This window comes from Bos indicus x Bos taurus, chromosome 21, assembly GCF_003369695.1.
Source record: "Bos indicus x Bos taurus breed Angus x Brahman F1 hybrid chromosome 21, Bos_hybrid_MaternalHap_v2.0, whole genome shotgun sequence".
Classification (NCBI taxonomy): Eukaryota; Metazoa; Chordata; class Mammalia; order Artiodactyla; family Bovidae; genus Bos; species Bos indicus x Bos taurus.
In genome coordinates, this window is record NC_040096.1 from 65,662,280 (window position 1) to 65,947,959 (window position 285,680).

The 285,680-nt window shown below is 46.0% G+C and overlaps 1 protein-coding gene, 4 long non-coding RNA genes, 33 other non-coding genes and 5 pseudogenes across 64 annotated transcripts; all 43 read left to right on the forward strand.

Annotated features, from left to right (window-relative positions):
- The first annotated feature begins 5,764 nt into the window (after positions 1-5,764).
- On the forward strand, positions 5,765-5,835 carry LOC113880192. Its single transcript, XR_003507656.1, has one exon. It is a non-coding gene; the product is annotated as a small nucleolar RNA SNORD113/SNORD114 family (small nucleolar RNA).
- An 11,655-nt stretch (positions 5,836-17,490) lies between these two features.
- On the forward strand, positions 17,491-17,565 carry LOC113880183. The gene has a single exon (XR_003507649.1). It is a non-coding gene; the product is annotated as a small nucleolar RNA SNORD113/SNORD114 family (small nucleolar RNA).
- A 294-nt stretch (positions 17,566-17,859) lies between these two features.
- LOC113880083 lies at positions 17,860-89,720 on the forward strand. Of its 4 annotated transcripts, none has more exons than XR_003507581.1 (35): positions 17,860-19,649; positions 27,331-27,394; positions 29,310-29,351; positions 30,213-30,260; positions 32,002-32,060; positions 34,340-34,423; positions 35,241-35,293; positions 36,199-36,269; positions 36,667-36,725; positions 37,640-37,723; positions 38,600-38,676; positions 41,059-41,110; positions 41,296-41,367; positions 42,204-42,271; positions 43,185-43,268; positions 44,002-44,077; positions 45,086-45,175; positions 45,875-48,679; positions 49,324-49,415; positions 51,908-51,992; positions 52,916-52,988; positions 54,023-54,787; positions 55,337-55,399; positions 61,183-61,268; positions 62,315-62,391; positions 63,209-64,574; positions 65,078-65,241; positions 67,776-67,863; positions 68,720-68,825; positions 69,668-69,717; positions 70,742-70,809; positions 75,297-75,350; positions 75,985-76,070; positions 81,814-83,893; positions 85,299-89,720. It is a non-coding gene; the product is annotated as an uncharacterized LOC113880083 (long non-coding RNA). The 4 variants fall into 4 exon arrangements; XR_003507582.1 differs by lacking the exon at positions 17,860-19,649 and adding an exon at positions 24,057-26,982; XR_003507580.1 differs by lacking the exon at positions 17,860-19,649 and having other exon boundaries at positions 24,057-27,394.
- On the forward strand, positions 20,247-20,321 carry LOC113880191. Its single transcript, XR_003507655.1, has one exon. It is a non-coding gene; the product is annotated as a small nucleolar RNA SNORD113/SNORD114 family (small nucleolar RNA).
- LOC113880175 lies at positions 22,704-22,778 on the forward strand. Its single transcript, XR_003507642.1, has one exon. It is a non-coding gene; the product is annotated as a small nucleolar RNA SNORD113/SNORD114 family (small nucleolar RNA).
- On the forward strand, positions 25,664-25,737 carry LOC113880173. The gene has a single exon (XR_003507640.1). It is a non-coding gene; the product is annotated as a small nucleolar RNA SNORD113/SNORD114 family (small nucleolar RNA).
- Positions 27,760-27,832, forward strand: LOC113880174. The gene has a single exon (XR_003507641.1). It is a non-coding gene; the product is annotated as a small nucleolar RNA SNORD113/SNORD114 family (small nucleolar RNA).
- On the forward strand, positions 31,494-31,567 carry LOC113880186. Its single transcript, XR_003507652.1, has one exon. It is a non-coding gene; the product is annotated as a small nucleolar RNA SNORD113/SNORD114 family (small nucleolar RNA).
- On the forward strand, positions 32,406-32,479 carry LOC113880160. The gene has a single exon (XR_003507630.1). It is a non-coding gene; the product is annotated as a small nucleolar RNA SNORD113/SNORD114 family (small nucleolar RNA).
- Positions 33,742-33,818, forward strand: LOC113880182 (annotated as a pseudogene).
- Positions 34,706-34,778, forward strand: LOC113880171. The gene has a single exon (XR_003507639.1). It is a non-coding gene; the product is annotated as a small nucleolar RNA SNORD113/SNORD114 family (small nucleolar RNA).
- On the forward strand, positions 36,375-36,449 carry LOC113880158. Its single transcript, XR_003507628.1, has one exon. It is a non-coding gene; the product is annotated as a small nucleolar RNA SNORD113/SNORD114 family (small nucleolar RNA).
- On the forward strand, positions 36,881-36,955 carry LOC113880157. The gene has a single exon (XR_003507627.1). It is a non-coding gene; the product is annotated as a small nucleolar RNA SNORD113/SNORD114 family (small nucleolar RNA).
- Positions 38,064-38,141, forward strand: LOC113880165 (annotated as a pseudogene).
- Positions 43,653-43,726, forward strand: LOC113880162. Its single transcript, XR_003507632.1, has one exon. It is a non-coding gene; the product is annotated as a small nucleolar RNA SNORD113/SNORD114 family (small nucleolar RNA).
- On the forward strand, positions 45,287-45,359 carry LOC113880170. The gene has a single exon (XR_003507638.1). It is a non-coding gene; the product is annotated as a small nucleolar RNA SNORD113/SNORD114 family (small nucleolar RNA).
- On the forward strand, positions 47,205-47,276 carry LOC113880166. Its single transcript, XR_003507635.1, has one exon. It is a non-coding gene; the product is annotated as a small nucleolar RNA SNORD113/SNORD114 family (small nucleolar RNA).
- Positions 47,769-47,843, forward strand: LOC113880163. The gene has a single exon (XR_003507633.1). It is a non-coding gene; the product is annotated as a small nucleolar RNA SNORD113/SNORD114 family (small nucleolar RNA).
- LOC113880161 lies at positions 48,779-48,850 on the forward strand. The gene has a single exon (XR_003507631.1). It is a non-coding gene; the product is annotated as a small nucleolar RNA SNORD113/SNORD114 family (small nucleolar RNA).
- Positions 49,743-49,817, forward strand: LOC113880169. The gene has a single exon (XR_003507637.1). It is a non-coding gene; the product is annotated as a small nucleolar RNA SNORD113/SNORD114 family (small nucleolar RNA).
- On the forward strand, positions 52,308-52,379 carry LOC113880155. Its single transcript, XR_003507625.1, has one exon. It is a non-coding gene; the product is annotated as a small nucleolar RNA SNORD113/SNORD114 family (small nucleolar RNA).
- Positions 53,561-53,632, forward strand: LOC113880177. The gene has a single exon (XR_003507644.1). It is a non-coding gene; the product is annotated as a small nucleolar RNA SNORD113/SNORD114 family (small nucleolar RNA).
- On the forward strand, positions 55,120-55,194 carry LOC113880156. The gene has a single exon (XR_003507626.1). It is a non-coding gene; the product is annotated as a small nucleolar RNA SNORD113/SNORD114 family (small nucleolar RNA).
- Positions 56,871-56,938, forward strand: LOC113880189 (annotated as a pseudogene).
- Positions 57,788-57,859, forward strand: LOC113880185. The gene has a single exon (XR_003507651.1). It is a non-coding gene; the product is annotated as a small nucleolar RNA SNORD113/SNORD114 family (small nucleolar RNA).
- On the forward strand, positions 59,265-59,334 carry LOC113880194. The gene has a single exon (XR_003507657.1). It is a non-coding gene; the product is annotated as a small nucleolar RNA SNORD113/SNORD114 family (small nucleolar RNA).
- On the forward strand, positions 62,095-62,169 carry LOC113880159. Its single transcript, XR_003507629.1, has one exon. It is a non-coding gene; the product is annotated as a small nucleolar RNA SNORD113/SNORD114 family (small nucleolar RNA).
- LOC113880176 lies at positions 63,676-63,747 on the forward strand. The gene has a single exon (XR_003507643.1). It is a non-coding gene; the product is annotated as a small nucleolar RNA SNORD113/SNORD114 family (small nucleolar RNA).
- On the forward strand, positions 63,961-64,032 carry LOC113880179. The gene has a single exon (XR_003507646.1). It is a non-coding gene; the product is annotated as a small nucleolar RNA SNORD113/SNORD114 family (small nucleolar RNA).
- On the forward strand, positions 65,106-65,177 carry LOC113880178. Its single transcript, XR_003507645.1, has one exon. It is a non-coding gene; the product is annotated as a small nucleolar RNA SNORD113/SNORD114 family (small nucleolar RNA).
- Positions 66,285-66,360, forward strand: LOC113880188 (annotated as a pseudogene).
- LOC113880184 lies at positions 66,921-66,993 on the forward strand. Its single transcript, XR_003507650.1, has one exon. It is a non-coding gene; the product is annotated as a small nucleolar RNA SNORD113/SNORD114 family (small nucleolar RNA).
- On the forward strand, positions 68,180-68,253 carry LOC113880164. Its single transcript, XR_003507634.1, has one exon. It is a non-coding gene; the product is annotated as a small nucleolar RNA SNORD113/SNORD114 family (small nucleolar RNA).
- On the forward strand, positions 70,049-70,124 carry LOC113880172 (annotated as a pseudogene).
- Positions 71,461-71,532, forward strand: LOC113880190. The gene has a single exon (XR_003507654.1). It is a non-coding gene; the product is annotated as a small nucleolar RNA SNORD113/SNORD114 family (small nucleolar RNA).
- On the forward strand, positions 72,680-72,751 carry LOC113880168. Its single transcript, XR_003507636.1, has one exon. It is a non-coding gene; the product is annotated as a small nucleolar RNA SNORD113/SNORD114 family (small nucleolar RNA).
- On the forward strand, positions 73,504-73,578 carry LOC113880187. Its single transcript, XR_003507653.1, has one exon. It is a non-coding gene; the product is annotated as a small nucleolar RNA SNORD113/SNORD114 family (small nucleolar RNA).
- On the forward strand, positions 75,434-75,579 carry LOC113880205. Its single transcript, XR_003507668.1, has one exon. It is a non-coding gene; the product is annotated as a small nucleolar RNA SNORA79 (small nucleolar RNA).
- On the forward strand, positions 76,442-76,515 carry LOC113880195. Its single transcript, XR_003507658.1, has one exon. It is a non-coding gene; the product is annotated as a small nucleolar RNA SNORD113/SNORD114 family (small nucleolar RNA).
- Positions 89,721-91,585: 1,865 nt separating the features above from the next.
- On the forward strand, positions 91,586-100,583 carry LOC113879871. Its single transcript, XR_003507499.1, has 4 exons — positions 91,586-99,356; positions 99,449-99,565; positions 99,913-99,987; positions 100,381-100,583. It is a non-coding gene; the product is annotated as an uncharacterized LOC113879871 (long non-coding RNA).
- Positions 100,584-100,637: 54 nt separating this feature from the next.
- On the forward strand, positions 100,638-113,355 carry LOC113879832. Of its 10 annotated transcripts, none has more exons than XR_003507474.1 (5): positions 100,638-100,960; positions 102,028-103,806; positions 105,272-107,979; positions 108,070-111,568; positions 111,785-113,355. It is a non-coding gene; the product is annotated as an uncharacterized LOC113879832 (long non-coding RNA). The 10 variants fall into 10 exon arrangements; XR_003507472.1 differs by lacking the exon at positions 111,785-113,355 and having other exon boundaries at positions 105,272-107,182; positions 107,267-107,979; positions 108,070-108,472; XR_003507477.1 differs by lacking the exon at positions 111,785-113,355 and having other exon boundaries at positions 105,272-106,259; positions 106,841-107,979; positions 108,070-108,472.
- A 9,995-nt stretch (positions 113,356-123,350) lies between these two features.
- LOC113879690 lies at positions 123,351-137,076 on the forward strand. 14 transcript variants are annotated; one of them, XM_027521371.1, is made up of 4 exons: positions 123,351-126,955; positions 127,517-132,779; positions 132,953-133,021; positions 134,879-137,076. In XM_027521371.1, the coding sequence occupies exon 4, from the start codon at positions 135,003-135,005 to the stop codon at positions 136,002-136,004; it is 1,002 nt and encodes a 333-aa protein (XP_027377172.1). In that variant the 5' UTR covers positions 123,351-126,955; positions 127,517-132,779; positions 132,953-133,021; positions 134,879-135,002; the 3' UTR covers positions 136,005-137,076. The 14 variants fall into 14 exon arrangements, with proteins under 14 accessions (XP_027377172.1, XP_027377178.1, XP_027377177.1 ...); XM_027521377.1 differs by having other exon boundaries at positions 127,517-130,319; positions 130,406-130,456; positions 130,860-137,076; XM_027521376.1 differs by having other exon boundaries at positions 127,517-127,621; positions 130,262-130,319; positions 130,406-137,076.
- Positions 137,077-137,503: 427 nt separating this feature from the next.
- Positions 137,504-143,282, forward strand: LOC113879692. 2 transcript variants are annotated; one of them, XR_003507428.1, is made up of 3 exons: positions 137,505-138,943; positions 141,598-141,782; positions 142,895-143,282. It is a non-coding gene; the product is annotated as an uncharacterized LOC113879692 (long non-coding RNA). The 2 variants fall into 2 exon arrangements; XR_003507427.1 differs by having other exon boundaries at positions 137,504-141,782.
- Positions 143,283-285,680: the final 142,398 nt, after the last annotated feature.

Sequence of the window (285,680 nt, forward strand, 5' to 3'; positions counted from 1 at the left end):
ATGAATGAATACATAAATATGTAAGTGAATGAAGACAAAAAGGGTCACACGTGGGTATCCATGTTGGCATTCAGAGTTGGTGGGAGGATGATACAGTCATATATTTCTGTGGGTAATAAGCCTGGTGGAAATTGTTAGCATTTTTGGTATTCAAGTATACAGTGTATAGATTCTCAGGTAATTGAGATAATATGATTTATCTTGAATGATTATTTTAAAAAGGCAAACTATGAACAAAGACAGAGTACGTGTTCTGAACTAAGGTTTATCGCTAATACTGATCTATCCTACTGATGTTCATATGAATAAAATAGGACCTAGTTTCTTCCTTCTAAGTCACATGGAGACTTATGCATGTGAAAATGGTGTTTCAGTTCTGGGTTTCAGTTGGAGAGTTTAATACTTCATATATATATACACACATATATATATAATTTTATTATAGTTTATATTCACAGTATATGTTTTATTACATATTTGATATTTATACAATATATTTTATATCTTACTATAAGTGATATATTTTTTAGGAAAATAAATCGATGGTCAGATTATTCCATCACAAACTAAATATATAAATGAAAGGCTTTGTAAAGGCATAGAGTAAGATAAAGCTAGGATTATTTGTGAGAATGTGCCATAACACTAGTTTTAAAAAGCTATCCAATTCTGCACAAAATCCATGAAAATAATTAGTAGGCCATTAACTTAAGAGCAGAGAATATACAACTATGCACCTGTGATATCTAAAACCTCTGTTCTTGACTTGGGTATTGGATTCAGTGATGCTTATTACTACATAGCTTAAAATGAAAACTCAAATAAGTTGATAAATAAAAAGGATTGCAGCTTTTCTACCAATTATGAGAATGTGATATGATTCAAGTTTATGATTAATCTGGCAGTGCAAAGCTCACATCCCTTTAAAAACATCTACTGTAGACTGTGTGGACTTGGCTTTTCCTCTACTGCATGAACATACCACAGCCAACTCAAGTATTCTCTAATGGCCAGTCTCTTAGCAGTTGCCATTGTCAGTAAAAAGCACAAAGATCAATATAAATAACTTGAAGTTCATGTTCTCAATTTGGGAAGTTTGTTCATGGATTTTCAAGGAATTATTTTTTTAAAAAACTGGTTTCACTTATATAAATAAAATTAAAGAACACCAAATGTTGATCAAGAGGGGGATGTTATGCACTGAGGTTCATGATTAATAATTTTTAGGGCCACATAATGTCCCATTTTAGTAGGACCCCGAAGTATATTTAGACATCCAGTCCTTGAGGAAGATCAAGATCGTTTATTTGCTGAGGATGGAGAACTCAGAAAGAAAATTACATTGTTATAGTTGTAAGGGAAGATGGCGGTTCATAGTTTTTTATTCTACTACCTTTAAAATATGGACAGATTGGGTAAAGAGATAAGCAGAAGCCTATTATCAATATGGTTTTGCTTTGAAACACACCTGTTGATGATCTGTTTGTGCAACATGGAGGTGCATTGAAAGAAGACAGTAAATGTATTAGTTCTGTGTGACAAATAATAAGTAGACTCAACTTAGTAACTATCACTCATCTTGTTCTTGGCATTTATAATTCATGGATATTGCTTGTATTATAATTTATTCATGTAAAAATGATCTTGAAGGAATGATGTGAATGAAGAAGATAAAAATGCAAGTCTGGATCCATGATGAGTGTCTTGGACTGTCTGACTTGATTAAACTTGATTAAACTCTGTAGCTCTGAGGTCGTTATCAGAGGAGATCTAGTTATTCCCTCTAGATAAAGGTGCTTGTGGCATAAGAAAGGAGCATTCAGGATTTTGTTCTTAGGCTCTGTGTTCCTTGGGTATGGATTTTATTATAAGTGAAGTAATGCATGAGTAGAGAAAGTCAGGAAGGAAGGAATGAAGACAGGAAAGCCATACATTGTTCATTTATGAGAATATGTTTTCAAATATTTCTGAAGCACTGAGGTCTAGGAAAATAAATATATCAAGATTTCACCTCTTTTGGCAGGGAGCAAATAGACAAGTATGTCCAAGATTGAATACTGTTATGATGGATTGATGGGTTGATGGCTGGTTGCTGATTGTTTATTTTGTTAAGAAAAGGGCGAAATGTTTGCACAAATAATTAAATATCAAATAGAAAGAAAATCATGGACCAGTGATGCGAATAAGTCCTATAACAAGAGTTATGGCTAATTTAAGATGGTTGACTGTGAGTATATGATCACATGCTAATATTACTGGAAAGTTTTTGTCCAGTGAGTTATAATTATAATAGTGACATGTTGTAATTATATATTGCTGTTAGTGAATGAATGAATGGATTCATATTTTACTTGAAAGATGCAAATCGCACACCAATGAGGCGCTCTATTATGGAATAAACATAGTGATTATCCTGTTTTCCACAGTTGACTTTCATACTTAAAAAAAAAATCCAGGCTTTTCTTGTTTTGCATAATGTGCACATAGACAGATGCACATAATAGTATTTTGTTTCTGGGTTGCTGCCCATTTTAGCATTTTCTGTTTTCTTTATAAAATGAGCAGCTGGTGAACTTATTCCACGAGTAATTAAATGAATGAATGAATGAGTGAGTGAATGAATACATAAAGACAAGTCAAGCTTGGGCCATGAAAAACAAAGATTAAAATTTATCTGATTTGCACAAGAAAGATTCATTAAGAAGAAAATCTGACTTTAAAGTTCTGACCTGTGGGTTAGATTGTGGATTCAGGGGTGTTCAGTATATAGCTTAAAATGAAAATTAAATAATTGAGTAAATAAAAAATAGTGATGTTCCTGGGTCAAAGACATGAAACAGGCCTTAGGGCTCATCTAGAACTCTGCAATTAGTATCCTCTAAACATACCTAAATTCATGATTTTTCATTATTTTTAAAGCTTCCATTTCACTTCAGAATTAATACACCGTAACTGACTTAATCGTATCTAATGAAGAAGCATTTGGGTGATATTACTCTGTTTAAGAAGCATATATACCAAGTTGGGTAACATTCCAAGTTTATCTTCTTGGTTAGGAGAATTTGTTCATTGTTCACTGAAATATTTCAAAAAATATTAGATAGCTACATAAAAGTATAAAATTAAAGAATGCTGTACAGTACCAGTGACAGACTAGCTAATGAACCATAGGTGATAATGTTTAATTCAATTTTGTACAACTGATGAGTCCTCCAAAAATTTGGAAAATGCTTCACATATTTTGAGGATGTTTGCTATTCTTTTATATTTACATGACAGTTGATTTCAACATTTTCCCTTCAAAAGATCTCCATGGGAGGGAGCACGTATGTCCACATTGAGGGTCATTGGAAAAGGAGGTCTCATGTTAGTAGTTCTATAGGAAATGAGCATGTAGATAGATCTTAGTAGCATTCAAGAATCATACTTTGAAGATTTTATGTTGTATGTGTAGTGATTGTGTTATTACTGGACTAGTGAGTGAATCAATACACAAAGGGGTAAATGGTTGAGGAAAATGAGTGCTGAGCTTGGACCCATCAATGATGACTCCTAGAGTGAGGGTTAGGTCTGAATCCAAAATTGTAATTAATTCCTATCTTGAAATCGGTGGCCTTTTGAGAAAAAGGCGGAAGGTAAACTCTTTGGGAAATGAAATCAGAAATGGATAAATAAGTATATAAATGAAGATAAGGAGGGCCATGCAGAGACCAATTATGGAATTATGCAATAAAGCAGAGATTATCATTAGTGCATGTTTGAAACATGGGGTTCTGTAGATGACCAGATAAAAGCTCTGAACTCATCCACGGGGACAATCCAGAGATAACGAAGAGTCCAGGTGGCTGCTTTCATTGCTGGTTTTGCTGGTTTAATAAGAGAACAACAAAAAAAGTTTACATCAAGAGTTGCTTACATAGTTGTTTTATTGCGAGAAGGCCAAACATAAAGCAAAATTAGACTTCGTCATATGATCAGAGTTAAGATTAATCTATCTCTATTCACTGAGTTTTATTTAAAAAACATCAAAAGAGGATTTAGTCAGTTACGTCAATAGGCTATGAGCATTAAGAAGGATATCCAGTGCTCTTATGCAGTACTTTGGTGTTTTTTCATTGATCTTGATATATTGTTACAAGAGAAGAAAGGAATGCATTTTATATATAGACTAGTTATTCAAAAGAAGACTAAAGAGGGGCCAGGGAGGAACATGTGTCTGGAACCAGATCTAATGTGTACTCCGGATATATCCAAATACTGTCAAGATAAAGAAGGAGAACTCTGGGTTCCTCCCCACTTTGGCTAAGAACACATACAAAATTTACATGGAGAAATTCTTTAGACAAATTTGTAAATAATCTATTTCATCCCTAGTTATATACAGAAATCAATAAATGAATCACTAGACATTATAACTCAGAAAAAATCATGTGAACTGGTGAGAATATGCTGTAAAATAAAGATCTGCACTTATCCAATGCTGCACAGGTGAGGTCCATTGTAAGCAATCACCAAGTTGTTGGATTTATGGATAGGGAGTATGTAGACACATACTCGGAGAAGGCAGTGGCACCCCACTCCAGTACTCTGGCCTGGAAAATCCCATGGATGGAGGAGCCTGGTAGGCTGCAGTCCATGGGGTCGCTAAGAGTCGGACACGACTGAGCGACTTCCCTTTGACTTTTCACTTTCATGCATTGGAGAAGGAAATGGCAACCCACTCCAGTGTTCTTGCCTGGAGAATCCCAGGGACGGGGGAGCCTGGTGGGCTGCCGTCTATGGGGTCGCACAGAGTCGGACACGACTGAAGCGACTTAGCAGCAGCAGCAGACACATATTTATAATTGATAAAGGTTTGTAGTCTCACACTGGTATTCACTGTATTATTTAAAAATAAAAATTAAGTGAGTCAATAAAGAGTGCCATTCTTGGGCAATGATGAGATTATTAAATGACCAAAGTTTATATTAATAATCAACACTGAAAAACTAACTTCCATTAAAGAAAACTGTTTGAAAGTCTACATTTTCACCAGGTGAGCATACTACAGATGATTTAACCATTATCTAGTGCTGAAGATCTTGGCTTTTACACACTTGGTGGGTAAGGACAGAACAGTGATGTAAGTGACAGAGTTTATGTTCTTGGGTTGAGAGGTTAGTTTATGGGCGTCACTTAAAATTTTCAAAGTAATAAATGGATATATTAATAAATAAAACCAAGTAACACCAACGTGGGCCAGAATTGGGGATTATGATTGATTAATTTTTTAGGTCTCTTAAAATTCAATAAAAAAGATGCAGGTGTTTTCTTCATTTCCAGGGCTGCTTTACCTTGCGTTTTAGTTTGGCAGTGCATTTCAAGTACTGCTCAATTGGTAAAGATTTAGGCTGTTCATTTTTTGACAGAGGAGCACACTGGAAGATGGACAAAATTGTCTAGTTGTGGAGTGAGATTATGCATCCCTAAGTCGTTCATTGCGTTGTCTTTAAATGAAAAAGGCCAAGCTAATGGACTAATGGGACTCATATGATGCAAGGGTGCTGATTAATTTATATGTGCAAAAAGCAAATATATAAGAATATTGAAAAAATGTTGTCTTTTGGCACAGTGGGAAGTGGGCATATATAGATGGTTATTAGTGATAGTCAAAGATGTTGTTCTTGGGGTTTTTGATTCATGAGGATGGATTATATTATTATTAGTGAATCATTATATAAAAGAATAAACAATACATAAAAAAGGAAGAAAAAGATGTTCAATATAGACTAATGATGAGTATCTGAGATGTGTGAGTCAAGGATTTTGATGAAGCTTTGTAACTTTGAGATTCATTAGAAAAAAGAAATCTTATTTCCTTAGTGGAAAAGGGACTTACAGCAAAAGTCAGGAGTAATCAAAGATGCATTTTTTGAGCTTTATTTCTTAGTGTCTGTGAAATGTATCCTAAGTAAAGCAATGCAAGAATAAATGAAGTGTAAATGAATGATGATCAGTGATTCAAGTCAGCAGTGAGCAAGGATTATTAATATATTATTTCCTGAAGTACTAATCTAACCTAAATAGATCAGGTCTTATGTAACTGTTTTCCATAGAGGAGATATGCTATTACAAGAATCCGTGTTGCTTTTGGATTGCTGTTGGGTAGTTAGTTGTTAGGTTATTTAGAAAAGGAACAAACCATTCACATTAAAAAGAATTGTTTAAATAAGTGCCTAATTGAAAAAAGGCCAAACATAGATAAGTATTGAATACGTTAGTGTATATGATCAAATCACTCTGTTTACTGTCTATTGTTTAAAATGAAACAAGAAAGGATCTAACCAGTTGTCTGTGGAGAATGAGTGTATGGAAAGATACTGGTGTTAGTCAGTGTTCTCTTTCAGGGTCCTGGCTTGAATTCGTTTTGAATGTGTTGTTAAAAGTAAATGAATGAATGAGTTCATATTTTGGTCAATGATTTAAAAGAAGGTAGTAGGTGAGTCCGTGAGGAGCAGGTGTCATGAAACAGAGGTAATGATAAACCATTTTCAATGAAAAAAGGATTCTTGTCTTATCAAGTTATTCTTGGAGTATTTAGATAAGAAAAAAATAAAAGTCATTGAAAAATTAAGGTAAATATTACACCAATATTTCACAGCCTACTCTAAGCAATGCATGAATGTGGTCCTTTAAAAAAGATGAATGAGGCTGTGAACTGTGTGGTTAGGGAGTACATAGATCGATAGAATACCAGTTACATTAATTATTCTTGTGTTAGGTGCTGGATTTAACAGCATTTGCTGTATTAATTAAAAATTAAGCAGTAAACAAGTCAATATATACAAAATCTATAATAAGAATGTGATAGGATCCAAGGTTTATGATTAATCTAGTACCTCGTGACTCCAGCTTGTTTTAAAAAGTTAAATTTATCCTATTCCATTCTTTATAAAAATGTGCATCTTATATCACAGAAAGAAAGCTCTCTAGCTGATTTAATTGTTCAATAGTCTTAAGAGTTTAATTTTTACCTTTGGGTAGGGGATTGAGGAACTTCCCTGTAGCTCATATGGAAAAGAATCTGCTTGCAATGCAGGATACCTGGGTTTGATCCCCAGGTCGGGTAGATCTGCTGGAGAAGGGAATGGCAACCCACTCCAGTATTCTTGCTTGGGAATTCCCATGGGCAGAGGAGCCTGGCAGGCTACAGTTCAAGGGGTCGCAAAGAGTCGGACATGACTAAGTGACTGAGCACACACAAGTTATCGAGAGCCTTTGGTAGACGACAGTGGTCAAAATTCATGTCCTTGGGTAAGAAGATTCATTCATCCTGACATTATGTCGAAGGAAAAAGAGCTAAATACATAAAATCAAAGAAGACCACGTGTCCGACTCTCTGTGACCCTATGGACTATAGCTCCTCTGTCATGGGATTTTCCCAGCAAGAATACTGGAGTGGCTGCCATTTCCTCCTCCAGGGGCTCTTCCTGAACCAGAGATTGAACCTGTGTCTCCTGCATCATAGGTAGATTCTTTACTGCAGAGCCACTGGGGAAGACCAAAGGATGCCATGCAATGCCAAAAGTGGTAATTAACCAAGTTTTATGAGTAACCTGAGGTCCATTAAAAATGATGGAGAACTTTTATTCATCTTCAGTGTTTTTAATATTTTATTTTATTTTATACCATGGTTAATTTAAACCTTGCATCAGTGATAAAGAGCTAGGTCATAACTCCTTGAAAGGAGAGTAGATAGGATGAGAGAATATAGTATCAATGTCCTCATTGTGAGATATGACACTTGGTGGTTGATCATTGTATTGTATCAGTTTTTTTACTGTGTTACAAATTACCCTACAACTGAGCAACTGAAAACAACAGTAAATATTTGTTATGCATCACATTTTCTATGGGGCAGGAATCTAGAGAGGATTAGTGGGCAGTTTTGGTTTAGGGTCTTTTGTGAGGTTGCAGTCAAGATGTCAGGTAGGATTGCAGATATGTGAAAGCTTGGGCGAGAGGATCTGCCTCCATGAGTCACTCGGAAGGCTATAGAGTTCGTGCTGGTCCTTGGCAGGGAGACCACAGTTTCTTTATACAGGGACGTCTCATCAGGACTGGTTGAGTGTCCTTACAACATGACAACTGAGTTCCCCAAGAGCAATCAATACAAGAGAAAGGGAGGCAGAAAGCTCAGTGTATGTGTAATTAAGATTCAGAGGTCATACACTGGCAGCCTGTCAAGTATTCTGTTGGGTATAGAGGCCAGGCATGATTTAATATGGGAGGAGACTGCAAGGCTCCGAGTACCAGGAGCCAGGAATCCTTGGGTGCCGTCTTGGAGGCTGGCTACCATATGTACCATCTTTAAAACATGGGAAAATTAAGGGAATGAAGGACAGGCATAGTAGATAAAGTATAAATATGGGATTGACACGAAGCAAGTAAACTGGTCATCTCTTTGTATAATGTTGTGATCTGCTGCAAAAAGACGTAACATCTTAGTTTTATGAAAAATAAGCCTATAGGTAGACCTTAGTAATATTCTAGGATGTTGTTTTTAGGGTTTTTTGAATTTTACACGTTGACTTTATTATTACTAGTGACTTGGGGAATCAGTAAACAAAGGTACGCATGAATGGAAAGGTTCAAAGTTTGAACCAATGCATATCTGAGGTGTGTGTGAATAAATGATTTGGTTAAACCCTGTAACTCTGAGGTCAACGACCTAGTTAATGCCTGTAGAACAGAAGTTAATGCTCAGGATTTTGTTCTCAGGCTATTAATATTCATAGGTCTGGATGGTATTACTATAAGTGAATTAATGAATGAGTAAGTATATCTATATAGAAGACAAGGAAAGCCATATGTGGTCCAATTATGAGTGTTTAATATATTTTTGTTATTAATACATTTCTAAAGTGCTCAATTCCAATGTAAATCTGTTTGGATAAATAGCATACAGAGATAAATACCTGGAAATCAATGTTCTGCATTATTTGAGAAGTGCTGACTGCTTATTGAAAATAAGAGGATATGATCTAATTGGTTATGTCTGGGAGTAATGATGGAGAAGGCAATGGTAACCCACTCCAGTACTCTTGCCTTGAAAATCCCATGGACGGAGGAGCCTGGTAGGCTGCAGTCCAGGGGGTCGTGCAGAGTCGGACACAACTGAGTGACTTCACTTTCACTTTTCAGTTTCATGCATTGGAGAAGGAAACGGCAACCCACTCCAGTGTTCTTGCCTGGAGAATCCCAGGGACGGGGGAGCCTGGTGGGCTGCCGTCTATGGGGTCCCACAGAGTGGGACACGACTGAAGCGACTTAGCAGTAGCAGTAGCAAGGTAAAACAGGGGCCACTGAGGAAGGTGTGTTACAAAACCATGCGGCTCACTTGTCCTCTTGTTCCTTATTGATATTCAGATGAAGAAAAAAAGCAGCTAGGCTCTTCCCACTTTATCTCCGATTCACGTGTATAGTTGCATCTAATCGTATTACAATTTGAGCTGTTCATGGACAGATCATACTGTGTTTTCTGTGGAAAAGTAAATTGAAGTTTAAATTATTCATGCATACAAGAGTAAATGAATAAGTAAAGAATGACTGGATAAAGAAATATATAATAGAGGGTCTAGCATACACTATTGGTAAAAATGTGCCATGTAAGAAGTGTTTAAATGAATCCCATCCTGCACAAGTGACATGTACTATTAGGAAGAATGCTCTAGATTCTTTTTTAAAAAGCGTTTTATTAAGGTATAGGTGATTTACAATATTGTGTTAATTTCTGCTGTACATCACAGTGATTCAGTTACATATCTATCTATCTATATACATATATACACATATATATTCTTTTCCATTATAGTTTATACATTGATAGATTCTTACCATGTTGGGAGAGAGTGTACTGTGGGATTCTTTTAATCACCATTTCATATTCTTCTGTTGAGTTCTAGATAAGTCAATAAATAATATGCTAGCCATTCTTGGCCCTTTGATTAAAATGTGTCATGAATCAAAGTTTATGATTGATCTAGTATAGGCTTTCATGCATTGGAGAAGGAAATGGCAACCCACTCCAGTGTTCTTGCCTGGAGAATCCCAGGGACAGGGGAGCCTGGTGGCTGCTGTCTATGGGGTCACACAGAGTTGGACATGATTGAAGTGACTTAGCAGCAGCAGCAGCAATATAGGCTTACTAATATTCCTTGAAAAATATAAATTATAGACTCAGATTCTTTCTAAAATCCACTATTAACTCCACACAATGGATCCACCACACTTGACTTAATTATTCTCCAATGGTGCAAATCTTGGCATCATTTCTGTGGGTCAGAGTGCTAAAACAGATCTAAGTAATAGTAGAAGTTCTAGATTTGGTTCATGCTTATTTCAGAAAAATAAAATAATGCCTCAGCCAGTAATAGGAATGTATTATGAACAAAAATAAATTAGATTTCTCCAATTCAACCTAAGTTAGGCTGTGAAAGAAAAGAAGATGGAGGACATTTTCATCCTCTTTAGAGTAGATAACTGTTCCACTTTACTTTTGTACCATAGCTAATTTAAATTTCCTCAGGTGACTTTGGCTACTGAGTCTTCAGTGAGAGCACATAGGAAGATGGTTGGGATTGTCAGGGTTCAAGTTGTGGGGTGGTTCATGGTCATTCAGTCTACTGTATTTAACGTGGGACAAATTAAACGAAAGGGAGCAGGCATGGATCAGCCATGACTACAGAATTTCCAAGAAATGAGGAAGCTAATAAATGCATGTGTGACACTGAGATGTGTATGTTGATCTTAGAAGTTTCAGAAATCTTAATTTTGAGATTTTTCTTATTGTTAGTGAATCAATGAATGATTCAGTCAATACAGGTGCAAATGAATGAAGGAGTATAATGCCAAGCCTAGGCCAATGATGAGTATCCTGGGGTATCTGAATCGAGAATTTTACTTTACTAAGCTTTATAGCTCCAAGATCTATTAGAAAAAGAAAATACCCCATTAACTCTGTGGGACATGATCATATAGCAGAAGTGAAGTGTCAGTTCTTATTCTTGGTCTGTTGAGGTTCTCGAGTATAGATTTTATTTTAAGTAAATCAGTGTGTGAATAAAATATGTAAATGAATGAAGACAAGGAAGGCGCTGAGAGGACCAATTATGAGAGTACATAATTAAATAAGGAACAAGACTAATACCATTTGGAAGTGCTGAGTTCCAATAAAATTAAATAGATCAAAGCTCTTGTACTTTTGAGTAAGAAACAGACAAGACAATTTCATGTAAGAGTCAATGTTGCATTTGATGAAGAGCAGATTTTTTCACTGCTGTTATTTTTTACGTGTTGCTCCCTTTTCCGAAAGGCTTTATTTTTTTAAGAGCAGTTTTAGGTTCATGGCATAATTACGCAAAATGTACAGGGATTTCCCATAGGCGCCCTGGTTCTACATGCGTATCGCCTCTCCTATTATCAACATCCCACACCAGAAGGGTACATGTATTACAACTGGTGAAGCTTCACCGACACATCATTTTCACCCAAAGTCCATAGTCAACTTCAGGGTTCACTCTTGGTTGTAAATTCAGTGGCTTTGGACAAATATATTGGGTTGGTGAAAAAGCTTCTGTTTCTCTGTACCATTTTATGGAAAAACCTAAAGGAACTTTTTGGCCAACCCAATATAATGACATGTATCTGCCATTGTGGTATCATACAGAATATTTCGCTGCCCTAAAAATCCTCTGTGTCGCTTCATTTTTCTCTCCCTTTAACCCCTGGCAACTTCAGCATGTAGTAATGTTGGAATTATACTGTACATAGCCATTTCATATTGTCTTTTTAAATGTAGTCATACTAAATTTGAGGCTCCTTCATGCCTGTTTATGGCTTTGATAGCTCATTTCTTTTTCATGCGAATGACCTTCCATTATTTTGATGTAAAACGGTTTGTTTATCCATTTACCCACTGAAGGATGTGTTGGCTGCTTCCAAGTTTTGCCAATTATGAATAAAGCTGGTATAAATATCCATGTGGAGGTTCCTGTATGGACATAAAATTTCAGCTCCTTGGGGTAAATACCAAGGAGTGTGATTTCTAGATAGTATGGTAAGAATATGTTTAGTTTCATAATAAACTGCAAAATATCTGCTCTAATAGGTGTGTAGTGGTACTTCATTGTTTTAATTTGCATTTCCCTCATTGAGCGACTTCACTTTCACTTTTCACTTTCATGCACTGGAGAAGGAAATGGCAACCCACTCCAGTATTCTTGCACGGAGAATCCCAGGGACAGAGGAGCCTAGTGGGCTGCTGTCTATGGGGTCGCACAGAGTTGGACACGACTGAAGTGACTTAGCAGCAGCCTCAATAGCATGACATATAATGTGGACTGTCTTTTTGTATGCTTATTTTTCATCTGTTTATCATCTTTGTGAGATATCTGTTCAGGTCTTTGATTCATTTTTTAAGCAAGTTGTTTATTTTCTTACTGTTGATTCTAAGGATTCTTTGTAAGTTTTGGAAAGAGTCATTTATTAGACATATCTTTTGCAAATAGTTTTCCCCCAGTCTATGGCTTATGTTTTGTTCTTTTGAAAGTTTCTTTGCAGAAAAGAAAATGAATTGCAGCTTATCAGTTATTCACATAATATATCTTTGGTATTGTATTTAAAAAGTCATTGTCAAACACAAGATCAGCTAGATTTTCTTATGTTTTTGTTCTCGGGGTTTTATTGTTTTTTATTTTTCATTTAGGTCTATAATCCATTTCGAGATAATTTTCAGGAAGGGTGTAATATCTGTGTCTATGTTTCTTTTTTTTTTTTCTTAATGTTGACATCCAGTTGTTCCAGCACCACTTATTGAAAAGATTATCTTTGTTCCATTGTATTTCCTTTGATCCTTTGTCAAGGATCAGTTGTCTATATTTTTGTGGGCCTTATTTCTGGGCTCTCTTCTGTTCCGTGGATCACTTTATATGTTCTTTGACCATTACCACACTGTCTTGATTATTGTAGCTTTGTAGTAAATCTTGAAGTCAGGTGATGGCAGTCCTCCAACTTTGTTCTTCAATATTGTGTTCACTGTTCTGGTTTTTTGGCCTGTTCATATAAACTGTAGGATCATGGTGTTTACAACCACAGAGCACCTGCTGGAACTTTAATTGGAACTGCCTTGAATCTATAGATCGAGTTGGAAAGAGCTGACGTTCAGATAGTATTAACTCTGCCTATCCATGAGCACGGAATACCTCTACATTTTAGTTCTCTGGTTATTTTCATCTGAGTTTTGTGGATTTCTTCATATGGTTTTTGTTCATATTTTCTTAGATTTATACGGATTTCATTTTTTGCTTGTCAATTTAATTTTAAATTCCACTTGTTCAGTGCTATTATATAGGAAAGTGATTGACACTTATTTACCTTGTATCCTGCAGCCATGCTATGATTGCTTGCGAGTTCTTGTTCGTTGTTTTGTATTTTCTGCGTAGATGCCCATGGCATCTGTTAACAAAGACAGTTTTATTTCTTCTTTCACTAATAGTATACTTATTCTTTCTTCTTCTTCTCTTGCTATGTTTGCTATAACTTCTCGTACAATATTGAAAAGAAGTGTTGAGAGAGAACATCCTTGCTTTGATACTGATATTAGTGGGAAAGCTTCAAATTTCTCATTAGTTATGATATTAGCTATAGGTATTTTTTTTTGATAGGTAAAAAGTGGATTTATTCAGATTCAGAGAGAAGCACACTCCACAGACAGAGTGTGGGCCATTGCAGAGGGTGAGTAAGGCCTAGCTTTAGGTATTTTTTATAGATATTCATTGCCAAATTGAGAAAGTTCCTTTCTATTTCTAGTTTGTTGAGAGTTTTTTTCCCCTCATGAATATTGTGTTTTATCAGATGCTTTTCCTGCTTCTATGGATATAATCATGTGGGTATTCTCCTTTTGATCACATACCCTTTTGATGTCATATGCATAATGGGATAATATCCAGTGGATCATACTGTATTTCTTTTTATACGTTATTGGATTCATTTGTTCATATTTTGTTGAGGATTTTTGCACCTATGTTCATTAGAGATACTGTTCTATAGGTTTTCTTTTTTATTAATATTGCAGTAATGCTGGCTTCATAGAATGGGTTAGGAAATTTTTCTCAACTTTTATCTTCTAAAAGAGATTTTAAGAGAATTGGTATAATTGTTTTCCCTTAAATATTCTGGTAGAATTCACCAGAGACCCCACCTAGGTGTGGTGCTTTCTGATTGGGAAGATTGTAGTTGTTGTTTGGTTGCTCACTCGTGTCTGACTCTTTGTGACCCCATGGACTGCAGCACACCAGGCCTCACGGTCCATCACCAACTCCCAGAGCTTGCTCAAACTCACGTCCATTGAGTCGGTGATGCATCCAACCATCTTGTCCTCTGTCGTCCCCTTCTCCTCCTGCCTTCAATCTTTCCCAGCATCAGGGTCTTTTCCAATCAGTTAGTTCTTTGCATCAGATGGCCACAGGATTGGAGCTTCAGCTTCAGCATCAGTCCTTCCAATGAATATTCAGGGCTGATTTCCTTTAGGATTGGCTGATTTGGTCTCCTTGCTGTCCAAGGGACTCACAAGAGGCTTCTCCAACACCACAGTTTAAAAGCATCAATTCTTCGGCACTCAGCCTTCCTTATAGTCAAACTCTCGTACTGACTACTGGGAAAACCATAGCTTGGACTAGGCAGACCTTTGCTGGCAAAGTAGCGTCTCTGGTTTTTAATGTGCTGTCTAGGTTTGTCATAGCTTTTCTTTCAGGGAGCAAGCATGTTTTAATTTCATGGCTGCAGTCACTGTCCACAGTGATTTTGGAGCCGAAGAAAATAAAGTCTGTCACTGTTTTCATCATTTCCCCATCTGTTTGCCATGAAGTGGTGGGGCTGGATGCCATGATCTTAGTTTTTTGAATGTTGAGTTTCAAGCCAGCTTTCTCACTCTCCTCTTTCACCCTTATCAATAGGCTCTTTAGTTCCTCTTCACTTTCTGCCTTAAGGACGGTGTCATCTGCATATCTGAGGTTATTGACATTTTTTGGGGCAGTCTTGATTCCAGCTTTTGCTTCATCCAGCCCAGCATTTTGCATGATATACTCTGTATATAAGTTAAATAAACAGGGTGACAATATACAGTTGTGGGCACATGTTGAGGACAGATCATGTAAGAAGCATTAGGATTGACCAGATTGTATTCTCCAAATTTTATTAACAACTCAAACATAATCTAGTCAGTTATGTTTATGACTAATAACTGGATGGACAGATGCTTGTGTCATTCAGAATTTATTTTCTTTCTCTTCATAGATACTGATGTATTGTTATAATTGAATGAATAAAAAATGTTATCTTATTAGTTTGAGCTGTTGCTACTGATGTTATAGAAAGAAAAAATTCCTAACCTACTTACATTTTTGATAAGCAACATATAGTACATTGCATATAATAATATTTCTGTTCCGGAGTACTAGCTGGCTTGCCATTTTGACTTTCTTCATATGATGGACATATGGTTTAATGATTCCTTGAGTAGTTACATAAATAAATGAACATATAAAATTGAATTAAGCAGAGTCACCACTGAGAATGTGAAATAAGGATATTTTACGAGATTGTGGGTATTTTCTTTTTCTGTTTTTTTTTTTTAATTTAAATTGACATATAGTTAATACATGGGCTTCCTCGGTAGCTCAGCTGGTAAAGAATCCACCTGCAATGCAGGAGACCCTGGTTCGATTCCTGGGTTGGGAAGATCCGATGGAGATGGGATAGGCTACCCACTCCAATATTCTTGGGCTTCCCTGGTGGCTCAGCTGGTAGAGTCTGCCCACAATGCAGGAGACCTGAGTTTGATCCCTGGGTTGGGAAGATCCCCTGGAAAAGCGAAAGGCTACTCACTCCAGTATTCTGACCTGGAGAATCCGAGGGACTGTATATTGCTTCCATATCTTGACAATTGTAAATGATACTGCTGTTAATATCGATGAATGTGCATCTTTTTGAATTAGTGTTTTTTTTTTTTCTAATATAAACCCAGAAGTGGAATTGTTGGGTCATATAATCATATTTTTGTGTTTTTGAGAAACCTCCACACTCTTTTCCACGTTCTACGTTCCTACCCGTAGTATCTGAAGGCTCCCTTTTCTCCCATCCTTGCCAATACCTGTCATTTGTGTTCTTTTTGATGATGGTCAACTGACAAGTGTGAGGTGATACCTCATGTAGCTTTGATTTGCATTTGTGAGGCTGAGTGGTTTTTCTTGTGCCTGTTGGGTACCTGGCATTTCCTCTTTGGAAAAAAATCAAGTTTTTCTGCCTAGTAAAATTTTTTTTTTAATATTGAGCTATACGAGCTGTTTGTATGTGTTGAATATATACCCCTTATTGGATGTATTTAAATGTACCCAAATAAAGATTTAAATGTACCCAGTTCTGCAAAAGTAGCATCCATTAAAATTATCTTTTATCCTGTTAAACTGTTAAAATATAAAGATAGTTTTGATAAGTGTCTTTCTTATTCTTATGTGGTGGTTTTAACAGTGGTTATAACATTATCTGAAAGTCAAATATTGGATTAATTATAAAGGTTTGAAGTTTATAACTACCTAGTTGCACATAACTAAATTACATTTAAATTCTAGTTTAATTCTCCCGTTTCCTCCATGGAATGAACATAGGACAGCACACATTCATTTTCTAAGAAGCAAAATCTAGGCAGTTAGCTTTGTGCGTTAAGAACCTAGAAATAAGTAAGTAAGACTTGAATTTCCTATCCTTGTATAGGATGATTTGTTCACAAACATTCAGTGGTATTTCAAAAGCGTCAACGTGTGTATACAGGAAATAGAAATCTCAAATAGGGACCAGTGATGGGAATATGGTATGAATCCAAAATCAGGTTTAGTCTAATTCAGCACAACTGAGAGCACAATGAAAAAAGAGAGCAGTCATTTCATTCATTTGTAGAATATTTTATATTACATTTGGGGGCTTCCCAGGTGGCTCAGTGGTGAATCCACCTGCCAACTCAGGAGGTGCATGAGAGGTGGGTTGATCCCTGGGTCTGGAAGATCCCCTGGAGGACGAAATGGCAGCCTGCTTAGTGGCTGAGCATACGTGCGTGCAGCATTACATTGTATGTTCATCCACAAACCACGCTGGTAGCATGGCTAATAACGTGTGATGCTCCACAAGCCCATGGAAAACTCTGTGTTTGAGAAGTGATTAAAGATGCTGATTTCACAACTCCTTTCGTTGAACCCTCTTTAGAGCAAGGGCAATTAAATAGAAGAAGCACCCAAAATGATCGAAGTTGAATATGAATTTTGTATGAATTATGGATGTGAACTGATCACGCATGTTCTCCGAGGTCCATTATAAAAGGAGGTTTTGTTCCTGGAATTTCATGATTGAGTTGTTATTCATGGATCAATTAATAAGTAAATACAGAAAGAAAAATGTGTCTGGATCGATGATGAGTTCCATGGGGTATCTGAAACAGGAGTTTTGATTAAACCCATAAGTGATTCTGAGGTCCATCATAAAGACACGTGGCTGAATTATTCCCTCTGTGGGACAAGAGTGCTTGGTTCCTTGTGTTTGTACTTTTGTGGTTTTGGGGGATGGATTGCATTTTTATTATAATATTGACCCATAGATAAAAAATGTATCAATAAATATAAAAAATATATCATGTACCTATTATTAAAGTGAAGTCGCTCAGTCGTGTCCGACTCTTTGCAACCCCATGGGCAGTAGCCTGCTACAGGCTCCTCCATCCATGGGATTTTCTAGGCAAGAGTAGTGGAGTGGGTTGCCGTTTCCTTCTCCAGGGAATCTTCCTGACCCAGGGATCGAACCCAGGTCTCCCGCATTGTAGACAGACGCTTTACCGTCTGAGCCACTGGGGAGTCCTACCTATTATTAAGGAATGTAATAAAAAGTTAATGCATTTTCATTTCCTTAATACCACAACCACCCAGAAATGTAGCACCAACACGGAGCAAAAACTGTTATATACAAATGACCATATATATATATACTTCTTTCCAGAATAGTAAGATCCTTTACTGTTAATGTACAGTAAACAGTCTCAGTTAGATTTTAATAATAATCCATTTTGAGCTCTCTTTAGAAAAATAAGGGTATGATAATATTATTCCCTGAATAACACAATAAATCAGTACGTGAATGAATCCCTAAATCCACATAGTGGTGAACAGGTGAGATTGTCTCGTGAAAAAAATATATCCAGTTCCATAGAAGTAAGTCCAATAAGGTGATCCTTGGCTCTTCCTGTGTAAGTAGCAGGTAAAGTAAGATATCTCTGATTGTAGTTTGTTGAGCAGTGAATTCGGTGGTATTCATATTATTTAACAGCCAAACTTAAGTAAATGAAAAAGTACCCTTCTTAGGAAAATGATGAGAATATGATATAAAGTAGAGTTTATGATTAATCTAGTCTTCCCTGCAAATATCAATTTTAAAAAAGCTAACTCTATTTTTAGAGTTTTTAATAATAGACTTTTTTTTTCCCTTTATAAAATGAACACCACACAGCTGACTTAATCAGCTTTAATGGTGAAGACCCTGGCTATTACTTCTGGGACTAAGGAGCTTAAAGACTGAAATAAGGAAATATCAATGTTGGTGTTCTCAGCTCCGATGGGGATTATTAATGGGATCTCACTGAATTATTTCAATAAAATAAATAGTCAAATAGCACATGAAATTAAGGAATGCCAATTATGAGCCCATGATTGGAATGTGTCATAAATTAACATTTATGATTAATTCAACTCAGCCCCACTAGGGATCATTCATTACTAAAGGGATGCAAGGAATTTCACATATTTTCAGAGCAGTATTATATTAACTTCCTACTTAATATTCTGGCCACATTTGCTAAATCCATTTCTTCATTGATTAAGATTCAGTTGTTAACTCTTTGAGGCTGGAGTGCTGTGGAGGATGGCAGATGTCTTTTTTGTCTGTTGTGGGCTAAGATCATAGCGCTGTTTCTGTTGATCACCAGCTTTAATATAATGACAAATTAAGTGGAAAAGGAGCAGGTGGGCACTGATCTCAAGGAAGGGACTGATAGGAAGTAAGTGTGCTGATTAACCCCTATGTGCTAAAACAGAGCCTTATTGTGAAAAGTGATTGAGTCTATTCATGCTACATTAACAGGGCCACGAAGAGATCTTGGTTGTGTTCAAGCCTTTGTTCTTAGTTTTATGTCAGTGCAGCTCATTGATTGTGTGATTATTATTCGTGAATCTGTGAACGAATGAATCAGTTCGGAAGGGATAAGTGGATTAAGACTGCAGCATGCCAGGCTTCCCTGTCCATCACCTATAGATCCTAATCGGGGCTTGGTGGTGGACTTAATAATGTTTATTATATTATTCATAACTAAAAATTCAATACTGGATTAGTAAAAAATTGCATTTGAGCCAAAGTTTATGGTTATCTAGTTCTGCCTGACTAACAATCATTAAAAAAAAAAATCAAAATCTAGTCTAAATCAGCTTTTTTCCTCCCCAGAGTGAACACAGGACAGCTGATTTAATCACTTAATAAAGAATTTTTATCGTGAGCAAGCAGCATAAAGTCTAATATAAGTAAGTCCCTTGGTTCACATTCTTTGTTTGAATAGTCTATTCATGAGGGTCAGCTGAAGAATTCCAAAGTAATAATTATGTACTACATACATGAAATACATAAAACCCTTCCAGTATGGACCAGTGACAGGAATGTGTCACAAACCCCAAATGATGTTTAAGCTAAATCAGCACAACAGAGGTAACTTTAGAAGAGGATAGTAGTGATTTCATTTCGTATCATCTTCTCTTTTCTGTCACGGTTGCTTTCACCATCTGCATGTGGGTCGAGGGGCTGATAGCTTTGCCGGCAGCCTGGAGATGATTGCTGATGGCAGTTTCATTACGTTTTCATGGAACCATCTTTGACATACGAATGAATTAAATCAGAGAGGGCCACATAGGAAGGAATGCTGAATGTGGGTTTGATAGAAAGCAGGGATTTCTGAACCATCCACATGTGTAGCTTTCAGTTCCATTACAGAAGAAATGTTGTTTTATTAGCTCTATAGGGCGAGAGCCTAAAGTTTAAGAATCTGATTTTTTGGAATTTTGTGATTGTGTTTCATGTGTGTGTGTGTCTCAGAAAATTAATAAACAAAAAGAAATTTCCTAGCAGGGATCAGTGATGAATCTCATGGGGTTTCTCAAGCAAGAACTGTGATTAAGCCCATCTGCAACTCTGAGGTCTATAACAGAGCGGCATCCCATTATTCTCTGTGTGGGAAATGAACCTACAACACCTTCTTCTCAGGCTTTTTGGTTTAGGGTGTGAATAGCTTTATTAAAATAAATATAACCTATGAATTAAAAATATGGCAGTGATTGAGGAATAAGAGATATATGCGTCCAACTTTGTAAGGTATGTAATGAAACATCGGTAATTCTGAAAACAGTTTTTCTAGATTCTTAATACTCAAGGCTCTTGTCATTTATGTAAGGAGCAGATGGTCATTTGCACACAAAACTGAATGTTTTTGTTTTGTGTGGAGGCATGTTGCCAATCAATCATTTTTCTAAGGAAAGAGAAATAATTTACATAAATAGTTGATTGAATAAACTGGGTAATTGGGAGGGAGAGCATGGAACAATGATGAGACTGTTTTATTCAACCACATTTGTGTTTAATTCAGTCTTTTTATGCAATTTTATGTTGCATACAAACAAACATTAAAAGAACCAGTTTGCTATTCTTTCGGCTGATGACATGAGGACAAATGTAAATATTATCTAAGGTCCTTATCCATGTGCGTGGGTCACAGATACTGAAGTATAATTATAAGTAATCAAATGTATACATCTGTATCTCAGTCACTTTTTCAAAAAGTCAGCCAATAGTACATCAGTGGAAGGCATGCAATTGGATGGAAAGATCCTAATTCATCGTGTTTTGCACAGCTGTTGTCCATGGGAAGATAAAACATTCCAGGCTTTTCCAATGGTGCACACAGACCTTTATAAATAATAGTGTTTCAGTTCTGTTTTGATGGTTACTTCAACTTTTTGGAATTCTTTTAGAAAAATAAAGGGATGGTCTTATTATTCCATGAGTAATTAAATAAAGGAATTAGTGAGTAAGTTAATAAATTTGTTAAGTAGGGTCAAGCTTGGACCCTCGGTGAGATTGTGCCATGAGTTCCCTCTCCCATGGATCCAGTTCCACACAGTTAAAGTTCAGTGAAAAAGATGGTTTAGCCCTTCATGGGTAATATGTAGAGAGACATATTCTTAATAGTTATAGTTATTTTTCTGGTGTTTCCTGCCAGATTCAGTGGTATCCATCATATTTTATAAAATAAAAGATTGCACAAGTTAATATATATAAAGTAGAGCTCTTTCCAAATGTTGAAAATAGGATGCAAGTCAAGGATTATGGTTACCTAATTATGGATCATTTAAAGTGGATAATTGTAGATTGATTCTTTTTAAAATTTGCTTTTAACTGCCCAGAGCAAGCATTTTGCCAGATTTGATTATTCACTCATGGCAAAGATCTTGACTTTTACCTCTTAGATAAAGAGAGAAGAGATCAATGTAAGTAATAAAATTCATGTTCTGTTGGGGCCTTGGTCATGGGTATCTACTGAGATATTTTGAAGGAATAAATGTCTACATTCATGAACAATTCTAAGGTGGACATGCATTGGTCAATGATTAAACTTTGTTAGGAATTTGAGTTATGATTAATCCATTTCAGCATGACTGAATTTATCAGGACAAAAGGATAAAAAGCATTTCACTCATTTTCTGAAAAGTTTCAGTTCACTTCAGTCCTTCAGTTGTGTTCGACTCTTTGAGATCCCATGGACTGCATAAGGCCAGGCTTCCCTATCCATCACCGTCTCCCCAGCTTGCTCAAACTCATGTCCATTGAGTTGGTGATGCCATCCAACCATCTCATCCTTTGTTGTCCCCTTCTCCTCCTGACTTCAATCTTTCCCAGCATCAGGGTCTTCTCCAGTGAGTCAGCTCTTTGCATCAGGCGGCCAAAGTATTAGAGTTTCAGCTTCAGCATCAGTCCTTCCAATGAAAATTCTGGACTGATTTCCTTTAGAATTGACTGGTTTGATCTCCTTGCTGTCCAAGGGACTTTGAAGAATCTTAGTGTTCCACTTAATTTTTCTAACTCAAATTTAAATTTAATTTTTTTTTCAATTTTAATTTTCATACCACAGGGGATATAAACACTGTACTGATATTGTTATAGACTATGAACCCATCAAGGAGGGGAATATACAAAAATGAAAAATTTTGCCTTTTTCTTAATCATGGTAGAAAATGAAAGTTCATTGTCCTGTCTTTAAAATATGGCTGCAAGAAGTCTAAGCATGGACCAATGGCTAATATGGAACTGATATGATACAAGGAAATGGATTAATTCATATTTTCAATGCTGGGCTGCATTGCACAAGGAGCTATTTCTCTAGCTCTGTGGGAAGTGAACTTTCACAGACGTATTCATATCTTCAAGCATCTTGGCTTTATTTTCCTAATTCATGAACATTGTATTATTATCAGTGAATCAATGAATATGTCAAGAACAACATATCAAACAAAGGCACAGAATACCAAGTCTGGATCGATGATGAGTATGCGTGGGGCATCTGAATACTATTTTGATTAAACCCAGTTTGCAACTCTGAGGTCCACTGTGTCTTTGGGAAATGTGCTTACAAAGGAAGTCAGAAATATTCAAGGACTGTGTTCTTGACCTTTTGTTGTTCATGAATATGGATGGTATTATTAAAAGTAAATCGATGCATGAATAAATGAAGTAGCAACAAAAAAGAGAGCTACCCCTTATCCAGCTGTGAAAGGAGCTTATGAACCAAGAATTATTGTTAATACATTTCTGAAAAGTTGAGTTCAGTAAGATAGACTAAGGGTGTTCCTCCTTTGAGAAAGTATAGATAGATATATGTGAATATCAGTGTTGTTCTTGGTGGTGAGTTTCTGGTCATATGTCTTATTTTTAAAATATTCATATAATTTATTATAATAATACTTAATATAATAGATACGATCAATAATAATATAACAAATCATGATAAACACAGTATAAAATATTTTGATAAATAGTAGTTTAATATAATCAATAGTGAAAAATAAGATACAAATGATTAGATAGTTATTGAAACATGGAAAATGTTTCCGCATGAGATTTGTGAATGTAAAATTATGAATCCTCTTGTGTTCACTGATATTTATTTTTAATCAAGTAGATGCATGTTGACGATTTTTGTGGTAAGCAGATGGATATAGATTTAGTGTCTCTCAGTATGTTTGTTAAGCGTCTTTAGGTTTCACCAGTATTGGTGCCATTATTACAAGAGAGTCAAAGCATGATTTCATATCTGTATTATTTAAAAGAGTAAAAGCCATGGGCCAGTGAGGAGCATATGTAATATGCGAAGGAGCCCAGTTAATCTTGTTTTACTGCCTGGAAATCCACTTAAAAAAAAGATCCAAGCCCCTCCTTCTTCAGGGAAGAAGATATCTTGCTATTAACTTTTATATTCAAATACTCAAAAACAAAAATTTAGTTTCTTAGTAACACTATGTGGCCGGTGCCTGCCATTTTTAAAAACTGGAGTATAGTTGATTTATGAGGGCTTCCCTGATAGCTCAGTTGATAAAGAATCTGCCTGCAATGCCGGAGACCCCGGTTTGACTCCTGGGTTGGGAAGATCCCCTGGAGAAGGGACAGGCTACCCACTCGAGTATTCTTGGGCTTCCCTTGTGGTTCAGCTGGTAAAGAATCCGCCTGCAATGCAGGAGACCTGGGTTCGATCCCTAGGCTGGGAAGATGCCCTGGAGAAGGGAAAGGCTACCCATGCCCGTATTCTGGCCTGGAGAATTGCATGGACTGTATAGACCTCGGGGTCTCAAAGAGTCGGACACAACTGAGCGACTTTCACTGTCACTTACAGTTGATTTACAATGCTGTTAGTTTCAAGTGTAGAGCAAAGAAAATTAATTTTATGTGTATATATTTCACTTTTTTAAGATTCGTTTCCTATACAGGTTATTAAATAATACTGAGTAGAGTTCCCTATGCTATATAGTATGTATTTGTTAGTTATCTCTTTTATATATAGTTACTACTATATATAACAGTATAATGCATAATGTATATATGTATATATATACATGTATATACATGTATATATGTATATATAATGCATAATGTATATAGCATAATGGGCAGTGCTAATAGAGAATATTTCCATTGTTGGAGAAAATGTCATCAGTGAGGAAACTTGAATGTAATAACATTTAGTGTTGAGTAGCAGATCACTGTATGTATTTTATTTTTTAAAAAAGGTCTAGGTAGTTAAATTATCTTTAGAGCTATTGGGTGGTGTTTAGCCACTCAGTTGTGTCCGACTCTTTGTGACTCCATGGTCTATAGATTTTCCATCCATTTATTAGAGCTATTTAATAAAGAAATAAATTAATTAATAATTAATGAGTCAAAGTGTATGACATAGTCAGATTGTTTTTTAGAGCAAGAATTTAAATTCATCAAAATCTCCCCCATTAAAAAGTTAACCGGCCTTTTTTTTGGTAGGGATATATAGACAAATTTTAATAATATAAGTCATATATTGGGTGATGGATTAAAAAGTCTTCATAAAAACATTTTAAAAGTCTTCACCAGTTTATGTCACACTAAAAAGTAAGTCAGTAGATGAAAAGGATACCTCTGTAGGATTGACTGATGAAAATGTGACAGAAACCAATGTTTCTGATTAATCTAGTAATGTAGAACTAACTTCTATTTTAAAAATCCAAGTTTACGCTTTTCATTCTTTAAAAAAATCTGTTTTTTCTGTCTGATTTGAACACTCCACATTGAATTCAGTTATTGTCCAATGATGAGGATGTTGGCTATTACTTCTGTGAGTAAGGAGCAGTGTAAGTAACAAAAGTTTCTTTTCTTGGTTTGTATGGTTTACTCAAGTGTGATCACTGAAGTAGTTCAACAGGATAAAAGGCTGTATGCATAAAACCAAATCTAAGAACAGCAAGTATGGCCAGTAGTGAGGAAGTGTTAAGGGCCAAGGAGGAGCAGAATTAACACGTTTCAGTACCTCTGAGATTCATCTTAAAAAGAAATGGAAGGCATTCAATTAACATTTTCAAAACTGTTATCTATTCCATATTATTTCTGCACCACAGTTGGTTTAATATTTCAGTATTATTAGAGACCCAGCTTATTAATTGTTTAGAGGAAGCTCTTAGATGGGGCAACTTACTGTGTGTGTTCTAGATGTAGGGTACCATTGTGGTTTTTGGATGGTCATTACATCATGTTTAAAATTGATTGAATTAAATGTGTATGATCCAGTTATGGCTCATTTTTTGTGATGGTCCTGATATGATGCAAGGTTACACTTAAATCTAGTCTGCAAACTCTGTCGGAAATCAGCCTAGAGGCAATTATCAGACTTACGTCAAGGATCCTGTTCCGGGAGTTTGTGACTCATGGGATAATGGAGGTATAAATTAACAAAGGAAAAGAGTGCTAAGCCTGGACCAGTGATGAGATTGGAGGGTGTCTGAATCAAACATTTTGGTTAAAGTGATATCTAACTCTGAGGTCCATCATTTACAAGTGGCCTTCTTTTTTTTTTTCCCCTTTATGGAAATGAGTATACAGCAGAAGTTCAGAATATTCAGATACCTGGATCACAGACATCTTCTGGAGATAGATTAATTTTTACAAGTAAATCAATGCATGAGTAAATGAAGAAATGTAAAGATGGGTAAATATAAAGAAAGCTGGGCATGGACCAGTTCTGTGAGTATGTAACAAACATGGATTATTATTATACATTACTATCACACTGAATGGAGAGGGACATGGCAACCCACTCCAGTATTCTTGCCTAGAGAATCCCAGGGGCAGAGGAGCCTGGTGGGCTGCCGTCCATGGGGTCACAGAGAGTCAGACACGACTGAGTGCCTAAGCACACAGCACTGAATTTTAGTGAAATATGTTCATAAAATATGACTCTTTTTTCAAAGAAGTATGTATGCAGATGTATATAAGATTCAGTAGTATTGCTTGATGTAGGTGGTTTCCTAGTTGGTTGTTTTTGTTTAGAGAAGGGGAAAATTATGTAAATAAATGCTGATTGAGTAATTATTTAATTGAGAAATTATTTAATTGAGAAAAGGATGAACATAGCTCATCTTCAGAATGTGCCTTATGAAAATGGTTATTGTTAATCCAAGTCTTTTCACTGAGTTTTATTAAAAACAAGAAAACCACGTAGTTTTTAAATCTCTGTGGGTATTGAAATAGACATATGGAGATAATAAATATTATTCACGTTTCTTATCTAATGTTAGTTATTTCCTAGATATTGATGTGTTCTTACATATAAATGGATGAAGTTTTAATCACAGGCAATAGTTTAAAAGGAGGCAAATGTGGCTCAGTAAGAAAGAAGAATAATGACTCATCTGTATGTATACCACTAATTCTCTCTTCCTAGTTTAGATATGAACATGTAGACAGGTACATGAAGATCATTTCTATTTTGGGTTCTTTCTATTCTGGATTTCTGTCATTTTCTTTGTGTGTTTGTATATTTGAACATATGATCACATATTCCATGAATAATTCCATACCTGAATAAATACAACAGTGAACAGTTGAATTAATGTGAGTAGGGTCAAACATCAGAGAAGGCGGTGGCACCCCACTCCAGTACTCCTGCCTGGAAAATCCCATGGACGGGGGAGCCTGGTGGGCTGCCATCTATGGGGTTGCACAGAGTCGGACACGACTGAAGTGACTTAGCAGCAGCAGCAGCAGCAGCAGCAGGGTCAAGCATAGACTTTGGTAAGAATATGCCATGGATGATAAATTTTAAATTCACCCATTTCTCTGCGAATTGAGTCCATTGAAAGGATTTTCTAGGCTTTTACTTATGTGGGTAGGGGTCTATAGACAGGTATGAGCAGTAGTAACAGTTTTTCTTTTTGAGTGATGAACTCGACTGTCCTCATTGGAGTATTTGAAAGTATTAGTTAAACCAAGTAATAAGGATAAGTGCTCTTCATGGCTCAAAAATAGAAATGAGACTTGAGTCGACTTCATAATTAACCTAGTATCACACAGCTAGTATCCTTTCAATCAGTCTACATCTGGACTGTTCCTTCTTTTGAACATTGGCATTTGACCCCACAGAATGAAGACTGTGGCTGCTTCAATCAATCTTCTCTGAGGAAGATCTTGGCTGTTACCTTTGTGGGTAAGGATCCTAATGACTCAAATATAATAGTAATAGTCAAAAGATCTTGTCATAAGATTTTGGAGTGAATTTTTCATTAGAGTTTATCGAATTATTTAGATTAGGAAGGTGGAAGAGAGCTGGAGTAAGATGCATATGAAGCAGGGGTGTTCACTGATCCATACATAGCTCAATGAGGCCACTAGAAAAGAGGCTTCATCTGTTGAGAAAGATCCAGTGTATGGGAAAAGAGCCTGCATACAGATCTTGGTCATATATAAGGATCTTGTTCTTGGCTTTTTTTCTGTTCATGGACATTGATGTTTTTTCTGTTGGTGGATCAGTGAATGGATCAATAAATAAAGGAAGTAAAAGATTATTTAGCCTGGATCGATGATGAGTACCCTGGGGTGTCTGAAGTCAAGGACTTTGATTAAACCCTATAACTCTGAGGTCCATTGTAAAAAGATTCATTCCTCTTTGTTATCTCTATAGGAAATGAGCTTGCTCAAGGGTTTAAAAATATTTAAGAGTTTGTTCTTGTGTTTGGGCTTCTTAATATTGTATTTTTAGTAAATCAATGCATGAATAAATCCAGAAAGTATAAGTGAATAAGGACAAAATGGTTTATTCCTGGTTCAAATATGACAGTGTAATATAATATATGTAATATAAAAATCATTATTAATACATTTCTGAAGCACTGGGTTCCAGTAAAATAAACTGACCAAAGCTTACCATTTTGGGTAAAGAACATTTCCGTAAGTGGATGGAAGAGCTCATGCTATTTTTCTGGCCTGGTTTGTTGGTTTTTGTTTTTATTAAGAGAAGGGTAAAGCTTTTACTTAATTATTGATTAACTACCTACCTAATAGAGAGAAGGCTTTATACATGGATCTATATTAAGAATAAGTCACATGACCAATTATGATTAATCCAATGATCTTTGCTACTTTTTAATTAAAAAAAATTATCTAATCTTTTTCCTGTGCCTGATGAGCATATGGACAGGCATTAATACTGTCCTGATTCTTTTGTGTCACAAATATTAATGTTACTATTATAAATGTATCAAGTAATAAGTTAATATTTTAATCAGTTACTTGAAAGTAATACATGGTCCAATGAGGGCCATTTATTATGAAACAAGGAGAGTCATTAATCCACTTCTAACAATTGCTATCTAGATAAAGGAACTAGAGCTAGGCTCTTAAGTTTTGGAATGGTCATTATATTTAGAGAGTATTTCTCTTCCTGGTTGTTGGTGTAGTTTCTTTAAAAAATGTAAGATAAAATGGCTGCACGTGTGGTTATATACATACATACATATATGAAGGTGGAAGAGGCATGGACAATCGCTGAGAACGTGCTCGAATCTAAGACTGAGGTTGCCTGAGTTCTTTCCACACAAGTTTCATTTGGAAAGGTGTTACAGCTCATGGGCTTCCCCTGTTGGTTAGACTGTAAAGAATCTGCCTGCAATGCAGGAGACCTGGGTTCAGTCCCTGCATCGGGAAGATCCCCTGGAAAAGGAAATGGCACCCCACTCCAGGATTCTTGTCTGGAGAATTCCATGGACAGAGGAGCCTGGTGGGCTCCAGTCCATGGGGTTGCGACACGATTTAGCGACTGAACAGCTATAGCTCTCACTGACTGGATAGAGGACACACAAACAGACGTTTGTAAAAGTCGTAGTTCTTATTCTTCTGTCTGATGTTGGTTTCGGAGGTGTTCATTATATTCATTAAATTTAATACTTGGTTCAATCAATCATTATGTCATTCAGAGTTTTAATAAACAATAAGTACTAGCGTTTATTCCTCATCACTTGTTTAGTTGACTTGAATTCAACTAAAAAAATCTGAATCTAGGTCGCCTTATTTGTCTACCTGCCTGTCTTATCTGTCTATTTTAATATTTGCTTTGTACCCTACAGAACGGATGCTCAATGATTCAATTAAGGACTGTAGAAACTTTTGTAAGTAACAGTCAAAGTAATTGCTTCTGGTTTGGTGGTTTGTCATGGGTGTTAACTCTATTATTGGAAGGGATAAATGGCTACAAGTACAAATTAAATGAATGAAGGTCTTACGTAGGCCAATTCAGTACATCTGTGGTCAATTAAGGAGGAAAAAGGAAGACCATTTTATTTATTTTCACAGTTAATTACTCAATTAACTAATGTACAATGTATTATCAATTTTAATTTGAATCACAGTTGATTTAAGCCTCCCTCTATAAAGACGTAGTTTTGCCACATAAGACTATCTGTGGTTGAAAATCAAAGGAACTGTGAAATGACTCACTCAAGGACAGGGATCCGAAACAGTTTAGATAGGATCAAACCCTGATTCTTTTCGTATCACACATTGTGGTCTCTAATCAAACACAAAGTTTCCCCACACTTAGTCAATTTCAAGATCCCTGTATTTATTGAAAAAAATTTGTGTATAAATGGACCCAGACAGTTTAAACTTGTGTTGTTCAAGGGTCAACTGTATACAAATAAATGAAGAGTGTGAAGCATTGTCCAACTCTGGTAATGTCTCAGGAAGTAAGAGAATCTGTAAATAAATGTTAAAAAAACTGATTCAGCTCAGAAAGACATGGTTTTATGTTATGTCTTTGGCTAATGATGCTATAGAAAGTACAAGTAATAATTACTCTTCCTATTCTGGCTCAGTGTTAAGCTTGATGTTCACTTTCTTGAGGGAAACATCAGTAAATATTAACCCTAATAAAAAAATACCTAAACTACTGATGTAATGAAAGGTAAAATGCATGGATTAATGAACATGATACCTTTGTTCTTTTCATTTTCTCTGCTTTGTACTTGGAGTGGGTGTGCCAGGCTAATTTAAGGATCTTTCCTGGTCAGGAGCTCTAGGTAAGAGTCAAAGTTATTGTCTTGTTTCTTGTGGTGATTTGTTTAGGATGTTAACTATAATATTAAAAAATAATGGTATAATTTAAAAAGGCCAACCATGGCCCCCTAATACATTTGGAATTGACATGAACCATTAAATTGATTTATCAATATTTACAACAGTGTAGATAATCAGCAAAAGGTAAATTCAGAAAAAAACCAAATGATTCTATGGAAAGATGTTAGAGATACTTGAAGGTTTTGTTTTCCAGTTTTTTGCCTCATAGATATGTATTTTATAACAACTGCTTTATTATAAATGTAAGGCTAGAGGTAGAGGGCCTGCCTGGGTGGTGTAGTGAAACAGAATCTGCCTGCCAGTGGAGGAGACACAAGAGATGCGAGTTTGATCCCTGGCTCGGGAAGATCCCCTGGAGTAGTAAATGACAACCCACTCAGGAAATGGCAATCCGATCCAGTATTCTTGCCTGGAAAATTCCATGGACAGAGAAGCCTGGTGGGCGAAAGTTCATGGGGTCGCAAAGAATCGGACACAACTGAGCAACTGAGCATGTAAAGCTAGAGATAATATTAATAAATAAACAGTAAGTTAGTTAAAAAATAAATGGTTCAAGCACGTTTCCTCTACTAGATGTTATAGATAATATAAATAATGGCCAGTATTTATTCTGCATTAGTAGAATGTTCATTGTGGTTTGCTTTCTTAGGAAAGAGTTACATATTAACCCTGGTAATATATAGCATAATCACTGAATCATGAAATGTAGATCCAAAGATTAAAAGAGAAAGCATTTCAATCATGTGTCTACTCTGCTTTCTGTGTTTTGGAATGGACACATTCCGACTGATTTAAGCATATGCCTTGGTCAACAGTCTCTAAATTTGCCTGTATGTGGAAACCAACATAATAGTGTTCTTATTTTACTTTGGGTGGTTTGTTTAGTTTATTCTTTGAAATATTTAAAAATATATTCAGGATAAAAAAATACTGACCATGGTCCAGTGATTAAATTGGAAATGTATGAAACACTGGGTTGATTAATCTATCTTTAGAATAATGAGGGTGATTAATGAAAGAACTGTACTCAATTAAGCACTGATTGTAAAGAAAAGTAAGGCAGCTGCTGAAGGCTGAGCTTTTGTGACTCAGATATTTATTTAATTATGATTAGTAAATTAATGAACTAATCACTAAACAGAAGTAGACGGGAGGGAGAAAAAAAGGTTCAAACCTGGATAATGATGATGTCTGATGGCGTGTGAATTATATACTGTAAATGCTTAGTGACTGGAAGTCAGAGGCTCAAAATAAAACAAAATCTGTCTCCTCTGTTGCAAATGATTCTATGGATCAATGTTAGGAGCAAACAACAATATTATTCTAATTTTGGATTCATGAATTTCTGTATTATTAATATAAATTGATCAATGATAGAACCAATAAACAAAATATAACTAAGAACAAGAATGAAGCCTTATCAACCATAGTGTATTTTGTGGGGCCAGAAATACTACTAATCTAAATTAGAGAAACTGCTGCACATAAAGAAATATATGGACCCAAGGTATTAGCTCTTTGTCTAAGGATCATATCATTATATTTCTATTTATGCTCATAGATATGTAAACCATGGAAAATGTAAGTACCTTTGTGACTGAGTAAATGAAATGAAGAAAATAAGAACCAATATACAGAAAGTCTCAGTTTTTCCTATCACCTCCTCTGCTTTTTACTCCTCAGAATGGATGCCTATTAGCAGATTTCAGCATCTCCCATGGTCATGTGCTCTGCAGACTAAGGTGAGTAATGCAGTAAGCAAATTTGTGTCTTTGCAAGCTTTTTTCTCTGTGTTCACTGTATTATGAAAAGTTTGAAATATAACTAGCATTAGTAATAATGCGTTAATTAATGAACTTACACAGATGAGAATAAAGTTGATTAGTCAATATTTGCTGCAATGAAGATGATTATTGAAATAAATATATTCCATGAGCCAAAATATTCTATAGGTACAAGTTAGTCATATTGAAGGAGTTGTCCTTCAGTTTTTTGATTCATAGATACTTATTTTATTATTATTAATGAATTAATAAAGTGATCAGTAAACAAAGGTAGATCAGAATGAAGAAAAAGGGTCTGAAGGTTGGACCAATGATGATGATGATGGCATATGAGTTGTATACAATGAATACTGTGTGTCTGAAACTCTGAGGTCCAACACAAGAAATATAGTTCATTTCCTTAGTTGGGAGTATCCCTATAGACAGATGTCAGGAATATGTAGGGACCTTGTTTTATTCTTCGTGGTTCATGAAGTTTTAAAAAAATTATTATAACAATATTACTGACAGAATCAAAAAGTATATAAATGAATAAAAATGATTGAATGACTAAAAATGGGTAAGTATTGTTCTCTACTTAAATGTGTAGTAAAGAGAAATGACATTAATATGAATTAAAATGGATAACTGATGAATCAAGTATATTATGCATATTTGAGTAAGGATGATATAGACATTGATAAGTAGTAGCCCATTATTAACGTCTATATCATCCTTACTCAAAAATGCATAATATACTTGATTCATCAGTTATCCATTGATAAGTAGTAGCCCATTATTAGGAGAAGGCAATGGCACCCCACTCCAGTACTCTTGCCTGGAAAATCCCATGGGCAGAGGAGCCTGGTAGGCTGCAGTCCACTGGGTCGCGAAGAGTCGGACATGACTGAGCGACTTCACTTTCACTTTCCACTTTCGTGCATTGGAGAAGGAAATGGCAACCCACTCCAGTGTTCTTGCCTGGAGAATCCCAGGGACGGAGGAGCCTGGTTGGCTGCCGTCTGTGGGGTCACACAGAGTCGGACACAACTGAAGCGACTTAGCAGCAGCAGCGGCAGCAGCCCATTATTGATCTGAGTCTGTTGCAAGTTTGATGTTTGTTTTGTTAAGGGAAACACAATTAAATATTACCATAAATTAATAAATACCTAAATGACTATGTATATGAACTGTGGAAAGTAGGGCTCAATGGATGGAATATCTCAAATTTTTGTCACTGGCATCTGCTTGGCACTATGCAGAAATGATGCTCCAGCTGATTTCAGCTTTTGCTGTGACCAAGATTGTCCTATTGCCTCTGGATTAAAAGGAGAAAAAGTTGAATGATGGTCAAGTTTGTCACCTTAGATTGGGTCATGTGTTTAAATGTATTCCTTGAATTATTTGAAGTATTAAAGAAGTTATGGCCATTGATAAATATGCTGTGAAACATATTTTTTAATTAGTATTGTGCCCCATTGACATTGGTTAATGAAAGATCATCAGTTCATGTGTGAAATAATTCTATAGACAGATATTGGAGATATTTAGGGATCTTATTCTTGGATGGTGTGACTTTTTTTTCATTTTATTATTCCTAATGAATTAATGATTGATTTTATACAAATGTAGAAATGAATGAAGAAAAAGAGAGTCAACATGAAGCAATGAAGATAATCGATGCCACATGAATTGTAGATGGTGAATAATATGTGTGTCTGGAACTTTGAGGTCTAACAGAAAACATAATTAATCAAATCCCTTTGTTGGAAATGATCTTGTAGAGACAGATACTAGAAGTATACAGAGATCATATTCTTACCTTGGGTTCTTTGATTAAATTTATTATTGTTAATGGATCAATAATGTAACTATTAAAGAAGTATAAATAAATAGATGAAGGACCATTAAGTAATAAAGGAATAGATAAATAAAAAGAGAGTGAGGCGTTGTCTAACTGTGAAGATATGTGGTGAGGCAAGAATTATTTTTAATAGAAATTGAAAACACTGATGCCTCTTAGGTATCAATTGATCAAGGATCACAAAGAGTCAGTTTTTATTTTCTGATCGTTAGAGTCAGTTTTATTTTCTATGTCAGTCTTAAATTTGAGGTTATTCCTTTTGTTAAGAAAAAATTAAAGTATGAAAAATGAATGACTATCAAAGTGGTTTAAATAAGTAAAATATGGAAGGAAAAATCAGTTCAGACGAGGTCTCATTGTTATTGACTCATCTACTCTGCTTCGTGTCTCTCAGAATGGACCAGTGGGGCTGGTTGAAAAGCTCTTTCACGGATGTGCTCTCTGGTTGCCTCCATGCCTTCGGTGTATAGAGGCCCACGTGAGTAGTAAAGTTCATGTCTTCTTTTGATAGGTTCTTAAAAAGTATATTTATTGGCCAACGATAAATATGAGATTATTCCCAAGCGTTTTTTAAAATTAAAATTTAGGGTAGAGTAAGAATCATTAATGAAACAGATCATGTGATAAATGATTCTAAGGACAGATGTAGAATACTCAAGTTTCTTATTCTTTGGTTTTGTATGAATTGTAGGGTTTTAGAAACTATTATTTATGAATAAGGAATTCACGTACAGGAGAGTGAACAAAAGAGGCTGAAAAGTGGATCGATGATGACCGTTGGTGGAGTATGAGTCATGGACGATGACAACTTCATTCTGGAATCTGAGGTCTACTAAAGGACATAGAATCTATTGCCTCTTTTTGAAATGATCCTATAGGCTGATTTTAGGAATCTAAATGGACTGTTTTCTTAGATTATTTTCATGGATTTTGATTCTTCTTATAAGTGGATCAATTAATTAAGAATCAATATATAAATATTAAAAAGTGAAGATTAATAGCATGAAGATATGTGGTAAGGCAATAAAAACTACTAAAATACATTGAGAATACTGAATTCCATTAAGAAAAAATAAGTGGTTTGAGTGCCTTTCCTTCTTTGGCTCATGTCAATAGAAATGTTCTTATTCTGGGTCCATAGTCAGTTCAGTATTACTCATTTTTCAAAAAGGAAATTTGTAAGTATCGTTCCAGATTAGTGTATTAGTAATTGATAGACTAAACGTAAGGCAGAGTGCATGCAATAGTGATTTAGTGTCTTGATGTTGTTATATGTTCTGCTTTGTCCTTCTCAGAAAGAGAACCTGGAAGTTCATGGTGGCCTCACTGTAGCAGCCTTAAGCCCACTGTGAGTACTAATCAAAGCTTGTGCTTGGCTTGGGTGATGTGTTGAGGGTTTCCCTGTAATAATTTAAAATGTATTAAGTATAAGAAAAGAGACCAACTACGGTCCAGCAATTAAATTGGAAATGTATGAAACAGGATGACGTTTAATCTGTTTTTACAGTAGTGGCTAACGGAAGAGCTGTATTCAATTAGGCAGTGATGCTAAAGAAGAATGATACTGAAGGCTCTTGTCCTTGTGTTTCTGTGATTCATGTATATTTAGTTCATTTCAATTAGTATATTGATGAATTAGTGTGTACAGAAACGCAGAGGAGAATGAGAGAAAGAAGCCTGACTTCAGGTCAGAGTGGCACAGGAGTCCCTCACACGCCACATGTCTGGAGGTCTGCAGTCCAACACAGAAAATCTAATCTGTTTCCTTTGTCATCAGTGAGCCTATGGATTGATGTTAGGAATATATAATTATATTCTTAAAATTTTGAATTCATGGATTTCTGTATTATTAACATAAATGAATCAGTGACAGAACTAATAAATGACATGCAAAAAAATAATGGTGATAGTGATGCCTTGTCCACCCATGAATGTACGTGGTGAGGCGAGAAATAATATAAACTGAGAAAAGTGATGCGTGTTGAGAAGTAAACGGGCCAGTGATGTTACCCCCTTTCTAAGGATCATGCCGAGGGTGACGTTGATAAGTAGGACCCACTTTGATAAGCCTGGGTCTGCCTCAAGTAGAGAATGTCAACTTTGTAATATGATAAATGTATATATAGATCATATGTACATATGTTTAGAGGATTAATAGTTACCTGAGTCAATGAAAAAATGATGAAAACAAAGACTGAGGGAGAAAAGAAAGATTTCGATTTTTCATTATTTGTTTTTCCTTGTGCCCCCCAGAATCAATGCACTCAAGCGGATGCATGCGTTTTCCATGATTTCCTTTGTGTGTTGAGAGCCTAGAGAAGAACGTGAGTAAAAGTTCAAGTTCTTGTATTTAATGGGTTTCTTTAAAATATAATTCAAAGCACCAATCATGAAAAATGTCAATGAGAATGAAGAAGCGGGCTCAGATCTGGACCAGTGATGACCGTTGGTGGAGTATGAGTCATGGACGATGACCACTTTGTGTCTGAAACTCTGAGGTCCAGTCAAAGCCTGCTGCCTCTATTCAAAGCGATCTTATGGAAAGATGTTAGAATCGTGTTTCTGAGGATCATATTATTATCTTTATATGTAAGCTTATATATAAGTATAAATTATGAAAAATAATACTCTCATAACTGAGGAAACAAAATGAGGAAAACAAAGACCAATTCAGAGAAAGTCTCAGTTTTTTTTTTGTCTTCTCTGCTCTGTACTCCTCAGAATGGACGCACAGCAGTGGGTTTAAGGATCTTCCGTGGTCTTGGGCTCTACAGACTGATGTGAGTAACACAGTAATTAAAATTTATGTCTTTGAGAACTTTTTTCTCATGTATTCACTGTATTATAAAAGTGTGAAACATAATTAATATTGGTCAATTAATGAATCAATCAACAGACTTATGCCGATAAGAATGAGGAAATAGAGGCCCATTCATGGACCAGTGATGATGACTGATGGCGTATGAGTCACGGATGGTGAATACTATGTGCCTGAAACTCTGAGGTCCAAAAAACGTGAAATTGAAAATCACTCAGTTGTGTCCAACTCTTTGCAACCCCGTGAAATGTATAGTCCATGGTATTCTCCAGGCCAGAATACTGGTGTGGGTAGCCTTTCCCTTCTCTACGGGATCTTCCCAACCCAGGGATTGAAACCAGGTCTTCAGTATTGCAGGCAGATTCTTTACCAGCTGAGCCACAAGGGAAGCCCGAGGTCCAATAAAAACGAAATATAATCTGTTGCTTCTATTTGGCATACTATTACAGACAAATATTAGGAAAACAAAAGAATAATTTTCTTGGCTTGAGTTTATCAATTTTTTATCTTACTATGAAAAATTGCCCAAATAAAAAAATCAATGTACAAGTGTAAATAAATTACATTGAAGATGTTGAAGTATATTCACTCTTAATATATGTGGTGAGTCAATAAAAACTCTTAATATTGATTGATAATACTGAAGTTCATTAAGTTCAGGTCCTTGACCTCTGTGGCTAAGAATGATGCAGACAGTAAATAACAGTAATTGTTCTTATTCTTGGTCTGTGTCAAGCTTGACCTTGTTTTGTTTGTTAAGAATAAATTAATAAATATGATCCCAATGTACTATATTCCAAAGCAACTATGTAAAAATTAAAATTAGTGTAGTGTCCTTCAATTTTGTTATCATCTGCTCTGATTTGTATTCCTCAGAATGGATGCACCTGAATTTATTAAGCATTCGACTGTGATCAGGGCCTCTGCTGGTTTTCCTGTGTATAAATACATGTGGGTCATGTAAGTAGTTGTCAAAATCTTCTCTTGGTTTGGGTGTTTGTTTATTCATTGTGATAATAAAAATAGCATTATATGTATTCAAAGAAGAGTAGCCATGGTTTATAGATGAATATGGAAGTGACATGAAATGTTATGTTGCTTAATTGGTGTTGCTATCAATGAAGATGATCAATGAAATGAGTATATTCCATATGGCAAATGACTGTAGAGATAGATATTAGAGATATTAAGGATCTTTTCCTTGAGTACTTGTGATTCACAGATATTTATTTTACTATTATTAGTGAATTGATGAATTGATCAGCAAATATATATGAGAATGAAGAATGAGTTCCTTACTTGGACCAATGATGAAGACTAATGGAGTATGAGTCACATATGCGATGAGTACTCATGTGTCTGAAACTCTGAGGTCCAGCACGAAGGAATCTAGCCCAATCCCTCTATTGATTCTACTGATTCTATTGACAGATATCAGGAATATTTTCAATACAAAGATATTGTTCTTGGTCTTTGTGTTCATGAATTTTTACCAAATCTTACTCTAAAAGAATAAATAAATGTTTAAGTAAAGATGAAGAGGCTGAAATATTGTTCCTTCTTAGAATGTATAGTCATGAAAAGAATACTAATATAAATTGAAGCCGATATTAGATGGATCGAGTATATTGTATCTTTATCCAAGGATGATGCAGACAATAAGTAATAGTTTCTACTCTGAATCTGGTACAACTTTGATGCTTCATATGTTAAGTGAAAAATAAATAAATATTACCATTAATCAGTAAATACGTAAATGACTCTTTGGTGGAAAAAGTGAATACATGGAGAGAATGTCTCCATTTTTTCTCATCTTCTCTGCTTGGTACTATCCAGAATGGATCCTACAAGCTGATTTCAGCTTCTGCTCTGATTAAGATCATCATGTTGCCTCTGTCAGGAGGGCGACAAAGGTGAGTAAAGGTTAAAGTTCTTGTCTTTGTTTATTTGTGTAAGGATTTCACAGTAATATTAAAAAATAATAAACATAATGAAAGTGGACTATGTCCAAATACAAAAATCATTTGAAACGTTTTATCAATTAATTGATAATGAAATATTATGTTGATTAACAAAAATTGAAGTTCATTTATCAAAGAGATAAAGTCTACATGGGATAGGATTCTATACAGTACGTTTAGGATATTCAAATATCTTTTTCTGGGATTGTGGAATCATGTATTCATTATATCATTATCAATGAATTAATTGAATTTAGTTGATCAGAAGTAGAAATGAATGAAGGAAAAGAGACTCAAACATTGGCCCATGATGTCAACGGGTGGCAAATGAATTAGAGACAATGAATACTGGGTGTCTGTTACTCCCAGCACAAAAGATAATTCGTTGAATCTCTCTTTTGGAAATGATCTGGTAGATGGATGTTAGAAATATATCAAGAATCATGTTCTTTTTTTGACATCCTCGATTAAGATTTATTATTACTAATGGACTGATGGTAGAATAAAATAGAAGTAAATAGATAAAGAGGAATGCCCAACTCATCTGCCAATACAGGAGACATAAGAGACACTGTGTCGATCCTTTGCTCAGGAAGATCACCTGGACGAGGGCACAGCAATGCACTCCAGTACTCCTGCCAGGAGAATCCCACGGACAGAGTTGTCTGGCAGGGGATGATCCATAGGGTTGCAATGAGCTGAAAAGAGTTGGACACAGATGAAGCAACTTGGCATGCACCCACACTAATGACACTTTTCATTTTACTTAAAAATATGAATAGTTTGTGAAATTCATGAATTAAAGAATGGACAGATAAAAATTAAAATTACTAATAAATAGCTGCTGCTGCTGCTGTGTCACTTCAGTCGTGTCCAACTCTGTGCAACCCTACAGACGGCAGCCAACCAGGCTTCCCGTCCCTGGGATTCTCCAGGCAAGAACACTGGAGTGGGTTGCCATTTCCTTCTCCAATGCATGAAAGTGAAAAGTGAAAAATGAAAGTGAAGTCACTCTCAGTCTTGTCCGACTAGCGACCCCACGGACTGCAGCCTACCAGGCTCCTCCGTCCACGGGATTTTCTAGGCAAAAGTACTGGAGTGGGGTGCCATTGCCTTCTCCAATAAATAGCTACCAACAAATAAAGTCAGAGAAGACCAAATACGGATATATGCTGAAGATATGCAGTGTGGCAAATTTTATGAACTCATTGAATTCAATATAATTTTCTAAAAGTTTGAGGCTTTTACATTCTCTTTCACAGCTACTAATTATTCTAGATTAGGTTTGCACCACAGTTTATAAACATTCCTTTGTCAAAAAGATCTAAGCTATTAATTTAGTGAAGCAACCTGAGGGAAAATGTAAGACATCTGCAGGGTTTGAATGTGGAGGGGATAGTGAGTCCATGGTGGTTCGTTTTTACATCTTTAAAGAATGTAGAATTTAAATGAGAAAGAGTCAAGCAGGAACCCATGATGTGAATGTGTCTTGTGATTAATTCATTTCTGCATCATTGAAGTTCATTTCAAAAGGAGATTTGATATTATTATCCATGGGAGTAAGTCTTTAGTTAGATTTCTGTAATTTTCAAGAATCTAACTCTGGGGTTTAGATGGATCCTGGGAACTTGTTACAGTAGTCCACGGGAATAAATTAAAGAATCAGTAGGTAGATGGATAGATAGAAATTTTTGTTCATATAGTTCTGAAGTGCAGCATTATGTTAAGAAACCAGTAGATCAAGGGTATTACCTCTCTGGTTCGGTTAATGTACAGCAGTGTTCTCACATTTGATCAGAATCACCCAAAGGGCTTATTAGATGACAGATTGCTGGTCCCAGAGTCAGCATTTCTGACTCAATACAATTAGTGTGGGTTCCACTAATCTGCCTTCCTAATATGTTCCCAAGTTCTGCTAATGCTGCCTATCAGGAAGCAGTGTTTCTAGAGCATCATTGATAAAGTCAAATATATATCATAATAGTTAGTGGTCTTGCTGTGTATCAGTGCTGAGTTTCAGGTTGCATGTTTTTCAAGAGATAACAAATACAGTAATTAATAAATATCTAAATATTTAACGGAGAAAGGGGGCTCTCCAGTCAGCTCAGACGGTAAAGAATTCACCGACAGGAGACACAGGAGATGTGAGTTCAATCCCTGGGTGGGGAAGATCCCCTGAAGTAGGAAATGGCAACCACTCCAGTGTTCTTGCCTGGAAAATCCCATGGACAGAGGTGCCTGGCGGGCTACTCTCAGTGGGGCAAAGAGTCGGGTATAACTGAGCATGCATGCACGTGGAGAAAATGCCTCATCCGTTTAACGTTATCTTTACAGACCACTAAATGGGTGCACCTGGACTGAACAGACCACGATCTTGAGGCTGCCAGTATGTTTAAGAAATGAGTACATGACCACATAGAGGAACAAAAACAAGCACAGATCTGTATAAATGATGAGAAGTGAAAATTTATGACTGATTTGATTATGATTAATTGGATCACTTTGGATGATTTTGAAAACAGTTTGAGCCCCAGTCATCCATTTTTACAGCTCTCTAAATTTTTGTTTTAGGTTTTCCCTAGAGATTCCTTAGTTGATAGCAGTGTAAGCTATTTTCATCATGAGGAAGAGCACACTGGAGATGTAAGTATAATACTAGTCAATAGTTTAGTTCTGATATTGGGTTCATGGGCTTCCTCGTTGGCTCAACGGTAAAGAGTCTCTCTGCTATGTAGGAGACGCAGGAGACGTGGGTTTGATCCCTGGGTAAGGAAGATCCCCTGGAAGAGGGCATGGCAGCCCACTCCAGTATTCTTGCCTGGAGAATCCCTTGGGCAGAGGAGCCTGGCAGGCTACAGTCCATACGGTCACAAAGAGTCAGACCCGCACAATGCGTTCACATTATGAAAAAAAGGCCTACCATGGACCAATGATGGGAATGGAATGCATTTTGAAATATTTTTTTATGATCAAAACACCTAAAAACTACTGAGGTCCATGACAAAAAAATTATGTTTACATCTGTGGAAAGGGAGAGACTTCAGTAATGTTCAAGGGTTGTATTGTCAGTCTTTGGTGCTGCATGAATTCTGATTTTATTATCTTAAATAATTAAATGGAAGAATAAACACATATGTCAGTGTATAAAATGAAAAGGGTGAAGCATATCTGGGTATGAAAATATGTGGTGAGGCATGAATTACGATTACTATAACGTAGACCCTCATTAAGGAGGTCCTCATTAAGCAGTAAATGGGTCAGGAGGTCACAGTTTGGGGAACGACGATGGAGGCAGGGGAACATGTTAGTCTGTTCTTGTTTGAGTCTTGAGTCTGAGTTCAAGTAGTTGTTTACTTTAGAAAAAAAGAAATAAATCACTATAAAATAATAAATACATAAATGAGAAAATGCCATGAGAAAAGCAGGTATTCGTGGGATGAATGTCTCAAGATTTTCTTATCTGCATTGCTTATACTCAGAATGAACAGAACTAATGTAGCCCTTCTGCCATGGCAGTGAATTCTGTATTAGGAGCAAAGAGACAAATGTGAGTAGCAGGCCAAGCTCTTATCCTGGTGGGGGTGTCTTGTTGAAGAATGCTCGCTGTTTTGTTAAAAACATGGGTTAAGTATAATCTAAGAATTGGCTGTGGCCCATTGTGGAATCCATATGTCACCCACGGTCCTTAATGAGTAGGTGCAAACCTTGGCTGAGAATTGCTGAGGGAAACTATTGTATGTACAGATGTTAAGGATACTTGAGGCTCTTGTTCTGGAGGTTCCTTGCTTCTTGTAAATTTTTGAATTAATATTAGTCAATTAAAAATTAAAAATCAACAAGTGTGCAGATGAATGAGGAAAAAGAGGGCAAATCGTGGACCAGCAAAGGGTAGCTAGTAGGGTATGAATCAGGGCTGATGGATGGCCTGTATCTGGCACTGAGTTGTCCTGTACAGAAAGAGGTCTAGTCTGTTGTCTGGTGGATGTGATCCTGAGGCAGGCTAGGAATGCTAGTCCTAGAATTTAGTCCTGGGCAAAGTTCTTGGACCTTAGTGGTTCGTGAATTTTGATGGCATTATTACTACAAAAAAAATGAATAACCAATCTATTCAATTACTTGAGTAAATAAAGAGGAAGAGGGTAAAATGTTGTTCAATTATGGAAGACGAGACAACAAATACTATTAATTTGAAAGTATGAGTATTTTTAAAAAAATAATTGGATCAAGGGTATTACCTCTTTAGCTAACTATCTCATGCATAGGCAGAGATAATATATAGTCCCTGTTAATGCTCTGTGTCAGTAGTGAGTTAAGAGTTGTTCTTTTTTAGGACATGAGACAGAATTATTAACATCAATTAGTATATATTTAAATGACTAAGGAAATGAAATGTGGAAGCAGTGATCAATGGACATAAGGCCTGAATTATTTTATCATCTGCTATGCTTTGCACTCCTCAGGGTGGGTTCTCAATGCTGTTCAAGTTTCAACCATGATTCCTGTGATCAAAAAATTTATGGCTGCATCTATGTGTAGGAACCAGTGTAAGTAATAGTTGTATTTCTTATTGACGTAGCTAATGGTATTCACTATAAGGACTTGGAACTTCCCTGGCAGTCCCGTGGTTGAAATTCCATGCTTCCGCTGCAAGGGCTGTGGGTTCAATCCCTTTTCAGGGAACTATGATCCCACATGCTATGCAGCCAAAAAAAAAAAAATATGAAATGTAATGATGGAAGGCCAACCATAGCCTGACAGTGAAGGTGGTGTTGGTATGAAGCATGATATTCATTAATTGGTATATTAAACATTGAGTCTGTTAGGAATTTTCCAGAAACCACTTAGGTCTTTGTGATTTACACAAATTAACTTTGTCATTATTTGTGAATGATTGTATTAAACAAAAAATGAAGACTAAGGGTAAAATCTGGACCAATGATGATGACTGGCGCATATGAGTCATGTATAGTGAATGCTACGTGTCAGGAGCTCTGAGGTCCAACAGTGAAAGAATCTGCTAGAAAATGTTGCTTTACACATTTCTCATGTGTATGCAAGGATCTGTTTTTCGACTTATGGTCACAGATTTAAAAAATATTTTTGTAACATAATCAATAAGAGAATAAAGTTAATATCTGATTAAGAGAAAAATAATAAATATTACTATAAATTAATAAATACCTAAATTATGATGTATATGAATGGTAGAAAGTATGGATTAATGGTGAGAGCGTCTCAATCTTTTTTTTGTCACCTTCTATGCTTGGTACTCTTCAGAACAGATACTGGAGTGGACTTCAGCTTCTGCCACAGTGAAGATTATCATAATGCCTCTGTCAGGAAAGAGACCAAGGTAGGTCGTGACCAAAAATCTTGTCTTGGTTCGAGTCTTCATTTAAGGGTGTGTTTGGTATTATTAAAAATTCTTAAATTAAAAAGTTAGCTATTATCAATAATAAATACCTATGAAACATGTTGATTAATTGATAGCATGTAACATTGAGATTTGGAGAAGGAAATGGCAGCCCACTCCAGTGTTCTTGCCTGGAGAATCCCATGGGCAGGCTGCAGTCCGTGGGGTGGCACAAAGTCAGACACGACTGAAACGACTTAGCAGCAGCAGCAGCAACATTGAGATTGAATAACAGAAGAGGTATGGTCCATGTGGGAAATGACTGTATAGACAAACTGTAGATTCTTACTCTTGGCTTTTTCATAATGAATTATTTTTTCATTATTATAAAAAATAATAATTTAATAATTAATAATTTGATCAATACAAATATAGACACCCAGGAAGAAAACGAGACCAAAACAGTAGAAATGAACCACATAACAGTCATGATGACTGGTGGCATATGAGTTGTAGATGATGAAAAGTGAGATCCGACACCCAAAATAACATGTTCAAACTTTAATTTGGAAAGGATTTTATAGACAACTGTCAGAAATACACAAACATCATGTTCTTAGGTTTATAGATTTAGGTTTATTATTAATGGATCATAGATAGAATCATTAGAGAAGGAGGAAGGAGAAAATGAAGCATTATTCAACCATGAGGTGAGGCAAAATATATTACTAATAAATTTTGAAAACACTGAAGCCCATTGAGAAATAAATGGATCAAGTATGTTACTTCTTTGGCTAAGGATCATGTAGACATGGCTAAGGAAGAGTCAGTTCTATTCTAGATGACTTCCAAGGTTGAGTTTGTTCTCTTTGTTAATAGAAAAAATGTGTATGTGTAATGAAAAATTAATAGATACATAAAAATGGAGTAAGTGATGTGGAAAGGAAGGATCAATGTAGATAAGATCCTAATCTTTTTTTATAAACTAGTATGCTCTGTACTCCACAGACTGGACATACTTGAGATGATTTAACCATCTTCCATGATCCCAAGCCCTTTGGTTGCCTCTATACATTCATTAGAAGTATGGAGGCCAGTGTAAGTAACAGTAAAAGTTCTTGTGTTTGTTTGATTATTTACTTAAGAGTATTTACTATATGATTAATGTGAATTAATGAGTTAATAAACAAAGAGAAATTGTGCCAATCCTGGATCAATGATGATGACTGGTGGTTTGAATCATAGATGATAAATAATGTGTGCCTGAAACTCTGAGGTCTGGGAGAAGGAAATCCAATACGTTATCTCTGCTTGTAAAGATCCTATAGATAGAAATCAGGAATATACAGGGATCTTATTTTTTTCTGTGTTCATTCATGCATTTTCACTTTATTGTTATAATTGGAGAAATGAAATAATCTATAAATATGTAAATAAAGCTGGATGAGTACATCCTTATCCAGTTGAAAAACTGTGTGATCATGCAAGAAATACTGTTAATAAATTTAAAAAGAAGTCCAAAGAGAAACAAACAGTGCGTGACTGTTAAGTTTTGGGATAAGAATAACATAGACGATAGTCATAGTCACTGCTCATTTTCTTGTTAGGGACAAGTTTTAAGTTTCATTTTCTTAAGAGAAAATGAAATAATTTAGAGTATTCTAAATTAATGATTGTCAAAAAAAAAATAAATAAATAAATAAATGATTGTCTAAATCACTAAAAATGAAATGCAAAAGCAAGGATCAGTGATTAGTTCTCATTTTTTTATCATTTGCTCTGCCATGTACTCCGCAGAATGGATGCCCTTGAGCTGACTTAAGCATCTTCCACGGTCTAGAGCCCTGTGGTTGCATCTGTATGTTAGGACAGTGGAGAACAATGTGAGTACTAGTCAATGTACTTGTCTTGGATTAAGCCGTATTTTAAAAAGATATTATTAAAAATTAAATATCATAAAAAAATTCCAAAAATCTTATGTCAGATACCATTAATACAAAGCAATACGACAATTAATCCATATATGAAGCCCTGAGATCAGTTAATGAAAGAGTTGAGCGTCAGCGGTAATGATTGTTTAGGTGGATGTCAAAGATACTCAAGGGTGTTACTCATGATTTATTTGTGTACCTTATGCTCACTTAAATAATAATGAATTAATAAATGTAGATGTTAGTAGGGAATAGAGCCCTTCCTGGACCAAATGACGGGAAGCATGGGAGTCTATGGTAAATACTGTGTATCTGTAACCCTGATTCCTCACAAAGCAAAATCTGGTCAATCTTTGATTTTAAATGACCCCAGAGATGGATGTTAGGAAAGCACAAACACCTTATTTCATTTTGGAGTTTACAAATTTAGATGTATTAATGATAATCAATAAGCAAACCATTGAAAATGTAAAAGAGCACATAAAAAGAAGAAAGGGAAGCATTGTCCACTAGGAACATATGTGGTGAGGTAAGAAATATTATTAATAAAATTGAAAACATTCATGCCATTAAGATAAGCACTTTGCCTTCTTACTGAAAAGGTCGTAAAGACACTGATATGAAAGAGTCAACATTATTGTTCTGGGTCAGTTTCAAGTGTTTCTTTTGTTAAGAGAAAAAAATGCTACACTATGAAAAATTAATAAATGCCTAAATGAGTAAATGAAAGGTGGAAAACAGGGATCAGTGGCAATAAGGTCTCCATTTTATCATGTCTCTGCTCTGTGCTCCTTAGAATGGGCACTCTTAAACTGGTACAAGCATTCTTCCACAGTCCTGATATCTCTGGTTTATTCATATGTTAGGGCTGTCGAGGCCGTATGAGTAGTAGAGAAATTTTGGTCTTAGTTTCAATGTTTTGTTTAAAGGTATTGACTTTATTATTGCAAACTGTGACATACAATCAATGAAATCCAAATAGCCCAGTGTGAAATATGGGATTAATATGAAGCATTATATGATTAATTCATATAATGAAAACAGAATAATTAAAGAAATATTGACATGAAAGTGGTTCTATATATGAGATTTCTAAGCTTTTTGGTGGTTCCAATAAAACCATTTAAAAATTATTACTGAATTATGAATTGAGCAATAAACAATATAGAAATAATGAATTAAAAGAGGTATGACATTGAATCGATGATGACTACTGGTGGATTATGAGTTGTGTCTGATAAATACAAGTCTAGAACTCTGAGGTCTAATGCAAAAGAAATGTCTTTTTTCTCTTACATTTTCATTCTTATTTATAATTGAACCAATGAAAGAATCAATCAATCAATATGTCAATCAATGAAGAGAAAGTGTCCGTATTTTATCATATTCTCTCTTTAATACTTTTCAGAATCAAAGTTCAAGCCTTTATTGTGATCAGAGTTATCACTTTCATGTTGCTATGGGACAGAGACCCAGGGGCGTAGTGGCTAAGATTTCCATCCTGGTTTGGGAAATTGGCTGAAGTGTTTTCACTGTAATAAGTTCAATCAAGGACTTCCTTGGTTGTCCCCTAGTTAGTAGTTAAGTTCACCTTCCAAGGCAGGGGTGCAGGGTTGATACCTGGCTGGAGAGCTAAGATCCCAAATGCCTCATGACCAAACTACCAAAACATGAAAAGAAAAGTAATACTGTAACAAATTTAATAAAGACTCTGAAAATGGTCCGCATCAAAAAAACTTAAAAAAAAAAGTCATGGTTTCTGGATCGATGACGATCCATGCCAGCGTCTGAGTCCTCAATGACGAATAACACGTGTCTGGAACTCTGAGGTCCAATAGAAATGAAATGTGGTCTTTCTCTTCATGGATTTTCATTGGTTCCTCGATGGTGGCAGTGATTGGAGAGAAGTTTGAGATATTCAAGGGTCTTTTTGCTGTTTGGGGTCATCTTGCTTTTATTTCATCAGTATTGATGACATGATGATTTATATGATCCAAATGAATGAATGAAAGACCTACAGCTGGGTCTTAGGGACCCAGCGATGAACTTGGGTAGAGGACGAGGGGTGGGCAAGTAACCCAGAGTGTCTGGAAGCCTGAGGGCCATGACAGCACATCCCCTGTAGTCTACTTTTCTCTCTTCATGTGGACAGATATTGGGAATCTATAAAGTCATACTCTTAGGTTGGCTTAGTGAATTTAGATTTCTTGTTATCAAAAGACAGGTCCCTTGAAAGGATATACCTACTAGATTGAGTAGAAAAGGTCAGTTAGTGTCTCCTCTGGACACTTGCGGTCCAGCAAGAAATAATGATAAAAATTGCCTCTGTGGATACACATTTAGCAACAATGCACCTAAGAGGTCAACTGCTTGGCAAAGCGTCCTGTAGATGTAGCACAGGGAGAGCCACTTGTATTGTTTGTATCCTCTCAAATTTGAGTATAGTTTTATTTCTAGAAAGCAATCTCTTTGCCTTATGAAATAGGTATTAATGCCTCATGATTCAGAACATGAAATTTGGAGTGGAAAAATCAGTGACCCTAAATTTTTTTTTCTCTCTCTTTTTGTTTGGTTTTCATGGACTGGACTCTATTCATGAGAATTGACGCCTTTGAGCTGAATAAACCGTCAGTAGTCCGTGGTCATGAACCTTATGATTGTAGAAACCCGGGTGAGTAATGATCACATTTAAGGGGGTGTATCCAGGAGAGATGTGTGGAATTAGTGGTTAAAGAACGTAGAAATCAGTGAAGAGAAGAAGAGACAACACTGGATCGATGATGACTGCTGGTGGCGTATGAATTGTGAATGATGAATGCGTGATTGGAACGCTGAGGTCCTATGCAAATAGAATCAAGTCCATCCATTTTCCTGATGGGAGTGACACTATAGCAGAGGTCAAGAATGCATCAGGGTCTCATGGTCCTTGTTTTGATGCTGGAACTTTCTGTTGAGTAGAATGGACAAATAGAGTAGGTCTTCCCAAACACAGGAGGAGATGTAAAGGTGAAAGGTGGAAGACAATTGCCAGTCCTGGAAGCATGGGTTGAGACAAGGGAGACTATGAATATGGCAAGGACACCTCAAATTTCAATGAAGAAGCCATGGGCCATAAATGTTAGCACTTAGGGAAGATGGCAGGGACAGGGTAAGGAATAGTCAGCCTTTGTCTTATGGCTGTACAGTAAGATACAAGTGGTTTGTTTTCAAGAGATTTCCCACATACCCTAGGTTAAGGAAAGCCTGAATGGAAGCAGGGAGCTGTAGAGAGTGTCTTGACGATCCTGGTGATCTGCTTTGTTTTGTACTTCTCAGAGTGAATGCATGGGATCTGATGGAGGGATTCCTCATGGAGCACCAACCTAGGATGGCCTATTTGCTGTTGGAACCATAGAACCTAGACCCACGTGAGAATCCTCTCATTCCTCATCTGTTCTAAGGTGGCTTCTCTAAAAGTAAAGATTGCACTGTTAACTTAGGTGACAGAAAATCAAAGAAGGCCATTTTTTTTTATCAGTTTCTTGATGAACAAGGAAGTGATGTAGGGGTTAGGTGATAGTAAAGGTAAGACAGAGATGGAATGATGTGAAAAATTTCTAGAGACCTATGAGCCATATGACACCTCACTGGCCTCCTTTTAACCCCATAGTGTTAAAATCGTCATTACGTGACGATTCATTAAGTGAATTAAGGCATGAATGAGTTACCAGTGTCGAATGAAAAGTCATGGTTTCTGAATCAGTGGTGATCCATGCCAACGTATAAGTCATCGATGATGAATAATACGTGTCTGGAACTCTGAGGTCCAATAGAAAAGAAATGTGGTCTTTCACTTCATGGATTTTCATTGGTTTCAGTAATTGAGCCAATGAAGGTATCAAAAAGCATGAATACACATCCACGAAGGGCAAATGTCTCTCTCTGTGCGCTCCTTCTCTGCTCCGTACTTGTCAGAATAGAAGCTCATGGTGGTTTCAGCCTCCATGGTGATCAAGGTTGTGAGCTTCCGGTTGCTCTGAGACAGCAAGTAATATAGAAATAAATGGGGTGAAAGGAGATAGCACTGGGCGATTGATGCCTACTCGTTTCATGTGAGCTGTGTGTGATAAATACGTTTTGTGGAGTCTGAGGTATTACGTAAAGGGAACCTAAGAATCTGGGGGCAGGCATTTGTGTCGGAATGCATTTTTTAGGAGGCAGGAGACCATTTTGAGCAGTACCTGCTCTTTAACTCTTTTTGCTGTTTTCTAAAGGCAATGGCACCCCACTCCAGTACTCTTGCCTGGAGAATCCCATGGATGGAGGAGCCTGGTGGGCTGCAGTCCATGGGGTCGCTAGAGTTGGGCATGACTGAGCGACTTCACTTTCACTTTTCACTTTCATGCATTGGAGAAGGAAACGGCAACCCACTCCAGTGTTCTTGCCTGGAGAATCCCAGGGACGGGGGAGCCTGGTGGGCTGTCATCTATGGGGTCACACAGAGTCAGACACGACTGAAGTGACTTAGCAGCAGCAGCAGCATTGGTTATTATTTTTCCAATAAGATGTTTGAAATATAATCAAATAATGTTAGTCACTCAGTTGTGTCTCTTTGTGACCCCGTGGTCTGTAGCCCACCAGGCTCCTCTATCCATGCGATTTTGCAGGCAAGATACTGGAGTGGGTTGCCATTCCCTTCTACAGATAATCAAATAAGGCCATTTTAATCCCATTGATAAATAAGTAATGAATATGAAGCTTTCTATTGATTAATGCATTGTGAAACCTTACAATAAATATGAGACAGATTTGAGATGAGAGTTTCTGCAGAGATATATTAGCTATAACAAGGTTTTGTTGAGTATTTTCCAAGTACTGTTAAAATTTTAATTAAGCCTTTCCCCCTGATTTTGTGCCTTACAATTGCATCTCTGTGTTAGAAACAGAAAGCCCAGTTGTCAGTAATAGCCAACTTCTTGTCCTGTTTGTTTGCTTATTTTTACCTGAAAGAAATTTGGTCAAGTTTATCTCGGATTTGTTGATTTCTGCATTTGTGTTATTTGTGCGTGTCTGTGTGTATTAAGGTTACAGTTTGAAATCTTCATACAGAATACCAAAAGTCAATTATAGCTCAGTGGAAAATAGAGAATTTGATGAAATATTAGTTGATTAATATATAAATCAAAAATAGCGTCTAATTTTAAAAAAGATGCTGAAATCACATTGCTGTGAAATTGAACTATTTACACAGTAGTGATGTCCTGGGCTTGTTAGGTGTTTTGAATAATAGAGTTTTAAACTGTTTATGAATGGATTACTTGTTTAGTCAATAAACAAGTAGAAATGAAAGAACAGAGACACATATGGACCAATTATGCTTATCATTCCAGGAAGAGTCCTGAAGGATGAAAACATTTCTGAAGCGTCTTTCTGAGATCCGACACAGAACATAAGTAGTCTATGTCCTTTGTTGAAATTGTTTCTATAAGGAGTTGTCTGGAATACAAAAAGATCATATGCTTGTTAATTTCATAGTTATAGTAGTTATTAACAATGAATCTATGATGAAATCATTAAACACATAAATAAACATGTAAGGAAAACTCGTGAAGTTGTTCTCATATGAGTATCTTCTTTTTAGACAAGGTATTGTGAATACAAATTCAAAATTCTGAATCCCGTTAAACTGGTGAGGGTCACCCCTTTGGCCAGAATGCTATAGACATGCTTATATAATAGCCATGTATTTATTCTTTTTCAGGCTAAAGATTGAAGTTTTCTTTTAATCAGTTTAAGAAAAAAACATAGGAAGAATAAATAATGAATAACTGAGTGTGGTATAAATGAAATGCCCCAAGTAAGGGTCAGTGGCGATTTGGTCTCAACATTTTCACCCTCTTCTGTGTTTCGTGCTCCGCAGGATGAATGCACTAGCGATGATTTAGCATCTGTCGTGGGCACCAGACCTGCGGTTGCCTCTGAAGAATAAGAGAATGGAGATTAATGTGAGTAATAGTTGAAGTTCCATTTTCAGTGTTTCTTATTAAAGAAATTCACTCAATCATTAAGGAATGTGGAATAGAGAAGGTATTGTGAGTAGAGAAGGTAGCTGCATTTCTGTCTTGACTATGTTTATATGAACCATTATGCTGATTAACTCTAAATGGAAAATGACTATTAATGTGAGATATATTAAACTAGCAATAATTCTGTATACACCAAAGCTCCTCTGTTTTTAATTGCACTGCTAAAATTATTAGTGAATTTATGATTTATGCAGTAAAGAAATAGAAACATATGTAGAAAAAGAGGGTCAGTATTGGATCAGTGATGACTACCTGTGGCGTATGAGTCATGTATGATGAATACATGTCTGGAACTCTGAGATCCTATGCAAATGGAATCTATTCCATTGTGTTATTTGAAGTGATCCTATAGTCAAAGGTTACGGATATAAAAAGATCTTTGTTTTGGTTATTATGACCGTGCATTTTTTGACCATGCGTGGTAGATGACCATGCATCATTCTGTTTTTATGATTTGATCAATGAAATAGTTAATTGCAAATTTATAAAGTAAACAATGATGACTATAAAGACTTTTCAATAATAAATATATGTGGCTTTAGGAAATAATACTAACATAGACTAATACATTAATCTATATTGAAAAGACTGATATCCATTAGGTAAAAACGTCCTAGAAAGATGTTATCTCTTTGGTTAAGAATGATTTGGAAAATGATAGGTAATAATTACTGACTGAGTCAGTAATCAATTTGACATTAGATTCATTAAGGGAAAAAGAAGTCAATATTATCATCATTTAGTAAATGACTAAGTTATTGTGCAAATGAAGCGCAGATTATTGGATCAATGGGGAGAATATCTGAATATTTTTATCACCTTGTCTGCTTGTTATTCTTCAGAAGGGGTGTTCCTGCTGCTTCAGCCTTCACTGTGTTCAATCATCGGCTGCCTCTGTGTCAGGAAAGCCCTAAGGTAAATAATGGGCCAGGTTGTTGGCCTGGGTGATTTGTTTGAGGGTGCTCAAGTCCCATGGGCAGAGGAGCCTCGTAGGCTGCAGTCCATGGGGTCGCTGAGGGTCAGACACGAATGAGCGACTTCACTTTCACTTTTCACTTTCATGCATTGGAGAAGGAAATGGCAGCCCACTCCAATGTTCTTGCCTGGAGAATCCCAGGGACGGGGAAGCCTGCTGGGCTGCCGTCTATGGGGTCGCACAGAGTCGGACATGACTGAAGCGACTTAGCAGTAGCAGCAGCAGCATGATGTTATTAGAAAGTATGAAATTAATAAAAATGTTGCCCATAGTTCAGTGGTAAATATGATAAGAAACATTGTTTTGATTAATAAATAATGTGCAGGATTGAGGTTGAACAAAGCAAGAGAAAGCCTCTGAATGAGAAAACATTCTGTAAACTGAGATTATGAATATGAAGGTCTTATTCCTGGGACATTTACTAAATCATATATTATTTTTATTAATATCAATCAACTGATGATTTAATCAATACAAATATAGAAATGAATGAAGAGAAGAGACTAAGTCACGGACCAATGATGATGATCGTTTCGGGTAGAGTCCTGAACGATGAAAACATGTCTGAAACTCTGAGGTCCAATCCAGAACACCTGTAGTCTCCTCCCTTTTCAAAACTGCTTTTCTAGAGAGAGGTCTGGATTATTCAAAGACCATATTCTTGTATTGATTTTCTGGACTTAAATTTGTTGTTATATATTAATGGATCTGTGACAGAACCATTAAGTAAATATAAATTAATGTATAAAGAAAAAATAGGATGAACTATGGTCAAAATTGAACACATTTTCTGAGGGTTACTTATTTGACCAAGATTAGGTAGAAATGCAGAAATAAGAGGCAGTTTAATTATTGTGTTTTTTCTTTACAAGACAAAAAAATTGAGAGAATAAGAAAAAATGATAAATACCTAAATATTGAGTAAGCTTAGTTCTCAATATTTTCCTTATATTGCGTTTTCTGTACTCCCCAGAATGAATGCAGTAGAAGGATTTAACATCTTTCATGGACGCAAGCTCTGTAGTTGCCTCTGTATAATAGGATGATGAAGATTAATGTGAGCAATAGTTGTTGGTTTTTCCGGTTTGTTTTGTTATTAAGGTGATTCACAGTATTATTAGGAATGTGGGATATAGTAAAGAAGGCAGCTGTATCTCAGTGTTGCGTATGAATATCAGTTCAGTCAGTTCAGTTCAGTTGCTCAGTCGTGTCTGACTCTGCGACCCCATGGATTATATGGATTATATGCAGCATGCCAGGCTGCATATATCCATATAATTGGATAATATGAGATTCTATAAATAAACATTTAATTAAAAATAAAGGTGAATGGAGTAAAACACTGTCTAATTATCAAAATATGTAGTGAGACAAGAAATAACTATTACTGTATTATGGAAACCCTGAATTTCAGTTAATAATGAATGGTGCATGACCGATACCACTTAGGCAAAGGATACGGGTGATAGGATCTAAGTGAAAGACATTCTTCAGGTTCTGGCACAAAGGTGAGATCCCAGTGGTTCGTTTTTGACAGATGTTGTGTGTGTCCTAAGTTAAGGGTGGCCTGAATAATAATGTGAACGTGGAAGCTGGGAAGAGTGGGGATTGTCTCCGCCACGTTGATGGTCCGCTTTGCTTTATATTCCTCCGAGGGCGAGCATGAGACCTGAAGGAAGGATTCCTCATGGGGCACCTGCTTAGGATGACATCTTCATTGTTGGAACCGGAGACCCATGTGAGCAGAATCAAATTTGTCGTCTTGGGTTGAATGGCTTGTCTAATGTTTATGCTGCATTATTAATATATTTGAAGTATGGTTAAAGAAGGTCATTTTAATCCTGTTGAGAATGAAGAGATTAGTATGACGCATTATATTGATTATTGCCTATGTGAAAAACTGATCATAGGTAAGAAAGACATAATGGTGTGAGTATTTTTCTAGAAACATGTGTGTTGGCTGTGTCAATCTTTTGTTGGGTTTTGTGAATCCTAGAGTTATAAATTATAATTAGCAAATCAATGAATTAATCAATTAACAATACAGAATGAGGACCCAGTCTTCTTTTCTGGATCAGTGATGATAAATGCCGGCGTATGAGTCATTCATGATGAATAATACGTGTCTGAAACTCTGAGATCCAGTAGAAAAGCAGTGTCTTTCTATTCAAGCATTTTTATTGGTCGTGATAATTGAGCCAATGAAAACATTGATAAACAAGTCTGCAGATCAATGGAGAGAAGGTTTCAATCTCTGTTTTCACCTTCTTTGTTTGATACTTTTCAGAACAGAAGCTCAAGGTGATTTCAGCCTCTACTATGATCAATATCATTTTCAGGAAAGAGCACGGTGAGTAATGCTCAAAAATTTCTTCTTGGTTTGTGTTGTTTAAGTGTTTTCATAATATTCTTTGAAAGTAGTAAATATAAGCTAAAGGTTAACTATGTCCCAGTGATAAATATGACTTGAGACCATATGTTGATTAGTTGATAATATATAACATTGATATTTATTAATGAAAGGTACAATCTATTTTGGGGTTAATTAAAGAAGAGTCAGGGATGTTTAATGGCTTGCTCTTTGGTTTTTCTTATTCAAATATTTATTTTGTTATTATCAGTGAAGTAATGATTTAATGGATATGAATATAAGTATAAATGAACTAAAAGTGGGCCCAAATGGACCAGTGATGATGATATGGATGATGTAAACAAGAGTCTGGTACTCTGAGGACAAAACCCATACTCTTTTTCTTTGTTTATTTCTTCCTGTAAACAGGTGTTTAGAATGTACAAAGTTCAAGTTCCTGGACTGAGTTTAAAAATCATTACTGTATCAATGAAAGCACTATTAAAGATATATAGATAATAGATGAATGAAAACAGTGAATTATTATCTAATTATGAACATATATGATGAAACAAGAGATATTAATAAAAACTGCCAACATTGATGTCCATTTTGAAATGGGTGGGTCAAGGGTGTCACCTCTCCGGCCAAGTATCAGACAGACCTGAACTCTTCAGAGCTGACTTTATTATTCTGAGTCAGTCTCACATTTAAAGTTATTCTTTCCGTTAAGAGAAAACCATGTCTGCATTCTAAAAAAGTTATAAATTCCTAAATGACTGGTTAAACGAAAAGCAGATGAAGAGTCAGTGGTCATAAATTTTTTTCTTTTCTTCTCATTGATCATGCTCTCTGTTGTTCAAAATGGACACATCCACACTTGGAGTCTCTTGTAACGCACCTTACGGTTGTATCTCTATGTTAGGAGCGCAGAGTCCAGTGTGAGTAATGGTCAAATTTCTCATCATAGTTTCAGTGACTTTTTCCCTCTGTGTATACAGTGTATTATTTGAATTTCCATGTACAATAACCAAAGGGCAGTGCAGCTCAGTGATAAGTATAGAACTTTATGAAACATGAATTGATTAACTCATAGATGAATAACAGCATATCATTTATTGGGATTAGCACATGTACACTACTGATGCCAGATATAAAACAGTTAAATCATGAGAACCTGCTGTATAGCACAGGGAACTCTACTCAGTGCTCTGTGATGGCCTAAATGGGAAGGAAATGAAAAACAGAGGGGGTATTTGTGTGCATATAGTTGATTCACGCTGCCACACAGTTGAAACTAAGACACTATTGTAGACCAATTATACTCCAATGAATCAACATATATTCAATATAAAAATATTAGTGAATTATAAAAAATTAAAATGAGTACACTGCTGTGAGAATGGTTAGTCAATAAATAGATTAGTCAATGAGCAAATAGAGATACACAGCAAATCGAGGGCTCGGTCACTGGGCCAGTGATGATCATGAAAAGAAGATCATGAACAGTGAAAACATGTCTGAAATTCTGAGGTCCAACACAGAACATAAGTAATCTGTTCCCTGTGTGAAATTATTTCTATAGACACATGTCAGAAATGTAAAAATGTATATTTGTGTATTGATTTCATAGACTTACATTTGTTATTACTAACGGATCTGTGATGGCAGAAGCATTAAGCAAATATAAATATATAAGGAAAAATAGGATGAAGCATTGTCCATACTGGAATTTTGTGAAACAATAGATACTATTAATACACATTGGAAAAACTGATGCCTACAAAATAAATGAGTGAGAGTTACCTATTTGACCCAGATTGGCTAGAAGTGCATATCTAAGAGTCAGTTTAGTTATTCTGCCTCCAACTAAAGATTGAACTTTCACTTGTAACAAAATAAAAAATACTGAGAGAAAGAAAAAAATAGTAACTACCTGACTAAATGAAATATGGAAAATAAGGATTAAGGGCAATTAGGTATGAATATTTTTTCATCTTTGTTCTGTACTCCTAAGGATGAACCAGTAGAGATGATTTAGCGTATTTCGTGAGCATGAGCTCTATGGTTGCCTCTGAACAGGAGGAGGATGAAGGTTAACGCGAGTGATAGTTGAAATTTTTCTCAGTTTGTTATTTTATTAACATAATGCAATGTGTTATTAATAAATGTGGAATATAATAAGGCATCGCATTTCAGTGTTGAGTATGGATATATGAACCATATAGAAAGTTGAGAGTATTAATGAGATATATATTAAAGTAAGAATAATTCTAGGTTCATCCAGGCAGTTTTTGTGTTTTTAATTGTACTGCTAACACTATTAGTGAATTTGTGGCTTATACAATAAAGAGATAGAAGTACACATAGGAAAAAGAGCGATAATATTGGATCAGTGAAGATTACCCGTGGTGTATGAGTCGTGTACGGTAAATACGTGTCTGAAACCCTGAGGCTTGTTGTCCTATTTGAAATGACCTTATAGGCAGTGGTTAGAAATATACAAAGATCTTTGTTTTGGTTTTTATGATCACGGCAGTTCAGTTCAGTTCAGTGGCTCAGGCATGTCTGACTCTTTGCGACCACATGGACAGTGGAAGCATGCCAGGCATCCCTGTCCATCACCAACTCCCAGAGCCTACTCAAACTCATATCCTTTGCGTCAGTGATACCATCCAGCCATCTCATCCTCTGTTGTCCCCTTCTCCTGCCTTCAATGTTTCCCAGCATCAGTCTTTTCCAGTGAGTCAGTTCTTCACATCAGGCGGCCAAATATTGGAGCTTCAGCTTCAGCATCAGTCCTTCCAATGAATATTCAGGACTGATCTCCTTTAGGATGGACTGGTTGGATCTCCTTGCAGTCCAAGGGACTCTCAAGAGTCTTCTTCAACACCACAGTTCAAAAGCATCAATTCTTCGGCACTCAGCTTTCTTTATGGTCCAACTCTCACATCCATACATGGCTGCAGAAAAATCATAGCTTTGACTAGACGGACCTTTATCAGCAATGTAATGTTTCTGCTTTTTAATATGCTCTCTAGGTTGGTCATAACTTTTCTTCCATGTATTTCTGTTTTTATAATTGAATGCATGAAATAGTCAATATAAAAATGTGTAAAATTAAAAAAGATGAATGTGAAGCCTTTTTCAATTACAAAAATGTGGTTAGGCAAAAATTAGTATCATGTAGTAATACATTAATATATATTGAAAATACTGATACCCATCAAGATGTAGTATTACGGTGTCATCTCTTTGCCCAAGGATGATATAGAAAGTGACAGGTGTTAGGTACTGACTGGGTCAGTTCCAACTTTGACAATAAGTTCCTCAGTTACTAATTATATGTCAGTCAATGCCTCAGTTACTGAGCAAATGAACAGTGGGATATTTGGATCACAGGAGAGAATAGCTCAGTATTTTCATCGCCTTGTCTGCTTGTTATTCTGCAGGTGGATGTTGCTGCTGCCTCAGCTTCTGCTGTGCGTGGTAGTCACACCACCTCTGCGTCAGGAAGGAGCTTAAGGTGAACAGTGCTCAAGGCTGTTGTCGTGGATTGGGTGATTTGTCTGAGGATACTTACGGTATTATTTCAAAAGTATTCAATTAATCAAAAGTTACTCAGAGTTCAGTGATAAATACGATAAGAAGGATTATTTTGAATAATTGGTAATGGCCAGGATTGAGGTCCAAAATTAGAAGAGAAAGGGCCTTCTTGGGAAATGACTCTGTAAACCAAGGTTACGGATATTCAGGGGTTTTATTCTTGGGATGTTGAGTGAATCATATATTCTTTTTATTAATGCCAATTAACAATGATTTAATCAATACAAATATAGAAATAAGGGAGAAAGAGACTCAGTGTCGGACCAGTGATGTTTGTGATGGGAAGAGCCCTGGACAGTGAAAACTGTGTTTGAAACTCTGAGGTCCAATCCGTGTCGGACCAGTGATGTTTGTGATGGGAAGAGCCCTGGACAGTGAAAACTGTGTTTGAAACTCTGAGGTCCCATCCAGAACATTGGCAGTGTCTTCCTTCGGGTGAAATTGTTTCTATCTAGAGAGATACCAGGAATATAAGTCGATTATATTCTTACATTGATTTCATAGACTTTGATTTGTTATAATTAAGAGATCTGCGATGGAGCCATTAAGCAAATATAACTATATATAAGGAAAACTAAGGTAAAGCTTTGTCAAATATGAACATAGTGAGTGAGGCGAAAGATACCATAATGAACATTGAAGTTCCTGAGTCCCATTAAATAAATGGTTGAGGGTCACCTCTTTGACCAAGGTTAGATAGAAATGCATAAGAGGCAGTTTAATTGTTTTGCCGCAGACTTAAAGATTGAGTTTTTCCTTTCAACAAGATAAAAAAATAGATAGCAAAAGGAAAAGTAACAAATACCTAAATACTGAGAAAATAAACCATAGAAAACAAGGGTCAGCGGTTATTAGGTCTCAGTGTTTTTATCAGCTGTGTCCTGTCCTGTTTAGAATGAAGGCAATTCAGGTGATTTAGCATCTGCCATGGACAAGTGAGCCTGCCGTTTGCTCTGTTTAATAAGAGCATGGAGATTAATATGAGTGATAGTTGAGGATCTCTGTTTTTTTATTAGATTAATTTACTGTATTATTAAGAAATATGGTATAAAATTAAGAAGGCACGTGCTTTTCAGTGTTGAGCACTGATATATCCAAACCGTTACACTGATTAAAGCACGTATGAAAAACAATCTGTTAGAGAGAGATATATTTAAGTAAGAATTATTCTATACACATTAAGACTTTTTTTAAATTGTACTGCTAAAAATATTGAATGTTTATTTAATCAATACAAGTAGAAATAAAGGTAGGAAAATAGGAACAATGTTGGATCTGTGAGTGATATATGGTGAATACTTATCTGGAATTCTGAGATGCAGTATTCAAGTAATCTAATCCATTCTCAACTTGAGAAGGCATCCTATAGGGAGATGTCAGGGATAAATGAGGGGCTTATCTGTGGTCTTTGTGTTCATGAATTTTCATTGTATTATTATAATTGGAAAATGAGAGAATCCATAAATATATAATTAAAAATAAAGATGGATGAAATGAAGCAATTTCCAATTACTGAAATACGTGGTGAGCCATGAAATACTATTAATATACCAAGACACCCTGAATTTCAATCACTAATGAACGGCACACGGCTGTTACCACTAAGGTTAAGGTCGAGGGGGACAGAGTCAGTGATCAGAGAGGTGTATGCATGGAAGTTTCCAGGCAAGAATACTGGAATGGGTTGCCATTTCCTACTCCAGGGGATCTTCCTGACCCCAGGGATTGAAGCCACGTCTCTTGCGTCTCCCACACTAGTAAGTGGATTCTTTATCACTTTGTCACCTGGGAAGCTCCTAGTCACTAGCGAAAATCACTCAGTCGTGTACGACTCTGTGACCCCATGGACTATACAGTCCGTGGAATTCTCCTGACCAGAATGCTGGAGTGGGTAGCCTTTCCCTTCTCCAGGGGATCTTCCCAACTCAGGGACTGAACCCAGGTCTCCTGCATAGCACACGGATTCTTTACCAGCTGAGCTACAAGGGAAGCCCGTGAAGCTCCTAGTCAGCCTTTATGTTCTGGCTCAGTGGTAATATCAAAATGGTTCATCGTCAAAAGGTTCTCTATGTACCCTAAGTTAAGGATAGCTTGAATAACACTGTGAGTGTGGAAACAAGAAGCAGTGGAGAGTGTCTTTACCACATTGATGGTCCATCTTGCTTTATACCCCTCAGAGTGGATGCATGGGACCTGAAGGAAGGATTCTTTCTGGAGCACCAGCCCATGATGGCATCTTTGTTGTAGGAGCCAGGAGACCTATGTGAGCATCATCTCATTCCTAGTCTGGGGTTGGATGATTTCTCTAAAACTAATGACTGCACTAATCTCATGGGTGACAAAAAATGAAAGAAGGTAACTTTTATCCCAAAGAACTGATTACTTCAGTTCAGTTGCTCAGTCATGTCTGACTTTTTGCGACCCCATGGACTGCAGCATGCCAGGCTTCCTTGTCCATCCCCAATTCCTGGAGCTTGCTCAAAGTCATGTCCATTGAGGCGGTGATGCCAAGGAGCTGATAGGAAGGTAAAGTGAAAGAAAGTGAAAGTGAAGTCGCTCAGTCGTGTCCAACTCTTTGCAACCCCATGGACGGTATCCCACCAGGCTCCTACATCCATGGGATTCTCCAGGCAAGAGTACTGGAATGGGTTGCCATTTCCTTCTCCAGGGCATCTTCCTGACCCAGGGATCGAACCCAGGTCTCCTGCATTGTAGGCAGATGCTTTACTGTCTGAGCCAAGGAAGCTAAAAGCTGATAATAAATCTAAGAGAGTTATAATGATGTGAGTCCCTTGGACTGCAAAGAGATCCAACCTAGATCCAGTCCATCCTAAAGGAAATCACTCCTGAATATTCGTTGGAAGGACTGATGCTGAAGCTCCAATACTTTGGCTGCCTGATGCAAAGAACTGACTCATTAGAAAAGACCCTGGTGCTGGAAAAGATTGAAGGCAGGAGAAGGGGATGACAGAGGATGAGATGGTTGGATGGCATCACCGACTCAATGGACATGAGTTTGAGTAGGCTCTGTGCTGCAGTCCATGGAGTAGCAAAGAGCCAATATCGAATGAAGAGGAAGTTATCGTTTGTGGATCAGTGATGATCAATACCAGTATATGAGTCATGGATGATGAATAATATGTGTCTGGAACTCTGAGGTCCAAAATGAAAGAAATGTAGTCTTTCTCTTCATGCATTTTCATTGATTATGGTAAGTGAACCATTAAAAACATCAATAAACATGCCTTCAGGTCAATGGAGAGAAAGTTTCCATATCTGGGATCACCTTCTCTCCTTATTACTTTTCAGAATAGAAGCTCAAGGTGACTTCAGCCTCCATGGTGATCAAGGTCATGAGCTTCAGATTGCTGTGGGACAGAGATCAGGTGAGTAATGGCCAGGGTTCTGGTCTGGTTTGGGAACTTGTTTTCAGTGTTTTTGTTGTATTTTTAAAAGCAATAGATAGAAGCAAAAGATTAATGTAGCCCAATAATGTGTATGATATATAACCTTATATTGATTAACTGATAATATATAGCAGTGATATTTATTAATGAAAGGTATAATCTATCTCGATGTTAATTAGAAGTAGGGGTATTGAAGTGTCTTTTTCTTTGTTTTTTTTACTAATCATGTATTATTTTCAATGAATGAGGATTTAATTGAAATAAATAGATAAATGAATGAACTAAAACTGGGTCTCAGATGTACCAATGATGATTAGCAGGTGAGTCATGGACAACAAATGATAAAGGTCTGGGACCCTGAGGCCCAGTCCATTCCTCACTCCATTTCTTTATTTTTTCCTGTAGGCAGATGTTAGGAATGTTTAAAGTTCAAGTTCTAAGACTGAGTTTTAAAATTATTAATAGATCATTGAGAGTACCATTAATGATACAGATAAAAGATGAAGAAGAACAGATATATTAGTGTCTAACCGTGAACATAGATGGTGAGGAAAGAAATAGTAATAAAAATTCCCAATTCTAATGACCATTAAGAATTATGTCACCCTTTTGGCTAAGATTCAGATCAGCTCAGTTCACTCAGGCATGTCTGACTCTTTGTGACCCTGTGGACTGCAGCACCAGGCCTCCCTGCCCATCACCAACTCCCAGAGCTTACTCAAACTCATGTCCATCGACTCGGTGATGCCATCCAACCATCTCACGGTCTGTCGTCCCCTTCTCCTCCCGCCTTCAGTCTTTCCCAGCATCAGGGTCTTTTCCAGTGAGTCAGTTCGGCTGATTAAGCATTATTCCATGGGGCTGCGCCTTATGATTGCACCTCTGTGTTAGGTACACAGAGACCAATGTGAGTAAGAGTTTTTTTGTCTCGGTTTTGTTCATTTCTTTTTGTTGGTTTGTGCGTGTGTGTGTGTATGTGTGTGTATTCAGTGCGTTGGCTGAATGTTCCACATAGAATAACAGAAGGCCAAGTCTAGCCCAGTGATAACTGTTGAAATTTATGATACATCAATTGATTACTACATAGGTGAAAAACATAATCTAATTTAGAAGAGATACATTGTTGTAAGAATGATCTATTTACACCATAGGAATATCATGACTTTTCTAGAGTTTTGTGAATAATAGGATTTTTAAATTATTACTAGTGAATTACTGAATTAGTCAATAAACAGAATTGAACAAAGAGTGGAGTCTCAGTCGTGGACCAATGATGATGATCGTTTCGGGAAGAGTCCTAAACGATGAAAACATGGCTAGAACTCTGAGGTCCATGATACATAAGTACTATTTTCCCTCTGACGAGAAACTGTTTCTTTTGTGAGATTTCAGGAATATAAAGAGATTATATTCTTATATTAAAGTGTTAAAGTAAGAATAATTCTGTATGTATCATCTCTTTTTAAAAAAAATTGTGCTGATAAAATTATTAGTGAATTTGTGATTCATAAATTAAACAGAAATGTATTTGAATGAGATGGACAGTAATGGATCGATGGTGACTCCCTGAGGTGTACGAGTTGTGTGCGATGAATGTGAGTCTGGAACTCTGAGGTTTGATGCAAATGAAATCAAGTCCACTGACGTGTGTGAAGTGACCTTTTAGTCAGTGGTTAGGAATATACAAAGACATTTATTTTGGTTATTATCAACATGTACTTTTTTTCTATTTTTATAATTGGATCAATGAAATAATCAATATACAAATGTATAAGATAAAAATGATGACTATGTAGCCTTTTCAATTATAAAAATATGTGGTTAGGTAAAAATTACTATTATATATATATTGAAAAGACTGATAATAGGAAAGATATGTTATGAGGGTATTACCTGTTTGGCTAAGGGTGATCTAGAAAGTGACAGGTATTAGTCACTGGCTTAGAAATTGATTTTCCAAGGGGAAAAACAAATGCGAGCATAATTTAGTTAATGCCTCAGCTACTGTGCAAATGAATAGTCAGATTCTTGGATCAGTGGAAAGTATATCTAAGTAGTTTTACCACCTTGTGTGTTCGTTATTTTGTAGGACGGATGTTCCTGATACTTCAGCTTTTGCTGTGCTCAGTTGTCACACCAACTGTGATAGGGAGGAGAATAAGGTGAACGATGGACAGGGCTGTCGTCTTAGATTGGGCAATTTGTCTGAGGATCCTCATGGTGTTGTTAAAAAGTATTAAATTAATCAAAAAATTACCATAGTTCAATGATAAATAATCAAGAATGATTATTTCAAATAATTGATAATGGGCGGAATAGAGGTCGAAAATTGGTTGAGAAGACTGATCCTGTAAACTGAGGTTAGGGGTATTGAAGGGTGTCATTCTTGGGATACTTATTTTTATTATCACAATTATTATTTTTATTATTATTAAACTATTACCATTATTAAATGGAGAAGGAAATGGCAACCCACTCCAGTTTTCTTGCCTGGAGTATCCCATGGACAGAGGAGCCTAGTGGACTGCAATCCATGGGGTTGAAAAGAGTCAGACATGAATGAGTGACTAACACAACAACCATTATTATATACTTATTATTCTTATTGATTCGATGATTAATATATATTACCATTTATTCAATGATTTAATGAAAACAAATATAGAAATGAACAAAGAAAAGAGACTTAATCGTGGACCAGTGATGATGATCGTGATGGGAAGAGTCCTAAATGATGAAAACATGTCTCAGACTCTGAGGTCCAACACAGAGTGTCAGTAGTCTCTTCCTTCTGGTAAAATTGTTTCTGTAGAGATATCAGGAACATAGGTAAGTTATATTCTTCTTTTGATTTCATAGACTTAAATTTGTTACTATTAATGGATCTCTGAAGAACCATTAAGCAAATGTAAGAAAGTGAAGCACTGTCCACATAGGAGCATACTGAGTGAGACAAAAGGTACCATAATAAACTCTGAAAACACTGAATCATATTCAATAAATGAGTGAGGGTCACGTCTTTGACCAAGGTTAGATAGAAATGCATGAAAGTGAGAATATTAGTCACTCAGTCATGTCCGACTCTTTGTGACCCCAGAGACTGTAGCCCACCAGGCTTTTCTGTCTTTGGGGTTCTCCAGGCAAGACTACTGGAGTGGGTTGCCACTTCCTTCCCTGGGGGATCTTCCTGAGCCAGGGATTGAACTTGGGTCTCCTGCATTGCAGGCAGACTCTTTACCGACTGAGCCACCAGGGAAGACCTAGAAATGCACAAGAGACAGTTTAGGAGTTTTGCTTCAAACTAAAGATTGAGTTTTTTGTTTTAACAAGATTAAAGGAATGTGAAGAAAGGAAAAGTAATACATTCCTAAATACTGAGCAAACAAAGTGTAGAAAACAAGAACCACTGGTTATTAGGTGTCAATACTTTTATTATCATCTGTGCTCTGTACTCCTCAGAAAGAAGCCAGCACAAATGGTTTAGCATCTTCAAGGACAGAGGCTCTGGGGTCACCTCTCTATAATAGGAAGGTGGAGATTAATGGGAGTAGTAGTTGAAGTTCTCTGTTTTTTTTTTTATTGAAGTAATTTACTGTATTATTATTGAATGTTGAATATAAGTAAAGAAATGTTGAATATAAGTAAAGAAGGCAGCTGCATCAGAGTGTTGCATATGGATATATGAGCTATTGTATTGATGAGTGTATATATGGAAAACAGTGTATCATTGAGGAAGATACATTAAAGTAATAATACTTCAGTGTACACCTGTATTGCTTTATTTTTTGAATTGTTCTTGCTAAATTTATTAGTGGATTTTTATTTAACCAATAAAGATACAGAAATATGTGCAGAAAAAGGGGGACCGGTGTTGGATCTATGATGATTTCTGGTCATCATCAATATGAATCATATACAATGAAAGCGTGTCTGGAACTAGAGGTCCAATATTGGATTAAGCTTGTCCATTCACAGCAGAGAGGATATTCTGTAGACAGATGTTGGGAAGAGTGCCTCGTTTTATTATCATCTCCTTTGCGTATTCTCCTCAGAATGGGTGCACTTGGGCGGGTGGAAGCATCTTCCACGGTTACACGCTCTCTGGTTTCATTTGTGCTGTAGGTATGTTAAGACCATGTGAGTAATAGCCAGTGTTTTAGTTTGAGTGGATAGTTGGTAGTTCAGTCGCTCGGTCGTGTTCCACTCTTCACGACCCCACGCACTGCAGCTCGCCAGGCTTCCCTGCCCGTCACCAACTCCGGGAACTTGCTCAAACAATCAAAGAAGGGAAAATGCCATGTTAAGTATCAGATTGACATGAAATATCTCCTTTATTAATCTATAAATGTATCTTTGAGGTCAGTTTTGGAAACAGAGTTAGTCTCTGGAAAAGATTTTTGAGATAGACATGGCGGATATTTTAGTTTATTTTTCATTTATGTGTATTTAGTAGCAAATTTATAAATAAACTCAAATATTTATGAGAATGAAAAATAAAAGGGTTTTCTTGGGCTAGTGATGATGACTGGTAGCAGATAAGTCTATATAATGAATAATATATGTCCTGATACTGAGGTCCAACAAAAACCTAGTGTATTTCTTTTAATTCATCCAAGAGATAGATGTTGGAGAAGGCAATGGCACCCCACTCCAGTACTCTTGCCTGGAAAATGCATGGACGGAGGAGCCTGGTGGGCTGCAGTCCATGGGGTTGCTAAGAGTCAGACACGACTGAGCGACTTCCCTTTCACTTTTCACTTTCATGCATTGGAGAAGGAAATGGCAGCCCACTCCAGTGTTCTTGCCCGGAGAATCCCAGGGACGGGGGAGCCTGGTGGGCTGCTGTCTATGGGGTCGCACAGAGTCGGACACGACTGAAGTGACTTAGGAGCAGCAGAGATAGATGTTGAAATATACCCAGTACAGCTATTGTATTCATCGATTTATACTTATTATTGTTAAAAGATTAATTTTAGAACCAATATAGAAATGTAAATAATAGGTAAAGAAAAAGGTAAAGAAATAATAAGTAAAAAGGGTGAAACCTTGTCTAACTATAAACAGGTGGCGAGGCAAGAAATACTATTAATAAAATTGAAAATACTGAAACTCAGTCAGGAAAAAGTGGCTCACCAGTATATCTTTGACTAAATATTGTATCAATACAGATAGATAATTAAGTCACTTATAGTTTATGGATTTGCCTCATTGTTGTTCATTCTGTCAAGAGAAAAATAGATCCATTATGAATAATTTATAAATACTTCAATATGTGAGTAAATGAAATGTGCAAATCAAAGCTCGATGGGTATTGTACTTAAACCTTTTTTTTTTTTTATCATTGACTGTTTTGTTCTTTGCAGACCCTACACCCTCAAGCTGATTTAAGCAGTGGCACCGTGGCACTGACCTCTGTGTTTGCATCTCTGTGTTAGGAGCACAGAGACCAGTGTGAGTAAAAGTCAAAATCTTGTGTCCTTTCTGTGGTTTTTTTGAGAGCATTCTAATGTATTGTTGAAAAGTAACATACAATAAGAATCGCCAGCAGTAGCCCAGTGATAAATACTGAATTGACATGTAACAGAAAAACAAAGGGTATAAAGAAAGATACATTGTTATGAAAATGATTCTCTACATAGAATAGTGGTTTCGGGTTTTGTTTTCTTTTTGGTTTTTGCAAATAATTGAGTTTTTGAATTATTATTAGTAAATTAATGAACTCAGAAATAGACACCATAGAAGTGAATGAAGAAAGTAGGTACGACATTGGATCAATGATGGTTTTTCGGTGCGTGTATGAGTCGTTTACGATGAGTATGTGTCTGGAACTCTGAGGTCCAATGCAAATGGAGACCCACTGCCTCTGTTCCAGGTAACCCTATAGACATCTGTCAGGAATATACAAGTATCTTGTTTTATGTTCATATATTTTCTTTTTATGTTTATAATTGGATCAATGAAATAATATATAAAGATGAAATTGGTGAAACTTTGTTCAACCATAGAAAAGTGGTTAGGCAAGAAATGCTATTAATATACATTAAAAACAAATGTAAATTAGGAAATTTATGGTACAGGCATGTTATTCTTTGGCTGAGAATGATATAGTTATGGATAAGTAAATTGTTTATGTTCTCTATGTCATGTGTCTATGATCTGTGTCAGTGTCAAGATTGATATTGTTCATTTACTTAGGAGAAACTAAAGTATAAATGATCCCAATTCACTACCTACTTAAATGATTAAATGAAACATGGAATTCAAAGACTAATTAAACTGATATCTTAATGTCTTTTTTATCTTCTAGTTTTATCTTCTCCTCCTTAGGCTTGCCACCGTGGGCTAATGTAAGGCTTCCTCGTGGTCATGAATTCTGTGGTTGCATTTGATGTGTTAAGGGTTAGGAGAACAAAGTGAGTCATAGTCAAACCTCTTCTTGGTTTTGTGGTTTTCATTTTCACTGCATTCTTTAAATTCTATAAAAAAAAATAATCGATGATTGTGAACCATGGCCAAATAGTAGAAGCAGGGTTAACATGAAACATTATATTAATGCATCTGGATAGGACACTTTGAGGTCAATTGATGACAGTTTCTGTGGGAAGTCCTTCTATAGACAAATCAAAGAGCCAAGGACCTTCCTTGTTTTAAGTTTTTGTGACGATGAAGCACTTTTTAAAAAAATATAGTTAATAGTGAATGGATGATCAGTAAAAAAGTGTTGACATGAAGGAATTATGGACAAACAATGATGACTTGTGGTATGAGTCTTTGATGAGGAACACCACAGGTCAACACAAAAAATCTAATACTTTCCCCTCTTTTGAAGTGATCCTATAGGGAGATGCCAGGCATATATGGGGATCATGTTCTTAGTCTTTGTGTACAGTAATATCTAAAATTATTATTATTAAGAAATCAATGTCAGGATAAACAAATATGTAAGTGAATAAATATGAAACAAGGAAATACTGTTCATTATAAGTATTATAAAGAAATCTGATGACGTAAATTGGAATGGAAAATAAAATAATCAAGTGTATATGTCTTTGAGTGGGAATAATAGTGATGATCGTCATTTATTGATAAAGTTACAAAGTTGATATTTGGTTTATTAAGAGCAAATTAAATAAGTATTACTGTAAATTAATAAATGCCTAAATGACTATGCAAATGAATTGTGAAAATTCTGAATCAATGGAGAGAAAGTCTCAACATTTTTATCGTCTTGTCTGCTTGATCCTTTTGAGAATAGATGCTGAAACTGATTTTAGCCTCTGTTGTCACCAAGACTGTGAGACCAAGGTGAGTAATGGTCAACATTATTGTCTTGAACTGGATCATCTGTTTAAGGGTATTTACAGTATTATTAGAAAGTATTAAATTCATTAAAAAGTTTATCATGGCCTAATGATAAATACGAAGTACTATGTTGATTAATCAATAAAGAACATGATTGAGGTCTATTAATTAAAAAGGTTTAGTCTATGTGGAAAATGATTCTGCAAACTGATGTTAAATATATCCTTGATCTTGTCCTAGAGATTTTATGAACCATGTATTATTTTTATTTGTATCAATGCATTCATAATTTAATCAGTACAAACATACAAATGAAGAGGAATAGATCCAGTCATGGACCAGTGATGATGACGGATGATAATGGAGTCATGGGCGATGAGAAAATATGTGTCTGAAACTCTGAGGTCCAACATGGAGCAAAATTAATCTATTCCTCTGTTGAAATTGTTTCTGTACAAAGATCATATTCTTGTATTGATTGTGATCAATATTGGTCATATTCTTGTATAGCCTTAGATTTGTTTTTAATAATGAAATTAGCTTCCCTCCCAGTTCAGTTGGTAAAGAATCCTCCTGCAATGCAGGAGACCCCCGTTCAATTCCTGGGTTGGGGAGATCCGCTGGAGGAGGGACAGGCTACCCACTCCAGTATTCTTGGGCTTCCCTTGTGGCTCAGCTGGTAAAGAATCCACTTTCAATGAGGGAGACCTGGGTTCGATCCCTGGGTTAGGAAGATACCCTGGAGAAGGGAAAGGCTACCCACTCCAGTATTCTGGCCTGGAGAATTCCATGGACTATACAGTCCATGGGATTACAAAGAGTTGGACACGACTGAGCAACTTTCACTTCATTAGACATATATGGATAAATTCATTAAAAAAACAATGGGATGAAATGTCATGCAATTAGGAATGTATGTTGTGTAGCAAAAGGTATTGATAATGAAATTGAAAGCATTGATGCCTATTCAGAAATGGTGATTGTGTCTTAATTTGTTTTACTGTGTGCTCTATGCTGTGCTTCTCAGAACAGATGCATCTTCCAGCGTCATGAGCTCTCCGGTTGCCTGTGTCTAATAGGAATACAGAGATTAATGTGAGTAATCATGAAGTTGCTTTCTCAGTTTCTGTTTTTTTTAAGTTATTCATTTAAAAGTGTGAAATATATTTAGAGAATGCAGCTCTAACTTAGTGATAAATAGAGATAGAGTTAACATTATATTGATATACATAAGAAAAACTGAGGATAATTAACAAGAGATGTATCGTTGTGAGAAGAATTCTATATATAGATTAGGGGCACAAAAAGTATTCTTGAAATTTTGTGAATCATAACTTTAAAAATTATTATTAGGGAAATAATTATTGGATCAATAAAGCTATAGAAATGAGTTTTAAAAAGGGGGGCAGTATTAGATCAATTATGACCAATGTTGACGTATGAGTCATATATATGTGTGCCTGGAAGATGGTCCAACATGAAAAATTCTAGTTTATTGTCTCTGCTTCACTTGACCCTTTCAACTAAGGTCAGGAATGTATGAGGAGGCATAGTATTATTGGGAAGATCCCCTGGAGGCGGGCATGACTACCCACTCCAGTATTCTGACCTGGAGAATTCCATGGACTGTATAATCCATGGGGTCGCAAAAAGTTGGACACAACTGAGTGACTTTTACGTTCACTTTCCTTATTAATGAATTAATAAACAAATATAGATGCAAATGAAGAGAAATTTGACCAGTCACTGTCTAATGATGATGTCTGGTGTGTGAATCACATACAATGAATTCTGTGTGTCCAGAAGTCTGAGGTTCAATGCAAAAGAACTCATCTATTCAGCATACTTTAAATTACTGTAGATAGATTTTAGTATTATACAGTGATCTCTTTCTCGGTCTTTGTGCTCATGAATTTTAAAAATATAATTATAAATGAATCAATGGCAGAATAAATTAGCAAATGTATAAATGAATAAAGATGAAGAGGGTGAAACATTGTTCATTAATAAAATATTTAGTCAGGAAAATGAATATTAATATATTGAAATAGATAATAAAATGGACTAAATATATTATGTCTTAAATTACGCATATTTTCAGTGATAAGTAATAACCAGTAATTGCCCTGAGTCAGTTGCATGTTTGATGTTTATTGTATTGAAAGAAAAATAAAAATTACTATGAATTAATAAACACTTAAATGACTCCATACATGGAGACTGGAAATTGTGCATCAATGGAGAGAGGAGAATATCTTAGCACCAAGCTGATCTCGGGTTCTGCCTTGGTCAAGATTATGTTGCCTATGTTAGGAAAGAGAACGTGGTGAGTAGTAGTAGTCAAAGATCTTATTTTGGTTTCAGTTATTGTTTGAGTAAAGATGAGCCTGGTGGGCTACAGTCCACGGGGTCACAAAGAATTGAACATGGCTGAGCAACGAAGCACGCACGCGCACACACACACACACACACACACGGTGTATATGGGAAAAGCTTCTTTAGCCAGAGTTCAGGAATATTTAAGGATTTCATGGGTATATTTTCTTAAATAATGTGATTTTTATTAATATCCATGATGAATGATTTAATTGATACAAATGTAACACAAATGAGTAAAATGAGAGTCTAACATGGGTCATTAATGATGACCAGCAGATATGAGATTTGATCAGTTATGAATGAAGCAAAAGTGGGACAATATTGAATCCATGTCCTCTGGAGGAGAAAATGGCAACCCACTCCAGTATTCTCGCCTGGAAAGTTCCATGCACAGAGAATCCTGGAGGTCTACAGCCTATGGGGTTTCAAAGAGTCGGACATGACTGAGCACACACACATACAAATAATCTAAATGTCCATCAACTGGTGAATAGACCAGCAAATGTGGTATATCTATGCAGTGGAATACTAGTCAGCAAAGAAAAGGAACAAATTATTGATAATCTATGACTCTAAAAAGGAATGCTGGATCAGTGATAACTACTGGTGATGTATAAGTCATGTACAATGAATAAGTGTCTCCAACTCTGAGGTTCAACTGGAAAGAATACTGTAAACTAATGAATATTGAATGACTGAGTCTAGGAAAGGTGGAATGCAAACAACTAATAGATAGAAGATCTCAAACTTTATTTTTTGTTCTTTTTTGTGCTGTTCAGAATGAACACTCCTGCACTGATTTTAGTGTTCTGCCATGGCCCCAACTCAGTGTTGTGTCAGGAGCAGGGAGACCAGTGCGAGCCACAGTTAAAGTTCATGTCGTGGTTTGGTTGGTTTATCATGGTCGGTGCATTGGTAAGAAGTAGGAAATAGAATCAAAGCAGGGCAACTTAGTCCAATAACAGGGCTTGAGAGGGCAAATTGTGTCAAGGCATCCATGTATGAAGCACTGAGCTCAGTTCAAGAAACAGATCTCGTTTCTGGGAAATGATTTGATAGGTAGATCTCAGGGATATCAAGGTTCTTGATTTTTTTTTTCTGATTCATGTATATTTCTTTTTAGTCATAAGTCATAACTTAATAAATCAGTAGGCAGAATATAATGAAGAAAAGGGACTTCCCACGTGGCTCTAGTGGTATAGAAGCCCCCTGCCAATGCAGGAGACATAAGAGACATGGGTTTGATCCCTGGGTCCGGAAGATCCACTAAGGGAGGGCATGGCAACTTATTCCAGTTTTCTTGTCTGGAGAATCCCACCATCAGACAGGCCTGGACGGCTAAGTCCATGGGGTCACAGAGTCAGACACAATTGAAGCGACTTTGCACTATGAAGAAAAAGATTCTGTGCTTGAACCTTTGCTAATGACTGATGGTGTCGGAGTCAAGGATGACGATGAATACTTGTTTGCATATCTGAGGTCCAGCATGGGAAGAAATCTAATCTATGGCTCTGTTGAAAATGATCCTATAGACAATTGTTACAAATATTTGATTATTCTGTTTGGGGGCTTTTTTGGGTCATGGGTAATGATTGTATTAGTATAAGTGAATTAATGCATAAATGTGGCCAGGCCTAGAGCAGTGATTGCATAGGTAATGGAGCACGTGTTATTAACCTATTTTGGAGGAGTTAGTATTCACATTGCTTATCTCTCAGAATGCAACACACAGAAACAGACGCGTGAATTGTCAGTTTCACATTCTCGGGTGTCTGTGGTCTGCTGGTTATTTGTTTTATTACTAATTAGGAAACATGTTTATAAAATTAAATAAAAGATTAAGCACTGTTTAAATTAAAGAAGGACACTGATAAAAGTTTGTTAGGCAGCACGAGCTATTGTGCTCACAGAATTCCATTACAGAGTTACACTGTCTGTTATCAGTTTGGTAATGAGCAGCGAACTGCACATGTGTTACTATCATTCATGCTATGGCATTGAGTGTGTGCAGTTTTATCATTAGAGTGCATAAATGAATAAGTTAATAGCAATCAGTCGCTCAAAGGGACAAAGCCTGGGCCAGTAATGAGCATGTCTTGAAATAATTATGATTTAACCAGTGCCGCTTAAATGATGTCCCTCTTAGAGCAGAAATTCTGTCTCTTGCTGGTTTGGGTAAGAAGAATATTGAGGGACTTCCCTGGTGGTTCAGTGGTTAAGACTTCACTTTCCAATGCAAGGCGTGTGGTTTTGATCCCTGGTTGAGGAGCTGAGATTCCTCATGCCTCATGGTCAAAAAATCAGAACCTAAACAACAGAAGCAATATTGTAACAAATTCAGTAAAGAGTTTAAAATATAGTCCACATTAAAAAGAATCTTAAAAAAATGTTTAAAAAATTTATCGTTGAACTAATTAGATTAAAAGAGGGGTTAACTTTCTGCCAGCTGAAGCAAGTGGCACACCCAAAGTTTTCAGGTTAGTCTCAATTTTCTCACTCTGCATCCATTAGTGTATTAGAGCAAAGTCGAAATCTAGGCTGTTTCATTCTTTTTAATATTTGTTTTGTGCTCCCCAGAGTGACTCCTCGTAGGTAAATGTCGTGGCTAGGGAGTCTCTGGAGAAGAAGCCTGTAGGCCTGTATAATGGTAAACAGAGTTTTCATCCTTGGGCTACCCGTCTGTTGGATTACAGAACAATGGATAAAAGGCTACATCTGGACACAAAATTTTAAAAGACCAGAGATGAGAATGAATTACACATGAAGGATTAGGCTGTAACCAGTCAATACAACTGTTGAGCTGCACATTTTTAAATATCATCCTAGAACCACACCCCTTGCATTGGAAGGTGAAGTCTTAACCACTGGACCAGGAAACCAGAGGAATTTCCTGTTTGGGGTAAGGTCATTTAGACAGAGAAGAGTCACAGTCAGTGTTCTTGCTCTCCATCAGTGGTGAGTTCTAGTTTGTTAAGAGAAATGGAAATAAATAATGAAGTAAATTAGTCAAAACCTAAATAGCAAGTCAATCAAGGGGAAAACATGGATCAACGGAAAGAATTTTTTTCCTTTCTATATTTCTCTTTTTCAGGACAAGAGATATTCTGTCATTTCATTTAACATTTTAATTTATAAAAGAATGCCTATTCATTTCTCCTTCCCCACCCCCCCTTTTTTTTGGCTATTTTCTTTGTCCTTCATAGAATGGACGTGAACTACTAATCATTCTCTAATGATCAAGACCTTCATGGTTGAAGGTGAGTAATAGCCAAGTTCTTGTCTTCTTTGGGGGAACCTGTTTAGGATATTCAGTGTATGGTTTGAAAGTATGGGATACATTTGATGGCTGTTCCTCTCACTGCTTTATACCTTGGGTAGTGGGATTTTAGTCCATCATAGAGCAAGCAGATTTGTTTTCACCCAGAGCACCATGCGGATGGCTTGCCTATCTGATAGTGACTCCTGGTTTTTGCAAGTCGAACAGTTGAAAAAAAGGAAGGACAGGACATAACCAAAGAAGGTCATAAAAGGACCAATGATAAGACTGTGTTGTCAACCGAGGTCCGTGTTGAATCTGATTCAACACAACAGGAATCTTTTACAAAATGAAGTTCTAACCTCTTATCAATGTCAGTAAAGGGCCCAGAGTTCTTGTCTGCAAGATTCATAGTTCTTATGTTGGGTGGTTCATTTAAGGGTGCTTATTATGCTATTAAAATGAACTGAATACATTAATTAATAAAATGTAGGTCCATTCATTCGTAGAGCCAGAGATGAGAGTGTAGTATAAATGACTGTTTACAATTAATTATTGTCATGGTTACCTAGTGTTCACTAAATTAAAACCTGAATCCAGGCATTTTCATTTGTCAACATCTTTTCATTCCACAGGGTGGATCGACTGTAGCTCATTAAGTTATTCTCCAACCATGACGAGCTTTGCCTAATGCCTCTGGGGAAGGAGCACGCCATGCCATGTGAGTAATAAAGTTCTTGGTTTGGGTGGTTAGCTTGTGGGTTTCCACTGTATCATTAAAAAAGAATAAATGTAATTAAAATTAAATGCCACGCATAGACCTATGATGAGAATGTGTTATAAGCTGAAGTTTATGATTAACACAACTTAGCACAAATGAGATAAAAGGAAAAAAAAAAAATGAGCTTTCCCATTCATTTCAACACTGATATGTCCCCTTTCGTGTTTGTCCCATTCCTCTCTTAATGATGATCTAGGCTGTTAACTCATTTAGGAAGTCAGTACTCCATTTGTTGAGTTAGGACTGCGGATTCATGGCTGTTCATTGTAACATCTAGAAACTGTTTGAATTAAATGCTGAAAGACCACACCTGGACCAATGATGTGAATGGAATGCATCTGAATGAAAATTATGATCAATCACGTTTGGAACCCCTGAGGTCCATGGTGAAAAGACAATTAGTGTATGACTCTTGGGGGAATCATCTCAGGATGTTGGAGAATCTAGTTGAGAGAGTTCATAGATACTGGCTTTATACTATCTGTAAATAAATGAATAGATCAATAAATATATTGAAAAGAAAAGAGAGGTCAAAACACAGACCAACATTGAGGATATTTATAAAACAAGGAATATAATTACTTCAGTTCTGAAATTAGTTTCAGTTCAGTTTGAAACTTCAGTTCTGAAATATAATTACTTCACTCACTCAATGTGAACTCCATGGCTCCATTAAGAAGAGGCACATTAAGTTGTTACTGGTTTGTGTGAGACACAGCTAAGCTAAATATATGTCCTTCTCTTAGTTTGAAGTGGGTTTGATTCATGAAAGAAAAAATTTAGGATTAAAGAAATGGTTAACTAAGTGAATGAGTATAAAGTATGAGCCAGTGATCAGTGTATGTTTCATCTGTTTTGTGCCCCAGAATGACTGCCCCTTGGTTATTTTAGCTATTATTTAATGATTAGTTATTATTTAACTGTTACCTATGTGGTCAAGGAGAATATAGATCAAAGTAAGTATGAGATTAAGTTTTTATTCTTGGTTTGGCCATTTTGTTTATGGATGATGAGTATATTCTTTAAAAATAGATGGTTTCATGCAGTTATAAAACAAATCAAAGATTATGCTGGCACCAAGGATAAGAATTTGTTTGAGAAACATCATAGTTAATTCATGTTGAAAAAGGAAAAAAAGATTTTCATTTGAAAATAGATTTAGTGCTACCTCTTAAAGTAAAAAGGGCATAGATGAATTCTAGACTTAGTCAAAGATATTATTCTTGGGTTGGTTGTGTTTTCCTTGGGTTTTTAATAATTAAACAAATTAAAGATAAACAGGCTAGTAAAATCCCAGTGGCCACTCATGACCAATGATGCAATTATTCATGAAACAAAGATTTGTTTAATTCAACTGTCTACCCCTCTGTTTAAGGGGTACACAGAGAGACTTAATAGGCAAAGTTTACCCTCTTGTTTATGTTTTTATTAATTTACTTTTAACTGGAGGATCATTGATTTACAATATTGTGTTGGTTTCTGCCGCTCGTCAACACGAATCAGCCATACGCACCCTTCCTCGTTGCCTTCCTGCCCGTCTTCCCCTCCATCCCACCCCTCCAGGCTGTCACAGAGCACCGAGCTTGAGCTCCCTGCCTCATACAGCAAATGCCTACTTCCCCCTTGTTTAGAAGCAGATTCTTTGCTATTGATTTTATTTTTGAAAATGAGTACCTGACTACATTAATAAATAAGTAAAATTCGTATATAAAGAAAATTAAAATGCCAAGATTATTCCAATGATAAAATTTTGTGAAACAATAATTGTGGTCGACCCAGTTTTGCTTCTCTGAGATCCATTTAACCAAGAAGATTTAATCCATCAATATTAATTCTGTGTATAGTGAGGACATAGAGGTTAAAGTATTCATTGTGTTCGTTCTTATATTTTAGTGAGTTAAATCCATGACAAACTAAGAAAGAAGACGACCAGTGGTGAAAATGTATTTTGAAAAAGGATTATGGTTATCGCAAGTCTCCATTACTGAAATGTATGAAATAAAACATTTTAAAAGATATTTGTTGTAATGGTACATAGTCCGTAGTTCAGGCTTCCTGGGTAACTCAGCAGGTAAAGAATCCACCTGCAGTGCAGGAGGGATAGGCTATTCACTCCACTATCCTTGGGCTTCCCTGGTGGCTCAGATGGTAAAGAATCCGCCTGCAATGCAGGAGGGATAGGCTATTCACTCCACTATTCTTGGGTTTCCCTGGTGGCTCAGATAGTAAAGAATCTGCCTGCAATCCAGGAAACCTGGCTTTGATCCCTGGGTTGGGAAGATACCCTGGAGGAGGGCATGGCAACCCACTCCAGTTTTCTTGCCTGGAGAATCCCACGGACAGAGGAGCCTAGCAGGCGACAGTCCAGAGTCACAGAGTCGGACATGACACAGCGCCTACGCACAGGGCAGCACAGGGTACAGTTCTGCTCTGCGTGTTGCACTGAAATTATTTGGATATTTTGCATACTGAGATCATAATTCATTACTTGGATTATTTTTTTACCCTATCTCAGGGCAAATACCAGTGATCTGATGGGAGGTGATGGCAGGAGGTCCCTATACCCCAGATTTTAAAAATTTTTCTGGCACTTGGTATCTGAGAGAGTGCAAAAATAACCAATACTAGGGTAATAATTTCAGCTCAGCAAGTATAGATCCAAATGCATGTCAGGCTCTGTATTAGTCATGGCATTCATATCTAAATCAGATCGAGTTCCAGCCATCAGGTAACTCTTTGGGATTAGGTGGGATTACTGATAAATATAATTCAGTATAAGGGCAAATACATGGGTTTTCCAGAAGCACAGAAGGCAAGACCCCACTTACATATCACATGCTTACATATCACATAAAAGAGGCTTGAGCCAGTAACCGAATCCCTGGTTTGTAAGATCCAGGACGTTAGGAATTGCACTCCTCATATGCACGGCCTGTGGAGCACTTGTAATATATTCGTTGAATGAGTTGTTGAATAAATGGTATACATGATGAATGAATGACGCAGTGAGTTAGTGAATGAATGAGTCTTTGAGTAAACAATGGAATGGAAAATCGAGTGAACATGTGGAGTATAAGAATGAGGGAATAAATTAATGATGCATTGAGCAAATCAATGTGTGTATGTTACATTCTTAAGTGGATGAGTCTCTGTGTGGGTAAAACTGTCAAGAGGTGGATGGTGAGGTCCAAATAGGTCAAGGAGGGAATGGACCAAAGACTAGTAGGTCAACAGTCCAATAAGTGAAAGTTGAGTGAATTAATAAATGGATTCCAGAACGAGTTTATCAATGAATGCTTTAGTAGAAGTTAGTAATGAGGGGATGAATAAGCCAGTGGGTTGATGAGGAATCAAATGAATTAATTGATGAATAAGTCAAAAAATGAGTGAGGGAATAAAGTCAGTAAAAAGCAGACCAAGTTGAATAATTTAACTAATGAGTACATAAATCAATGCGTGCACAAATTAATGAGGGAGTGAATAGGCAAATGGATGGGGGAATGCATATATTAGAGTTATCGAGGGAAAGGATAATTATTGAGTGAGTCAATGACTCAGTGAATGAGTATGTCATCCAAGAATAAATGGAGCGCTCTGTGAATGGAAGAGTGAATAAGTGAATGCATCAGTAAATGAGTGAGCAAGTCAGTGACCCGTGTGTGAGGCAGTGAGTGGAGCAGGTCCCACTGGGCTTCCTTCCCTGACCACTCAGCCACACCCCAGCCTCAGGGCACATACTAAATCCCCGGGGCTACCCATCCTCCTCCGCTCACAAGCATTCGTTTACATGTCTCCACCAAGCTGACCTGCCTGCGCAGCCGAGAACTGGGTCAGATTCTTCTCTGTCTCCACAGGGCCTTCCCAGCCTGAGCCTAGGAGGCGCCCAGTAAATTACTGCTGAATGAATGAACGAAGAGCTAAAAATACATGTGCTTTTGTGGAACTGGGATGGCCCTTCTGAGAACGGCCAGGAGCTATTCTGCGCGGAGGTGGTGGTGTGTCAGATGGTCCACGGCATTCTCCCACCCGCGTGCAAATTCTCCCTCGAGTCCAGTTTCCTGCGTCCAGTGCCAGACAGTGAGACAGGATCCTGGCAGTTCCGACTGCCCTGGACCTCGGCCCATCCTTGGGCAACGTTGGCTCGGACTGGTGGAATGGAGGCTCTGGGTCTTCCCGAAAGCTGCCCCGGCCTCTGCCAAGACAGGAGGTCGAAAATAACAGTCTTGTTTTTGTGCCTCCAGCGAGGGGGCTGCTCCTCCACTTCCTCCTGCTTTCCAGCTGCGGGACAGTGGGTTAGACGGGGAACACCCTGGACCTCCAGCCTCCCCATCACCTCTTAGACAAGGATAACGATACCTCCCTGGCTGGATTGTCCTGAGAATTAACCTTGTCTGTGTGTGTGTGTGTGTGTGTGTGTCTGTGTGTGTGTGGTCAGTCACACAGTTGTGTCCAGCTCTTTGTGGCCCCATGGACTGTAACCCGCCAGGCTCCTCTGTCCATGGGATGCTCCAGGCAAGAATACTGGAGTGGGTTGCCATGCCCTCCTCCAGGGGATCTTCCTGATCCAGGGATCGAACCCAAGTGTCTTGCATCTCCCGCATTGGTAGTCAGATTCTTTACCACTAGCAGACACCTGGGAAGCCCAACCTTATCTAGCAAAAGCTTATGAGGCTCTTCTTACCTCATATAAGACCTGTCCTGTACATAATGCGATACCAGGGAGGGAAGAGATGCGTTAGAAATTACTAAGGAGCTGTAATAGATGGTGTCACCTGCATTCATTTAAAAGCTCCCAAATGGATGTGGTACCCATATTCCCCTGTCCCAGAAGAACGAGGAGTTCAACTGAGTTTTTACAGAATGCCAGTTAGGATGAGACCAGACTACTCACCTTTCAGGCAGCATTGCGTGCCCTCTTCAAGAATGAATGAATGTACAAAGGAATGATTGTGAGGCCATGCTGGGGGGCAGATTACCTCCCTGGCAGAGAATCGGGGTCCTTGGCACCAAGGACTGGCACCTCCTCATGACTGAGGCTGGTCCTACTCTTCCAGCCAGCTCCATTTTGCCTTCCACCTGCGACTCATTAAGAGATATGTAACCTTAATCCTTGAAATTGCCTGGGATGGAACGTGTTTTCACTCGATGGGTTGAACATGGGGATTTTATTCCTTTCTTAAATAAATCTCACTCCCCCAGGAAGTTTGGACAGAATGTAAGCAGTCGGACCAAGGGCTTGAAACTGAACATTTTGCAAAAGGCCCATTTCAAAATTTGAAACCCAGTGGCCACCGGCCAGAACTGAGTCTGGTTTGTGGGGGTCGCTGAGGCCTCCTCCCCAAGAAGGGAAGGGAAGATTGAAAACAAGCCTTCAGCTGTCATTGAGTAGGCTGAGGGTTTGCAAGACAGAATTCCGCGGTTTGGTTTTGCTTCTCTGATGAAACTGGAGCGGGCTGGGTCAGCCTCATCAGCCCTTCTTTGAAACTTTTTGTTGGAGGCCTTAGACCCTCCAGAAGCCAGAGGGGACTTTGAGCTGGTCGTGATATCAATGGGACACGTGTGTGAGTGCTGGAGGGGCCGACAGTCCTCGCTGAGTGGACGCTGGCTCCAGCCTGGCCCCCCGAGGACAGGCGATTCTGTTGTGTCTCATTCTTTTCTGACTTCTTCGTCTTCTTTCTACCAGGAAGGACAGCAAGGTGTGCCTTTGGGGACATCACCAGGCCTCTCCAAGTCCCATGCCCGTCATCTGTAAAAGGGAAGTCAAATTTCATTCATTGATTCTGCCAGCATCTTGAAAGTGTGAAGAGCTGTGCCCTGACCGAAGCATGTGGCCCCTGCGTGCAGCTCCCTGCCCTGTGCAGCGTGTGAGCTCCGTGTCACGTGTTCTTCTCCCGTCCCTGCCCTTGAGCCTCAGCGGTGCTGTGGGTTTTCCTTCCCGCGCAGAATCTCCCCACTGGCCTCCTCCTCCTCACGTCTTCCCTCCCCTGGTCTCCCAGGACCTTGGTCTCCCCCAGGGACCCTCTCAGGGGTGTTGCATCCTTCTTTTCATCACCTGAGTCTCGCAGTTGTAGCCAGAGGCTGCCTAGCCTGGCCTCAGTTTCCCCATCTGCAGATTGAAGCAAGGATGACAGCACCAAGCTCTGTCATCCCCCTTGCGCCCACTGGGGCAAGAGAAAATCTATCCCATCGCATGGATCCTTCCAGGCCCTTGAGCCTCACTTGTAATTTGGGGGCCAGGTTTTATTTTCTTTTCCTGCAGATCTAAGGCATCTCCCAGCTCGTGTGTTTTCTCAACATGATACAGTGAGCGTCCGTTAGCTTGGCGGGGTCTGGGCCGCGTCCCCGGCAGACGGCCCCGGTGTCAGCGTGAGCTGCTGGCAGCTGCCCGGAGGGGAGGAAGGTGGGCCCGCTTAGATGTGTCCCAGCTGTGGCCCCGACTGTCCCCTCACTTCTGCTGAGAGGGGAGTGGGGAGGTGCTCTGGGCACGGAGCCTGGTGTCTGCTGTTCCACCTGTGGGATCGGAGGCTATATCTCCATTCATGCCAGGGTTTGGGTCCTGAGAGCATCACAGCACGGTTTGCGGTTTGCGTGTCAGGATGAAAGAACTGAACCAGTGCTCTTGGCCAGGTCCACCAGTTTGGTAACTTTGGTTACCTGCAGAGAAGGGTTATAAAAACCCTGCAGAGAAGCGTCTAGAAAATGCTCCTCCTGCTCCTAATAGTTGCCCCAAACAGCTCGTTTCAAAATACAAGGATCACAGGGCCCTGCCCATCAGGGGAGCTGATGCAGGGCCACCCTGGGTCTGCCTGAGCTCGCCCCCTGCCCCAGAGCCCACTTGGTGCTCACTTGCCCCCAAGCCCTGGCTGCCAGGACCTCTGGGAGAAGATCAGTTGGGTCTGGTCTGCTGTTGAGACCAGCCCATTTCCTTCCCAGCAGGGAGAGCCAGGCTGAGCCTGGTCCCCAGGTCAGGGACGGCGAGGCGAGAACTGATCAGGGTGAGAGGTGGAGAGCCGGAGCACAGCTCCCAAATCCAGGATTGGGGGGTGCCCACCTCCAGCAGCAGGGCTGCAGGGGGGCCCTGTGACCCCGGGGCTGCACAGAGTGGCCACCTCTGGGTTGACACTCTGGTGGGTTTATGAATGAGCAGTACCTTCTTAAAATGTCGCCTAAAGGGGATAAACTGAAAGAGCCGTCTGTGGACCAGTGATGGCTGGTATTGGGATTGAAGACTGTCATCAGTCCAGTTCCGTGTATCCCTGGATATAAGGATGATGGCAGTGATGCTAATACTAGTGCTGCCTTGATGGGTGGAAGGCTGAGGGCGCTGATCGGCTCAGCCAGTCACATGGGCCCCCGTGTTTATCTTGAGGAACATCCAGGCTGGCTGAAACTCTCCATCCTCCCCTCTGCCGTGGTCCAGCCTGAGTTTCTCGTCCTTCGCCCATTCGCACCTAGACCCGTGCAGCACCCCTGAGTTCCATGCCATGGCTGTTCGTTTCTCGTTGGATTAGAAGCATCCCAAAGGTGGGAGCGGCTCTGCTCCAGCTCCGTGTCCCCAGGGCTGGCCTCGCCATTCCCAACAGCCCTGCTGGGGCTGGACACTGCGGTTGTGGTTAGACATGCGCTCACACAGTTGGACTTGGTTTTGTGACTCAGCCCTCTTGTCTTGGAAGGTTGTTTACACGGAGCCCGTGGAGGTGTGGTTGGCGGAGCACAGGACTTCCCCTGGGTGATTCCGATGGGTGTATCCCTTCCTTCGCTGGGTGAGTTCTGCTTTTCTGGGTTACACTCTAAGAGGCACGTGTGCCGGTGACTAAGCGTCAGGCATGGTCTAGGAAAGATAAAGCCGGAGGGGATCCTAGGAGAGCTGGGGCACACATGCAGGTCCCAGAGGGCAGGTAGCGGTGGGGCCATTTCTGGCAGCTGCTTCTCTGAGTGGAGGGTGAAGCCATTCAGAAGTTACCCAGGGCAAAGAGGTGAGGTCAGCTGGGGCCCGACTCCAGACACCTGGCCTTCATCCCTGGTCCGATCCAACTGGTCACTTTGCAGCTGACTGGACACCAGAGTCCTTTTTAGGACTCAGGGTTACCTTCACACCCTTGCCCCACACTGAAATCTCTTTTACAAATTATGCAGATAATTTCATTTCTGTAGTAGAGAATGAAGAAGGGGGAGTCATGTGAGTTTTTCCTAGAAAAGATACTAAGCTGATAACTAAAACTTATTACATGTAATAATTCTAGAAAAAGAAACACATTTATTGCAAAACACTGAACAGAACAAGAGGAAGAACAGGACTCACCCTAGTCTCACCACTCAAAGATGACCACTGCCAACACTTTGAAGACCAGCTTCTGGTCTTTTGGTTTCACTTGTAAATTGCAAAAGTGAGTGTGTGTGTGTATGTGTATACATATGTACACACATTTTTAATTGGGTTCATCATAGCCATCCTAATTTTTCACCTAAGTAGACATCCTAAACATGTCCCATGCCATTAAGTAATTTCCTATCTTATGATTTTTTTTTTACCTAGTATCCTGGCAAATGACTATATCATAATTGATTTAATTGACGCACGCTTGTCAGATATTTACATGATTTTTAAAAGTTGGATGATAGAAGTTGGAGTGAGCAGCTTTGTTTTTCCATCTTCACGTATGTCTCTTATTTGTACTCGTAAGAGTGGAGTGGCCATGTCAAAAGGTGCGAGCATTTTATGGCCAAATTGTCCCCCTTGAACTTTGTACCAATTTACATTCTCAGAATTAGTTTAACAAGTGACTTTCTCTGGGAATTATCAAGGTTTTAAACATCAATTTGCCAAATTTCATTCTTCTCATTTTCAGTTCTTTTATTATCTGTGATAAGAGCATTTCCCCCATATCTTTATTGGTTCTCTATAGCTGAATTGCCAGTTCAGTTTCTTTGCTTTATTCAGCTTTCATTAAGTTTTATTTTTGTCAAAGTCATGCATATGCTTCATTTTAAGAGTCAAATAGCTTTACAAGATTATGTAGAAGCATCCTTCTCCACTCCAATTCCATATCCACCTAAGCTACAGCTTTTTACTCTTTTAAATCGTTCTTTTGACATTTACAACAATTTTTCTAAGTAACATTCTGATTTTTCTAGTTCTCAAAAAAAAAATTTTTTTTTTTGACTTAGGCATTACCTTGACTTTTCAACCACAGAAAATGAAGATTGAAATCTTTCACCTTTGGCCTCAACACACACAAGAATACCTGTCTGTCCCCTTCTTTTAATTTATTTAGCTCAGTTTTGGTTTGATCAGTATTCCGTCTTTATGTATTACAGCAGTGTAAATACTTGAGAGTTCAGCAACAGCACTGTGATTTTTTACTTTTCCTTGCAACTTCTGTTTTCTCTGGAGTCGATAATTTTTTGGTTTCGTCTTTCTTTTTTCCTTCTCTCTTTGGTTGGTTATTAATGAACTTATCCCAAATTCATCTCCAAGCCTTTCATGACATCCAAACACGTTAGTGTTTTTCGTTTTATCTAATGTGTTTATCTTTTTGAAGACCTCTCTTCCTGGAGCCTCCTTCCCTCTTTTGTTCAGGATGGGTTCGTCTTTGGGCTTTCTGCCCTTACCGTGGAATCACTTCCTCATTTCTTCCTGGGAATTCTCCTTGGTCGGATCCCTAGTTTTGTAAATCCTGTGTTATTCTCATTTTTTGTTCACTCGCTTGTTTAGCTAGAGTGCATCCTCTAGCAGTTTCCTGGGAAAGGGTTCATGGGAGGTACATTTTTGGAGATCTTTCACATAAGAAAAGGGTGACGTCTAGTCCACACTGGTGGTGATAGTTTAGCTTGGTACAGAATTCTCGTTGGTACCTTTTTTCCCCTTCAGATTTGAAAAGCGTAAATAGCTGTCTTCTGGCTTCCCGTGATACTGATCGGAAGTCTGAAGACTTCTGACTCCCATCCCTTGTATGTGATCTTCCGTTACCCTCCCTTTCCGGAACTTCTGGCCTTTTCTCACTGTGTTGTAAGTTTCATGTGTGTATATTTCGATGTGGTCTACATTCATCCGTTTGGCCAGGCCCTTTTGATCTGAAAGCGTATGTCTTTCAGTTGTGGACGTCTCTTGTTCAATTCCTTGGACAATGGCCTCTCATCTGTTTTCTCTTGAACTTATATTGTTTGTATGTAGGATCTCTTTGACAGGTTCTCTGCTTTTCACGTATTTTTCCTCTGATTTTTGTATCTCAATCTCTTTGTTCTCTTACTGAGCAATTACTCTGTCTTCATCTTTTAATCTATTTTCATTTCTGCAGTCTCTGATTTTCAAGAATTTTTTATTACACTCTAAATATTGTTTTATTGAATTTTGTTTCATGGATGCAATCGCTTCTTTGACATTTCTAAAAATATTAATATTAGTTTTTTGAAATTGTCTTTCTCTGAAAGAATCTTCAAACTTTTTTTTTTTTCCTGTTTTTTCCTTCCAAGTGTGTGTCATTGTCTAACTTTCATTTTAGGTTCTTTTCTCAACTCTCTGGTTGTATAGATAGATATATAGATATAGATGATATTGATATATATATACAATGCACACATCCAGATAAACTACAGAACTATTTGGAAGCTCTCAGTATGTGGTTGGGTCTTGTAAACTATGGAGTTTACTGTAGAGAGAGCTAACTGGTCTTTGTATTGTGGAACCCCAGGTTTTAGCATTTTTATGTCTTTTTCTTTTAGATTGATTGGATGATCCAAAGAGTTTCTGATCTAGAATTTTACTAATTGCTGGTGCTCTGTGAGGTTTGTGAAGGAAGACTGAGTGGTCTGAACATCCAGCTTGAAGAGTTTGCCTTCTTTCTCTTTTGATGTAGGGCTCTGGCCCTCAGCTGTGCATGCATCTCTGCTCCAGTCACCTCTGCTTGCTCTCTGCATGTAATGCCTTTTCAGTCTTCTCTCCAGGTTAGGGAAGGCTTTGCCTAACAGGTGAAGACTGGGGGCTCTGTCTTCTTCTTTAACAGACTTTTAGCCAATTGATCTTATTTAGGCCCAGGCTTTCCTGGAGGTTCCTGAGACTTCTGTGGGTTCTCTTGACTGCACTGGCCTTTATTTCAGCTCTCCTCACTGCCAGTCCAGGGTTCCCAGCTCTGAATCAATTCCAAATCTCCTGTTGTCTTGTGTTTGTCCTCTGTACTCATGCTCAAGATCAAAATCTCTGCACTTTCATTTAGCGCAGTTTCAAGAGCAAAGGCTGGTGGATATAGCATATAGATACATGCTATTCACTATGCTGAACTGAAAGTCATTTACCCATCTCTCTCTACTGCTGTATCTTTTGTTTTTATTTTATTAATACCTTTCAAAGTAAGAATAGTAACTGTTTTTCCATCCTATGTTACCAATATCCTGCCCCCGCCCCCATTTTTCATTTACCATTCCATTTTGTTCATGGAGCATTTAACTTTTTATTTACAATTTTTATTTTCTAAAAAATCTATCACTAATTTTTTCTTATAGTTACTTCTTACTTAGAAAGACATTTCCTACCCCAAGCTTATATGTTTAGTCACATTTTTTTTTCTAGTTCCTTCATGATTTCTTCTCTATATTGAATCTTTACTCCTTTAATTGAATTATTGTAGGAAACGACTTTTTGCTCCATTTCCACATGCTACATGTTAGATAGTTTTTGTTCCTCATTGTGGCTTTCTATTTAACATTAATCTGTCTATTCTTATCCTAGTATTGCTATTTTAATAGATCATATTGTTAAAATTTGTATTATTATTTGATAGAAATAGTCTTCCTTCATTCTTATTTTTCAAGATTTTCTTGATTAGTCTCACTTGTTATTTTTCCAGGTGAATTTTAGTGATATAGTGAAGTTAAAAACATTCCTTATAGATTTTCTGTGAAATTTTATAAAATTATAAAGAGAATTGGTATGTTTTGACACTTGGGCTTTACATCTTTTATAGTTTATAATATATAGTCACAATTCATCAAATTTGACGAATTCACAATTTGTTATTGAGTTTATTTCAAGGAACTACGTATTGCTTCTGTTGTGAATTTTTCTTGTATTTTCTAACTGGTTATTACTGGTATGTAGGGAAGAGATTATGTATCTATTATTATTGTCTATCTCATTAAATTTTCTCATATGTTCTACAAGTTTTCAGTTGAATGTTTTGGAATTTCTAGGTAAAGTGTCATATACAATTATAGAAAAATTTTGAAAATATTTTATCTCTTTTACTTTTCTTTCTTGTCTTATAGTATTGTCTGGATCTTCCAAAACATTAAATTGTTGATAACAAATCTTTGTCTCATTTCTGGTTCATGTTAATTATGATAACAGGTACTTTTTAAGGCTGTATGTTTTTTATAATGCTAATTAAGTATCTACTTCATGTATGATTAAAATCAGGAATGGATTAGAATTTCCTGAAATACTTTTTTGATATCTGTAGAGATACTTGTGTTGTTTTTCTCCATTGATCTATTGATGAAATGAATTATAATAATGTTTCATAACTTTGAAACATTTTTGGGTCAAATTCTACCTGGTTTTCGTTTATTGTTCTTTTAATATACTTCATGATTTGGTCTGCTAGTATTTGGAATTAAAGTTTTGGTCATTTGATATCAAAGTTATGCTAGCTTTGTAAAATGAATTAGGGAGCGTTCCATCTTTTTCTGTGTTCTGTACCATATGTACATCATTTAAATGATCTATTTCATGGAAAACTTGAAAAAACATAGCTATATAACTCTCCTGGGATAATTCTGGCAACCTTTTCTATTTCTTCTGTATTTATTGGATACTTTAGATTTCCTAAATCTTTAGATTGTTTGCTTCTTTTTCTCATATAGCTTAGTGTTTACGTGTGCAGGCACTGGAATCAGACAACTTGGGTTCAAATTCTTGCTCTCTCATTTCTCATGTGACCTCAGGAAAACTATGTCTTCTCCCTAATTCTTATTTTGTGCACTTGTTAAATGGATAACAAGACGGCCGCTGTGAGAATTAAAGAGATAAAGTGTCTTGCCTTGAGTCTGGCACATAGTGAGTGCGCTGTGATTCTTTTAAAGCCAATATTAATCCTAGGAAATAATCTATGTTTTGAGATGTAAATACTTCTTAGTATAGAATTGTAAGTACTATTTGTATAATAAAATTTATTTCTATGTCGTCTTTATCATTCTTAATTTTGGACGTGTATTAGATGAGCTACAGGAGTGTCTATTTTGAGATTTTTCAGGAATCAGTTCTTGGAATAAGTTGTCAATTTAACTTTTTTGTGTGTGTGTTCAAATTCACCAATATCTGCCTTTATCCTTATGGACTCCTGCCTTCTGGTTTCCTTATTTTGTGGACCTGTTCATATGTCCTTTCTGTTATTCTTCTTTAATAATGAAAGCATTTCATAATATGAATTTGCCTCTAGTTGCAATTTTGACTGCATGTGATGAGTTTTAATATGTAGTCTTTTCAAAATTTTAAACTCTTTGTAATTATGCTTTCAATTTCTTGTAATTAATGCTTTTCATTTCTTCTTGTTCTTAGAAGAAATGATTATCTGAATAAAATGTGCAAAAATGGAACTTACTTTTTAAATTATTTTCTACTTTATTTGGGTTGTATTATTGCTTATACTTTCTTATTAAATTGTGATCTTATTTTATCGTGGTTAGAAAATGTGGACACACAAACTACTTTGAGAATTTATGGATGTCTTCTTTGTGCCTTCTTTTATCACTTTTTTGAATGACTCGAGGGGCCTTTAAAAGTCAGGTGACATCTTGTTTATAGGTTTTGATGTAAAGGCATTTCATTTTACAGGCTTTTCAGTTTATTCTTTTGGATTTTCTTAGTAAAAAATTATGTAACCTATAAAACAATCATAATTTAAACCTCACTCTAAGAGTTTATAACATTTATCTATTTTTTTGCCTTTGTTATATTGATTAGAACTTTTTGAACAGTATAAACTAATATTGAAGAAGTAAACCTTTTTCTTTATTTCTCATTTTCTGTTAAATATGATGTTGCTTGTCTCTGGATTCGAGGTATTTTTCTCATTTTCTTTTTGCCCACTTGATGACTTTGGACTGAGAGGTTTTTGGAAACTGTGCTTCTATTTCCCCATCTTTGGATGCTATTTTATTCCTAATGTAAATGTTCGTGAGTGTCATTGCTATGGATGGTACCTTCTGTCTCTGAGAGGTGTTTTTCATCAACCTATATAATGACTGTGCTCTTGGGTACTTGAAATTCAGAAGCACTTCTGCTTCATTTTCATTTGTTTTCCTGAGTCTGGTAACCCTGCTTTCTCATATAATTGTTTCTGAAAGTCTGTATTCAAGGCAAAGTGTTGTTTGAAAGTTGAATCAGAGACTTGTGTGTTCCAAAGAATTCTGCTCCTCGAGAGCTCAACATTCTGTACCTTTCCAGGCAATTTCTAGCATTCCATGGATGTTCTTTAATTTTATTTTTTCCAAACACATAGTTGACTGCCTTAAATTCAATTATTGAAACTTAGGACTGGCCATATTGGGTTCGCCTAAGGATTTCCGTGTTTGTCTTAATTTCTTAAGTACATATGAGATCTGTACTCTTACCACTGATATCACTGATTTTCTTTTTTCCATTTTCCACTTATTTTTATAAAACAATAAGAGCAAAATGTAACTAAATACTGGTTTTCAACGGCAGCCAAGCCTTTTATTCAGTCCAAATATTACCCAGAAGCCCAATAAGTAAAATAGATCAGATCAAAGCTGCCCTGTTTGGAGCTGGATGGAGACCTTGAGCTGTGGGCACCATCCTGACAGTGGTGGGGGTCTCAAGCACCCCTAAAATACCATTTGAAAACCTGCACAATGAATCATTTAAGGAATTGCACAAATAAGTTGAGCAAATTGCTGTATATGCAAAACTGAGGATGCTGCCGACAGGAAGCTGATTGCTGGCCGTCGGCTGCTGTATGAATTCCGTGGTTTTTTCAGATGTCATTGCATGATTGTGTGGGCTGCCTGAGAGTCAAATGCATGAAAATGGATGCCCATTCCTTGGGTTTGATTATTTTTTCAATTTGTTGAATGTGTGCTTCAAATAGACAACATAGAGTTGGCTTTGAGGATTTTTGACTTGAGTTGGAAACTCCTTTTAAGGGTGTATAACTCACATTTGTTTTCTGGATTTTCTTGTTTTAACTTCAGAAAATTGCACTTAAGGCTTGTTTTCTTTTTTCACCCTGAGTTTCTTTCCTGCTGTCTTATATACACCACGTTTTTCTTGGGCTTCAGTGGTCGCTCGGTTGCAAAGAATCCACCTGCAGTGCAGGAGAGGCAGGTTCGATCCCTGGGTCGGGAAGATCCCCTGGAGGAGGGCATGGCAACTCACTCCAGTATCTTTCCTGGAAAATCCCATGGACAGAGGAGCCTGGAGGGCTACAGTCTATGGGGTCACAAAAGAGTCAGACATGACCTAGTGACTCAACAACAACAACGTTTTTCTTAAAATTGTTTTTTGATGATTCAAAAAGTATACAATCAGTTTCTAAGTCTATTAGTGCTTACACCTCAGTTTTGTTTGTTTGCTTGTTTTTTAAACAGCTTACATCTAAGTTTCTCTACAGTAAAAATGAAATAGTTTTTTTTTTTTAAGTGAAATGATTTTGTGCTCCCTCTGCCCTCTGTGTAATTATTAAGTTGAGGATGTATCTGTTTCTTCCCCTTCCTCTTGTGTATCCCCTCCCAAATACTAAGAGGTGAGTGGGTCTTTTCACCATCTCCTCTGCTTGCCTTCCCCGCCCGCTTGCCCTCCTCTTTGGGAGGAACACGGTGCTTTCTGTGTCCGGGCCATCCTGCAGGAGCTGAAACCCTGTCCTGTTTCTGGACTCAAAATCCTCGCCGCAGTGCTGCTCCGTCATCACGCGTCACTCTGCGGATTGTGTCTGTCTCTCTCCCATCCTGTGAGCTCCCAGGAGGCAGGAACACAGAAATCGCTCCAGGGCCGCCTTGGGCTCCTCATGGGACTGATGTTGGCACATGTGTGTTCATGGCTGTGTGTCTGCAAGGACATCAATGAACAGGTGAATTAGTGGGGGAGTAGATGTGTGTGAGGGGGTGAGTTTGTGAGACGGAATACGCGAGTGGATGGGTGGGTCGATGTGCCCTTGAAAGAGTGGGTGAGCCAGTAGACGTGCAAGGGAGTGGAGTGATGCCTGGGGTCTGGGGAAGTGAGAAGAGCCACCCTCTGGGGTCTGGGGGGGGGGAGGGAAAGGTGGGCTTCCCTGTGTCTCTAGTGGTCCAGGATGCCAGTGGAGTGGCATGTCACTTTATCCAGGACAAGGGTACTTTCTGGGTCCATCTTTGCTACTCAGAGTTGTCCATTCTTTCCTCGCCCACTACTCAGTGGAATATCTGATGCTGGGCCAGTGACCCCCTCCCTGCGTCAGAGGAGCCCCCATACCAAGGAGCGATGTGACTGGCTTCCTCCCCGATCCCGGACACAGAGAACATCAAGGCCATCCAAGAGAACCCCCGTGGCTTCCCCACATCCTCCCCGGCCCCTTGCTTCCCTTTCCCTAGGACCAGTGGAGGAGGTGACCTCCTTCTGGCCCAGCAGCACCTGCCCCAAAGCCTGACTCCATTCTTCAGCTTCTCAGGGGTCTCCCACTGCCCTTTCCAGCCCCCACTTCCTACAGCCTTCCCATGGGCTCCTACCAGGCTGTGATCCTTCGAGTCCAAAAAATCTCGAGCCACCATCTTCTTGGTGGATCCTTCATGTCTCATTTTTGTTTGCTCTCTGACCCTACCTTTCCCCCAGAAGTGCCTCCATTAGGACCGTCGGTGACCCGCATCCGATTGCCGACTCAGCATCTGGACTAGGATTTCTTACCAGCGCTTTGAACTCGGAGTGTTCAGCAGTGAACGCGTGCCCCCGACCCATGCTCGTAGGCGTGCTCCCCAGCCCAGAGGTGTGCTGCCCAGCCCAGAGGCCCTCTCCTGGCTTCTGTGACCAACACTCGCCCAGATGCTTTCCATGGTCTTACCGCTCCCCGTTCCCCACCCACACCTGGGACCTTACCACGTCTCTTCCACTCGTCTTCCTAACTTCCCAAACATCCCACTTCCCCCCATGTCCGTGGCTCCTACTCTGTCCAGGGCACCACTCTCTTCTTTGAGCCTCCTGTATGCTTTCTCCCTGCTTCCACTTTTGCCCCCAGCAATTTCTTTTCACATTTGCAAGAGATATTGTATAAAAACGCCAAACTCAAGTTCTTTATCTGTTCTTTTTCTTGGCTTGAGGATAAAACCCGTAATCTTTAAACTTTGCTGTAAGGCTCTAAATGATCTAGACCTCACCTGGCTTGATCTCTGGCACATTTCTGGCTCTCTCACGCTCCATCTGGTCCATGAGACCCCTCTAGTCCACACTGCATCCATGCCTCTGCTTCAGTCTTGCACGGTCCTCTCTGGTTTCTCTTCCTGGCTTAGCTTCCTCATCCTTCATCTTTTACTTTATCCTTCTTCTAAGAAGCTTTCTCTAAAACGGTCAGACCTTCTTCTTACACGTCCCTGGTTTTTCACATTTTGGCCCCTTTTAGTTTTGAAATCAATGCTCTGCGTTAATTATTTCCACATGAGTCTCCTCTGATAGCTTAGAAGCTCCAGGAGGACAGAGATCATGTTTTATTCACAGTTCCAGCAGCTCATGGGTGTTTGATAAACATGAGCTTGTTTCTTTGACCACGTGGGCAGGGAGCTGTGGAGCCTGCCCCCTGCAGGGCCAGGGGAAGCAAAGGTTGGAGCTGGAGGGTGGGGTCAGGGCTCAGGGAGCCCAGGGATGAGGATGGGGACAAAGGCTGATGCCTTGAATGCAGTTCCAGGCAGTTTGGTCTTCAGCAGCTGGACTGTGAGCAGGGGGTGCCATGCAGTGGGCATCAAGACTTAACGGGACAGCTGTGCCCCACCGTGCTGCCTGGAGCCGGCCCTACCCTTTCCATGGTGATTACCCGACCTCTCGGCTGTGCCTCCCATTCATCCAAGGTGGCTGTATTGGCAGTTGGGCTATGAGAAGGGATGGAGAGACCCAGGGAAGACCTCAGGGAGGAGGTGGAGGTGTTGAGCAGGATAACGAAGAGCCCATTTCACACCCAGCCCTGCAGCTCAAGTCTACAAGGGTGGTGTGGCATGTGGTAAGGACTGTCAGAGCCTGGGTGAGCTCGCGTAGGTCGTTACCCAGAAGTCAAGGGCCCCCTTTCACACATGAGCTCTGCTCTTAGAGCTTCCCGTTCTGCCATGCAGAGCAAACCACTGCCCATCCCTGTGATTAAGACACCGTTGACCGTGCCATGGCCAAAGCACAGTCAGCGTTGTGTGGTTTGCCTCTTCTCGGTCTTTCCGAGTTGGCGTGGCCTTCCTATGGGAGATGCTAGTTCAGGAGGGAGGCACGTCTTCCATATCAGAACTGCTCCCCCACAATTGAGGGGAGCAGTTTGTGTTCCCCACGTGCCTGCTTCCTAATGCCAAATGGGGCCTCAGAAACCTTAAGCCTGGAAGCGACACCAACTTCAGGGACAAGCCCTGATTCTGGGGTCAGCACCACTCCATGGTTCCTGCAGAGATGGTAGACTATGGAACGTAGGCTTTGTGATTTTTGACCTATGTAACATGGTCCACTAACTCTCAGTATCCAATCCGTCCTCGGAGGGCACCCCGGAGGTGTTGCCAACGTGAGGGAAGAGGACACTGGGTTTAGCCGTGGCCCTACTCTGCGGTCACCCCTGGGGCCCGTGTCTGATGTCCGAATCTTGCAACAAGGCCTTTTAAGTGCATCCTCTGGGGGCTTGTCTGGAGGTGACGCTGCCTGGGGAAGAGACCCTGCTTCCAGCCTCAGGCATGGTCCTTGAAGAGAGATGGCTTGCTTTGTGGCCTGTGCATGAGGAAAGACTGGTGTGACATGGGCCACCACGTCCCAGTAGCCCAGCCAGACTTTGGAGGGCTCCATGGAACCGACACCACCTTCAGGGAGACCCAGCAGCCCAGCTTCCATCACGGTATTGGAGAGATAGTCCCCTATGTTGAAGTTCCTATGTTTGTATGAAAGTCCACCTCTGATCAATATTAAATTCCTCCTCCAAGGTTTTCTGGAGGCAATGCCGAGACTGGGGATGAGATGGAGGTTCTGACCCTAGGGAGTCTGTTGACCAAAATGACATCTGCCTGGTTTACCGAAGATGGCACAGTGGTTACTGCTCAGAGCCCATCTGGCCTGGAACAATCTTGTGGCATATATATATATATTCTTTTTTTCTTTTTTTTTGATGCTCAGAACTAGGGCTCACAACCTGGGCTTCATGTGCCCAGAGACTACTTGCTTGGCCTGCTCAGGAGAACTAGGCAGGTGTTCCTTGTGATGGCGCACCTGCCGTCTTCTTTTCATCAATTTGCTCACGACCAGCCCCTCACATGTTCCTCTCTGCCACATGCCATGCCCACCCTCCTGCCATACCCATACCCATCCTCTCAGATCCAACACAGTGCCTGACACCTAGTGGGCATTTGATCGATATTTTTGGAATGATGAAACAGACCATCGTCCACTTCTGCTCGGTGGGACATGCAGCCTTGGAGGGCTTCCTGGAGGAGTTGCCAGCTTTGGGGATAAGCCTCCCGTTCCAGCGCCCGCGCCAGCTCCTGACTGTGGAGACAAGACTCCTAGCCCGTGTGTGCTTGTCGCATGATGTATGTGTTGTAGTCGGCCTGCCCTCTGATTCTCTCCAGCTCTGGAACACTTTCTGGACGTGTCCCCAGCCTCTGTCCTCGGCGTCCCTGTGTGGTACTTGGAGAGATAGTAGACCGTATAGCGTACGCTTTATCTGTGACGTATGTAACACGGTCCACTAACCCTCAGTATCAAATCCATCCTCGAGGCCCCTGGAAGTGACGCCATCTTCAGGGAGGCGCCCTCGGACCCAGCATCAGGCCTCTCCATGACACTCGAAGAGATGGTTTTCTGTATGGCATGTTCTTTTCTGCATGATGCGAAATTACATACTCTCGCTCTTCTTATATCAAGTTCTGCCTCGGGAAATCTCACCGTCTCTGGGGAGTGGATCTTGCTTCTCTTTCGGGATCAGTGCTGCTTGCTCTCTGGCATTCAGTGACAATGATTGACTTCGAAACTCTTGTTTAGTATGACACCATGACCTGCTTCTTCTCAGCATCAAACAGCCGTGAAGAGGTCCCCAGAGACAACTTTGCAGATGCCAGCCTTCCTCCAGCGTCACTGCCATCGTGCGGTACTTGAAGAAATGGTTTACCGTCCCACATACATTCTGAATATGTATGTGGGACGGTAAACCGCTTCTTGGTATCCAGCCCAGCCATCAAAAGCCTCCTGGAGAAAGCCTGAAGTCAAGAGAGGCGACGCTGGTCTCCGCGCCCTCCCCGCTCCATGGTACTTGGCGGAATGGTAGACTGGTAGATGTGTACTTAATCTGTTAATGCTTGCGACGCCGTCTCCTCCTCACTGTCAAATGCAGCCTTCAAGGGCTTCCCTAGGACAATGCTCACCTCTCGGGAGCGATCCCGTTTCCACTGTGGCACACCCCTCGCCCAGGTCCTTGAAGAAACCGTGGCCAGCACGGAGAATGTTCACGCAGGGCTGTGCCACCTTCTGCGTCCCATCAGTCTCAAGGCTATGCTCCACTGACTTCAGGACCACGTGCCCATGTAGAGGCGGATACGGCGCCCACAAGACGATGCCACACCAGGTACTTGAAGAGACACACTGACTCGTATTTTTCATTGACGATGCGTGTACAGTCTATCTTTTTTCCATATCAAGCTTAGTCTTCTCGGGGAAGACGCCTCGGCTCTGGATTCAACACTGAGCCCCCACGAAGATCTGATTGGCCTCAAGTGCTTTCAGACGATGTGCGGTCCACAGGCCCATTTCTTCCCTCATCTCCCACCCAGCCTTGAGGAACTTGCCGAAGATGCTGCCAGCCTGAGAGCCAAGTTGGAGCCCTGGTTCTGGCCCCCACGCCGACCTCACGGTACCTGGAAAGGGTTCCACCACACTGCATGTGTTTGATTAACAGCGTATGTAATGTGGTCTGCTTCTTTTCAGTATCGCGTTCAGCCTCAAAAGTCTCCAGGGAGGTCATGTCCACCTCCGAGACGAGGTATTGGTTCTGGCTCCAGGACTGCTTTGAGATACTTAGAAGAAGTTGACCATGCTTCATACGTCTTACTTACAAAGCATGTGACTCAGTCAGCCTTTTCGTAACAGCCACTGCACCTAGGGGGGCTTCCTGTAGGCAGTGCTGAGTATCAGGCATAGTGCTTGTCCCGGCGTCATCTCCACTGTGGGTCCTTGAGGGGTTTCTCTGTGCCGCGTCCACTGCGCCTCTAGCAGACATTGCATAGGGGCCTCTTCTCAGTACTGCATCTGGCCTCTGAGGGCTTCCGGAAGGTGATGCTAAGGAGAGGAAAGAGACGCCGGTTCTGACATCAGCCCTTCCCACGGTACCTGAAAAGATGGTTGACCATAGAACATGCGCTGTCTCTATGTCGTATGTAATGTGGTCCACGTCTTCTCAATATCAAATTCAGTCGCAGAGGGCTTCCCCGAGGCCAAGCCAACTTCGTGGGAGACGCGCTGGTCTGGCTTCAGCACCATTTCGCTGTATGTGGAGAGATGGTCGACCATAAAACGTACGTGTGCTTTATGACGTATGTCACATGGTCCACTAATTCTCAGCATCAGTCAGCCTGAGGGGACTTCCTGGAGGCCACGCCAGCTCGGAAGTAGGTGGTAGGCGCATCCAGCACAGACCACGGGCTTTATTCCCCCAGCCAGCACTCAGCACTCAGTCCCAGCCTTACCGGGCAGCCTGGAGGTGGTGGTAGTGGCTTTGGGCGTGGGTGTGTGTGGTCACGGCCACCCTTGCTAATGGCTGGTAACTCATGATGTAGGTTGCCAGGGCTTCCGGGAGGTGGTCCCAGATGAAGGGAGGCGAGGCGAGGTCGGCTTCCTGGTATTTGAAGACGCGGTTGACCATGGTGTGTACGCTTTATTTATGACGTAGGACACATGGTCTACTTCTTCTCGATATCACATCTTCGCCTTGGAAGACCTTCCTGGAGGTGATCTCAGCTTTGAGGAAGAGCCGCTGCCCCGGTGTCAGCACTGCCGCTGCTTGGTACTTGGAGAGAGGTGGTCCGTGGCGCGTTCGCTTTATTTATGGCGCACATTACACGGTCGACCTCTTTGCAGTATCTAATCCCGCCTTGCGCGCTTTCCTGGAGCTAACCTCTGCGGCGGGTGGGCACACTAGCTCTGCGCTCTTTGCCACTCGGTGGGGTTTGTTTGTGATGCATTTGTCTTGTGTGTGCTGATGACTGTCGCGCGGCAGCCTTCTTCTCAGCAGACCTTGCTGGCTTGGCGGCTTCGAGGGCAGGGCTAACTTGCAGACGAGGAGAATGGCTTCACCACGTGCCTGGGTACATGAGATGGTTGACCAGAGAGCACACGCTTTATTTGTGCCGTTTGTGACCTGGTCCACTAACCCTCAGTATCTAATCCCCTCTTGGAGAACTTCCGGAAGAAGTGTCCACTCTGGGGGAAGGAGACTTTGCGGGATCAGCCGGGCCTCTGCTAGACTCGGAAGAGAACACCGTCAAGGCGTCTGCCACCCACGTGCCAGATACTGCAGACTTGGACTCGTTTTCAGTAGGGGATCTTGTCTTGGAGGGCTTCCCAGCTGTGAGGCCGTCCAAACTCAGGGGAAGGGGCATGCTGTCTGCGCCACCCCAAAGTACTGGAGTGACCAGCTGACCAGGGTGTGTGGACTTTATTGATGACCCAGGTCATACACCTCAGTATCCAGGGAATCCTTGGGGGGAAATTCGGAGGGGGGAACCCACCTTGGCTTGGGGGCATATGTGTCTCTATGGTAACTGAGAAAAGTTTGCCCCGGGGGTGAACCAAAAATGTGACAGCTCTTCTGAGCAGCATCTCTGTAGTCTCAGCAGCCTCTGGCCACAATGCCAGTTTCAGGATGTTGAGGCTGCCACCAGGTGTGCTCCACTGGGGTACTTGGATGGACAGCATGCGCTCAACCAGTGGCTTAAACCAGCACTTCAACCGCCAGAGTCCAGTTCCGTACTCGTAGGACGCCCAGGATTGAAGGTCAAGTCTGGGGAAGAATCACTGGTGTTCTGGTCAGTGTTCATCCATGGTACCTGAAGAGAGGTTTTCTGGGTTTCTGTTTCTTTAATGAGGATGAAACACACCTGGTTAACCTCTTTTCCAGTATCAAATCCCATCTTGAAGGCCTTCCAGTCCAGACCTCAGCTTCCGGGGAAGACGTTTACTGTCGGCTCCTGCCCAGTGGACAGAAATAAGTGGTTGACCACAAAGCCTGTGCCTTGTATGTATGACTCATGTCACCTGTTGTACTAACCATTCGTGTGCAATCCGTATTAACAGGGCTTCTGGGATTGGCTGTCAAGTCTCAGGAAGAACCAGCTCATGTCACTGTAATTGGTGGTACTTGAGGAGAGGTTTTCTAGGTCTCTGTTTCTTTCATGAGGATGAAACACACCTGGTTAACCTTTTTTCCAGTATCAGATCCCACCTTGGAGGCCTTCTGGTCCAGACCTCAGCCTGTGGGATGGGGTGCTGTACATACGAATAACTTGTTGCCCACAAGCCTGTCCCGTGTTTCTGATTTTAGTTACCTATTCCACTAACCATCAGTATCTTATCCATTCTCAGGAGTACTTCCCAAAGGAATGCCCATGTAGAGAAAGACCATGGTCCCCAAGATAGCTCCATGCCTGGAACACACAGGTAGGTCATCTGTGGTTGCATTTAGCTTGGACTTAGCCCAAAAACCCATGTTGGCGAATGCCTGTTGCATGGCCAGCATGCCCCTCAATCTCTGGTTTATTCCGAAAAGATGTCCTAGACATAATGACATCTTTGGGGAGAAAAACCAGTTCTGAGATCAAGACGAGGCCTTGGCGGTCTCTAGAGTTGGTCTGGGATAGGAGCTGTTTATTTCCAGTAGGAATTCTGGAGTGCATGTACCTCTTTAGGAATGTTCGATGTTACACCAGTTCAGGGAAGGGGGCTTTATCATCAACCCTGGTGCAGGAGAAATGAGCACATAGCTGACCGCAGGCCATGCGCTTTACCCGGGACACACCTGGTTCCTTACCATTGTATCTACTTCATCCTTAGGGGGCAGTGCTGCTGTCGAGGAGGAAGCTGTGTGTCTGGAGGTGGCTCTTTTCTGCGGTCCTCAAGGAGAGGTTTCCTTCAGTATACTCCATCTTTTATGACAAATTATTCACACCAAAGGGCTTCGCCAGTGGCTCAGCTGATAATGAACCCGCCTTCCAATGCAGGAGATAGAAGAGATACAGTTTCAATCCCCGAGTCAAGAAGATCCCCTGGAGATGGAAGTGGCAACCTGCTCCAGTAGTCTTACCTGGAGAATTCCATGGACAGAGGAGCCTGGCAGGCTGCAGCCCATGGGGTCGCAAAGACTTGGACATGACTGAGCATGCACGCGTCAGGGGGCATCCACACCAACCTCTCTTCAGTATCAAATACCAGCTTGAAAGATTTCCTGAACGAGACAAAAGTTGTCAGCTCAAGTCCAGGGTAAGTGAGCCCACACGTCTGTTTCCCTTGCTCTGCGTGGTGTATCTGATGCGGATGCTCCTTTCATATCCTTTCCAGTAGGACTCCATGGAGGTGACGCCAACCTTTGGGGAAGAAAGTGGTTCTTGGTCAGCTCTAAAGCCGGGACACAGAGGTAGGTTGTCTGCATGGTGTTTGTTTCAATGGCAGTAGGCCGTGTCTCAGTTCTGGGCTTTTTCGTGGCAGCTGGGGAAGGGACACGGGTTCTTGAGAAGCCCCAGGTCTTTCCACCTCATCCCCACTTGGTTTGATGAGTGTCAGAACAGTTGTGGTGGTAGCCATAAACAGCAGTGAAGAAAGTGAAAGTGTTAGTGCTCAGTTGTGCCTGACTCTTTGCGACCCCATGGACTGTAGCCCACCAGGCTCCTTCATCCATGGAATTTTCCAGGCAAGAATACTGGCGTGGGTTGCCATTTCCTTCTCCAGGGGAATCTTCCCAATCCATGGTTCAAACCTAGCTGCCTATACTGCAGGCAGCTTCTTTACCATCTGAGCCACCAGGAAAGACTACTAGTCTTTAATATCCTGTTAGCTGATGCCCAAACATTATTCCTTCCACCAGAAAAGAGCCATGAAGGGAAAAAGAGAGAAAGGTGAGGAAGTGGGGTCGTGGCGGGGGCCATCGCCTCTGATGTGTCCAGGGTAGCGGCTGCTGCGTTCTTGCAGGCTGGGCACTCTGGTGGCTCACCACGGATCAGAGACAGATTGTCAGGGTGGAGTTGGGCAGCCTGAGTGGTGACCCTCTTTGTCCTCTGCTCTAAAGGCCAGCTACAGAGAGAGGGGAGGGCACCATTATACCACTTGACAACAGAAAGCCTGGGCTTCTTTTTCTGTGACTTTGAGTCCTAGCTCTCCCAGCCTGTTGGGGTGGGCCTGCCTCCTTAGTGAAATGAAAGTCTGCAGAGATCAATATTCCCCCATCAAAGAATTATGGTCAAAAGGGTTTTGCAGTAAAACAGAAAAGCTAACCCAGATGTGGCACAAACATTTGGCCAACTGACTTCCAGAAATGAAAGTTGTTTTTCTTCCTTAATTCTGCTGAATTAAATGGAAGGCAGTGGAAAGTAGTTAAGTGGTGTTTCATGTGGAAGATGGAGGCCTGGCTCTATTCCCAGCTGTCCCTACCCTGCCTTGGCGCTCACTTTACTTAGGACTAACTTGATATCATGCATCTGTTTTTAGAACCACAGCTTACCTGGAAGATTACCTGGACCCATAGCCGATTCCTTGCAGGGCCTGGGTGTCTGTTCACTGCAGACCACATCTCCGGCCCCTTGACCACAAAATGTGGGATTTGTCTGTGAATTTGCTCCTGATAACGTTGACCTTGGGATGCAAACCATTGCTGGGACACTTCCTGAGGCCTGATATATCAATATTTCCAGAAGGAGGTTACAGTGTCCCCATCAAGGAAAGCTCCAATTCCTGGAAAGCAGTTGTAACTAAATGTTCTCTGTACTGGTGGAAAATATTTCACAAGTGACCTCTATGCAGTGTTAAGTCTTAAAGGGTTTCTTGGCTGACCTCTGGAAGCAACCCCAAGACACTCAATTCAGACTCTTCGCTTGTATACGACACATGTCAACTGGTCCATCCGGGGCCACACAGACTCTGGAAAACTTCTCCAGCATCAGCGGAAGGCTGCACGATGTTTTGCTTTTTTTTTGGTGTGTGTTTTTGACCAGGGCTAATCTTCGATACTTGAAGGAGAGGTTATCCGTGTTGTCTTCTCTTTATTTATGATGAAACATACACGGGAAACCTCTTTTTTAGTATCAAATCCCACCCTGGAGGCACGTCCTGTTCCCGATGCAGCCTTCAGGGAAGGGACGTGGCCAGCTGCACTCTGAGTAGCCGGGGGAAGGCGGACTGTCGGGTGTCGCAGGGACAGCTGCTTGGAAGGGAAGCCACGTTTGGAGAAGGGCCCAGCTTGCTGTGTTGGAGGGAGGCTGCCCCTTGCGGGGTGACTCACGGTGGGTGGTGGCGCCTCAGGGTGGGATCCAGCCAGGATGGCTCTCTGGACACACCAGCCGCTCTCCAGGGTAGCTGAGGGGATGGTAGGCCGGTGACGTGCACTTCATTTACGATGTAGGTCACCCGTTTGACTATCCACCAGCACCCAGTCCATCTGTGGGATGACATCTTGGCGACTTTGGAAAAGATACAGGAGGATGGGGGACCGGTGTGAGTCTGCTGTATGGGAAGAGGGGTTGCCCTCTCAGGGGCTCCCTCTCCCGCCTTTTAAAAAATAAGTAGAAGCGATCGTCAGTCAATCGTCTCTTCCCAGTCAAACCTCTCCCAGGCGGATGGCTAAGCTGCACTGCAAGCGTTAGGGAGGAGGCCCAGCCCACAGCACAGGTTGAAGACAGGACCTGTGTGTTACCTGCTTCAGGGTCCTGTCTGTCCAGAGTGTGTGCCTGTGTGTGTGTGTGTGTGTGTGTGTGTGTCTATGGCCGATAGTGCTAATGTTGGGAGCACCTTCTTTCGTGACGTCAGCTCTCTTTTGCGGGGTCTGAAAAGAGGCTGTTTGATGAGATTGTCATGTATGAGATGAATATCACATGGTCCATCTCTTTTCAGTAGTAAAACCACCTGGAGGATTTCCCGGATGTGATGCCTGACTCCAGGCAGCACCACTGGTATCTGTGCCGCTGCCAGTGAGCAAGTAGCTGAGGCACCGGCCTCGGTGTGTGCTCACAGGCAGGTTTCAATGTGCGCCTCCTGGATCGTTACCACCTCTAGAACCCAACCTCTCCCTGAGTGCATTTCAAACCCACGTTCATCGCCTGGGGAGGAGGCTTTGCTGTCGTCACTCATCTCTGTGTCTGTTGTTCAGCATTTTTTTGACCTAGGAGGACTCATCCAGGATGGACACTGGTCATTGTCAGATACTGCTTCAGATGCATTCTGGACATGACACCTATGGCAGAGAACACGCCTTGGAGTTCACCATCTGTGAAGGTATGGATGTTGATATCTCACTCAAGACCATATGCTCAGCGTAGCACATGTGTCTCCTGGTCCACTAATTCTGAGTGTCCTTCCCTGGTAGCTCAGCTGGTAAAGAATCCACCAGCAATGCAAGAGACCCTGGTTCAATTCCAGGGTTGGAAAGATCCCCTGGAGAAGGGAACAGCAACCCACTCCAGTGTTCTGGCCTGGAGAATTCCATGGACAGAGGAGCCTGGCGGGCTACAGTCCATGAGGTTGCAAAGAGTCGGACAGGACTGAGAGGCTTTCACTTTTTCCGTACCTAAAACACGTTCTGGACATGAGGCTTGCTCCAGGGGGTGAAGGTGGGACTCACCGTCTGTCACTCTCCTCTTGCACTGCCTGGTGTGTGGGTCTCGCAGCCATGACAGGGCCCTAGAAAGTGAGGGGAAACTCAGAGGCTGCTGAAGACTGAAACTTGCAACAGGCACATCTCTGTCCGTGTCTCACTGGTCAAAGCAAGTCACACGGCCAAGCCCAAAGACACGTGATGGGAGGTCCACGGCACCACGAGGAGGTTACAACGAGGGTGGGATGTGGAGACAGGCAAGGCTGTGCCAGTCATCCACATGGGCCGCCAGAAACTCGGGTTTCATTCACATACCTCCCGTGTCCTGTCTGCATGGGGGCACTTCTGCGAGCTGAAGCAGTCAGCAGTGGCCACACTGCCAGGCCCAAGGTCGTTCCCCTTCCTTTGAGGCAGTGTTGCCCTTGAGCCGTCTTCTGTGTTTTGACAATTGTGAAACGTCCCTTCTGGCACCCGTTTCATGATGACATGTCACCTGATGTGCCAGCGGGACCCATTTGCTCTCAGAAGTGATGCCACGCGGAGAAGCTGAGCTGCTGAACGATCCTGACGTGTGGTGCTTAAGGAGAAGTTGCCCGTGTCTTTTTCGCTTTATATGTGACGAAACATTCGCGGTGCACTTCTTTTTCAGTATCCAATTCAGCCTCGAAGACTTCTTGGTTCCGGTGCTGACCTCATGGAAGGCATGTGGGCACTTGTAGTAGACTCTGGTCAAGATTTTTGCCCCCCGCCTGCCGAATCTTTTTTTCTTCCCCAGTGTCCCCTGATTTCTCTCATGTTTGGGCCCCTGAATCAAACCTTGCCTGAAGCTTGCCCTGCCTTGACGGTTTTCAGTTGTATGAAGCCTCTCTCTCCCTTTATTTTTGGCCAGTTTGAGTTGGGTTTTATCTTACTTGGATATAAACAGATGATACCGTGCTGCTGCAGTGATCCACAAACAAAAACCCTGCATTTATCTTTCAAGGATATATGTCTCTTAGTTCAGCTATCTTCAATGTCCCAAGGTGAAGTCTTGGTGAAAAATGCCTTTTTCTTACGGATTTACTGTGTTTGCACTTCAAAAATGTTGTCCTCTTGGTTTAATTTATGAATGACAAGTAATCCCCAATTCATGTGCTTTGTGTCTAGGGAACACCATTGGCATGGGCCCCTCTCCCAGAGACCTGAAGGACGGTTGGACCCCAGAACATCTCCCCTGCCTCCTTCGCCCGCAGGCTCCTCGCTCCCTGGGAGGACTTCCTGGAAGTGATGCTGACTTTGGAAAAGACATCATTTCTTCATCCCTATTGTCCAGTGGCCCTCTGTGATGGATTTTCTGTATTTGTCACAAGTCATCCTGAACAGACTGCCTTGTAGAACTAGACCATCTCTCAAAGGAACCAGGAGTGTCTGTAAGAAGGGGATGCTGGAATCAGGAGCTTGCCAGGCACCCTAAGGGTGGTCCATGGACAGCAGATGCTGCTTCAGCAGCTTGTCCCACCTAATTTGAGGTCCTTGGCTTCGCATTTCTCAAGAGGATGCCTTGCAGAACCACTGACTCACGGAGGAGATTTTATTTCAGGGTCCCAGACCACCCCATTTCCTCTGAAATGATGCTCCGCTTGACCATTTGCGGACTTGATCACAAACGTACGGAACCTGGCTATACTGATTATTGGATTCTGCCCGTGAGCTCTCCCTGGAATCATGAGTGAGAGAGAGGCTGGGGTTCATTGACTTCATCCATGACGGCCATGTGACCCACCTCCGCCCCGCATCAGCCTCGCCCGTGAGGGCTGCCTGGACGCTGCAGACACGAGCGCCGTCCGCCTCCTCCCAGGTGAGCAGACGCCCCACCGCCTTCAAGCTCCCACTGACTGGATGGTACTGGCCGAGGCCTGGCCGCCGCATTCTGACACGCAGTGTCCCTTCCGCACAGGCGGACCATGGGCTGTGAGCATGTCTGTGCCCGTCGGGGCTGACCACTGGTGCCTGGAAAGAAGTTGCCCATGTTCTTTTCGCTGATATGTGACGAAACAAACATGGTGCACTTCTTTTCCGGCATCAAATCTCAGCTGCAGGAGCCCCAGCCCCCACGGCGCTTCACGGAAGGGGCTCCAGCGTCTCTGCTGTCTGGGTATGTATGTGGAGGCTGGTCCCTCATCTCAGCTCGAGGAGCCCCTGGCCCCCAGGGCACGTCACGGGAAGGGCTCTGGCGCCCCTGCCTCTCTGGGCACGTACGTGGAGGCTGGCCCCTCATCCACTGACCATCCTTGGTTTGATCACAGGTCATGCCTGCCTCTAAGAACGGGCATGACTGTGAGAGCCCTCGGTCATGTTCCCACTTCCCGCTGCAAGAGAGGCTGGGTAAACATGTCCAGGTGAAGAATTTCACCCAGGATTTGAGGGGGAGGTTCAGATGAGAAGCGGCCCCCTTCCCAAAATAATACGGCTAAATAGTGGCAGTGACAACTACAAAAACTCAGAGCCGATGCAAACGATCCACCAGCCCTCTCCGGAGGCAGAGCTGGATGGTGCCCAGGTGCATGGATGTTAGCTGTGGTCGTCCCCTGGGGGACCGTCCCCCACACCCCCCTAGGAGGGCTGATCAGGGACACCTGATGTTGTGGAGGGGGGCGGTCCCTGGGGTTCTGGAAGAGGGGTTTTCCCAGGACGGCCATTTCACTGGGACTAATTCTGCTCAGCCCCTCTTTCTAGGTTCCAGTCCTGCCTGGAGGCACATGTTCCCAGATGTCGTTGGCAGAGCAGGAACGTTGGTGTCAGCCCCTGGTCAGGACCAACAAGTGGACGCGCCTCTTAAAAGTTGGTGCTGTCACGCCTTTCGGCCTCTGGCTCCATGCACCTGCCGCCATCTTCCCGCAGGAGGTGCCACAGGGCCCCGTGGACCCTTCTATTCTGTGGTCCTTGAAGAGAGGTATTCCCAGGTGAATTCGTTTTAGTTATTACGAATCGGTCTTGGCCAACCTCTTTGCAGTATCAGATCCGACGTGGAAGAAGGGCCATCAGAGCTGGGACTCTTGGCATTGGCAGGTCTGGAGGGTAAGTGGCCAGTTGCTGTCTAGAGAGTTCGAGTGGCATTCCTGGACAGCCAGTCCCCTGACGCTCACTTTCTGTCTTCCTTAGGAGGAGTTTCTGGAGCTCTGCCAACTGGGACCAGAGGCCGCAGGGTTGGTTCCTCTCAGTGCTCTGTTCGGTACTAGAAAAGAGGTTGTCTGTGTTTCTTAGCTTTGTTTATGATGAAAAATATGGATACACTTCTATTTGAGTATCATACCTCATCACGGAAGCCCAGCTCCAGCTTCCGGGAAGAGACGTTAATGACGAACCCCATTAGTGGCACTTGGGTGATGCTGGGCTCAGTGGCTGCCTGCGGAACAGTTGACTCCTGCCCCACCCATCCTTGGGGGCCTGTCCTCCTGTCAGAGACTGTCATGGGGACAGAAACAACTTTGGAGAAGAAGCAGCTATCGCCAGAGGTCCATCAAGAAAGGCTGTCCAAGATGTGGCTCACAGAGCCTGCCTGATTGACCAAGTCAAGGGCCACCCTCCTGGATGATGGGAAGGCTCAGATGCAAGAACACTGCCAGGCTTTCTGAACCAAGATGGAGGGCAGCTGGCCCCAGAGCCCCAGAGTCTCTGCAGCCCTGAGGACCTCCTGGAGGGGGATTCTGGTTCTGAGCCACCCATGGGATGTGAAGTCGCCCAGTGATGCCTCTGTCCTATGCCCAAGGAAACAGGAAAGGTACAGCCTTCAGAACTGAGCCTCCTTCCCACCTGGGAGGCTGTCCACATCCTGCAGCTGATGTCAGGGAGGGCCACTTATACCTGCGTACCAGGTAGGTCGAAGGAAGGCTCGGAGGGAGCGTGAGGTCTTTGATGGCATCTGTTCTCTGCGTGTGAGAGCTCACCATCCATTTCTTTTGCAGGAGGATGTCCAGCAGACAGAAGAGGAGCGTGTCACAGAAGCTGGTCTGAGATGTTCGAAAGGAGGTTGTCCGTGATGTATTTGCTTTATTTGTGGCAGATATTGCACGGTTGATCTCTTTTCTTCATCAAATGCCTTCTTGAAGGATTCGCTGCAAGTGGGGGGTCAAGTTCTGGCATGGGGAGTGGGGAGGTGTTAGCCCCACTCTGAGGGCATGGGAACAGATGGTTGACCAGATGGCTAGTGTTCTCCTCTGTTTTTCTTCATTTCTTCTTTTGCAAATTAAGAATGTATTAAATGATACCCTGTCATCCTGTTTTTTACAGTAAATCTGTCAGTGTGAAAAATTAGGCTGTGTAACACCAATTTTTTTTAAACAGTTGACAAATAAATGTGAACAAAAAGTTGTTTAGCACTTTTTTTTTTTTTTTTTTGGAGCTTTAGAAGAATCCTGAACCAAAACCTCCAGTGTTTTGGTTTCCAAAGCTTAACCTCTGAAAGAACAGATGAGCCACCAGAAATACACTGAACAAATTATAATGATAAAGATGAGATGATCGTGGGAATTGTTATGACTGTGTGGCAGGTGTACTGATGCTTTAGTATAAAACTTATTTTCAGATTGTTTTATTTTAATAATAACTTTTTTAAGACAAAATACCAGTCTTCTTGGGAAAGTTACAATGTTAAAGTTCTTAACAGAAAGAGACTACAAAGTCTTTACATACTTCTCAAAGGCCCCTGTGCTGTATCTCATCTAATTGTCTCTGACTTATCTTTTTGTAGTTTTGCTGGGGAGCAGAGTGCTGTTTTTAATACGTACTTTTATCCTAAACTTGGAGAAGAGTTCCTCAAGACCTGTAGGCAGGTGGATTATTCAAGGAGAGTTCTCCAGGAAGACCATTCCAGAGGGAAGTCTGGGTAACAGGAGAGGGAGGGGGTTAAGCCCAACAGTGAGCAGACATGGTTATCAGCTCATGGACCCCTGGTAGCCCACCTGGCATGTTATCCTCAGCAGGACACTCAGGGCATGATGCCTGCTTCTTGGAAGAGACAACAGGTGAGTTGACATTGATTCCCCAGGACCCCTGCAGAGGAGTTTCATGGCTAGTCACTACATCTGTTCCAAATCTCAACTGGCTGCCTGCATTTCAATTTTTTAAAAAATACAGCCCAGCTGGGAATTATTCCTTAAACAGCATGTCCTCCTCATGCATGACCATGCTTGTAAGACTCACTCCTGGGTACTTGAGCGATGTTGGTCACAAACTTAGACCCTCTGATCCCCTAAACATCCACGGCCCACTTATTTTGGACAAGGCTTCATGGAGGAAACACCAACCTGGATGGTGTGGCACAGCTCCCAATGGCCTGTGGAAAGCGCTGGGCTGTGTATGTTTGCCTCATTTATGATAAATGATGCTTGGGGGACGTCAGGGGTTCAGGGTTGCTTCCTCAGCAAGCCAAGGCTGTAGGGGAGGGGCTCTGGCTCTGTAGATGATGGGCGTGACCTGGTCCCCTCCCCGTGGGGTCCGTTCATCTCTAGAAAGAGTGCCTGCCTCCACCCTTGTGACAGGCCCTAGTTTTCCAGGTCAAGGTTTTTTTGAACCAATTCCAACTTTAGAAAAGCAATACCCGTATCAGCGCCTCTCTGTGGAATACGAACGGAGGGTCAACCACAGAATACGTGCTTTGTTTCTGAAGACTGCCTTTTGGCTCATTTGTCTTCAATATCGAATCTGGGTTTAGGAGGACTTCCCAGAGGTGATGGCAGCTGTGCAGAACAGGGACTGAGTCTGGGATTATTGCTGACGTGTTGTTTGCTTTAGGTCGGGAAGACCGCCTGGAGAAGGAAATGGCTACCCACTCCAGTATCCTTGCCTGGGCAATCCCATGGACAGAGCAGCCTGGTGGGCTACCGTCTATGGGATCACACAGAGTTGGACACGACTGAGTGAGTAACACTTGTGCTTTCACTTTAGGAAGCACGCTTTACCAGGAATTCACAGCACCTATTTTGGTAAGTCTCTGTATCCCTCCGGTCCACCTAAAAAGTGATTTTTCTGGAAGTTGTAAAATTTTTTGGTTGGGAGGGAGGGTGGCTGGTAAGCCTCTCAGTGGGGTTTGAAGTGACACTGTATTTGTCTAATGCACCCCAACAGCCTATCCTGTTGATTTACCCAGTCCTGCCTTTTGGGACCTTCCAAATACAATCTCACTTTCTAGAAGGTTCTTTGATGTCCTCATCCCTCCAAGGTATGAGAAAGGATGCCTGACGACCCTGCACACTTTCCTGCACTCGGTGTTGTAGGATGCCTCAGGAGGGCTTCACGGAATTGACCTTGACTTTAGGAACGTTGCCTGGAGAATCCCATGGAGGGAGGAGCCTGTAGGCTACAGTCCGTGGGGTCACAAAGAGTCGGACACGACTGAGCGACTTCACTATGATATTTTCAGGACTTACTGAAAGGATAGTTATTCCTACTGTATTTGCTTTATTTATGGTGACTTTTTGAAGCCTGTTCACTTTTCCAGAATGAGATTCTGCTTTTCCAGACCTGAATGGGGTGGAGATACCAGGGTTTCCCTCAGCAGGGGGGCTGACAGCAAGGCAGACCCCAAGGGGCCAGGGTCTGATGTCATAGTTCCATCCTGGAGTTTAGAAAGGACTTGATGGCCTGCAGTTGCATCTTTTCTAGCTGTATCATGTTCTGGCTTGTGCTTCCCAGGGCTGCTCAATGTTTGATATTCAAAAGGTGGATATTCCTTCTATGTTTACAGGATTGACAGCTAAACATAGAGGAAAATCCACATTTTAAGTATCTAAAGTTGCTTTTGAGACATTTCTGCACACAAAATCCGCCCCCTCATTGAAGAAAGAGGAAGGTTAACTGTCGCCCGGAACACAACCACACACACGTGCACACACGCACACATGCACACACACACACATGCGGAGGGAGTACCTGTACTCCGCCTCCTTCCCCCTTAGTGACGGGACAGGCGCCTTCCCGGCCGCCAGCTCCAGAGGCTCGCGCCTAGTGGGCTTGTCCTGTGTTCTCTCTATTTCTGACGGATGTGCTCAGGTTCACGCTTTCCGGGACTAAATCCTTCTTTGGTATTTAAAAGGTGGATATTCCTTCTATGTTTATGTTATTTGTGGTTAAACATAGAGGAAATTCCACGTTTTCAGTATCAAATGCTGCTTGGAAACTTTCCCGGACTGAAATCTCCATCAGGGGAGCCAGGTGGGGCTAAGCCCCTCCAGGGTAAGTGGAAGTTGGTGGACCCCAGCACATGTGATCCGTTCCTGGCACATGTCTGCGGACCACCCGCTTGTCTTGGGGAGACCCTCCCGCCGAGTGGCCAACTCGGGGGGAGAGGCTGGGGTCCCGGTTTCTCCAGGGCAGCTCAGCAGTTTTTGCTATGTGTCTTTCATTTCAGATGGATCGTGCCCAGGGCGACGCTTCCCGGGATCCATCCTCTTTGGTATTTAAAAGGTAGATTTTCCTTCTATGATTACGGGTTTGGTGATTAATCATAGAGGAAAATCCACATTTTCGGTATCAAATGCTGCTTTGGAGACGTGATTGGGACTGGCATGCGGGTGGGGGCAGGAGGCAGGGCTGAGCCCCCAACCTGGGTTAGTGGAAAGGTGGTGGGCTGCAGAACATGTGCTTCCTTCGTGTCATATGTCTGCTGACCATCACCTTTAGAAGCCCCCCTCTCGCTGAGGAGCCCACCAGCCAAGGAGGCCATGGCGTGTGGCCGCAGCTCTGCCACAGGACTGGACACAGCTTCCCTGGCCGTCTTGCTTCTATGTTCGGTAAATTACGCACGCAAGTCTTATCCAGAACTCCATCTTTCTTTGGTATTTAAAAGGTGGATATTCCTTCTATGTTTACGTGATTCATAGATAATCATAGAGGAAAATCCATGTTTTCAGTATCAAATGCTACTCTGGAAATGTTTCTGGAAGAGACTGGAGGGCCAGGCCCCGAGGCCTGGGCAGGTGGAAGGTTGGTGGGTGGGTGGCATGCCATGTCTTAGTTAAGGACGGACGCCTGGGGTTCATCCATACTCGGGAACCATCTCTGGCCGAGCAGCCCACTCGGTGAGATGCACATTGTGGGTCTCTTGTCCGTCCATCCGTGGAGGCTTGTCTGCCCGACGTGACTTTCATGTTTGATGACTGAAGCACAGATTGGAGTTCTCCTGGACAGAATCCTTCTTTGGTATTTAAAAGGTAGATTCTCCTTCTATGAGTACATTATTTACGATTAATCATAGAGGAAAATCCACGTTTTCAGTATCAAATGCTGCTTGGAAACCTCGGAGGATGCAACATCGCCGTCAAAGAAGGAAGTGGGTGGTCAGGGGTCTCCTGTGCTCTGTGTGAGGTGTGCCGTTCAGCTGACTTGCCCTCGGTCTGGTCGTGCGGTCCTGAGACTGCTCTCGGGATTATTTCGAGTCTGAATGAATTTTGTTCTCTGTGTGTTTGCCATGTTTATATAGCGTTTTCCAGAGCCCCCTCTTCTGCAGGAATCTTAGAGATTACCTGGGGGTCAGCGTTAGGAGGGGGCCATGGTGGAGGTACCACTTCTGGGATGCGGGATTCACCCACGGCCAGGAACTCTGCCCACAGCCCCGTGTTGCCTGCCTACTAACCCTGCCTGTCCAATCTGTCTGTCTTAGACTCACTCCTGGAGCAGAGGCCAGCTCTGCCACAATGCAAATGGCTTTCCTGCCAGTAGTGGTGTTTGCTGCTCAAAGAGAGATTATCCTTCTTGGGTTTGCATTGATTGTCATGAACATGCATAGGGCAATCTCTCTGAGAAGCAAGTGCCTGCCTGGGAGGGCTTCTTGGAGAATCAGAGGTCAGGACCACCACAGGGTAGGCAAATGCATGCTGACCACGGTGTATGCGCCTCTATCTTGCTGTCTGTGACCTGGTTTCTCCTCCTCTTAATCCCCTGCATCCTCCCAAGAACTTTCTGGAAGAGATGATGGCTTTGTAGAGGATGCGGTGGTTTTCTGTTCAGTTTGGGAAGACTGCTTAGTGTGATGCTGAAGCTGCCATGAGCTGTCACTCTGTCCAGTGTCCCCAGCTACGATGCCAGGCTCTGGAAAGACCTCAAAGTCAGTGTGTCTCCCAGTATGAGGAAAGAAGGCTCAACAGCAAGTCAGGGTCTGGCTCATTCTTGACTCATCTGGTCTACCCCATGGACTGTATCCCACCAGGCTCCTCTGTCCATGGAATTCTCCAGGCAAGAGGATTGGAGTGGGTTGCATTCTCTTCTCCAGGGGATCTTCCTGACCCAGCAATTGAACCCACGGCTCCTGTATCTCCCACATTGCAGGCAGATTCTTTACTGTCTGAGCTACCACGGAAGCCCCACCTACTCTACACACCCAGGCTATTCTTGGGCTGACTTCTGGGCTTTAATGTCCTTTTGAGAGAAGGGAGTAGGTGTGGCTGCTAGTCTAGAGGAAAGGAACCGGGTAGCCCTGAGTGCCATATTTTATGGTATTTGCCCTGGGACCATAAGCCCAGTGTTCTCTTAGTCCATAGTCCTTCTCTTGGCCTCATAATTGTGATGGGAGGATCCTGGGATGTCTGATGTCATTATCTGTTTCATTGGAGAGTTGGCCCCTGGGGATTCCTCTGTCCTTTATTGAATCTTGCCGTAGATGAGTGCTTTTGAGTGGCAGCTCGGGTGACTTTCTGGACACAGTGTCAGCTGCAGGTGGGAGGATGCTGGCCTTACCGCTGCTGCACGATTTGTGAGTGAGGAGCAGGTCGTGGACTGTGTTGCTTTCTTCTTTTGCTTTTGCTCTTTAGTGATGCATGCGATTGTGTCTTCTAACCCCGGCAGCCCACCTGTCACCAGGGGAACTTCCTGGAGGGAAAGACTTTGGGTGGAAGGGCGGTTTCACAGGCTCTGAAGGACTGTCAGTCATCTGACGCTCGCTGTCAAGTTCTACAGGACAGCACTGGCTTTGGGAGGCAGTCCTGTCCTGGAGAGATACTGGGAAGCCCAGCCATCCCAGGGCCGGGTCTCAGTGTGCAGGGGCGGGGTCGCCACCGGCTCCTCCCCCTTGGTCTCGGGGCCTGCAGGAGGTGAACCCCCTCTGGGGAGGCTGCGGCGTGGTCCTCATTGGAGCTGCTCTTTGGTACTTGAAGAGAGGATACCCTTTGTATGTTCACTTTATTAATGGCGAATATACAGAGGGAGACTCTTATTTGCGTATCAAACTCTGACCGGGAAGGCGCTTGGACCCAGCTCCACCTTCTGGATGGAGACCCTGTTGTCGGCCCCTCACAGGTATGTCCTTGCTTCCCAGGCCCAGATGTGGGCTCTGGCCATGACGTCAGCCCCAGTCCGCCTCTGGGGGACTCCCCAGAGGCCGCGCCAGGCTGGTGGGGGACAGCGGTGGCCTTTTGTGCATGCTGTCGGCTGTCTGTCCTGAGTCTAACAGCGATTTGCTCTTTTAAAGGCACGTGGACCTGCCCTTTGTCACTACCAAGCCCCACCCGCCCGGGAGGCTTCCCGGTACCACGTCTAACTCAGAAGAGAGACCTTGATGCAGCCCCTTTTGAAGGAGACGCATGAGTGATGGTGGACCACAGGCTTTATTTATGACAGTTCCAAGCAGGATGGGCCAACACCTGCGAGTCCATCCCAGAGGGCTTCCTAGAGGTGGCACTCGCTCACGGGAAGAGGCTGAGGTTTGCTGGCCAAGGCTCCTCTTCGATGTTCAGGACAGCACCCTCCTGCTCAAGGTCCCCAAGATGAATCTGTAAGAACTCTTTCTGTTTGTGATTCGTGGTTCCAGTCCTGCCTGGAGACAGTGTCCTCCACAGGAAGCACCCAGCTCTGGGGCGGAGCATGGGAGCCATCGCCCTGGGCCAGGTACGTGGATGCTGAAGGTCAGAGGGAAGTGCTTCTGTCTGCACATGTGTTCTCCAGTCCTCTGACCTTCCTGCATCCCGTTCATCTCTAGGATGACGGCCAGAAGATGAGGGCTCTGGCTCTGTGTTTGTGGAGACGTTTCATGGGCTGTGTACCCATCCACTTGGTGGACAGCCTGACCACCGTGGGGGTCCCCAGACCCTGAGGCCAGCGTCGGGGAAGACGTATTGCCGTGGCCCCATCGAGGAGAGCAGGTGTCGTCTGCGAGAGGTGGGTGCCTTCCCCTGGGGGAGGAGCTGGGTTTCCTGCTCGCCCGTGGCCTTCTGTTTCTACCCCTTCCGAAGGGCCTCCTTGGCGTTGAGGCTGCCGTGGGGAGCTGGTCGTGCTGTGCTGAATCCATTTTTCTGTGGTACGTGGAGTTAGACTCCTTTTCAATGTCGACTCTCCTAGCATGGCTTCCCGGTGTGATGCCAACCTCCGGAAGGGAATGGGGAGTGTGGGGAGGAGGCCCCTGTGGGAGGTATGACAGTGACCACGGGGCCTTGACTTCATCCATGATGTAAATTCACCCAATCCCCTCACCCTGGGTGCGTAGTCAGGAGGACATCCTGGAGGAGTTGTCCATGCTGGTTCCACTTCCAGCGTCATTCTGCAGAAAGCAAGAAGCTAGCTGAGCTCTGGGCATGCTCTGGAAGGCCGTGGGGTTGATCTTTTCAGGAATAAGCCCTGATTTGGAGTGATTCCTGAAAATGATATTGATGTCAGTGAAGGGGCACTGGCTTCTGCCCATCCCCAAGCTGGGATGGAGAGCGGTCCAGCGGGCACGCACCTGGCAGGCGGTGTCTGCCCCCTGGTCTGCCGATTCTGCATCCCCCAGCCCTCCTTAGGCCGTTCCCCGGGAGACGAGGCCAGCTCTGTGAACAGTAGCGATGGACCTGCCCAATGCTACTACCGTTTGGTACTCAGAGCGAGGTTGCCCTTTGTATATTCGGTTTTTTGATGTAGAATATACAAGGGCAAGCTCTCTGTGAGTATCAAACCTTGGACCCAGTCCACACGCAGCAAGGGATTCGGTATGTGTGCATGGCCGTGTGTCCAGTGGTGTGTGGCAAATGGCTTCAGGGTCACCACTTGGCAGAGGTGACATCTCAGGCCCACGGCTGCCTTTAGAGAAGTTGATGGGCCCTGGAGAGTGACACCTCCCGGTTCTGTGTGGGGCGGGGGCGGGGGCGGTCAGGAGGCATGCCCTGCGTGTGAAGGACCCGGGTCCTGAGTCGGCCAGGTCGGGCCCGGTGTGGGTGGTGGCTGCATCGGCACTGCACGTGTATGCTGGGCGCCTGTGAACTGATGCACTAACCCTCAGCGTCTAATTTGTCCCCAGGACTGTGCCTTGAAGACGCTCCACGTCCTCCCAAGGCAGTGGCTTTCTTTCCCGTGCTAACCTTTGGTACTTGGAGAGTGGTTATCCCTGTCCTGTTCGTTTTACTCATGTCGAATCGTACAGGGTCATCCACTTTTTCAGTATCAAGAGCGCAGACCGTAGAGTTCGATTTCCTGTGTTTGGATCCCGCCTCTGACACTTACTAACCGGGCAACCTTGGGCAAGGATATTTCATCGTGCCGTGCCTGCTGTCTCGTGTGGAAGGGGGGCCGGAGGGCTGTGGGGGGCTGGGTGCGTGAAGACTCGTACATGGCTTAGAGCAGAGTCACAGTTGGGGCACTGTGTGCTAGGAAACGCTTGGTAATGGTGATGCGATTATCGAAATTTCTCCTTGGCATTTTGGAGTGGTGTTGAGATGTGGACAGCAGATCACCCTCAGGTATGTGAGTGGATGCTTGAGCCCACTGTGTTCAGCGGGGGTGGCCGAGGCTTTGGAAGTGCAGTCACTAAGCCCTTCTCCTGACGGCATTTGGAAAAGCAGGGTACAGTGGGGCCCTCGGCCGTGACCAAGGGCCACCCGGAACCTTGGCCCCAGGGAAGGCGGACAGTCCTTGGCGATCTGCCTGAGCCGCCCTCCGCAGAACACCAGGGCGTGGTCACCAAGCAGAGCGAGCAGCGGTTCAGTTCCGCCTCCCCGGTACCTGGAGACACATGGTCCATGATGCATGTGCACGCGCGCGCGCGTGTGTGTGTGTGTGTGTGGTGTGTGCACACACATATGTGTGTGTGTGTGCGCTCGGGTTTGCTGAGCTGCAGTCACTGTCCATTCTTGAACCGAAGACCTGGAGGTGCCAGTGTTCCTGTCCACGTCGCTATTTCATACTTGAGGAGAAATTATCCTTGGTGTGTTCGCTTTATTTGGGATGAATCATACAAGGACAATTTCTTTCTGAGTATCAAATCCTGCCTCAGCGGACTTGCTGAACCCCATGACGAGTTCCATAGAGATGCATGTGTCAACCCTCTGGGGGGCTCCTGCCTAGCTGGGGGCTGAGAGCTTGCAGGGACTCATGCTGGGGGACCACTGCTCGAACCTTCAGGAACCTAGCGGCGGGGCCAAGATTGGCCAGGGGCCACCAAGCTCCCTGGTACCGTCTCGACCTGCTTTCGTCATGGGTGTGTGTCATGAGTGACCCAGCATTCAAGGCTCATCAGATCCTGCTTCTTGAAGGCTCTGCTTGGACACAAAGCCAACTTTAGGATCAAGTCATTGCTGTCGGCTCCCCTGTCCCCTGCCTGAGGACGTGAGCAATTGCTGAGCATGTGGCCAACTCTGTGTGAAACTGACCCACTAACCCTCATTGTTTGGACCACCCAAGAAGAACCTTCTGGAAAGGACACTGACCTTGGAGAGGACATCAAGTTCTTCTGAATGGCACAGTTCATTGATGCTTAAAGAATGGTTGTCCACAGTATGGTCTCTGGAAGAATTGAAGCTTTTGAACTGTGGTGTTGGAGAAGACTCTTGAGAGCCCCTTGGACTGCAAGGAGATCCAACCAGTCCATCCTAAAGGAGATAAGTCCTGGGATTTCTTTGAAAGGAATGATGCTAAAGCTGAAACTCCAGTACTTTGGCCACTTCATGCAAAGAGTTGACTCATTGGAAAAGACTCTGATGCTGGGAGGGATTGGGGGCAGGAGGAGAAGGGGACGACAGAGGATGAGATGGCTGGATGGCATCACTGACTCGATGGACGTGAGTCTGAGTGAACTCTGGGAGTTGGTGATGGACAGGGAGGCCTGGTGTGCTGCGATTCATGGGGTCGCAAAGAGTCGGACACGACTGAGCGACTGAACTGAACTGAACTGAATATCGGACAACCATTGTTTTAGTATTCAAATGTCCAGATGTGCTTCACAGTTCTTCTTGAGGATGGTGCTGACTTCAGCAAGAGGACACGGGGGCCTAACTTACCATGGAGCATGTTTTTGTTGATGATCTATGACAACTAATTCAGTGACCTGGGAATGCAAGCCTGCAGTGTGATGCCCCTTGAACTAACACCAGTTTTGGGGTGGACATACAGTTCGGGTGCTCAGGGCCATTTGGACGATGCTGGTAATTATTCATCTGTCTTTCTCTTTTTGTTACTCAATCTTAGCCATGAGGAATTCCTGGAAGAGAGACCACTGTCAAGCATCTCTCTAGGCAGCTGGAAGATGAACTGTGTCATTTGGTTCTCCTGCCCCCTGATCTTTGGCATAAATCTGAACATGAAGATGTCCTAGAGAAGATGCAAAATTAAGGAAATCACAGTCCATTTCCTGCCACTGCTACTAAGGAGCTATCTATTGAATGTCTATCTTATTCTCGGTGGACACGGCATGGCTATGTGCCTGTTATTGGAGCCACTTCATCTTAGAGACTCTCCTGTGAGACATGTTACTATTCAGTTGCTAAGTCGTGTCTGACTCTGTGACCCCACGGACTGCAGCACACCAGGTTCCTCTGTCTTCCACTATCTCCTGGTGTTGGCTCAATGCTGTCCAACCATCTCATCCTCTGTCACCCCCTTCTCCTTTTGCCTTCATTCTTTCCCAGCATCAGGGGCTTTCCCAATGAGTCCGCCTTTGCATCAGGTGGCCAAAGTATTGGCGCTTCAGCATCAGTCCTTCCAATGAATATTCAGGGTTGATTCCTTTAGGATTGACTGGTTTGATCTCTTTGCAGTCCAAGGGAACACAGACCCTGGGATAAGACATTGTGGTCAATGGCACCTCTGGGGTATGTGTGCATGCACGTGTGTGTGTGTGTGTGTGTGTCTGTGAACTGTCAGCTAGAGGGGTGTTCCTCAAACTCTAATATGCTTCTCAGATTTTCATCACCTAGGGATCTTGTTAAAAGGCAGATTCTGATTCAGGGACCAAGATTCTGCATTTTTAGCAAGTTCCCAAGTGATGCTAATGCTTCTGGCCTGTGGACAACACTCGGAACAGCTCGGGGCTGGAGAGGATGTGGTTTCTTTGTGATGTGTGTCCCCTGCGTCCACCTTCTGTATCGTGAGGGCACTTCCCAGGCCAACACACCGCTCTTCTGTTCGTGCGCAATGGTTATCAGCCCCCGGCTCTCTTATGCATAAATGTCAATAGATGACTCTCCCTTAGAGTCAAATTCCACCTCCCAGGGCTTCCTGGATACAAGACCCTCGCCGGGGAGAGGCCACCAGTGTCGAGGCTCATCAGGTACTGGACCATCAGCAGTATTGATGACTGGGACTGTGAAATTCTGCAGTCATCCATTGCAGCATTCCTGGGGCCGAGGCCATCTTTTGGGGACCCCCTATCTTGGGGACCCGTGATATGCTTCGTTTTATCTGAAAAGGTATTATCACGACGGCTTCGCATCACCTGTCACACACGTTCCTTGGGTTTCTCTTGGCATCAAATTCCGTCTCAGGAATCCCTGAAGGGCTTTCATTGTCATTGTGTTTGTTGTCATTGTTTCTCTTGGCATCAAATTCCGTCTCAGGAGTCCCTGAAGGGCCTTCATTGTCGCTATGTTTGTTGCCATTGTTGCTGTTTTTAGGACCGAACGTGCTTTGGGAGTGTCTCTGAGCATGGTTCCAGCTCTGGGGTTTGGACTCTGGTATCGAGGCCAAGTGCAAGCCCTGGGACCCAGGTATGGGGGACACATGATTGATGCCCACATGTGGGCTTTCTTTACAGGATCTGAGTTCCCAGCTCTCTGAGCCTTGGATTCAGGTCTTCCTAAGAAGAACCTTCCGGAGCCAGAGACAACCAACAATGGGGAAGAGGCCATGGTTTTCATTTCAGAACTGTTCAGGGATATTTGAGGAGAGGTTATCCGTGTTATGTTCGCTTGGCTCATCATGAATAATACATGGTTAACCTCTCTTTGAATATCAGACTCTGCCTCGAGGGCTGCCCGCACAGGAGACGTGAGAGCGTGTGCCTGGTGTGAGCTGTGACCCCGGGGCGAGCTGCGATGCGGAAGGCATGCTTCCTGGAAGGGAGGCTGGCTGGGGGAGGGGCCCAGGCTCGCTTTGCAGTGGTTTGCAGTGCACTTGGTGTGTTTCTCTGATTTGGACAAGGTCGCCCCAGCTTTCAGTCCAGCCTGCCTGGGGGTGAGGGGCTGAGACAGTGCCCCTGAGTCCGTGTTCCTGCAGGGCTGGTCGGTGGGGGCCTGACGGCTGAGCTTCGCCCACAGCGAGAGCTTGCCCCAGTCCAGACCAGACTGGCCCTTTGCAGGGCAGCTTCCTGGAGGCTACACCATCCCCTGTGGAGACTGTGTGCCTTCTGCTCCCCTGGGACTTTCCAGGAGAGGTCACTCCCTTCACGAAGACTCCTCTGAGGGCCATCTGTTTTCAAGGGTCAGGTCCCACCCAGGCTGGCTCCCCAGACACACATGGTCGCATCTGTCTCCCCAGGTGTGTGAAAGGCAGGCCCACCTCTGCTCGCCGCGCTGACCCTCCAGGTCCACTTCCTGTCCAGGCAGATTTCCCCGAGGCGCTGCTGGCAGAGCCTGCAGAGTTCCCGTCCTACTGCTTGGCTCACGAAGAGGCTGGTGGGGCTGCAGCCCCTTCCCTCCGGAGGAGGACAGCCCGGCCGACATCTCTCCACCTCTGCAGCCTGCACGCAGTGCTCTCTCTGAGACTGGATCCCCCCTGCTTATGGAGACGGGAGGCTGACCCGGACCCCTCATTTGGTGGAGGATGGGGGCCCCCGTGATCCGCCGCCTCCAGAGTCTTGACCTTGTGGACCTCTGGGGGCTCCCGAGAAGCCCTGTGCTCCGGTCTCTGCGGCTTTCCTGGCCAGCCTGGCGGAGTCCTTCACAGCTTCAGTCCAGCACCCACTGGTGACCCCAGCTTCCCAGTAAGAGGGCTGTCCACCCCTCAGGTACGTGACTGCAGAGCTGCCCCCCAGGGTGTGCCCGGAGGATGGACACGGCTCCCATCCATGAACCCGAGAATGCCTTCCACCCTCAGTGACGCCCAGGAGCGACACAAGCTTGGGACACAGACGCCGACGCTGTCATCAGTGTCAGCGCGGGGTCTGTTGGGCACTCATCTGTCGTCTGTGGTGGAGGTTCTGGTACCACGGAAGACTGAGATGTGGGGCTCCACCTTCAGGCAGGGATATATGGTGGCCCCCTCACTGGGTCCGCAGGTGGCCTGTGAGGACCCCTGGGCCCTCAGAACACAATCGTCCACAGGGGATTTGGGGGGGCCAGGCCTTTTCGGGACTCAGGTCCACTCCATCTCCCTCGAAGAGAGAGTTCGGTCTGGGAGTGTGGTCTTTATGGCTGGCCATTCCTTCAGCTCTGGTTATCCCTACTCTGTCCAGGATGAGTTCCTGGAGGCCACTTCTGATCCAGCGAAAGGTTATGGCTCTTGGTACCAATCCTGAGTCTAGGGAGAACTAATGTGACCCCTGACCATTGGCATCTTAGTCTGGGTACAGGAGGAGGCAGAGGGGGGGAGCTTCTACTCCGCCACACCTGATCAGGTGCGGTCCATGGCAGGGTCCCTCTTCAGTGCTTGCTCAGTCATAAATGTAGAGCCTGGTTACACCCTGCCTGGACCTGATTCCACCTTCAGGAAGGAAGTACCTCCCGTGACTCTTGAAAGAATGGCCCGTCTCAAACCCTGGGCCTTTGTTAGAATGAAGCCCCCCGACCCCGTCCCCCAGCTTTGAGGTCTTAAATGCTTAGCCCCCAGGGCTGAGCATCGGCGGGGTTCACGGTCATGTCATCACAGCCTATGTGGCTGATCACATCCGATCAGATGTGATCAGACCCCCCACTGAGGTCTTAAATGCTTAGCCCCCAGGGCTGAGCATCAGCGGGGTTCATAGTCATGTCATCACAGCCTGTGTGGCTGATCACATCCGAGCTGCTGTTTTGCAGGATGAGCTCCCACCTGGAGAGGTGCTCCACCAGGACTCCAACCTGAGGGCAGGGCGTGGTCCGTGATAGGGGAGTGGATGGTTGATCAGAGAACATACATTTTGTCAATGATGTATGTCAACTGATCCACAGTCCCTCCCTATCCAGTCACTTCTCAGGACAGACTTGAAGAAGAGGCGCTGCTTTCTCCTCCATGCTAGCACATGTCCCTTGAAAAGACCTTCTCCTTGCTTCTCCTCTCTTTATGCTAAGTCACTAAGGGAAGGTTTGTTTCTCAGTATTGATCTTGCCTGGAACGCTTCCTATGAAGAGCTGCTGGCTTCCACCCCTTCCCAGGGGACAGGAATGCACGATTGGCTTTATTTACAAAGGGCCATACCCAATCCTCCTAACCCCCAGTCCCCAATTCGTCCTTAGGAGGATTAGCTGCAGGCGCTTCATCAGCGTTAGCCTTTGGTACTTGAAGAGTGGTTATCCCTGCTGTGTTCGCTGTATTTATGACGAATCATACAGGGACATCCAGTTTTTCAGTATCAAATACTGCTCTGGAGGGCTTCCCCGACAGCATCCCACCTTCCAGGAGGAGGTCTTGGTTTTCGTGCCCACCCGAGGTATGTACGTGGCTGGTGGATCACAGTGCAGGCGCATCCTTTAAGATGCTCGTCACTCGTTGGCCCCGAGACTGGAATCTAACCTAGGCAGGAGGTGGCTGCCTAGTAGGGCTGTGATTTCTGGAAGGGATGTTGTCATTGATTCCGAACCCATCTGAAAGATTGACCCGAGAATCTCGTTCACACAGAACACCTGCCACCTGTCCCAAGAGAACCAGCTGCTGCTGCTGCTAAGTTGCGTCAGTCGTGTCCGACCCTGTGTGACCCCAGAGACGGCAGCCCACCAGGCTCCCGTCCCTGGGATTCTCTAGGCAAGAACACTGGAGTGGAATGCCATTTCCTTCTCCAGTGCATGAAAGTCAAAAGTGAAAGTGAAGTTGCTCAGTCGTGTCCAACTCTTAGCGACCCCATGGACTGTAGCCCACCAGGCTCCTCCATCCATGAGATTTCCCAGGCAAGAGTACTGGAGTGGGGTGCCACTGTCTTCTCCCAAGAGAACCAGACCTTTTATAAAATGAATTCCTGGAGACCATGCTCTATGACGATGTGGGGTGATACCGTCTGATAACCTAACTGGTCATCCTTATGGTATTTGCTCCAGGAAAGACTTTGTGATGGTCCACTCTTGCCCAGGAAGGCGTTCTGGAAGCAGTGCCAACCTCGGGAAGACGTGCTGGCACGGCATCTTTCCTGTACACGTGGAGAGTGAGTTGAGCAGAGTCTCATTTTTGTCTCTGGTGGGTCGCACTTGGCTTCCTTTCCCATAAGACTCAGCCCTTTGGATAATTGCTTTGTGGAAGGGATGTCTGCTTGGACTGTGATACTTTTTCAACAGGGCTCTTTCTCTGCATTGTCAGATTCTCTTGTAATGACTGTAACCACTTTGCCAATGAACTTTCCATCAGTTGATCAATCAATGAGGAACGTCATTCCACAAATCCTGAGCGAGCATACTATCTTCTAGATGATTCTAGACCTTAGTTGGGTCCACTCAGCTGGGGGTAGAGCAGTGAGCACGATAAAGTCCTTATTCCCGTGAACTTGACAATCTGGTGGGAGAGATGGGCGATCGAAGCCAAGTGATATCATTCTATCCACTGTAGAGTTATGAAGGAAAGGAAAGCAGGCTAAGCTGTGAGGAAGAGGCACAGATAGAATAGACATTTATGTTAAATACAGGGTCTAGGAAAGTCTCTCTGGGGAGGGGAAATGGAAATGAAGTAGGTTTGGGAGTCAGATTTTCGGGAGAAGCTTGTGGCACATGAAAGCTCTCCAGCATCTTTGAGGAACAGCAGAAGGAAGGTGGGGCTGGCCTGGCCTGTGGGTGAAAGAGGCAGCCCCTGAGGCTCGGGCACCTCCAGACTTTATTCTGAGTGTGGTGGAAACTGTGGGTGGATTCTGAGTGGGGAGGGAGGTGTGGTCTGCATTGAAATGGTCACTCTGACCACAAGGGTGCTGATAGAGAGCCCACATGGATGGCTATTGTACTGATCTGAGTTGCTGATGGCAGCTAGGGAGAGAACGGGAGTCTCCACATGAAGAACATAGGAGGTCCCACAGGTGGAGCCAGCAGACCCAGGGATGGGTTGGATGAGCCCAGCCAGGGTCAGGAGTGACAAAGTGGGGGCAGGGGATGAACCCGAGGGTCTACAGGTGTGACCACTGCTGAAATGGGGCTCTGGAGTGAGTCAGCAGGTTCCCAGGAGCTTTGGGAGAAGTTATCATTACCAGTATTGCCAAGATCCAAGCGGAGGCAGTGACCATGGGGCTTGAGGGTCAGGTGGGATGTTGGCAGAGGTAACTGGAGGTGAGGCAGCCTCCAGGCCAATGCTAGAGAGCTGGGGACAGCATCACTGGGTGGGCATTGCCAGGAAGGAGGTCGGGAGGTGTTCCGGGGGGAGGATGGTGAACCAGAAGGAGGACCTGGGTGGCTGTGATCCAGGTAGTGGGCAGTGAAGTCTGAAGCAAATGCTGTGAGCTGAGATTTTAAAAGGAAAAGAGGAGAAGAATGGTCTGGAGGTGAGGCTGAGCCGGGAGGCCATCTGTCTACTGCGAGCCTCCAGTGTAGGAGGTGGCGGGGTGCAGATAGCCCTCGGTGGTGGACAGTGAATCCCTCCGGAGAAGTGAGGACCTGGTGATGAGTCACGGTCCCAAATGTGGAAGGGCTGTGGGGTGTGGGCACTGGGTGGTCAGTCTGGGAAACTGAACCCAGTCCTGCTGGCCTCAGGTTGTTGGGGGGAAGGTGGTGACCTCTGATGCCAGCTTTCTGGGAATTGTGTTCCTGGGTGGTTCATCGGGATGAGACAAGCAGTGGGATGGCGGGGTGGGAAGGGAGTTGGGGTCTCCCGGGGTCTTCTGAGGGGACCTCAGGGCCCAGGGCTGGGCAGACTCTCCAGGAGCCCCCCATGGTGGCTCTTCTGGAACTCCCCTCATCTGGTAGACCCCACAAGTCCCATGAAGGAGCTTGGCTGGTGCTTCAATTGCTTGATAGAGAACCAAGTGTGCTGTGCTGAGATGTCCAAGGTCCCTATTCTGAAAGCCCAGGGTCCACACCCACACGGAGGGTCCTGAGCTGGGACAAGCTGGCACTGCGAAGCCCCTCTCTCCTCGTTTCTGAGCCCTGCCCCCGAAGACTCGGGAATGCCATCACCGCTCCAGGGATGGGGCAGGCAGGGCATCAGCCCCGCTCCAGGGAGGTAAGTGGCCAGCCGCCGGCACCCCAGTGTGTTTTCGGGATGCGCGTCGTCCACCTCACTAACGCTCCGTGTCCCGTCTGCCCGCAGGACTGCGGTCGGAGGCGGCGCCCCTCGGAGGAGTGGAAGGGGCCCCTGCTCTGTCTTGCCTCTGCCTTTCTGTGGTACTTGAAGAGAAGTTGTTCGTGGTGGATTCGCTTTACTTATGACGAATCATTCACGGACAACACTTTTTTCAGTACCAAATACTACCTCTAAGGATGCCCACCCCGGATGGGACGGCCACTCCGGAAGAGAAGACTCCGTGCTCTTCGTGGAAGACGCGACTGGCTGGCCGGCTGGCCGGGGCCGTGGGCTTGTCCAAGCTGTAAGTCCTCTGGGCCCCTCGCCTGGGTGTCCTCCTGCAGGAGGCCTTCCCAAGGGCCGCTGCACCTCTGGGGAAACAGCTGTGGTTTTCTCACCAGTGTCACCTCACGCGACGTCGAGGAGCGGCTTCCTGGGCCCCAGGCCATCTTCCCGAGGAGACCCTGGTGTCAGCGCCACTCAGGGTGTGTGACTGGTTGACCAGAGTGGCCAGCACTCGGTTCACCCTCTGGGCCACCTAGTCACCAACCCTCAGCACCAGCCCCACCTGCCTGGGAGACGCGGAGGAGGTCCTGCCGACTTTGGGGACAGCGGTGGACGTGCGCTGGCGGCTGCTCTGTGGATTCGGACAACCATGGCAGGGAGGGCACATGGACTTAAAAGTGATGAGTCGTGGTGGTGGCATCCGTGTCACTGCCACAGCCTCCTTGAAGTGCTCCTGGGACAATGCGTTGCTTTCCACTGAGGGACCAGAAGCCAGTGGCCAGCTTCTGTTGGGGGTGTGTGACTGTTCCCTGAATACATACTTATTGATTAGATCTTGTACCTGATCCTCTAACTCCTGGCCTCCCATCTCTCCACAGAAGGGTCCACAGAGGTGATGCTCACGTGGGGAAGTAGCCACGGTGCAACCGTCACAGGATTCGAGGGGCTACCATGATGGGCTGACGTGACGACGGCAGTGAGACAGCAGCCCTCCTGGTCCAGGAGGACGAGCGGGAGTCACCCCTGCTTAGGGTAAGTGTGTCTCGGGTGAGCATGCAATGAACGTGCTCGCATGTCACTCGGCCCACTACCCAAGATTGTTCCACCACTTCCTTACAGGCAGCTACCTTGGCAGGACAGGCAATGGATTTCTCACAAGTGTTCACTTATGGTACTTGAAGAGAGGCTGGCCGTGATGAATTCGATTCATCAAAGCGAGTCATACACGGCTCTCCTCTCTTTTAGTGTCAAATTCTGCCTCGGAGGGCTTCCCAGGCCAGTGCTGCTTCCAAGGTAGGTGCCTGGATGGCTGAGCCCACGTGTGCTTTCCTGAGGATGCCTGCTTTACTGACGCTAACCCCTGCTCACCCTGAGGCAACTTCCTGGGGTGCTGTCAACTTTAGGACAAGCAAGCGAGGCTGCAGGAATGCCCTAATTTAAAATATTATATATATATATATTACAATACACATGGCTAACCTAGAAGGGGCGCCTAGAAGCATCTTTCATGAGTCAGCTCTCAGAATAGAGGTGAGACCAGGAGACTGTGTGGCCCCTGGTTTCCTAATCCTCTGTAGCCTCACACCCTCCAGGGACCTCCTCTAGAGTGAGGCCAGGTTTACCAAGGAGGCAGTGGTTTCCCTGTCCTTGCAAACGCGTGGTCTTTCGAGAGCTCTTGGCTTCCCTGGCGATGTCTCGCGTGCGGCTGCCCTCTTTGCACTGCTCCGTGTTGCTTGCATGGCCACCCAAGTGCGGGAAGTGGCATTGCTGTCCACTGGAATCCTGGGTTGGTGAAGCAGGGGCATGGATTTGACCTGGGACTGACCCAGCTGGTCCGCTCATCCTCACCCTCAGGATCCTGTCCGTCCCAGTGGCCACCCCCAGGCTGCCCGGGCCGTGTGGATGCGGGAACACCACCAGCAGCACTGCCTCACGGTACTTGGAGGGAGGTTGTCCGTGGTGAGTTCGCATTATTTAATGATGCCCAATACGTGGTCGATCTCTTTTCGGTATCACATTGCACCGGGCATCTACTCAGAGTTCATGGGGACTCCAGGGAAGACACACTCATGTGGGTTCCACGCCAGTATACCTGAACATGCAGTTGGCCCTGGAACTACCAGACAGGTGCCGCCAGCATCCCTATCATTCAGTCAATCCATGGATGACCATGTGATTTAGGTTTAAGACCCAAGTGATTGGGGCAATAGGGATGTCCATGATGCTTCTGGGGATTCTGGCTTTTCTAAAAGAAAAACAAACCAAAACCCAGTGGATAGTTCCCTTCTGTTTTAGTATTATATCTTGTCCTGGAGTGGAGGACCTCTGAGCCATGCTGGCAAAGTCACGGTGGGGGAACCAGTATTAGTATATTTTCTGGGCTAAGAAGGGACAAATCATCGTATCTGTTGACCTGGAAGTCCTACCAAATTTGAGGGCAGAGGGCAGTGCTAGTTTCCATTTCTTGTTTTTCATTTAAGAATGACTAATTATTTTACATTGTTACCATACATATAAAAAAGGGTTGCAAAGAATTGGACATAAAAATGACACATACTTAACAGTAAAAATTCAAGCAGTGTGGGAAAATATAAGTAAAAAAGGGAGATAATATCCAATCTCTGCAACCCAGAAGTAACCATCAGGGCTTTAGAAATTTCTAAATACTTGCCCGAGCATATATCCAAATAGAAAGATAGACAAAGTGAGACACAAATATTTTACCAATATGTAATTTTTGTTAAAATGTTAACTGTAGTTTTACTGAAGTTTTTTGTTAAAAACGTCAACCACCATTTTAACACAAAGAATATGCTTAAGAAAATTAGAAGAATTAATAAATATTTCTTGCTCTTCTGAAAGAAGTACTAATTTCTAAAAGATCCGTATAAGATTAAGAAAAATCATTGTGTAAAACATGAAATAGTTGGGATCATTACATATTTTTTAACTGTTTTAATTTCACTCGAGGTTCTGAAAGATAAGGAAATCAGCTCTACCTCCTGCTTTTTTTAAAGCTATACTGTACAATATAATTTTCTCATTATAAATATTTGCATTGTGTTCTATAATCACAATTCTTATAGATGTTAAATCATTGTTCTATATTTAAATGGATTCATTGCTGACAATTAGTGTTTTTCCCCCCTTAAACTAAACCTTTCTTCCTAAGTTTTAATTCCTATCTCAGAATAATTGCTTTTAATTTTAATTCATATCAGAATAACTGTTTCATCAAGAATGGCTCATTAACACTGCTCAGTCCTTGCACGTCTGGGGATACCTGCCTCTTGTTTATATCCACAAGGGACAACTTAGCTAGGCATAACATTCCTAGTCTACTTTTTTTCCCCTCGGAACTTTGTAGATGCTGCTCCATTGTCTTCTGCACTTAGTATCATAATAGCTTTTAAACTATGAATTCTCTACACACCTCTTGCTTAGCTAGATACACATCCTGTGGACCTTCATACACTTTGTTAGAAAGGCTTTGGGTCACTGTCTTCTGTGAGGTCTTCATCTCTGAGAATGTCTAACCATGACTGTTACACTTGTACTCATCTGCTTGTTTTTTTCATACTCTTCTATGCTTTTCAGTTCTTTTTACACTTAGACATTTTGACAATACTTACAGTTCATTTCTCTCAGGTTTAAGGGTGTAAGTGCTAGTCTTTGGTGAGTTGGTTGACTCAGAATAATACTTTCCTTCACGGGTTCTGTAACTCTTTTCTGTGAGGTTATCATCAGGGGGATTAATGTTTGTGTGGTTTGTTGTGCCCTTGACAACACTGTGGTTCTGCATTTGGGTTTGTGTGGCATCAGGCTTCCAACAGTCAGGACTCATTTGTTGGCCTCAGGAGCCCCATACCTTATATCTGGTATAAATCCTCGCCACATCTTGGTCCAGGAACTTGGCTTCTCACAGGAGAGCACATTCTACCCACAACTTGCATGGAAATAAACTCTCTTGTCCTCTCTCTAGGCCAGGAGAGCATTTTCTGACTCTCTTTCCCATCCCAGCCCTCCACCTCTTTCCATCCCTATGTCGCATGGCCTGTTCCTGTTTGGACATTAAGACTAAAGACCCGCTAAGCCTCTAGTGCAGCATCCTTTAGATCCCTTGGTCCAGATTTCTCTCTTCATTGACAGCAGGTTTCCCTTTTATTCTTTACAGCTGTGCATTTATCAATTGATTTTGGCCTTGATTTCATTTTATCCATCATTTCTTTTTGTGTGTGGAGGAGAGGGTTCTCTATTGGCTCTTTTGTAGGATCTGACTCAGTCACTCTCTTTCTTCATCAGTTTTTCTGAATCATATCCCTTCTTGATGAGTCAAGTTAGCTCCTTTTTCATTTCAAGGATGTCTTCTTCTAGTATTTCTAGAAGTACTTTTCTGTTCCGTGTGTTGGTCTTGTCTTAGGTTAAATGGTCATTTATTATTTCATTGGCGGCTGGAGAAGGGAAAAACCTATGATCTGGCCCCATGCTGCCACTTTTCATTTGGAAGACTCATTATTGTCATTTGCACTCTGCATTTATCTGTTTAACATGAATTACACCCAGATTCCCCCTTCTCAGTATCCTCTTCCACCTTGGCAGGATGCCTCATTATAGCGCCACCTTCTGGGATGTACATGGAGTCAGTACCATTTGCTAGGTATGTGAATTTATTTTAACAGGGGAGGATTTTTTTCATCATATTCCTGCTGGTCTAGTAACCCTAAGTATGCATTTTATCCTTAGGGAGACTTCTTGGAAGTAACCCACCTTTAGAGATGAGGTCACAACTCTGAGGTCAGTGCCATACACCTTGGTATATAATAAAGTTTGTGTCCCATGGTGTCGGTTTCTTTATGAGCAGTATTGCAAACTCAGCTTCTTTGGAATGAACTCCAGCTTTGGAGGGCTTCCTGGACACGAGGTGTAAGTGAGAAAAGGACCACTGCTGTCAGCCTGGATGCAAATGTGAAATGAGGCTGTGTTCCGTGCTATGATAAAAAATGAACTCTTATCCCTTGGTCTCTCCACCATGCAATACCCTTGAAAGTGCTTCTTAGATATCCTGTCAAACAGGCAAAGGTGTTGATGTCTGGGCTACTTCAGGGTCTAGGATGGGACGGTTGAATGAACTCGGGTATGTTTCACTCATGACCCTTTCTACCAGTTTGTTAACACTCAGTATTCCCTCTGTCCTTAGGACTTTCTGGAGGAGGCCAGCTTTGAAGAAGAGACCCTGGCACCTGGTTAGTGCTAATCTGCGGAACTTGAAGATAGGTTATCCGTGTAGCCTTCGCTTTACTTGTGACGAATCATACACGGTTCACCTATTTTTTAGTACCAAATCCCGCCTGGGAGAGCTTCTTCCTGGGGGCCGAGCCCCCCCACTTCAGGGCGCAGGACCTTGGAGTCAGCGCCTCTCCATGGTAAGTGCAGGGACTGTTGATCACAGCTGGATGGCAGCGCATTCGGTCTCCTGGTCCTCATCGTGTGCATGTGTGAGACTATCCACAGGAAGATGCCTGGAAGTGGTGCCAACATGAAGCAAGAAGTGGGCTTTTCTTACCAGAGATGCTTGGTGGTACTTGAAGAGAGGTCTTCCATGGTGCATTCGCTTTATTCTTTGACGAATCATACATGGTTGACCTTTTTTTAGGTATCAAATCTGGCCCTAAAGCACCCGGCAACTAGAGTCGATGTCCGCACACCTGGATGGATGGTTGAGCTGAATGTGTGCATGTCGCCCCACGTGTGGGTCACCCGTGTTCGCTCACTCCCGTGTGTCATCCACCTCTGGGGTACTGCTGGTCCACAATGCCGACTTCCCCAAGGAAGCAGTACTTCCATTGCAGATCCACTTCCTGTCTGACAGGAAGTCATCCCCGTGCCGCTCTCTTTGTGTACAACGTGATGCTTTGCTCCTCTCGGTTGCAGTGTGTCCTTCCTGAATGGCTCCCCAGAAAGGGTGCTAATTCCAAGGAAGGGGCAGGAGGGTCCATGCCTGTTTCCTTGACAGTGTGTTGCCAGCATCTTCACTGTTGGTATCCCATCCGTCCTCAGGCCCGATGTCCAGGACACGCCGGAAGCCAGCATCCGAGTCGGGTACTCGAATGGAGGTTGTCCATGGTGTGTTCATTTTATTTATGATGAGTATTACATGGCCAATCTCCTTTCAGTACTAAATTCTTCATGGGAAGACATCACAAGTGGAAGTTTCAGCAAAGGCCTCTCCAGGGTAAGGAAGCCAACCATTTAACCATGATGAGTGCTTGATATGTGGCCCATGCCACTTTGCCCAGAATTCCCAGGAATGATGCTGACTTTCTAGGTGAGACCTTGGTTGTCCTGCCTTCCTTGAAGACTCACTGGTGAATAAAACATCTTTGATAAACCTCTTTTTAGGTATGAGGTCACCTTGGATATGACACACCTTGTAGGGAAAGGGCCTTCTGCATTATCCCAAGAGGCTGAATGAGTAGAAGGCGCATACTTTATTTATGCAATGTGTTACTACCCCTAACGTATCTTTATCCTCAGGGTGACCTCTGGGAATCAAACCCAGCAATGGGGAGATGGTGGTGTGTTTGTGGGGGTTGGATGGGTTTCCTCCACAGGGAGAATCAACGGAATCTGAAGATAAGTTTCCATGGCTTGATTCATGTATTCCTCGCGCAAGATAAGAGTCAGTAACACATTTATTAATACCTTATGTTTGCTAGCTACGTGATCTTGAGGTTACCTGATGTGTCACCGCTCTGTGCCTCAGTTTATTCATCTGTAAGATGGGGTTAATGCCCACTCATAGGGTAGGTAAAAAACTCAATCATGTGCAAAGGGTGTAGACGGTGTCTGGCACATAGTCAAGCTGAAAAAGCACTGGTTCTTGTGACGATCACCAACATTATGATATTGTTATTACACCTTAGATCTTCCTTTCTTGTCCCCTCACCCACTAGACTGTGCTTCCTAGAGGCAGAGTCTTTGCTTACCTACTGCTGTGTCCCCAGCTGCACTCAGTGAAGGCGGTGTTGGGTGAGTGAATCAATGGCAGGTGACATATTTTCTCCACGAAATGCCCTCCTGGAGGCCTCCTGCGCAGAAGAGTGAAAGAAGGACAGTGGTGAGTCCATGTCTTCCTGGTGACAAGGCCTCCTTGCCCTTGCAGTCCTGCCCACCTTGAAGGAAAGTCGCTGGTCTTTAGGTCAGGATCCTGCGAGCTTGGCGCTAGACAGACCCTGCCTTGGTCACAACACTTACAGAGAATGTTAAACAGCTGCTCCCTTCTCTGTTCAGTTGCAGCTCAGGGACCCCTTGGAGGAGATGCTGGCCTTGGTAGGACCTTGCTGTCTGCGCCTCTCCAGGGTAAGGGACCACATGCTGCCCCAAGCCTGGGCCAAACTCGTGACCTGTGAGCTCGTGACCTCATCCACCACTCAGGCCTGGCCTAAGCCAGCTTGGGGGCCCATCCCTCCCCACAGTGCCATTAGAGCTGGCACATGATACCCTCCCATATGGGAAGAAAGCAAAAACAAGTATGTTTCGATCACATGCAAAGGGTCCCCTGGATGTAGGGCCAGCCTCCAGAGATAGAATAGTTGGGATCAGTACCCCGCTAGATGCCCACCCGGGTGGACATGCACAGCTAGACCCTGGAGACAGTGCTGCCTCTTCTGAAGAGGTATCTTGGTGCTCTGGCCCTGCTGACGTTTGATCCTTGAGCAGAGGTTGCCCTTGGTGAATTCGCTTTATTTATGTTGAATCACACAAAGGCAACTTTTGTTTGAGTATCAAATCCTGCTTGGCATGGCTTCTGGGACCCAGTGGCAAGCTCAGGGTCTACACCTCTCCCTTGATCAAGAACAGACAGTGGTGATGTGGGTCACTCAGGGCCCCGAAGGAGGGTGTCAGTGCTGAATCTGCTTCAGTTCTTACCTCGGACCCTCTGTGATCTCCTTTATATCTTACCGCTGACCCCAAAGACCTTCTGCCTCTCTGCAGGTACTCTGATCTTGTGACTAGGCACAAGTTTGCCCCAGGAAATTTTAGAGGCCATAGCTCCCCATCCTCTGTTTCTTCCTCTCTCTCTTTCCATCTCCTCACCACTGTTCTCAATTTTCTCCTGGGTTATGAAATTAATAGAGGCTATCAATGTTTCATCTCATCTGCATTAAACGAGTAATAAAAGTAATCAACACAAAATAAAATTAAAAACAGCCAAAATAGCACACAGCAAAGCAGAACGTGTTCAACAGACTACAAATTGGCAGAATCCAATTTTCCTGACCGCGTGTCAGCTACCGCATTTAACCTGGGGAAACAGAACCCTGTAGACACAGCGGCCACATGATGAATTGATAGTGGCAGCCATGCTAGATGGTGAGATTTGACGTCGACAGAAGCAAGTTGAGGAAATCAAATCTTCATTCAAATTTTTAAATGGAAAAGAATTGATCCTAATGAAAATGATTTGGAGAATGTAACAAGGGAAATAAAAGAAATGAAAACAGTTCAACAGCGAAGCCAGGAAAGCTAAACTGGGAATTGGATTAGTTTAATGGAATTCAGTCTGAAAAACAAGTTTTTATGGAAATCAATGTTGGTATAATTCTCATTAAGATGGTTAAATTCACATGTATTTGGATGGGAATCAATGGGGTCAGTAGGAAGACGGGGTCAGATCTCAGCATCCTTTATGCACCTTTCTTTCTTTCTCACATCTGCCCAGAAAGCTTTCCAGAGTGACGTGCTGACTTGGGGGTGACATGCTGGTAAAGTGGGTGCATGTTGTCCCCAGAGTAGGTGCCATCATGGGGACACATCTCACCTGGTCACCCTTGTGCTCTCCTTCCATCCCCTTGTGGGGCTCTGAGTGACAGGCTGAGTCTAGAAGTGAGAAGTTCCTTGGTCAGTGGGGTCTGGTCCTTCAGGACCACTGTACCCAGTACTGCTGAACACAGAGGAGGGCTGTGACATCCCCAGGTGCGGTGCTTCCTAGGGTCCCGGTGTGGCCACCTTTCAGGGCTCCGTGCTGGCCCCACAGACATGCTCTGCATTGGTGCTGAATGCCACATGGTCACAAAGGCTGAGCCTTATTTGGGAGGTGGTTCTGGAGTTGATGCTTCTGGGGTCAAAACCACTGCCTGGGACGTGAAAGAAAAGATTGTCCTTTGCGGGCAGGCCTCCCAGATGATCAACACGGCATGGTGGGTCTCTTTCCAGAACAATCCCCAGCTCGGAGTATTTGCAGAAGCTATGCTACCCACAGGAGGTGGCCAGCAGCCGGAGCCCTCTCCCGGGTAGGTGCAGGGGTGCGGCCCCAGGACATGCCCCGGAGGTACTGTTGATGTATGTCATCTGGCCCGCTAGCCATCAATGTCCAGACGGTCCCCATGAGCCCTTCCGGGAGGTGGTGCCAGCCCTGGGAAAGTCTCAGAAGTGCAGGTCAGTATCCGTGACTCCTGAAGGGCACCTGCCCGTAATATGTTTTCTCTCTTTAGGACAGACCTTGTGTGGCTGGCCTCTTGCTCCAACCGTAGCAAGACCCACGGGGTTTTCTGAAATTGTGCCAACGTCAGGGAAAGGATTCTGCTGTCGGTCCCACTCCAAAGTTCAAAAAATGGGTGGTGGGCACAGAATCCGGCCTCTGCTTGTGGCATACGTCGTCTGCTCCCCAACCCTCAGGGGCCAGCCCATGACTGGGGGGCGGATTCCGAGCATATTCAACTCTGGGAAAGTCTGCAGTTCTGATGACAGTTGCCTTGTTTTGAAGAGCAGTCATCTGTGGTTCATCTGCTTGTTTCCGTTCTCTCTCTTTCTCCCCTTTGTCTTTGGTGTTTCACTTGATTTGTGTATGAGGCTAATCAAAGGGTCAACTGGTTTCTCCATTTTAAATCACCCACTGAAGGATGCTGGGGTGGCACCCCACCCCACCCCCCGCGTGGGCCAGAGGCAGTGTTGGTGGGAGCTCGGAGAGTGCAGCTGTGGGTGTCAGGGTCAGGCACACGCACAGCACCTCACTGAGCTCCTTCCAAAGCAACGTCTTCCAAGGGGAGCCCCTGTGCCGGGGGTTGGGGGTGGGCGCCCGGAGTCACCCTCTCTGGGTTCTGGGGCTGGAGAGTTGGCCCCACAGGGTTTCGTCTCTGTTAACTCTGGTCAGGGTCCGCTCCACCTGCAGACTGCCCAAGGGTGGGATGGCTGGGGGAAAGAAGCATTCTCAGATATCCATGGATGCTCGTGGGCAGCCCCCGGGGCACTGTGCCCAAGCGTGGGCACCTCTCTGCAGGATAAGATTCCACCTGGGTCTCTCGCTTACCTTCCAGGGATGCATTGGGAGGGTTGGCCTTAGACTTGGGAGGGTTCCTGCTGAGGGTGATGTCTGCAGCATTCAAGCTGCCCCGGAGTGGGGAGGGTCGTCTGGAAGCTCAGCCACCTTGAAGCATCCGACTTAGTCCACGCGTCCGAGCCTCTCCATGGTACGCGGGGAGAGGTTACCCGAGCAACTTTGCATCTGGACGACGAATGTTGCTCGGTGAACCCCTTTTCGGTATCAAAATCCATCAGAGAGGCCATCTGGGAGGCACCTCGGGGAAGAACGTCAGTACCGGCAACCACTCTGGGGTACAGGACGGATGGTCGACCAGTTGGAAAGTAATTGTTTCTAATGTACTTCACCTGGTCCACTAGCTGTCCGTACCCACTGCAGCCTGCAGGGCCCACAGGCCGGGGCAAGTCACTGGCTCCTCAGCTCAGCATCTCTCCTGGTACCTGAAGGGAGATCGACCGTGTTATATTCGCTTTATTGACTTCGAATAATACATGGTTGATCTTTTCTCAGTATCAAATCTCACCTTGGAGGAACGCTTGTTGACGAAGCCCATGTTGGGGTGAGAATGGGGTGGGGGCTTCCCATGTCAGTGCCTGGGCGGGGTGCCCAGATGGAGGCCACGTTCTTGAGGGGAGGGGGGCAGTGCCTGGCTGTGTCCTTTCCCTGCCTCCTCTCACCTGTGGCATCTGATCCACCCTCAGGACGGCTCCTGGGAGGCCAGCATCCTTGGTGCACACCTGCAGTCTGTGGAGTAGGCGCCACTTTGGGTACTTGAGGAGAGGTTGTCTGTGATGAGTTCGCTTTATTAATGACGAATATAACACAGATGGCCTGTTTTCAGTACCACCCACCCCTCGTGCGCAGGGCCAGGCCTGAAGCCCGCCCCATCCAGGGTATGTGAATGCATGGGCTCCGTATTCATCCTGCAAGAGTTTCCTGGAGGGCAGGCTGACTTTGGGAGGAGGCGGGGCTTGCCCGGGGAGGCTGATAATGAAGCATTTGCTTGGTGTGTGATGAACGGCTCGGATTCAGTCTCTTGTCCACGCCCAATGCCACTGAATCACAGGGGGGTCCCTGCAGGGCCCCCCCCCCCCCGCAACTGGCCCGCACCCGTCACTCTGCAAGGCCTCCCGCCTGGGGCGGACCCTGTGTATGGCCTGCGCCTGAGCATGTGTCCCGGCCGCTTCCCCTCGTATCCCAAAGCCCTGAGACGCAGAGGGACGACCCCCTTGGAGGAGAGCCCCAGGGCCGGCCTGTCTGCCTGCCATGCGTGCTGCTCCACTTGATGCTTGAGGAGAGGTTGCCCGTGGCCCGTTCGCATTCTTCATGACGCACAATACACGGTCGGCCTCTCTTCGATATCAAATCCCGCCTTGCATGCCTCCCGCACGCTCACCAGTGTCTGGTGTCCTCGAGGCCCAAGCACGTGCTGACTCATCTGTGGGCGGGGCCTTGGGTAAGGTTGTTGGGGGCGCTGGGGCGGGGTTGTAGGCGGGATTTCGAGGTCAGGGCGGGGTTGTGGGCGGGGCTGTGAAGTCGGGGCGGGGAAGTCTGGGGAAGCAGCCTCTGCAGTCAACCCTGTTCAGTGGTACCTGAAATAGGTTGCCTGTGAGGTGTTCACTTTTCTAAGCGATGAATATTATACAGTCAACCTCTTTCCGATATCGAATCCTACCTTGGAACCTCCGGTGCTGATTCCGAAGTCTCCATACAGGTTGACCTGGGGACTTGATGTAGGACAAGCCACCGGCTTGTTCATTTTCCAGCTGCATCCATTCTGGAGGGTTCCTGAGAGCAGCGCGGAGCGGACCCCCCGCCCAGCTTCCGCGGTCCCTGACTGCCGCACTGCCAGGGTGCTGGGCTGGGTTTACCTGCTGATTCTTCCTTCAAGTTGGCACCACCACCCCCACCCCACCCTGCCCAGACCCCGCAAGGCAGGATCACCCAGGGCGTGGGAAGGGTCCAGGGCCCCTGGAAAGGGGAGCACCTCCAAAGGATAACCTCGGGCTGTTTGGTATTTGTTATTTGCCTCCTGAGCTACCGGAAGCCCCTTCTGACATGGGCATCATTCCCACCCCCATGAAGCAACATCCTTAACCTCTGACATTTCCTCTCTGGGCATGCTTTCCCCCCCATTGGTTCCTCTTCTGGCCCATGGCACAGAGGGGTTGCCCCAGCTCCAGGAAGAGCAGCAATGACCACGCCAATGGAGCGTCAGGACTCTAAGTTCTACAGACACTCCTCCTTCTCATGAGGTCCTCATGCTCCCTCTCCAGGCCCCCAGGCACAACCCTGTCAGAGGGACCACCCTTTCTGGCCTGGACCACTACACAGACCCCCCCACATGGGTCTCCTTCCAGGCTCCCTTCTCCTCCTTTTGCCAGGGAGAACCTTCCAGAGTGTAGTCTGGCTCTCTCTGTCCTGCCCAGAGCCCCTCTTTGGCCACCCCCTGCCCTCATGCTGGGCTCCAAAACAGTAACTAGTGTCTCAGAGCCCCCAGACTGGCCCACCTCCCCTGCCTGCCACACTTTATGGTTTATCCCCCTTTTAGGTCCATCCATCTTTCTGATCGAGTTGAGTCCTAAGCATGCTCTTCATGCTCCTTTTTGGGGACCCTCAGCAGAGTCTCTTGCTTCCCCGTTCCCCCACCAATTGTTGCCCCCTTTCTAGAGCAGGGGTTTGGGATTCCAGAGGTGATGAAATGTCTCTTGTTGGCAAAGCTGTCTCTGACCACCCAGTCTGGCCCCTACCTCTTCCTAGCCACCTCTTTCATCATCCTGTTAACACTGTCTTCCTAGCTTATCTGAAATTACATGAAACTAAACTAAATGGATGTTAATATTTTCTTTCTCTCTCCCCCTTAGATTGTAAAATTTCTCAGGGCAGTTTTTTTTTTTCTGTCATGTTCCCTGCTGTGCCCCCAGTCCTAGGATCCAGGCCAGGACCAGAGTAGAGAAAAGGTGAGTGAGTGTTGATTGACTAACCGACTCCCTGAGGGCTGGGACCTTATCAAGTGAATCTCTAGGAAAGTGCCAAGGCACTCAAAAGATGTGGTGATAAGCATATGAATATAGTAATCGGTTTTTAGAATTTCTTCACATTTGTTAAAAGCTGTTTGATTTTCCATGTTTTTCTGCCCCTTGCAGGATGTCATTTGAGAGTCAGGGGTTTGCTGTTGGGTCTGGGCCCTTCTTTCCACTTTCTAGTGCCCCCAGGGCCCCAAAAGGAGTGATAAGCCCCAGTACAACCCCACACACCCCAATTGAGCCCCCTCCCCACTTTCTAGCCAACTCTCCAGCACCCAGAGCCAGGTGTTATGGGAACTACATCTGCAACAGGCTGGAGTGTAGTGTTGGGGCTAATATTTTATGCATGGAACTGAGAGAATGGGGACATTTGGAGATGAAAATTGTTGTTAACGCATCCACACATCTTTGGAATACATTAAATGTATGTAGGTGGATGGGAGGCAACATTAGCCTTTATTTAATAGCTCCAATGTAACCATCTCCACACCGCAACACAGCAGTAATGAGCACAGCCGCCTGAGCCCCCTCATCGCCCAGGCCGCCGCGCAGAGAAGCGTTGGGTACATTGCCACCACTCGCGAATTATGCATGAGACAAAGTGTCAGCCCAGGGTACCAGGCACTGGGCAGCGTGCGGCGTCCCACGTCACTCTAGACCCGAAGACGGGTGACCCTGCGCTGCTCGGTGCAGAATTTCATTAAAAGCCAAATTACTGGTTTATCTATTGTTTGAGGAGACGAGAAAATAAACAAAGGGCCTGTTTTCATCTGACAAACCGAATGAAAATGTCCGCACAGAGGCCAGCAGGAAAGGCACAGTGGGCCTCGGAGCCAGAGCGTCAGTGCCTTGGGGCCACCGCCCAGGCACTGTGTCAGTGAACCAGCTGTGGGTCCATACTCAGGGCCGCTCACTGCTTTCTGGTGCCTGTGTGGGCAAGGGCCCCCGCGGCCGCAAATGCTCTTTGCGCGATGACGTAGGCTCACTTTCCCCAACATTCAGCTGGCCATGCTTTTCACGGTTGTCCCTGCACCCACGTGGTAACTGCATTTAGTGCCGTTCCTCTCGGAATGGGGTGTTTGCAGTTGGGTGTAGTCCCTACCGCCTCTGGCCCAGAGGGTGGGCCACTCGCCCCTTGGGGAGACCAGGGCACGGTGGGGATCTGAATACCCAGGGCCCATGTGGAGCAGCTTCGAGCGCATTTGATGGCTCTGTTTGCCCCTAGGTGAGTACAGATCTAGTCAGAATGAGCACTCAGACCAGCCGTGGGGCTCTGCCGGGCGGGCTCGGCTCCCCCGTCTGTGCTCTCCCCAACCCTCACTTGCACCCCGAGTCACCAGGGTCAGCGCCTGGTGCAGCCCTGGGGACCCTCTCAGTCCTCATGGGCCTTTGAGGATGCAAAGCCCCGTAGCCCCAAGTCCCAGGGCTGAGTGGGACCCCTGAGTTTATTCCCCTTCTCTTCTGTCCCTCCACTCACATCCTCATACAGATAAGAAAACTGCGGTCCAAGGGGACAAAGTGCTTTGTCGTGGCTATTTTTCCCGAGGGTGGTCTCAGACTATGGGATCAAGACCCATCTCTGGCAAATAAGCTGTTTCCTTCTTATTGACAGGGGGTGACCCAGCACCCCAAGGCTATGAGAGGGAATCCCAGGTGGGACTCAGTACCTTGGTTCTCAAGGGGTTGTGTGTGGGGGTGTGTGACGTTGCTGCCTTGCCACAGAGCTTCTAGAAGCCAGGGCCCTCACTCTGCAGTGTCAGCTCAGCTCATAGTCAGTGGTCAGTGAATAGCTGGACTGAAGCTGCCCTCAGACAACAGTGCAAAGTAGGTAGTCAACCAGGGAGTGTGTTGAATCAGGTCTTTATTACCAGGAGGAAGCACACAGGAGGTGCGGGGAGGACGTTTGTGGAATGGATAAATAAAAGCGTGCTCTTTGAGGGAATAAAGAAGCAGAGAAACTGAAAAGAATCTAGGGAAGATGGACATAAATCTCCACCGAGTGCCACCAAGGCTCTGTAGTCGAGGCCTCTGAAAAGAGGCTGCAGAGGCTGAGGGGCCATTTGTCACAGTAGGGACAGGCTCAAGGGCCAAGAAGCAAGGGTGTGATGGAACCTTGTTCATCATTTTCACATTATCCTGGCGGCAATGGAGAGGAGCCCACGAGTGCACAGCCAAGCTGCCCCCCACCTGACAGAATGAGTGCCAGGCTGGGGTGGGGAAGGACCCTGAGGAAGTGCAGGCTGGGCTGGGGGAGTAGGCAGGCATCTCAGTGCCCACCTCATGCCCTTAGTGCTGCAGTATTGTTTTCATTTAGCCCAGTATGAGTCCCCTGGGCCCTGTTCCAATGCCACTTCCTACAGGAAGCCCTCCCAGATCCGCCAAGCCTGATCCATAGAAAATGTCAATCTGCAGTCAGATATCAGTCTTCTGAGTCTTTGATCAGCAGGTATCTCCTTGCAAAGCCTGCAAGCTCCATGGGAGCAGGGGCTGTGTCTGGTGTGGTCCCAGTGGGGCCCCTGTGCCTGGTTGGGAACTCAGCCCCGGGGGAGGCACCATATCATGCTCTTGGCCATGTCTGCCCTTTGCAGGCACTCTGGACCTGGCACCCGGCAGGTGCCTGGTGTGTAGACATCCCACGGGCCGAACCTTGGGTAGACCCCAAGCAAGAGCCAAGGGCGGAGCCAGAGCTGGCCACAAGGAGAACTTCTGCCTAGAAAAGTCTGACTGTGAGCTGAGGAGCCTGACCTGACCCTGGAGGCATTCTTTGGGTCTGGTAAGTGCCCATCAGAAGCACCAGTGGACTTCCATTGGGGCCTGGAACAGAGGTGGGGTCTGCCCAGGACACACAGGGTTCAGGGAGCCCACACTGTTAGGAGGGTCAGGACCACCTTACCCAGAGTAGCTCCTCTGGGCTTCAAACAGTGTTTGTTGAGTGACTGAATGGAATGGAGCCTCCTAAGTCCTCCCCGGAACACCCTGCCCTGGTTCACGCAGCCTTGCTCCAAGGAGAGGCCAACCCTGCGCCCTCTGGCTGTGGAAAAGGGAGGGAAGCCCCCCAGGGCAGGGCTGCAGTCAGCGTGTGGGGCCCTGATCAGGCTGAGCGCTGACTTGGGTGCCCCAAGCCCCCAGCCCGGGGTCCCGGGTCTCCCCGGGGGCAGGACGCTACCGAGAAGGTGCAGCAGAGTCCAGGGTGTAGGAAAAGCGGCCAGGAGACTGCTTTCCACCATCTGCGATATCTTCGTTTTCTCTAACACTCAAAAATAGTAGATGTTTCTGTTATGCTCTCTCGTTGGCAGGGGAGCGGCAGGGCCTGCCAAGGCCTGGGGGAGCCCGCCAGCCTGCGGAGTTTTACTGTACAAACAGTTGGGGAGGGGGTGTCTCTGCTAACTTGAAATCCCCCATCAGTAAACATGCCAATTTAAAGTGTAATTAACTCAGGCCGGAAAACATTCAGCTTTGGACTGCCTTTCACAGTTGACGTTGTTTTTCTTTTATTTATTTATCTCTTTACGGGTGTGGTGGTGTCTGTGGCAGGTTTCAGCCAGGAAAAATCGAAGAAGGGCTTGAGTGGGGAGGGGGCCTGGTTGGGAGAAGAAGCGATGGAAAGAAGGAAGGGGAGGCTGATCTGACACCCCCAGGGCCCTTGGGCCCGGTGTCTCCCTCTGCTTTCTGCCCAGGGCGGTGGGTGCCCAGGAAGGGAAACAGAGTCGGGAGTGGGGCAGGGGGCAGATCCCTGTACCAGCTGGGCCCAGTGATCTGGGAGTCCTGGGCCCTGTCCGGGACCCCGGGACGACACTGGGCTGGTGGTGGGGGTGCTGGGTCCCACCTGCTTTCTCTGACTCCATCTTGGAGTCTCAGCCCTTTCCTCTGCCTCTTGCTTCACAGGGCTGCGCCATGGTCCCCGCTGATGAACCAGGCGGAGGGCACCCATGCCCCAGCAGATCGATGCACAGCAACCTGCCTGCCACACCCAGGAAGCTGGGGGAGGCCCCTGCACCCCCCACCCCACCACCATTTGAAGGACCCAGACTGATATCCAGGGGGCCAGTCCTGCTGCAGATGGACAGGCCTTCACATGGACCCTGGGGAGGACCCTGTGGACTCAGGGGAGACAAACTCAAGGCCAGTAACCATGCCGTGTCCCACCAGATAGTGGGGCTTCTGGAAGGTGAAAATGCTGGCTAGAAGGATGTAACAATTCCTGCTCTTCCTCTTCAGATACTCTTCAAATACAGACCATTGAAATAATAAATACATGTTATCAAAATCTAAATGCACATGTGTGTGTCTGTATATTCCAAGACAGCATTTGTTAAGTGGAGGGTTTCAAAAGAAAGACCCTCTGCCTCTGGTAGGGCTTTTTCCCTACAGCCATCCCCATCCCCACCCTGAACAGAGCATCTTCCTGCAGTCCACTGCACGCGTGCCAGCTCACGTCCTGACATGAACCAGGCCACAGAAGGACAAGCTGCAGGTCTGAGACAGCGCCCGCGCCCCCACCCCACCGCCTCGCCCAGGCCCCGCTGCCAGCCCCCGCGAGCAGAGAGGCCAGGGCCCAGGGGCACAGCTGGTGCCCACGCCTCGCTCTGCCAGCCTCCGCCTGGTCACGACACAGCCGGGCTGACTCAGAAGCAGCCGCGAGCGGGAGCCTCACAAATTACATAATTACCTACGAAACCTGCCACTGCCGGTTCTCAGCCGGGAAGGACACGCTCCGGCCGGCGGGTGACTCATGCTGTTTTCTCCAGAGCCTCTCGCCTGCGCTCTGCCCACCACCTCGGTCTGGGCTGGGGGGACCATGGAGGCGAGGGGGGCAGCTTGGTTTTTTCCCCAGCTCTGCAGCAAAGGAGAGGCAGGCAGCCACCCTCTTGCCAAGGGTTTGGGTGGAGGGCCCCGTCTCCAGCCCCCCATTCTGTAGCCCCCACCATAGACCTCCAGATGGACAGCCCCTCATCTGACAGAGGCGAAACTGAGGTCCAGAGAGGTTGCTCTGACTAGTGTCAATGACCCCCACCACCACCACCCACCGCCCAGCTTAGACCTTTGGTCTAAGAGAAGCAGAAGACCTTTGATCTAGAGAAGCAGAAGATTCCCAGGGGAAGGGGCTGGAGGTTTGAGGGTCTACTCCGGCTGTGGTAGACCCTCAAACCTCCAGCCCCTTCCCCTGGGAATCTTCTGCTTCTCTAGAGTCCCTTGATGGGGGCAAACTCTACCTTTGGAAAAATATTTCCACTCTTGAAAGTGACTGTGACTTTGGGAAACAGGTATAAGTTGCCTTCTCAAGGGGAACTGGGTGTATACACCTGGCAAGGGATGCTGTGGTTTAGTCGCTAAAGTCGTGTCCGACTCCTTGGACTGTAGCCTACCAGGTTCCTCTGTCCATGGAATCCTCCAGGCAAGAATACTGGAGTGGGTTGCCACTTCCTTCTCCAGGGGATCTTTCCAGCCCAGGGATCGAATCTGTGTGTCTTGTGCTGGAGGTGATCTCCTGCATTGCAGGTGGTTTCTTTTACCAACTGAGCCACCAGGGACGCCCAGGGGATGCTGTAGGGGTGCTGTTCTTTCAAACGGAAAACCCGGTAGAGTGGGGTCTGGTGGGTGTGGGCCTCAGATGAGGACTTAGGCTCAAATCCAGCCTTTGTCACTTATTGTCACTGAGCCTCAGTTTCCTCATCTGCAAAATGGGCACCCATTCTGCTGATGGGGTGAGAGGGAAACAGGTTTTGAGTATATACTAAGTGCTGACTGGATCAGGTTCTCATTAGAGTGGGGGGCTCCCTCATGCTGAACCATGACTGGTTAGGGTCCCCAGGGATCCTGAAGTCACAGCAAGCCTGACTCACCCGGACCTGGAGACCACCTGCTCCTGATGGTCCAGGACCCTGTTACTACTGGCCACAGCACCCAGTTCTGGGCACTCCCCATCCGTCCCCCAGCTCCAGAGGTCACCTGCAAACAGAACCATGAGCAACAGGGCCCATTATGTTCAGAAACACATCCAGGTATGCAGCAGCAGGTCACAAGGGTGCTGAGGGTTCCCAGACAGATGTGCTGAGGGACTGGCTTCCTGGGGAAAAGCTTGGGGTGGGTATTCGGCCTCCCAGCCCGCCCTGCCTTCCTCATCATGACTGCCCTGGGGCTGGCCCACCATTCCAAGAGTGACACCGCCACCACCCTTACCTACTGTGCACCAGGCAAGAGCTGGGTGCCACATCCAAACCCATGGAGGAGGTCCGGGCAAACAAACGGCACAAATCTGGATGCAGAGCTTGTCAGGATCCTGGCTCCAAGTTAGCACTGGGAAGTCACTTGCCTGTACTGGGCCTCAGTCTTCTCATCTGTAAAATGGGTATAATTGAATCAGACTGTGACATCAAAGTCCCAAGAGTCCCTTCCTGTGCCATCACCCCACATGACCAGCCCAGCAAGCTCTAGGGTTACCATCCCCTTTGCCACCAAACTACACAGCCATAATTTCTACCCCTCCATCACCCAGGGAAGCCCAGCCTCAGCATTGGCAGGAGGTGGGACAGGGCAGGGCTCACCACCCACCCCTCCCTGGGATGCCTCACCTCCTCCCTGCTTCTGCTCCAGGCTCCCCTGCCTCTGCTCTCTGTCCCTTTGCTCTTTTTTTCCCAATGCACCATCAAGCCAGAACTGCCCATGGAAATTTCTAGAAGTTACCTAGGGGAATTGCAGCTCCCTAGAGGGAAGAGCTGGAAGCTGAGCATCACTGCTCATGAAGCTTTGGTCCTGGCAAAGGATGGGGAGAGGGCCTGTGGTCTGGGTCCAGCCCCTGTGGCTTGGGGGCTGGGCCTCTCCTCATCCCTTTCTGCAGCCCTTCATGGGACTCTGGTCCTCTCGGGGATGCTGGGGCCTCAGAGCGGCTCTGCTGGTTCCCTGGCATGCAGAGCACAGCCATTTCCTCAAGGCAGTGTGGCAAGAGCCCTAGGTCCCAGGCTCTGCACCCCAACTGCCTGAGTTCTTATCCCAGTTTAACACCGTGGTGCTACTTCATCTCTGTGGGCCTCAGTCTTCTTATCTGTCAAATGGAGCTGTTGCAAGGATTAGATGAATTAATCCGAGCAAGTGGATGAATATTAGCTGTGAGATGATTCTCTGTGCACTGTTTCTGAGACCCCTTGAGGTACCTAAGGCTCCTCCCTTTACTTTTGTGGGTCAGATGGTGGTGTCCTCCACTATTTATCCCCTCGCCAAGATCCCTGACATCTTGGGCCCTTGAACTGAGAGGTCATAATTTGATTCCCACGGAGGTCAACTTCTCAGCAGCCTTCAGACCTGACTCCCTCCAGGGACCCTCCTGTCCTGGCTTCTGGACCGTAGAGCCTGGAGTTGGGGAGGGGTGGCTGGAGGCTTGGACAAGAGGGACCAGAGATGGAATTCAAGCCAGGGGCATAGAGTTAGATGCTGGGGGACATGACTAGAACTCAGCACATGGCTTGGCCTTGGGGAGAAGCCAGAGAATCAGTGATGGAATGGAGAGCCCCTGGGCTTGGGAACCCTCATATGAATCTTATATAAAAGAGCTTGGGGTCAGAGGACAAGACAGATAGGTTCAGGCAATGCTTCCCAACAGTCAGTGCTGTGACTCAGGCTGGGCTGGTCCTGGGTACAGTGGGAACCCCTGATCTGGCGGCCCTAAACCTCAGCAAGGCGCCTTGTGACACGGCACTCTGTCCTTCAGCCCGCAACCCCCACCGCGGACTGTCAGAGGGCTGAGGAATGTGTGTGGACGTGAGTGAAGGATCGCGGACCCCGCCATGTGCACGTGCACACACTCGCAGATATGTGCTTGAGGAAGAGGGGGCTTTCTGTGCGCCTGCCAAGGTCAGGAAATCTGGACAGGGTGCAAAGAGGCCAAGGGAGTCAGGAAGCAGAAATGTCTGCTGCCAGAGATAGGGATGAGTGATGGGCGTTAGCGGAAAGTGAGCATTCTGGATGAGGAGCTGGGCTAGAAGCAAGCTCTGGGGTCAGAGTGGACCCGGTCCTCTCTAAGTATGGCTCCTCACTAGTCCTTTCTGAGACTAAAGGAACTGACCCCCTGTGCAGCTGCCCGTGGGTCTCCCTGATGCCTCTGAGTCACAGGACTCTCATCCCTGCTGGTTGCTAATGAAGCTGACCCCACTCTGGCCTCCAGGTGATAAGCCCTCTCTTCTCCGAGGCTGGCAGTCACTTCCACTCACACCCAGTTCCCCTAATGGCCACGTTCATTTGCTTCCCAGGGTCACAGGGGGCAAGTTCTCTCTTCGAGGACTGCTCAGCAGACACGCCCCTCCTTTGGCCGAACAGCTGAAGAAGCTGGGCTGGGGTGACTCCTACCCAAGAAGACAATCAAGTTTTGTTACAGGAAGAAAGCTTGTTTTCCAGAATACAATTACATTTCCAGCCCCCAGGACAGGGACAGGAGCTGGGCATGGGGAGGGCAGGGGGTTGATGGCTTAAAGGTGCTTCACTCCCCGTCTGGGTTCTAACCCTTCAATCCTGAACACTAGGAGAGGAACGAAAGGGGCATTGACGCTGCAAGCATCACACCCTCCAGCACCCAAGCCATCAGCTCAGCTCTGTGCTGTGTGACCTTAGGGAAGCCACTCAAACCCTCTGAGCTTTCATTTCCTTACTGAACGACCTGGGTCTTTTGGAAAGACACCCGACACCACGCCTGGAGCAGCGTCACATGGATAGCTGGTGCTCCCTCACCCCAAGGTCTCTCTGCCAGCCTCCTCTGCTTCCCTACCCCTCCACCCCACGCCTGGTGCAGATATGGGGGATGCTGGGTACATGGAACAGATCACCTTGAGCTTGGGGCATGGCCACTGTGCACAGCCTCTCCCCCACAGAAGAGGAAGATGCAAACGGAGCCCTCAGAAGGGCCACGAGCGACTGCCAGTGCCGGGGTTCCCAGTGCTCGGGGGCTGAGGGCCCCTTCCTGCCGAGTCCTGGCTGGGTCGGTGGGGCTGTTGTTTGTCTATTGTCATCTTCCATTTGACATCCTCCTCCTGGTGCTGATATTTTCCTGAGGCCAGTCCAGAAGGAAGGGGCTAGTGGCTGCTCCATACACACAAGGAGGGAGAAGGGACCACGGGTCTGGGCTCTACTAAGGCTTCCTTTTCCCTGGCTTGGGGTACAGAGATGGTGCAGACCCCTCTGCCATGGCGGCTCACTCCAACGGTGCCCCTCAAGCCCCAGCAGCCGTGGGTGTGTGCACAGCAGAGCGGGTCCTGGGGAGCTCTCCCAGCTTGGAACGTGTTGGCCGTATGGTTCCCTCCTAACCTTCCATGCCTGGGCCTCTACGTGCCTGTGTTTGCCGCAAAAGGAGTCTCCCTGGGGCCTCGGTGGCCTTTCCTGGCCACCTGGAGCTTTGTAACCTGTAACAGGACAACAGCCATCAGTGTATGCTCATTTTTCACGCATGTAGTTTCCACGGAACCAGCGGTTTCGGAACATCCCATGCTCTGGACAGAGGGCCAGCAGTCTGGAACATGTGCAAGGCCTGGAGACAAAAAGTGTGAGACCCCAAGAGGCCTGGGGCAGTTAGTAGGACTGGGGATGCACTCTCAGTGTTCAGGAGAAGTGGCCACGGGGTCAATCCCCTCAGCACAGTGGGAGGAGCCCAAGGCCCCAGGTTGCCCCCCACCAAGGGCCCAGGAAGTTGCCTGATTACAAGTCCGTTTCCATCTTTTATTTCCAGGAAAGCCCCTGCCTCCTGTCCGGCAGTTTCTAATACCACACCTCCCATTTTCAGCTGGAAGAATGTCAGCTTCGGCTTGAGAACCCATCTGCCTGAGAGTCTGGAACCAGCAGGAGGAAGAGGGGGTGCTACTCCAAGTCAGGGTCCCCTGGGGAGGCAACGGTGGTCGAGCTGGTGCAGGGGAGCCAGGCAGAGCCCCTGATGCGATGGCAAACCCTCCAGAAACGAAGGTGCTGGCTGTGACTGTTTCAACAGACACCCTGGACCCCTGGCGGCCGGTGGGAACCCCCGGGAAAAACCCAACTTGGGGACCCAGGGAGGTGGACTTTGAGGGGATGTGGTGGGCACACCCGGAGGTAAAGCCATGAAAGGCAGAGAAAAGGCCAGAACAGGGCTGAGTGGGCAGGGGTGGGGGCGCTGGAGGGGGGAGGTCTGGGGCCCCGGGTGTCCCACCCTCTGACCAGTGAGTCAGGCAGACCATTGTACCCGGCTTCGCAAAGTCTGTGCTTTTCTCCAGGCGGCGGGGGCGGCAGCGGAACAAAGACCCCTCCCTGCCCGCCCAGGGTGGTTCAGCGGAATTACGGGGAATGAGGCTGCTGGTTGCTAATGGGCCTGGGGAAAATGGGATGCAATTTAGCCGGTGTTTTTCAGGCCCAGAGCTATTGAATAAATGAAGTGCGCTAGGTGTGAGTCACCGGCTGACGCACCGCCCGGCTCCTGGCGTCAGGACCGGCGGGGGCGGGAGCGGGGGCGGCGAGTGGGGCGCTGCGGGGCCGGGGCCCTGGGGTGGGGGGGACGGCGAGGCTCGGTGACGGTGTGGGCGGCTGCACGGCTCCATCCTGCCCGGCGCGGGGGGTGCGGGGTGGGGCGGGGAGCTGAGGGGTGGATCTCCTGTGGGGCGCAGGATGGAGGGTGGGGCGGGGCGGGGGGAGATGGGGTCGGGACGCAGAACCGGGCAGGATGGGGGCGCGCGAGAGAGGCGACTGAGAGGGAAGAGGGCGGTGGGCAGTGAGGGGCTTCCAAGAGATCTTGACCTTGCCCCAGATGGGGGGCCGCCCCTGGGGAACCGTGTGCCACTGTCACTCACAATTAGGGGCCTCCCCCAGGCTTGGGGACTTGTGGAAACGTGGGCAGCAAGCCGACAAGAACTGCTTGGGGGAGGGGGGAGATCAATCTGTCTGCGCCTTTGGCATCACCGGCTTAGGACCCCCGCTGTGGTGCTGGGTTTATCCTGAAGACAGCAGCGCTTCGGGCTGCCCCTGCTCAGCTATGGGAAAGGTAGAACCCAGCCTGGGGTCCTCTGGTGTGTCCCCACCAGGGATAAGCCCAGGTCTGGGGGCGGCGGGCCCTGGAGGTTGCGGTGGGGGTGAGACGCTCCCATACCTGTAGGACGCCCCTGGATGACCCGGCCCAGGCTCCTCCGAGAATCTGCTGCGTGACCCTGGGTAGGCTCAGGCCTTTCTGAGCCTTCAGTCTCCAGGCGGTAAAATGAAAAACTGCAAACAGTGGGAATCCCTACTTTGCAGGCACGTTAGTGCCAATCTGCCCCCCTGGGCCCCGTGATCACCGAAGTCCGCAGGGCCCAGTTTGGACCCCTACTCTGAGCTGCTGGATTCCTCTCACACTTTCTAGAACACACAGTCAGAAGCAGGAGGGGCAGGTGCTTCCCACAGAGAGACCCCCCCCCCGCCCAGCTCAGCTTTTGCAGGGGGACCTCCTCTTCCTCTCCGCTGGTCCCCCTCTTTGTCACCCATGCCGCCCCACAGATCCTCTTCCCAGCAAACCCTTCCTCCTTCCTAAGCCACTAGCAAAACCCCCCACTCCCGGAAGCCTGCAGGAGGACAGGGGCACTTGTGAGCCTGGACCAGTAGAAAGGAGAAGCGAGGTTTCAAGATGCTGACCTCCGGGTCCAGGGGTCTGAACCGTGGAAGGACAGGGGCAGCTTGGCATAGAGTGCCCTGGGATGGACAGCTGTCCTCACGAGCCACGGAGCCCACCCACTTGCCCGCAGGTCCCAAATATCTCTGGGGACTCCCTGCTCCGCTGCCAGCATCCCCAAACCCTGGAGGTCCCCGGGAAGGTGTTTCCAGATTGCAGAATACAACGTGGCCAAGATGCCTCCGCGACCATCTCCCCGGTGGGCGGGGCGTCTGCCCAGGATGCTGAGCCTCCAATCACTGAGGGTCCCTCTTTGGTCCTCTAACTTCCAGGTGAGTCTGGAGCCACACAGCTGGCCTGCCAGTGCCCTGGGTCAGAGGCCATCGGGGATCCCACCCGAGCCTAACAAGTCAGGGGTATCACATGTACCTTAGGGAGCCTGGGGACGTCTCAGTGTGACCTGATGTGGGCTTGGGTGGGAGACTAGGGAGTGTGTCTAAGGAGGCAGATCTCTCTAGATGGACTGGATTCTGTCTCAGAGCGCAAGTTTCTATGATTGGTCATCTCAATGAAACTTTTCTGCAGACGAGAGTGAAGATGAAGCTGCAACTGGGAAAGAAGCAGCTGGCCCTCACTGAAGCCAAGAGAGGGGCTGCTTGGTATTCTGCGGGCGGCTGAGAGGCCTTGCTTCTCTCTGTGCTGAGACAGAGTCGTGAAGTGGCCTCGCTTTGTCTCCCCCCACCACCTCTCCAGGGGCCTTGCCTGAGCTTGGCATCTGTGGGATGGTTTATGTCCAGGAGAAGAACACCTCCCACCCCAACCCCCTGGCTGGGAGCACCAGGCCAGCTTCTTGGGGGGCAGGGCTCCTCCTTCTTCCCCAGTAAAGAGCAAAGTCAAGCTCAACCAGGTATTGGTAACTGTCAGAGCACACTTAGCTGCAGTGTCATTCTAAGCGTTTGTTATTAGGTTAGGATTTTTTTTCTTCCCCCCAGCTCTATTGAGGTGTAACTGACAAGGCTATACATTTAAAGTGTACAGTGTGATGGTTTTGGTGTACCTGTACATTATGAAATAATTACCATAATCAAGTTAATTAATACATCCATCATCTGACAGAGTTACCTTTTTCCTGTGTGATGAGAGTGCAGAACACCTACTCTCTTAGCAGCTTGCAAGCGTACAGAACATTACGGTTAACTATAGCTACTGCTCAGGCGGTAAAGAATCTGCCTTTACCAAATTCTGGATGATGGAGATGCTGGAGACCCAGGTTCAATCTTTGGATCAGAAGGATCCTCTGCAAGAGGGTGTGGCAACCTACTCAATATTCTTGCCTGGAGACTCCCATGGACAGAGGAGTCTGGCGGGCTACAGCCCATGGGGTCGCAAAGAGTCAGACATGACCAAGCAGCTAATGCTTACTTACAGTCACCACGCTGTGCATCAGATCCCCATAACTTATGTTAAAACTGGAAATTTGTACCTTTACTCAACCTCTTCACTTGCAGGGTCCTGGCAACTGCTGTTCTACTCTCAGTTTCTATGGGCGTAACATTTTTTTTTAGGTTAATTTCTTTCATTACAGTTACACTATACTTTCTAGTTGTGATGGTAAAAATATAAATGTAAATCACTGCTTTGGTTTCTGCAAAGAAGTAAGAGTACTACAATGTTCTCCATCACAGTACCTTGCTTTCTGTTCTTTAATTATACAATATAATTTACCAATAAAAAAAGTTGCTTAAAGCATGCTCGTTTTGCTTTTCACAGTGCAGTCATATGCCGTGCCCTATTATTCAATATTGCAAAAAAGAAGGTTGCTAACCCTTATGTACTTGATGAACATCTGAAGCAAGAGAAAGGAAAAAAAAAATCAGTTCCAAAGGTAACCTTTTTAAGATTTATTTATTTGGCTGTGCTGGGTCTTAGGTGTGGCATGTGGGGTCGTTAGCTGTGGCTTCCCTGACCAGGGGAGGAGCCCAGGCTCCGTGCCTGGGAGCATGATGTCTTAGCCACTGGACAACCAGGGAAGTCCCCCCGCCACCACCTTTTTGAAGTTTCTACGTACAAGTGACAGCAAGTGAGAGTAGCTGTCTTTCTTTGCGCAGCTTATTTCACATGTCCGCTAGGGTCATCCGTGTCTCATGTGGCGGCATTCCCTTCTTTTCACGGTTGAGTAATATTCCATTCTGCGTATGAACCACAGTTTCTTTACCCATTCTTCCGAAGTTGTTTCCATAACTTTTCTATTGTGAATGAGGCTGCAATGAACATGGGATGGAAGAAACCTTCTCAAGTTAGTGTTGTAATTTCTTTGGATAAATATCCATGAATGAAATTGCTGGATCGCGTGGTCATTCTGTCTTTAATTTTTCAGGAACATCCCTAGTGTTTTTCCACAGTGACTGCACCGATCTAGAGTCTCACCAACAATGCACACACACGGGTTCCCTCTTTCCCCACATTCTAGCTAACACTTGTCTTTTTGATAATAGCCATTCTAATAGGTAGAGCATGTTATCTCACGGTGGTTTTGATTTGCATTTCAGTAATGTTTAGTGATATTGAACATCTGTATTGTCATAATACCTGTTGTTGGTGGTGGTGTTTCCCGTGGATACCAGGCTTCAAGGCTTCCCTGTCCTTTACCATCTCCTGGAGCTTGCTCAAACCCATATCCATTGAGTTGGTGATGCCATCCAACCATCTCATCCTCTGTCATCCCCTTCTTCTCCTGCCTCCAATCTTTCCCAGCATCAGGGTCTTTTCCAATGAGTCAGCTCTTCACCTCAGGTGGCCAAAGGATTGGAGCTTCAGCTTCAGCATCAGTCTTTCCAGTGAATGTATCATACAGTATTTGTCTTTCATTTTCTGATTTATTTCACTGAGCACAATGCCCTCAAACTGTATCCATGTTGCTGCAAATGGCAAAATATTGATTTTTTGCCCTATGGCTGAGTAGTTTTCTACAGGGCTTCCCAGGTAGCTCAGCTAGTAAAGAATCTGCCTGCAATGCAGGAGACCCCAGTTTGATTCCTGGGTCAGGAAGATGCCCTGAAGAAGCAATAGTCTACCCACTCCAGTATTCTTGGGCTCCCCTGGTGGCTCAGATGGTAAAGAATCTGCCTGCAATGGGAGAGACCTGGGTTCGACCCCTGGGTTGGGAAGATCCCCTGGAGGAGGGCATGGCAACCCACGCCAGTACTGTAGCTTGGAGAACGCCCATGGACAGAGGAGCCTGGCAGACTACTGTCCATGGATCACAAAGTTGGACATGGCTGAGCGACTAAGCACAGCACTGTTTTCTACAGTGTGTGAGTGTGTGTGTGTAAATCACATCTTTTTAATCTACTCATCTGTTTATGAACCCAAGTTGCTTCCATATCTTGGCTATTGTAAATAATGCTGCTGTGAACATTGGCGTGCACGCATGTTTTCAACTTAGTGGGTTGTTTTTCTATATACACCAGGAGAGGGATTGCTGGGACATATGGTAGTTTTACTTTTAGGATTTTGAGACGCCTCTGTGTTGTTTCCCACCATGGCTGTACCAATTTACATTCCCACCAACAGTGTACAAGGGTTCATGTTTCTTCACCTTCTTGACAACATTGGTTACTTGTGTTCTTTTTGATGGCAGCCATTCTGACAGTGTGTGGTGACACCTCATCATGGTTTTGACTCGCATTTGCCTGATGACAGCAGTGCTGATCATCCTTTCATGCGCCTGTTGGCCATCTGCATGTCCTCTTTGAAAAACTATCTACTCAGGTCTTCGGCCCATTTTTAATTGGGTTGTTTGCTTTTGATGTTAAGTTGTATGAGTTGTTTATATATGTTGGCTATCAATCCCCTTCTGGTGGTATTATTTGCAAATATTTCCTCCCACTCTGGAAGTTGTCTTTTCATTTTGTTGATTGTTTCCTTTGCTGTGAAAACCTTTTTAGACTAATTAGGTCCAATTTATTTGTTTTTGTTTTGATTACCTTTAGGAGCTGGATAAAAAAAAATTGCTACAATTTATGCCAAAGAGTGCTCTACCTACGTTTTCCTCTAGAAGTTTTATAGAATCCAGTCTAATATTTAGGTCTTTAACCCACTTTGAGTTTATCTTTATATATGACGTTGGAGAATATTCTAATTACATTATTTTACATGTAGCTGTCCAGTTTTACCAGCAGCACTTATTGAATAGCCTGTCTTTCCCGTTGCATATTCTTGTATATCTGAAAGCAACAGGATGCACATTACTTTCAAGTACACATGGAACATTCTTCAGGACAGATCACATGCTAAGCCACAAAACAAGCCTTGGTAAATTTAAGAAAACTTAAATCATATTAATCCTCTTTTCTGACCACAGTATTATGAGACTAGAAATCTACTATAAGAAAAAATTGTAAAAAGAACACAAACACGTGGAAGCTAAGCAATATGCTGCTAAATAACCAATGGGTCACTGAAGAAATCAAAGGGAAATTGGAAAATGCCCATAGATGGATGAAAACCAGACCACTATGATCCAAAACCTATGGGACGTTGCAAAAGCAGTTCTAGTTGGGATGTTTATAGCAATAGACATTTATCTCAGGAAGTGAGAATAGTCCTAAACAACCTAACATCACACTTAAAGGAGCTAGAGAAAGGAAAACAAGTAAAACCCAAAGTAAGTAGAAGGAAACAAATCATAAAGATAAGAGCAAAAATGAAATAGAGATGAAGAAAACAATGAAAAGAACAATGAAACTAAAAGTTGGTTCTTTGGAAAAATAAATAAAATTGATAAACCTTTAGCCAGATTCATCAAGAAAAAAAACGAGGATTCAAATTAATAAAATCAGAAATGAGAAAGGTGGAGTTACAATCAAGACCACAGAAATACAAAGGATCATGAAATGCTATTATGGACAACTGTATACAAATAAAATGGACAACCTAGAAGAAAGGGAACCAGGAAGAAGTAGAAAATATGGACAGACTGGCACCAGTAATGAAATTTAATCAGCAATTTAAAACCTCTCAACAGACAAAAGTTCACGGTCAGACAGCTTCACAGGTGAATTCTACCAAACATTTAGGGAAGAGTTAACACCTATCCTTTTAAACTATTCCCAAAAATTGCAAAGGAAGGAACACTTTCAAACTCATTCTATGAGACTAGCATTACCCTGATACCAAAACTACACAAAGTTACCACACAAAAGAGAAAACTACAGACCAGCATCACGGATGAAAACAGAGGCAAAATTCTTAACAAAATTTTAGCAAACTGGCTCCAACAATACATTAAAAGGATAATACACCATGATCAAGTGAGATTTATTCCAGGGTATGCAAGGATTTTTCAATATCCACAAATTAATCAATGTGATATGCCACATTAACAAATTGAAGGATAAAAATTATATAATCCTCTCAATAGATGCAGAAAAAGCATTCTGTAAAGTTCAGTGTTTATTAATGATAAAAACTCTCCAGAAAGCAGGCATAGAGGGAACACATCTCAACATAATAAAGGTCAAATATGACAATCCCACAGCTAACATCATATTCAATGTTGAAAAGCTGCAAACATTTCCTCTAAGATCAGAAATGAAATCATAGGAATGTGAAAATTGGACCATAAAGAAGGCTGAGCACTGAAGAATGGATGCTTTTGAACTGTGGTGCTGGAGAAGACTCTTGAGAGTCCCTTGGACTGCAAGGAGATCAAACCAGTCAATCCTAAAGGAAATCAGTCCTGAATATTCATTGAAAGGATTAACGTTGAAGCTGAAGCTTCAATACTTTGGCCACCTGATGTGAAGAGCCGACAGGTTAGAAAAGACCCTGATGCTGGGAAAGACAGAAGGCAGGAGGAGAAGGAGATGACAGAGGATGAGATGGTTGGATGTCATAACACCCAACGGACATGAGTTTGAGCAAGCTCTGGGAGACGGTGAAGGACAGGGAAGCCTGACATGCTGCAGTCCATGGAGTGGCAAAGAGTTGAGAATCGGACATGACCTAGCAACTGAACAACAAGATCAAGAATAAGACGGGGTGACGATTCTCACCACTTTTATTCAACACCATCAGATATCTTTCCATTTATTTGTCTCTTCTTCAGATTCTTTTAATTGATATCACAGTTGTCACTCTACAGAACTTTTTATCTCCTCAGTTAAATTTACTCCAGAGTATTTTTTCTTTTTGGTGCAATTGTAAATGGAATTACTTTCTTAGTTTCTCTTTCTGATAATTTGTTATTAATGTATAGACATGCAACATATTTTTATATATTGATTTTGTATTCTGCACCTTTACTGCCACACTGACTACACTAAAGCCTTTGACTGTGTGGGTTACAACACAAGAAACTGTGGAAAATTCTTAAAGAGATGGGAATACCAGACCACTTTACCTACCTCCTTGCAGGTTAAGTAGCAACAGTTAGAACCTGATATGAAGCAACGGACTGGTTCAAAATTAAGAAAACAGCACATCAAGGCTATATGGCGTCACTCTGCTTATCCAACTTTTATTCACAGCACGTCACGTGAAATGCTGGTTTAGATGATTCACAAGCTGGGATCAGGATTGCCAAGAGAAATATCAACAACCTCAGATATGCAGAGGACACCACCGTAATGGCAGAAATCGAAGAGGAACTAAAGAGCCTCTTGATGAAAGTGAAAGAGGAGAGTGAAAAAGCTGGCTTAAAACCCAGCATTAAAAAAAATGAAGATCATGGCATCAAATCCCATCACTTCATGGCAAATAGATGGGGAAAAATGGAAACAGTGACAGACTTTATTTTCTTGGACTCCAAAATCACTGTGGATGGTGACTGCGGCCATGAAATTAAAAGCTGCTTGCTGCTTGGAAGGAAAGTTATGACAAACCTGGACAGCATTTTCAAAACCAGAGACATCATGTTGCTGACAAAGGTCCATCTAGTCAAAGTTATGATTTTTTTCAGTAGTCATGTATGGATGTGAGAGTTGGACCGTAAAGAAGTCTGAGTGCTGAAGAATTGATACTTTAAAACTGTGGTGCTGGAAAAGATTCTTGAGGGTTGCTTGGACTGCAAGGAGATCAAACAAGTCCATCCTAAAAAAAATCAACCCTGTCTATTCCTTGGAAGGACTGATGCTGAAGCTCCAGTACTTTGGCCACATGTTGTGATGAGCTGACTCACTGGAAAAGACTCTGATTCTGGGAAAGATTGAGGGCAGGAGGAGATGCGGGCAACAGAGGATGAGCTGATTGGGTGGCATCATCAGCTCCATGGTCATGAGTTTGAGCAAACTCTGGGAGATAGTGAAGGACAGGGAGACCTGGTGTGTTGGAGTCCATGGGGTCACAGAGTTGGACATGACTTAGCAACTAAACAAAACTGAATTAATTTATTAGTTTCAAAAGTTTTTTAATGGAGTCTTTAGGACTTTCCCTATGTTATATAATATCATCTGTGAATCAATGACATGTAAGTCTCTTATGATTCTTTGTATTTTTCTGTTATCAATTGTGACATCTCATCTTTAATTTCTGATTTTACTTATCTGAGTCTCTATTTTTCTGAGTCTAGCTAAAAGTTGGTTGATTTTATTATCTTTAAAAATCAGCTCTTCATTTTGTCAGTCTTTTCTGTTGTTTTTCTTCTTTTTATTTCTGCCCTGATCTATATTATTTCCTTCCTTCAGCTAACTTTGGGCTTAGTTTCTTTACTTTTTCTAGTTGCTTGAGGTGTAAAAGTAGGTTGTTTATTTGACATGCATCTTCTTCTTAATGTAGACTTATTCCTACAAACTTCCCCTCTTAGAACTGGTTTTACTGCATCCTGTAAGTTTTGGTATTCTGCATTTCCATTTGCATTTTCTTAAAATTAAAAAAAATTTACCTTTTTATACTTTTTTGACTCATTGCTTGTTCAGGAGTGTGTTGTTTAATTTCCACATATTTGTGAATTTTACAATTTTATTCCTATTATTGATTTCTAGTCTCATACCATTTGTGATCAGAAAAGATACTTTACAAAAGTTCAGTCTTTTTACCTTTGTTAAGACTTGTTTAGTGACCTAACATATTAATCTATCCTGGAGAACTTCTTTGTGTGCTTTGAGAAGAATGTGTGGAATTGCCTTATGTGTTAGATCCATTTTCTCTGAAGTATATCTCAAGTCCAATATATCCTTATTGATTTTCCATCTGGATGATCCATCCATTGTTGAAAGTGTAGTATTGAAGTCTTCTACTCCTTTTGCATTGCTCTCTATTTTTTGCCATCAGGTCGGCAAATATTTGCTTAATATTTAGGTACTGTAGTGTTAGGTACATAAAGGTTTATAATTGTTACATACTTTTGATGAATCTTTTCTTTTCCAATTGCATGTAAACTCCTCTATTCCTTTACTTAAACCTATGTGTGTCCTTAAAGCTGAAGTAAGTATCCTGTAGGCAGCACATATTGGTCTTGGTTTTTTGCTGATTCAGCCACCCTATGAATTTTTATTTTAAAATTTAATCCACTTACACTTTAATTACTTGTAAGTAAGACCTAGGAAACCAGTCCTGAATATTCATTGGAAGGACTGATGCTGAAGCTGAAGCGCCAATACTTTGGCCACCTGATGTGAAGAACCGACTCATTGGAAAAGACCCTGATGCTGGGAAAGATTGAAGGCGGGAGAAGAAGGGGACAGAGGATGAGATGGTTGGATGGCATCACTGATCGATGGGGACATGAACTTCAGCAAACTCCAGGAGATGGTAATGAACAGGGAAGCCTGGCGTGCTGCAGTCCATGGGGTGGCAAAGAGTCGGACATGATTGAGCAACTGAACTGAACTGAACTGAAGACATAGGTATTGGGAGCTTGTTGTTTTTTGACTATTTTGTAGTTCCTTTACTCCTCTCCTTTTTTCCTTTTGCTCTCTTCCTTTGTGATTTGATGACATTCCATCGTGTATTCTTTGATTCCTTTTCACTTTATCATTCGTGTATCTACTGTAGGTTTTTCCTTTGTGATTACTGTGAGTTTGTTGTTGTTCGGTCACCCAGTCACGTCCGACTCTTTACGGCCCCATGGACTGCAGCATGCCAGGCTTCCCTGTCCTTCACCATCTCCCAGAGCTTGCTCAAACCAATGTTCATTGAGTCGGTGATGCCATCCAACCATCTCATCCTCTGTCATCCCCTTCTCCTACTTCCCTCAATCCTTCCCAGCATTAGGGTCTTTTCTAATCAACTGGCTCTTTGGATCAGGGAGCCAAAGTATTTTGGAGCTTTAGCTTCAGCATCAGTCCTTTCAATGAATATTCAGGACTGATTTCCTTTAGGATGGACTGGTTTGATCTCCTTGCAGTCCTAGGGGCTCTCAAGAGTCTTCTCCAGCACCACAGTTCAAAAGCATCAATTCTTCGGTGCTCAACCTTCTTTATGGTCCAGTTCTCACATCCATACCTGACTACTGGGCAAACCACAACTTTGGCTATAGGGACCTTTGTTGGCAAAGTAATGCCTCTGCTTTTTAACCGTGAGCTTACATAATATGTATTGTAGTTATAACAGTCTATTTTAAGATGATAATAGCTTAGTTTTGATTGCATACAGAAAGCCTAGACTTTGATTCATCCCCTGTATTTTATGTCTTTGATGTCAAGAGTGAGTGATAGTCTCTCAGTCATGTCCCACTCTTTGCAACCTCATGGACTGTAGCCTGCCAGGCTCCTCTGTCTATGGAATTCTTCAGGCCAGAATACTGGAGTGGGTTGCCATTTCCTTCTCATTTGATGTCATAATTGACATCTTTTTATACTGTATTTGTTGTTGCTCTTCAGTCACTAAGTTATGTCCAACTCTTTGTGACCCCATGGATGTAGCATGCCAGGCTTCTCTGACCTCCTCTACCTCCTGGAGTTTGCTCAAATTCATGTTAATTGAGTCAGTGATTCTATCGAATAATCTCACCAGTTGTTGCCCACTTTTTTTGCCTTCAATCTTTCCCAGCATCAGGGTCTTTTACAATGTGTCAACTCTTTGCATCAGGTGTCGAAAGTATTGGAGCTTCAGCTTCAGCATCAGTTGGAATATTCTGATGGAATATTCCAATATATTCTATTGGAATATTCCAATGACTATTCAGGGTTGATTTCCTTTAGGATGAACTGGTTTGATCTCCTCGCAGTCCAAGGGACTGTCAAGAGTCTTCTCCAACACCACAGTTTGAAAGCATCAGTTCTTTGTTGCACAACCTTCTTTATGCTCCAACTTTCACATCCATACATGACTACTGGAAAAACCATAGCTTCCACACTATGGATATTTGTTGGCAAACCAATGTCTCTGCCTTTTAATTCACTGTCTAGGTTTGAAATAGCTTTCCTTCCAAGGAGCAACAGTCTTTTAATTTCATGGCAGCAGTCACCGTCTGCAGTGATTTTGGAGCCCAAGAAAATAAAATCTGTCACGTCTTCCACTTTTTCCCTTTTTATTTGCCTTGAAGTAATGGGACTGAATGCCATGGTCTTAGTTTTTTTCAATGTTGAGCTTTAACCCAGCTTTTCCACTCTCTTCTTTCACCTTCATTAACAGGCTCTTTAGTTCCTTTTCACTTTCTGTCATTAGAGTGGTATCATCCGCATATCTGAGGTTGCTGATATTTCTCCTGGCAGTCTTGATTCTAACATGTGCTTCCACCAGTCCAGAATTTTGCATGATGTACTCTGCATATAAGTTAAATAAGCAGGGTGACAATATACAGCCTTCACATAATCCATTCCCAATTTTGAATCAGTCAGTTGTTCCATGTTCAGTTCTAACCGTTGCTTCTAAACCTGCATACAGGTTTCTCAGAAGGCAGATAACGTGGTCTGGTATTCACATCTCTTTAAGAATTTTCTCAGTTTTTTGCAATCCACACAGTCAAAGGCTTTACGTAGTCAATGAAATAGAAGTAGATGTGTTTCTATAATTCTCTTACTTTTTCTATGATTCAATGGATGTTGACAATTTGATTTCTGGTTCGTCTGCCTTTTCTGAATCCAGTTTGAACATCTGAAAGTTCTCGATTCATGTACTGTTGAAGCCTAGCTTGGATCATTTTGAGCATTACTTTGCTGGCATGTGAAATGAGTGAAATTGTATGGTAGTTTGAACATTCTTTGGCATTGCCTTTCTTTGGGATTGGAATGAAAACTGACGTTTTCCAGTCCTGTAGCCACTGCTGAGTTTTCCAAATTTGCTAACATGTTGATTGCAGCACTTTCACAGCATCATTTTTTAGGATCTGAAATAGCTCCGCAGGAATTCCATCACCTCCACTAGCTTTTTCATAGTGATGCTTCCTAAAGCCCACTTGCCTTAGCACTCCAAGATGTCTGGCTCTAGGTGAGTGATCAGACCATCCATGGTTATCTGGGTCATTAAGGTTTTTTTTGTATATTTATTCTATGTATTCTTGCCACCTCTTATTAATATCTTATACTTCTTTTGGATCCATATGTTTCTGTCCTTTATTGTGCCCATCTTTGCAAGGAAATATTTCCATGGTGTCTCTAATTTTCTTGAAGTGGTCTCTAGTCTTTCCCATTTTATTGCTTTCCTCTATTTCTTTGCATTGCTCACTTAGGAAGTCTTTTTTTAGCTCTCCTTGCTGTTCTCTGGAACTCTGAATTCAGATGAGTTTATCTTTCCTTTACTCCTTTCCTTTTTGCTTCTCTTCTTTTCTCAGCTACCTAATATTCACATGAAACCACAAAAAAAGCTCAAACAGCCAAGGAAATCTTGAGAAAGAAAAACAAAGCTGGAGGCATCATGTTTCCTGATTTCGGGCTATTTTACAAAGCTATAGTCATCAAAACAGTATGATTTGGGGATAAAATAAGATATATTGGCCACTGGAACAGAGAGCTCAGACATAAACCCATGCCTATACAGTCAATTAATATTTGACAAGAACACCCAAAGCATCCAAATGGGAAAGGATAGAGTCTTCAATAAATGGTGTTGGAAAAATGGAATATCCTCATGCAAAAGACTAAAACTGTACTCTTATCTTACACCATTCACCAAAGTTAATTCAAAATGAACTGAAGATTTAAATGTAGAACCTGAAACCAAAAGTCCTAGAGGAAAGATGGGGGGAAAGCTCCTTGACATTGGTCTTGAAAGTTCAGTCTTGGAGATGACACCAATAGCACAGGCAATAAACACAAAACTAAATAGTCGGGACTGTATCAAATTAAAAGCCTCCGCACAGCAAAGGGGACCACCAACAAAATATAAGAGCCATCAACTACATGGGAGAAACCTGTGCAAATCATGTGTCTGATAAAGGGTTAGTATTCAAAATATATAAGGAACTCGTATAGCCCAATAGCCAAAATACAAATAACCTGATCAAAAAATGGGCAGAGGATATGAATAGATATTTTCCCACAGAAGACATACAGATGGCCCAGCATGTACATGAAAAGGTAGATATTCAACCTCACTAATCATCAGTTCAGTTCAGTCACTCAGTCGTATCCGACTCTTTGCGACCCCATGAATTGCAGCACACCAGGCCTCCCTGTCCATCACCAACTCCCGGAGTTCACCCAGACTCACATCCATTGAGTCAGTGATGCCATCCAGCCATCTTATCCTCTGTCGTCCCCTTCTCCTCCTGCCCCCAATCCCTCCCAGCATCAAAGTCTTTTCCAATGAGTCAACTCTTCGCATGAGGTGGCCAAAGTACTGGAGTTTCAGCTTTAGCATCATTCCTTCCAAAGAAATCCCAGGGCTGATCTCCTTCAGAATGGACTGGTTGGATCTCCTTGCAGTCCAAGGGACTCTCAAGAGTCTTCTCCAACACCACAGTTCAAAAGCATCAATTCTTAGGAGCTCAGCCTTCTTCACAGTTCAACTCTCACATCCATACATGACCACAGGAAAAACCATAGCCTTGACTAGATGAACCTTTGTTGGCAAAGTAATGTCTCTGCTTTTGAATATGTTATCTAGGTTGGTCATAACTTTCCTTCCAAGGAGTAAGCATCTTTTAATTTCATGGCCTCAGTCACCATCTGCAGTGATTTTGGAGCCCAGAAAAATAAAGTCTGACACTGTTTCCACTGTTTCCCCATCTATTTCCCATGAAGTGATGGGACCGGATGCCATGATCTTCGTTTTCTGAATGTTGAGCTTTAAGCCAATTTTTTCACTCTCCACTTTCACTTTCATCAAGAGGCTTTTGAGTTCCTCTTCACTTTCTGCCATAAGGGTGGTGTCATCTGCATATCTGAGGTTATTGATATTTCTCCCGGCAATCTTGATTCCAACTTGTGCTTCTTCCAGTCCAGCGTTTCTCATGATGTACTCTGCATATAAGTTAAATAAACAGGGTGACCATATACAGCCTTGACGTACTCCTTTTCCTATTTGGAACCAGTCTGTTGTTCCATGTCCAGTTCTAACTGTTGCTTCCTGACCTACATACAGATTTCTCAAGAGGCAGATCAGGTGGTTTGGTATTCCCATCTCTTTCAGAATTTTCCACAGTTTATTGTGATCCACATGGTCAAAGACTTTGGCATAGTCAATAAAGCAGAAATGGATGTTTTTCTGGAACTCTCTTGCTTTTTCCACGATCCAGCGGAATATGGAATGAAACAGGGCAAAGACTAATAGAGTTTTGCCAAGAAAATGTACTGGTCATAACAAACACCCTCTTCCAACAACACAAGAGAAGACTCTACACATGGACATCACCAGATGGTCAATACTGAAATCAGATTGATTCTATTCTTTGCAGCCAAAGATGGAGAAGCTCTATAGAGTCAGCGAAAACAAGACCAGGAGCTGACTGTGGCTCAGATCATGAACTCCTTATTGCCAAATTCAGACTTAAATTGAAGAAAGTAGGGAAAACCACTAGACCATTCAGGTATGACCTAAATCAAATCCCTTATGATTATACACGAATCATCAGGGAAATGCAAATTGAAACCACTATGAGATCACATATTTCACCTGTCAGAATGGATATTAATAAAAAGACAAGCAATAACAAGTGTTAGTGAGAATGTGGGGAGAAAGAGGGAACCCATGTGCACTGTTGGTGGGAATATAAATTCGCTACCACTATGGAAAACAGAATGTGTTCCTCAAAAATTAAAAACAGAATGACCTTATGATCCAGTAATTCCAATTGTAGCTATTTATCCAAAGAAAATAAAAAGCACAAATGAAAATGTGTCAGTATCCCATGTTTAGTGCAATTTCATTCACAATAGCCAAGATACGGAAACAACCTCGATGGAGAAATGGGTGAGAAACTGTGGTATGTATGTACCTTGGAATATCATTCAGTCATAAAAAGAAGGGAGTAAAGTTAATACTTTCTTAACCCTTCTTATGTGCCCAGCACTGTTTTAAGCCCTTTACATGAGTCAACCCATTTATATTCCCTCAACAGCCTATGAGGTAGGTACTGTCTATGACCTTGTTCTACAGATAAGGAATTCAAGGTACAAAGAGTGTAACTTCAAGGCAGTTAGCAGTGATGTGTTAGAGTAGGGATTCAAGCCCCGGGGGCAACCCTCACTTAAACCACGGAGCTTCACTTAGACTCTGCCTGATACCTTTCTACGCTCTGCTGCAGGGAAAGTATGTGAAGACAAAGTTCTTAACCAAGATTCTATACAGATTTGAATTTTTATTATATAATTTTGCATTTGTGTTTCTATAAAAGTATAATGAGTAGGTAACTCAGCTGGTAAAGAATCCTCCTGCAAAACCAGGAGACCGTGGTTTGATTCCTGGGTCGGGAAGATCCCCTGAAGAAGGGAATGGCTACCCACTCCAGTATTCTGGACTGGAGAATTCCAGACTGTGTAGTCCATGGGATCACAAAGAGCTGGACATGACCAAGCAACTTTCACTTTCACTTTCATAATGAGTAAGGGGAAAAAAAAAGTAAACTGTCTTGAAAGCAGGGGAATACATTTTGTCTGGATCCTTAGTACCTGACCTGCAGAACCCAGATGCTCATTGAGAACATATCTAGGTGTCCAGACTGCAGTTACCAACCAAGTCCATGGGAATGGTAGATGGAAGGCTGTTGACTTAATCACAAGTCTTATCTGTTCAATCAAATATAAAGGCCCTAATTTTTGAGTTTTGCTATGTGCTAATCTCTGGCTTCCCAGGTGGCTCAATGGTAAAGAATCTACCTACCAAGCAGGAGACATGGGTTTAACCCCTGGCTGGGAAAGATCCCCTGGAGAAATTAATGGCAACCACTCTAGTTTTCTTGCCTGGGAAATCCCATGGACAGAGGAGCCTGGCAAGCTACAGTCCACAAGTTCGCAAAGAGTCAGATATGACTGAGCAGCTTAACAACAAAAAGAAGGATATACTGCCATTTGGGACACATGGATGAGCTAAGGACGTGGCACTGATATTTCAAACATTTTATATCTATCGTCTCATTAAGTCCTGACCTTACCTCCAAGGGGTGGATATTACTGTTAGCTCCTCTTTACTGATGAGCAAACTGAGGCCAGAGAGTTTAAGCAACTTACCCAGGTCCCAGAGCTGCTAAGTGACCAGCTAGGATTTGAACTTAGGTCTTTAGGCTCTAGAGTCTGAGCTCCTCTCTGGGGAGCTTTCCAGCCTGCTGAGAGAGTGAGAAAAAGCTGGGTGAGTAACAGGGGCACCAGGATCCTGACCCAGTCTAGCCCTAGGGTTGGTGCAGTAGAGGGCCAAAGGCTGTGAAGATCAGAACACAACTGGGACCCAACAACCGAGCTGTGGTTGGCCAAATAATTCCCCCAAAGATGTTCAAGTCCCCGTATCTGTATCTGTGACTATGTCATATATGCACCTGTGAATATGTCACTTCTGCAGGTGTGACTGAGTTAAGGACCCTGAGATGGGGAGATGAGCCTGGATTATCTGCATGGGCCCGATATAAGCATAAGTGTCCCTACAACAGCAAGGCAGGAGAGCCAGAGACACAAGAGGGGGGGGTGGAGAGGAGATGACGGAAGCGGAAGCCAAAGACAGGAATCGGAAGATGTCGTGCCCCTGGCTTTGAAGATGGAGGAAGGGGCTGTCAGCCAAGGACTGCAGGTGCCTCTAGAAGCTGGAAATGGCGAAAACTCAAATTCTACCCTGGAGCCTCCAGAAGGAATGCAGGCCTGCAAACACCCAGTGAGAACCATTTTGAGGCTCTGACCTCTAGAAGTATTATTATTATTAGATAATAACTTTGTATTATTTAAAATGCTAAGTTCACCGTAATTTATTGCAAAAGCAATAAGAAAACAAGATACCTGGGTTTAAGTCCATGGGGCTGGGAATCCCCCAAGCCTCCTTGTTCCCACCCCACCCTCTGTCGGGGCTACCAGGATTCCAGGTCAGGGCTGCACGTGCATTCTTTCCTTGCATCCCTGAGGTGCAGTAACAGGCACAGCTGGAGTGCTGATGGCAGCTGAAACGTACAGATGCCAGGGCCTGCCTTCACATGATCCCCGACAGGAACAGAGGGCTTCTCGGGCATTTGCAAGGTGGCCCGGCTGGAGACTAGTGGAGGCGGGACCCAGCCCCAGAGCTATGGGATGTGTCTGAGCCTGCGCTCTTGGTGACCGCTCCCCACTCAGGCTGGGTTTTGTTCACGCTTTCAGGGAAGGGCTCTCATGTACAATATCTGCCTGATGGGACTTCCCTGGTGGTCCAGTGGTTGAGAATCTGCCTGCCAATGCAGGGGACATGGGTTTAATCCCTGGTCTGGGAAGATTCCACGTGCTGCGGAGCCATGAAGCCCACGCATGTGCCACGACTGCTGAAGCCCACTCGCCCCAGAGCCCGTGCTCTGCAACAAGAGAAGGCACCGTGAAAAGAAGCCCACACGCCTCAGCTAGAGAAAGCCACAAGCAGCAACAAAGACCCGACACAGCCAAGAATAAGTAGACAATTAATTTATTTAAAAAATTTTTAAAGCCTGACAGCAAATGTAATTGAAAAACATCTACCTGATGTTCAAGCTGGATTTAGAAAAGGCCAAGGAACCAGAGGTCAAATTGCCAGCATCTGTTGAATCATCAAAAAAGCAAGAGAATTCCAGAAAAACATCTACTTCTGCTTTATTGACTATGCCAAAGCCTTTGATTGTGTGGATCACGACAAACTGTGAAAAATTCTTCAAGAGATGGGAATACCAGACCACCTTACTTGCCTCCTGAGAAATCTATATGCTGGTCAAGGAGCAACAGTTAGAACCGGAGATAGAACAACAGACTGGTTCCAAATTGGGAAAGGAGTACATCAAGGTTGTATATTGTCACCTTGATTATTTAACTTATATGCAGAGTACCTCATGAGAAATGATGGGCTGGATGAAGCACAAGCTGGGAATCAAGATTTCTGGGGAAAATATCAATAACCTCAGATACGCAGAAGATACCACCCTTATGGCAGAAAGTGAAGAACTAAAGAGCCTCTTCATGAAGGTGAAAGAGGAGAGTGAAAAAGCTGTCTTACAATTCAACATTTAAGAAACTAAGATCATGGCATCTGGTCCTATCACTTCATGGCGAATAGATGGGGAAACAATGGAAACAGTGACAGACTTTATTTTCTTGGGCTCAAAAATCACTGCTTATGGTGACTGCAGCCATGAAATTAAAATATGCTTGCTCCTTGGAAGAAAAGCTATGACTAACCTAGACAGCATATTAAAAAGCAGAGACATTACTTTACCAACAAAGGTCTGCCTAGTCAAAGCTATGATTTTTCCAATAGCCATGTATGGTTGTGAGAATTGGACCATAAAAAAACTGAGTTCTGAAGAATTGCTTTTGAACTGTGGTGTTGGAGAAGACTCTTGAGAGTCCCTTGGACTTGCAAGGAGATCCAACCAGTCCATCCTAAAGGAAATCAGTCCTGGGTGTTCATTGGAAGGACTGCTGCTGAAGCTGAAACTCCAATCCTTTGGCTACCTGATGCGAAGAACTGACTCATTTGAAAAGACCCTGATGCTGGGAAAGATTGAGGGCATGAGGAGAAGGGGACTTCAGAGGCTAAGATGGTTGGATGGCATCACCGACTCGATGGACATGAGTTTGAGTAGGCTCCGGGAGTTGGTGATGGACAGGGAGGCCTGGTGTGCTGTAGTCCCTAGGGTTGCAAAGAGTCAGACATCACTGAGCAGCTGAACTGATGACGTCTCTCTACTTGGCAAAGGGTTGCTGTCCCCCTTGACCCCAGGAACCTGCCTCTGCCCCTCTGGGTCCAGCTCGAAGCCAGCCTGGGCACGGGAAGGTTGGGGTGGGAAGGAACAGGTAATCTTGGCAGGTGTGGGGGTGCCAGGAGGAGGGAGAGGGCCCCTGGGAGAGGTGCCAGAGGAGGGGCAGCCCCAATCTTGGAAGCTTCCCCACCTGCCAGAGAGGAGCCACAGAGTCTCAGACAGGAGGAGGAGCTTGTGTGAAGGGGCAGAGCTATGAGGGCGCTGGGCCTGGTGAGGAGCCCAGATTTGTCTGTAAGGACAGGGGCTCAGGTTTCAGGGAAGGAGGGCCCTGAGGCTGGACGCTAAATCCAGCGCCATTTCTCACAGGCCTTTGCAGGCTGATGCTGGGCCCAAGGCTTGCGAGGACGATGTGCAGAGCCTGGAGTCCACGGGACTCATCTGGAATCCCCATTAGGTGCAGTGTGTGTGTGTCAGTGGCTCAGTCATGTCCGGCTCTTTGAGACCCCATGGACGGCAGCCCACCAGGCTCCTCTGTCCCTGGGATTCTCCAGGCAAGAATACTGGAGTAGGTTGCCATGCCCTTCTCCAGAGGATCTTTCTGACCCAGGGATCGAACCCATGACTCCTGTGTCTCCTGCCTTGGCAGGCGGGTTCTTTACCACGAGTGCAGACGAGGCCCAAAAAGGGGACCTGACTCCTCACTCTGCCCAGGAGACTCCTCCAGACCCGCCCCTCCCTGGAGCCTCTCTGTCCCAGATGGGGACACGAGGGGTGAGGGTCCCCCCTTTCATAGGGTCTCACCTGCCAGCCCATGGTGGACAGACAGTTCCTATGGGTCTCAGGCAGCCCTGTCCCCTGCATAGGCTGGGGACGTCCTGCCCTTGGGAAGACCAGCAGGGTCAATGGGGGAGCATGGGGTGGGCACGGTCAGTCCCTGGCCTGGTGGACTCATAGCAGGAGCTGAGGGGGATTTCAGGGGACCTGCCCACTCTAGGGACTGTGCTAAGAAGCCAGGTTAGCTGCATTAGCAACCGGGGTGTTTCAGGACAGAAGAATCTTGCTCATGGCAGCTGGGGCTAGAGAGGCAGGTGGTGCCCAGAGACGCAATGGAGACCCCGTGGGCCGTGACAGGCTCTGGTTTTCCCATTCAGGAGTCCACCCTAGATGCTGTTGGGGGTCTGGAGGGGAGCGTCAGCAGAGGCTCCTGCCCGTCAGGAGGAGATGGAGGTGACCTGGCCTGGGGGATGAAGAGAAGCTGCTGGGTCCATGGGATGCTGAGATGGTTAGGACCGTGGGGGCTGGGGGCGTGAAGGGAGGAACCTTGGGGCTCCTGACTCAAGCCTGAAGTGCTCTCTGAAGCTGCTGGTAAGAAGACGGGGCCAGGGACTTCCCTGGTGGTCCAGTGGTTAAGACTGCATGCTCCCCATGCAGGGGAGCACAGGTTCAAGCCTTGGTCAGGGAGCTAGAGCTCACATATGCCACAGCTGAAGGTCCTGCCTGCAGCAGCAAATATCCTGCGTGCCACAACTGAGAGCCTATGCAGCCAAATGAAATTAAAAGAAAAAAAAAGAGAGTTTCCAGGAGGAGGGACCATTGGAGAAGGGATAGGCCAGTAGAAGAAAGGTGGCAGTTTGCCTGGGGGGTCCATGGGTCATTCTCGTCCAGCTGGGAGGTGTCAGTGAGCCCCGAGGGCAGGGCACCCCACCACCACCACCCCCAGACTCCTGAGTGGGCCTCTACACAGCTAGTCCCGCTCCTGGGATTAGAGGCCCCTTGTGAGGCCTGGGCTGAGGACAGAGGGAGGGCCTGGCCCGGCAGCACGTGACTCCAGCCCTCAAGCGACGCCCCAGAGGCTGCGTGGACATCAAGTCCCGCTTGCAGGCTCAGCCGTTGAAGGCGGGAGGCCCAGGCCTGGCACCCCGCGCGCGTTTCCAGAACGGCCTTCCGAGACTTGTTTGGCACCCATCGAAAACCACGAGCAAATTGCCAGTGGTAAAACATCACATAAACATTGTTTCCTTGCAAAATACTGGAAATAACCGAGGCGGCCTTACCCAGCAGCGCGGCAGGGCCCACGTGTGGAGCCGCGGAGCCAGGCGCCGGGGCTTGAACAGCGTGTCCCGCCAGGCTAGGAGCATCCTCCAGCTCTCCGCCAGATTCCTCAACAGCCACTTGGAAACAGAGACAGCGGCCTGGGGACAGGAGCCTCTTTTCACTCCCGCTGGTAGGAAGTGTTTACAGCCTGAGCCTGCTCGGCCTGGCAGCCCCCTGGCCTCTGCGGCCAACAGGCCAAGGCCTTTAGGCTGGAAGCCGTTTCCAGACTCTGCTCCATCAACAGGGCTGGGATGGCCCTGGGCCTGGTGGTGCTGAAGAGGCTGGCTGGGGGTGGGCCTCACCCCTCCGAGTCCCCAGTGTCTTTGGGAGGAGAGAGCTCTTATCCACCTCGGCTCATCTAAGTGCATTTCTCCCTTCCCTCAGTCCAGGCATGTACTTTGAGGGTGTGACTGGGACGGGGGTGGTGGAGGAGGGTGGATAGTTCCTGGCAAGTGGGTCCCGACAGTAATTCTCCACCATTAAAACAGGCCCAAGTGCTAAGTGGTCTTTTGGGGAAATTAGGGAACACGCGTAGGAAAATAGGAGAAACTTAAGAATTTTATGGTTTTGAAATCTGCCCTTGTCCTCCACCCGTTCCTGCAATATCTCCAGTGCACGTACGGTGACTTCCCTGTTGGCAGCCTTGTGTCAGACCGGGCAGCTTAAAGGGCTGCCCAGGGCCCGAGGCTGCACTGAAAGCCCCAGACACGCCCTTCCGCCCAGGCTTTTTCCTGGGGCCCCAGGTAGTGGGTCTGCACCATAAGCAGTGGTTACCACCCTACTTCTCTGATTGGCAAACTGAGGCTCCAGCTATTAAGAAGCCTGAGATCTCAGGGGGCAAGCGTGGGGTTCTGATCCACAACTTGGGCTGACCACACAGCATGGTGACCCCACTCGGGTCCTCACTGTGTTCACAGGCCCCCGCCCCAACCCAGCCCCTCTGAAGGACCTTTATTTCAGAGCCATTTTTGGCTCATTCACTCTGCCTTCTGCCCCTTCTGTCACGGCCACTGGGAGCTCACTGCACCCACCTCTTCAGACACCTGTGGGCACTGGTCTGACCTGGGCACCCACCTGGGCTGCCCCATCCCAGACCCAGACCCAGATCCAGATCCAGACTCAGGCTCTGGGTCATGCCATTCACTGGGAGCTTTATCAGCTGAGTGTGCGCACCCCCACCCCCGCAAAGGCTTCCCTGGTGGCTCAGATGCTAAGAAGTCTGCCTGCAAGGTGGGAGACCTAGGTTCAATCTCTAGGTGGGAAAGATACCTTGGAGAATGGAATGCCTGGAGAATCCCATGGACAGAGGAGCCTCGCAGGCTATACAGTCCATGGGGTCAAGAGTCAGACGTGACTTAGTGACTGCTGCTGCTGCTAAGTCGCTTCAGTCGTGTCCGACTCTCTGCGACCCCATAGACGGCAGCCCACCAGGCTCCCCCGTCCCTGGGATTCTCCAGGCAAGAACACTGGAGTGGGCTGCCATTTCTTCTCCAATGCATGAAAGTGAAAAGTGAAGGTGAAGTCGCTCAGTCGTGTCCGACTCTTAGCAACTCCATGGACTGCAGCCCACCAGGCTCCTCCGTCCATGGGAGCAAGAGTACTGGAGTGGGGTGCCATTGCCTTCTCCTGTTTAGTCGCTAAGTCATATTTGACTTTGCAACCCCATGGACTGTAGCCTGCCAGGCTTCTCTGTCTGTGGGACTTCCCAAGCCAGAAGACCGGAGTGGGTTGCCATGTCCTTCTCCAGGGGATCTTCTAGACCCAGGGATCGAGCCCATGTCCCCTGCATTGGCCAGAAGATTCTTTGCCACGGAGCCCACCTGGGAAGCCACGTTGCGCACTTTATTTCTAATCTAACACAGCTGCTGATCTGACAGGAGGTACCGGTCCGCAGCCTGGAGGTCCGGAGCCCGGAGGTCTGTGGCGTTCGTGTTGCGTCTCAGGTGGCCCCCCCCAACCCTGGCGGGAGGAAGTTTTTCGTCGACCTAGGGGGATCCCTGCAGGGAGAAGAGACTCCGCCTTGGAGCTTTCGAGACCTCAGAGGGTTGACCTCAGACCTCAGAGACCTCAAGCTGCCCCTTGATGAACAACCATTCGCTCACCAATTAGCTGTAAGTGAATCAGAAACATGAGGATTCAATTTCCCCTGAAATGTAAATGGGTTTATAGATGTTAGGGAGTGAGTATGAATGTTTTTTTAAGGGCATTTGAGCACTGGCTCCCGCTGGCTGCCGAGGACCTGGAGACAAGTAGAGATGGCCGGTCCCGAGGAAGGGCCGATTGCAGGCGTGTGCCTCCCACAAGGCGGGCGGGTGCCGCCTGCCAACAGCAGCGCGGTCAGTGCAGCCCATCCCACGGATGGAGAAACGGACACGGACCAGACAAGGCCCTGGGAGGAGGAGACAGCGCGGCCTGCACCCTGCTTGTCCTGGACGCTGAGCCCCAGGCCTTTCCACACAGCAGGGGTTTCAGGATCCCCGGGGGAGATCAGGGCGGCTCCGGAGGAGAGCAGGGTGTGAGAGGGCCCTGGGCAGGGCCGGAAGCTGGCCCGGGGCTCAGGCTGGTGGGGCAGCGTCGGCCACAGCCTAAGGAATACTGAGTCCCGGCTGGGTGAGGGGTTCGAGGCAGCCAGATGGCCTTGGGCTGTGAGCAATCGGCGTGTCTACCCTGTGATCCGGACACATTCCAAGGTGTATGGTGGGGGCCTTGGGCCACAGCCAGGTGCTGCGAATGACCTCAGGTGGGGCCTCTCATGGTCGCCCTGGAGTCCTAATCACTGGCCCCAAGCCACATTGTCCCAGGCCTCTGGCCCACCGCCCTGGGATGGCTCCGTCCTTCGGCCCAGTGACTCTTCCAGATTCCAGGGGGACCTATGGGGGGTCATTCGGGGCCACTTCTTCTGGACAGAAGGATGTGGAATGCAGGAGAGGGGAAGAAGGGCTTGTGAACTCTGAGAGCCCCTGGAGAAGCCGAGCCCAGGCCAGGGAGGAACACAGGGGTCCCCTCACAGACATCAAGGCCAAGGTGCCCATTGCACAGGACTTTGGATGTACGGTTGCTTTCTGAGCCAGGCACGGCAGCCCCCTGATACCCAGACTCACCCACACCTGGGCGTCCTTACCCCCGCCGTGTCCCCCCCAACCCGGGGCTCCCCAACTCTGTAGCCCTCTCAGCTCTGCCCACTTGGCATAGTCTGCCCAACCCGGTGGAGCCGTGCCCCAGCCCCTGACCCTGTGCAGGCTGCCTGTGGGCACCTGGAGGTCACTGGTTCTGGCATCACCACCCACCTCCTCTGGCACCGCAGCTTGAGACCAGCTGGGCTGCCAGCCCCAACACCCAGAAGAGCCTGTGGCCACTGGAAGCCCCGTCACCCAGGCCCCCCCCATCTCCCCTGGTGTGGGGCCAGACCGCCTGGGGAGGGCCAGTGGCTTGGCTGTGGTCCAACCTACTCCCCCTGTAGTCCACACCGTCTCTGGCAAGCCTCTGGGCCCTGGGATCCTCCATAAGCAGGGAGAATGGGGCTCAGACTCACAGGGGCAGCGCTAGAGGGTGCCTGTGGGGAGAAAGGACGTGCTCCCTAAAGGTTCATTTCCCAGCCTGAGACCCCGCCCCAGTCTCATCCTCTCCTAAGGGCCGAGGGCCAGGCCCAGAGGCAGGACCGCAGCCCCCGGTGGCCCCCTGGTCCGCCTGATGGCAGAACATAGGCTGGGTGGAGGGTGGAGGCCCCAAGGGGCAGGGCCTTATGGCGGCCGAGGACCTCAGAATAGAATTTGGGGTGCAGGGCTGTGTGAGAGCTCTAATCGTGGAGCTTAAGAGCCCAGAGTAGGGGAAGGTCACTCTTTGGATGGAGAGATTCGCTGAGCGTTTCAGAGCCAGCCAGCCAGGAGGTACGCCCTGTGGGTCTGGGGCCCTGACTGCAAAGCTCTGCAGGGCAGAAGGTTCCGAGCCGTGGAGGAGGGAAGCAGAGGGTGGGGGACATTCAGCTGCCCAGAGCCGGACAGACCCTCGGCGACCTGTGCGGCCTCTCGCCTCCCAGGTGGGGAGACCCGGCACAGAGTCAAGGCGTGAGGGGACGGGCGCCTTCAGGGATGGGGTGGGGACCGTCCGGAGATGAGCTGGTCCAATGTCCCCTCACCTGCAGAGCCAGGCAGAGCCCGGGGGCCGGTGGGGGACACAGGCAGTGCTGCACAGATGCAACAGGGACCCCAGAACCGTAGGGATCAGGGGCCCCCGGGCTGGGGCTTAGCCTGGTCTCCTGAGAGAATAGGAAGCCTGAATGCAGAGGACCCCGGCCTTACAGGTGCTGCCACTGAGCTCTGGGAGTGTTTGGTCACATGTTCATCCTCTCTGGCCAGAGTCTTGCCAGTTGATGTGAGTTACATCCTGGCGGGGCTGCCAGCCCACAGCCCAGTAGGGCAGCTGACTAAGCTTGAGCAGGCTTCTGGCCTCAGTCTACCTACCCGCCCATGGGTGAGTCACTGTCCCATGACCTGATGATGGTCATGGTCATGGCTGGAAGAAAGTGGTAAGAAGCCCCTGGACAAGGCAAGGCCTTGCCTCAAGACTGCCCTTTGGCCTCAGTCCATGGACGGCACTGTCAGCGAATCCAGAGACTATTCTGACCTCCGGGAACTGCCCAGCGGTGGGTGGGGTGGCCAGACTCCGGAATGGACTCATTGCTCCACAGGGGACTCCACTCCCACCGCCCCCCCATCAGTTTACCCATCTGCAAAATGGGCTGACACTGGGATTTCGTGAGTGTTGAATACGAGCCCCAGCTGGACTGTTTCCCGAAGGTCACTAGCAGGGCAGGGCAGGGCGTCCACCGAGCACTGGGCCCCGTATGGCCTGGCCTGGTCCCACCACACAGCCCAGGTGGCGGAGCCTCCGGAGTATTCTTGTCCTCTGGGTCAGGATTCTCATGCAGTTTCCGGGTTTTCTTCTCTTTGAGCTTGTTTGTAGCGTGGCTGATTTCCTGCTCGTGGCTGCACGTCCGTCCAGGCACCCCTGGGCTGATAAAGAGGACAGGGCTCTTCCTTGCACCTGGGAACCTGCTGCCCCTTGAGTGGCCTCTCGCTGCCCCGCTCGCCACCCCCTCCCCCAGGCCCCAGGCTGCTGTGGCCCAGCGCTTCTCCTGGCGCCCAGAAGGGTCTTCCTGGGGGAGCACCGTGCTCTCAGGGGCTGCCTGGCTGACCCACCAGGGTCAGCGTCATGCTTGTCCAGCGGGGATGAGGGTCAGGGGACCCCAAGTGTAACCATCTTCCAGGAGGAAAGGGACCCTGGAAACCAGAGATCCGCAGACACAGGCTCGTGTTCCTGGGGCTGAGGTGTGAACTCAGAAGGACTGGCCCTGCCCATGCTGGTCTCTCGTGTGGCCGAGACCCTCATGAATAATACAAAGGTCCCAGAAAGGGGACGAGGGAAGACCAGATGCCAGGTGCCTGCTTGCACCGAGCAGCTCAAGTGCCGCATTTCACTCACCCTTACAAACTAGAAGGAGGTGGTTGAAAGTGAGAGTTAGTTGCTCAGTCGTGCTCTTTTCTGCGACCCCATGGACTGTTGCCCACTAGACTCCTCTGTCCAGGATTTGCCAGGCGAGAATACTGGAGTGGGGTGCCATTCCCTTCTCTAGGGGATCTTCCTGACCCAGGGATCAAACACAGGTTCTCCAGCATTGCAGATAGGTTCTTTACCCTCTGAGCCACCAGGGAAGGAAGGTGGATGTGGGGGGCCCATTTTACAGATGGAGAAAGTGAGTTTCAAAGATAGGAAGGGAGTTGCTGGGGTCATGCAGCTGGTCTGAGATGGGGCCAGCATCACCTACCTTGAGTTTGGGAGGTGGGATAGGGTGCCTAGGTTGACCTTGAAGGATCTCAGGCCATGTGAAGTTCTGACATCCCCACTCTGCTTACTCCAGACCCAAAGACGTCCTCAGGTGAGGGGACAGCTTGATCAAGGGCTCAGAGGTGGGAAATGACCCCTCCCACCCTGTATGTTTTGGAATTAGCACAGGGTCAGACTGGCTGTGTTGGGGAGGACCCTGAGGATTGGGGAGCACTGCAGAGCTTGGAGGGGTCAGGATGTTCATCAGAGGCCCCTTCTCCAGGCAGGGTAGGCTTTGGGAGCTTCAGCCTGGGACCACTTTCCTGAGCTGACCCCAGTGGCCCAGAGCCCTGTGGGCGGGCAGCAGAGACCTCAGGTCACCCCGGGGAGGCGGGGGGTGCTCACGGCTCCCATCTGGCCCAGTGCCCCCCTCGGTGCCTGCGGTTGGCAGGACCACAAAGAGGGTTTTGTTGACCCCCTGCAAGGGCAGGCCCATGGGGGGCTGACCCCTTTCATTTCCAAGGCCCCTCATCACCCCATTTCTCTGGCAGGGACCAAGAGGCTTTTAAATAGCAGCAGTCAAGAGGCCGAGGGGGCTGAGGGGCTCGGGGCCTCCGAGGCTGCTCACAAAGGAGTGAACATTGGGTCCTGGAGATGCCAAGAAAGAGGCCCTGCTTGGGTTTAAAAATAGATGCCTGGTGCAGGATGTTCTGGCCCACCTCCCTGCCCAGCTCAGAACACAGGGCTTGACCCTCCTCTCTTCCCCCATCTGCCCCACCCGCCCTGGCAGGCATCAATCTCAGAAAATCCCCTCAAAGACACGCAGAGGAGGTGGGTGCAGCTGGTGTGGAGGCAGCAGCCAGCAGAGGTCCCCCTCCACGCCCTTTCCTGGGCCGCGCCCTCCACCTGGCACACCTCCTCTCTCCCCACTTCCCTCCTCCTGGGATCTGGCTCAGGTGCCACCTCCCCAGATACCCCTCGGCATCAGGCACAGCTGCAACTCCAACCCTGTCCCCTGGGCCACTCGCTGCTGTGACTTCTGTCATGATGTCCCCCACTGGCCCCGGGCACCCCCGGGTGGTCATCTCTGAGCTCTTGGTCCTGAAGCAGAGCCTGATACTCAGAGAAGGGAGGGAGGGAGGAACCGGTACAGGAATGAGTGAAAAGCAGATACATTACCTTGCCAACAAAGGTCCATCTAGTCAAAGCTATGGTTCTTCCAGTAGTCATGTATGGATGTGGGAGTTGGACCATAAAGAAAGCTGAGTGCTGAAGAATTGATGCTTTTGAACTGTGGTGTTGGAGAAGACTCATGAGAGTCCTTTGGACAGCAAGGACATCCAACCAGTCCATCCTAAAGGAAATCAGTCCTGAATATTCATTGGAAGGGCTGATGTTGAAGCTGAAATTCCAATACTTTGGCCACCTGATGCAAACAACTGATTCGTTGGAAAAGACCCTGATGCTGGGAAAGATTGAAGGTGAGAGGAGAAGGGGACGACAGAGGATGAGATGGTTGGATGGCATCACTGACTCAATGGACATGAGTTTTAGCAAGCTCCGGGAGATGGTGATGGACAGGGAGGCCTGGCGTGCTGCAGTCCCTAGGGTCGCAAAGAGTCAGACATGACTGAGCGACCAAACTGAGCTGAACTGAATTTGCCTTGGGCTTCCCAGGTGGCACAGGTGGTAAAGAACACACCGGCCAATGCAGGAGACATAAGAGACTCAGGTTCAATCCCTGGGTCAGGAAGATCCCCTGGAGGAAGGCATGGCAACCCTCTCCAGCATTCTTGCCTGGAGAATTCCATAGACAGCGGATAGTCCATAGGGTCACAAAGAGTCGGACGGGACTGAAATGACTTAGCTCGCACAATCCGCCTCCCCTGGCGTCATCTTTCTGCCCTCTGCTGATCGCCCCCCACGTCTGTCCCCACATCCGCTGGCCTGCCCACACCCACTCCATGGTCCTGCCATGGAGGACCCATCATGTGGCCTGTGGTCCTGCCACTCTGGGATGAGGACCCTTTTCGATGGCCCATGGTGACCCATTCTGGAGGAGAGGGGTCGAACCCTAGTCACAGTAGGTATGTCCAGTTATTTCTGGTTATCACTAGTTGTCTCTCACCCCACACCCAGAATCCCCATTCGACGATACTTCCCGTCCTAAGCCTGCTCAAGAGTCGGCTTCAAGGGTCCAACTGATGTATCAGTCCAGCTCTCTGGGGGGAAGATGAGGTCCCAGCTGCTCTGTCCCATCTCCTCGGGGACCCCCCTGGATGGTTTGGGGGCAGATGGCTGTGGAAGGAGAGTCAGGGGGTACAGAAAGGGAGCCCCCAGGCTACAGATTCCTGAAACACCTCTGAGGGAAATCACAGGCTGGCCTCAGCCTTCAGATAACCAAGAGCTTGGTACGAACTAAGGAATTCACTGAACCAGCTATAAGCAGGACCTGAGCCTCCGAGCCCTGGGGATTCGGGTCCTTTGGTGCAAACTGGGAAAATGAAAGCTGCTTCCACGGATGGGGCGACTGCTGGACCAGGGAGGGGGCGGGGAGGGGGCAGGGGGGCAGGAGAAGGCCAGTGTCCCTGATGGCAGTGCCAACCCGGACTGAGACCGTGCCTTCCCTTCTGCTCCCTGCCCCCAGCAGTCCTGGAAATGTGGTAGAGTGGTAGAGTTTAACCGGGCACAAATATCAGCCCTGAGGCCGCCTCCACCATGGAACCTCCGCTTGCCCACCGTGAGCACCCCAGCTTGGGAACCCCAGGCAGCAGGCTTCTCAGGGAGTCACAGGTTCTGACGCTGGTGACCTGGTGACCTGGTGATCTGGGCTCCACGTGGAAGCCGCTGCTACTTTGTGTGCAAACCTCAGGTCCAGCTGATTCTCGGGGGCTGACCAGAGAGAGGAACCCGGCGACCTGACCGGGCATGTGCCTGGCGCCCCACCTGCCCAGACTTGGGAGTGAATGCACCAACCCCATCACACTTTGGGGCTCGCACTCCCAGGCAAGACACCCGCTACTGTTCGGCCTCCTCTGTCTTCACCTTCTTCCCCAGGAAATGGCAGAAACTGAAGCGGAGCTAACGTGCCCTCTCCCACCCTGGGCACCCAGCAAGCTGCGGCTCCTTTGGGCAGGGACCAGACTTATTGGGGAGAAACGACCTGAAGGCTGGACCCTGTAGGGTCAAATTCTGGCCATCTGTCACTTGACCTTGGGCAAGTCCGTTCCTCTCTGAGTCTCAGTATCTGTAAAGTGGGGACGATGCTCATCTCTCCGTGGCTGTAAGGGTTAAATGAGGCTGTGAATATGTTTTCTGCATATTGGGAAACATGAAAATGATTGTTATGGTTGTCCTGTAGGAGGCCCATTCCCCGTGGCACATGGAGACGATCTGAAGTTCTTTCTTTCCTATCCCTTTCATTTTGCCCATGAGATAGGAGTGCTGAAAAAAAAATCAGAACTGGTCTAAAGCCTTAAAAGGCTGTGGTTCTAAAATTGCCAACTAGTAGGCAAAGCTGAAACTCCGACTTTCCCTCCCTTGCTTCTCTTTCCTCCTCCTCCCCCATCCATCCATCTCTGTCATCACTCAGCCAGCTCTCTGTTTATCCATTTATCCATTTCTCCATCCACCATCCACCTCTTCTTCAAGCATCCACAAACACTCGCTCCATGTGGAGCACAAGAAAACCCAGACAGAATCAGATCCACGCACCTAGACTGCCATGGGAGAGTCCGACATGGAAACCGGAGTGGAGAGTCCAACATGGAAACCCAGAGTGGAGAGTGGTATAGAGGAACTCAGGGTTGGGGAGGATTATACAAGGGCCCAGAGGGGAGCTTCAGAACCAGCAAGGGAGGGGCATGGTCCTCTAGGAGCCTGCCTGGAGCAGGCAGCACCACGTTTTCCCTGCAGCTGTTGGAAGGGCCAGAGAATCCAAACACATCTCCTTTCTGGCCCACCCTGGTGTCTTCCTGCCCTGCTAGCCAGCCGAGAGCTACCTGAAGGCTGCAACTTAATCCCGTTTCCCCTAGCCTCCCCTAGGTTTCCTAGACTCAAAGACAAAGATAGAAACATCATGATAACCACAGTGAGAAGCAAAATAATAACAATCCCCAGTGCTGGGAAAAAAAAAAAAATGAGAGGCTGTCGCTTACATCTCGATAAACTGAAAAATTTATCTCCTTGTGCCGTTTCTCCCCTTCTTTATTTCATTTACAGTGAAATTTTTTAATAAAAAATGTTGATAAAAATCAAAGCAACATAATCAAAATAGAAAAGCTTGACATTTATAGATGTTGTTTATTACTTTAGCGTTTTAAAGTATTAAAAAGGCGCACCAAAATTAGTTTCTTATCAAATGTCAAATTTTCGTCAAGTTCTCGCCTACAAACTAGTTAAACTTTGTTCTTTGGAACCAAGTTGAACGTCTCCCTGAGAATGTGGTGGAGAGTCCCCACAGACTCACGACGATGTCTGTCGCTGCCTCGCGGCTCCACGGAAGGTGTGGTGGCGTCATGCTGCCTTCCTAAGAAGCTTCGAGAAGGCGGCTCTTCCCATTCTTTGCTTGCCTTTCCACAGGCATCACTGTTGCTGTTTTTGTGTATCCTGTGAAACACACGGGGGATGAAAACTGCAGTGCTGCAAAGGTCTTTTGACCTTGGCTTTGCTCCAAATTCTCCAAATGAATCCGATCTTGGCCCTGAACGAGCTGATCCTTTCTGCACGTACAGCTGCCACAAAGGGCAAAGAAAGCTGCTCTCCTGGCAGCTACAGCAGCAGTCCTGGAGGGGAGAAAGCCAGGGTCTCAGGTGGGCGAGTCTGAGTGCCTAGAACAGAGACCAAGTTAGACCAGCCTCTGCAGGAGGGAGACTCCTTGGAAGGAGAGGGGTCCCTGAGGGCGCAGGGGTCACAGAGCATCCAGAACAAAAGCCCAGAAAGTTGGGCGTGGCCAGGGCCTGCTTGGGGCTGGGTCTCCCCTTCTTAAAGATGGACGTCAGGGTTCTGGCCCCTTGACCGCCTAGAACGTGTGGTCGGGGGAAGAGGCAGGGGAATCAGAGGAGATGGGTCTGCATGAATCCACTTGTACCACCCACTGTGTGCCTTGAACTAGCTCGCTTCTCCCTCTGAGTTTAGTTCCCCAGTGACTTGACCTCCCCGGCCTCTGTGATAAGAGCAAAGTGGCCCCCTTCCCAGCACAAAGGGGTGTAAGCACCAAACACGCATACTTCCTGCTTCCGAGGTCTCCCCCAGTTTGGAAATCTGTGGTCCAGTGGGGCTGTGACCCAAGAGCCTGACTCTGATGGCGTCTTGCCCTGCCGGCAGCTTCGGGGTCCCTAGGACATCATAAACTCTGAGCCCCGTTTCTTCCTCTGTCCCCTGCACTCCACACCACACAGCCCCAAGGAGGGGGCTGCCTTCTAACTTCCAGAACCTTCTGAAGGGGGTTGCATCCTCTTCCAGAGCCAAATCTCTGCAGAGCGCTGTGAGTTGGACAGCTGGTGGATGGAAGACAGGGGAGGCAGAGATGCCAAGAGACACAGCGTTTCCAGATGATTAGAGGAGAGGAGCTAATGAGGCTGCTTGTCTCGGAAAAATCTGTGCAAACAGCTGTCAGGGAGATTTCTCCCCATCAAAGACACGTGAAGAAGGATATGAGGGGAAGGGGAGTCTGCCAGCTCCGGGGTGGACAGGAGAAGCAGCACAAAGTGATGGATACGCGTCCACAGTGATGGACACGCTGCTGTGAGTGGCCTCTTTTATAAACAGCCCCGTGGAGCAGCCTGTGCCCTAGGACGCCACCTCCAGTCTTCGGGACCCTCCAGTGCAGGCAGGGAGACCTGGGGGTCTAGAAAGTCACCTGTCCCCCCAGGTGATCTGCTACAAGCCGGGGAGACTCAGAAGAGGTGGGAATGAACTCCAGCTTGGGATTTAGAAAACACACTCTATTCAGGGACAGCTAGAGAGGGTCTGTGTACTTGGTGCCCCCTTAATGAAATTATAATAGACAAGAGCACACAAAACCTCCAGACCTCACTGTGACTTGACTCCCGCACTGATCTGTCTGGGTTTCGGCCAGCTCAACGCCAGTGTTCCTCCTGCTCGGTGGACAGCCGTCCCCCATGGGTGACTCGGGGACCCAGGTCCCTTCGCTCCTGTGCCTCTGCCTTCCCCCGGAACATCAGGGGGCCTCTGGGCACCGCTGGCAGATGGGGAATGCGATGGTGGAGAGGGTGCCACCCCATCTCAGAAACCCCAGCCTGGAAGTCATCACATCCCTCCCAACTCAGAACGCTTTGGAGAACGAGCGCCTGTCTTCGTGGAGAAGCTGGGGCGGGGGTGGGGGGTGCCTGGAAATGGGGGCAGGTGGGGAATGAGGACAGAGTTGGAGGGTCCACCAGGAGGATGGAGCCAGAGGCACCCACCCGTAGGATGGAGGCAAGGGGTGGAAAGGGTGTGGGCCCCAGAAAGAGTCTGTGGGTACGCGTGACTGCTCCCTGTGGCTGCGTCCCCTTCCCCCTCCCCTGTGTTAACCTAGCCCGTGGAAGTCTCCAGGCTGTGTCAGCAGTGCTGGAATGAGGTCGATGCGAGGGGGGCTCCAGGCTGGACGCCACCAGCCCCCTATTTACATTTCCTGAGGCAAGAGACAAATGGGTTCCGGCTATATATTTATGACCAGACTGCTGTCTACATTTCAAGATCTGCCCTTCGATATAAGAAACAACAACAGGAATAGGGCGGATAACTAGACATGGGATACTTTATGGCAGGAACAGAGAGGGGTAAAACCTTGCTAGGGGATCAAGAGGTCAAACATTTCCCATCCTCGGGGGCGAAGGAGACACTGTACATGCACAAAAGCCTCCACAAGGGTCAAAGAAGCAGGGGGTGCCAGACCATAATAAGTCTCGCTATTGCGTGCTTGAAAAATAATTCATAGTCTAAAAGTTGAGAGTTATATTTTATTTGGTGGGAATTTTTAGGACTTCAAGCCCATGAGACAGCGCTCAAGTGAGCCCAGAAGAGCTATTCCAAGGAGGCGAGGGGAGGAGTCAGGTTGTACAGAAGTTTTGCAACGAGGGGCAAGTAGTCTGAACATCAAAAGATTATTGCTAATTAAAAGAAAACCAGACAACGCAAAGTTACGAACTTTGGTGCTTTTCTTTGCAAAGGAAGATGCAAGAGTCTGGGCTCACTGAATCCTTCTGCTGACACGCACCTCAGCCATCCTGGGGTCAGAGCGCTGCGTTTCCCACCTTCCGAGTACCCTCCCGGCTCACCACTGCAGGGAGTGGCTGCAGTCTGACGGCTGCTGGATGGCAGGCATCCTTTCCTCCCTGAGTTCCCTCAGGGCTCAACAGCTCACCATCCAGGGTGGCTGCAGTTGCCGGCGACCCTGTGTGCTAAGTGCTTCACTCATCTCCAACTCTTTTGAGACCTCCTGGACTGTAGCTTACCAGGTTCCTCTGTCCATGGAGTTCTCCAGGCAAGAATACTGGAGTGGGTTGCCATTTCCTCCTCCAGATGGATCTTCCTGACCCGGGGGTTGAACCCGCATCCCTTTATGTCTCCTATGTTGGCAGGCAGGTTTTTTTTGTTTTGTTTTTCTTTTTATCCCTAGGGCCCCTGTGACAGACTTGTTTACTGATCGGGAAGGAAATACTCCATTTCTCACTGTCACCCTCCCATATAACCTCTGTGAAGAAATCCATCTTGACTGAGGAGCGTGTTTTCAACCAGGGGAGGGTCCTGAGACAAACTAGCCAGAGGGGTCAAAGCAAGACGATTGGCCTAGAGGCCTAAAAAGACCCAGGAGTCTGCCTAGTTATAAAGGGGTGGGTCCAGGATGTACAGAATTCGAGAGCCCTGTACAGGGCGGGGGCCACAGGACCAGAGGGAGGGACCCCCTTCTGCCACTGACCAGGACCCTCCTTGACTAGACTTCAGCCAGGCTCCCCTTGAAGGAGGAAACGGAACAGGCTCCATCTTGAGAGCAGGACTCCATCGTGGGCCGGACTGTGGACTTTGAGCTCTATGCCCAGTATCTGTGGAGACGACATACCAACTGGAAAACCAGGCCCCCGGAAGGAAGAGCCCCAGGGCTCTCCTTCTCCTAAAAGAATACCCTAATTATCTGTGTAACCGAATAGAATCAGACATTCTATTATGCTTATTGGGGTATGACCACAGGCCTATTGATAACTGTCCACTGTTAACTACCTAGGCTTAAGGCATATGAATCTCGGGTTAACTCTGTGTCTTTCTTTTTCCTTTGTTCAGACTAGTTTCAGGGAATTCGGGGAGGTGGGTTTGTGCACGGTCGACTTAGGGTATACAAGGTTTCCACAAAAAACTGGTCGGGGTCCTTGGCAAAGAGGAGCCTCTGCCTTGGCCCCGCACTCCGCTATCTGCATTGTCCTTCTGAGTGAGTTTGTTTCCCGGAACGCGTGGCTACAACATCCTGAATCCTCTTCCCATCTAAGTATCCACCTTGGTGTGCAGTCTGCCCTGGGCCCACTGAGCCCAGTTTTGGCAAAGAGTCTGTTACCTCCGTTTGGTGAGAATCCCACCCACCCCCTGCCCACCTTCATACCTGACCAGCTTCCTCCCGGGAGTTTTCTGCCCACTGACTCTCTCACTCTGCCCACTGGCTACACAAGCCCAGCTGTCTTTTGCTGCACTCAGTCTATTCCCTCACCCCTCTTACAGCTGTCTTGACTAAAAGCCTTTCCTTGTCATTTTTAACCGGTCCTGTGCAAAATTTTCTCTCTAACAGCATCAAGAGTCCGAGACAATTTCTTCCAGAATCAGTGTTGTCTGCTTGGGGTGAGAGGCCCTGGAAGAGGGCTTCCCCCATGTGGATAGCAGTTCAGGGACCCAGAAGGTCATGGCCAGCTAAGACAGCTGGAATGGGGGAACTTTCAGCCTAAGGAGATACTGCCGGGGAGGGTCTGATAGCTGATACCATGTTCATCCTGTGGCCCAGGTCTGGGACAGAAACTCCTACGGAGAGGTCCTGGCTGAGTTGGAGACTGTCCACCATCCAGGCGGGAAATGCAACCGAGCAGGACCCAATGGGGCCTTTCCGGGGCAAGTCCTTCCCCTCTGACCTCTGCTTTAGCTCCTCTCTGGAGCACCCAGATAACCCTACCTGCAGCACGTTTCCGGAGTTGTTTTACAGACATGAACACCAGCCCCCCACCCTGAACCCTCCCCACACCAAAAGGAAGTTGTTAACTACTTGATGATCAAGAGCAGGAAGCCCCAGACCTCCTGGAGCCTAAGGACTGATAATGTTAACCCCTATGACACCACTGATGTTCCTGTACCATCAGTCCATCTGAGAACTGGGAAGGGGCTCATCACATCTCTCACAACCCCGTCCTCCCTCGCCTGGCTTCTAAAAAGTGCAGGAGACCCAGATTGGATCCCTGGGTCGAGAAGATCCCCTGGAGTAGAAAATGGCAACCCACTGCAGTAATCTTGCCTGAAAACATTCCATGGACAGAAGATGCTGGCTGGCTTCAGTCCATGGGGTCTAGAAAAGTCACACAAATTTGCGGGTTTTTCTGGCAGGAGCCACAGAATCTCCTTGTAGGGCCCTGTAATAAACCTTTCCCTACTCCAAGCTTATGCTCTGTGTGTTTGGCCTCACTCTGCACTGTGTGTGTGAACTTGCACTAACAGAAGGAGAGTGTCCACCATGGGGGTGGTGGGGGGCAAAGGTGGGAAAGGCACTACCCCTCAGGCTCCTTCGTCCACCCAGGAGCCCGTGCTGGCCTCTGCCAGGCTGGGCGCGAGAGCTCCTTTCTGACCCCCCTGCAGGGGACAGGGGTGCATTTCCCTGGGGAACGGGTCCCTGGGCCCTGCCGTGAGAGTGCCAGGCATCCTTCTTTGAAGATTGTTTCTGTTTTTAAACCTCTTCTGCCCAAGTGCCAGTTGAGGCTATTTTCGGGGAATCAACCATTCACCCCAGGGCCGCCTGGCCCTCCTGAATGCCCTCATTAAAGTGTCCATCAGTAGAAACCAAACACTTGGCCTGGGGGTATCCAGGTTTCTTGAGAGCCCCAGATGCCCTTGATCATAGGGCCTCCTTGTTCAGACTCTTGCTGGAGAGGCCAGTGAGGGAACTTGGCTGGCCACCTAGATCTTGTTAGTGTCTTTTCCCTCAGAAATGCAGATCCGTCTTCCAAAACCACCATTCCCCCAGAGTTCACGAGTATTCCTTCTGGCGACACACATTTACCCATGCACATGTACATATATCCCTAGTCCCGCCCACCACCCCAGGGAGTGGACAGCTTCCAGTAAGTGATTAATTAGCTCTACAGTTCAGGGTCATGACCTCGGGAGAGGTGGTGGGAGGCTTTGTTTCGGGTGATCGCGGAAGGGTGATCACAGAACAGTGGGAGCTCCAAGGGCTAGGATGGAGGTGACCCCTAGACTTTCTGCTTCCCAGGACCCCCAGAGAGTTGGAGCATGCCTAGCCCCTCCAGGGCCCCCTTCTCTGGTGGGTCACATAGGAGAAGAAGCCCACGCTTTAGTTCCTCAAGGGGAAAGTTGTAGAAAAAGTTGAATTTGAAGTCAAAATCATTTTTATTTGCTGTGGGATAACTGGGTCAATTATTTAAACTTTCTGAAAAGTTAAGGGAGAAGAGGTAAGGAGCAAAATATTTGGGGGAAGTTTCTTGGGAGGAAAAAAAATACGATCCTTTGAGTGAAACACAGAAACCACACAGGAAGCTTATATTGTGTGTCAGGCCCTGGGTTGAGCACTTTAAAATAGCTTGTAGCTTAATTGTCATGGTAATAATACCCATTTTCCAGATTGAGAAACTGAGATTCAGGAAGCCAAGCACTTGCCCTTGGCGCCCAGCTCCTAGATGAAATGCTGTGACCTTGAGTTCCAGCTAACAGAACTGGATCCTGAACACACAGATTTCCCTCCTTCTCCAGCAACAGGTGTGGCCCAGAAACCTGGAAAGGAATGGGATAAGGCCTGCCTCTCGGAGACCTCTTGGGAGGCTGTCCTAGGGCTGGAATAGAGGGAAGGATGGGCTGCCCCTGGGGGCCGCTCCAGGGACCTTCCATCCCTTGGAACCTGGCCCCTTTCTACAGCTCTCAAGCCCCCGAGGCGTCACCCAGGGGATGTGATTTCTCTCCATACCTGACACAGCGGGTCTCTGTCTTTGTGAGCACTTGCCTTCCCGGGAAGGCTCAAGGAGGTGTGCAAAGCTGCAGAAGTGAAGCCAAGTAGGACCGTGTAGGGGCTCCTGGGCACAGGAAGCCTTTCTGTTCAGCCTCAATGACTTTCTCTGAGTTCGAAAGGGCACATTTGAATTGTTGCTAATCTAGGAAGGGAGGGAAGGAGCAGCCAAGAAACTGGTGCAGCCTTGAGGCAGGGTCTTGGCACCGCCTCAAAGGACATATGTTCTTTAAGCCCCTTGAGTCAATTCTAAAGGAAATCAACCCTGAATACTCATTGGAAGGACTGATGCTAAAGCTGAAGCTTCAATACTTTGGCCACCTGATGTGAAGAGTTGACTCATTGGAAAAGACCCTGATGCTGGGAAAGAGTAAAAGGAGAAGGAGGCAGTAGAGGATGAGATGGTTAAACAGGATCACCAACTCAACAGACATGAGTTTGAGCAAAGTCCGGGAGATAGTGAAGGACAGGGAAGCCTGGCCAGCTGCAGTTCATGGGGTCACAAAGAGTCAGACATGACTTATTGGCTGAACTACAATAACAATAGAATTTAAACAGTTTCTTTAAGAAACTTTAACAGTTTAAGCCCTTTTATAGAATTAAAACCCAACAAATAAAAGATGTCACCATTCACCATACCAAAGACCACCTGAAGTCAGACTAAGAACCAGAGAAGCTCATCAGGATTACCTGAGACCAGACTTAGGGCAGGCCCTGCACACACTCTAATCTTATCAGCAAACCCACCCTTGAACCATTGCTATAAAACTCCTTACCAAATACTCCCAGGTGGAGACTCTTAGTTTTTCGGCATGGGAGCCCTCTGTATCCCCATTTGCTAGCAAAGCAATAAAGCTATTCTTTTCTTTCTTTTTTATTAAAGTTTATTTTTTTATTGGGTTATAGTTGCTGTACAATATTGTGTTAGTTTCTGCTTTACAACAAAGTGAATCAGCGATATATTTGTTGGTGTTGTTCAGTTGCTAAGTCATGTGCAGCTCTTTGCAGCCCCATGGACTGCATCACGCCAGGCTCCTCTGTCCTCCACTCTCTCTGTGCATATGTACGTATATCCCCTCGTTCTTTGACCTCCCTCCCACCAAGCTATTCCTTTCTACTTCACCCAAAACTCTGTCTCTGAGATTTGATTCAGCACTGGTGTACAGAAAAGCTGAGCTTTCAGCATCAAGAGGAGGGGAAGAGGCACCCCTGGGTTACAAACCAGAAGGGCCAGATTGCTAGAGACAGTCTTAGCCACACGCCAACTGAAGGCAATGTAGGCAAATACAATCATGTTAGAGCCATCAAGGGCTTCCCGGGTAGCTCAGCTGGTGAAGAATCTGCCTGCAAAGTGGGAGACCCCGGTTCAACTCCTGGATTGGGAAGATTCACTGGAGAAGGGATAGGCTACCCACTCTAGTATTCTTGGGCTTCCCTTGTGGCTCAGCTGGTAAAGAATCTGCCTGTAATGTGGTAGATATGGGTTTGATCCCCAGGTTGGGAAGATCCCCTGGAGAAGGGAAATGCTACTTCAGTATTTTGGAAAGACGGGAATGAATACTCTAGTATTCTGGCCTGGAGAATCCCATGGACTATACAGTCCATGAGGTCACAAAGAGTCGGACCCGACGACTGAGCCATCAAAGGAATACTACACAGCTAGGAAAAGGGATAAAGTACAAGCAATAACAGAGCTGAATTTCCAGGATCTGCTGTTGAGATAAAAAAACGCTGACACCAAGAGCACAGTGCTCGAGGCCCTTTAGACTCGTCCCAACCGGGCAGCACCATGCTGTGGTGACAGCTTCGCTGTTGTCTCTGTGGGGGTATTGACTGGGAGGCAGGGGTTCCTGGGACAAGGGGAATGTTCTATGGGTAGAGGATGGCTTCCTGAGTGTCTCTGAATATAAAATTCAGTATACTGCACTCTTAGGATTTATGCACTTTTCTGTATCTATTGTGTCAATTTTTTAAGGTCCTCGTTTAACCCTAAACAACCCACAGAAGAAACAAAGCGTAGAACAGCCTGAGCCTCCTGATGACCTGCCTGGGTCACACACCACCCCTGGGCCTCTGGATCCTCTAGAAGTTAGCAGTGCCCCCCCCGAAGAGAAGATTTTTAAGGCATCTCTCCAGCCGGGTGATGGAGCCTGCTTCAAAACCAGGGGGCTCTCAAGGAAAGATCCTGAGCCTCCCTTGAAGAGTGCTTTATGGCATGTCACACAGGACAGCTGCTGATGTCGGCCGGCGCCGGGGGCGGAGAGTAACTGAGGGCAGGGGGGTGGAAAGACGCCCGGAGCCTTCCCCGGCAGGGCCCGCGGGGCTGGTGGGGCTCCCGCAGCACTGTCCCTCCCCAGCCAGGGCCCCTGCCCTTGACAAGAACCATCTCGTGCATCTGCACCCCACGCCCTTGCCATTATCTCATGTTTTCCTCTGCGGCCTCCCAAGCTGGGGTCCCAAGCCCCCAAGACACTGCCGGGCCAGTGAGTTTCCATGCAAGGCTAAGACCTGGCCTTGTTGCAGAAGCAGGTCGACGGACCCCGGCTGTGGCCTGTGACCATGGACTTGAGGGGTGCCAGTCCCAAGTCCCCCAAACCCCAAGTCCTTCTGTGCCTGAAGCCCCCAGAAGAAGACCGCCAGCTCTGGACTGTGTCTCCTGATACCCCTACCACCAGCTAGTTCCCTCTGCTCTTGGGGCCCCTTGGGAGCTGATGACCACAGGCTGGCCCTGGGGAGGGGACACGGCCTTTTATTCTCCTGGGGGTGTCAGGGTATCAGAGGCTCAGAACAGTTAATTTACCACCACAGCAGGCCTGGCTGGTCCCAGAGCCCAGGGTTCCTAGCTTAATGTCAAGGCCCTACCCAAAGTCCCCCACTCTCCCCAGCAGAATCTACTTAACCCCCACACCCAACAGAATTCTGTGGGCATCTGCAGATCTCCAGGTCTAGCCCCAGTCACACAGCCTGGATGACACATAGAGGGACGAGTGGATCCTTGGGGACAGCAACAACTTGGTCCAAGCAGCACAGGGAGCATCCTCAAGCCACGTGGAGGTGGAGAGAGCCTGCAGGGCTCATGGGCAGGCAGCTGTGGATCGAGGCACCGCCAGGCTCTGCTCCATTCCTCTGTTTGACCCTAAACCACATCCCTTCCCTGGGCCTTAGCCTCTTTGTACACCCACCTCAAATAGCCCACCAAGCCAGATGGGATAAACTGCCAGGACCCCTGCAGGGAGGAAGGGTCCTTAGGGCGGCAGGTTCTGGGTTGGGGGCTTACAGCAGGTTACGAGTCTTCCCCCGACCCTGTCCTCAGCCAGCACACTGGAGCCTTCCTCTCAAACCTATAGCTCCTTCTTCCCAACTGAAGTGGGTTCTAAAAGGGACACGGGCTTGGATTAAACATGTGTTAAACAGTGGCCTCCTCAAGACAAGTCTGTGCCCTAAGTCTCCAAACCAGTGAGCAAATGTGATCTTACTTGGAAATAGGGTCTCTGCAGATTTGGAGACGGGATCTTGAGATGAGGTCATCCTGGTCTTCACTTGGACACCTAACTGCAAGGACACGTGTCCTAAAAGGGGACAGAAGGTGGGACGCAGAGGAGGAGGCCCCGTGGAGACAGAGGCAGAGGTCAGAGTGATGCCGCCACAACCCAAGGAATGCTGGTGGCCGCCAGAGGCTAGAAGAGACCAGGAAGTCTCCGCCCCTGGAGCCTTAGGAGGGAGCGTGGCCCTGCTGGCACCTTGATATCAGCTTTCAGACTTCCAGAACCATGAGAAGGTACATTTCTGTTGTTGTAAGCCCCTTAGACTGTGGTCATTTCTCCTGGAAGTCACAGGACAACACAGGAGACAGGTGGATCTTGGTTTAGACCCAGGGTCCGAGAACAACTCCTGTGTGGCCTTTGAGAAGTCACTAGGCCTCTCTGGTCTCTGCCTCCTGGGCAGAAATCTCCCTCCTCCATCTCCTCACATCACAAGGAAGAAACAATCCATGTTCTCTGCGGCTATGCATCAGCCTTTGCGGAGTGACCAGCAGGGAAGAAGCAGTTCTGGGCAGATGCGACGGCCATGCTGGTGAACTTGAAGGCTGTGTTCTGCAAGCAGAGAGCCTCGTGGGGCCCCACAGCGAGAACTTTCTCCCAGCACTTGGCCGGCAGCCGCGGCGGTGATGGACAGCTCGGCAGGAAGACGGTTCCAGATGGCTGAAGTCATGTTTATTGTATACGCACCATAGATACTGTCCCGTGGTCAATTAGCCGCCCCTGCGGCCAGGAGCAGGGGAAGGGACGGGGCCCCCTCTGTTTGCAGCTTGGCCCTGCGCCCCGAGATGTTTGCTCTGGAAGCTTCTCTGCGCCCCGGGGTCCTGCACGTGCGTGGAGGGTGGGGAGGTTTGACAGGCACGGCCAGGGCCACGTGGTCCCCGGATCCCGGGCTCTCAGAGCGGCTGATGGTAGGGGGTGTGCAAAGTCCCCAACTCTTCCTTGACTTGGAGGACATGAGACAGCCCCACCGTTTTTGTGGAATTTGAGAATTCGGAAGCAGCTGAAAGGAGGGCCTCAGGGACCACCTTACCCCCTCCCCATAATTTTTCAGGCAGGGAAACTGAGGCCCAGCTGGGGAGGGGGCTTCTTGATGATACACAGCAAGCCAGAGTCAAGCCAGAATAGATTCTCTGGTCTGCAGGGCCCACAGCCTCGGAGCCCCCACCTGGCCCTAAACACAAGGTCCGGAGACCCTCATTCAAGGCCGGGGCTCCCAGGCATCAGGACCCTTTCACAGACTCCCAGACGGGGGGCTCACCACCTGGCAAGGCTGCCTCTTGAGTTCTCGGAGAACAACTCCTAGGGGTTAGACAGCCTTTGTTACACAGCTGAGATCCCTTTCCTGGGGACCCCTCTTCTTTCCCAGCTCCACGGAGCAAAATACTTTTCCATCTTCCACCCTCCTTCCCTGAAAGAGGCCCCAGAGTCAGCAGTCTCAGTCTCTGTGGCTCAACTCCGCCCCCTCCCCTCTCTGGGCTCAGCCTCTGGACCACCCGACCCCCCACCCTGGCCCCTCCCACGGGGGCTGAATGTGGACCCGCAGCAGGAAGAAAACACACCTGAGCCGTGGCTGTTTACAGTCAGGAGGGTTCCCGTCAGCTGAGGTCATTCTCCCATCAAATGAGAAGAGCGGGGGAAACACGTCGTATGCTTTAAAGAGGTTACAGATTCTTATTAGATTATCTACGTCCTGCCAGATGTCCACGGAAACATTCACGATCAGATCTCATGTAGCTAATCGTGTCAGTGGCCGTGTCCAGGCTCAGGCCCTCTCTAACCAGCCCCATATGTCAAATGTACACACGCTGGTAAAGAGAGCTGACACGTACAGAGCCCTTCCACAGAGCAGGCCCTGTTCTCAGCCCGCTGCCAGTGTTAACTCATAATCCACAGCCCCACGAGGAAGGTATTGCTGGGACCCTGTTCTGCTAAGGTGAGCACTGAGGCATGGAGGGTAAGTCATTTTCTACACACACACGCACACTATGCAATCGAGTGAGATAGACTGCTGATGGGAGCTCAAAAGGCAGAGGTGCCAAATGTAGATACATTTGTATTTTGCTGTTGCCGTTGTTCAGTTGCTCGGTTGTGGCCAACTCTTTGCGATCCCATGGACTGCAGCACTCCAGGCCTCCCTGTCCTCCAATATCCCCCAGAGTTTGCTCATGTTCATCTTCATTGAGTCGGTGATGCCATCCAACCAACTCATCCTCTGTTGCCTTCAGTCTTTGTATATGAATCTGCTAATTCATGTATTCATTTCTGGGAAGGATTTCAGGAAGGGTGTGCACAAGGTGACCTAAAATGCATCGGTAGAGGCAGAGCCTACAAGGTCTCTGCTGACGTCTCTGCCCTCTTATCTTCTCGGCTCTGGCCATACGAGCTGTTCCCAGAATATTTGAGGTCTTTTCTGGGCATGAGGCTTTGCCACAGCTGGCTCTGTCTCATTAATGAGCTCTAGCTAAAGTGTCACCGATTCAGAGAGCTCTCTCCCCTGTCCACACTTGCCCACCCCTGTGAAGCAGCTCCTGCCTGATGGTCAGTTACTATCCCATCCATGTTCTTGTTTCATCCTTGTCCCAGAGCTCATCACTGGTTTGAAAGGCTCTTGCTTATTTACCTGCTGACTCTCGAATGTCACTACATGATAACCTCCCTGAGCACTGTCTTCTGTGGTCGTTGTTATGATCCTAGCCCCTTGCACAGTGACTGCCATGAGGTTGTGCTCAGTAAGGGACTGAATGAATGAATGAGCAAAATGAGAAGAAGATGGGGAAAGAGAGGCCAGGGGGAAGACCTGGGCAGGGGCAGCTAATACACCCAGATCTGAGGCTGGGCTCACTGAATGCCTACCTTGAAGATCTGTTTGCTGACTTTCCTGGCAGCCAAGGGGAAGAGAGAAACAATCAGTGAGTGAAACGAGCCTGTGAGTGAAACAATGGTGAGACAGGCCAAATCAATGGGTCAGGAGGCGCAGGACTGTTTGTGGTCTTGAGATCAGATGGAGGAGGTCCTTAGAGTCTTTCTGAAGGGACTTTCCACCCTGCCACCCCCCACCCCAGGTGTGAACCCACCTCCTCACGGGGAGCACAGAGATGCTCTGGGTGCAGCTGATTTCAGCACAAACTGATGGCTCATCTCACTGAACAGTTAAGGCCGAGGCAGAGACTCCAGGGGGATTGTGAGAGGGTTGGAGGGAGGTGGCCAGGGGCTGGAGGTGCCTGCCCACCCTGGGGTCTGACAAGAGCTGGGCTGCAGCTTCTTAGTGGCATGCTGTGGCTCAGGAGCAGACTGGGAGGGCCAGACATACACCCCATCCCATCTACAGTAACGATTATTATCTTTAGAATGACGATTCCCATGCGCCTAGGGGCTCTGTCATTCCCACGAACCCTGGGGGCCCTGGGGGCAGGTGGGATCACGAGGCAGGTTGTATGTGCGTCAGCCCTGCTCTATAGGTCAGCCGACTTCGTCAGTAACTAATCCCTCTCCCGAGACACAGAGGCGGGGGACGGTCGATACAAACTAAAAGCAGCCTGGAATGTTTTTGACAGATTTCTCTTCAAGATAGTGAAAGTCTAACAGGGGTCTGCAGTGCCTTGGCCGTGTCTAAATCCTGTCTGCTTGGCCCAGACACCAAGGCGCTGGTGAGCACAGAGCCAAGCGATATTTCCCAAGGCCCTTCTATGCCCACCACGGTCAGTCCCCTCGAGACCCTGTCGTGTCCCACTTTCCAATGCCTCCTTTGCCAAGTCCACCTTCTGGACTTGACCATGTATTAAGGGAAGCAGAGAAAAAAGAAAGGTGTTAAACAGTCAAAGGGCATCATCAGAGACAGGCATAGGAAAAGGAAAAAATCCCACTTAATAAAATCATCCTGGTGGCATGGTCCAACCTTACCGGGAGACCATAACTAGGGAGAACGTGGGTCCGTGTATAGAATCTCTGAATGTTAAAATAACATTTGAAATGGGAAACACGCACTAATTTACACTTTTAACCCACCGGATTGAAGCAGGGGAGTGAATAAAATGCAGAGTAATTACAAGGGTGTACAGAATGTCCCGAAGATATTCTTGCCTCAATGAAAGGGGCCAGAGGGAAAATTGATATCGGCGAGGTAATGAAAGCTCATCTTGTGTCTAACCCGAGTACTCACCTCCGAGCAGACCAAATGGTATAAAAAATAGAAGTTGACGGCGGTTCTAAAATTGCTTATTGATGAAACCATGGAATTATGCGATAGAAGAAATCAATTAAGTACTAAGAGGTGAGGCCCCTGCTGAAAGCAGAGGCTTGGAAATGAACAAAGGAAGTTGACATAGGTGGTGAGAAAAGGACTCGAAATTATCTTGCCAAAGGAAAAGTAAAATTAGGCTGCTTTGAAAGACTACATCTTAAAAATATATATATAAAAGTCTGATGGAAGGGAGAAATTTGAAAACTACACTTACCAGGGAAAGAAGGAAGAAAAACAGGAAGAAGATCACATTTGCTGACTGAACCCCTAAGTAAAACTAATAAAAATGTATGGAGAGAGAACAGTGGGTCCACACTGACATCTTTCAGATGGGGAGACTGAGGCCCTGTGAAGGACAGGTCCTGTGGGGGAGGTCCTTCCACTCCAGCCCACCTTCCTGGGCTCAGTGGGGGAGGCAGAGTGTCCAACTTTAGATGCAAATCTTGGTGTCCAGCCCGCGTGTTGAAGCACAACCATGGCCTGGGCAGCCATCTGGCACTTTGCCCAACTGTCACCTCTATGAGGCCCTCCTTGACCACCCCATCTAGAAGAGCTTCCTGTCCCACCAGCTGTGGCCATACTACAAGAATCACTGATTTTTCTTTCTTCATAACATGATTATGGTCTGCCAAACCATTTTTGTACTTCTCTATTGCTTTGCATGGAGAAGACGATGGCACCCCACTCCAGTACTGTTGCCTGGAAAGTCCCATGGATGGAGGAGCCTGGTAGGCTGCAGTCCATGGGGTTGCTAAGAGTCAGACACGACTGAGCGACTTCACTTTCACTTTTCACTTTCATGCATTGGAGAAGGAAATGGCAACCCACTCCAGTGTTCTTGCCTGGAGAATCCCAGGGACGGGGGAGCCTGGTGGGCTGCCGTCTATGGGGTCCCACATAGTCGGACACGACTGAAGCGACTTAGCAGCAGCAGCATTGCTTTGCAGCCAAAGATGGAGAAGCTCTACACAGTCAGCAAAAACAAGACCGGGAGCTGACTGTGGCTCTGATCATGAACTCCTTATTGCCAAATTCAGACTTACATTGAAGAAAGCGGAGAAGACCGCTAGACCATTCAGGTATGACCTAAATCAAATCCCTTATGACTATGCACTGGAATTGAGAAATAGATTTAAGGGACTAGATCTGATAGACAGACTGCCTGATGAACTATGGATGGAGGTTTGTGACATTGTACAGGAGACAGGAATCAAGAAAAAGAAATGTAAAAAAGCAAAATGGCTGTCTGAGGAGGCCTTACAAATAGCTGTGAAAAGAAGGGAAGAGAAAAGCAAAGGAGAAAAGGAAAGATATACCTATTTGAATGCAGAGTTCCAAAGAATAGCAAGGAGAGATAAGAAAGGCTTCCTCAGCAATCAATGCAAAGAAAAAGAGGAAAACAATAGAATGGGAAAGCCTAGGGATCTCTTCAAGAAAATTAGAGATACCAAGGGAACATTTCATGCAAAGATGGGCTCGATAAAGGACAAAAATAGTATGGACCTAACAGAAGCAGAAGATATTAAGAAGAGGTGGCAAGAATACACAGAAGAACTGTACAAAAATGATCTTCACGACCCAGATAATCACAATGGTGTGATCACTGACCTAGAGCCAGACATCCTGAAATGTGAAGTCAAATGGGCCTTAGAAAGCATCACTACGAACAAAGCTAGTGGAGGTGATGGAATTCCAGTTGAGCTATTCCAAATCCTGAAAGATGATGCTGTGAAAGTGCTGCACTCAATATGCCAGCAAATTTGGACAACTCAGCAGTGGCCACAGGACTGGAAAAGGTCAGTTTTCATTCCAATCCCAAAGAAAGGCAATGCCAAAGAATGCTCAAACTACTGCACAATTATACTCATCTCACATGCTAGTAAAGTGATGGTTAAAATTCTCCTAGCCAGGCTTCAGCAATACATGAACCGTGAACTTCCAAATGTTCAAGCTGGTTTTAGAAAAGGCAGAGGAACCAGAGATCAAATTGCCAACATCCGCTGGATCATCAAAAAAGCAAGAGAGTTCCAGAAAAACATCTATTTCTGCTTTATTGACTATGCCAAAGCCTTCAACTGTATGGATCACAATAAACTGTGGAAAATTCTTCAAGAGATGGGAATACCAGACCACCTGACCTGCCTCTTGAGAAACCTGTATGCAGGTCAGGAAGCAATAGTTAGAACTGGACATGAAACAACAGACTGGTTCCAAACAGGAAAAGGAGTACGTCAAAGCTGTATATTGTCACCCTGCTTATTTAATTTATATGCAGAGTACATCATGAGAAATGCTGGGCTGAAGGAAGCACAAGCTGGAATCAAGATTGCTGGGAGAAATATCAATAACCTCAGATATGCAGATGACACCACCCTTATGGCAGAAAGTGAAGAACTAAAGAGCCTCTTAATGAAAGTGAAAGAGGAGAGTGAAAAAGTTGGCTTAAAGCTCAACATTCAGAAAACAAAGATCATGGAATCCGGTCCCATCACTTCATGTCAAATAGATGGGGAAACAGTGGAAAGAGTGGCTGACTTTATTTTGGGGGGCTCCACAATCACTGCAGATGGTGACTGCAGCCATGAAATTAAAAAACGCTTACTCCTTGGAAGGAAAGTTATGACCAACCTAGATAGCATACTCAAAAGCAGAGACATTACTTTGCCAACAAAGTAATAGTCTAGTCAAGGCTATGGTTTTTCCAGTGGTCATGTATGGATGTGAGAGTTGGACTATAAAGAACGCTGAGCACCTAAGAATTGATGCTTTTGAATCTTGAGAGTCCCTCGGACTGCAAGGAGATCCAACCAGTCCATCCCAAAGCAGATCAGTCCTGGGTGTTCATTGGAAGGACTGCAGCTGAAGCTGAAACTCCAATACACTGGCCACCTGATGTGAAGAGCTGACTCATTTGAAAAGACCCTGATGCTGGGAAAGATTGAGGGCAGGAGGAGAAGGGGACGACAGAGGATGAGATGACTGTATGCCATCACTGACTCCATGAACACGGGTTTGGGTGAACTCCGGGAGTTGGTGATGGACAGGGAGGCCTGGCATGCTGCGGTTCATGGGGGTGCAAAGAGTTGGACACGACTGAGCAACTGAACTGAACTGATGGCCACCCAGAAGAGCCAACCCATTGGAAAAGCCCCTGATGCTGGGAAAGATTGAGGGCAGGAAGAGAAGGGGGTAACAGAGGATGAGATGGTTGGATGGCATCACCAAATCAGTGAGATGAGTTTGAGCAAACTCCTGGAGACAGTGAAGGACAGAGGAGCCTGCCGTGCTGCCGTCCATGGGGTCGCAAAGAGTCAGACGCGACTTAGCAGCTGAACAACAAATTGCCACCCACCCTCTAGAATGTCAGCTCCAGGAGTCCAGGGGCCTTGTCTGCTGCTGGGTTTTTTGCCTGGTAAATTAGTCAGTAAGTGTTTGTTGAATGACTAAGCGGCAGCCTCTTGCCTGGGCCCTTTTCAGAGCTCCCTCTGCATCCTGCACTCTCCCGTCCTCCTCCCATCCGTATCACTCAGCTTGGTCAGCTCTGGTCAAGGTCAGCCTGGTATCTGAGACCCAGTGCCTGGCATCATGCCTGGTACAGAGCAGGTGCCCCAGGGGTCTACTGAATGTTGTAATCTCAGAGCAGCCTGAAGTAGGGGGGTGGTCCCAGAGCAAGACTGCAGGGCTTGGAGGTTCACAAAGCGCCCCCCCCCACTTTACAGGCACGAAAACCAAGACACTCGGAGCAGCTGGGGGCTCTTAGAGGGTGAGCAGTTGGCACCCCTTCCCCTCTGTGGGGCCAGGAGATGGGCAGCCTCTGGCCTTTCAGACACAACTGGGGGTAGAGCTTGGCACTTCAGGAGCCAGCACACGCCTCCCTCCTTCCACGTTTTCCCAGGTGAAAATTGGATCTTCCCACCGGGAGGCTCAACCAATTTTGAGCCCCTGCAGGGGCTGCGCTTGGCTAATAATGTTCAGATGCCATCCCCCTTGGGCTGTGGCAGAAGTAGCCCCCGGGCGCCAGAGCCCTTTGAGGGGGGGTGGGCTGCAGGAAGGGGACCGCCGTCCTGGGGCTGGACTGTTGCTACAGGATCAGGACATCCCAGGATGCCTGAGGTCAGCTTGTCCAGTCACCAGGAACAGGTCAACACCCGGCGTGGCACTTTTTACCCATCCCTTGGGCCAGGCTGGGCACTGGGGAGGTAGGCAAGTCTTTGTGTGTCTGTGTGACCAAGTTTCTGCCTCCCAGGACGGCATGCAGGCTCTGGTCTGGTCCTGCATCCCATCTGGCTTCTCCTATTGACCCCCAAAACAAGTATTTGAGGCCCAGTGGGACCACTGGAGATGGAGTTGGGGTTCCCTGAGCCTCAGTCTTCCCATCTGAAGGAAGGACGTCGGCTTCCAGGTGACAAGGTCTCCGTACCGTGGCTCTGTTGACAAGCCCTAGCCAGGAGACCACTCTCCGCTGAAAGCATCCTGTGCAGGGTCTCCCCAGCTCCCCAAACAGCAGGTCCAGGACGTGTGGCAGACACGGGGCTGGTCCAGGACTCCCGACACCTTCATCCTTACCGTCCCTCCCACCGGAGACAGGCTTGTCCTGTGTCTCCTGCCAGGACACCCCCAGCCAGCCACCAACCCCAGCATGTGCCTCCTGAGCCACCCCCAGTCCCTGTGCTCAGACCCACTGAGGAGAGCAGAGTGTAATCAGAGAGACAGGACCAAGTCAGGGGGAACAGACACCATAAATAGATAAAATGGAGGATGGGGGTGCCAAAGCAGGGTGCAGGGCCGAGATCAAACAGTTTTTTTGTGGCACAGAAATGATCCCATTTCAGGTGACTGAAGGCCTCACAGCTGGAGGACCCTTTGGCATTCACAAAACAAGTTGATATTTCTTTCTCATTTAGTAAAAACCATCTGGAGTGGATGGATATATTGTCTCCATTTTATAGGAAAGGAGAATAAACTCTGAGGAGCAAAAAGAGGGATTTCTCAAGTTTCAAGCTCACCGGCAACTTTGAGCACATCTGCTCAGGTCTGCCTGGGTTGGCCTTGGCCATGACCCCAAGTAGATCCCCCTCAAAATCTCTGGAACCTGTACCTAGGCAGCCGGCTCCAGGGTGGGGCTTGGGAGGTGAGGCCAGGGTGGAGGGGACGAAATTTTATTCCTGATGGTCTGTGGGACACTTGGATTCACACTGTCTTACATATTCTTTTTTTTTACTTATTTATTTTAATTGGAGGATAATTGCTTTACAATAAGCATGGCTCTTGCCATACATCAACAGTAATTAGCCACGGGTACATATGTGTCCCCCGATCCTGAAACCCCCTCCCACTTCCCTCCCCACACATTCTTGAAATTTATAAATCTTTGGCCTCACAAAACAGTCCACTTCCTCCAGGACACAAAGTCATCCCATTTCCAACGTTTTGTTTTGTTTTTTCTCTTGGCTGTTTCTTTGTTCTAAATGTTAAGGAATCACAAGATCAATTCATTTCACAAAGGTCACAGCTAGAGTATGGAGACTTGATTCAAAGGACAGGTTGAAAGAGAATTTGGTCGTATTGAATACATTTTAAAATATGCATCCTCCTTAACCAATCAATAGCACTTCTAAAAATCCACTCAATAGAAAAAAATAGTTACAGGAAGGTCTGCCAGACTGTTATTTTTGAAAGCAAAAATAAAAAGTCCTTCAACAGAAAAATCATTCAACAAAATAATACTTCTATACAATAATACTTCTATACAACACTTCTATACAATTGACAGAATGTGATGCTGTCAATAAAAATATGGTAGATCTATATGTAATGCCATGAAAATCTGTCCACAAGTGAAAAAAGTCCTCGAAGGACAAGACTGAATGATATCTTTGATAGAATAACTACCTAGACATTTGCACATAAAAGGAAAAAGGTCTAGACCACAAACCAATATCATTGGTCACCCAGAGACATAGTTTCACAACAATAAAGGAACCCACGTTTAAGCAATGGACTTTCCTTAAATGACATTTGGGTCCCATCACCTCTGCGATGGAGCCTGGTGGGGCTCCAGAGATGGAATGTGGGCGTGTCCCTGAGTATGATGTGCAGACCTGTGCGCTATCCTTGTTCAGTTCAGTCCAGTCGCTCAGCTGTGTCTGACTCTTTGCAAGCCCATGAACTACAGCACACCAGGCTTCCCTGTCCATCACCAACTTCTGGAGCTTACTCAAACTCATGTCCATTGAGTCAGTGATGCCATCCAACCATCTCATCCTCTGTCATCCCCTTCTCCTGCCTTCAATCTTTTCCAGCATCAGGGTCTTTTCCAATGAGTCAGCTCTTCACATCAGGTGGCCAGTGTATTGGAGTTTCAGCTTCAGCATCAGTCCTTCCAATGAATATTCAGGACTGATTTTCTTTAGGATGGACTGGTTGGATCTCCTCGCAGTCCAAGGGACTCTGAAGAGTCTTCTTCAACATCACAGTTCAAAGGCATCAATTCTTTGGCGCTCAGCTTTCTTTATGGTCCAGCTCTCACATCCATACATGACCACTGGAAAAACGACAGCTATCCTTGTTATCTAACGACAATTGTGGAAGTAGAGAAAGCACAGGATGGGGAGTAAGAAAGATCAAGGGACTTCCTTTGTGGTTCAGTGGATTAGGACTGAGTAGGAACTCACATCCTACTGCAGGGGGATGTGAGTTCTACCCCTGGTAGCGGAACTAAAATCCCAGATACAAGGCCAAAAATAAATAAATAAATGGAAGTCACATGAAATGTTCTTAAAAAAAATAAAAAGAAAGTTAGATCAGGCTGAATGTCCCAAGAACATTCTCCTTGTGAAAGAGCTGAGATGTTGCTGAAGCCCCCAGGTCTCACCCACCCCCACCACAGCTCCCAACGGCTCCGCAGTCATGGAGCAGCGGTCCCAAGGCAGCGGGTAGCAGGAATGCTCGCGGCTGACATCTTACAGACACCTCTGAGGATGGAGACTGATCAGAAATGGATCTGGGAGATATCAGATGAAAGACAGGCCTCGCTTTGCCTTCACGGTTGCTGACTTAAAAAAAAAAACCAAACAAACCCTACCACAAAACATGAGCTCATGTGGGAATTTGCTGGAAAGGCGACAAGCGGGGCCCAGGGAACACGGCTAGCAGAATGGATGTTTCCACTGAAACCGACAAAGAAAGCCGGGGGCTCTGAAAAGAGGGTTTCATGCAGGACGGGGAAACACAGAGGTATGAGTGGAGCAAATAGGATGGGATGGATGGAATAAATACAGCAGAAAGGGAGGGAAAATAAAGCGGAAAGGAATGGAATACACACACAGGGGGGTGTGTGGGAGATAGAATGAATGGGTGAAATATAGTTAACCGAGGCCGAGAGAGCGGGCTGAAATGGGAAGTGGAGAAAAATGGACAGAACAGACTGGAATGAAATAAACTGAATTAGGTTGGAATTGAAAGGTCAGAGGAAAATGCAACAGACTGGGGAAAGGACGGGGCTGCCTTCTTACAGCAGGAGGGGACGTGGCCCATTGTACAGATGAGAACACGGAGGCCTGAGACGGACCAGCTTCCCATCTTCACTGCCAGGACCTTTGTGGGGCCTGCTGTTGAGGTTTGCAAGGTTCCGAGGCGGGGAGCATCTCGGTGTAGTGGGGAGGCAGTTTATGTGCAGACCCCACGCTCTCCGCTCTGGCCCCGCCCCTGACTTTGGGCAAGCCTCACCCCCTGAGCCTTTATTTCCCCCACTGTTCAAAGAGCAAGCCTGCTGAGATGACGAAGAGCCTCTCTGTCCCCAAACTCCAGGTTCCTTAATTTCACAGTTATTAAAATTGGCCATGGGCTGCAGGAACAAAAAAAAAAAAGAGCATGAGAAGGTCATAGAAACTGTGATGTGTGCTGGAGCCAAGGGCCAAAGAGCAAGCAGACCACCAGAGGCCGTTTTTCCGTGGGCGCCGCAACGCCCTCATGGCCCTGGCACTCAGGAGCACCCATCTGCTAGGACAGGCACTGCCGTGCCAAGGGTACTGTGGCTTGAGACCAGAAACTAAACCTCAGATATACTAGTTTTATCTTCATTTACAATTTCGATATTTTGTTCATCATGACTATATCTGCATTAATTTTGACTTTTTAAAATATTTTTTTATGCGCAACATTTTTAAAATCTTTATTGTCTTTGTTGCAAAATTGTTTCAAAACCAATATTGTTTGGGTTTTTTTTTTTTTTTGGCCACACAGCATGTGGGATCTCAGCTCCCCAACCAGGGATTGAACCCATGTTCCCTGCACTGGAATGCAAAGACTTAACCCCTGAACTGTCAGAGAAGTCCCAATTTTGACTTTTTACTAGACTGTGTTAAAGTATTACTGATCTTGACGACTGAGTTTTTGGTGCCCCTTTAAATGCTACACCCCAGGCAAGGGGCCTCTCTTGCCTCATCCCCGTTCCAGCCCTGTTGGTAGGTGCCGTGATGACCCTGTTCTACAAAGGAAGAAGCAGAGGTTCAGAGAGGTCCCCTGACTCTTAGGATGCTGAGGATGCTTGTGGGAGAGGCAACTGGCTCTGCTGGGAGAAAAGTGACACAGACTGTGCTTGGTGGGCTTGTGCACGTGGCTGTCTTTTGGAGCTGGGTCTTTCAGAGGACCTGTTATTCCACGAGCAGGGAAAGAGCATGGGAGAGAGGTCCAGGCAGAAAGACTGGCCTGTGCAAAGCAGTGGAGAGCCAGGGCAAAGCCACCCGGAGTGCAGGTCAGCACGGCCAAATCCAAGGCCGCTGGGGGATTCAGGGTTGGACTTTCAGAGCCTGTTCCCGCCTGCTCTTGGCTGCATTCTCTCCATGCATCCCCAGACAGAACACCAGGCGTGCGTGGATGATAGAATGACAAGCCGCATCAGCCGCTCCCAGCATGGGTGGAAGCAAAAAGCCCCAGTGGTGATGAGCACATCTGGGAAACCTGCTTTCTGTGTATATACGGTCCCGGCCCCTCGGGTGCTGGGCTGTCAGTGTGGAGGGGGAAAAAATAGCCCTTCCCAGCCTCAGCTTGGAGGCAGATTTATTTGGAATATATAGGATTTACAGAAATCCTCTCCAAGTGCAAAGCACTGAAACGCAAACAGGAGATGTGAGCCACATGTGGTCTGCTCAGATATGGGGAGAGACTAGAGAGCCACATGGACACCCCTGCTTCTCCTCAGTCTTGGGCAGCTCCCCAGGCTTTGGGGGGCCACCCCTCACAGTCCCCACCTGCCCACCCAGCCCCTTGGTTGCTGCAAACCCTCACTCATCAGGCAAAGCATAGACAAATAAACGTTTGTGTCCTAGGGCTCTGAGCTCTCTCAGGAAAGTACTCTGGCTTCAGGGCTCATCTTCACGGATGCCTTAGGATGAGAGTGCTGTGGGCAGCACGTGGCCACAAACTGCTTGGTGCTGGGCATCCCAGAGGTGGGGCACCCCTGGGGACTTCGCTGTGACCAAGGCCTGGCTCCCATCCTGACAGAAGTGACTGTTCCCGGGGAGCTCACAGATCCACACCACAGCCTTCTGGAAAGAGAGCTGATGGTCCTAAAGACTTGGCCCTGCCCTGAGTGTGCCCACAGCCCTGAACCAGGGCCCTGTCCCCAGGGAACTCATGGGGCACAGCAGAGCCCTCACCTGAGATGACAGAGTTAAAACCTTAAGTCTTGAGGGAGCCTGGGGGGCCAAAAGCCGTGAGCTTGTCCCAGGGGAACCCAGAGCCCTGAAACATGGCCCTGTCCCCTGGGAGATCATAGTTCCAAATTCTGTGTCCCCCCAGATGCAGAGCTTAGCCCTGAAGACACAATAGTGGGAGACCGAATGCCCAAAGGGGCAATGAGCAAACCATACATAGAAACAGACCTCTGACCCCACTGCCTGCGGCCACCGGCCCAGGGAGCCGAGCCTTCCCTCCAGAAAACCACCCAGGAAGCCTGCCTGCAGGACATCAGAGGGCAGGGGCAGGGGGCAGTGACCCTGTAACCATCACCGGGACTTGATCAATAACTCACCGCCGCCCCGATTCCTGTTCCTGCTTCCAACACGAGTCCTGGCAAAGAGAGCTAAGTGCGCCCCTGACAGGCCCTCTAGGAGACCTCTCCCCTGAGCCCCCCACCATCCCAGACCAGCAGCCCTGTGGGTCAGGAGCCCACCTTTCCCACCACGAAGCCTCCCATCCACCCGTCCGTGAGGCTCCCCAGGGGTAAGTGGGGCACTGGCCCCCGGCTCCAGCGGCTCTGAAGGAACAGCCTTGCCTTGTCCCGTCTGCTGGGTCTCCTTTATCTCCACAGCTGCCATCGGATTCGGGGCCTACCTGGATAATCTCCCCTCCAGATCCTGGGCTGCATGACATTGGCAAAGACCCTTTTCCCAAACGAGGCCACAGTCACGGTTTCTGGGGGTTCAGACGTGGACACAGCTGGAGGGGGGGCCCATTAAAGCTCCTACAGCAGGGAACTCAGGCACACCCCTGCCTCCACTTTGGTGGGTGTGAGTCAGGGATAACAGGACCTACCCCACGTGACCACTGGAACGGTTACCACGTGTGTCCTTGGAAAGCCCCTGGAACAGGACCCGGCAGGGTGTACAGTGCCCACCGAGAGCCTGTCATTATTCAGAGTGGAGAGGAATCTTGGCTTTTTCCCCTTTGGTTTGTCTTCACTGATTTCCACAATTGCACGACCATGTCCTTCAGGAAACCGCAGCCCTAAGCTACAGCACTGCCGTAAGGGCATGCTTGTCCTAAGGGATCCGACAGACCTAAGGCTGAGACACTTTGCTGAGAGAGCTCACAGTCCTACTTGGATCAAGCAGGTTGGCCCACATCCACCTCCCAGGGGAGTTTCGAGTCTCAGCCCCTGTGGATACCAGGTGTCTCCCTCTGCTCCGCCCAACCCACAGCTCCTCTGTCCACCGGTGTGAGCCTTCCCACAGCCCCTTTCCTAGGTGATCAGCCTGGAGCCCCTGAACCTGGGGGTCCCAGCTTCAGCCAACCACCTTGCTCGCCTCTGCTCCTGTTCTCCACCCAACAGTCCCCTGAAAAGGGGCCAGATTTGGCTTTCTGCTTCTGTGGAGGAAGAAGAAAGCTGTAAAGAATGTTGTTTCCACCCTAATAATGAGAAAAACCCAGAAAAGACTCCAAAGACTCACCCCCATGGGCCACAAACCCACCGGTCATGTCACCTGAATGACAAAGAAGGACGATCCCCTCCGGACCGGCTCACGTGGGCCTCACGTGGCAGGAAGTAGCGGCTAGGTAAGAATAAACAGCTAAAATGCTAGCGAGGCCAGGGGCAGGCTCGAGGGGGACTGCCGGGGGGCTGCACCCAGGTGAGTGGCTTACCCCCACTTGGAGCTTGCTCAGGGGCTTCAGCCAGAGTGCGGCAGGAAGACTGGGGCTGCAGAGAGGCCCCTCAAGGGCACTGGAGTGAGAGAGGCGCCTCTGGATAGGATGTAGGTGGAGGTCTGCTAAGAGATGCGTGCTCATCCTCACCCACTTTTAAAGGCCCTCCTCTCCTAAGAAGCAAAAGCTTTAAACCGACGGGAGAGAAGTAGCAAAATCTGTCATCTCGAGGGCACACAGGCAGACTCCCACCGTGGCTGAAGTGAAAGACAAAAGGGAAAGCCGTCTACCTGGGGGCAGCGCAGGAACCCACCTGGGGTCCAGGATCCGACGCTGAAACCAAACACAGGTCTGCACTGTCAGAGAAGGACGGGAAGCTCCCCCACAAGACCAACCGGGGACCCAAGCAGAGTTACAAGGGTCAGGACGGCCGCCCTGACCTGAGCCCAGGCGCACAGAGCCTGCCTGAGACAGAGACTTTCGTTGATTATCAACTGACCACAAATACACCGATTTACACCTGGACTTTCTATTCTGTTCTGCTGATCCAGATGTCTTATCTTTATGCCAGCGTCTTACCGTCTTTTTATTTTATATATCTATTTTGTTTTTTGTTTATTTTTGTTGAAGTAGGGTCGATTTACACTGTTATCTTAGTTTCTACTGTACAGCAAATTGACTCAGTTATACGTGTCTATACATTCTTTTTCATATTCTTTTCCATTATGGTTCATCACAGGATATTAGTTTATCACAGGAATATAGTTCCCTGTGATACACAGGAGGATCTTGTTTTTAATCCATCATATATATATAGTAGTTCGTATCTGCTAACACTAAACTCCCGATCCACGCCCCCCTCCACCCCACCGTTGGCAAGCACAAATCTGTTCTTCATGTCTGTGAGTCTGCTTCTGTTGCGTAGACAAGTTCGTCTTAATAAGGCAGCAGCCTTAAGGTAAGTTTTGAAATTGAAAGTCCTCTGTAGTGGACTGGTGGCTCCCAAGAAGATAGGTCCGTATCCTAATCCTGGAACCCGTGAACTTGGCCTTGGTTGTAGAAGAGGTCTTGGCGACGCGGCTAAGGTGACGATCTTGAAACGAGGTTATCCTGGGTTATCTGACTGGACTTTAGACCTGCTGACAAGTGTCCTTAGAAGAGACACAGAGGAGAGAAGAGAAGAGAGGAAAGGACCTGACCATGTGAAGCTGGAAGCTGAGACTAGGGTGATGTGGCCACAGGCTGCAGGAGTCCCCAAAACTGGAAGTCACAAGGGACACAGTCTCCCCCGAGAGCCTGCTGATACCTTGATTTCAGATTTTTGACCTCTAGAACTGTGACAGAGTAAGTTTAAGAATTATTTGCCATTTATTAGTAATTTATGTAAGGGATTTCTCTGATGGTCCAGGTTAAGACTCTGCACTCCCACTGCAGGGCACACAGGTTCTGTCCCTGGTCAGAGAACTAAGATCCTGCATATCACACAGTGGAGCCAAAATAATAATAACAATTTATGTAATAAATTAATCTGTTGTTTCCAAGCCACCCCAGCTGTGGTATCTTGCTGGCAGGTCTAGCAGACTAATCCAATATCCTCCAACTTTGTTCTCCTTTTTCAAAATTGTTTTGTATCCTCCAGGCCACATCTGCATGTCCATATAATTTTTCGGATCAACTTCCCAGTTTCTGAAAAGAAAATTTCTGCTGGAATTGTGATAGGGATTGTGCTGAGTCTATCGGTCAGTTTAGGGAGAATTGCCATTATCACAGTATTGAGTCCATGAACATGGAATGTATCCCCGTCCAAATAGATCTTTAATTTCCACCAGCCACGTTTTATTAATTTCAGTACATCTTTCACCTCTTTTGCTAAACCTATTCCAAAGCGTTTTATGTTTTTGATTCTGTTGTGAAAGGTATTTCAGCCTTAATTTTTCATTTCTGATTGTTCATTGCTGGTTTACTGAAACAGAACTGACTTTTGTACCTTGATCTGGTAACCTTGCTAAATTCATTTATTAGCTCCAATAGTTTTCTTTATGGGTGTTTTAGAGTTAGTTATATGTAAGATCACGTTACCTGATGAAAACAAAGATTCAGGGGCTTCTTCTGTTCCAATCTGGATGTCGTGTGTCTCTTTCCCTTGGTTAATTTCCCTGTCTAGAACTTTTGTACAATGTTGAGAAGAAGTGATAAGAGCAGACATGTCTGTCTTGCTCTTGATCTCGGCAGGAAAGCGTCCAAGCTTTCACCATTAAGTTTGATGGTCACTGTAGGTTTCCTCTAGATACTTTTTATCAGGTTGAAAAGGTTCCCTTCACTTTAGGTTTTATGTAGAGTTTTTATCACAAATCTGTGGTGGACTTTGTCAACTGCTTTTTTCGGTATCTATTGAAATTATCATATGGTTTTTATATTTTCTTCTATTAATATAGGCTATTACATTAATTGAATTTTTTTGTTGTTTCAGTTCAGTTCAGTTCAGTCGCTCAGTCGTGTCCGACTCTTTGCGACCCCATGAATCCCAGCACGCCAGGCCTCCCTGTCCATCACCAACTCCCGGAGTTCACTCAGACTCACGTCCATCGAATCAGTGATGCTATCCAGCCATCTCATCCTCTGTCATCCCCTTCTCCTCCTGCCCCCAATCCCTCCCAGCATCAGTCTTTTCCAATGAGTCAACTCTTCGCATGAGGTGGCCAAAGTACTGGAGTTTCAGCTTTAGCATCATTCCTTCCAAAGAAATCCCAGGCTGATCTCCTTCAGAATGGACTGGTTGGATCTCCTTGCAGTCCAAGGGACTCTCAAGAGTCTTCTCCAACACCACAGTTCAAAAGCATCAATTCTTAGGAGCTCAGCCTTCTTCACAGTCCAACTCTCACATCCATACATGACCACAGGAAAAACCATAGCCTTGACTAGACGGACCTTTGTTGGCAAAGTAATGTCTCTGCTTTTGAACATGCTATCTAGGTTGGTCATAACTTTCCTTCCAAGGAGTAAGTGTCTTTTAATTTCATGGCTGCAGTCACCATCTGCAATGATTTTAGAGCCCCCCAAAATAAAGTCTGACACTGTTTCCCCATCTATTTCCCATGAAGTGATGGGACCGGATGCCATGATCTTCGTTTTCTGAATGTTGAGCTTTAAGCCAACTTTTTCACTCTCCACTTTCACTTTCATCAAGAGGCTTTTTAGTTCCTCTTCACTTTCTGCCATAAGGGTGGTATCACCTGCATATCTGAGGTTATTGATATTTCTCCTGGCAATCTTGATTCCAGCTTGTGTTTCTTCCAGTCCAACGTGTCTCATGATGTACTCTGCATATAAGTTAAATAAGCAGGGTGACAATATACAGCCTTGATATACTCCTTTTCCTATTTGGAACCAGTCTGTTGTTCCATGTCCAGCTCTAACTGTTGCTTCCTGACCTGCATACAGGTTTCTCAAGAGGCAGGTCAGGTGGTCTGGTATTCCCATCTCTTTCAGAATTTTCCACATTTTATTGTGATCCTTAACCAGTCTTATTTCCTGGGATAAATCCCGCTTTGTCTTTCTGTGTAAGCTTTTTTTATTTTTATGTTGCTGTATTCAGTTCCCTGGTATTTTGTTGGAGATTTCTGCATCTGTATTCACAAAAGCTATTGGTTTTTGTTTCACATGATGTTTTAGTCTGGTCTTGGTATTAGGACAACGTTGGCTACATAAAATGAGTTGGAAAGTATTCCTACCTCTTCAACTTTTTTTGTTTTGGTTTGATCTGAACTATTGTTAATTCTCCTTTAAACATGTGTTAGAATTCACCAGTAAGGCCAGCTAGTACCTGGCTTTTCTCTATGAAGAGAGCTGTGATTACTAACTTGATTTCTTACTTTCACAAATGTATTCAAGTTTTTTTTTTTCTCCATTTTCTTGTATATTTTGTGCTTTCTCAGAAATAATTTCATCAAGTTATCTAACTTGGTGGCATGCAATTGTTCATCCCCTTATAATACTTTTTACTTCTAGGAGGTTGAAAGTAATGTCACCTCTTTCATTCCTGATTTTACTAATTTGAGTTCTGTTTTTCTCTTGTCAGGCTAGGTAAAGGCTTGTCAATTTTTGTTAATCTAGTTTAAGGGCCAACTTGTGGTTTCATTGATGTACTCTATTGTTTTCTATTCCCTCTTCCATTAATTTTTTACTCTAGTCTGTATTATTTACTTTCTTGTTGTTCAGTCACTCAGTCGTGTCTGACTCTTTGCAGCCCCATGAACTGCAGCATGTCAGGCTTCCCTGTCCTTCACTAACTTCCAGAGTTTGCTCAAACTCATGTCCATTGATTCAGTGATGCCATCCAACCATCTCATCCTCTGCCACCCACGTGTCCTCCTGCCCTCCGTCTTTCCCAGCCTCGGGGTCTTTTCCAATGAGTTGGCTCTTCGCATCAAGTGGCCAAAGTATTGGAGCTTCAGTTTCAGCTTCAGCAGCAGTCCTTCCGATGAAAACTCAGTGTTCATTTCCTTTCTTGTACTTGGTTTGAATTAAGTTTGCTCTTCTTTTTCTATTTCTTATGGTAGAAAGTTACATTATGGTTCTGAAATCTTTCTTAATTGGTAATGTAGGCATTTACAACTATGCATTCTCCTCTGAGCACTGCTTTCTCTGCACCCCACAGGTTTCAGTATGTTGTGATTTTGTTTCCATGCATCTCCACATGAGCTCTACTTACCCTTCTGATTTTTTTTTCTTTGACTCATTGTCATTTAGGAACATATTTTTAAAATTTCACATTATGTGTAAATTTCCCAAGTTTCCTTTGTCTTTTTTTGTTTGTTTGTTTAATGAGTTTATTTATTGGCTGTCCTGGGTCTTCCCTGTTGCATGGGCTCTTCTCCAGTTGCAGTGTGTGGCTTGTCATTGCCGAGACGTCTCTTGCTGCTGAGTGCTCCAGGGTGCACAGGCTTCCGTAGTTGCAGTTCCCGGGCTCTTAGTGCGCAGGCTCAGTAGTCATGGCTCGTGGGCTTCGTTGCTCCTCGGCCTGGAGGATCTTCCCAGACCAGAGATTGAACCCCATCTCCTGCACTGGCAGGCGAGTCTTTACCACCGAGCCACCAGGGAAGCCCATGGCATTGACTTCTCATTTCATTCCATTATGATTAGAGAACATGCTCTGTATGATCTCTGTCCTTTTAAAATCTTTTAAAACTTACTGACACCTGTTTTATGGCATAATGTATAGTCTTCCCTGGAAAAAGCTCTGTGTACACTTGAGAAGTGGAGAAGGCAATGGCACCCTACTCCAGTACTCTTGCCTGGAAAATCCCATGGATGGAGGAGCCTGGTAGGCTGCAGTCCATGGGGTCTCGAAGAGTCGGACATGACTGATCGACTTCACTTTCATGCATTGGAGAAGGAAATGGCAACCCACTCCAGTGTTCTTGCCTGGAAAATCCCAGGGACGGTGGAGCCTGGTGGACTGCTGTCTATGGGCTCGCACAGAGTCGGACACGACTGAAGCGACTCAGCAGCAGCACTTGAGAAGAACAAGCATTCTGCCATTGTTGAGGGACATTCTCTGTAAGTCCCTGTTGGGTTTAGCTGGTTGACAGTGTTGTTCAAGTCTTCCAGTTCCTTGTCCTCTCCAGCTGTTTCACACATTATTGAAAGTGGAGTTTTGAAGTCTCCAACTACTCTTGTTGAATTGTCTATTCCTATCTTCAACTCTGAGTTTTTTCTTCAGGTACTTTGGGGCTTAGTTGTTAGCAGCACAGATGTTTATGACTGTCACTTCTTGATGAATTGACTCTTTTATCCTTTTAAAATGTCATCTCTCTAGTAACATTTATCTTAAAGTGCATTTTATCTGATATTAAAGTAACCACTTCAGTTCCCTGTTACTATTTGTAACGCATATCTTTTTTCATCCATTTACTTTTGAGCTATTTGAGTCTTAGTATCTAAAATGCATGTAGATCAAATACAGTAGAGTCCTACCTTTTGTCCCTTCTCCTAATTCCTGCATTTTAGTCGGAACCTTTCATAGACTGATATTTAGTATAAACAAGTAAGATTTATATATGCCATTTGCTGTTAGTGTTTGTGGCCTATGTTGTATGCCTTTTTGGCTCTTTAGTGGGATAGCTGTAAGATTACACAAATGCAAATATAATTTATCCTTCCTTTTCTCTCTCTGCCCTTTTTTGTCTTCTCTCCTCCAGCACTGAGTGTCTTCGCAAATGTCATGTACTCAGAAAGTGTTTCTTCTCCATTCACTTAAGATTTGGCTGCATTCAGGGCTGTGTGCTGGCTGTATGTGCTGGACTCACCGGTTTTATGTTGGTTTTGTTCCTACACTTTGGTTATGGCTTTGTTTGGTTTCTTAGAACTTGCAGCAGACTCCTTGGGCTACATTTAGTCCAGGAACTGTGTGTAATGTTACAGGACATGGTCTAGTGATACAATTATCTTTCTTCGAGCAAAAACGACCTCTAGGTTGCGGTAAGCTTTAACTGCCCTACTCAGGAGCCACAGGTGCCTTCAGGATGCAAAACTGTAACTTTCTGTAAAGTTTCCATACAGAAATTATCTTTTTGGTGTCCTGGGCTATTTTGAAAAGCTTCCTGTAGACTTTTTAAAACATCATTTAAAAAACATTAATTTAGTTATTTTGATTGGAGGCTAATTACAATATTGTAGCGGTTTTTTCCATAGATTGACATGCATCAACCATGGGTGTCCTGAAACCCCTCCCACTTCCCTCCCTCCCCATCCCCTCCGTCTGGGTTGTCCCAGTGCCCTGGCTTTGGGTGCTCTGTTTCATGCATAGAACTTGGACTGGTCATCTATTTCACATGTGGTAATAATATACATGTTATATATAAGGAGCCCCTGGTGGCTCAGACGGTAAAGAGTCTGCCTGCAGTGTGGGAGACCCGGGTTTGGTCCCTGTGTCAGGAAGATCCCCTGGAGAAGGAAATGGCAACCCACTCCAGTATTCTTGCCTGGAGAATCCCATGGACAGAGGAACCTAGCAGGCTACAGTCCATGGGGTCACAAAGAGTCGGACACAACTGAGCGACTTCATTTTCAATTTTCACTTTCAATATACATGTTTCAATGCTATTCTCTCATATCATCCCATCTTTACCTTCTCCCACAGAGTCCAAAAGTCTGTTCTTTATATCTGTGTCTCTTTTGCTGTCTTGCAGGTAGGGTCATCGTTACCATCTTTCTAAATTCCATATATATGCATTAATGTACTGTATTGGTGTTTTTCTTTCTGACTTACTTCAATCTGTATAATAGGCTCCAGTCTCAGCTACCTCATTAGAACTGACTCAAATGCTTTCTTTTTAGAACAGCTGAGTAATATTCCATTGTGTTTATGTACCACAACTTTCTTATCCATTTATCTGCCAATGGACATCTAGGTTGCTTCCATATCCTAGCTATTGTAAACAGTGCTGCGATGAACATTGGGGTACACGTGTTTCTTTCAGTTCTGGTTTCCTTGGTGTGTATGCCTAGCAGTGGGATTGCTGAGTCATAAGGCAGTTCTATTTCCAGTTTTTTAAGGAATCTCCACACTGTTCTTCCTAGTGGCTGTACTAGTTGGCATTACCACCGAAAGTGTAAGAGGGTTCCCTTTTCTCTGCACCCTCTCCAGCATTTATTGTTTGTAGACTTTGAGATAGCAGCCATTCTGACCAGCATGAGATGGCACCTCATTGTGGTTTTGATTTGCGTTTCTCTGATAATGAGTGATGTTGAGCATCTTTTCATGTGTTTGTTAGCCATCTGTCTGTCTTCTTCAGAGAAATGTCTGTAAAGTTCTCTGGCCCATTTTTTGATTGGGTTGTTAAAACATCATTGTTAGTAGCTTCCCTCTGTCCCCATCCCCAGCTTCAATATCTTCATTACTCATTCTTCTGCTCAGACTACGGTAGCTTAGTTGGTAAAGAACCTGTCTGCAATGACAGAGACCTGGGTTTGATCCATGAGTTGGCAAGATTGCCCTGGAGAAGGGAAAGCAACCCGCTCCAGTATTCTTGCCTGGTGAATCCCACGGACAGTGGAGCCTGGTGGCCTACAGTCCGTGGGGCCATAGAGAGCCTAGGAGTGACTAACGCCTCCTCCACCGCTACCGCTTTATTTTGCACTAAACAGAACAGCACACCCCCTTTGGGTGCTGAGCGGCCAACCGAACTGAACACTGTGTGTCTACCAACACAGATTTGTAATGACTGCTTTATGCACTTGTTTTAAATTAGATAGGAAGGGGAAGGAATCACAAACAAAAGTACCTTTCTATTGTTCACATTCACCTATGTGGTTAGCTTTCCTCTTTTGCAATCTGAGGAACTCTCATTCGCATTTCTTGTGTGGCGAATATGATGTCCATATATCCTCTCAGTCTTTGTTTCTCTGGGAACATCTTAATTTTTTTAAGTTGAAAGATAATGTTGCTGAATACGAAACTATTATCGATAGTCTTCACCCCCAGCGCTTTACAGATGTTCTTCTGTTTGCTTCCATGAAGTCAGTGGTTAATCTTACTGAAGTCCCCTTGTACATTTTAAACAGACTTTTTTTCTTGCTTCTTCCAATATGTTCTTTCTGGTTTTGAGTTTTGTCAATTTGACGCTAATGTGTGCAGGTACGGATCTCTTTGAGTGTAATCTGCTTGGGTTTTTATGAGCTTCTTGGCTGTGTATGTAAATCCTTTTCATCCAATCTGGGAGGCTTTTGGCTCCTAGGTTTTCAAATGTTTCCGTCTCTTTCTCTCTCCGTCTCATTTTGGAACTCCCGTTGTGCAGTATTGGTACGTGTGATGGTTTCCCCCCTCTCTGCGCCTCTTTATTCCACCAGGGACCTCCAGGTTGTCACATCCAAAGACCAACATCATTATTTTAATCTTCATCTCAGCAGCATTCCACACAATTTAATCACGCCCTTCTTCTTTTTTTAAAAATAACTTTATTGGGATGTGATTTACATACCATTAGACGTATCCATTTAAAACATTCAGCGGCCTGTAGTATATTGATAGATAAGCGCAAGCAGCACCGTGATCAATTTCTGTCGTCTCAAAAAGCAGCCCTTGTTTGTCGGCCGTGATCCTCCCACACGTCATCACTCCTTCTTCCCCTCTCTGAGCCCTGAGCAATCACTAATTCAGTTCCGGTCTCTATGGACTTTTCCTATCGAGGACATTTCGCACTGTGGACTCCTATCACGTGTGGCCTTTTGTGACTGCTTTTTCTCCTTAGCATAATGTTTTCAAGGTTCGTCCATGATGTAGTGTGTATCAGCGTTTCTTTTCTTCGTGTTGTCAAATCGTACTCCATTGTACTGCTGCACCACATTTTGTTTACTCATTTATTCATTGATAGCCATTTGGATTATTTCCACCTTCTGGCTTTTTCAAGTGCTTATCAGGTGTACAATTTGCAAATATTTTTCCCATTGCATGAACTGTCTCTTTTGGTAGGGTCCTTTGAAGGATAAAAGATTTGAATTTTAATGAAATCTGGTATGTCTATTTTTTCATTTATGGCTCTTGCTTTTGGGGTCATATCTAATAATTCATTTACCAAGGTGAAGGTCACGAAGCTTTAGCCCTGCATTTTCTTCTATGCTGTAGTTTTAGGTCTTACATTCAGGTGTTTGACCCATTTTGAGTTAACTTCTGAGTATGATGTGAGAGTCCAGGTTCACTCTCTTGCTCATGGCCATCCAGTTGTATTAACACCATTTGTTGAAAAGACTATTCTTTCTCTGTGGGATGACCTTGGCACTCTTGTCAAAAATCAGTTTACCCAGAAACACATTGGTTTATTTTTGGACTTGCAGTTGAATTCCATTAATCTAAATACCTCTCCTTATTCCATAACCACAATGCAAGCATTATCGCTGCTTTGTAGTAAGTTTGGAAATCAGAAAGTGCGAGTCTCCCTACTTTTATATATATATTTTAAAATTTCCTGGAGCCCTCTCTATTTTATTATTTTATTTTTATTTGTTTATTTGGCTGCACTGGGTCTTAGTAGAATCTTTAGTCACATTGTCGAACTCTTGAGCTTCCCTGATAGCTCAGTTGTTAAAGAATCCACCTGCAATACAGGAGACCCCGGGTTGATTCCTGGGTCAGGAAGATCCACTGGAGAAGGGAACGGCTACCCACTCCAGTATTCCGGCCTGGAGAATTCCATGGACTGTGTAGTCTATGGGATCACAAAGAATCGGACACGACAGAGTGACTTTCACTTCACTTCCGAACTCTTTAGCTGTGGCATGGGGGGTGTGGGATCTAGTTCCCCAACCAGGGGTCGAACCCAGGTCCCCTGCATTGGGAGCACAGAATTTTAGCCACTAGACCACCAGGGAAGTTCCTATTCTTCTTTTTAAAGATTGTTTTGGCTATTTTGGACTTTGAGTCCCTTGACTTGTATATGAATTTTTAGATCCAGCTTGTCAATCTTTACAAATAAGTCAGCTGGGAATTGAGTGTGGATGGGTTTCCCCGGTGGCCCTGGTGGTAAAGAACCTGCCTACCAGCGCAGGAGACATAAGAGAAGCACGTTCATTCCCTGGGTCGGGAAGATCCCCTGGAGGAGGGCGTGGCAACCCACTCCAACATTCTTGCCTGGAGAATCCCATGGACAGAGGAGCCTGGCGGGCTATGGTCCATACAGTCCCAAAGAGTCAGCACACGCACAGTGTTGGGCTCACAGATCAGGTTGGGGAGGACAGCCACCTTGACAACATTAAGTCTTCCAATCCTTGGACACAGAATTTTTAAAAACTTATTTAGAGCTGCCTTCATTTCTTTCAACAGTGCTTTGTAGTTTTCAGATAGTGAGTTTTGCACTTTTCTTGGTAAATTTATTCCCAAGTATTTCATTCTTTTTGATGCTATTATAAATGGATTTGTTTTCTTAATTTCACTTTAGATTGTTTATTGCAAGTACAGAGGAATACAACTGCTTTTTTTAACATATTGGTCTCACATGCTATAACCTTGGTGTTCTAGTGTGTGTGTATGTGTGCACATCACGTCTGACCCTTTGCGACCCCATGGCGCCTCTGTCCTGGAGGTTTCCCAGACAAGAATACTGGAGTGGGTTGCCATTTCCTTCTCCTGGGGATCTTCCTGACCCAGGGACTGACCCCATATCTCCTGCATTGGCAAACAGATTCTTTACTACTCAGCCACCGGGGAAGCCCCATAGGTTCTAACAATTTTTACATGCATTTTAAAATGCAAGGTCATAACTGCTGCAAATAGAGATCGTCTTTAATTTACTTCTTTGTTAATTGCCAAGGCTAGAATCTCTAGTACAATGCTGAGTAAAAATGATGGTAGACCTTCTTGTATGGGAGCTGTTTTGGAAAAGGCATCCAGGACTTCACTATTAAGCACAACGTTGGCTGTGGGTTTTTCACAGATGACCTTTGTCAGTTTGAAAAAGTCTCCATCTATTGCTTTTTTGTTAAGTGTTTGCTGGAATTTGTCATGTGCTTTATTTCCCGCATATATTAAGATGATTGTGTGGTTCGGGTTTTTGTTATTCTATTGATGTGTATTATATTAATTAATTGACTTTTGAATGTTAAATCAACTTTTTATTCCAGGGATAAATCCCCTTGGTCATGCTGTATATTTTCTTTCTGTTTTCCTGGATTTGATTTGAAATATTTTGTGTTTTGGAGTTTTGATTTTTTTGATTTTGGATTTTGGATTTTTTCATGTATATTGATAAGACACATTGATCTGTAGTTTTCTTTCCTTGTGATGTCTCTTTCTGGTTTTGACATCACGGTAATGGCTTCATACAATGATTTAGGATGTATTTCCTCCTCTTCTATTTTTTTAAAGAGTCTGTGAAGAATTGATATTCATTCTTTGAAAATTGTTGGGTTCCTGATTCTTTCTTCTCGTTGCTGTTCAGTTGATAAGTCATGTCTGACTCTTTGTGACCCCACAGACTGCAGCATGCCAGGCTTCCCTGTCCTTCACCATCTCCCAGAGTCTGCTCAAATTCCTGTGCATTGAGTCGGTGAAGCCATCAAAGCGTCTCACCTTCTGTTGTCCCCTTCTCCTTTTGCCCTCAGTCTTGCCTGGCGTCAGGGTCTTTTCCAGTGAGTCAGCTCTTTCCATCAGGTGGACAAAGAATTGCAGCTTCAGCTTCAGCATCAGTCCTTCCAAAGAATATTCAGGGTTGATTTCTTTTAGGATCGACTAGTTCAACCTCCTTGCTGTCCAAGGGACTCTCAAGAGTCTTCTCAAGATCCACAATTCGAAAGCATCAGTTCTTCAGTGCTCCAACTCACATGCGTACATGACTTCTGGAGAAACCATATCTTTGACTATATGGACTTTTGTGGGCAAAGTGATGTGTCTGTTTTTTAATACTCTGTGTAGGTTTCTCATGAAATTATAAAAAAACACTTGCTCCTTGGAAGAAAAACCAGGACAAACCTAAATCCTAGAGGAAATCACCCTGAATACTAGGAAGGACTGATGCTAAAGCTGAAGCTCCTATACTTTGGCCACCTGATGTGAAGAGCCATCTCATTGGAAAAGACCTTGATGCTGGGAAGGATTGAAGGCAAAAGGAGAAGGGCAAGATGGTTAGATACCATCACAGACTCAATGGACATGAATTTGATCGAACTCTTGAAGATAGTGGAGGACAGAGGAGCCAGCATACTGCAATCCTTGGGGTCACAAAGAGTCAGACATGACTAATTGACTGAACAGCAACAACTAGGTTTGCCACGGTTTTCCTTCCAAGGAGTAAGTGTTTTTTAATTCCGCGGCTGCGGTCACCATCTGCAGTGATTTTGGACCCCCAGAAAATAAAATCTGTCAGTATTTCCACTTTACCCCCTTCTATTTGCCTTGAAGTGATGGGACCAGATGGCATGATCTTAGTTTTTTGAATGTTGATTTTTAAGACAGCTTTTTCACTCTCCTCTTTCACTTTCATCAAGAGGCTCTTTAGTTCCTCTTCATTTTCTGCCATAAGGGTGGTGTCATCTGCATATCTGAAGTTGTTGATATTTCTCCTGGCAGTCTTGATTCCAGCTGTGAACTGTGCATTTCTCATGATGTGCTCTGCGTATAAGTTAAGCAGGGTGACAATATACAGGCTTGACATACTCTTTTCCCAATTTCTCATGATGTGCTCTGCGTGTAAGTTAAGCAGGGTGACAATATACAGGCTTGACATACTCCTTTCCCAATTTGGAACCGGTCTGAGTCTGCCGTTCCACGTCCATGTCTAACTGGTGGTTCTGGTCCTGCATCAGGTTTCCCAGCAGACAGGTCAGGTGGTCTGGTATTCCCATCTCTTGAAGAATTTTCCACACTTTATTGTGATCCACACCCATCAAAAGCTTTAGCGTAGTCAGTGAAGCAGAAGTAGATGTTTTTCTGGAATTCCCTTGCATTCTCCATGATCCAGGGAAGGTTAACAATTTGGTCTTTGGTTCCTCTGCCTTTTCTAAACCCAGCTTGTACTTCTGGAAGTTCTTGGTTCATGTACTGTTGAGGCCTAGCTTGAAGGATTTGGAGTATAACCTTGCTAGCATGTGAAATGAGTGCAATTGAATGGTAGTTTGAACATTCTTTGGCATTGCCCTTCTTTGAGATTGGAATGAAAACTGACTTTTTCCAGTTCTGTGGCAACTGCTGAATTTTCCAAATTTGCTGGCATAGTGAGTGCAGCACTTTCATAGCATCATCTTTTAGGATTTGAAACAGCTCCACTGGAATTCCATCATCTCCATTAGCTTTGTTCGTAAAAATGCTTCTTAAGGCCCACTTGACTCCACAGTCAAGGATGTCTGGCTCTAGGTGAGTGACCACACCATCATGGTTATCCAGGTCATTAAGACTTTTTTGTATAGTTCTTTTGTGTATTCTTGCCACCTGTTCTTAATCTCTTCCCAGGTGATGCTAGTGGTAAAGAATCTGCCTCCCAATGCAGGAGATGCAAGAGACGCGAGTTTGATTCCTGTTTCAGGAAGATCCCCTGGAGGAGGAAAATGGCAACCCATTCCAGTATTCTTGACTGAAAAATTCCACGGACAAGAAGATCCTGGCAGGCTATAGTCCATGGCATTGCAGAGTCGGACACCACTGACTAAGAACACAAAGATTCTTTCTTATGTGAGTTCAGATTTGTTGTTGAGTTTCTCTGGTGAATTTTTCGTTTCAGATTTTGTTCTTTTAAACTCCAGAACTTATACTTGGCTCTTTTATTTTTTTTTCTTCAATTTAATTCTTTAAACATAGTTTTTAAAGTTCTTTGAACATATTTACCCTAACTGATGTAAATTGTTTGTCTCCTAAATCCAACATCTGGGTTGCCCCAGGGGTGTTTTCTGTTCATTGCTTTATTCCTCTGCATATGCTCTATATTTTCTTGTCTCATGGCCTGGGTCAGAATTTTTTGTTGAGAACTGGAAATTTTAAATAACGATTTGTAACAATTCTGTCATCAGCTCCTCTCCCTCCAGGGACTGGTGTCGTTCTGGGGTTTCGGGGTGTGTGTGTTTGCGTTTGTTTCTGGGATTGCTGCCTTTTGCTTCAGTGGCTTTCCTGGGATAACTGTATTCCCTGCGGTGTGCAGCCGCTGAGTTCTCTGCTTACTTTTTATTGTTTTTTTAAGTTCTTGCTTGTATTTTAAAGCCTGGCTTCCTGGGGTTCGCCCTGTGTCCACACAGCATCGTGCTCAGCCAGTGATGGAGCAGATTTCCCTGACTGCCCTGACCATCAGTTTTCCATCCTTTGTCAAGTTTATCTGTGAGTGAAGGTAACCTTCAAACTTCCGGTGGTTTCCACACTGTCCCTAGTTTTTTCTTCTTGTTCTCAGAGGGCCTCAACGTCAGTCCACGGTGAGTAACAGACTCTCGGCCTTTTCCAGACCTTTCCTGGGTACACATATGCTTGTGTGCATGCAAAGTCACTTTAGTCCTGTCTGACTTTTTGCAACCCCGTGAACTGTAGCCCTCCAGGCTCCTCCATCCATGGGATTCTCCAGGCAAGCGTACTGGAGTGGGCTGCCAGGCCCTCCTCCAGGGGATCTTCCTGACCCACCGATCGAACCTGCACCTCTTATGCCTCCTGCATTGGCAGGCGGGTTCTTTTTCCATTAGTGCCACCTGGGAAGCCCTCCTAGTCCTGTGCATTCGCACATCCTTTTAGAACCTCAGAATATGTTGGAACTCTTCAAAGTTCCCTTTAGTTTTCCAGTTCTCCAGGTCTTCCTTTTAAATTTTGACCAGGCTCTCTTCTTTGCGCTAACTGAAATCACAGCCTCTGACAACTGTGATGTTACCAGCAGATTTTTTTTTCTTTCTTTTTCAGTAACGCCCTGGGCATAGGGCTTTGTTCACAGAGCCGAGCTCACAGTCAAATCAAAGAGTAATAACATCCCGGGAATAGAGATTTTCCTGCACAATCTGGTTCCCGGTCAGACTACTGACTGTGCTCTGGGTCTGAGCCTTTCAACAGAATGTACCTCTGAGCTGCAAAAGGAGCACAGACCAGAACAGCCCCAAGTCTCAACTGCCACAGACTCACTGCTCTTACTGAGGTTCAGTAGTTCCTCTTGAAGCCCTTCAGTTTGTTCTTTGCCTATAATTTCTCTCATTCCAAAATGGTGGAATTTTACCGTTTGCAAGACTTTTTGTTGCTTTTGAGGGAACGTGGTTTCACTGAGTTTCTTGCTCTGCCATTCTTTGCACAGGTCTTTTTTTTTAAGATGTTTTATTGAAGTATATTTGATTTTAAATGTTATGTTAATTTCTTCTGTACAGCAAAGTGATTCAGTTATACATGTATATGTATGCTGTTGATGTTCATCACTCAGTCATATTCAACTCTTCTCAACCCCATGAACTGTAAGCTACCAGGCTGCTCTGTCCATGGAATTCTCTAGGCAAGAATACTGGAGTGGGTAGCCATTCCCTTCTCCAGGGATCTTCCCAACCTGGGTCTCTTATGTCTCCTACATTGGCAGGCAGGTCCTTTACCATCAGCACCATCTGGGAAGCCCCACATATATGCTGTGTGTGTGTGTATTCTTCTTCATTTTCTTTCCTATTATGATTTATCATGGGATGTTGAGTACAGCCCCCTGTGTTATACGACAGGACCTTGTTTATCCATTATATAGATAGTAGTTAGCCTCTGCTGGCCTAGTCCCAAACTCTGAACCCAACCCTCGCTCATCCCGCCTGCCCTTTGGCAACCATAAGTCTGTTCTCTGTGCCTGTAAGTTTGTCTCTGTTTCATGAATCATTTCATTTGGTCACTTTTCAGATTTCACATGTAAGTGACATCATATGATAATCGTTTTTATCTGTCTTACTTGACAGGGTATCATAATCTCTAGTTGCATCCAGGTTCCTGCAAATGGAATTATTTCATTCTTTTTATGGCCAAGTAGTGTTCCATGTGGGCTTCCCTAGTGGCTCAGAAGGTAAAGAGTCTGCCTGCAATGCAAGAGACCTGGGTTCGATCTCTGGGTTGGGAAGATCCCCTGGAGAAGAAAATGGCAACCCACTCCAGCATTCTTGCCTGGAGAATCCCATGGACAGGGGAGCCTGGTGGGCTACAGTCCATGGGGTCGCACAGAGTCGGACACGACTGAGCGACTTCACTTTCTTTCTTTCTTTCTTCTAGTATTCCATGTGTATTATATCTTCTTTATCCACTCACCTGTTGATAGACATTTTTCAGGTTGTTTCCATGTCTTGGCTGTTGTAAACAGTGCCAACAGGAATACAGAAGTGTGTGTATCTCTTTGAATTACAGCTTTGTCTAGCCATACTTCGCATAGGCTTTGTGAATCTCGCCGTATTGATCATTTATCCAGCATTTGTTTCCATTTTGTATAGCAGCCACCTTGTGGCTATATCGCACTTGGATTACGCATTCACTGCTCAAATCGTGTTTGTTTTCAATTTCGGGTGACTGTAAATAAAGTCACCACAAACTCTCAAATACAGGTTTTGTGTGACATTTGTTTTCATTTCCCTTGGATAAATACCTGGAAGTTGGGTTTCCAGGCTGTGTGGGTTTCCAGGCTGTGTGTTTCCAGGTAAGCATGTGTTTAAAGTTGTAAGAAAGGGCCAAACTGTTTTGCAAAGTTGTCGTGACATTTTGTGTCTCAATCAGTAAAAATGAAGGCTCCAGTTGCTTCATACCCTCTCCACCATTGGGGCATTTGAGAGTCTATACATTTGGGATAAAAGTCATTTATCAACAATATGTTTATCAAATATTTTCTCCCATCTGTGGCTTATATTTTAGTATTAATGACAACATTTGAAACACTAGAATTATCAATTTTGAAGCAGTCCTATCTATTAATTTTATTTTTTTATGAATTGTGCTTTTGGTATCATTTATAAGAAATTTTTGGCTTCCCAGGGGCTCTCCTGCCAATGCAGGAGTTGCAGGAGATATGGGTTCAGTCCCTGGGTGGGGAAGATCCCCTGGAGGAGGAAATGGCTGCCTACTCCGGTATTCTTGCCTGGAGAATCTCATGGAGAGAGGAGCCTGGTGGGCTACAAACCATAGTGTCGCAAAGCGTCAGACATGACTGAGTGACTGAGCACGCACACGCGTGAGAAGTCTTTAACTAATTCAAGGAAAACCATAAAGATTTTTTCCTATATTTTCTTCTAAAAGTTTTGTAGCTTTGGGTTTTACATTTTGGTCTAGGACTCATTTTGAACTTTGTGTGTGTGTGTGTAAGATTTGCAGTATAAGGAAAGTTTCATTGTTCACATTTGGATGTTCAATTACTCCACCATCATTTATTGAAAAGACAATTTTTCCTCCATTGAATTACCTGTGCGCCCATATCAAAATTGGCAGGATGAGTGGGTTTATTCCTAGAGTCTCTATTCTTTTTCATTGATCTGTCCTTTTACCAATTCCCATGCTGTCTTAATTTCTGTAGTTTATAATAAATCTTGAGATCAGATAGTAAGGCCTCCGACTTTGTTCTTCTTTTCAAAATTATTTTAGCTCTTCTAGTTTCTTTGCTTGTCAATATAAATATTAGAATAAGCCTGTGAATACCTGGAAAATATACTTTGGAGATTTATAGATCAATTTGGGGAGAGTTGAAGTCTTAACGGTAATTGGTTTTCTCATCAGTGGATGTTATTCCATTTATGTAGGTCATTATTTTTTTCATCCATGCTTTTGAGTTTTTACATGCAGTTCACGCACAGATTTTGCTGGATTTATACTTAAATATTTTACTTTGAGGTGATATTATTAATTTCTTTGTTTTACAATTTCTCCATTTTCATATACTCCTGTAGATTTTTTAATATTGACCTCATATCCTGCAGTCTTAGTAAATTCACTTAGTTCTAGGAATAGGCTGTAGATCCTTTGAGGTTCTCTACATGGATAAATAAGTGAAGTGAAAGTCACTCAATCATGTCTGACTCTTTGTGACCCCATGGACTGTAGCCCACCAGGCTCCTCTGTCCATGTGATGCTGGCTTTGAAGATGGAGGGGGGCTCATGAACCAAGGAACGCAGCTTTAAAAGCTGGAGAGCTAAGGAGACCAATTCTCCTGGAGGGCCTCCAGCCTGCACAAACCTTGATCCTGACTCAGGGAAACCCTTCTGGACGACTGGATCCAGAGCCGTAAGAGACCACATTCCCATTGTCAGTCACTGAGTTTGCAGCAGCCCTAGGAAGTGAGTACAAGGATTTTCTGGTCAATAAGCAGGGCAGGATCCCTGAAAGAAACAGACAACCAGAGGAGCCAGCTTTCTGCTCAGACCGCCTTTCCAGTCCAGTCTACAGCACAAGGGAGAGACAAGGTTCCCCAGGCAAGGATATTGGAATGGGCTGCCATTTCCTTCTCCAGGACATGGATAAATATGTTGTCTGCAAATGCATATTCTGTACATTCACTTAACCTGTACATCTGCTATAGTGCTATGTCCTTCTGCACCAAGTTGGACCTCCAACACATGCTGAATAGAAATGATAAGGGTGGGTATCCTTGCTTTGTTCTCTACTTCAGAGGGATGGCATTCAGTCTTCTTCATGGTTATGTGTGATATTAGCTGTAGACAGCTAATCTTCTGTAATGCCCATCTAACTCACGTTAGATACTTAACATTTTTCAGTTCTAAAATTCCCATGTTATTCCTTTTTGAATAGTTTTCTTTGCTCTTTTGACATTCTGTATTTGTTTCCTCATTAAGTGCATATTTTTCCTTGAATCCAAGATCATATTCCTAATAATTTTGAAAATATTTACTAATTCCATATTTTGGGGTCAATTTTTTACTAATAGTTTTATGAGTTGTGTTTTTCCTGTTTTTGTTAAATTCTGGACATTTTGATGCTCTTGGGCTAAATGTCTTTCGTCATCTCCTTTATTTAAAATACTGAGTTTTGCTTCAGTTGGTAGTTAGTCTCTTGTGGGTAAGCTTGTTCTTTTCAAGACGTTTCTAAACTGTGTAGCTTTTCCTTTGGGGCTGGTTTTGTTGTTGTTCAGTTGTTCAGTCCTGCCTGACTCTTTTCAACTCCATGGACTGCAGCATGCCAGGCTTTCCTGTCCCTTAATATCTCCTGGAGTTTGCTCAGACTATGTCTGGTGATGCCATCCAACCATCTCATCCTCTGTCGCCCCCTTCTCCTCCTGCCCTCAATCTTTCCCAGCATCAGAATCTTTTCCAGTGAGTCAGCTCTTTGCATCAGGTGGCCAAACTATTGGAGCTTCCGTTTTAGCATCAGTCCTCCCAATGAGTATCCAGGGTTGATTTTCTTTAGGACTGACTGGTTTGATGTCATTGCTGTCGTCCTACTTTGAAGTGTGGCTTTTCCAGTGTCTCCACTCCAGCCAGTTGAGATGTGAACATCTTCCAGGTCTGGAGACCGTCCAGTCCACAGCTGCCCAGAACGACCCCGGCCCAGCCTCAGGGAGCCTCGCCTGGCACGTGCACAGCTTAGCGTTCAGAGACCCAATCCTCCTCAGACTCCTGGAGCTCCTTCTTTGCACAGAGCCGTTCTTTCCTGAACTGATGCTGCCAGTTTCAGCTGCCCTGGCAGGCTGGAGCTGCGGCCCTGCCCGTCAACATGAGACCACCTTGTCCACATCAACGCCCTCTCCCTTGTGCTGTAGATCAGACCGGAAGCAGAAAGCTGGCTTCCCTGGTTGTCTGTTTCAGGGATCACGGTCCTGCCCCACTTGTTGACCAGAAAATCCTTGTAGTCATTTCCTAAGGCTGCTGTAAACTCAGTGACTTACAATGGGAATGTGGTCTCTGGATCCAGTCGTCCAGAACGGTCTCACTGGGTCAGGAACAAGGTGTGTGCAGGCTGGAGGCCCTCCAGGAGAATCAGTCTTCTTAGCTCTCCAGCTTTTAAAGCTGCATTCCTTGGTTCATGAGCCCCCTTCCACCTTCAAAGCCAGCACCACAGCATAGCACTTCCATGGGCACATTGCCTTCTCCTGCCGCATCAAGTCTTCCTTTCACAGGGACACTTACGATTGCACTAGGGGTCGTCTGGGTAGCCCAGGATCAATTCTCTATCTCAAGGTCCTTAGGGTAATTGGATTTGCCATCTTAGGAACAAGCCATGCACTAAACCGCACTTCTTACTCTGGGCCTAACCCTGTGAGGCCACGGAGCTGGAATCAAGCTCCAGAAGCACGGGGGGCTCCACGGGGCTTCGTGCCATGGGGGTGATGGAGCTGAGGAGGCTGTAGGATGCTCTCCTCCCAAGGCTGGGAAATGCCCACCCAGGGGGCGCCCTTTCCCCGGAAGATGGTCTCAGAAGTCTTGAATCTTCTCCAGTCACAGGTCCAGGTTCCCCAAAGCCCTGCCGTCTCCTGGTAACAGCCTTCTTGCTGTCTTCCTTGCCTCCGACTTCTGGTCGCCTCCACAGATCCAGCCATCATGCCCTCTCACAACCCTTTTCTGAAGCCTGTGGTCCTTTGGACATCTGGCCTGCCACTCCAGGCCCCCTGGGAACTGCCTGCCCCCAAGGAGGAAGTCTGTGGGCTTCCTGGGCTCCAGGTCAGCCAGAGAGGGCACAGCCAGGCCCTGCCAGCACCCACGACCTCCTTTGCCTGCAACCAGCTTCTACTTTTCTCTGGCGGAGCCAGGCCTCTCCCTGGCCCTCTGTGCTCCCTGGTCAGCATAGTAGGGGACGTGTCCCCCAGACCTGTGACCACCTGTCTGTTGGCCCCTCCTCCACAGCCAGGAGAGCTCTGGAGGGCTGATTTCTGGGTGCCCTGGCCTCCACACCCACCGGGTCAGAGCAGGGGCCTGGGGCTACTTAGAGGTGGAGGAAGAAAGGGAGAGACTAAAGAAGGGAACATCGGGGGGCGAGGGGCACCCATCCAAGAAGGCAGGACTCCCCCTGCCTTCACCTGGGGAGGGCAGGGACTAGGGGTGGGTATGAAGGAGGCCGCTACACCTGGTCCCTCCCCTACGTGAGCCTCCGCAGGAGATGGAGGCTCAGGGTTCCCCAGTGGACAGGGTATGCAGAGGCGAGCAGGGCCCCGGGGCCCAGGCCAGCCGCGCGGCACACCCGCAGTGCAGCTGGAGGGAGACGGCACCCTTCCCTCCCTTCCCTCGGGCTCCTCAGGGCAGCTTGGCACTCATCTCTCCCATCTCAGACCTTGGAAAGACTCCACTGCAGCCAGGCTGCCTGCTCTGAGTCCTTGGCCTGGGGTTCTGGTGGAGAGGAGGCCAGGTTCAGGCTGCAGGGAGGCGGCAGTGAGTCAGGAGAAGGGAACTGGGTCAGCAGCAGCCCCCGCTCTCATGATGGGGATGCTGGCTGCGTACACACAGGGCCGCGGAGACGGAGCCCCAGGCCCTGCGAGGGACACGCGACCACCCGGCCCCTCTGGGGTCTCTGCCTCCCTTCCTATCACCGTCTCCTTCCCCTCCTTGGCTGCCCCCATCCTCCCTGACCTCACGGCTCCACCTCACACTCCGTTTCCTGAAATCCAGCCAGGAGACACTGAGCCCCAACCTGTGTGGCCCCGGGGGTCCTCAGCACTCCCACCCCGAGGACCTCTCCCTGAGCCCCAAGCAGCGCGGGCCATGGCAGGGATGGATGGCCAGGAGTGGGGCTCTCCAAGAAACAGCAGATGGTTCCCCTGGGGCGTGGTCCCACCGCCATGAACACGCCTGGCAGCTTTGCCAGCCCCAAAGCAAACAGCCTCCGTTCTGAAAGCTGTCTGGAGCATGGACCCAGCTTTCCTCTCTCCTGTTTCCACCTTCCCCCTCCACCCCCCAGCACTAGCACCAGCTCCTGGGCACAAGCTCTCGTGTTTCAGAACTCACTCGGTGGCACAGCTATGTTCAACAGCTCAGTTCCAGGGCCAGTGAACAGGGCCAAGTCCCTTTGCCCTTAACTGATCCTGGGGCTCGAGCTCCCCATCCAGGGCCTACTGTGGGACGAAGGGCGGTGAGCCTTGCAGCATGGTGGTGGGGGTCGCCCAAAGCAGGGAGACTCTGTGACCCCCTGAAGGTGCCATTCCAAGAGCGTGCCCTCGCACACCAGGATTCAGACTGGCCTAGCCTTCCCACTGGGGAAAGGTGGAGACCTTAAGCCTTGAGGTCAGAACTTGTGGGGGCCATGTGCAGACTCCCCACAGGAGGTGGACAGGCTCACCTCCCAGGGCTGGAATCCTAGAGAGGCCACCAGCCACCTCCCACTTGTCTCAGGGTTATGCCAGGAGAACCGGTGGGCAGGCTACCTGGGCACACGGAGGCCTGGGGGCCAGGCCCAGGACTAGAGCCCTCTCCAGCCTCCACAACCTCACTGTGAGTGGTAAGGGGACCCCAGCCCCTCCCCACACCTGTCTCACAGAGAGACACTTATGAATACTGGAACATTCTTCCTTGTATGTGTGCTCAGCCGCTTCAGTCGTATCTGACTCTTTGTGACCTCATGGACTATAGCCCGCCAAGCTACTCTGTCCATGGAGTTCTCCAGGCAATAATACTGGAGTGGGTTGGCATGCTCTCCTCCAGGAGATCTTTCCGACCCAGGGATCAAACCCACGCCTCCTGCATCTCTGGCACTGCAGGCGGATTCTTTACTGCTGAGGTACTATGGAAGCCTTAATACTCTTCCTTCAGCTCAGTTCAGTTCAGTTCAGTCGCTTAGTCGTGTCTGACTCTTTGCAGCCCCATGGACTGCAGCACTCCAGGCCTCCCTGTCCATCACCAACTCCCAGAGCTTGCTCAAACTCATGTCCATCGATTCGGCGATGCCATCCAACCATCTCATCCTCTGTCATCCCCTTCTCCTCCCACCTTCAATCTTTCCCAGCACCAAGGTCTTTTCCAATGAGTCAGTTCTTCGCATCAGGTAGCCAAAGTATTGGAGTTTCAGCTTCACCACCAGTCCTTCTAATGAATATTCAGGACTGATTTCCTTTAGGACTGACTGACTTGATCTCTTTGCAGTCCAAGGGACTCTCAAGAGTCTTCTCCATCACCACAGTTCAAAAGTATCAATTCTTTGGCACTCAGCTTTCTTTATAGTCCAACTCTCACATCTATACATGACTACTGGAAAAACCACAGCTTTGACTAGACAGACCCTTGTTGGCAAAGCAATGTCTCTGCTTTTTAATACGCTGTCCAGGTTGGTCATAGCTTTTCTTCCAAGGAGGAAGCGTCTTTTAATTCCACAGCTTAGATTAAGCCAAATCTCTCTCTCTCGTACTTCACACAGGACAGTCATGGGCTTTTTATTTTTATTTTTAGCTGGAAGGGCTCCTATATACCAACTGGTTAATCTGCCTCATTTCAGAGGTGGAGAAACTGAGGCCCAGAGAAAGGCCGTGCCCTAACTGTGGTCACACAGCAAGGCAGGTCCCAGGCCAGTTCAAAACGTGACCATTGCCTTTGCCCACTGGCCTCTCCCACAGAGACAGCCTAGTTGGCAAAGCATGGGGCCTCTCACCAGCTCCTGCGCAGTTCCAGCTCAGCCTGTTTCTGGCCAGCTCACCATCCTGGCCATCCTCACTCAGACACCTCCAGAAGAATCACAGCGGCCCTCCAACAGCCAGACCCCCAACACCTGGAGCTGTCTCCCAGGGCTCCCCGACCCTCAGGGGGTCCTTGCTGGGTGGTGGTGTTGTTCAGTTCCCAAATCACGTCTGACTCTCTGCAACCTGTGGCCTGCAGCACGGCAGGCCTCCTTGTCCTTCACCATCTCTCGGAGCTTGCTCAAACTCACGTCCGTTGAGGTGGTAATGTCATCCAATTAGTTTATCTTGTCCTCTGCAGTCGCCTTCTCCTCCTGTCCTCAATCTTTCCCAGCATCACGGTCTTTTCCATTGAGTCAGCTCTTCACATGAGATGGCCAAAGTGTTGGAGCTTCAGCTTCAGCATCAGTCTTTCCAAAGAGTAGCCAGAGTTGGTTTCCTTTAAGACCAATTGGTTGATCTTCTTGCCGTCGAAGGGGACTCTTCAACAGTCGCTGGGTGTAGGGGACCACCAGGCACTCCCAGCAGTGCCCGTGAGTCCCTCCCCCAGGCCCCCTTCAGGTCCTCCTGTCTTCAGTATAAAGGATTTCCTTTAGCATTTCTTATAGCATGAGTCTGTTGGCAAGGAATTCTCATGGATGTCACTTGCCAGAGAATGTCATTGTTTCTCCTTGTTTTTAAAAATACATCTTTGCTGGACACAGAATTCTAGAATAGCTTTTTTTTCCCCCCAAGGACGTCAACAATGTTGTTCTGTAATCTGTGACATCCATTGTTTCTGATGAGAAGTCTGTTAAAACTATTTTTGCTCTCTGTGTACTTTTTAAAAGAACAAGTTTTATGATATTTCTTTTCATTGTTAGTCTTTTCACGTGTTTTACTATGGCATACCTGGGTGTGGTTTCTTGTCTATGTTCTCTCTGTTGGCCCACCGAGAATCTTAGATCTGTGAGTTAATGCTTTCAATTAAATTTCAATTTTTTAAAACTACTATTATTTAAAATATTTTGTCTGCCCTGTTTGACTTTCTTTTTCTCCTCGGACTCCATTCACATAAATGTTAGGTTGTTTGAAATTGTTTGAGGCTCTGTCCCATGTTTTAAAAATCTTTTTATCTCCAGGTTTCAGTTGGTGGGTGGCTCAGACAGTAAAGAAGCCACCTGCAATGCAGGAGACTGGGGTTTGATCCCTGAGTCAGGAAGATTCCCTGGAGAAGGGAATGGCTACCCACTCCAGTGTTCTTGCTTGGAGAGTTCCATGGGCGGAGGAACCTGGCGGGCTACAGTCCATGGGGTCACAAAGAGCTGGACATGAGTGGTGGCTAACACTTTTACTTTTTCACTTTCACTTTGCTTTGTTCATATTGAACTGCTTTCAAGTTTACTAATGCTTTCTTCTGCAGTGTTCAGGCTGCCACTCAACATGTTTTTTACTTCAGCTATTGTATTTTCCTATTCTAAAATTTTAATTTGTTTCTTCTTTAGAGTGTTTGTTTCTCTCTTGATATTTCCCACCTCAGTGGGAAAATACATAAAATCAATCCATTTTTTTTCTGTAAATTTTAAAAATACATCTATCATACTTAAAGTTCTTATCAAGTAATTCCGACAGCTGGGTTTTCTACCAATTTGCTTCTTCTGACCAAGGTTTTCTTTTATTTATGTCACACGTTCTTGATTCTTCGCATGCCTGAAAAGTCGTTAAAGTGTTAGTCGCTCTCTTTGCGACCCCATGGACTATAGCCCTCCAGGCTCCTCTGTCCATGGAATTCTCCAGGCAGGATTACTGAAGTGGGTTGCCATTCCCTTCCCCAGGGGATCTTCCTGACCCAGGGTGAAACTCGGATCTGCTGCCTTGCAGGAAGGTTCTTTACTGCCTGAGCCACCAGGGAAGTCCTCTTTTCTTGCCAGGTAATTTTAAGTTAAATAATGGACATTGTGAACGACATATTGTAGAGGCTCTGGGTTCTGGTATTCTCCTCAGAAGAATGTTACTTTTTGTCCTTGTTGTTTTTGTTTAATTGCTAAATTGTGTCCAACTCTTTGCGACCCCGGACTGTAGCCCGCCAGGCTCCTCTGTCCATGAATTTCCCAGCAGGAATCCTGGAGTGGCCTACCATCCCCCACCTCCGCCTCCTGGGGCTCTGGCACTGGCATTTCCCAGCAGGAATCCTGGAGTGGCCTGCCATCCCCCACCTCCACCTCCTGGGGCTCTGGCACTGGCAGGCGGATTCTTTACCGCCAGCGCCACCTTTTGTTTCAGTGTCAGCTAAACTACCAACAATCGCCTGGACCTTGTGCAAGTTTGGGGTCTAGGCTTTGAAAGGGCAGGTCTGTTCCAGTTTTCCCTCAGTCCGACAGCACCACCCTAAGTCTTAGGACTCGACCTTTATGCCTAAGGCATAGCCTTTCCTTGGCTCCAGTCGAAAGACCAAAACTACAGAATTGAACTTCAGTTCTGTATCCCCTGAGCTGACCAGGCAGCTAAATCTCTGCTCTCATCTTAAGGACTGTGGGAGTGCTTTCCACTGATATTTTTGGGTGTAACCTTGTGCATGTACCGTGTGTGAGTCAGCCAAGAGGCATTTATATGCAGATTCAAGGATATCCTCTTCCAGCCCTGGACTCTCTTTTGTCCTGTGTTTCCTCATTTTCTAGTCTCTCTGGTTTTGCTGAGTTCAGGCCTTTTAGACAGCCACTTTCTTCTTTATCTCCATTCCTGCGTGCCTTGTAAACTGGAGGGTGCCTCCAGGGCAAAAGTTCATTATACATATATCTCATCTGCTGTTTCCCTTGTTTTAAGTGTCATATCCTTTCAAGTTTCAGCCCATTGTTGATTGTTTTTAAGTGTCTTCAAGCAGCTGTTTCTATGTTTTGTCCAGAGCGCAATTATAGTCAGGAAAAAGCATGATCTGTTACAAGCAATCCCACCGTTATTGGACTATTCAGACATTTAATTTTACTTTAAAAATTTATTATAGTCTTCCTGGAAATTGATAAAATAGTACATGAAGTCAAATATATTGTTCTCTCAGCTTCCCCTAATGATGATAGCTTTAGTGCAATATCAAGGCAAGGAAGCCGATGTTGTTGTTACAATACTGTTAATTAGACCACAGAAGTTATTTAGTGTCCACCTGCACTCATTTGTGTGTTGTTTGTGTGCACGTGTGTATATAGTTCTGTGCACTGTGGTCCCACATATAATTCATGTAACCATTCATCACACAAAGCATCTCCTTTTGCTCTTCCCTTATATTCTCACCCCTTCCATTCTTGTGCCTTAGAAACCATTTGTATGTTCTTGATTTCTCTATTTTTGTCATTTTAATAATGTTATGCAAATGGATTAAATAGTATGTGAGATTTTTGAGATTGACTTTTGCAATGATCACAACACCCTTGAGATCCGTCCAAGCTGTTGTATGTCCCAACACTTTGCTCCTTTTCTTTCTTTTTACGTTTGAATTTTTCAAAGTAAACTTATACTTTTAGAACAGTTTTACACATACAGAATTATTCCAAAGGTTGTACAAAGAGTTCACTTATACTCCACACCAAGTTCCTCCTATTATTAACATCTTACATTAGTATGGCAATTTGCCACAATTCGTGAGCCAATACTGATATGTTGGTATTAACTAGAGCCAATACATTGAGTTGGCCAAAATGTTTGTTCTGCTCTTTCATATCAGATCAGATCAGTCGCTCAGTCGTGTCAGACTCTTTGCGACCCCATGAATCGCAGCACGCCAGGCCTCCCTGTCCATCACCAACCCCCGGAGTTCACTCACGTCCATTGAGTCAGTGATGCCATCCAGCCATCTCATCCTCTGTCGTCCCCTTCTCCTCCTGCCCCCAATCCCTCCCAGCATCAGAGTCTTTTCCAATGAGTCAACTCTTCACATGAGGTGGCCAAAGTACTGGAGCTTCAGCTTTAGCATCATTCCTTCCAAAGAAATCCCAGGGCCGATCTCCTTCAGAATGGACTGGTTGGATCTCCTTGCAGGCCAAGGGACTCTCAAGAGTCTTCTCCAACACCACAGTTCAAAAGCATCAATTCTTCGGCGCTCAGCCTTCTTCACAGTCCAACTCTCACATCCATACATGACCACAGGAAAAACCATAGCCTAGACTAGACGGACCTTTGTTGGAAAAGTAATGTCTCTGCTTTTGAATATGCTATCTAGGTTGGTCATAACTTTCCTTCCAAGGAGTAAGTGTCTTTTAATTTCATGGCTGCAGTCACCATCTGCAATGATTTTAGAGCCCCCCCAAAATAAAGTCTGACACTGTTTCCACTGTTTCCCCATCTATTTCCCATGAAGTGATAGGACCGGATGCCATGATCTTTGTTTTCTGAATGTTGAGCTTTAAGCCAATTTTTTCACTCTCCACTTTCACTTTCATCAAGAGGCTTTTGAGTTCCTCTTCACTTTCTGCCATAAGGGTGGTGTCATCTGCATATCTGAGGTTATTGATATTTCTCCCGGCAATCTTGATTCCAGCTTGTGTTTCTTCCAGCCCAGCGTTTCTCATGATGTACTCTGCATACAAGTTAAATAAACAGGGTGACCATATACAGCCTTGACATACTCCTTTTCCTATTTGGAACCAGTCTGTTGTTCCATGTCCAGTTCTAACTGTTGCTTCCTGACCTGCATACAAATTTCTCAAGAGGCAGATCAGGTGGTCTGGTATTCCCATTTCTTGAAGAATTTTCCACAGTTTATTGTGATCCACAGAGTCAAAGGCTTTGGCATAATCAATAAAGCAGAAATAGATGTTTTTCTGGAACTTTCTTGCTTTTTCCATGATCCAGCGGATGTTGGCAATTTGATCTCTGGTTCCTCTGCCTTTTCTAAAACCAGCTTGAACATCAGGAAGTTCACGGTTCACGAATTGCTGAAGCCTGGCTTGGAGAATTTTGAGCATTACTTTACTAGCGTGTGAGATGAGTGCAATTGTGTGGTCGTTTGAGCATTCTTTGGCATTGCCTTTCTTTGGGATTGGAATGAAAACTGACCTTTTCCAGTCCTGTGGCCACTGCTGAGTTGTCCAAATTTGCTGGCATATTGAGTGCAGCACTTTCACAGCATCATCTTTCAGGATTTGGAATAGCTCAACTGAATTCCATCACCTCCACTAGCTTTGTTCATAGTGATGCTTTCTAAGGCCCACTTGACTTCACATTCCAGGATGTCTGGCTCTAGGTCAGTGATCACACCATTGTGATTATCTGGGTCGTGAAGATCTTTTCTGTACAGTTCTTCTGTGTATTCTTGCCATCTCTTCTTAATATCTTCTGCTTCTGTTAGGTCCATACCATTTCTGTCCTTTATCGAGCTCATCTTTGCATGAAATGTTCCTTTGGTATCTGATTTTCTTGAAGAGATCCCTAGTCTTTCCCATTCTGTTGTTTTCCTCTATTTCTTTGCATTGATCGCTGAAGAAGGCTTTCTTATCTCTTCTTGCTATTCTTTGGAATTCTGCATTCAGATGTTTATATCTTTCCTTTTCTCCTTTGCTTTTTGCTTCCCTTCTTTTCACAGCAAATAGCTCTTTCATAAGATGTTACAAAAAAACCCTGAATTTTTGGCCATCCCAATACTATACACATTTCCTTACTCTTCCCTTAACGTCCTTTTTCTCTTTCAGGATTCCATTCAGGAAACCATATTACGTTTAGACGTCATATCTCCTTAGGCTTGGAGGAGGGCATGGCAACCTACTTCAGTATTCTTTCTGGGAAAATCCTGTGGATTTTCCATTAACAGCTTGGTGGGCTACAGTCCATGGGGTCACAAAGAGTCAGACATGACTGCGGCAGCTGAGCGTTCTTTGGTCTCTTTGTGACAGTGTCTAAAGTATTCCTTTCCTTTTGTTTTATTATTTTATTTTTTAGAGTTTTGAGGAGTACTTGTCAGATGTTTTGTAGAATGTTTCAAAACTGGGATTTTTCTGATGCCTGTCTCATGATTAGAACAGGATAATGTGTTTTGGGAAAGAAGACCACACAGGAAAAGTAACAGTCTCTTCACATCGTATCAAGGGAAGATACTATCCATATGCCTCATCATTGTGGACGCTGACCCTGATGGCCTGGCTTGGGGTCGTGATTGTCAGGTTTCTTCACTGTAGCTATACTCTTTTGATCTCTCCCCTTTGGAAGAAAGTCTTTATAGGCAGCCCTATAAAATCCTATACTTGAGGACTGGAAGATATGCCCCCCATCCTGAGAGCGGCATGTTTGCACAATCATCTGGAATTCTCCTGTATGGGATATTGTCTATATCCATTCATTCATGAGTTTATCCAACCATTTATTTATGTCAGTATTAACTCAGGGATATTTAGTTTATACCTTAGCTTATAATCCGATACTATGTTTTTTAGAAAGATTGATTTCTTTACTTGGCTGTGCCAGGTCTCAGGTGCAGCATGGGGGACCTGGTTTCCTGACCAGGGATCGAACCGAGCCCCCTGCATGCGGAGAGCGGAGTTTTAGCCCCCGGACCTCCAGGAAGGTGCTCCAGCACTAGGTTTCTATTTTGTTCCCCAGAATTGTTTCAGCTCTGGCCATTAGGCTCCCTTTGAACTGATCACTTTATCCGGTTGACGTATTTCAGGCGGTTATGAGTTTTCCGGTTTGGCTTGGTTCTTACGCACTTTCTTACGTATTTCAGGCGGTTATGAGTTTTCCGGTTTGGCTTGGTTCTTAGGCACTTTCTTACGTATTTCAGGCGGCTGTGAGCTTTCTGGTTTGGCTTGGTTTCTAGGCACTTTCTTCCTTCCCAGCACTGTAGGATGCTTCAGGCGCCTCCTGTACTTACTAGCCTCCCTTCTACAGTCAGTCGTTTTCCCAAGGAACCCTGGTTCCTTCTCTTGGATAATGTTATGAGAAGGCAACATCTGGGTACAAGATGTGTTCGCTGCTACTGGAGAGTCATTGCTTCTCGGCCCTCCAAGCTGACGGAGCAAGGAGACTGTTTGCTTATCCTACCTCGTATATATGCGCATCAATACGAAGCTCTACATGTAACCATCTGTGTTTATATTACAGTGAACATGTTCATGCTGGTGTCTCCAGCTCTGCTGCATCGGCACGTGGATCATTCTAGACTCCTCCCCTTACTCATCTGTAACTTCTCACTCAGACAATGAGAAATTTGGTTCCTACCATCTGCCATGTATTTTTTAATTGTTCACTTCCAGTGTACAGCCTGGTGGCTTCATAATCGTTAGCCCACACATCCCCATAGGAAACAGCTCCTTGAATTAGAATACCGTGTTTATGTGCACTTGTGTGCATTTCTTTTGCCCTCAGTCTTACTGACTTTACTATTTTCAAAGTTCCTTACACCCACCCCATTCCCTTCACTGAGGTCGTGTCATCCGTGTCTAATATATTTAGATTATTCTGTCACCGTCTGCATTTTATCCAGAGATGCCCCAACCTCCTAAATGATTTTTTAATTTGCATATAATGCAGTTCACTCTTCGTACTACAAAGTTCTACAGGTTTTGACAAATGATAAGGTCATGTGTCCAACACTGTAATATAGTAAAAAGAAATTAGCTTTGCTGCCCTAAACTGTCTCTTATGCTTCACTCATTCAGCACCTTCCCCCAACCTCTCAGCAGCCACACTTTTTTCACTATCTCTATAGTTTTGTCTTTCCCATAATGTGGTATCAGAAATCTATTGTACACAGCCTTTTAAAAGAATTTTTTTCACTTAACAATATTCTAAACAGTATAATTATTCATTTAGAAATGGGCATTTAGTACAGACATTATGGAGAATGGTATGATAATCCCTTAAAAAAACTAAAAATAGAGCTACCATATGATCCTGCAATCCCATTCGTGGGCTCATACCCAGAGAAAACCATGGTCTGAATGCACGCACGCACCCAGGGTTCATTGCAGCACTGTTTACAAGGCAAGACATGGAAGCAACCCGAAGGCCCGTCGTCAGAGGCATGGATAAGGAACATGTGGCACGTATGCACAATGGAATAGTACTTTGCCATTCAAAATCATGAAATAATGCCATTTGCAGCGAATACACCTATAGATTGTCAGACTGAGTGATGTAAGTCAGACAGAGAAAGAAGAACATTGTATCACTTATAAGGGAATCTAAAAATTAAGGATACAAATGAACTTACTTATAAAACAGAAACAGATTCACAGACTTAGAGAACAAAGTTATAGTTTCCATGGGGGAAGGGTAGAGGGGAGGGATAGTTAGGGAGTTTGGGACTGACATGTACACGCCACTGTGTTTAAAATGGAAATACGGTGTAACAACCTAAATGGAAAAAGAGTTTGAAAAAGAATAGATACATGCATGTGTATAACCAAATCACTTTGCTGTATACCTGAAACAAAACATTGCAATCAACTCTATTCTCTAAGTATAGTATAGAACAAAACATTTTCCAAAAATGGGTTAATATATGATATTATGGAGAAGCAGACAGAGATAACAGACTTGGGGGCACAGTGCGGGAAGGAGAGGACGGGACGAATTGAGAGAGAGGCATGGAAACACACACATTACCGTATGTAACACAGATAACCAGTGGAAATTTCCCGTGACCCAGGGAGCTCAAATCAGGTCATCTGTGACAACCCAGAGGGGCACGATAGGGTGGGAGGCGGGAGGGAGATTCAGAAGGGAGGGGACATATGTATACCCATGGCTGATTGATGTTGATATATGGCAGAAACCAACACAATACTGTAAAGCAATTATCCTCCAACTAAAAATGAATAGATTCTTTAAAAAGAAACGGACATTTCATGTCTATCCATATCTTTGTGAGTCAATAGATCGTTTCCTTTTATTGTTGAATAATGTTCCATTGTCTGGATGAACCACAGTTTATGTATCCGTTCTCCTAGGAAAGACACCTTGATTGCTTCCAGTTTGGGGCATTTGTGAATAAACATTCTATCAGCATTTATTTGCAGGGTTTTGGGGACTTGTGTTTTCAATTTGGTTGGATAAATACTGAGTAGTCTGATGGATCCTGTGGTAAGATTATGTTTCACTGTGTAAGACCCTGTTGAGCTATCTCCTAGAAGACTATGCCATCTTGCCTTCTGACCAGCAATGAATGATTCCTGTTACTCTGCGCCTGTACCAGCCGTCACAAATTGGATCTTAGGCAACCTGATGGGTGTGTTGGTATCTCATCGTTGTTTTAATTTGCAAGTCCCTAATGACAACAGAGGTCCGTCTATTCAAAGCTATGGTTTTCCCAGTAGTCATTTAGGGATGTGAGAGTTGGACCATAAAGAAGGCTGAGCACTGAAGAGCTGATGCTTTCAAATTGTGGTATAAAAGGAGATCAAACCAGTCAATCCTAAAGAAAATCAACCTTGAATATTCATTGGAAGGACTGACACTGAAGCTCCAATACACTGACCAAGCTCTTTGGTCAACTGAGCCGACTCATTGGAAAAGACCCTGATGCTGGGAAAGATAGTGGGCAGGAGGAAAAGGGGACGACAGAGGATGAGATGGTTGGATGGCATCACCGATTCGATGGACATGAGTTTGAGCAAACTCTGGGAGACAGTGAAGGACAAGGAAGCCTGGCGTGCTGCAGTCCATGGGGTTGCAGAGAGTCACAGACGACTGAGCGACTGAACAACAGCAACAACATATGAAATCAAGCCCCTTATTTACTTATGTGTGTATCTTCTTTGATGAGAAGTCACTTCAGGTCTTTTTTCCATAAGTTGTTTGTTTTCCTATTGCTGAATTTTAAGAGTTCTTTCTTTTAAATTTTGGATATAAGTCCTTTAGCAGCTATGTGTTGTGCAAATATTTCTTCCCAGCATGTGAACTGCATTTCCATTCTCTTCAGTGTCTTTTGCAGAAGTTTTAAATCTTAATAACATCCAATTTATCACCTTTTCCCTTCACAGAGCATGCTTTTGATTGTGCATGTAAAAGCTCATCACCAAACCCAAGGTCAGGTAGAATTCCTCCCATGTTTCCTTCTAGGAGTTTATAGTTTCAGGTTTTAAGTTTAGATTTATGATCTGGGCTTCCCTTGTGGCTCAGTGATGAAGAAACTGCCTGCAATGCAGAAGACCTGAGTTCAATCCCTGGGTTGGGAAGATCCCCTGCAGGAGGGCATGGGAACCCACTCCAGTATTTTGCCTGGAGAAGCCCATGGACAGAGGAGCCTGGTGGGCTACAATAGTCCATGGGGTCACACAGAGTTGGAAATGACAGAGCGACTAAGCATAGAGCCAGTTTATGATTTATTTCCCTTTTATTCTTGAAGAACATTGTTTTCTTGATATAGGATTTGGGGGTTGACAGCTCTTTTCTTTCAGAACTCTAAAAATATACCTCTTCTTCCTGACCTTCATGAGAAATCTGCTTTTGTTTGGATTGCTGTGCTGTGCTCAGTCGCTCAATCCTGTCTGACACATTGTGACCTCATGGACTGTAGCCCGCCAGACTCCTCTGTCCATGGAATTCTCCAGGTAAGATACTGGTGTGTGTTGCCATGCCCTCCTCCAGGAGATCTTCCCAACTCAGGGATCGCAGCCTCATCTCCTGCACTATAGGCAAATTTACCACTGAGCCAACAGGGAAGCCCTGTTTGGATTGAGGTTCCCCTAAATATAGTACGTCATTGCACTCTGGTTCGGAGAAGGCAATGGCACCCCACTCCAGTACTCTTGCCTGGAAAATCCCATGGGCAGAAGAGCCTGGTAGGCTGCAGTCCATGGGGTCGCGAAGAGCCGGACACGACTGAGCGACTTCACGTTCACTTTTCACTTTCATGCACTGGAGAAGGAAATGGCAACCCACTCCAGTGTTCTTGCCTGGAGAATCCCAGGGACGGGGGAGCCTGGTGGGCTGCCGTCTATGGGGTCGCACAGAGTTGGACACGACTGACATGACTTAGCAGCAGCAGCAGCAGCACTCTGGTTGGTCTCAGCAATCCTGTGTCTTCGGTTTTCAAAAGTTTCATTATGATGTTTCTTGGCATGGCTTCTTTGGGTTCATGTATTTAAGATTCACTCAGCTTCTTGAATCTATAGGTTGACACCTTTTGCCAAATTAGAGGAATTATCAGCCATCATTTCTTTAAATCTTCTTTCAGCCTCACTTTTCTGTCCTCTCTTTCTCAGACTCCAATGACTAGAGTGTTAGAACCTTCAACAGACCAACTAAGTGTCTGTTTTTTTACTCGTTTTTTTTTTTCCATTCTATTTTCTCTTTTTGGCTCAGGCTGGTCCTTCTTTGATTCTATTGATCTCTTTAGAGTTCAGAGCTCTCTTCCTTTGTTATCTCCAATTCACCTTCGAGCCCATCCAGTGATTTTTAAATCTCAGTCATTGCTTCTTTTTTTTTTCTTTGAGTTCCAAAATTTCCCCTTGGCATCATTTTATATCTCTCATTTCTGATTTTCTGGATTTTTTTCATGTGTCTCCAGGGTCTTCAAATTGCTGTGGAAGCACTTTTGTGATTGCTGCTCTGTGATCCGTGTCAGATAATTTCAACATCTGATTCATCTCAGTGTTGGCATCTGTTGATTGTTGTTTCTCTTTCAGACGGTGATTGCCTGACCCTTGGTATGATGAGTGATGCTTTACTGCACCCAGGATCTTTGAGGCTTTATATAACAAGACTCTGGATGCTGTTTGATCTCTGCCTAGGGCTCCTTGTTTAGGTGTCACGTGCAGGCCTGGGTGGGGTGAGTATTCAGCTTCCCGCCTGATGTCTTGAACCCCCACCTGAGCTAAAGTGATCCTCCAACTCACAGCACCTTGCTGGCAAAAGGCTAGACTGGAAGCTTGCTTCCCCCCCCTCCCCCAACTCGGCTGATACCACCTCGACAAAAGCATAACACTGCCATGCAAACCATCTGCTTGCCATTGGCTAAGGGTGGGGATTCATCTCCCCACTGGGCCCCACTGGCACCAAGTGTGGGGAAGTCAAGTTCCAAATGGTGTCGTCTCATCCTGCCTCCAGGATCTGTGTTGCATGTCCAGGAGGCCGCTGACTGCTCTGGGAGGTGTACATTCATTCACTGAGCGCTTGGGCTGCCTCTGTGTCCTGGTCCTGCTGCTGCTAGGGTGGATGGTACCTCCTTGCTTGCTCCGCCAGCAGAGAGGCAGTTTCCTCATTGGCGTTTGACTCCACGAGGGCATGTATCTTTAAAAATGGCTTTCTGCTCTGCTAAGCTGCCTAATCCCTTTGGCTACAGGGAGTACGCTCTTCTTGGGGCTTTTTTTTTTTTTTTTGTCCAGGCCTCACCGTCTGGTGAGAATTATGCCAGTGCAGGATGGATGGGAGGCAGAGAGAAAGCCCAGGGGCCTAGCACCACGTTGTCCCGAAGTCTTACGACCCCTTGGCCAGCCTTTGTTTCATCCTTCAGAATCTTTCCAAACTGGTTAGGTTATGCCAAAGGTTTTTTTTTTTTTTTTTTTTTTTTTCATTGTAAAGGGGAAGAAGGAAGAAGGAGGCCACTCTATCGTGGCTAGAACTGGAAATTTCTATTTTGACATCTTCCTTCACCATTTTAGTAGGAAATAGAGTTCTCGAGTTCCCCAAATGGGCCAGTGAACCCTCTCAAGAACCACAATCCTCAGTGTGGGAAACACTTGGGAAGTCCCTACAAAAAGTTTTACCTTTACAACTGGCAAAATAAATGTTTATGTTATTGTTAAAAGGAACACAGGCGCGCGTGTTTAGTGACTTCTGCTGCTGCTGCTGCTGCTAAGTCGATTCAGTCGTGTCCGACTCTGTGCGACCCCATGGACCATGGCCCGCCAGGCTCCTCTGTCCATGGGATTCTCCAGGGAAGAATACTGGAGTGGGTTGCCATTTCCTTCTCCAGTGAAAAGGATCACACACACATTAAAAAATATTCTCATAGAATGTGTAGGCTCTGTGCCCAGACCTAGACAACTTTGTTTGGTTTGAGGAGAGAAATGTGGGCGCTGGTACGTGCGGAGCAAGCAAGGAGGTACCATCCACCCTAGCAGCAGCAGGACCTCTGCCCCTTGCCAGGTCTCCACAGTTGTTGTCATCACACATCTGATCCCTCCTCTAATTCCTGATTCTTCTTATTTTAAGATTAAAAAAAAAAATTGATGTTTATGTTTTGGGGCTTCCCTGGTGGCTCAATGGTAAAGAATTCGCTTGCCAATGCAGGAGATGCAGGCTCAATCCCTGGGTCAAGAAGATCCCCTGGAGGAGGGCATGGCAACCCACTCCAGTATTCTTGCCTGGAGAATCCCATGGACAGAGGAGCTTGGCAGGCTACAGTCCATGGGGTTGCAAAGAGTGGGACATGAGTGGAGGGGCTTAGTACACACACACTTTTATGTTTCGGAATTTTGGTCTTGAGGCACATGGGATCTTAGTCCCATGCCTGGGGATCCATCCCACACCCCCTGTGTTGGAAGGGGAAGTCTTAACCACTGGACTGTCAGGGAAGTCCTCTAATTCCTAATTTTTAGCTCTTCTCAATGTGGTGAAGAAGCAATGCAGACCCAGGTTCCGTGCCTGCGCCTGCCACTCACTCGCTGAGTCACAGCAGATCCGCAAAGATGGCATAGCATGTGAACAGACCTTATGGGGTAGCTGTGATGATAAATTTAATAAGTTGGTTGAAGGTGAGAGTGCAAGGGCCATCATCGGTTCTCGGTAAACATCTGTTGAATGGATGGAAAGAGAGCCTGGCTCAGTGGCTGGAGTGTCAGCATTGATCCTTGACATGCTATGGTACTTGTTTCTCAGCCTCCGGGAATCATCTCCAGCAGCCAATCCTTGACTGCCTGCAGGGCACAGGGACCCCTTCTGTGGCCCCTTGCTGCCCATTATCAGCCCTGTGATGGCCTGTGTCACTGTGTACTGCTTTGCCTCTCTGGTCTTGGTGCCCCTGGAGAATGGACCCCCCTGGAAGGGTTCTCTTCTCGCTTTATCTAGGGGACCTGTAAACACCATAGCATCACTCACTGGTGGTGGGCAGCAGAAGGGAAGAATCCTAAGGCTAATGCCCCCGAGAAGTGTCACCAATGAGTGGGTGTGAGAGGACAGAGAGCCTGCAAGAGAAACCGAGATGGTCAGCAGATATCGCAGACACCAGGGAAGAAGAGATGGTCAAGAAAGGAAGGGAGACACCGGATCTGGCGACGTGGCTGCTCTTGGTGTGACTCTGTGTGGCTGGCTTGGGGGGTAGGGTGGGGGTGGGGCTAAATGAGCCCTGCTCCTGGAGCGAGGTGCTCCCTGAGTCTGTCCATGGCCCAGCACAAGTGTTCCTGCAGGAGATGTGCCCAAAGCAGCAAAGTCTGGGTGCTGCCTCCTCTGCACAAGACTCTCCCTCTTCCAGAAACATCCACAAAACCCAGAGTGTGTCTAACAACCATAACAACTATCCCCACCTTCGTCATCAGAGCTACAGTGCTGTGCGAGCTGAGTCACTCAGACGTGTCCCACTCTTTGCGACCCCATGGACTGTAGCCCACCAGGCTCCTCTGTCCATGGGACTCTCCAGACAAGGATACTGGAGTGGGTTGCCATGCCCTCCTCCAGGGGATCTCACACTGAAGCCTGGGGAGGGGAAGGGGCTCTCCTGAGCTCCAGGCTGACAGACCCTCTTGGAACACTCTCTGAGGTCACTCTTTCCAAATGCTGGCCGGCCATGCCAAGGCAGGAGGCCAGCAGAAGCATCCAGGGCGGGAGTCGGGGGCGGGCGGGCAGGCTTCGGAGAAAGCCAGTTAGAAACGCAACCGCGGTGCTGGCCTTGTGAGCGTGCAGGTCAGGGTCACCAGGGGCTGGCCGGCACATGGGCTGGCTGCCATGTGTCAAGGGCTCCTTGGGGACGGGGAGGGTGGGAGTAGGGGGTCCTAGATCCCTTGGCACCCACTGCCCACGCTCCCCTTGGTCACAGACGTTCTGGCTTCTGCACGGCCCACAGCAACAGGGCTGGCTGTTCACATTAGCCCCTCAAGCTGTCCTCCCTGTGTTTCTCAATCGGCATTTTCCAGGTCCTTTACACGGCAGCTCACTGCTCCTCTGTTTTTTAAAAAAAAAGAAAGAGGAGGGAATTTTTTTTTTTTCTCCCCCAACAAAAAGCACAAGGCTTGGGAGAGAGAGGAAAGGCTGATGCAGAGACGCCAGCTTGGGGTCTGGCCTGCCTCCCCTCTGGTCCCTGAATACCAGGCTTTCACCCTCGGTCACCAGTGGGGTCTCAGAGACTGCCCCTCCTGAACGACAATGCATAAAAGGGATGACATGAATGCATAAAAGGGAGACACTGGGCCTTGCCCTGGTCTGCCACCAATCCCCTCACAGCAGGGAAGACCTGGGCCCAGAGAGAGCCAAGGACTTACCCAGAGTCAAAGAGCAGAGCCGACACAGGATGAAACCATCCAGGACGTGAAGGGGGTGGGAGGGATTATGCTTGGCTGAAGACAAGCCTGGGCCTCACCTCTAGTCATTAGAACATGGCAAAGGGACAAGATTTTGCAGATGCAATGGAAGGCCCAAATCGGAAGATTTTGAGTCCATCAAAAAGAATTTCACACTAGGTTGGGCCTGATTTAAGTAGGGGACTGGGCCTTCCCTGAGGTCAGACACTCTCCTGCTGGCCTGCAAAGCAAGCCACCATGAGTCCCAGAGCTGCAGGGATGGGAAATCTGCCCAGACCTGAGGGAGTCGGGAGACAGATTCCCTTCCTTGGCCGTCGAGCCTCCAGATGAAAACACGGCCCCCAGATTGCAGCTTCGGGCATCCAGGCAGAGGACACAGATCTGCCAGCCTGCAGTTCTGTCCCTGGAAGCTGTGAGGGAAAAAAGAAAAGTGTGTTGTTTTAAGCCACTGGGTTCTGGTAATTTGTTACATAGCGTAGGTAACTGATAGGAGAAAGGAGAGCCAGCATTTCTTTCAGGGGACCACTTTTATCATTATTGTTATTATTATCTCATTATTTATTCTCCTGCATTGGGTCTCAACTACAGGATCTCTCATTGAGGCATCCAAACTCTCTGTTTGTGGCACACGGGCTCAGTGGTTGTGGTTTGTGCGCTTAGCTGCTCAGGGGCGTTTGGGATCTCAGTTCCCCGGCCAGGGATCGAACCTGCGTCCCCTGCATTGCAAGGCAGATTTTTAACCACTGGACCACTAGGGACGCTCCCAGGGCACCGCTTGGAGCCAGGCCTGCTCAGTCACTCACCAGCATGTTCACTTTGGCATTCTTCTTTTTCTATCTCAGTTTTATTTATTTTTTACTTTACAATATTGTATTGGTTTTGCCATATATTGACGTGAATCCGCCATGGGCGTACATGTGTTCCCCATCCTGAACCCCTCTCCCACTTCCTTCCGCATCCCATCTCTCTCGGTCATCCCAGTGCACCAGCCCCGAGCACCCTGTATCATGCATCGAACCTGGACTGGCGATTCATTTCACAGCCTCGGCATTCTTATCTGTGAAATGGAGTCACTGGGGCTGATTCTCCGTGGCCACTGAGCAGACCAGGTAACAGAAGACAGGAGGACCCACCGGATGGGGCTCAGGCTGAGAAGTGGGGCCATTGATCCCCCAAGCCCATAACTGGGTCCCTGCATTTCTTTCCACACTGGACCACAAAACCCTTGGGCCAGGAACCCAGGCCACACAGGGTGTGCAGAGGGTCCTACCCAGAGCTTTAGGACAACGTGGGGCAACACGTAGCTCTGCCGAGTCCCAGGCCACCCGGGTCCCCTGCACATCAGAAGTCGCCCAGCTGCCCTCACCCGAGGTTCAGGCCTCCAGCCTGCCCTGCCGGACACACCTGACCCAGGCCACTGTGTGTGGGGGACCACGCTGAGCCCTGGAAGGGCTTTTGCCCCAAGGAAGCCATGACCTGCCTGGGGCAAAGGCCCTTTGGTGTCCTGAGGCTGTACTCACCAGGCCCTTAGGAGACCCGGGCAGGTCTCGGTGATCGGGGTGATGGCCATGCATAGGGGCCCGCCCCTGTCCGTCACACAGGGAGTCTCTCTGGCTCTCGGAGGACCAGCACTGCCGTGGCAGCAGGCGGGGCACCAGACTGCGGGAGAAGATGTCCTCACGGCAGGCGCAGATGCAGCTCCGCATCTCCTTGGATCTCACATTTCGGAGCGTGCCAGGCGGTCCTCCAGCTGCCAGCAACTGCGTCTTGGCCTCAGGGCTTTCTTTGAAGTGGCAAATACTCACTCCATTGCTGCACCATGGTTGGCCTCCAACACTGGAGGGTTAACAACCTCGGGAGTGGTCCAGGGGCCGAGGTGCAAGCCTGCCAGCTCCCTACCCACACTGGCTTCTGTGGCTCATGGAGAACCCAGGGGGACTAAGCCCCCGTTACCCTAGGGGGAGCTTGCTTAGAAATGCACCGTGCTCTCTTCCTTCGTGTTTCCAGGACCGCCTTCCAAATAAACTGCTGGCATGGTCACCTTGTCCAGAGTCTGCTTCTGAGGGGCCCAGGCTCAGACAGTAATTAGAGCATGTCCCTGCCTGCAGGATGCTCACTGCCTGGTAGAAGCAGGTACGGGACTTAGGGTTGCCATGGAGCTCCAGGTGGGACAGGGGGGTGCAAAACCCCCCAGCTTCTCTTAGCAGCTCGATGTCCACCCAGCACCTGGCGCATGACTGGCATCTCTGCCTGACATCCCAGGGCCTCCAAGGATGCTGTGAGCGGACGCAGAGAAGGGGAGAATGGCGTTTCCTGGAAAACAGACGGGCCTGCCAGAGCACTAATCACAGGAAAAATGACAGTCATCCCAGCCAACCTTCGATTGTTGATTGGGGTAAACACAGTGGGATTAAAAGAAACCACCAGCATTCCAGCTCATTAGAGCTAAAACGTTTCTTAAGCTTGGAACATCATCTTGTCAGGTCCCTCCAGACCCAGCCAGCCGGTGGAAAATCCGGCTAATTTAGAAATGAATGTGGGAGCCTGCTCTGTCTCAGGCCCTGCAGGTCAGGGATCTGGCTGGAGGGATGGGGGGGCCCCAGGCCGGCCCTTCGCAGGCCTGTGACAACGATGATCTCACCCGCCCTCCCCCAGGTCCCTGCGAAAGAGGGGCAAGAGAGGGGCGACCGCCCGCTGAGACCTCTGGGGTGGATCCTTCCTGGTCCCCCCCACCCCGGCAATGGGCTGCACCCACACACCCAGAGGGACAGTCCCGCCTGCAATCTTCACCCACGTGGAGAGGGCTTTCCAAACCTTTCTGTGAAGGCCCAGAGAGTAACCTTTTAAAATGTTTTTTTCTCCTCTCTGTTGCATTTTCCTCTTTACTTTTTCTGTGTGCTCAGTTGCTCGGTTGTGTCTGACTCTTTGTGACCCCATGGACTACAGCCCTCCAGGCTCCTCTGTCCGTGGGATTTTCCAGCCAAATACTGGAGCGGGTTGCCATTTTCTCCTCCAGGGGATCTTCCTGACCCAGGGATCAAATCTGCATCTCCTGTGTCTCCTGCGTTGGCAGATGGAATCTTTACCACTGAGGCATCTAGGAAGACTTATTCTCTCTAAGCCTTCACAAATATAAAACAACTCCTAACTTGCCGGTTGCTTTTTCATATTGTTCATGGGGTTCTCATGGCCAGAATACTGGAGTGAGTTGCCATTTCCTCCTCCAGAGAAGGTCCGTCTAGTCAAGGCTGTGGTTTTTCCAGTAGTCATGTATGGAGACTGGGACCATAAAGAAGGCTGAGTGCCGAAGAATGGATGCTTTCAAACTGTGGTGCTGGAGAAGACTATTGAGAGACCCTTGGACTGCAAGGAGATCAAACCTGTCAGTCCTAAAGGAAATCAGTCCTGAATGTTCATTGGAAGGACTGGTGCTGAAGCTGAAGCTCCAACACTTCGGCCACCTGATGCAAAGAGCTGACTCACTGGAGAAGAGCCTGCTGATGGGAAAGATAGAGGGCAAAAGGAGAAGGGAGTGGCAGAGGATGAGCTGGTCAAAGAGCATCACCGACTTAATGGACATGAATTTGAGCAAACTCCGGGAGGGAGTGGAGGACCGAGAGCCTGGTGTGCTACAGTCTATGGGGTTGCAAAGAGTTGGACACGACTGAGCGATTGAATGATGACAAAACTTTCAGGCTGTGCAAAAATAGATCTCAGGCAGAATTTGGCCACTGGGCTATAGCTTGCCAACTTCTGGTCCCCAGACATACAGAGGTTCATGCGGCGCTAATTCTCCACTTCTGCCTCTCTCAGACTCCTATCCATCCTTCACAACCCAGTTCAAATGGTCTCTTCTGCCTGAGGTCTTTCTCAACTTCTCTCCTCCAGGCACCTACACTCCGGAACTGCCCTATGGCCCCAGGAGGGCTCCAGGCAGTGATGACAGCACTCAGGTACCATCTGAATCCAGCCATTACCCGCTGGGGCATCCTCCAGGCACCAGGTGTGTGAGAGGAGCCAGAAGGTGTGTGAGGGGCAACATGGCTCGGTGTCAAAGTCACAGGTTTCCAAAGGGACCCTATGCAGGGAAGCCGGTGCCCTTCAGCTTACACCGGAGCCATCACCAGGGGTACAGACCCAGAGTTCGGAGAGCCGAGGACAGCACTGGGTGGGCTGCGGTGATTCAGGGATGAGCTCCTTCTGGAAAGGGGTCAGGAGGATGGGCCGTGGTGGCCAGGTTGGGGTGGCTGCGAATGGAGGAGGAGCCTTCTCGGGAAGGAACAGTGCTAACGAAGTTCCGAGGTGGGGAATGCACAGCATGGTTTAGGAAGTATGAGCAGTGGGGTTGGGCAAGGGCCGGGAACCTGTGTGCTCTTCTCTGGGGGTGCCCTGAGCCCCCAAACACAGGACACAGGATGGAGGGGCTGAGTGCAGATGGTGGAGAAGGAGCAGGAGGCAGAGACGGGGCAGCGAGGTGCCAGCAGCCTTCCTGGGGTGTGGGGTGGTCTGGGCACTGAGGGCCCTGGTGGACGAGGCTGCTTCAGGCAGGAAATGCTGTTGGCTATACTGTGGCTAAGAAGGGTGGGCAGGCCCTGTGGAGGGTATCAAGAGTGTAGACATAGGGAGGACTTGCTGGTGGACCCAGGTGGGGCTCAGCCTCCCCAGGTGGCACTAGTGATAAAGAGCCTGTCTGCCAACGCAGGAGATGCAGGAGGTGTGGGTTCAACCCCTGGATCAGGAAGATCCCCTGGAGAAGGAAATGGCAACCCACTCCAGTACTCTGGCCTGGGAAATCCCACAGACAGAGGAGCCTGGTGGGGTCATGAAGAGAAGGAGGAGACTGAGCAGAAGGCATAACCAAGTGGGGCACGGAATGGAGAAGTGGGTTTGAGAGTCAGGCTGGATTGGGAGGTGGGAAGCAGAGGGTCTCGCCCAAAGCTGGAGCCCAGACCCCCATGGGCACAATGAGGCCGTTGATGAGGACCTTGATGAAGCCTCCTGAACCCCACGGAGCCTGAGCATCCTGGAGTCCCATCAGGACACATCCAGCCTGCAGGTCCGACTCCCTCCAAGGAGAGGTAAAGGCCAAGGACTGCTAGGCCCACATCCAGGGGAGGGGCTGCAGCCCAATCTCAAGCTCAGCCCAGAACCTCCCACCATGGTGGGTTTGAGACGCCGCCATCCCATCCCACCTGTGACCTTGATTCGACCTTCCCCTGTAGCAGGGTTCAGGTCCAAGCCCTCCCGTGGGCTGCGCCGGGCTCTAAGGAAAGCAGATCTTGCCTGAGGGGCCAGGGTGGCTGGGATGGGTGGTTTCCTCTCCGCCCCCTCGGGGCTCCCTTCCCACTTCATCAGCTTCAAAGGCCTCCTCTCTGCAGGCAAGAGCTTGCAGGCTCGGAATTCTGATGCAGCGGCTCAGCCCCTCCAGGACCGTGGGCAGCGGGCAACCCTTGTGTGCCAAACCAGGATGGAAAACATACTCTTACAGCCTTAATGTAAAGCATGTGTTCCCAGCTGTGCGGGAGCAGGGCCCTCGCAGTAGGCCAGTGACCCCCAGCCCGGCCCCAGCTGCAGTGGCTCATGGGGTTCTGTCTCAGCCACTCCGGGGCCACAGGGAGGCCCCCACCCACACCCCTTGAACCAGCAGGGCCACAGGCTGACTGAATCAGAGATGATGTCTGGGGGCCCCAGGGAGGGTCCCGGCTTCAAACCCACCAGCCGCTCCCCAGAGCCTCAAGGAAAGGTTCAAGTCCCTGAGACTGGGCTTCAAGACTGATCCCCATAAAGCGGCCCCGGAGCCTTGCCGGCTGCCACACCTGAGAAAATTCGCAGGTTCCCTCTGCGGTCAGCAGGATCACGGACCCCAAAGATGCCTGTGTCCTAATCGTTGGAACCTGTCAGTGTGACCTGACCTGGCAGAGGGGGCTTTGCAGACGTGATTAAGGACCTCAAGGGGCAGGTGGATGATCTTAGACGTTCCAGGTGGGCTAGTGTCTCCCCAGGGTCCAAATACAGAGGAGGGAGGCAGGAGGGGCGGAGTTTGAGAAGACAAGACAATGGACCTGAAGCTCAGTGGCCTCTGGAAGCTGGAAAGGGCAGAGGACGGGTCCCCTGTACCTCAAAGACCCCAGAAACAGCCAGCTCTGCTGGCCCCTTGATTCTCGCTGCACTGGGACTGCGGCCTCATAGACCACAGAAGATGAATCGGTCTTGTTTCAAGCTGCAGTTTGCAGTGACTTGTCACAGCAGCCATACGGCCTTCACTGCTGTTTAGTCGTGCAGTCGTGTCCGACACTGTGAGCCCATGGACTGCAGCACGCCAGGCCTCCCTGTCCATCACCATTTCCCGGAGCTTGCTCAAACTCACGTCCATTGAGTCGGTGATGCCATCCAACCATCTCATCCTCTGTCATCCCCTTCTCTTCATGCCTTCAATCTTTCCCAGCATCAGGGTCTTTTCCAATGAGTCAGTTCTTCGCATCAGGTGGCCAAAAGATTGGAGCTTCAGCTTCAGCATCAGTCCTTCCAATGAATATTCAGGACTGATCTCCTTTAGGATGGACTGGTTGGATCTCCTTACAGTCCAAGGGATTCTCAAGAGTCTTCTCCAGCACTGCAATTCACAACCATCAGTTCTTTGGTGCTCAGCTTTCTTTATGGTCCAACAATCATATACTCTCCCTCCTCCATCTCCCCCCTCCGACTGGTGCCTGCTCAGGGGGCCCTCCAGCCCCCGGAACAACTGCTCCCCTGGTCTCCCTACTGAGCAGGCTCTGCTCCAACAGGCAAGTCCTCAGTGGACAAGTCCTGTCTCAATGTCAGCCACGTGGTTTACACACTCCTCTTCTGCCTCCATCACATTCTCAACTCTGTCCGACTTTCCTGCTGAGTGCCAGGACTGGGAGACTTCCTGCGACAGGGCGCTCATCACCTCTCAAGACAGCCCAGCCCACCTATCCTCCCAGGACTCTGCAGCTTGTTCCTGCTCACAGGCCCAGGCTGAAGAGGTGAGTGGGGCAGAAACCAGCCCCAAATGGCCATGGAGGCAAGGGGGTCAATTCTCAGGCTCTGGTTTTCTAGTTAAGTCTCCAATTCACATCTACCCTGTAACAGCGTCCACCTGCCTTTGTCATAGGATTGCCAGATTTAGCAAATTAAATTTCAGACCAATGATGGGTACTTTTTCAGTCCCTTGGACAGCAAGGAGATCAAACCAGTCCATCCTAAAGGAAATCAACCCTGAATACTCATTGGAAGGACTGATGCTGAAGCTAAAACTCCAATACTTTGGCCACCTGATGTGAACAGTTGACTCACTGGAAAAGACCCTGATGCTAGGAAAGATTGAGGGCAGGAGGAGAAGGGGATGACAGAGGATGAGATGGTTGGATGGCGTCCCTAACTCAATGGACATGAGTTTGAGCAAGCTCTGAGAGAAGGCAGAGGACCGGGAAGCCTGGCGTGCTGGAGTCCATGGGGTCACAGAGAGTTGGCCACAACTTAGCGATTAACAACAACATTCTAATATGTGAACCGAGAACTTCCAGATGTTCAAACTGGATTTAGAAAAGGCAGAGGAATCAGAGATCAAGTTGTCAACATCCATTGGATCATAGAAAAAGCAAGAGAATTCTAGAAAAACATCTACTTCTACTTCATTGACTATGTAAAGCCTTTTACTGTGTGGATCACGAAAAACAAGGAAAATTCTTAGAGTTGTGAATACCAGACCACCTTACCTGCCTCTTGAGAAACCTGTATGCAGGTCAAGAAGCAACAGTTAGAACTGGACATGGAACAGTGGACTGGTTCCAAATTGGGAAAGGAGTACATCAAGGTTGTATGTTGTCACCCTGCTTATTTAGATTATATGCAGAGTACATCATGCAAAATGCCAGGCTGGATGAATCACAAGCTGGAATCAAGACTGCCAGGAGAAATATCAACAGTCTCAGATATGCAGATGAGACTATTCTAATGACAGAATGTGAATAAGAACTAAAGAGCCTGTTGATGAGGGTGAAATACGAGGGTGAAAAATCTGGCTTGAAGCTCAACATTTAAAAAACTAAGATCACAGCATCCAGTCCCATCACTTCACGGCAAATAGAAGGGGAAAAAGTGGAAGCCATGACATATTTTATTTTCTTGGGCTCTGAAATCACTGTAGATGGTGACCTTAGCCATGAAATTAAAAGACACTTGCTCTTTGGAAGGAAAGCTATGACAAACCTAGAGAGTACATTAAAAAGCAAAGACATCACTTTGCTGACAAAGGTCTGCATAGTCCAAGCTGTGGTTTTTCCAGTAGTCATGTATGGAGTAAGAATTGGATAAAGAAGGCTGAGCTCTGAAAAACTGATGCTTTCAAATTATGGTGCTGGAGAAGACTCTTGAGAGTCCCTTGGACTGCAAGCAGATCAAACCAGTCAATCCTAAAGGAAATCAACCCTGAATATTCATTGGAAGAACAGATGCTAAAGTTGAAGCTCTGATACTTTGGCCACCTGATGCGAACAGCTGAGAAAACGCTGATGCTAGGAAAGATTGAGGGCAGGAGAAAGGGTGACGGAGGATGAGACAGTTGGATGGCGTCACTGACCCAATGGACGTGAGTTTGAACAAACTCCAGAAGATAGTGAAGGACAAGGAAGACTGGGGTGCTGTAGTCCACGAGGTCACAAAGAATCGGAAATAAGTTAGCAACTGAACAGCAACAACAAATGTCCTGAAGGCTGCGTGGACACACTTTTACTGAAAAGTTAGTTGCTGGTCATGTGATACTCGGGTCTAACCAGGAGTCCCGATTCTTATCCATCCTCCGGAATGCAGTGGACAGGGCACGCTTCGCCACAGCCCACCCAGAACTGGGGCCCCCAGGGCACAGGCAAGGAGGTGGGGAGACCCATCGGCCTCAGGGTTGGGGTACCTGTCTGATCCCCTCCTCTCTGTGGGGTGCCCTGGGGTTTCCCCCGGGTGGCTTTGGCCTCCATATTCAGTGAGGCTTATGGAGTTCTGTTCTGGGGCCAGGACACCTGGTTGGGGGGCCCTGCCCTGTTCATCCATCCGCAGAGATCCTGCCATGACTTCAGGACACTTTGTTCTCTTCTGGGCCCCTCACTCCCAGTGGGGTGGGGGACCCTGGACTCAAAACCTCCTTAGCCTCCTGTGGGGTTGCAGTGACCCCTGTCTGTTTAGACAGATCTTGGAGACAAGCATCCAGCACAGACCCCCACCCGCCCCTCCACCCCCAGCCTGCCTGCCCAAGTCCATCGTGAGTGACAATGAGGCCAGCTGAAAAGTTTGGGAGGGCAGCTGGGGAGGGAGAAGGGGGTGGAAGCTACCTCTCTGTCCCCACTGCCTCTTGTCAGAGCTCAAGGGGCCAACCACCACCCACCAGTGCAGTCCCCCCAGGCCCAGAGCCCTCAGGACTCCACCCTCAGACCCGTGCTCTGCCAGGCCATCCTGTGGGGAAGGGCTCCATCCCTGAGCAAAAGAGCAGGGGCCTCGAGCAAACCCCACCAGCTATAGGCCTCAGTTTCCTCATTTGTAACTCTAAGACCAGACCTGGGAGAGCCCTCAATGAGCAGACAGCATCCAGACAAGGCCCACACCCCCTGAGAGGCAGGCCTCCTGTATCAGCTGTCTATGGGTTTCCCAGGTGGCGCTAGTGGTGAAGAATCCCCCTGCCAATGCAGGAGACAGGAGACGTGGGTTTGATCCCTGAGTTGGGCAGATCCCCTGGAGAAGGGAATGGCAACCCACCCCAGTGTTCTTGCCTGGAGAATCCCATGGACAGAGGAGCCTGGCGGGTTACAGTCTATAGTGTCACAAAGAGTTGAACACAACTGAAGCGGCTCAGCACATGCTGTGTAACAAGCAGCCCCCAGCCTTAGAAGCTGGAAGCAACACTCGTCGTCTCTGACAGGTGCTGCCAAAGCTCAGCCCCCAGCCTGTGGCTCCAAGGCTCCCGTGAGCCCACAGAGGGGCTGTCAGCTGGGGTGGCCGTGGGAGGGGCCCCCTGCGGCCCCGCTCACTCCCCCTCCCCGTGGCTCTGGGCAGCCTCTGTCCCCGGCTGTGTGGCCTCTCCACAAGGCCCCGTCATGACACTGCAGCTTCCTCCCTCCAGAGCTCGCAGTCTCAGAAGCGAGTGAGCCATCTCTCCCCAGACAGAAGCCACAGTTCCTTAAAAACCTAATCTTGGAAGCGACGTCCCAACCCTCATGCTATTTTCTGTTCGTTAGAAGCAGGTCAGTAGGAAGGGCTCACACTTGAGGGAAAGGATGACATGGTATAATAAATACCAGAGGGCAGGTCATTGGGGAGCCCCTAGAGCCTGCTCCCCACACCTCCCAGTGAAGTCGAGAGTGTTGGGCAGCTGGTGCCTTACATCCAAATGCTTTCACGGATGGGAAAACACCTTACCTAGAGAGGAAGGAGGCTGGTGTTTAAAGACTGAGAAGGTGAGGGGACCATCAGAGTGGGGAGAGCCCGAAATTCTCGGGTCCACCAGTCCCCTTCCTTCTCCCTTCCCTCTTCCTCCGTCTCTCTCTCTCTCTCTCTCTCTCCCTTATTCTTCATTCCTTCCTGCTCCTTCTTCTTCCTCTCTCCCACCCACCAACCCTCTCTTTTACTCCCCTAACTAGCAGCCCCCCAATAAGTCCCAGACCTCCACTCCATCCATCAGGAGCTGGCCCCTGTCTCCCATCCCAGCTCAAAGGAGCCTTGAAGCAGGGGACCCTGGCCAGCCAGCAGGACCCAGCCACAGGAATGCCTTCCCCCTGCACCTGGGGCTGGGGCTGTTACCCCATTTTTATGGCATCGAAAGTGAGCACTTTAAGATGGACAAAGAGAGATTTGGGGTGGATGGGTGGACGTGCCCTGGAGACAGAGAGGACGATGTCACTGACAGAATGCTACATCCCTCCAAGGTAGAATTGCTGGACCCACATGATGGAATCATCGACTCAGTGGACATGAGTCTGAGCAAATTGTGGGAGATGGTGAAAGACAGAGGGTCTGGCATGCTGTAGTCCACGGGGTCGCTAACAGTCGGACACGACTGAGCGACTGAACAACAGCAACAACATCATGAAACCTCCTGCTAAAGCACCCTCCCCCGAACGCCGTCCCAGGGCACAGGCTGTGGACGTGTCTGCACACGCCACTCTCCACACCCTTGTCAGCCGTCGCTGTCAGGCTGCAGTCATAGGCAAAAAAAAAAAAAAAACCTCCAAAAAATCTTATCATTTCATTTTGTAATTTAAATTTCTCTGGTTGAGGAGCTCTTCAGATATTTGTTGCTGCTTTGACTCCTTTTCTGTGCATTGCCTATTCAGAGCTTCTGTCCACGTTTCTATTGAAAGTGATTCTAATTAATTTGTAGGATACTTTGCTTATTGAGTATCAGCCCCCTGTCTATCAGAAATGTTGCAAATATTTCCTCCGGTCTACCGTGTGGAAATATTTGTGGAAATCTATCTAGTAATTTTAGTCTGCGTGTGAATCTTCAGCACTCAGAGGTATTGTGATTCTCCTTTATGGCTTCTGGGGTTTGCATTTTGTATGGGAAGGCTTTCCCCCACTCCGGAGCCTACCATTAGCCCTCTGTTCTCTGATTCTCTGTTATTCATTGTTTGCAGCATCTTTAGTGCATTTAGGACATTTGTTTGGTGTGAAGTAAGGGACAAACTCAACATTCAAAAAGCTAAGATCGTGGCATCAGTCCCATCATTTCATGGCAAATAGATGGGAAACAGTGGAAACAGTAGCTGACTTTATTTTTTGGGGCTCAAAAATCACTGCAGATGGTGACTGCAGCCATGAAATTAAAAGGCGCTTGGGCCTTGGAAGGAAAGCTATGACAAACCTGGATAGCATACTAAAAAGTAGAGACATCACTTTGCTGACAAAGGTGTTTATAGTCAAAGCTACGGTTTTTTCCAGTAGTCATGTACAGACGTGAGAGTTGGACCGTAACGAAGGCTAAGCACCAAAGAACTGATGCTTTCAAACCATGGTGCTGGAGAAGACTCTTGAGAGTCCCTCGGACTGCAAGGAGATCAAACCGGTCAGTCCTAAATTAAATCAACCTTGAATATTCATTGGAAAGACTGATGCTGAAGCTGAAGCTCCAGTACTTTGGCCACCTAATGCAGAGAGCCGACTCATTAGAAAAAACCCTGATTGAAGGCAGGAGGAGAAGGGGACTACACAGGGTGAGGTGGTTAGATGGCATCACCAGCTCAGTGGACATGAATCTGAGCAAACTCCAAGAGACGGTGAAGGACGGGAAAGGTGAAGTTCCCTGGTGAAGATGCCAGGGAAGCCTGGCATGCTGCAGTCCATGGGGGTCACAAACACCTGGACACGACTTAGCCACTGAACAACAACAGCAACAAAAGGGACAGACTGATGTGGGTCTTCGCCCAGTGACTGCTGTCCCTCCCCTTCCCCTCTGGTCAGGAGCTCTGAGTCCTCATGGAAGCTGCAGGCCCTAGACCAGGAGGAGAGGCTGATGCACAGGAGGAAGCGGAGCTCTGGGCCCTGCCAGTCACTGACCCTCAGGGAGGGGCGCTGGAAAGAGGCTTCCCTGGGAACTGCATACCTGAGACCCCCAGTTTGTGCCCTACCTGAGCAGCCAGACCCCGTGTCTAGGCCAAGCAGAGTTTTATTTATTTTTAAGTTTTTTGTTTTTTTTTTGAAGCGGACCATTCTCAAAGTCTTCAGTGAATTTGCCACAATACTGCCCCTGTTCCACACCTTATTTTTTCGGATCTGCAACACGTGGGACCCTAGCTCCCTGACCAGGGATCAAACCCACATCCCCTGCGTTGGAAGGTGAGGTCTTAACCTCTGGACTCCCAGGGACATCCCCAGGGCAGAGTGGAGTTTTAAGGTTCTCCACAGCTCCAGAGCAGTTTCCAGGGCCTCCCCTCCTCACCCGGCCATCCTGATCTCTGGGGAGGGGACACCGGCATGTCCAGAGCCCCCGTGACTCTGCTATCCCCGCCCCAGGGCAGAACCCTCGTCTTGCACTAGATCTGAAGAGAATGAGTGGCCCCTGCTCAGCTGTGGGGGCCGCTGGAGATTTTTCACTTGGGTCACAGCCTGCAGGGTCTACCAGATGAGGAAACAGCTCTGAGTTTCCCTCAAGGAAATCAGGGAGGCCGCTGGGACCCTGAGAGAGACTACTGGAACTGTGAGAACCTTTCCAGGCACTTCCCTACCCTCTAGACCAAGGGTAGAAAGAGCTCTTCTGACTTTTCCTTCTTTTCTTGAGGGCTGATGCAGACAGGGTAGAAAGCTGCTGTGACGGTGGGCGTGTCTCAGGCTGAGCCCTCAGCAAGCTCTTTGCCTTCTTATCACCAGTCTCCACAGCAGCCCTGCAAGGCAAAGTCCCTGACCCCTTTGCTGTTGTTCAGTCACTCAGTCATGCTCAACTCTCCGCAACCCCATGGACTGCAGCACGCCAGGCTCCTCCAGCCTCCACTATCTCCCAGAGTTTGCTCAGATTCATGTCCATAGAGTCTGTGATGCTATTTAACCATCTCATCCTCTGTCATCCCCTTCTCCCGCCTTCAGTCTTTCCCAGCATCAGGGTCTTTTCAAATGAGTTGACTCTTTGCTTCAGGTGGCCAAAGTATTGGAGCTTCAGCTTCAGCATCAGTCCTTCCAATGAATATTCAGAGTTGATTTCCTTTAGGATGGACTGGTTTGATCTCCTTGCAGTCCAAGGGACTCTCAAGAGTCTTCCCCAGCACCACAGTTGGACAGCATCAGTTCTTGGGCACTCAGCCTACTTTTTGGTCCAATTCTCACATCCATACATGACAACTAGAAAAACCATAGCTTTGACTATATGGACCTTTGTCGGGAAAGTGATATCTCTGCTTTTTAATATGCAGTCTATTATGCTGTCTATAATATGTTTGTTATAGCTTACCTTTCAAGGAGCAAATGTCTTACTTTCATGGCTGCAGCCACCATCCACAGTGACTTTTGGAGCCTAATCCCTACTTTACAGAAAACAGAGGCTCAGGGAGGTTAAGTAACTTTCGAAGAGCTACCTAGCACGCTGGGAAACTGGAGTCACAGTGGGAGGTGCTGCACTGGGCCACCTGGCGTGCAGCAGCTGTGTGCCTGGCGGGGCGGCACACGGGAGGCACTCAGAACGCTTAGCTGACCTCCCCCTCCCTCCCTCCCTCCCTTCCCTACGTTCCTTTTTTCCCCCCGGGAGATTCCCTCACCACTTGAAATCCATGATGACAGTGGCAAGCAAGCTCCCATCTTGAGACAGTGCACTTTAAAATAGGAGAAGAGACAGGAATCCAGCAACTGAGTGGCAAGGGCCATTCATTCAAAGACTTAGTCCAAAAACTTCTCCCCAGGTGGCAGCCCCTTACAGGGAGCTCCCAAGAGTCAACATCCCGAATACCTCCCTGTGCAACCAGAGGTTCACACTGAACCAGTAGGGGATGGAGTGGGAAAGTTTCCACCCACAGGATGGCTCTCAGGAGGGAGGGGAAACCCGAGGGGCTGGAGGAGGAGGTATCTAGCCTGCTGGTCAAGGATTTGAGGTATCGGTGTTGGGCAGGGCTAGGGGGAAGGGGGCCTAGTGGGGCCTCTCCCAGACTTGGGAAGGAAAGTTGTTCTCTTTCCTGGTGCACAGAGATGGGAGACATAACATTTTCAAAGCCTGCTAAACAAGTCACACACAAAAAAGCACACAGCATGATGTACGATTCCATGCACAAAAATGAAATACCCAATTAAAAGCAAACAAAGAATGAAAGTGTAGAAACCAGGATAATGATCCCCGCCGGGGCCAAGGGGACTGCTGACCTGAAGAGAGGTGTGGTGGTGGGTTTCTGGGGGTGCTGGGCAGAGTGCGTTTCTTAATCCAGAGGAGGCTGGCTGCAGGGGTGTGCCCCTCACAGTGTGAAAACGTCTACGTACCCCTGCAATCTGTGTACTTTTCCACCTGCGTATTCCACTCCAGTAAAAAGTTAAGAGTACTAAAACTAGAGCTCGTGGGGACGGGAGAATTCGACCATGATTCTGGAAGCAGTGGGTAGATCCAGAAGGACTCTGAGCAGTGGCAGTCTGTGACCAGAGCTGTGTTTTCAGATGATGAATTGGGCGGCGTGCGAGAGATGGATTAGCAGGAGGAAGGGGCAGGCTGGGGAGCAGCACAGGTGAGATGTAATTCACAGCCGCCCCGGGGAGGACTGCCGTGCACCAGCTGTCCGCGGCTTCATTAAACCCCAGAAAAGAGAAATGAACCAATTTCCTGGCCCCGGCCAGCGCTTTCTCCCAGGATGGGGAGTCAGAGGCTCCGCAACTGAAGGCCAGTAGCAATCCGATTAATTCCCCAGGATAAAGCCTTTAATCTAACACATAACAGCAAATTCTTGTTTTTCCATTAAAAACAATACCTCAGCCCCCAGGTCGGCTGCCAGGGCCTTAATGAGATCGCTTTCCCACCCGGGAGCCTGAATTGGACCGTTGTTCCTCGCAGCACGGGGCTTTGCTAGTTTGGCGGTAGGTCTGGTAGGGGGTATTTGCACTGATGGGGAGCGTGAGGCTGGAGGAGACATAGGCGGTGCAAGGTCCTTGGCGACCTCAGCTGAACTGAAAGTTGGCCTAACTTCTTGGAAGAGTGTGTGGGGAGGTTTGCTGGGGCCAGGTCCAGGCATGGGAGGGAGCAGAAAAAGCCATGGGCTGGGAGGTCAGAGCTCTGGAGTCTGTCCACCAACTCTCTGAGTGACCTTGGGCAAACCTTGCCTTCTCTGGCTTCCGTGTCTCTCCGGGTCCCGTGAGATGTTTGGTCCCTTGGGAAGACCAGTTCCCTAAAGAATTGGGCTCCTGGTTTCTAGTCCCCTGATGACGAGGACTGAACAAGACTGTAGGCAGGAACATGCTGGTCTACCAAGCTCAAGGGGCAGAAGAGGTGGGAGAACTCCCCCCAGCATTTGGAAGCAGCTGGGGGAAACTTAATGGTGTTGCACAGGAAGTGCGGGGTGGTGTCCATGGTCCCAGAACATGGCAGAGGAGAGATCTGTTCACCCTGGATCCTGTTCAACAGAAAGTGACTCACCACCAAAGGAGGTGGCAAAGGCACTGCCCACCTCCCAGGATAGGGTGACCACCGACTCATCCTGATCTGCCCGGGACTTTCCTGCATTAACTTGGAAGATCCACTCCCCAGGAAAGCCCGTAGACCCTGGCCAACCAGGATGCTTGGTCACCCTACTTCTGGATGGCTGAACAGAATGGGACTGTCCTCTCGACTCTGCCTATGGTTAGGGTGTTTGCTGTGGTGGATCAGATATACCCTTTCTGGGCTGTAGCCCCATCATCCTATCAAATTCTCTTCTTCACATGTATGCGTGCTCAGTCATATCCAACTCTTTGTGTCCCCATGGATTATAGGCCCACCAGGCTCCTCTGTCCATGGGGATTCTCTAGGCAAGAATACTGGAGTGGGTTGCCATTTCCTATTCCAGGGGATCTTCCTGACTCCTGGATTGAACCCGTGTCTCCTATAGATAGGTGAATTCTTTACCACTGAGCCACGTGGGAAGCCATCTTGTCTCTAGAGATCCCAATTAACAGGACGCCCTCCAGGAAGAGCCGAGGAGGGGCTTCCTGACCTAGTGGTCCCACCTGACCTCTGCAGCCAGGCTTTGGAAGCCATTAGGGCCAAACCAGGTGAGTGGCCCTCGTCCAAGCCCTTGACTCAGCCAGGCTTTATTCGGACTGGACATGTGCCAGTCACAACCTTGCTAGCTGGGGCCTTGGGGCCTGGCTCACCTCACCAGGCTCCCCAAGCTCCAGCTGCCTCTGCCTCCAATGAGGAGCCAGGCCCATGGTCACTGGGTGGCCCCCTAGCCAGGCCAGAGGAGCTCAGACATGAGGCATCACTTTCGAGGGAGAGTTTTGGTAGCTTTCTGCCCAGCCATAATTTCTGGGGCTGGAAGTCTCACTCTTCTTAATGAGGTGTCACTGGAGAGGTGTCCAGGACAGGCCTGGATGCTGGATGGGCAGACAGAGCTTCCAAACAGATTCCACACTGGGCAGTGTGAGTCCAGCTGGGACGCCTGGTATCTAACGCCCAGTAGCTGGGGGACACCACTCGTGGGAAATGGCAATGGGCAGTGACCTATGAATCAGGAGCAACAGGATACAAACGTTTGTCACCGAGAAAATAAGTTTATGCTTATTAGAACAACATGTTTTTGGGCTCATAGCAAATAAACACGTTGGGTCGGATATTGCCATGAGTCTTACGTTTACAAAGGGACGAGGAAGGTATGAAATTGTGGTCGGGAGCTGGCAAGAATGAAAAATTACAGCGGGGTGAGCTTCTTGTGCTGCGAATTGGAAATTTCAGAGATGTGTGGCACCGCTGTGAAGGCCCAAACTTCTAAATGAAATTTATTATTTCTGTAAAATCTGGAAACAACATCTTCAGGGATAACAAATACAGAGAAAACATGATTTCAGTCTTGATATTTGGTCTCCTTGCAGATGGTTTTCATTAAAAAGGGCTTTATAAAAATGATAAAAATGTTATAGTTTGCTAAATTAAGTCTGAAACGGCTCTATTTAATAATCTGGTACATTTTAATCATTTTTTGAAAAGCCTGACATATTAAAAAGAACCTCAGTCTTGGGCACCACCGAAAAAAAAAAGGGGGGAAAGAAATCGTCTCAACTCATCTTGGGTTGTTTTGTGCGTTCCTTACATTTGTCCTTCTCAGTGAAAGCTGGTGCCACCTGAGTAAGCGTCTGAGGTCAGATGGCAGTGGGGTTTCTGTGCTCATTTTTCTCTCCGGCCCCTGAGTAGAAAAGGGTAAGCGCTCTGTTTCCACTCTTAGCCCCCGATGCAAAACTGAGGAACAAGGGAGAGACAGGGAAGAGGCCGAAGGAACAGACCACAGCTTGAAGCCTGGAGTGGAGCCCTCACACAGCGCCTCTCAGGGACCAGTAGAAAGGGCCTCCCAAAGGGTCCTTAGAAAGGATCTCGGTTTCGGAGGCAGAAGTTGAATTTGAGAGGCGGCTGTAGGAGTTATAAGAACCGTGGGCTCAGATTCTAGAAAACCAGACCTACAACACCATCGAAGACCAAGCATTGAGTGCCCTGAGCATGGCCGCGGCCTCCAGACCTGCCTTCCCCTCCCGCGTTCCTACCTCTCCTCAGGCTCCCCGAACTGCCTCTCCTGCTTACGGGGCAGGAAGCAGACCGGCCCCAGCTCTGGCGAGTTTGGAGAAACAGCGACACCCAGAGATGCCTGGGAAGCACCTGGGGCCCTCGTGGGCAGCACCCAGAAGGGATGCCGTCTCCCCTGGCCAGCCCCTCCCTGGAAATGGCGCTGCCGTGTGCTTACCTCATCTGCGTTTCCCCTTCTTTTTCACAACCTCGTTAAACTTTTAACTGCAAAGTAAAAGCATCCCCAAGAGACTAAGTAGGATGTGACTCAGTCCCCAAGAGCCAGGTGGCCTCTGGGTGGGCAGCCTCTACAGGGGCCCCCACCCCTGGAGTCGGGCCATGGGTCACCCGGAAATGGGAGTGTTCTTATGGGACTGGCTTCCCCTTCCTCTGATGCAGAGCAAGGGCGATACTCCCCGGTCATCAAGACAGAGGCTCCTGTCTAATTCGCACGCACACAGACCCACTGAGTCTACCAGCCGACTTGTGCACAGTGGGTCAGTCACCCACGGGATGCAATTCCCTTCTGGCTCTGAGTGCTGTCTTTCCCCAGATGATGGAGGAAACTGCTGGGCAGAGTAGGGCAGTGAAGACCTGGTGGCCAGGCCTCTGCCAGGGTCCCTGCTGTACCCTTGGGCACGATTATTGATCTCCAATTCCTTTCTGTGATTTTATGAAAGAACCCCACGTCTACATCTTGAGTCCATGGCTACCCAAATTCAGTTCAGTTCAGTTCAGTCGCTCAGTCGTGTCTGACTCTTTGGGACCCCATGAACCGAAGCACGCCAGGCCTCCCTGTCCATCACCAACTGCCAGGGTCTACGCAAACCTATGTCCATTGAGTTGGTGATGCCATCCAACCATCTCATCCTCTGTCGTCCCCTTCTCCTGCCCTCAATCTTTCCTAGCCTCAGGGTCTTTTCAAATGAGTCAGCTCTTCACATCATGTGGCCAAAGTATTGGAGTTTCAGCTTCAACATCAGTCCTTCCAATGAACACCCAGGACTGATCTCCTTCAGAATGGACTGGTTGGATCTCCTTGCAGTCCAAGGGACTCTCAAGAGTCTTCTCCAACACCACACTTCAAAACCATCAATTCTTTGGGGCTCAGCTTTCTTTATAGTCCAAGTCTCTCAGCCATAAGTGACCACTGGAAAAACCATAGCCTTGACTAGACAGACCTTTGTTGACAAAGTAATGTCTCTAGTTTTTAATATGCTGACTAGGTTGATCATAACTAGTCTGTCAATTCAATCCCTCACTAAGAGCCAGAAATTATCTGTGTTTGCCTGTCCACTGGCTAGCAGCTTGGCAATGAAACAGGACTGATTCTTAGTGAACCCATGTTGGGTCCCAGGACCACCATCTTCTGGCCCTGATATTCTCAGGCCATCTGCTATAACCTCTTTTCTTTAATTTGGTTGGGAACCACCAGGAAGTTGTGTCGTGTGGACCACCTGGGATCTGCAGGACTGATGTTCCGAACACTTCAGCTTTGGTTCTGTGGTTTTGAGGCACCTCTTCTGTCCTGAAGGGCTCCTGTGTTTGGTGCCATAGGAATGGAGCCATAGGAGCCCGGAGTGGCAGGAACAAGGTTGGATGCCTGCCCAGGGGTTGACTCACCTGAGAGGAGTTCACAGGAAGTCCCAGAGATCTGGCAAAGGGGACGGCCTTATCTGGTGGGGTGGGCAGTGGTGGGGAGAACCAAGAGGGTGTAGGGTCCACTTCCTGGAGGAGGTGTCTTGAAGCAGGGTCTTCAGAGGTTGGGAGGGGCTCCAACCATGTGTAAACCCACCTAGAAAGCAGGTCTGGGCAGCTGGACATTCACTGAGAGGCACCAGCCAGGCAGTGGAGAGGTTTCCTGCAGCCTAGGGAGGTGACGTTCACAGAGGGCAAGCTTCCCCGTTCCTGGGGCTACAAAAGCTGAGGCAAAGATCAGAATTGCCAGCAAACACTGGTGAGCTCTGAGCTTTCTCCCCAAGAGGAAGTCTCCAGAGAGTCACTCAGACATGCCTACCCCCAAGTCTGGGATGCAACTTCACTGGAATGTCCTTTAAAAGTGGTTCTTGGGACTTCTCTGGTGGTCCAGTGGCTAAGACTCTGTGCTCCCAATGCAGGGGCCCCAGGTTTGATCCCTGGTCAGGGAACAAGATCCCACATGCCACAACTAAGAGCTCGCATGCCACAACTGGGACCCAGTTCAGTTCAGTTCAGTCGCTCAGTCGTGTCCAACTCTTTGCGACCCCATGAATCGTAGCACACCAGGCCTCCCTGTCCATCACCAACTCCTGGAGTTCACCCAAACTCATGTGCATCAAGTCGGTGATGCCATCCAGCCATCTCATCCTCTGTTGTCCCCTTCTCCTCCTGCCCCCAATCCCTCCCAGCATCAGAGTCCTTTCCAATGAGTCAACACTTCGCATGAAGTGGCCAAAGTACTGGAGTTTCAGCTTTAGCATCAGTCCTTCCATTGAACGCCCAGGACTGATCTCCTTCAGAATGGGCTGGTTGGATGTCCTTGCAGTCCAAGGGACTCTCAAGAGTCTTCTCCAACACCACAGTCAAAAGCATCAATTCTTTGGCGCTCAGCCTTCTTCACAGTCCAACTCTCACATCCATAAATGACCACAGGAAAAACCATAGCCTTGACTAGACGGACCTTTGTTGGCAAAATAATGTCTCTGATTTTGAATGTGCTATCTAGGTTGGTCATAACTTTCCTTCCAAGGAGTAAGCATCTTTTAATTTCATGGCTACAATCACCATCTGCAGTGATTTTGGAGCCCCCCAAAAAATAAAGCCTGACACTGTTTCCACTGTTTCCCCATCTATTTCCCATGAAGTGATGGGACCAGATGCCATGATCTTCGTTTTCTGAATGTTGAGCTTTCAACATTCAGTGAAAAGCAAACTTTTTCACTCTCCTCTTTCACTTTCATCAAGAGGCTCTTAGTTCCTCTTCACTTTCTGCCATAAGGGTGGTGTCATCCGCATATCTGAGGTTATTGATATTTCTCCCAGGAATCTTGATTCCAGCTTGTGCTTCTTCCAGCCCAGCGTTTCTCATGATGTACTCTGCATATAAGTTAAAGAAGCAGGGTGACAATTTACAGCCTTGACGTACTCCTTTTCCTGTTTGAAACCAGTCTGTTATTCCATGTCCAGTTCTAACTATTGCTTCCTGACCTGCATATAGTTTTCTCAAGAGGCAGGTCAGGTGGTCTGGTATTCCCATCTCTTTCAGAATTTTCCACAGTTTATTGTGATCCACATAGTCAAAGGCTTTGGCATAGTCAATAAAGCAGAAATAGATGTTTTTCTGGAACTTTCTTGCTTTTTCTATGGTCCAGTGGATGTTGGCAATTTGATCTCTGGTTCCTCTGCCTTTTGTAAACCCAGCTTGAACATCTGGAAGTTCACGGTTAACATATTGCTGAAGCTTGGCTTGGAGAATTTTGAGCATTACTTTACCAGCCATAGCCAAATAAATAAATAAAAATAAATATTGTTTTAAAAATGGTTTATGTTCGTTTGTCATCAGTCATCACAAATCACTCCCTTTTCTGAGGCTACAGGCAGCCCTGGGTCCACATAAAATAAACTGTAATGAAAAGTGGGAGGACCCCCTTCTCCCTATAAGATGCACGCTGCCCAAAGCCCTTCCATGCCCTGGGGGCTTGTCCTCTGTGGCAGCTGCAGGCAGGAAAGCCCTGGCAGGACCCCAGGCCCAGACCCTCCCAGCAGAAGTTTTTAGTTTGCAAAGGGTATGTTCAGATGCCTCTGATTACACTTCGAGAGTCTGGCTTATCCGAACTCTTACTCATCTTTCACCATCACATGAATATTTCCTTCACTTCGTCTCCAGCGAAGCAGAAGGAAACGCTGGGTTTCTTGCAGGCAGCAACCCAGGGAGCCTTATTAGGAAGACAGGGCTCCGGCTGGTATAATGAGTGGTTATCAGCACCAGGCCCTCGGCCTTGGATCAGGCTGCAGGTGTGAGTGTTCCCACCCGGGCCCGGCCTCCCACCACGGCGCTGTGACGGGGAGTGTGGCAGCTGCCGCCAGAGCACCCTGGGTGCCCCACGCAGGCAGGAGATGGCATCTTCCTGAAGTCAGGCCCAAGTGCCAATCAGTGAGCCAGCCAGAGCCGCGGGGGTTGGCGAGGGCCCGGGAGATGGCTCCCTCCCAAACCCTTGGAGGCGGGAGCCCCGTTGATACCGTGAACTCTAGAACTCCAAGAGGTCTCCCTGGAATCTGCCCAGGTGGAAGGAGACGGAGCTGCGAGGCCACCTCTGTAAATATCTGAACTGCAGGAAGTCTAATCTCAGCCCCCACTGGCCTGAAACCCTCCTCCCACTTCCCTGCATGGTGAGAGATGCCCCCAGGGGCAGGGAGCTCCCCATAGCCCAGCTCTAAGTATAAGAAGCTTCTAGAGGCAAGTGGAAACTGACCTCGAAAGCCCCATGCACATGCTCTGCTGTCCAGGGCCTTGCAGGGGTCCTTCTGTCAATGGCAGGAGAATTGGCAACACGGGAGCTTGGGTACATCTCAACAGAGAGATGTTCTAGAACCAGAGAAGGAGCGCTCAAACAGCAGAGATGGTACCCAGTGCCCCGAGGAGCCTGTCTGCCATTCATTCCCAAACCTGGGACCCTGATTCCAAATAGGAGCAGAGGTGGGAATCCTCTGATCCTTCTGGAAGAAGGTAGCACTGGGCCCTCTCCCCAGAGATGGCAGGGTGCCAGGGTTTCCCAGGAGCAAGCTTGCTCCCAGGACCTTGCTTCCTTGCAGGGAGACAGAAGACAGTGAGAAGAGGGTCTGAGCTCCAATGGGCATGGCACAGGGTACAAAGGAGGCATCTTCTGCTTCTAGAATCTTCTCTGGCTCCTTCTGCCCAGGGAGCTTTATAGACATGGGAGGGCAGACCTCACACAGAACCCCCTCCCCACTGTCCTGCACACCCTAACCTTCCTGACCTCAGACTATGGACCCCAGTCCATTAGTAGATTCTTCCTCTGGACCAGCTGGGTCCCCTGGAATGTCCTGAGGTTGGCCCTGCCCATCAGAGGGGTCCTCTCCACCCCCACCCCCCACCCAAGGTGGGAGACCATGGGCCCCACATAGGCTGTCCCAGCCTCTCTTTGTTTCTCTCCAAGCCGCACACTGGTCTTGGCCAGAGCGTGTTTTCCCAACGCGCGCCTCTTGTTTCAAAGCATAAACCTGGCGAGTGGAAGAAGGGGCCGTGTTTTTCTCCTCTTCATGCTTCTCTCGAGCCTCCCACCTTCCTGTAGGGAGAAGTGTCTCTAAAGTTGATCTTGGGTGTTTTTCGCAAATAACTGGGCCCTCCCAGGAGCTCAAGGGAGTCGGCCAGAGGAGCCTGAGCGCCTGGCAGGCTTCTGCTTGCCATCAGTCTTGCTAAAGAGGTTTTTGTGAGAAGGGTGTTTCTTGAGCTCTTCGGGGCTTTTCCCGTCCGCGTTGACGGCGGCCATCCACACATCACCACATTTATCATGGGAAGGGAGGCGGGCCCCACCTGGGTTTCCACTGGGAGCCCAGCCGGCCAGCTGTTGCTGGGCCCAGCCCTGTGCCAGCCCGTCTGCTGTGAGCCCATTCCTTCCCACAGTGTCCAGGGCAGACGGCGCCCTGGGCGGTGGGTCAGAACTCCCTGTTCCCTGCGGGCTCCACTTTCCAGTAAAGGTGGCAGGAAAGGTGATGGGGTGAGTGGGCATGCGCCTCCCTCCCAGCCCCGCCCACCCCAACGCAAGGCCCAGCTCCACTGAAAATGACCGGCGGGGGTCCAGGCGCACCGTCGACAGGGCACAGAGGTGGCAGTCCTGCGGCGGCTGTAGCTGTGGCGGTTGTCTCCTGCCTGTCCTGCTGTTCCGATCCGAGACCCCCACCACTGCCCCCCTGCCCTGATTTCTACTTCCCTTAAGTTACCAGAAGAGGAGGTCTTAACCCCTCGTGGATGGTGGCTAAAAATGAGCTCCTCTCTGAGAATCCATGCCGTCTCTCCAAGGTTGTAAAGGGGTCCCCTCTGCTGTTTCCCTCCCAAGGACTCAGAGCAGGATGCAGCCTTCTTGGCTGGGTAGCATGAGGCCAGGGTGAGGCTCTTTGCCAGGAGGCTCCTCTTGACCAGACTAGGCCAGACCGTGAGCCCAAAGCCCTGCTGCCCTGGCTCCCCGGTGTCCAGAAACCCATTGCAGGGGTGGGGAAACTGTGGCTCGATGTCCCCGGGCAATCCAGGCACTGAGGGAGCAGCAGATGGGCCTCACCCAGGGCTGGGTCCCCTCGCCAGCGCCCCGGAGACACAGCAGGCCTCCGTCAGTCACTAAAGGTCAGGCCGAATTACCAGGGAAACGCAAAAAAGGCGCCGTTCCTGACCTTTCCAGGCTAATAAGGAGGAATATTTGATGCTATAAAACATTGCATTATTAAAGCAACCAGGAAAACCTTTGCGGAGGCGCAGCCAACAGGCTTTACTCAATTAGCATGAACAGGGGGCCTCCCCATCCTCTCCAGGCCGCCCACCCATGCTTCCAGAAGCCAGCGGAGGCCTGGCCCAAACCGCAGTCTCTCCGGCGGGGAAGGGCCTGGGCGAGCGCAGGGCTCCAAGCCGCTTGTTTTTCAGTGGCTGCTCCATCCACCCTGGTCGGCTGGCTTCTGTGAGGCGCCTGGGCCAGGCCCTGCACCCCCGACAGGGGCTGGATGTGCATCTGCTTGGAGAGGCTCCCAGGGCAGCGGCGGAGGGGAGGTTTGCAAATCCATGCCATGAAGAACCATAGTGTGCCGGGGGTCTGGCCCAGCTGGGATCTCAAGAGAAGCTTCTTGGAGGAGAGGGAGTGAAGGGAGCTGAGTGCCGGGGTAGACGGAGTAGGGCAAGCACTGGAGCAGAGTTGGCCAGAAACTTCTGGAAGCCAGGGTACAGCCTGTGACCTAGCTCAGCCTATCACTTCCGGCTTCTGTGGCTGGCAGCCCAGTGCCCGCACACAGCCCGGGGGGATCCCTCCTCTGTCCCTCAGGCCTCTGTTGGCATCTGTGCTTCAGCCCCTGGCCCCTTGATCTGCACCCCCTGCCCCAAGAGCCGCACCGATTCCATCCAGCTTTCTGGTCACCCAGGACCACCAGTTTCCGCACCCTCTCCCTCCCCCAGGCGAGCTCCCAGACCCTGGTCTGTGTCTTCAGAGGGGCTGCCCAGGACAGAGAGACAGGAGCTCCTGGGACAGATTTGCTTCAGGAGTGTGGCTCCAGGGCAACCAGGGTGAGGAGAGGGAGCCAGGGAGGGACGGAGGCCAGCGAGGGGAAGGCAGAGAGGGCCTGAGCTCACCCAGCTTCCTGAGCCCCCTTCCTGGGCCTTGAGGGCCTTGGAGGCCAGCCTCAGAGAAGCTGCATCATCAATGGCCAGAAACCTCTCCACGGGGCTCTGGGGTGTCTGCCCCTGGCTCCGTGTCCCACGGTGCAGGGGGCAGAGAGGCCCGGCTGGATCCCTGCTCCAGCTCAGCAGGGCCTCCCAGGGCCCTGGGCCAGCAGCAGGGAGCAGCAGGGACCTGGCCCCCTGACCACAGAATAGCGAGCCCCCTCCCTGGCCACAGATGAGCAAGGCTGGGGTGCCTGGGGCCCAGGGCACACCTGGTCTGGTCTGAGTTTCCTCAAGTAGAAGCCCAAGCAGTGACCCCTCACCTCTAGCCAGGAGGCCTCAACCTGGAAGGTGCCCCACCCCAGCCCCCAATCTCCAAGCTCCCACTTAGTTGTGGGGGGCCCAGACCCAGCCCCCACTCCTTCCTCCCCCTCAGTCAGGCCCAGCCCTCCCTCTGGAAGCTTCTCTTTGCCCACAGGCCACCCCAGAGCTGAGGTGAACTGTGCTTACCTGCGAGCATGTGCACCCACCTGTGTGGTTTTGAGCTGAGCTACCCCTTCTTATAAACATCTCCCCTGGTGGCTCAGAGGTTAAAGCGTCTGCCTGCAATGTGGGAGACCTGGGCTTGATACCTGGGTTGGGAAGATCCCCTGGAGGACAAAATGGCAACCCACTCCAGTAATCTTGCCTGGAGAATCCCATGGATGGAGGAGCCTGGTGGGCTACAGTCCATGGAGTTGCAAAGAGTCAGACACGACTGAGCAACTTCTCTTTCACTTTTCACCCCTTTTTACATCCCGGCAGTCCACCGAGGTGAACAGAGTCTGTTATAAGAGGAGGGAGGCTGGAAGTCCAGATTTCTTTTCCGCCAGCTTACTTTCTTAGAAGGGGGTTGAAAACACATCTGTAATGTCTTTGTCCTCAAGAAAAAAATGCCCCTGACCCTGTTTTTGGATGCATTGTATTATTTGTTATTATTTGAAATTCCCTGGTGGCTCAGACGGTAAAGCGTCTGCCTACAATGCGGGAGACCCAGGTTCGATCCCTGGGTCGGGAATATCTCCTGGAGAAGGAAATGGCAACCCGCTCCAGTGCTCTTGCCTGGAAAATTCCATGGATGGAGGAGCCTGGTGGATTACAGTCCATGGGGTCGCAAAGAGTCGGACACGACTGAGGGACTTCAATGTCAATGTCAATGTCAATGTATTATTTGTTGCTGCCTGGTGTGTGTTTGTGTGTGTGTGTGTGAGTCACTCAATGGTGTCTGGCTCTTCGAAACCTCATGGACTATATAGCCCACCAGGCTCCTCTGTCCACGGAATTTTTCAGGCGAGAATACTGGAGGGGACGGCTCTGCCCTTCTGAGAGGGGATCTTCCCGACCCAGGGAATGAATCTGCGTCTCTTATGTCTCCTGCACTGGCAGCTGGGTTCTTTACCCCTGCAGCACCTGCTGTTGTCTGTTACTGCCTGCTGCTGAGACCCCAGGCAGACCTCATGCTTACTTCCCACCCCTGCTCCCAGCCAGCCCAGAGCTGAGACCAGGTGGGGAAATGGTTGGGTGGGAGACCTCAGCCTCCCTGTACACACGGGACTCACAGCCTGGTTGCCTCCACCTGGCAACCAACAGGCGCCCAGCTTTGTTGGCTCAACCCCAGAACCTGAGCCCTGGGGCTCAGAGAGGTTAAGTGCCCGGGCTCGGGGCAAACAGCACACGGCAGGGTCGGAACTCATCCTCCGTCCTCAAGGCTCCTGCTCTCCCCTACCTCTGCCCTCAGCCAGCCCCCTCCTCCCCCAGAAAGGCTCCATCTGTGTTTGCGGCATGATCCGCCCCCCGGAACCCAGATTGTTCCTCCTGGCGCCCCCCCATGCCCAGATCTGCAGCGGGGGGTCTGCGGCTCCAAACCTTGCAGGAAGCCTCCAGGGGCGCAGCGCGGCCTGGCAACCTGTGATTAATTTTCCCGTCCTCATTAATTCCCGGATTTCGCCCTCTCATTACGAGGCGGTGGGCGGTGCGGCTCAGGCCGCAGGCCTGCCCGGCTCTGAGGAGCGGTTACAGGAAGGCCCGGCACTCCTAATTGCCTCGCCGGGCCTCAGATGGGCTCATTAGAGGGAAAGAAATCTGGGAGCTCGGGGCCGAGGGGAGAGGCCGTGTCCCCCTCCTCCAACTCCCACCCCAGGGAGACAGGCAGGCAGGAACTCTTCAGGAGAAAAACACCCCCGAGAAGCCAGCAAGTGCAACAGGCCTGGTGGGGCTGAGGGAGCGGGGCCTGGGCCCGGTGGGCCAGGGGCCAGGCCTCCAGGAAGAGGGCTGGATCTGGAGGAGGGGTCCGACGCCTCCTCCTGAAGCCTCCCCGTGAGTTATCTTTCCTGGGAGGACCAGGCCCCCACCCCAGCCACCCATCCTGTACAGAGGGTCTGTGCTGACCCCTCTTCCCCACCCCACTATCCTACGGGCCACGCCCATCCCCTCGACCGCCTCCCTGTCCCCAGGGAGAAAGCCCTCTAGCGCCCACCTGGCTCCCGGGTGCCCGGGAACAGGGCTCCCCGGTCCTCAGCTGCACGTTTGTCCTCTGGGTGGGGCCTCGGTCTCCCGTCCAGGCAGCCTCCCCCAAGTCCTTGTCCCCCTGCGCCCCCTGCTTGGCCCACCCGAGCCCCCAGCTTGCTTCCCGGAGCGCCCCGGCCTGTGATCAACCTGGTCGGGGCTTTGCCGTGCCTACCCCGCCCGTCCTCTCCGTGCCCTCGATGGACGGTTCTCCTGGAGATTTGAGCGCCCTCCAGGTCCTCCTGGAGCCTGGAGGTTGCACGACGCTTCCTGCCTCTCAGGAGAAGCCCAAATTGAGGCAGCACAAGTGAGGGTGAAGGTCAAGGCGGTGCCCTCTCCCTCACGGGGTCTGGGCTTAGAGACGCTTGGCCAGCCGGGCTGGGCTGGCCTGTGTGGCTGGCTCCAGCCCTGGCGACGAGCAACGAGGGCCACTTCCCCTTGGGGATTCGAGGGCAGAGAGCGGCTGATCTTTTGGGCTCCTCCTGGGGAGGCACTCAGGTCTGACGTGTGTCTCCTCCCCTCGGGCTGCTACAACGGAACCCGCTGCGCACGCGGTGGCTGATGACAAAACAGACCTCCCACCTCGCCATTCTGGAGGTCGGACGTCTGACACGGTCCCCCTTGGGCTAACGGTGAGGTGCTGGCAGGGCTGGCTCTGTCTGGAGGCTCGGGACTTGAAGCCGTCTCAGCCTCTGGAGGCTGCCCGCACTCCTTGGTTCCCAGCCCATCCCTTCGTCCTGAAAGCCACATGGGCTGCCAAGTCCTTCTTGGGTCAGAGCCCTCTGACCCTGACCCTCTTGTCTCTGTCTTGGCCTCATGAGAACCCTGCGGTGGCGCTGGGCACCTGGATAACCCAGGGGATCCATGTGGATCCAGGAGCGCCCTCTTCCCCTGCGCTGCATCCTCGATGACGGTAAGATGGAGCAGAGGGATATTCCACTTGGAACAGAGGCAAGAACCTCAATTCCTGGAGCAGGAAGTGTGCAGTCCTGGCCTTTGCGGGGCTGCTGCTGTGACCACACTCACATCCCTGGGGCCTGGCCTCAGCTGACGGGTGTCTGGGATGTTTACAATTCGGGCAATTATGAATAATGCTGCTAGGAACACTGAGAACAAGTGTCTGCGTGAATATACGTTTCCAGTTCTTTTGTGCATATTCCGCCAAGTGAAATTGCTGAGGCCTATGAGCTTCCCTCATAGCTCAGTTGGTAAAGAATCTGCCTGCAATGCAGGAGACCCGGGGTTCAATTCCGGGGTCAGGAAGATCCCCTGGAGAAGGGCATGGCAACCTACTCCAGTATTCTTGCCTGGAGAATCCCGTGGACAGAGGAGCCTGGCGGGCTATAGGGTCCCAAGAGTCAGACAGGACTTAGCGACTAAAGAGAGAGAAAGAGATGGCAACTCTGGGTTTCCCTGGTGGCTCAGATGGTAAAGAATCCACCTGCAATGCTGGAGACCTGGGTTCGATCCCTAGGTTTGGAAGATCCCCTGCAGGAGGGCATGGCAACCCACTCCAGTATTCTTGCCTGGAGAAGCTCATGGACAGAGGAGCCTGGAGGGCCACAGTCCACGGGTCCCAAAGAGCCAGACACGAGGGACTAAGTCATGGCAACTCTATCCATGAGGAGGCGTTTTCCAAAAAAGGCTGCACTGTTTTACATTCCACGAGCAGCGTACGAGGCTTCCAATGTCTCCATGTCCTCACTGAAACCCGTTGTTTATTTCTCTGTGATGACAGTTGCCCCAGGGGGTGTGACGTGGGATCTCGCTGTGGATTTGATTTGTATTTCTCTCAGGACTGTGATGTTGAAGGTCTTTTTTATGTGCTTATTGACCATTTGTGTATTTTCGTTGGAGAAATGTCTATTCAAATCATTTGCACATTTTAAAAACTGTTTTTTTTCTTATTATTCAGTTGTATGAGTTCTTCATAAATTATTAGATACATCACCTGCAAATATTTTCTCCCATTTGATGGGACTTCTTTTCACTCCCTGGATGTGTGTGAGCACTCAATTGTTCAGTCATGTCTGACTATTTGTGACCCCATGGACTACATCCTGCCAGTTTCTTCTCTCCATGGAATTTTCCAAGCAAGACCACTGAAGTGGGTTGCCGTGCCCTCCTGCAGGGGATCTTCCTAACCCAGGGATCAAACTAGCGTCTCTTACATCTCCTGCTTTGGTAGGCAGATTCTTTAAAACATAAGTTTTTATTTTGGATAAAATTTTACTCATCTACTTCTTCCTGCGAAACCTGTACACAGGTCAAGAAGAAACAACTAGAGTCAGACATGGAACATGGACTGGTTCCAGATTGGGAAAGGAGTATGTCAAGGCTGTATACTGTCACCCAGCATATTTAACTTATATGCAGAATACATCATGCGAAATGCTGGACTGGATACAGTACAACCGGGAATCAAGATTGCCAGGAGAAATATCAAAAACCTCAGATATGCAAATGACACTACCTTAATGGCAGAAAGCAAATAGGAATTAAAGAGCCTCTTGATGAAGGTGAAAGAGGAGAATGAAAAAGCTGGCTTAAAACTCAACATTCAAAAAATGAAGATCATGGCATCCGGTCCCATCACTTCATGGCCATAGATGAGGAAACAATGGAAACAGTGACAGACTTTATTTTCTTGGGCTCCAAAATCACTGCAAATGGTAAGTGCAGCCACAAAATTAAAAGACATTTGCTCCTTGGAAGAAAAGCTATGACAAACATAGACAGCATATTAGAAAGCAGAGACATTGCATTGCTGACAAAAACTCATCTAGTCAAAGCTATGGTTTTTCCAGTGGTTAAGTATGGATGTGAGAGCTGGACCATAAAACATGGCTGAGCACCCAAAGAATTGATACCTTGCAAATGTGATGTTGGAGAAGACTCTTGAGAGTCCCTTGACTGAAAGGAGATTAAACCAGTCAATCCTAAAGGAAATCAACCCTGAACATTCATTGGAAGGACTGATGCTGAAGCTGAAGCTCCAATACTTTGGCCACCTGATGAGAAGAGCCGACTCATTGGAAGAGACCCTGATGCTGTGAAAGACTGAAGGCAGGAGGAGAAGGGGACTACAGAGGATGATGGTTGGATGGCATCAGCGACTCAGTGGACATGAGTTTGAGCAAGCTCCAGTAAATAGCGAAGGACAGGGAAGCCTGGCTTTCTGCAGTTCATGGAGTCACAGAGTCGTACATGACTGAGCAAATGAACACCACCACCACTTCTTTGATTGCTTGTGTTTAGATGTCATAGCTAAGAAACCATGATCTAATTTGAGGTCAGGAAGACCTGTGTTTTCTTCTAGATAATTTATAGTTTTAGGTCTTAAATTTAGGTCCTTGATTGCTTTAAGTTAATTTTGCTTATGGTATGAAGTAGGGTCCTAAGTTCTTATTTTTTTCCTTTTTCCTGTTTTTGGTGTTCAGATATCAGTCCCATCAATATCAAAAAGAATATTCTCTGAGCACTGAATTTTCTTGGTTGCTATTGTTCATGGGGTTGACTCTTTGTGACTCCATGGACTGCAGCATGTCAGGCTTCCCTGTCTTTCACCATCTCCCGGAGCTTGCTCAAACTCATGTCCATTGGGTTGGTGATGCCATCCAACTATCTTGTCCCCTGTCGTCCCCTTCTCCTCCTCAATTTTTCCCAGCATCAGGGTCTTTTCTAATGAGTTGGCTCTTAGCATCAGGTGGCCAAAGTTTGGAGCTTCAGCATCAGTCCTTCCAATGAGTCTTCAGGACTGATTTCCTTTAGGATTGACTGGTTTGATCTCCTTGCAGTCCAGGGGACTCTGAAGAATCTTCTCCAACACCTGTTAAAAAGCATGAGTTCTTTGGCATTCAGCTTTCTTTATTGGGCCATCTCTCACATCCATACATGACTACTGGAAAAACCATAGCTTCAACTCTATAGACATTTGTCAGCAAAGTGATGTCTCTGTTTTTTAATAGGCTATCTAGGTTTGTTATGGATTTTATTCCAAAGAGAAAGCATCTTTTAATTTTGTGGTACTCATGTCAAAACTCAAAAATGTCTATGAAGAGTTAATTTCTGGACTCTCAAATCTGTTTGATTGATCTATATGGCTATTCTGATAGGAGTTCCGCACTCTTGATGATTGTACTTTTTTTCCATTCTTTTAAAAAATTTTTCATTGAAGTATAGTTGATTTACAATGCTGTTTTAATTTCTGCTTTATAGAGAAGTGATTCAGTTATATATATATGTGTGTACTTTTTAAAAATAATCTTTTCCATTAAGGTTACCATAGGCTATCAAATACAGTTCTCTGTGCTATACACAGGGCCTTTTTTTGTTTATCCTTTCTATATATAAAAACTTACATCTATTACCCCTAACCCCCTCTCCATCCCCCCCAACCCCTCCCCCTTGGCCACCCCCAGTCTGTTCTCTGTATCCGTGATTCTGTTTCTGCTTCATAGATCAGGTCATTTTTGCCATATTTTACTTTCCACATATAAGTGATTTCGTATGGTATCTGTCTTGATGACTGTAGCTTTGTAGCAGGTTTGGAAATCAACGAGCTGGAGTTGGGGGTTCCGCCAACTTTTCCTTTTTCATGGATGCTTTGTTCATGCTGGGCTTTTGCTTTCCAGTGCATTTTGGAATCAGCGTGTCTATGTCTTTGAAGAGCCAACTAGGATTCTGAAGAGATTGCAGTGACTCTGTATTGATTTGGGAAGTGTTGCCATCATAACAGTCACTCTTCCAGTTTAGGAACATGGGCTGTCGCGCCTCTTAATTAGGACTTTATTCAGGACTATTTATTCAGTGATGCAGTATAGAAATGCAATTGATTTTTATACATTGAGTTTGTATCAGGCCACCTTGCTAAATTTGTTGATTAGTTGTAATTGTGTGTGGGTATATTCCTTAGCATTTTCTATACACAGTATCACGTCATTTGTAAGCAGAGTTTTATTTCCTCCTTTACAATATATATGCCTATATTTATAGTTCTGCTTAATTTCCCTGGCTAAGACCTCCAGTACAGTGTTGAGTAGAAGCAGAAGGAGTGGGCACCCTGTCCTGCTCCTGCTCTTAGGGGGAGTCTTCCAATCTTCAGCATCAAGCAGCACGTTAGTTGTGGGTTTTTAAGAGATGCTCTTCATTAGCCTGAGAACACTTCCTTCCATTTCAAATTTGTTGAGGGAAACAAAAGCAGTATTAAAATTTTTTTTAATTTCTCTTTTGTATCTGTTGAGATGATCATGTGGTTTTTTGTTTTTCTTTTTAATCCTTTATTAACAACACTGTTGAGTTGGTTGACTTTTGGATGTTAAAGCAATCTTGTATTCCTAGGATAAACTCCACTTTGTCATAGTGTATAAGCCCTTTTGTATGTGGCTGGATTTGGCTTACTAGTATTTCCTGGAGGATTTTTGAGACTATATTCAAAAGGGATGTTAATTTGCAGCTTTCTTTTCTTGTGATGTCTTTGTCTGGCTTTGGTATCAAGGTAATAGTGGCTCATAGAATACGTTAGGAGGTATTTGTTCTTATTTTTGGGGGGCAAGATTTTGTGAATGGTTGTATTAATTCTTCTAATTTTGGTAGAATTCATTAGTGACTCCATCTGTTCCTGCATTTCTCTTTATGAGAAGTTTTATTGTTATCATTATTACAATTGACCTTCAAAAAATATGAGTTTGAACTGTGTAGGTCTACATATATGTAGTTTTTTTCAGTAAGTATAGTAACTCTGTTTTCATTTTATAAATCTTTAAGTAAGTATGGGGAGAAGTGTGTACTTAATTAGGGATCACACTATGTAGATTCAAAAGAAATAGGGTTTGAGTCCTGGTTTCACCCAAACTGTTTTAGATTCCTGCTCTTAGGCAGGTCATTTATCAGTTCCTGGGTATCAAGGCAGAGAGAACACAGAGACTTTCTGCTACTTAGGAGCTGCTGTCCCGAACCCCTCACAGTCCGAGGATCAACTTCATTACTATGGTAGCTATTAATCCAGTCTATGTGCTAAAGGTCTATTTAAATCTTCTTCTTGGTTCAGTTTCAGTAATTCATGTCTTTCTAGAAATTTGTACATTTCATCTACGTTACCTAACTTATTAGCATATAGTTGTTTATCAAATTTCTTTATCTTTTTAAAAAATTTCTGAATATCTGTAGTACTCTGCTAACAAGAGTCTTCTCTCTTTCTTATTTGGTCAGTCTAGTTAAATGTTTATCAATTTTGTTAATCTTTAAAAAAAAAAAACTTTTGGTTCCACTGATTTCTTTCAATTTTTTTATTCTCTGTTTCAGGTTTAATTTGTATTACTTGCTTCCACGTTTAATCTTCTTTTCCTAGTTTTCTAAGATGGAAGATTAAATTGTTGATTTGAAATCTTTGCTTTTTTAATGTTAACCTTAAAGAAAATTAACTGCCATAAATTGCCCTCAGGGCGCTGCTTTAACTGCATGCCATGGGTTTTGAATGTTGTGTTCTCATTTTCCTTCATCTTAAAATGTTTATTAATCCCCCTTGCTATCTCTTCTTTGGCCCATGGGTTAATAAGTAGCGTGCTGCTTGATTTCCACGTCTTTGTTAATTTCCCAAATTTCCTCTATCACTGATTTCTAGATTTCATTCTATTGTGGTCACAGAATTATTTTTTTTAATTATGGAGACTTGTTTTATTGTCTAATAGACAGCCTATTTTGGAGAGTAATTCAGGTGTACTTGAAAAGGGTGTATTTTGGTGGTGTTGGGTAGAATGTTCCACAAGTAGCTGCTGGGTCTAATTGATTAATATTGCTACTCAAGTTTTTTATTTCCTTATTCTTTCTCGTTTTTCTGTCCATTATTGAATGTAGGGTATTGGAATCTCCAGCTGTTATTTCTGAATTGTCTATTTATCACTTCATTTTTGGTGCACATATGTTTGTGACCATCTCGTCTCCTTAATGGATTGATCCTTCATCATTACAAAATGTCCCCAGTCGCAATTTTTGTCTAAAGGTCTGTTTTGTCTGATATAAATATAGTCACCTCACTCATTTCTTAATTGCATGGCATATTTCTTATCCATTCATTTATTCCAAATCTGTCTAATCTTTCAAAATCTCAAGTGCACCCCATGTAGAAAGAAAATAATTGGATCATATGTTTAGTTCATTCTGTCGGTGCATGCCTTTCAAATAGAATGTTGAATCCATTTACATTTAATATCATGACTGATCAGATACCATTTATGTCTGCCATTTTGCTTTCTATTTGTCATGCATTTTTTGTTTCTCTATTTACTGCCTTCTTTTGTATTAACTAGTGTACTTTCTAGTATATAATTTTAATTCCCTTTTTGTTGCTTTTACTCTCTATTTTTACATTATTAATTTTTGCTTTTCATTACAATTACCATCTTTACTTATAACAAATCTAGTTGTTTACATTAATACTAACTTAAATTCGATAGTATTTATTAAACTCGATAGTATTTAAAAACTGTTCCTCTATACTCCATTTCCTTCCCCATTCGCTTGTGCTATTATCGGAAAATTACATTAATACACATGGTGTGCTCATCAATAGATATTTATAATTATGACTTTATGCAATGGCCTTATTAATTCAATTGGAGGAAATCACTGTCCAACGCTCTGCCTGTTCATCCCCCCTTCCCCCACTAACCTCCGGCAACTGGCTCCAAAGTTTTGCCTTTTCCAGAATGTCAAATAGTTGGAATCATACAGTAAATCTAGTCTTTTAAGATTGATTTCTTTCATTTAGTAAAAAAGTCATGTATTTTCATGGCCTGATAGCTCATATTTTTAGCACTGAACAATATCCCATTGTCTAGATATACCACAGGTTTTCTTATCCATTCACCTGCTCAAGAACATCTCTGTTACTTCCAGCTTTGGGCAATTGTGAACAAAGCTGCTATAAAGACTTGGGTACAGGTTTTTGTGCAAATGTAAGTTTTCAGTTCCTTTGGGTAAATACCGAGAAACACGATTGCTAGATCGTATAATAAGAGTATGTTCAGTTTTTAAGAAAACGCCAAACTTCCAAAATGGTTGTACCTTTCAGAGACATTACTTTGCCAACAAAAGTCTGTGTAGTGAAAGGTATGGTTTTTCCAGTCAGCATGTAGGGGTGTGAGAGTTGGACCATAGAGAAGGCTGAGCACCAAAGAACTGATGCTTTTGAACTGTCATGCTAGAGAAGTCGTGTTAGAGAAGTTAGAATCCTTGGGCTGCAAGGAGATCCAACCACTCAGTCCTAAAGGAAAGCAGTCCTGAATATTCATTAGAAGGACTGATGTTGAAGCTGAAACTCCAATACTTTGGCCACCTGATGTGAAGAACTGACTCATTGGAAAAGACCCTGATGCTAGGAGAGATGGAAGGCAGGAGGAGAAGGGGATGACAGAGGATGAGATGGTCGGATGGCATCACCGACTCCATGGACATGAGTTTGAGCAAGCTCGGGGAGTTGGTGATGGACAAGGGAGCCTGGCGTGCTGCAGTCCATGGGGTCACAAAGAGTCAGACACGACTGAGCGACTGAACAACAACAACCGCCAGCAATAAATGAGACTGACCATTGTTTCACATCCTTGCAAGCGTTCAGTATGGTCAGTGTTCTAAATTTTCGTCCTTCTCACGGATATGCGGTAACGGCTCATTGTTGTTTTAAATTGCATTTCCCTGATGATGCAGAGCATCTTTTTATATGGTATTGTTTATCTGAACATTTTCTTTGGTGGGGTTGTGTTAAAGTTTTTGACCTATGTTTAACGAGGTTGTTAAGATTTCTTTGTATATTTTGGATAGCAATTCTTTGCCAGATCTTTTGGAATTATCTTCTCCCAACATGTGGTTTCCCTTTTCATTCTCTTGACAGTGTCTTTCACAGAGCAGAAGTTTTAAATTTTAAATGAGTCCAACTAATAATTATTTCCTTCATGGACTGTGCTTTGATGTTGTATCTATAAAAATCATCACCAAGTCCATAGGCATTAAATTTTATTCTACAATATCTTCTAGGAGTTTTGTAGTCTTTCATTTTACATTTAGGTCTGTGATGCATTCTGAGTTAATTTACAGTAGTTTTAAAGTAAGTCTACTCCAGTGTTCTTGCCTGGAGAATCCCAGGGACGGGGGAGCCTGGTGGGCTGCCGTCTATGGGGTCGCACAGAGTCGGACAGGACTGAAGTGACTTAGCAGCAGCAGCATGCCTACTATAGACTTAGTAAAAATCTTACTAAGTCTATAGTAAGTTATGACCAACCTAGACAGCATATTAAAAAGTAGAGACATTACTTTGCCAACAAAGGTCCGTCTAGTCAAAGCCATGGTTTTTCCTGTGGTCATGTATGGATGTGAGAGTTGGACTGTGAAGAAAGCTGAGCGCCGAAGAATTGATGCTTTTGAACTGTGGTGTTGGAGAAGACTCTTGAGAGTCCCTTGGACTGCAAGGTGATCCAACCAGTCCATCCTAAAGGAGATCAGTCCTGAATATTCACTGGAAGGACTGATGCTGAAGCTGAAGCGCCAATACTCTGGCCACTTGATGTGAAGAGCTGACTCATCTGGGTTGCCATTCTCTTCTCTAGGATATCCTCCCAACCCAGGGATCAAGCCCGTGTCTCCTGCATTGCAGGCGGATTCTTTACTGTCTGAGCCACCAGGGAAGCCCAGTGCTCTACGATTCCCTCTAAATGCTGCTCTCACTCATCCTACAAACGTCAGTGAGCTGCATTTTCATTTAGTTCAAGATATTTTAAAATTTACCTCGAGATTTCTTCTCTCACTGGTGCATCATTGGGAAGTATGGCTTTTAATCTCTACGTGTTTGAGGACGATGCAGCTGTCTCTCTGTTACTCATGTATATTGTGGTCTGAGAGCAAGCACTGTATGATATATACTCCTTATATTTGTTAAGATGCATTTTATGAATATCTTGGTGAGAGCTCTGTCCTGGTGAACGTTTCCTGAGAGTTTTAGAAGAATGTGGTGTTCTGCTGTTGCAAATAAGAGGGTCTTTCTTTCTCCCCCCTTCTCCCCTAGTTCATGTAAGGTTTTTCAAGTGAACGTTTAAAATCGCAAAATGTGCTAACTCTGGAAATCAGACCTCCCCCCTTTCCCCAGGGTGTGCTGATGCTGCTGTTGGCTATTTTGTTTTGTTTCGCTTCATGCAAACAAAGCAAACTATATAAAGTCTGTTCTTTCTCATTTGTGGCCACTGAAGTCTCTTCTCACTGAGCTTAGCATTCAGCTAATGATCGGATAGTTTTCCTCCAGTGCTGGAAAACATAAATCTCCAGTCTTTGCCAAGCGGGCCTCTGTGTATGATAGGAGCTCCTTCAATGCTCAGCCAGGCCGCTGACAACTCTGCCCCGGGGCCTCTACTTCCAGACCTCAAGGTCGGTCACAGGGAAGAGCTTAGGGTGTCCTTGGGTCTTTCCTGAGCAAGCACATAGCCTGCATGTGGCCTTCTAGGGTCTCAGGAATATGTTGTAACTTTGAAAATCTCATGGACACTTCATTTCCCAGCTTTTCTTTGCAAACTTTCTGGTTAGCCTGCTGTTTGCCCCATCTGTTACCCACTGCCTCAGGTTGCCCTGAAGCTAAACGTTTGCCAATGAATGCTCTGGAGAAAGGTATTTTTGTTTCCGGGAGAGCTCCAAGTCAGATCAATAAATACAGCTTTGCAAATGGGATCTTTTATGAAGCCGCCAGACTGGTTAAGTGACGGCAGTTCTCTGGTATTGAGGCTTTGAAGTAGGTCCCAGGTTCCGTTCTTTGCCCTCTCCAGTGGCTATGGGCTGCTGACCCTCATCTTGATCTCATAGCACAAAGCTAGAGAAAGGGTAATGGGAGCAGGGTAAATAAAAGGCTAACCTTTTCCCCTCAAAGCAAATAGATGGGGGAAGAGTGGAAACAGTTGCAGATTTTATTTTCTTGGGCTTCAAAATCACTGCAGATGGTGACTGCAGCCATGAAATTAAGACACCTGCTCCTTGGAAGAAAAGCTATGACAAACCTAGACAGAATATTAAAAAGCAGAGACATCGCTTTGCCGACAA

Bases quoted from the DNA above. Each gene is read 5' to 3' on its own strand.
- LOC113879690 (XM_027521363.1), top strand. From the start codon at position 135,003: ATGTATGTCATCTGGCCCGCTAGCCATCAATGTCCAGACGGTCCCCAT.